This window comes from Chroicocephalus ridibundus, chromosome 2, assembly GCF_963924245.1.
Source record: "Chroicocephalus ridibundus chromosome 2, bChrRid1.1, whole genome shotgun sequence".
In the NCBI taxonomy this organism is placed as follows: domain Eukaryota; kingdom Metazoa; phylum Chordata; class Aves; order Charadriiformes; family Laridae; genus Chroicocephalus; species Chroicocephalus ridibundus.
Window position 1 is genome coordinate 93,077,428 of NC_086285.1, and position 288,358 is coordinate 93,365,785.

At 38.3% G+C, this 288,358-nt stretch overlaps 3 protein-coding genes across 5 annotated transcripts; all 3 read left to right on the top strand.

Annotated features, from left to right (window-relative positions):
- Positions 1-9,400: 9,400 nt before the first annotated feature.
- On the top strand, positions 9,401-18,695 carry C2H7orf57 (chromosome 2 C7orf57 homolog). The gene is made up of 8 exons (XM_063323972.1): positions 9,401-9,771; positions 10,391-10,588; positions 11,366-11,474; positions 11,583-11,745; positions 15,350-15,450; positions 16,174-16,310; positions 17,271-17,285; positions 18,435-18,695. The coding sequence occupies exons 2-8, from the start codon at positions 10,405-10,407 to the stop codon at positions 18,506-18,508; spliced, it is 783 nt and encodes a 260-aa protein (XP_063180042.1). The 5' UTR covers positions 9,401-9,771; positions 10,391-10,404; the 3' UTR covers positions 18,509-18,695.
- A 9,767-nt stretch (positions 18,696-28,462) lies between these two features.
- On the top strand, positions 28,463-40,536 carry UPP1 (uridine phosphorylase 1). 3 transcript variants are annotated; one of them, XM_063326212.1, is made up of 8 exons: positions 28,463-28,586; positions 30,980-31,044; positions 33,909-34,026; positions 34,524-34,682; positions 35,702-35,816; positions 36,506-36,715; positions 38,259-38,405; positions 39,881-40,536. In XM_063326212.1, exons 2-8 carry the CDS (start codon positions 30,992-30,994, stop codon positions 40,018-40,020), a joined length of 942 nt encoding a protein of 313 aa, XP_063182282.1. In that variant the 5' UTR covers positions 28,463-28,586; positions 30,980-30,991; the 3' UTR covers positions 40,021-40,536. The 3 variants fall into 3 exon arrangements, with proteins under 3 accessions (XP_063182282.1, XP_063182283.1, XP_063182284.1); XM_063326213.1 differs by lacking the exon at positions 39,881-40,536 and adding an exon at positions 39,234-39,868; XM_063326214.1 differs by lacking the exon at positions 39,881-40,536 and adding an exon at positions 39,282-39,867.
- Positions 40,537-48,957: 8,421 nt separating this feature from the next.
- On the top strand, positions 48,958-243,234 carry ABCA13 (ATP binding cassette subfamily A member 13). Its single transcript, XM_063323974.1, has 55 exons — positions 48,958-49,026; positions 56,890-56,983; positions 58,862-58,985; positions 67,717-67,868; positions 68,747-68,775; positions 70,400-70,563; positions 73,675-73,790; positions 74,862-74,995; positions 77,252-77,416; positions 78,850-79,037; positions 92,372-97,087; positions 98,403-98,509; positions 100,483-100,601; positions 101,825-101,997; positions 103,152-103,228; positions 103,772-103,893; positions 106,565-106,759; positions 108,776-108,940; positions 114,698-114,875; positions 117,146-117,285; positions 122,631-122,744; positions 123,832-123,922; positions 128,792-128,968; positions 130,713-131,013; positions 131,850-131,964; positions 133,159-133,488; positions 135,292-135,361; positions 139,308-139,442; positions 140,404-140,541; positions 143,477-143,663; positions 144,482-144,700; positions 146,961-147,157; positions 147,943-148,100; positions 148,524-148,754; positions 156,061-156,151; positions 172,557-172,803; positions 173,756-173,845; positions 174,425-174,497; positions 174,735-174,853; positions 175,798-175,885; positions 181,318-181,426; positions 191,557-191,611; positions 192,209-192,386; positions 195,775-195,890; positions 200,750-200,906; positions 201,864-202,117; positions 202,405-202,597; positions 203,918-204,027; positions 213,779-213,929; positions 223,215-223,349; positions 226,107-226,210; positions 228,871-228,963; positions 240,403-240,508; positions 241,409-241,546; positions 243,111-243,234. The coding sequence occupies exons 1-55, from the start codon at positions 48,958-48,960 to the stop codon at positions 243,195-243,197; spliced, it is 12,384 nt and encodes a 4,127-aa protein (XP_063180044.1). The 3' UTR covers positions 243,198-243,234.
- Positions 243,235-288,358: the final 45,124 nt, after the last annotated feature.

Here is a 288,358-nt window from a genome sequence, read left to right on the forward strand (position 1 = left end):
TTCGCTGCTGCTCTTTCTAGTTTCAGCATCCCGACTCAGCTTAGCTGATGCAGATGCAGAACTTCAGTTGTAGCATATATAGAACCTGCAGGCTTATCTGGGAGATGACTAATGAATTTCAAATGTTTTTAAGCTCTCTTAGCAACTAAGCAGATGCTTTCTCATTTGTAATTTTGAAGCTTGACACCTGAGATTTATCTGTATATTCTATCTGGCACTGACGGCCTTTCCTGTATGTTCTCATTATTGCAATTACCACTGAAGTTGATGATAGTTACCCTTTTCTTATTGCCAAATTCAATTCCTACTAGAAGCCTTTTAATTAATTCTGATGTTCAGTAGACCAATCATCAGAGAAAGGCAAAAGGGGCTTGTAAGATTTCATTTTGCCCATGCTTACTCCTACTGAAAATGATGACTCAGTGGGAGAAGAGGAGGCCAATATGTAGCACTGAATGATTCATTACAAATATTTCAGAACTCTGACAGCAGTTATCATTAAAGCTTTTATAAATGTGTTTCCTGGAGAGAATCCCGTGGTTCAGATCTTCCAGTGTGGGCAGACTTAGTTTCACCCAAACCAAAAGTGGGCAACAGCAGCTTCAAGCAAGGCTTATAGTCTTCCAAATTTCTATCTTCCTGTGAGATAATCTCAATAAACTTTGGATTTACATCCATATCCGCCAAGCTTTTAGAAGTAGCAAATAAAGACTTCATGTGTTTTGTAGATGCAACCCAAACACAGTTCCTGGAAAATTTGGTAGTTGGGTGTTAGTCAAAGATCTGAGAACTTACTGAGAACTAAGAGACAGTAGTATATTTTTTATTAGATTAACTTGCACAGACAGAAAAAAGAGAAAATGTTCATATATAATAAACTTTGTGTGTTCAGCAGAAGGAACACATTTTAAAGCTGAACAGAAAGTTGAGTTCTTCCTCTTGTGCAAACCAAAAATCAGCATATCCTTATACTTGATCATTTTTCTATGACTGCTGAAGATTTTCTGTCTGAATCTGACTCAACCAAAAGAACAGTAGACCTCTTCCAGATGATTACATATTGTACCAGTTAAATTTTGCAGCAGATGAAACAAAGGAGTGATTGAGCACCTTTGTTTAAAAAGAAAAACTGAAGCAGAAAATGTTTCATCTTGGATCACAAAAAGTGTAATTGAGCGATCAATTAGATCCATTAGATATTCACAAGTCCATGGGCCCCAATGGGATGCACCCGAGAGTGCTGAGGGAGCTGGCGGAAGTCATTGCTGGGCCACCCTCCATCATCTTTGAAAGGTCCTGGAGAACAGGCGAGGTGCCTGAGGACTGGAGGAAAGCCAACATCACTCCAGTCTTCAAAAGAGGCAAGAAGGAGGAGCCGGGGAACTACAGGCCAGTCAGCCTCACCTCCATCCCTGGAAAGATGATGGAACAGCTCGTTCTGGGTGTCATCTCAAGGTGTGTGGAGGAAAAGAAAGCTATCAGAAGTACTCAACATGGATTCACCAAGGGGAAATCATGTCTGACTAATCTGATAGCCTTCTATGATGGCATGACTGGATGGATAGATGAGGGGAGGGCAGTAGATGTGGTGTACCTTGACTTAAGCAAGGCATTCGACATGGTCTCCCACAGCATCCTCATAGGGAAGCTTAGGAAGAGTGGGCTTGATGAATGGACAGTAAGGTGGATAGATAACTGGTTGAAAGACAGAGCTCAGAGAGTAGTGATTAGGGGCACAGAGTCTAGTTGGAGGTCAGTGACGAGTGGTGTTCCCCAGGGGTCAGTACTGGGTCCAGTCCTCTTCAATATATTCATCAATGACCTGGATGAGGGGATAGAGTGCACCCTCAGCAAGTTTGCTGATGACACAAAGCTGGGGGGGGTGGCTGGCACACCGGAAGGCTGTGCAGGTTGAGAGACCTGGACAGGTTGGAGATCTGGGCAAAGAGGAACCTGATGAAATTCAACAAGGGCAAGTGTAGGGTGCTGCACCTGGGGAGGAATAACCCCATGCACCAGTACAGGTTGGGGGCTGACCTGCTGGAGAGCAGCTCAGTGGAAAGAGACCTGAGAGTCCTGGTGGACAACAGGATGACCATGAGCCAGCCATGTGCCCTTGTGGCCAAGAAGGCCAATGGCATCCTGGGGTGCATCAAGAAGAATGTGGCCAGCAGGTCGAGGGAGGTCATCCTCCCTCTCTACTCTGCCTTGGTGAGGCCACACCTGGAGTACTGTGTCTAGTTCTGGGCTCCCTGGTTCAAGAAGGACAGGGAACTGCTGGAGAGGGTGCAGCAGAGAGCTACCAAGATGATTAGGGGACTGGAACACCTCTCTTAGGAAGAAAGGCTGAAGGATTTGGGTCTCTTCAGTCTGGAAAAAAGACGGCTGAGGGGGGACCTTATCAACACTTATAAATACTTAAAGGGTGGATGTCAGGAGGATGGGGCCAGGCTCTTTTCAGTGGTGTCCAGTGACAGGACAAGAGGTAATGGGCACAAACTTGAACATAGGAAGTTCCACCTAAACACGAGGAGGAACTTCTTTACTTTGAGGGTGGCAGAGCACTGGAACAGGCTGCCCAGAGAGGTGGTGGAGTCTGCTACTCTGGAGACATTCCAAACCCACCTGGACACATTCCTGTGCAACCTGCTGTAGGTGACCCTGCTCTGGCAGGGGGGTTGGACTAGATGATCTCCAGAGGTCCCTTCCAACCCTATGGTTCTATGATTCTATGAGGTACAATCTGAATACCAGTAAGTATAAGTGTCCCAGGTACCGCCTGGGATTTCTTCACAGACACCAAGCTGTAGGTGATAACTGTCTTCCAAGCACCTGCCGCCAGGGAGCTCACCCAGCAAAAGCTGTTTCTGCTGTGCATCAGCTTAATTTCAACATCTACAGTATTCAACAAAGTTGTCTTGAAAGAAAGGGCCACTGTGGAGGGGTCGCAACAGTTCATTCCTCCCACTCTAGGCCATCAGAGCTGAGCATTGCCTAATCCCTGGTCACCAACACCATTCAGCATGAGATGCCTGCTGCCCAGATGTGTCTTTGGAGAAAAAAACTGTGAAGAAGTGTGTGGATAGTATGACACAGCTGTAGCTGAAAAACAACCTGATGACTGAGTGGTAGGAGAACGACTTGCATCTCTGGCTTATAAATCAGTTCCAGATTTATAAAACAGTCCACCTGTCTGAAATTAGAGCCTATGGCTATTTCCCCACTGGCCTATAGCAGCTCTCACACTGAGCTGGACCTGATGCACAGCACCTTAGGTTCTTTCTGGGTTTCCCACCGCTTTTGCACTGCTTGGCACAGCTGCTTGTTCTTTTCCTTCTTCTTGTCTGGACCAGGCTGCTCTCCTGCGCCATCCTTCATTTTTCTTTCAATGGGTTAGGGTGGGCCTTTCCTCTGGGAAGGTGATGTGTTTATTCTATTAAAGTCTTTTCTTTGAATAAAAACCAGCCACAGTGCTCCGGGTGATCTTTGCCTGGCCATGCACTTGGAGGTCGTGAGATATAAGGAGTGAACCAACAGCAGCACACCTACATGATCAGAAAAAGATGACTTGTTCCATTCCTCAGCCCAGGTAGTATTTTCGCCTTAATGAAAACCAAAAGCTACAATCAAAGAGTAGGAAAAGTGGGAAAGAAGGGGTGATTCTCACACTGGTGGCAACCATTTTCTGTGAGAACCTGCTATAACAAGAGTATTGGGCTTTGCAGGTGCAAGGCCGTGGCCACAGCAGCATGAGAGCAATAGCATGAGGAAAACACAGGGGATGGCCAAGGATAACTTTCAAGCTGTAGAAAGAGAAATATTATCACATTTATAAAGAGCTAACGTTAGTTACAGTCCGCACAGAGTGTGGACCAAAGGAATGCCAATTAATAGGTTCCAGGGTCACTCTTTCACATGGTTTAGTTTGCTCATATGGCTATAAGGGCTGTTGAACAGGTACCAAACCATGGTTCACTCCCCATGGTGTTCAGTAAGGCTGCGCTGTTTACTCTGGCAATGAACAATATGAAGAAAAACTGGTGCACAGTAACTGGCTCAGGAACGATCACTTCCTGGCATAAACACCAATGACACTGTAGGCTTAATTCTAAGAAAAAAATGCATGTTGAAAATTATTCATTAAGTTATATAATTTCTCTCAGGAAAATTATCCTGCACAGAAAACTGACATGCTTTCATTCACCTGACTGTATGCAAAACACAGTTTGTAAAAAAGAGAAACATGAATTATGAATGGCTTAGGCTACCACAGACAAAGAGAGATACATGTTTGGGAAATTAAGTTTGACTACCCTTGTCTGTAGTGTTTCTGTTGAGATGAAGTATGTTGGTGAGCATATGACTAACTATCTCATTCCTTTGGTAGGAAAAAAAAATTGTGTAGAAATTATATACCTTATTACCATACAGTATGTCTGTGATTGTGACTTCTAAAGCTGGAAGAAAATAGAAGAGAGACCTTTCTTAATCATTGCTTGGTGTCAATACAAAGGCACCAGAAGGAGCAGATGAAACAAACCATTTAAGTTAATATACACTTGTCAAGCAAGAAGCAGTATGATGGCATTACTCCAGTCTCTCAGAGGAAGGAAATTTTTTTGTTCAGTGAAAGCTGATATCTCAGTAAGCCGCCCAGCACAAAAATAGGAAATGAAGTTACGAAAAGCAAAGCTCTTCTATTCCTCTCATCTTTTCTCCCTGCACTAATAAATTACTATGTTTAATGCTATGGGAGTATACAGAGGAGAAAGCAATCCATAGATTGTCATCAGAGCTTGACAAAACTAGAAATAAGTTTTCTTTTATTGTCAACATAAAATTACAATTTTCATAGTACTATTACAGGTGTCAGCTCCCTATAAAGACTTCTGTCTTATTATAGATAAGCAATACTTAGGGGACAGAAACCAATTGAATGAAAACCTATCCCTGGCTAAATTAACAGTCAACAGAGTGCCAGCAATGTCGTGTCGCAGATTCTGGATGACACGCATGTCAGAGTTCATTTGGATCACTCAAATTTAAAGGACAATGTACACCATGTATGAATCTTTATTTCATTACCTCATTAGGTAAAAATCAAACAGGGGCTCAATCCCCTTTCAACAGACTAGTCTAACTTGGTAATTCTGTAATCCATACCTTCATTAATTCACAAAATCATTAACTGACATAGGCACTAACTCACAAACTCACTCACTCATCCAGTGTACATGTTGCTCTCACTTTAATCTAATGTCACTGCTCCCACCATACATCAGGCTTTAGCATGAGCTGTGTGTTAGGCTAAAATCTGTGCAGGAGTCAAGTGAACACCCAAATTCCACCACTTGGTATAGGCCGAAAGTCTAGTAAATCCCATGCCTCAGTGAGTGCAGGTAATGTTCTTCTTGCTGCACTGAGGGTGAGGGTAGGGGAAAGATTTGAACACTTTCATTGGAAGTCTAGCATTACAGTTAGTTATTAGGTAACATACTTTCAACATGGTGATGTTAGCAATAAATGTGGATATATAAACATACTAAAAGAAAATAAATAAAATACAGAACAACAATACTATGAGCATCAGATGCAACATAAGATGCAATATGCCAGTTGCAGATGGTGCATAACCCATAAAAACATCATACCAATGATGTCTAGCAGTTTGTTCAATTTCTGTTGCAATCTTGACAATCTCATCAGTATCATACCTGATAGCAAGTCATCTGGTTTTGATAAGCAATTGGTTTTTTATATTTGGTGATTAAAATTTCCAATTTTTCAGTTTGAGAATGGACCATGTCCCATATTGGTCCTAAGGGTGCTGGCCAAGTTGTAGAGCAATATTCCACCATCATTAGTGGAATTAGTTTTTTGGTTTCTATAAAGTCATCCTGTCATTACACAGAACATTACAAAGCAAAACCATTACATATACAACCCAATTTTCACTAAAGTATAACCATGCACTTATCATACACTTAGCATAAATAGCAGGTACCTGAGGTGATATCACTTGTATGAGGGTCTTGTATTATTAAAAGTTCACGGCAGTACTGTTCATGTTTTCCCCATTTTACATCCATAAGCATCAATTAGTTGTTATAGCAGTAAGTACAAGCAATAAAGTATAGCAATAAGTATAAGTAAGAGCCTGTCTGCATACCATTCCTTGGTATCAACTATAAACATCAGACCTTATCACTCTGGAAGCAGACACTGTCTGAAAAATACACTGTTAATTTCAGAGAGTGCAGTTCAGTTAGAAGAGACTGAACTGAAAAGTAAAATTACTCAAAAGAAAATTAGTTCTATTTTACCTCAAACCAGGACACGATCATTTTATGGTATGCTGCTACATGCCCTATGTAACAGGAAGTACAGGAAGTACAGGAAGTAACAGGAAGGCAGCTGGCATTATCTTATATTTGCTCCCAATATTTGCTTCCCCATATATTGAGATATAAGGGGACTTTGACCAATACGGCATAGAGCTCAGCTAATTGAGCAAACCCTTCTATTCACTCAGTCACTACAGGTTCTTTTTCTACAAATACAGCAGTAGCCATTCCTTGCCATTTACCCTGTATTTTGCAAGTGCTCCCATCAGTAAACCAGACACCATCTGCTTGACAGGCATTAAATTCAGGAGCATCCTGGACAGAAGAGCAAAGAGGTTCCATGTATTCAGTGACCATTCCTATATGCTCTACAACTTCAGTAACTTTATTTTAGTTAAGCTATGTACAGTTTCATGATGATAGATACACAGTCCTCACCTTTGTACAGGGGTCTTACATGGTACACTTAAAGGTACTGCTTTACCAGCAAGCATAGGTTTAAGAACAGGTATTGGCAATGTAATTTTATGCTCCTTCCCAGGGTCAAGGGTTCAATCACTACTAGCCCTTTGTAAAATGCTAACAGCACATTTTCAAAAGTCATATGATTGTGCTCATCACTCTGCCAGATACACATATATACTGCACAACAGCGACCTCCTGTGGTAACTTTAATCTTTCTAGTTCTATAGACAACACAACATGAGCAATAGTCGGACTGTTTAAAACATGCCTTAAGGGAGTCAATGTATATAGTGGAGTCCCTGTCAAGTGGAAGCAAATCACTCCCTATCTGCCTCTGGTACATATCCTCCACATCTATAGTTGCCATCCATAGAAAGGTATGTTAATTATGAGATTTGACTTTTATCAGTCAGATTGGGAGCAGTTTGTTGTCAGCATTCAGGGCTTTATAACCTACTGTTAGCTGCCACTTACCATTACATTTCTTTACAGACCATACAGGAGAATGGTAGGAGGAATAGGAATGGGAATTTTCCCCACAAGTCCACCCGCAACCGGCCCTTAAATACATCAATGCATATTTCGGGGATCTAAGAGTAAGGTCAGGTGGACTCTACATCCATTAGACAGAATTAACTTAGCCCTGGCCAGCGGGTGTGGGTAGTGACTTGCTGATTGATGCCTACAATAGTAACTAGTAGTTTGCTAAGTGGAAGCTGTCCTTTGTCCATCCTTACCATCAACATCTGCCCAGATGGATATCTGTATTGATAAGGAATGTTGTAAAGCAGCAATCATTAACTGTAACCACCATCTCTGGACTTGGATCCTTAGCAGCGGGAGCAGCTGCAGCAAGTATTTCCACTGGATCAAGCTCCCCACCCTAGTTTCCTATGTATTCATGGTCCAGGGTCAGTGCTGATAGCTTTGGATATCTCCTCCAAGTTTACATCCCTAACATCTTCCAGCTTACTTCCTTAAATCGCGATGTCACTCCCATGCCCTGATATGGATCCCAGAGGAGTGTCATGATGAGTTAATGAGAGAAATTTGACCAACTGCTACAAAATGTGAATCACCAGCCCATTTAACTGACTCGGTGAGAGTCCTTTATCTAAAGATATTTACTGTAACTTCTTATACTCCTTCTGCTCTCTTTACTATGGGACAGAGAAGTCCTAAGAAATCACCTCCCAGGAAATGGGCTCTGTGGGAGGTGCTTGTTCTGCACCTGGGCAACGGGTGCTGGTCCTTCCAGTTCAGCTAAAGTAGGGGTCTTCAGGAAGGGAACCTGCAGGCTGGCCATTCTGTTTCAGTGGCTTTCTAGACAAGGCAACAAGACATTATACTAACACCACCGGGTCTTCTGACTGTGGAAGCATATGCTTCAAAGCAGGTGAGAACTTGCCAATGGATTTGCTGAAGCCTCTGGTAGCTGTTCCTTGCTTTACTCTTCTTATGGCCAAATGAGGTAGAGCAGGATAAGAACATCTTGACCACGATAGGTCAAAAGACTCACAAGGCACCTGGAAGTTAAGCTGTTGAACAAGTCCGTCGCTGCAGCACTACTCTGTCAGCAGTCATATGCTAGAGAGGAAAAGGCAACTCATTTCTTTTTCTCATTTCAGGATGAGCTCTCTGGGTTTGTGAATTATGTCAGGCTGCAAGTGCTGGGACAACATGGTCCCTGAGAACTGACTCCTGCCCGTATCGACTTAGGGTCAACAATGATGAGTTAAGAGAAGCACAGAGTGAAACCCTGGCCCTGGAAGAAGAGCTACATAAGCTCCAGGAAGAGCTTTATCACCTGTGATGGAGTGCAAAGGATGTCACCAGCTGACAAAGAACAATGATTAGGCAGATTTGGGCCTGCACAGGTTTCAGCAAAGCACTGGCTTGCTTGCGATGACTTGAGTTCTTTGAGTTTTGATCGGTATTAGAGTCCTCCTGCCCCAGACTTCAATGTGCCAACCACTTCAAAAATTCAATCTGTGGGTACGAAGCAAGCAGCTTCACAGCAATGGAACTTCTCAGGGTGGTATCACGAAAGGACCTGTAACAAAACCACCCTTGGAAGTGCAGCACGAACCTGCCCGATAGTAGTTGAGCTGCCTAGGAAGCCAGGAAACTGAAGGAATAAGTAGAACAGGCTGCATGCACCTCTGGAATACCCCTATTTTGCACCCTGAGGACCATTTTTGTGACAGCCTGCAACGCGGTCACGCAGCGCTTCACACTGTGTGAGCTCCTCAGGGGCGACCCAAGCACAGCTAGGACCCCGAGAGGTCTCAGGTCCTCTCCCAGCACAGGGTGGGAAGAGGTAGAGCCATCCCAGCACAGCCAGCGGACGGAAAGGAAAGGGCGAGGGACTCAGCTGCTTGCCCACGGGGCCAGAAGAAGATGGCGGCGGCTCGCCTGAGGAGGGAGCGGGGGCGGGCCTCGGCCGTTGTTGCCAGGGGGACGGGCGGCGCGGACGGCAGCGGGAGAACGGTCCGTTATCCGCCGCGGACAGCTGGCGGGCGGCCCTCTGCAGGCGGGGGCGGCCCGGTGCGCTTCCCCGCCTCCCCCCGAGCCAGGCGCCGGCTGCGAGGAGCGGGAGTAGCCCGGACCTGTCCCGGCGGTGCTGCCCTCAGCCTCCCGCGGAGGGGAGGGGGCATCAAGCGGGCTGTCCCGCTCTGCCTCCCGGCGTGAGCCTCGCTCCGCCCTGAGGCCTGCCCCCGTCTGCCGTCAGAAGGGGGCTCGGTGGGCAAGCGAGGGAGCTGCGGGCAACGGCATCCCCTTCGCTGGCTCCTGTAGCCGGTTTCTCTGCCCCGGCTGGTCGCGGTCGTTTTGTGTCCTGGAGCTGCGGTTCAGCATAGCAAGCACTCGTGTCTCACACCGAGAGCTCCCCAGTGGGATGCCTGCCGTAAGGTAGTTTACTGACACCCGCGAAACGGCGTGTGCCGCGCTCGGACCCGCTTCAGTAAGTGTCCTGGGCACCTTTCATAGAGTGATTCCTTAGGCTGGCTTTCTTGTCTGCCGCCTCATCTTCCCGTTAAGGAGGATTTATGTGTATTTTCTGTTTGCGCACTAGAAACTGGGAAAGGAATGTCTCGGGAGGTACGGTGTTTTGTTGAGGTGGGGTTTTTTGTTTGTTTGTTTATTTTTTAATTTGGGGTGCTTTGGGGGTTGGGTCTGGTTGTCTACAAATGAAGAGCTGCAGAAGGACAGGTACTGCCTTTGCTTTTGTTAACGGGTGAGGAGGAAAAGAAAGCAAAGGCTTAAAAGTGTTTTCAGCTGTCTTCTGTGCCTCTGGCTGCTCTTGGTGTCCTTGAAAGTAGTTTTCTGCTTGAAGACGCATGATCCCCTGTATAGGAACACTTCCCGTGAAAACTTGAATGCTGTTTCAAAAACAAGGTATTTCCTTGTTGCATCTGATCCTCTAGAAGTTGCATGTATTATATCCCCCAGAAAAAGCGAGCCTGGTCTTCTTCCAAGCGGAAATGCAGTATGTCGCTCAAGTTTCAGGTGGGCTTGATGCCTGAAAATGGGATGCTGGCAGTTAGATTTTACCATAAATATTTTCTTTTCTGTTCTCACAGGACAGTAATACCACATGCCACTGAAACGACCAGAGAAGTCAGTAACCTCGAAGACCATGCTTCCTCCAACATCCCAGATTCGGGGTCTTGGTGACCTTGCAAAAGCTCCCCATGAAGCCGTGTCTGGGTGCCGCAGGAAGTGGATCAAGGAGACTGATTCAGCTTACGTCAGGCTGGCAAAGCAAGGAGGCCGACCTGGTGAGCATCTCTCTTGCTTGTTTGTTTTTCCTTTGTTTTCTTTGGCTTTGCTTGAGTGTGGTGGTAGAATGCTCTTGGAGACACTACAGAAGAATCCTCTAGAGTTTTGAAATTAACCTATAGAAAAAATGAGTGGTAGCAAATGTGACATAAGAGGTCACCTTATCGAGACATCCTTGCAATCTATTGTGTATAGGTACCTTTTAGCAAAATGCGTAGTTTTGTTTGCACTGTGTATCGATTAAGTAGATGATGATGGTTTAGCTGCATTTGTGTGGTGTCTTTATAATTTAAGCTTGGGCCATTTAAGTGGCAGTCTGGTGAAAATGATGTCACAAAAAAGCATAATCAGAAAGCTTGCTAGAGGTTTACAAAGTGGTTTTTGTGATGGCATTCAGTTTGTTACAGTGCTGTACATAACTCTGTTCTTGTACTAAAGTGATCTACAGTTTTCCATTTCCTTTCTGGAAGAAGGAGGCTTGACGGACTTCAGCAGGTTCCTTGCACACACGCTTAGAGCAGGGTGACAAATCCAGAAATATGAATTAACAGATGGGTAGAAACATTTCAAAGCATTTAGAGCAAGATAAACAACGTACAAGTGGAATGCAATGCTGCAAGGTTCTGACTGTCCATTTTATCAAAGGGGAGAAATGATCCTTACTGAATAGAGCAGGCATTTCTTCCTGATAAAACAGCAGCCTGAAAACAAAGCTAATGCTTTTGCAGCCAGATAAGAAGTCAGAAAAGTAGTGGCTTTTGTCTTTTTCTCTCAAGACCTACTGAAGCACGACGCTTCTGTGCCAATGAAGACTTCTTCAGCAGCATATGCTGCACCTGACTGGTATACTCACTGTTCCAAATCCCCAGCAACTGATGAGCCACGGTAAGTCTGCTGAGACCCTGCGTAACTTCTTGGGTTCTCTCTTCACCTTGCACTAAAGTGCAAGATATGTATCCCTTGTACGAACAAGCATTAAATCTTTGCCTGCAGGAGCTACGTTTCTTCTCTACCAGACTATATGATTCACAGAGAGTTTAAGGCTGGTGACCATCATGGTAACAATTATGAGACAAGAAGAGGGCCTTTTGATTTTGATATGAAAAGCGTTTGGCAGCGGGATGCTGAGGACAAAGAAAACACAGAGAAAAAGAAGGTAAGATGGAGAGAGACTCTGTGACGATGCTTTGTAGAGCTTGTGAAGACACTTCCAGCTGGGCCTGTGGGTTCTTATAGAAGGGAAGCTGTAGTCCACCCCAGTTTCTGTATTTCAGAAGCAATTTTTATATTGCAGTTAGAGAATGAGAAGAAAGCTGTGTTTCTCTTAGGTGCTGCAGGTATAGCATGTGAACTAGAAATGCAGTTTCCAGTCACATTGTATGGTGTGTATATTTAAGAGTGAATGAAAGCTGATAGTTAAGTTTCTGTCGTCTTATGCTTTATTTCCCCTGCAATTCAGTGTTGGTGAACAAAGTTCTTGTTTAGGCATCTTAGGAAAGGAGGAAAGAAGAAGGAGGATGGAACAGAAGACTGGTCCAAAAAAGGTGTTTGTTTTAGTTTGAAATGCAAGAGAGTCCCCAAAGATACTGCACTAGCTGTCTTTGAATGGAAGATGTATCCAAGGCAAAATACGTATAGCGCAAGCTATGCCCAGAACAAACCTTTCTGTGATGATCTAGGTGTTTTGTCCTGGAAATGTCCCTCTCTTATCCTCCCTGTCCCTGCCTGATTCAGATGCTGAAGTCTTATCTTTTTTTAAATATCCTCCGTAATCTTGTTTGCCTCATTTACCATGGGTCTGTGGAGAATCCATGGAAAGGCATTTATGTACTTGAACACAAGTACCTTCTTTCTTGAACAGAGGGGCATATGTTGGACACTTTAAGAAAAAAGTTCTTAGTCTTTGCTGAGATGAGTAATTAATGCAAATTCTGCATGATGGCTTGTGTAAATGGGAAGACCTTATTTCTGTATAGGCCTGTGAATGTTTACTTAATCTGTGGAAACATGTAAAAAAGCAATGTATGCTTAAACTATAATTTGCTTGATGCTTGTAGGTGAAGCTTTTTTCAATCAGAAATTTAAGGCACTGAGAATAGAAACTTAGCCTGACACAGAGCCTCTTAGAGGATCCAACTAGGGGGGAGAGGAAGTGCTTTCACTCGCTCCCTTATGTAAGAACTATTTATCTTCAGTGCTCTAAGAGTCAAATTTAACTTTGATAACAGTAAGTGTAATTCAAGTCCATGTGGTAACTGGTAAAGTGAGACTGAGGTCCATTTCTGTTTGGGTGGAGTTTGATCAAGACCCAGTTTCATTCAGTCGTGTCAGTGAAAGTTCCCACGTGTTTTATTTATCACCAAATACAAAGTGAATATATGTTATATATTCATCTCAGATTCCAAGTCTGCTGAGGCCCTGATACATAATTTATACTGCTCTTCTGGAAGCTGAAGTCGAGTTTTGTCTAAAGTCCTGAACCTACCAAACCTTTTTCTTTAAGATTAGGTGCCTAAGAAGGCACATTCTGTATCTCTTAGCTTTAGCTCTACCTCCGCACCACCATCTTTGAAATGGCTGTCCTTCACAATACTTTTCTTGTACCCTGAAACGTGTCTCATGTATCTTGAAACATCACATGGTGCTTCTTTCACAGCTATTTCTTGTATCTCCTTTTATAGGAGGTTTCTGTCCCGTGCTTTAAGAGTACCTTCCTGAAGAGTCTTCAAGTAAGACAATGGAACTAGCCCTACCAAACAGTCTTGATTTTAGTTTTCTCACTGTATATCTTGTGTGTTGAAATGTAAGAGTTGTATTCCAAAACACCACAGGCACATTTCTAAGGAGTATTCAATTTATTTGTTTGACTATGTGATGATACTCCTTCAAGAACTGAGACTGAACGTATTGAAAATATTTTTCAGTCCAGCCTGACTAAGCAGTTGTTCATGAGAGAGATGTGTGATGCAATCATGGCAATAAATCCCAAAGGACTCCCTCAGGGACAAGTGCAAAAACACTTTAACCTCTAAGGGTACCTGTTGTACTCAGTTTGGAAAACACTGTTCCCAAGTGGGCCCTTGCTCTGGAGCTTTAGGCCTTTATGCCACTTTGTTCTGAAGTATTAGAATCTTGACTGTTCCTTGTGTTATGGTTGTCACTGCATAGAGGAGGACTGGATATCAGGGGGACCATTACGTGTTTCTCCATGCCTTAGGATGGATCCTGTAGTTGCTCCCTAAAGCTTTAACCACAGGGATAGTTCTCATTCTGGGAATTTTGCAAAGCGGCAGAGACGTGTTAGTGCATGAAGGATTTAGCCTTTGTGCTCATGGCAAAGTGATGGACTACTGGCCCAGGTGGAAGCATCCTTTGGTCTGTGCATCATGTGGACCAGCCGGGTTGGATTGAAAATGCTATGACCTTAAGAAAGAGGCAGACCTGTGTCTGGATGGAAGATCAGCTGGGGGTGGTATCAGGGTTAGTATCAGCATTAGGTAATCTTCCTGTGGCACCATTAAGATTACTACTTCATGTCTGAAGTCATCTCTTTTAGGCACTTGCCTGAAATGTAGGTGTATATATGCATACATGCATATGTACGTATGTGCTGTAGCAAAAGGATTACTCATCTGAGGTCATGATTTCTCCAAATCATTAGAGAGAGATTTGGAATGTAATCTAGAATTTCGCCCTTGATCGCAGGGGATCCAGGATTTCATCTAAGGGCTTTTAGGTTTCCATGCTGGCTGCAGGTATCCATTGTTCTTTATATACCAGGCACAATACATGTGGTTTTTTGCATCTGTGGATGTATAATGAATTTAGATAGTAATTTTTAGGGTATGTTGTTGCCATTCCTTCACAAAGGGAGAGAACGCTTTAAACCAAGAACATGTAAAAAATGTCTTGCATAGCTTGCTTTATCTGGGAAACTGGACAGCTATGAAATAGAGGCTTGTCAAAGTGAAATGCCTCCTCAGCTATAACCATGGGGGTGTAGTGGCACAAGGGTCTGCTTTTAATGCTGAATTTGCCCAGCAAATTAACAAACAGCACCTGATAGGATTGCAGGTGCCCTCCAAACCCAAATTTTGATCTGTTCCCTTGCCCCTTTTGTCACTTTTTTTTGTTTGCTGATTGGAACGGTAGGGAATGTTTTGGTACCTGCAAGTTTTCTAGCCTGTCTCATTTAATAGCAAGAAAAGAAAGACAACATTAAAACAACATGCGAGACTTGCTAGCAGCCTTCAGGTCTTTCCTCGTTGCCTTGTCTTTCCCCATTTTTCCTTGACTTCCGTTTTGACATTTGTGCCTTTTGTCTATCTATAGACAAAATCTCTCTAGGCTTTTCCTCTCCCCCTGCCCTTTAATTAACTCTTTAATTACTAGACTTTAGTCTAGTATCTTTATTTTTAAATTTACAGAGCAATACACTTCACTTATAGTTACCGTGTCCTGATGTTTTTTGTTTTTTTTTTTTCAATAACCTGCAAGTAGTATCTCTTATCCTATGGGGTGTTCTCCTGTGTTGCAAGTTTAAAAGGGAAAATGGTCAAATAATATGTAGGTTCTTATTGAAAGGATATATTAGTATAACACACAAACTGTGTTAATAAGGTCTGAAATTTTGTGCTATCTTCACGACTTCTTTCCCCCTTTTTTCTTCATGCAGTGAAGGAAGCTGTAAATAGTCTTTAAAGACTATTGGTTATTTTTATCATAACTCCTTTTATTAAGTTAAGATTTCTCTAACACAGGTAAAGCTCCCAGCTATAAACCCTAAATATCCAAGCAGAATGCCGAATGTTTCTACAAACAAGGAATTTAGTGGGAAAAATAAACTTTCATTCCCACCTATGTAAGTAGTATGCTTATGAAATTCATTAAACTTCGAAGCCTGCAACTATTTGTGCATGCAAGTAATATCACTCCTCGTGAAACTGCAGACATCAATGGATATGTGTATGGACTTGTGGATCCTTAGTGCTACTCAACTTGCTATCATGTGCGATACTAAAATAGTTTTACAAACAACTAAACTAATAGCACTTTAACTCCTATAGGAAAGCTATTTATTACACAATCACCAGTAATCCCAGTATGTTTTAGAAATATGTTAATGCTGCAAAAAAAGTGATTAAACTGTCTAATGAATTTAGGAGCAAATCTGTGGCAAAATTTCAGCTTCATACAGCACAGAATGAGTATTGTCAGCCTTTTTTACTTACACATTCTTTGTGTGATTTCCCTTTTTCATCTCTAAGACCAAAGCTGTGTAAGTATTATACATGTTAAATTCCAATAAAATGGATGGCTCTTCTCATGTAAAATTATATGTTACTGAATCAGGCATAGTTGCATGCTTTGTTGCTTTTTTTGTTTGGTTGGTTTTTGTGGGTTTTCTTGGTGTTTTGTTTTTGTTTTTTTTTGGTTGATTACATGTAGAATATATGTTTAGTTACTTAGAAAAAAATCATGTTATAAGGCTATTGTCCTTTCTGTGCAAAATAAATTTTTCCCACCTAATCCCCATTTTTGATAACTTATGTTATTGTTTTGCTTAATATGTTTGGACTTACAGGCCTGCTCAGAGAAAAAATGAAGCAGTAAACTTTAGCAAACTAATTAGCAATGGTTATGGGACTGACTGGTTACAACAGTGTACTGGATGGGAAAAAAAGACTCAAGAAACATCAGAAAATAGTGAGCAGTCCAAAGGTAAAATTATTGAAAGCTGTTTCTTTTAAAGTGAGTTGGGATCTCAAGGTAACAGCAGAAGGCAGCTGAATAACTTTTGTGGTTCTCTTTGAATGTGGTGAGACTTCCTGAATTACCACACTTAGCTTACAATACCCAGTGACCAGCTATAGAAAGGAGTGCTCCTGTTTGTGGTCATCGAAGGCCGGGTCTTTCAAGGATTTTTTTCATCTTTACAACTGCAGAAGTATGCTCTGTTCCAATCTAAGGGCTTCTGCGTGACATCTTGTTGTAAAATGCTGCAGACACACAGCCGTCCTCCTACCTAAATTTAAGCAGACCATAAAATATTTGTTGCCTGTTTGTTTTAGCCCCTGATATTTTTCTCAAAACTTGTGACAAATGTCATTGATATTCATGTTTAAGAAATAGATCACAGCTCAAAAAAAAAAGTCTCAAAATAAATATATGTGCATTGTTGAAGACAGTGGAGTTGCAACAGTTTTATTAAAGAGAAAAAAAGTTATCCAATGTTTACCTGTGATTTCGAACCTCACTTTGTTATGCACAATGGTAATAGCTAAGAAATGCATTACTTGAAAACACTTGGATATAAAGGTTAAAGGGTGGACAATTCCCCTTACTTCTGTCAAAGACCTTTTGCTTAGGCTTTTTACAGTGACTTGGTAACCATGGTGAGTATATCAGTTTTGTATAGCAACCTTTTAAAATGCTTTTGAACATACATATTGCAAACTCCAGATTTTTTTTTTTTTTTTAATTTGTATCAGTGAATGCTTGTGTATACACTAGGGATTGCCATGACTCCCTTGACTTTGATATATCAATGTGTGGAAGTCTTAGAGGCCAGTTAATTTAGTTTCGGTGACACTTTAGCACTTCCTGAATTCATCTTTGTGTCTTCCATTAAAATATATACAGTAATTTTTTTTATTTATTTTATTCTTTTTGTGTGTGCAGAACCTCTTCCTCCAGGTGAGTAATGGAAGAAAACAGGCAAACAGAAAACTAGTTGTTGTGTGTTATTGTTCAGAAGACCGCTATAAAAGTAAGGCATGAAGCCAGATCTCAGTCTGGACCTGAAAGAGGGTGCATAACCTGAGAAGCAACTCTTCAAAGTCAACTTAAGTGTCCAAACTCCGATCATCCAAAGGATGCTGCCTTGGGAGGTGCAGTGACCTAATAGTTCAACCGTGGAGCCTAGAAGTGCTCTTCCTTAGCAGGAAAGGAAATCGTGAATATTCTTTTGTCTTCATATTCTATTTAACTTCCTTGTGTGCTGACATTTTTCTTTTCCATTATCGTGAGTCAAATAAAGGGATTTGGGATTTTTGAAACCTCAAATTCGTTCATTTGGTGATAGTTGATTTCTTTAATGTGAAATGTGCCTCTAATTGGGATATAAAGAAAGATGAAGATTTTTCAGAGTAATCATGGTATTGGTTTGGTTATACCACTTAGGCATAGCGAACAAAATGATGGGTATACTGCAAACACTGCTGAAAAGTCAGTATGCTGCTTAGCTTGATATATAGATAACATCTTATTTTTTAAATGCTTTTCTTTCACAAATTCTTAAGTATCACCTGCTTTGGTTGTATTGCCCTCCTTTGTCAATCATAGCTATTTTGATTCTGTATCTCAATGTAAAAGGAGATATTTTTTTAATGCTCCTAGCAGTGTGGCTTCATCCAGACATCTACCTTGATTCAGTTTTAACCTTGTTCTTTTAATTCTTTCAGGTATGCACTGAGGGCAGTGCTTGTATTTTCTTCCTGCTTGGGTACTTTTGTCTGCTCACCTAAAGCAATTGGCAACATAAGCACCTTGCAGCTCCCTTTCGAGATGGAGCTTTCTCTGTTATCTCTTGCACGGCAGAAGTCCAAGACACATCAGCTAGGAGATACAATCCATTCAAAATGTAAATCTATAATCCATTTGTGTTGGGTTATAGATTTGCATTGTACTGCAAACTTTGTAGTTAGCTTGTCTATCGTGTCAGTTAAAAATTAAAAGTACTGGAATTTGTATGCACGTTGACGTGAGAGAGAAACTGAAAATTTTAGTTGATCTTTTTATTATGGTTGAAGTTATCGTAAGAACTTTAATCTTTTCTTTTTGCAGATTCAGAGCCATCACAGTCTGAATCAGCACCTGCAAGCAACAAGTCAAAGCCACAGTTTCAAGGACATAAGTAACTTAAAAGACTATTGGGGAAAGTAGTCTTATATGGCTTATATAGCCCACTATTTACATGTTTGTTAGATTATTTTTTATAGTTGAACTCATCCCTGATTGAGAGGTTAATTTGATTTATAACATGGATGAACTTCATTGTGCTTGATTACAGCAAGTTTTAACGAACAGGCAACAGCTGTCAGTGCATATTCCTAGTCTTTTTCTTAATATAAATAATAATAAAATAAATAAATAAAATAAAGCAAAACTGAAGTTCTGTCCTACACCAGACTAGTGCACCTTTGCTGTTGTCAAATAGGGTTAGACACAAGTGTGATACAGATGTGTTCAAACCAGCAAGCTTCTTTAACTACAGTTATGCTCATGACCTATGCCATAAAGAAAGGTGAAGGGGAACTGCGTGGTATGGGATTAAATGTAAATAGAAAGAATTGAACTGGTATGGATACTTGCAGTAAAAAAGTCAAACCTTCACTGGGCAGATGGCTTCTTAGTCCCAAAAGTGCATTTAGTTAGACCAGATGTTCAGCTTTGTAGGACAATGCTATTGCTATGCCTGCTGCATAAGAACTAGTTGATCAGTCATAGTGTTAAGCCACATAATTAAATTAAGACCTAGTGGCATTTCCTGTTATAGTCTTGTTATACAGGAGATGAATCATTGGGTAACAGTGGTGTGGACTAGGTTATATGTGATGTCTGCATTTTCAGCTGTTAAATAAAAATTTTCTTCTGTTTTAACTGCAACAAAAATATTATATGCTAGATCTCCATGTTTATTCACACCAGCGAAACAGTTTGTACTTTGAAATAGCAATGCGTATAAATTTTAATATTTTGAAAAAGTTACATACACCGATACTTTAACACTTGCTTTTTTATCTACTTGAATTAGGATATATTCCTGAAGTCTTATGAATAATTAAACATTTATTATAAAGTCCATTAGAAAGTGGATGCAATTTCAATAAGATATTTTTTGTTAACACTATGAAAAAAATGAAGTTTTTAATAAGTAAAACTGTAATTTTTAGTTTCCTTTTCAGAGCGCACTCTACATTGTACACCTTTGAATCCAAGAGCTGAAGATTTTAAAATGTATAACTGAATACACATTTCTTTGAACTGAAAGTTTAGAGGATTTGGTTTAGCAGTGCTTTTCTTCAGAACTTTGATATGAAAATTGATTGGAAATAGGCAAACCTGTTGCTAATCTGAACCCTCAAAATTTTCAGTGACAGTTTTGCTGTTGGTGTTGTTAGACCCAGCATTTGAGTCTTTCTTTGGTGTTCATTCTAACCAACAATTCAACTAAGTTGCATTTACAAAAAAAAAAAAAAAGGCTAAACCATATGAAAACACCTAAATGTACAGTTATTGGTTACTCGGCAAAATTTTCCAAATATAAAAAAGCTTACATCAAGCTGTATCTCAGAGGGGGGCGTAAAAAAAATCACTACCTTATATCTCTCTTTCACTTAGTTTTTATTGTGGATTATGTTCAGATACATTGAAACCATTAATTTTGCTGTGAAAGCAGAGCTTTTGATTAAATCGACTTTTCTAGGCTAGAGAACCAGGGGATGCCAGAGCTGGAGCTCATAGGATTAAAGCCTGACCAGTAAAAAACCTGCCACCTGTCATTATAGAGTAGCACTAAGGAATCAGCTTGCGTGAAGAAATTGTGTATGCGTAACAGGCAAATTGTTGATACCATTAGGATTTTAACTATAAAATTTTACACCTCATGCAGTAATGACCAGTAGCTGCATGACGTTCTCCAGCAAATAAGTACCATTTTATGAATCTTTCAGAATTATTCAGTCATGAATAATTGAACATGCCTTATCTGGGAACTCGGCTATCTTTATTTGATAGAGTCTTTGGATAAGTTTATAATTTTTAGTGTCTGTAAGAAAAGTGTAATAGAAGGCTGAGTTTATTGTGTCTGTCAATGGTAAACTGAAACAGTAAAATAAGTTCTGTGTATGACAGCCTTTGTAGCATATTTTAAAGGTATAACTGTCAGCAATAGTACTACTTTGCAGTCCCACTTCCATCTTCTGACTCCTGTTATCATGGGAAAAACTTCTTTTGCAAATACTATTTGCAGTTACGTGCTTTACTGGCCAAAGCATAAAAGAAAGGGGAAAGATGAGATGATGATGAAACTCTCTGGAGTTAAGTTGCTTAATGGTAAGGCAGCCAAGCCTTTTTTTTAATGCTCATCAGTTAAGCAAGACAATGTTTTGTTCTTAAATATATATTGAATCCATTTCACACTCTCTATTTTTTTTATTTTTTTTTTTACTGAAAAAGTTGGGGACACTAATGTTACGACCAAAAAAACCACCCCAAACCAGCATGAGTATTTAAAAGTATTTACAAATTTATGATCACATGTTCACATAGACTTGGAGGGGCTCGCTGTGCCAAAGCCCTCAAAATCTGTTCCATACAATAAGAGTTCCTGTGTGGCTGTAATGCTGCTGGTCTGCAGACAAGAATTCTTACCATTCTTTTCTATGTGATGGTCTCCTTTTCTCATTAAGATCTGTACAAAGTTTCCTTTGAGTCGTTTCATGGCTAAGCCCTCTTCACTTTTGAACACTTTTTCCTCAGTATTGGAGTTCTTGTCCAAAGCTGTCATGTTTTTGTGCAACTGTTAGAGGCAGAGACAGAAAGACAACTGAGATCCTAACTTGGTCACTCAGCACTGTTATTTTGATTTTCTGTAGTTATGTTCTTAGTAGCGTTTATAGTGCTGGTTTTCAGACATTTCAAAAACATACACCATATCTCATTGTAAAAATTGTCTCTCTTTACCTTGGTCACCAACAGGTAATATCCACATGACATTCCTCAAATTCTTTAAAGTTTGCTAATGTACCATTAATGTATACTCAGCTTTCCTTAGTCAAGCCAAGGAGATGTTTGATCTGCACTGTCGGTCAACTGAGTCTTCATGGATCACAGTTTGAATACCGTGAGTTGGAATATTAACAGCTTGAAATGCTGCTTCAGACTTAGATTTCTCTTTATAGGAGCGGGTGGAGAACCCGGGAGTTTGTGTTTGTGCAGTCACAATAATGGAGAGCTGCAACAGAAGCATAACTTACCAGCTCTCCGAGGGACATCAAATCAAAGTAGTGGAACAAATCTCAACGTTCCAACTGAATTCAAGGATGGAAACGTGTTGCTGGAGTTTACCTTACCCCAGTAATTATGTTGTTTTCTTTACTTCTGAGTCAATGGAGTCATGCAGCTGGCAGTCATCAGCAGTTCCATGTAAAAGCAGTGGAAGCTTCTGGGTCTGGAAGGGTTTTCAGTGTTTGTTTTTTCAGAGAGATGCCAAAGTCAAAAGCTGGCTGCTTATTTACAAAATCTAGTCTTATAGTTTTAAATGCTGAAATGTTTATTTAGTTGTGCTATGTTCCATCTCTGACCTGAATGCCTTGAAGTAATAAGTGAGATCACTTTTTTGTGTGTGTGTAATACTGATTGCTTTGCAAGCCCAAAGATAAAACGAAAGTGCAGTTACACTTCATGAATTACATCCAAGTGTATTGAATATGTGAATATTTCTAAAGGAGAATTCTAGATGCAGATTTTAAAAATATTTTAAAAATAACTTGGCGGTTTAGGTACCGAAGAATAATTTTCCTTTTGTATGCAACCATTCAACTGCAGCAAAGTCTGATGGCTGTTTTTATTTTGACTAAATATATACTTCATTCTTACTGCTTATATCTCTTTAGACTAAAATATAAACATGTTTTCAAAGATCAAGGCTATATGTATATTAGCTTCCTTCATGTTGCAATGTAAACAAAAATTGAATTGGCTGATGCTTTTCTTAAGCATATAAAATTTCATTGTTTTCAGCATACCTAATTCTTAACTACTCATATCTGTGCTGAATGTGCAGGCTTAGTTGTAAAAGATGTAGGATGAAGCCCAATTTTTTTTCCATAAACACATAGCCTAATATTCTGGTTTTGCAGTTCTCTGCAGATTATTTTTTTCAGAATGTAGTTATATGTCCTATAGCCTGGAAAAAAGCGAGAAATGGAAACGTAGAAGTTCAGTCATAGCATGTTTTGTCATCCTGTTAATAGTTTTAATGATACTAAACAACCGGGATGGCTGCAGAATCAAAATGCAGTAGGTAGGTGTCTGAACAGCTGCACTGAATTATTTGACCAATTGACTATAAAAATGGTATATGGGAACAGGAAGGAGTATAAAAGGATTTTGATTATAAAAGGACAGAGAGCCTTAATCTCCATCAATGCAAGTTTTCATCCATGCAATATAAAAATCTGAAAAGTGAGGCCAGTTGCAGGTTTTGCAATTTATTTTTGTAATAATCCCAATGTGTAGTTGTGTATTTTTCACCCTTCTAAAATAACATTTACGACCGTATTTTGTATTTTTACTTGAGGTGTCTTTTCCCACTAAAATAAAATAAAAAATGAAATGAAACCCCAAAGATTACAAAACCAGGAAGTTTAAAACCAATTTAAATTTTAAAAGAGCTTTCTAGAGATAACTGAGAGCAAAGATTACTACCAATTACGAGACTCACAGAGATGCATCTTTTATTGTACGTTTCAGACAAGGTAACTATAGTAACCTGATTATTTACAAAAGAAGTAATTTACATTGATTGTTCTCTTAATACATAGCTGAATAACAAACCTCCTGAAAGCCAAAGCAGATTTTTCAGTGGACCCCGAGATGAAGGGGCAGGTAATATTCTTGTTTAAAGGAAAAATTTCTTCCACAGAACTAAAATGCAGTTCTGAGGTGCTCATTGTGGATTGCCCACTACCATAGCTTTCAGGTTTTGACAAATATTCAGGAAACAGGAAAATGAAGATGCATTAGGAGGCTGTGCTTCTATTTTTCCTATTAGAGATTTAAATGAGTTGAACAGGTGACATTTTTCTTAGTCTGTTGAGCAGTTTCTCTTGTCTGTCGTTCATGGCTAGAAACGCGTCTGTGTGCATGGGATTTCTCTTATCTTCCCATACAAAGTCCTTTGGTGTGAGACAGGATATTCAGAGATTTTAGTCTAAATGCCCAGTACATGATTTTGTAATAAGTACATCTAGGCAATGTCTTATGCCCAGTGGGTTTACCCTCCTGATGTATAGGTTATGTATCAAGAAGGTTTTAGTTGCTCTGTCTCCCAAGAATTCCCTAATATGACAAACTGCAGTATGGTTCTGGTAGGAAAAATGATTACAAAAATTGTATTTCAGGACTCTGGGCTTAATGTCTTCGGTTACTGTATGAACAATGTTAAATTTATTCTTACAGAGTGCTTTATGATATTTTTTTGGCTTTGTTTTTGCTTTATATTTCTTGCTAATTGATGGAAAAGGGTAATCCTTTAATCATTTCAAATTTGCCTGTTTCCAGCTTGAACCAGTTGTGCTAGACTAAGTACAGCTTCTCTTGGAAGAACTAATGTTTGGCCTACATTTCTCTTAACAGATCACATAAAATTGGAGACTGGACTCTGTAAGATAGATGTAGGAAAGTGTGTGTCAAGCTAAGTGTATTTTGCAGTCTCTAGGCTCCTTTTAACTTCAAAACTTGTGGGACTGTAGCTCTATTTCCATTGCAAATGTTACCCCTGTAGCTAAATATCCTGGATCCCTCTTGAAAACATTTTAATCTTTTGTTCAGGATCTCCCTGGTGCTTTATGAGGAACAGGTAACCCTCTTTCAGAACTAAAAAGGGCGCGAGCTGAATTCGCAGCTTGGTTTCACGTATTTTCCTCAGGCTAATTGTCCTAGAGCAAGCAAGGTCAGCCGTATCAAAGTCAGACTGGAGATGCCACGGCTGCAGTTGGGCTGCACTTGCCTGTCTCGCTTTAGGAGCTGTGGGTATATTTTATATTTCCTTGCCTTGCAAAACTTTGAGCTTAGTTAGAAGCTATTTCTTCGCAAGTTGTGGGGAATCTGTTCTTTTTATTTTGGCAGAGGGGACTTGCGAATGAACTTTCTGAATGAACAGCCAGTTGCAGGCGAGCCACTTTGGTGATGCTGCATGTTAAAACCTGTTGATTGGTGCTCAAGGTTTTAACCCAAAAGATCATCTGAATTAAGATAGTAGTGTCACACTCTCTAGGTTTTTATGGATGTTTAGGATGCCAGACGTTAATCAGAGTTTTGTTATAATGAAAATTACCCCTTGGTTGTGTTGGTGTAATTGATGTCGAGTAGATCTTTTATTTTAAATATTGTGTCATTATCACTGGCTGGTGCGACGGCCAAGTAAACTACTGGTCAGCTAACTTGGATTCTGTTTCCAAGGAAAATTTTTGTACTCACATGGTGGTCTTTGTATTAACACTTGTTTTCCATCCAAAATGCAGACCTGCATTTTATATGCTTTATAGCTGTTAGCTGATCCACTGAATTTGATACCAGCAATGATAAACACTGGTGCCTGCTTTGCTGAGTTAGGTACAGCTGCGTTAGTACTTCTCAAATAAAGTAGAGGAAAACGTTGCAGGTCTGGGGCCTGACGCGATCCACCCAGCCTAACGGGGAAAACATGTCTTTGGATGCGAGCTGGGAGGACTGATCGAGAGGGCTCTAAACTAGAATCAGTGCAGAAGAGGATACCAACAGGATTGCCAAAGGTAAGCCAAGGGTTGACATGGCATCACCTGAGGGTGGCAATGCCCATGGGAACATTTATGCTGCTCCTGGGAGCATGAAGGGCTCAGGAGCATATCTGAAATGCTTGTACAGCAATGCACGCGTTATGAGAAACAAAGTGGATGAAGTGGAAGTGTTGGTCACATCTCAGAGCTATGATATCATTGGTATTAGTGAGACTTCGTGGAATGACTCCCACAATTGGAGTGCTGGGATGGAGGGTCTCAGGAGGGATAGGCAGGGCAGGCGAGGTAGAGGAGTCGCATTGTATGTATATGTGAATATAAGGGAGAGGTTTGATTGTACAGCCCTTACAGTTATTGTACAGCCCTTACAGTTAGTGATGATGTGGTTGAGAGCCTCTGGGTGAGGATTAGGGGGATGGAAAACAAAGGACATTTAGTGGGTGTCTACTACTGATCACCTATCCAGGATGTAAGCACTGATGAGTTACTCTATAGGCAATTAGAAATTTCTGGATTGATAGCCCTTGTCCATATGGGAGATTTCAACTTTCCAGACATCAACTGGAAATATCACACTGCTGTGACAAACAGATCTTAGAAATTCTTGAAATATCTGGAAGATAACATCTTGTCACAAGTACTCAATGTGCCAACTAGGAAAGATGCCCTCCTAGACTTGCTGTTTGTGAACAGAGAAGGACTTGTGGGAGATGCAATGGTACATGGCTGTCTTGGTCACAGTGGTCATGAAACGGTTGAGTTTAAGATTTTCAGTGTAATGAGAAAAAAAGGACAGCAGAGTTGCTACCCTTGACTTTAGGAGAGGAAACACTAAGCTATTCGGGGAACACAGTAGCCTGGGAATCTACTTTTGAGGACTTAAGGGTCTGCTGCTGCTGGTCAGTTTTTAAGAACCACCTTTTAGAAGCACAGGAGCAGGTAATTCCACTGTATTTTAAATCAAGCAAGCAGGGCAGAAGACCAGCTTGGCTGAACAGGGAACTCCTCCTGGAGCTCAAGAGGAAAAAAAAACCAACAAAAAAAGAATGATCTCTGGAAGCAAGGCCAGGCTTCGCAGGAAGATTACAGAGCTGTGGTACCTATATGCAGGGAGAAGATGTGAAAGGCCAAAGCTCAATTAGAGTTGAAACTGGCCAGTGTTGTGACAGACAAGAAGAAGGGCTTTTTTAAGTACATTAATAGCAAGAGGAGGTCTAAAGAAAACATTGGGCCAATAGTCATTGAAGATTGTCATCTGACTAATAGGGATGAAGGAAAAGTGGAGGCATTCAATGCCTTTTTTGCCTCAGTCTTTAATAATACTGATAAACCTTGGGCTGCCTGGTTCCCTGAGTCAGAGGACCACAAGTGTGGGAACAGTGACTTTCCATTTGTGGACACTGAAATTGTAAAGGACCATCTGTATCAGCTTGAATGTTCACAAGTGCATGGGGCCTGATGGGATTCACCCCAGAGTACTGGAGGAGCTAGTGGATGTTATGGCAGGACCCCTCTCGATCACCTGCCAAAGGTCTTGGGAGTCTGGGGAGGTCCCTGCTGACTGGAAGTGAGCCAACGTTATTCCAAGCTGCAAAAAGGGCACGAGGGAAGACCCAGGGAATTACAGACCTGTTAGTCTAACCTCCATTCCTGGAAAAATCATGGAGAAGATTATACTGGATACTATTGAGAGGCATTTAAAGAATAATGCAATCATCAGGCAGAATCAACATTGTGTTCCCAAAGGGGAAAGTCCTGTATAACTAATTTGATATCCTTCTATGATAAGGTCACCCTCCTAGTGGATGAAGGGAAGGTGGTGGATGTAGTTTTTCTGTATTTCAGTAAGACTGAAGGACAGCATCCTTCTGGACAAGTTGTCCAACTGTGGGATAAGCGGGTTCATGGTGTGCTGAGTGAAGAACTGGCTGAAGGGCAGTGCTCAAAGGGTTGTAGTGAATGGGGCTATGTCTGGCTGGCAACCGGTCACCATTGGTGTTCCTCAGGGTTCAATTCTAGGGCCAGTTCTGTTCAATATGTTTAATCAATGACCTGGGTGCAGGAGTTGAATGCACCATTAGCAAGTTTGCTGATACCAAACTAGGAAGTACCATTGACTCTTTTGAGGGACAAGAGGCCTTGCAGAGGGATCTAGATGGATTGGAGCATTGGGCTATGATCAATGGGATGAAATTTAACAAGTCCAAATGACAGATCCTGCACCTAGGATGGACTAATGCTGGGCCCAAGTATAAATTGGGAGAGGAGTGGCTGGAGAGCAGCCCTGCAGAAAGGGATCTGAGGGTGCTGGTCGGCAGCAGGCTCAGGACAAGTCAGCAGTGGGCCCTGGCAGCCAAGAGGGCAAACCGCATCCTGGGGTGCATCAAACACAGCATGAGTTGGTGAAGAGAGGTGATTATCCCACTGCATTCAGCATTGGTGTGGCCTCACCCTGAGTGCTGTGTGCAGTTCTGGGCCCCACAGTTTAAGAGGGATGTTCAAGTCCTTGAACGCGTCCAGAGGAGGGCAACAAAGCTGGTGAAAGGGCTGGAAGGAATGTCCTGTGAGGAGCAGACAAGGACTCTGGGTTTGTCTAGTTTGGAGAGACGGAGGCTGAGGGGCAACCTCAGTGCTCTCTGCAGCTTCCTCAGGAGGGGACGTGGAGAAGGAGGTGCTGAGCTCTTCTCCCTGGGATCCAGTGATGGGACGGGTGGGAATGGTTCAAAGCTGCTCCAGGGGAGGTTTAGACTGGACATTAGGAAGCATTTCTTTACCAAGAGGGTGGTCACACACTGGAAGAGGCTGCCTAGAGAAGTAGTCGATGCCCCAAACTTGTCAGTGTTTGAGAGGCATTTGGTCAGTGCCCTTAACAACATGCTTTAACTTGGTCAGGCGGTTGGACCAGATGGTCACTGTAGGTCCCTTCCAACCAGACTATCCTGTTCTCTTCTATTAGCAAAAGTCATTGGTGCTCTTTTCTCAAAGTGCTAGTAAAAGAAGTGCGCTTAAAGACGAACTGTATGAATATAAGTTTACAAAGACTGATGCAGAGAGCAACGTCCATATAACCTAACCAGACTCTGCAATCCTCAGGGTGCCGACATGTGCTTATATACATACATGTATATGTGTGTATGTGTATGTATATATATATGTACATAAAGAAAATTCTGAAACCTCCTCGCCGCACAGCAGAGCCCCGCCGGAGCGGCAGCAGACCCCGCTCCCGCAGCACACCAGGCCCCTGGCCGCCGCCGACGGCGCGCAGGGAGTTAACGGCGCCCGGTGCGGCGGCGGCGGCGGCCCCGGGGCGGGGCGGGGCGGGGCGGTGCCCGCCTCAGCCGGGAGGCGGCTCGGCCGGGTCGCCCCGCAGCCCGTCCGGTGGCAGCGAGAGGCCATCCTCGGTTCCCAGCGGCGGCCCCCGCAGCTCCAGGTGAGAACCAGCCCCGCCAGCCGCCGCACGGGGGAAGCGGCGGACGGACCCCCGCAACCTCCCCCCCGACCCCCGCATCCCGCGGTGCTCGCTCGGCCGCCGGGCAGGTGGCGGGGGTGCCCGCGGCTCCTCCCGGCGGCGGCACCTCCGCTCGCCGGGAGGCGAAACGCTCGCGGGGGAAAGGGGGGGGTTCCGCGGGGAGCGCCCAGCGTGGGCCCGGGGAGCCGGAGGTGGCGCCGGGTGGGTCCGTGCCGGTGCCGCCGCCGCCGCCGTCTGCGGGGCGAGGAGCCGTCCCCGGGCTCCTTCCTCCGCCGGGCGGGTGGCCTGGGGGCGATGTGCGTGGCGAGTGAGCTGTCGCTGCTCGTGCGGTCTCCAGAGGGAAGCCACAGCGTAAAAAATCAATTTTGCAGCGACTTCGGTTTTTCTAGTGATGGATCAACACCAAACTAGAGATCTTTCCTTAAAGCTGCTGTTAACTAAGGTTTTCCTTTTCAGAAAAGAAAGGGGAAGCGGAGGGGGGAGGAAAAAAAAAAAAAAGAGATAATAGTGATAATTGATTCTGTATAATTTTAAAACATCGGTCAGAGGATTTGCACACACGCCAAAGCAGGCCATGCCCTTTCTTGAGCATGTTATGCTTGAACATCAGTGACAACTCTGGCTGAGGAAGGCTGCTGAAACTTTTGACGTGGCTATCAAAATTTCCATTTGTTTAGCCAGTGTGAGAGTTTTATGGCTTTATATTAATTGGCTGCCTGTCAGCTACTACTACCTGCTTGCCAGAAGGGTCTGCCATGTGAAAACTGCTTTTTGCTTACTCCTGTATTCTGTTCCTGCCAAGGCATCTCCTGTTGGGCGTTGTTGGAGAGGGTATTCCGGACCTTTGGACTGTCAGAACTTTGTTCTTTGGGTTTTTCTTGAAATACGTTGTTACTTAGGGGATCACTGAACCAAGAGCAGTGTTTAAAGCCAGGTGGCTGCTTAGCACACTGAACAGCATCTGAATGAATATCCTCAGTTTGTTTGCAGCCATGTATCATCTACCTACATAAAAATCACTTTGCTGTTTCTTCTTCTTATCTTCTAACTCCTTGTTATTAGGACTTACGGTGCTGTAGTTTTCTTGGGAAAAATTATGCATTTTTCCCCTAATGTACATGGTATAATAGCGATACCGTGTAGTAACTGACTCTAATCATACAACCATAATTGATTTTAAATGCAACTTTTATACTTTACTTCCTTGGGCATAGATTCTAGTAAACGTTTAGTGCAACTAGTACATGTGAAGTTTAGGTCTATTTAATAAAGGTTAATATTTTAAATGAAGAAAACTAACCGTCCTTATAAATTTGAAGACATTTCCATTACTCAGTGGCTTTTCGTAGGCAGGCTTCCGGTTTATTTCGTTTGGTTCTTCAGTTCTTTCAAAATCCACATGTTACATAACTCTATTGAAAGACTGATTGATTTCTTTCTATTTCCTTGTAGTGTAGTCCTGGGGTTTTTAAGGATTACAATCCTGTCTCTATTATAATCTGCGTGCTGTCAGGCTATTTGTAAGGGAGGGTAGAGCAAAACTGTGATTCAGTACTTCCTGTAAGGGCATTTTCAGAAAGTACCAACTTTGGCACGTAGCCTTAGTCACTTCTGAAAATAATAACAAATGAATCATTCTATAATTATAAGTTCGTCATTGTATCAGCACCAAAGCCTCAGTGATATGTTTGCCGATTTAAGGAGAATGCAGAAAGGAGGATTCTATTTTTTTTTTATAGGTTAGAGTGATGGATGAGGAAAAAAGATACTAAAGATGGACGATAAACTAGAGTGCTGTGACTTCTCGGAGTCATGTTTGGTTAAGTCTTCCTCACCCTTAGGCTGGGGCAGATAGAAATGCTCTTAAGGTCAGTAGGAAGAGTTTAATGAAGAAGATATTATGAGTAAAATGCTTCCTGGACTCAGGTTTCAGGCATACGACAGTTAGAGATGAGCTTTAGAGACCTTCTGGAGCCAGAGGTGAAAGGGGGGCAAGTTCAGTGGTCACTGTGTCTGTGGGAGGTAGAGAAGAAAGAGGATTGGTTGGTTGGTTAGTTAGTTAGCTATGAGACTTCCCTCTCTCTGGCCCGTGAGACGGGGGTTACCTTAGCAAGGGGTTAGTTTAAGCTTCAGTGGTTTGAAAGTGGTGATGCTCAGCCATAAAAGATTGCAGGTGCTCATTTTGCTACGGTTATAAAAGCTGTACTGTGGCTGGATTATTTTGGGGGGGGTTAATATTCATGACATTATCATGTATATAGAAAGTTTCTATCACTGTTCATGATGCTAGCTTTACAGATGGGACTGTTCCGATGCACTTAGATCTAATTTTTCTTTTTTTAAATTAATTCTAGGTATAAGCATACATGGCTCCTGGTGTCTCAAATGAGAAGAAAACTGATGATGAACAGTCTTCAAAGTAAGATTCAGAAATGAATTATCTTGTTGAAGTTTACACTTACCTTCTCCCCCAAACTCATTACACGCTCATTTAGTTTAAGATAAAGTTTATGGTACAAATATTGATTGTAATGTCAAGTATCTAGTAGAAGCTGTTTTGACAAATGGAGTCTTTATCTACTTCAACCACATCAACACAGATGCTGGCTAGCCATTTTCATTTATCACGACAGTGAATTTTTCCAAGCATAGGTTATGTTGTTATTTATTTATTTTTTTTTAATCCAGTGAGCTGTTGAAATGTTGACTTTGGTTGGTGCAATATGGCCTACTTCAAGAGTTTGAACAAATATTTCAATCTGTCTTTCTAATCCTTACTTTCAGCTTATTTTAGTAAAACCGTACATAACGTGTTTAGTCCGCAGATACTCATGTTTTGTTTAAAACCCCACAAGTCGTCAGTGCTTTACAACAGTGTGAGGGGAATAAATTAGAGTTCTTAGATTTAGCTTCCCAGAGTTTCAGGCCAAAGATTTTTATCAGGCAAACTTTGCCTCTACTGTAAATCCATGGCATTGGTCCTGTGTACACATAGTAATATGCTTACTTTTATTGCCCATTTTACCCCAGGGTCTAAGTCTGCAATTAGACCTAGATGGGTAGATAACCAGTACAAGTTAGTAACTACCCTAGCTGCAGTGAGGTGGTGGGTTGAAGAGTGTCGCTGGTAGGGTATGAGATGAAAAAGGTGAAATATAGACACTGCTGAGGAAGGAAGCTGTATTTAGGCCAGGCATGAAGACAGTGGTGGTGGCACACACCACATGAATTTCGCTGTACTTTTAATAGAGGCCTTGCCTTTTCACATTTTATTTCCTGGAGAGAAGCTTTTATTGCTGGTATTCTCATAAAGAAGGAAATATTTTTTTTTGCTTGCCTAAGAACAAATTGTAAAGTAATTTCAAGTCATATCCTATTTGTATGTAAAAGCCATTCCAATAAACATCAGCACAGCCAGCTACTTGATATGCATTAGTGAGTTACCCATTAAATGTGGGTAGAGAGGCCCACAAAACCGAACAGGAGTAATTCAGAGGAGTCAGCCTGAGAATTCTGCTCATGTGAGCCAGCAAACTCCTGGGCCCTCTGCGCCTTCTCTGAAGAGCAGTAAACCTACTCTTTATTTCTCCCAGGGTCAAACAGGTCTCTTGGAGGGAAGAAGAAAGGCCACCAAAGCCTTTGGTTCTTCCTCAGGCGGGATTTGTACGAAGAGAGGCAAATGGGGCACGTGGGAGATGGAAAGGAATTACTACTGAAGGGGCGAACGAACCACCCGCTTTGTTGGGCTGCTTTTCCAGTTGCTGAAGGTGGTAGTCTGTGGTGGGCAGGGACAAAGAGGGTGGATTGGGATGATACCTCTTTCTTTGGCTGTGCAGTTGCATTGGAGAGAGAATTTCAAGAACAGAAGCCATTGTACTCAGAATATTGGGGTTGTAACTATTTTCTTTGCTTTCCAAAGAACAGTTCAGTGACCTCAGCATGGGCATCTGGGCCACTTTAGGCTTCTTAAGGTAACCAGTACATCCTGCATAGGGTTGGCAGATAAGACATAGGACCTACAGAAAAGCACTGCCCTTTTGGAGAGTCATTAGAAGACAGACAAGATAACCTAAACCATCTAAAATAGCACTAAACGCCTATGTTTAGGCTTCAGAGTTGTTCCTGCAAACTCTTAAAAATGTTTTGCATAGACTCCAGGCAAACTCTTTTGTTTGTCTCCTCTGACAAAGCAGTTTGAATTTGCTGAGATGTGCTGTGACTGCAGTGAGCCTTCATTAAGCTATTAAGTCATCTTCTTGTGTCTGGAAGATATTTGTTGCTTAATTTCATCTCTCAGGAATTACTTTGAAGTATTGGCCAGTATTTTGCTTAAGCTTGTGATTATTGACTACCCTTTCCTACCTGTTTCAATTGAACTTAAAACATCAAGCACAGAAGGCAGACATTCTATGAATCATTCAGCTTTCTTAGTTAGTCCACTGCAAAATTTACCATGAGGGTGATCCCACATGCTAAGTAGTTAAGTTTTCCCTCCTTGCCTTGTAGTTTCCTGGTTCTTTAGAAAGATTCATTTATTATTTTTTTTAAGCTGTATCTCTTCCTTACAGGAAGCAACTTAAGAGGAAGCAAATTCTTTTGACCTCTTCCTCTCTTTCCCCTTTCCTTGCATTTTTTTTTTCTTTTCTTCAGATTTCCATTTGCTTCTTTCCTCTCCTACTTCAGATCCTCTGTACTGTTGTTGCCAGTCTCATGCCATAGACGTTTTTCCTCCTGGCTGGATGACACAGAGTTACCGTAAGCCAAATTGCCAGAAATTCCCTTTGGGCCTGTCTATAAAGCCCAAATCTTCCTACCCTTCTTAAGTGGCTCAGAGGGTTACTCAAAACACAGAGGCCAGTTTTGATTTTCAGCTTTGCTGTAGATTGTCTGTGTAGTAAGGTGGTCTATTGAATATTCCCTGGTCCTGCTTCTGTTGTTCTGCTCACTGTAAAGACCTACCCTGGTTCACAGCTTTAATATTGTTTAAGATAAGGGTTGCACTGTTGCAAATTCATCCTACCATCTGGGCTTTTCTTCAGCAATTTCATCCTGTGCAAGGAACGGAATGTTAAATATCATATGTGATTTATTTCGAGATGTAAGGTGGTCACGAAATTTAGGATTTCCTTAAAGTAATGCATGAGGAACGAAAATAATGTAGTGCAGGCATACTTAGGTGTGGTATTTCCCAACTTTTGCTGCTTGACATTGTAAAATTAGCACCTGTTCAATGTAGGCGTTTGTATATACTCTATTTGTTTCACAATGCTTCTGTCCTGGCAGAGAGAATTTTATCCATCTTTGCAACCCTCACCTGGAGAAAATGAAAGAAGACATCCTGTACCATTTTGCTCTTGGGACTGGTACCCATGATTTTCCGGCATTGTTTGGAGATGTAAAGGTAGGATGCTTCACTTCATTCAGCAAGCCTAAGCTTTTCTGCAGAAGGTGGAAGTGTAGCTGTCTTCAAACGAAGAGAAAATGTCAGCATACTGCCAATTGAGGAATGAATGGAAAGGGGAGAAGATTTTATGGGTTCTTGTCGCTTTCAATACCAAGCAAAATTTGGGATAATTGTTTCTGACTGCCTCTCTTCATCCAGTAAAAAGGCAAATGCTGCAGTCTCTATTCAGGAAGAACTCCCTTTTGGGGGGCCTTCAAGCTAATATCTGTCTTTTGCTAGTTTAAACAGGATGAAGGAATTTGAGTGCTATATAGAAGGGTGTCTTTTTTTTTTTCCCATAATTTTTCTTCATGGCTTTTCAGAATGATTATGAGAAGAACCACCTCTGGGAATAGATTTGTGTTAACTGAAGGTGTTTGCATGACCTTTGCATGTTCTTCGATATACCGAATCATGCAGTTGATTTTGTTTTGTTGAATACTGTCCCACCCCAGTTTGTATGTGTTGGAGGAAGTCCTTCGCGGATGAAATCTTTTATCGCCTACATAGCTGAAGAGCTGGGGTTTGCGAGCCCTGGCGGCGACTATCCCAACATCTGTGCGGGAACTGACCGCTACGCAATGTACAAAGTGGGACCTGTGTTGTCAGTCAGTGTAAGTACCTCACCTAATCAGATACGGGGTGCTTTTCGAAGTAGAAAATATCAATGTGCACTTCTTTTGAACACCTAATAGACAAAGTCAGGTTTTCAAGTTTTTATTAGCTGTGCTCAAAATAGTGCCGTCAGCTATTTAAGAATTCCTTTTTAGCCCTTTCTGGTATGAGGGCAAATCTCCGAGACCTTTATTCCTTTCTTGTCTCCTTTTTCCTCAGTGTACCACTGAGGTGTTGCAGGAATTGGCCGTATAAATTTTTAGAGCAGACTGACTGTTGCCTCGTCCCTGTTCTGTATCCTGAATAATGGGGAAAGAAGGTCATTCCATGCATGTGGGGTACTGGAAAAAACATCTGTGTCATATCCAGAGCTAAGTATCTGCAGTGGCATTGTCAAATGTGCTAACATAGCTTAAGAGTAGCATTCCATGGGACTTGTGCCGCCAACTCATGTATGCATTTTAAAACCTCATACCTTTAATTTCTAGATATGATTACAAACTTCAATTGCAATTACATAACTGTAGTATAATTCTGCACTCTTGATTTTGAGTTGTAATTATCACATTATCAAGTTAAGGTGGACTCATATTTGCTGAACTTTGTGACTAAACCACAATGTCTGAGTTTTGAAAAAAAATTAGCTTAAGTATTCACTGGCACTTCAGGTTGGTAAAAAAAATCAGGGTGGGGTTTTTCTTGTGTTTGAGACGGGCTCTGTGATGAAGTGCATTTGTCAACTACTAGCAAAGGACACTGCTTATACTGTTGAGAATGTACATATTTTATAATTCATGATTTTTAGAAATACTGTACTTCATCCGTAGTCCACCAAAGTCAGTGGGAGTCTTTCTGTTTACTTGCAGTAGCCTTTCAGCAGGCCCATGGGTTAGGGTTTTTGTGGGAGTGAGTTAAGTGGCATTTGGAAAAAAAAGGAGATATTGTCCAGCTCCTTCTTCCTTACATATTTTGCTTTTTCTATATGAATGTTGAATATGAATTTCTGCTTTCATTTCAGCACGGTATGGGCATTCCTTCTATTTCAATCATGTTACATGAGCTGATCAAACTGTTGCATCATGCCAAGTGTTCCAACATAACCATTATTCGCATTGGCACCTCTGGTGGAATAGGTATTTCCCCTCTTGATTTCTTTTTTTTTTTCTTCAAAGCAAAGCATCTTTGTGAGGATATTAGGAAAATTTTTTCAGTGAAGGGGTTGTTAAGCATTGGAAGAGGCTGCCCAGGGAAGTGGTTGAGTCGCCATCCCTGGAGGTATCAAAAAGAGGTGTAGATGTGGTGCTGAGGGACGTGGTTTCATGGTAACTTGGCAGTGTTAGGTTAACAGTTGGACTGGATGATCTTAAAGGTCTCTTCCAACCATAACAGTTCTATGACTCCATGAGAGTAAAGCGTCTCTCTACAAGTAAGTGATGGTCAAAACAGTTTTGCACAGGAGAGGAATCATTTTGCTTCCATAATTTTGAAAGAAAAGGGACTATATGCCTCTCTGGTTAGAGAAAATGCACTTAGGAGATCTGACAAAGTGAAGGACATTCCTGTCCTGTATGAGAAGTATGAAGTGAGAAAGAATATGTAGTGAAAAAGTAAAAATTTCATTCTTTCAAAAATTATTTGTAATACCAAACTGAAGCAGCTGGGCATGCACAAAAAACTCTCTTGGTGAAATCAGGGGCAAACCTGCCACTTTTAAAGGAAGCAGGATTTGGTCAAGATGTATGTTTTATGTGTGTGGAAACAAAGCATTAACCACTTTGTGAAGCTATATTTATTTATTTATTTATTTCCCCCCCCGCTACAGGTCTGGAGCCAGGCTCAGTGGTTATAACTAGGCAGTCTGTAGACGCCACCTTCAAACCTCAGTTTGAGCAGGTTATTCTGGGGAAGACTGTAATTCGCAGTACAAACCTGGATGAACAGCTAGCTCGGGAACTGATGCAGTGCAGTAAAGAAATCAATCAATTCAATACAGTCATTGGAAACACTATGTGCACTTTGGATTTCTACGAAGGTAAGGCTGGCGACAGACTAACAGAAGTATATTGGTAAGCAGCAACAGATAAATATTGAATAATATTTTAACATTAAGGGTCGTACAGTTCACTGAACAGAACACAATCCCTACTTTGAGTTGTCTTGTCAACCATAACGAACCTGTCTTTCATATATGTAAAATCAAGTATTGTGTTTAGCAGTTTGCTGTATTGAACTTCTAATTTTGTGGAGGTTTATTTCCCCCCAGCTCTAATAGATCCTCTGAAATACATATAGTCTGCTGTACGCTTTTCGCGTACTCGTCAGTTAGGTATGTTTGTCACAAAATTTCTGTGATTTACTGAGGCATCTTAGAGGATTAGAGTGAGAATTATTTATGGCTGTTTTGGTTTGGATTTTTTTTGGTTGGTTTTTTTTTTTTTTTCACTGATTAAGTATTTAATTAAAGCTTTCTAAAAGAAGCGTTGGAACTTGTTTCCTGTGCACATTTTGAGCAAAGCAGTGATCAGACAACTGAAGACAATATTTTGCTGAGTTGTGTCAGTGCTGCTCCATAGGAGAGGCAAACCTCCAAGACTTACTTTGGATAAACGTATAGACATTCAGGTGCTTTTCTGATCTCCCATCTATTCACAAGTGTCTTTCAAATCTTGCGAGAACAGAGTGGGGGTGGCACCTGATACTACCTTCTCTGGCTGTTACTGGGTAGGTGGCAAAGGGTGCAATGCACAGCAGAACACGTGGTCTTCATAACAGTGCTCAAGCTTGGTCAGAAGCAGACACTGGTAGTTTGTGTATCTCCTCAGACACCAATCAGAGGTGCAAGTGACATTAAAAAAAAAAAAGTATCAGGAATGTTTTCAACTCGTACAGCAAAAACTGAAAACAGGCCCAAGGGCATTAGTTTAGGAGTATGTCTCCTGAAAACAAAGATACTGAGTAAAACACTGTGTAATTCGACTTTACTGTACACAACCTGATGCTGTTTTATCTGTAGGTGTTATTATTGAATAATTTGAATACGCTAATTTTCTCCCAAAATTGTAATAGTATTAGCTAGTTAGCTTAAGAGACTCTTCATCTCTTACCTTAGAGAGTCTTTAAGTAATACAATGTTCATCCTTTTAAGGTAGCATCAGGAAAGCATTTTCAAGCCTGGCAGTTTTTCTAGACAGTGATTAAACATAAAAATTGCAGCACTTCCATACAGCTTATATGAAGTTGCTGAAAGTTATGCAGTTATACATTTGCTGAATTTTGACGCGTGCCGCACATGTGAGGAAACTACTGCTTACATTTGTCCATTTATGAATTTGCGAATTTTAGCTGGAGGAGTCCAAATAAACTACCATCGTTCACATTATAAAAAATACCAGTAAAATGTAGAAACTCTAGCAATAGCTAAGAATCACTTTGTCCTGATGGTTGTATGTGAAAATACAGAGTGGTAGTAAAAGCTGGACACTGTATAGGGGAAACTGCAATAACTGGGTGTTTGAGAAACTGAATTTGTTCTGTGACTTCATTACTCTGAAAATTTCTACAAAATGACTTTGCAGGACAGGGCAGGTTGGATGGTGCAATCTGCTTATATAATGAAGAGGAGAAACTGCAATATTTGAAGGAAGCTTATGATTCTGGTGTCAGAAACATAGAGATGGAGTCTTCCGTATTTGCTGCAATGTGTAATCTCAGCGGTGTCAAAGGTAAACTAACTTAAAGACACTTCATTCAAGCTGTAGGAAGTTTTCTGCATTGTAGGGGGTTTGTGGTAAAAACCATGAATGAGGTGTTAACATACCTTCTGCACATAAAAAACCCAGTTCTGGTTATAATTTTGTTGCTATGATTGGCTGATTTGGGTCATATGTATTCACAACTTTGCAAACTTCCTCACGTAGCTCTTACACAGCTTAGTTCTGTCATTTGCTATTCCAGCCCATGGCAAGCATGTAAATCATTAAAGTACCTAATTACCCTATAGCATTAATTCATTTTCTTCAGTTAGTTTTTGAAGTTTACAGGAAGTAAGTGGTTAATTTAAGCAATCAGGTGATTCTCGTATACATAAAACTATAATCACTTTCTATACTTTCATATCAAGTGGAAAATACGGGTATTTTGTGTAGACTTATGGCTTTAATTCTCAAACAGTTGAAGGGTTTTAGTAGCGTCATGAAGCATCATTCCTAATTGTAAAACAAGTTTTTAATTTTTTTACATAAGCTAACTAATTTTCAGTAAAGATTAGGAAAAAAAGTGATTGCAAAGAATATAATACTGTGCCTTTCTACTTTCCATGTTAACTATAGTGTCTCATTTTCCTTGGCAAGGAATTTGCCAATTTAAAACACTGATGTTTCTCAAACTTCCTTAAACTCAAGGAGGACAAAATGGAGAAAAATAAGGAAAAAGGCCAACAGTTATATCAAAAATCCTCATTTCTTACTGGCTTGAGGGTGATTAAAAACCCAATGCATTGTATCACTGAGCCATTGGGCGTCCTGGCCCTTCTTGCCGTCTGTACTTTGTAGGTCTGCAATGTGTATTACTGCTTGTGCTCTGCAAATTGTCACTAGCAGAAGCTCCGGATGCAGAAGAGTCATGGTAGAGCCCAGCTGGATTGAAAGGAGGGATTTTACCTTTGGGGCTCTGATTACCAAAGGGCAGCAGATGAGCCTGAGATGATCCATGAGATCCTCCTACACTTGCAGTGCTCCCCATCCTTGAGCGTCACAGCGACTCGTCTGCTGGTTCCCGAGGGATGGCATCTACAGCACAGGGATTTGAGTTGGGCATAAGGTAGATAGCAGAGGGCTGTAACTGCATCTTCTAGAACAGCGTCTCTGATCACTTCCTACCAGTCAAGACCTGGGCACTTGTGAAATATAATTCCTATACAGAAAAACATAAGAATCATGATATAACAAGTATCTGCAGCTCCCTGAGAGCTCTTGCTTTATTAATGTAGTGATCTGTCATCTCACGCTATTTGTAACTCTTTTTATATCATCTACAGCATGCTAGTCCCCTAGCATCTTACGGTACTGTGCACCAGGTTTTGGGGGTTTGTTTTCTCTCATATTTCTAATCTTCTAGCTGTTCATTCCAATGTTTATGCTCTTGAACTGTAGAAGTGCCAGAATGTCATTTCTAACTAATGCTGCCTTTTAATTTCCAGGTGCTGTAGTGTGTGTCACTCTTCTGAATCGGCTTGAAGGGGATCAGATTAGTAGCTCACACGACGTACTCGTGGAGTATCAGCAGAGACCACAGAAGTTAGTGGGATATTTCATTAAGAAAAGTCTTGGGAAAGTATGAAGTATCCATCTTTGTTTTACAGAAGCAGAAGGCTTTCGCGCAGCTGAAGTCATGGTCATGAGTTCTGTGCATTAAAGGTCTTTTGCCTCAAAATAGCTTAGAGCATTCTGTGTCCCTGCGGAAGTTAATCATTTATATCACTGTGCTTTGGGCACTGAATGTGGTGAGTGGACTTCAGTTAAGTTTTGCTTAGTTATGCGTTGCTGGATTTAAAACTTACTTTTCTGTGAATTGGAAAGTGGATCTGTTGTAAAGGACAAGCCTGCTATAATGTATGAAAAAGCTTTATTTACCCCTGCTGTAAAAGAAAAAGTAGGAAGAAAATCAAACTTTATTGCCAAGTACTTGCAAACCACCAAATTAAAATTAATTTAAGAATGCTAATCCCTTTCTTGTTATTATAAAAAAGTATATAAATTATAATTGTCTTGGTTGCTTCACTTGTAAAGAAAACTTAAAGTGAATGCAGTTTATTTTTTGCAAACTTTGACAAATAAACAATACTATTTTCATATATTAAAATTTCATGAAATTGCAAAGTGTGGGACTGAATTTTCTCAGCATTAAGGACTTGACTTTGAGCTCTTGAATAGCTATACTTCCTGAATATTGATCCAACAAGGTTCATTCATATCCCATTTTAACTACATGATTGAATCAATACCCAGGAAACATTTATGCATTAAATAATTTTGCATTGAATAACTCAAAATCTTTTGGTGAATCAAGGCTCCTGCTTACTGAAGAGAAACCAAAGCCATTCAGAAGATGCACAGTATGTTCACAAGGCTGCGTTATGGTAGTTCATTTTTTCCCTTTTCCTTTGTTTCTTTTTAAATTGGTTTTCAGCTCCATGTCTTCAGGACATAGCACTCGGTGTTGCATGGTTCCCAGTTCTTCTGAAGAACAGGAGAATACCTGTCCACTGTACGTGCCATCAAAAACATTTCAGCAGTTTTTCTGCTACCATTGCTATCACTGCTACCATAGTGTTTTTTTTCTTTTTTCAGGCATACTCATTGCTGCTTTGCTGCTGGGGTTAGAATATAATTATGTGGTCAGCTAAAGAAAAATGCATTTATCTCTTTCTGCTGCAGTGGAAAAAGAGGAGTCGCAGGCAGAAGAGTCTGACTAAACTCTCAGAACAGCTGTCACTGAGATTTTCTTTTCAAGGATTATAGTCTGCAACAGTCTGTTAAAAGCACGAGAGTTAGTTCTAAGAGGGAGTGATGCAGCAGTAGGCACATTCACCAATAAGTGACAGAAATGGGAAGCGATGTGATGAGAACATTAAAAAAGGAAGGGATGACTCTTGTGAATAAGAAATTGCCAGTGAGGATTAATCTCCTTAGATTTGATGAATTTTCGACTGGGGAGCATAGTGGGGATGCATAATGGAAAAGATACAAGTATTGTTTGTTTAAAAAAATCCATGGTTTAAATACGTTTAATTTACTAATTTAGTCTTCCTTTAATTTTAAAAACACATTTTCTCATTTTGTGCTTGGGCTATACAGTGAATGTAAGTTTTCAAAAAAAGCCTTTTTTTTCACCAAACATGTGGGAATGACTCCACATTTTGTTTGAACTGTTCCTTTCTTATTAAAAAAAAAATAAATAAAAAAATTACGAAAAGCTGTGCTTAACTATGCCTAGTGCTTGCCTGGGCGTTGCACGAAGCCCTGTGACTTCTCCTGGGAATTGTGCAACAAAGCACATCCTTGCTCTGCAACCTCCTGCTCTCAGAACAGTAGCAAGGAAATAAAAAGGAGATGACTTTAGACGCAATGTGCTGCACTCTAGGCTGAAAAAAAGTTTATACCGAATTGACCAGGATGGGTTTGGAGGAGGCAGTTTGCTGTTGTAAAAGAAATACTTACTATGAATTACCTAAAGAGGAGAAGAGATGTTTTATCAAGAAAACAAAAGAAACACCTAGTGTGGCTGTGTGAAGTTTTGTGAAAGCGTATTACTGCAGTTATCCCGGAGGTGTAAATCTGAGATGGTGTGATTTCTCTTTTCAAAGGAAGGGCAGCAAGAATCTGGCAACTGATTAAAAAGAAAAAGTTCCGTAATAGAAATTACCCAGCTTTTGTATTAACAGTCATATAAAGTAGGCACTTGTATTTTGATAACTAATACGAAAGCTCTTACGTGCTATGTGCCAAAATATAACTAGCATTGTGGCCTGGCTGAGTTGGAGCTCGGGTTCAAGCATTCCTGGAGTGATGCAACTATTCTATTAAATAGTCATACTCGAGATACACAATACACAAAACCCTAGCAGAAACCCCTTTAGCCATTCACTTTTTGTAAATGCGTCCTTTCCCCTTCCCGCTGTTCCTTAAGACATTGTATTTTCCTTTCTGCTAAAATGCTCTCTTCCGTGCATCCGAATAGATGGGGTAAAGGGATGTATAACAACTAGAATTCAAAGGAGAGGAAGTATCCTGCTCTTTTCCACTGGTCACCATCCTGTAATGCTGTATTCCTAATGCAAGAGGATGCTCTATAGACACTTCTTACGTGCAATAAAATACTTTTATTAGCTTCAGAGGAAACTTGCCAGAATGTTACCCTGATAAGAACAATTGTATTTTCCCTTGTGACTGCAAGTGGACAGGGAGATAAAGAAATGACTCAGCTGTGTGCATCCGGCAGCGAAGTTACCTTCCTGGAGATTTTACAAAAACGTCCATGAAGAATTATAAAATTTTTAACAGGCTTTTATACGCAAATCAGTTCTTTAATATTAGCCATTCACCTTATTTCTGTATCATATAGAAAAGCAGCATGTGTAGGCTGCAGAGCATGAATCAAGAGTTGGAGTGGTGCTATTTTTGGAAGTATGTAAGATATTAAGTATATGTTTGATATTACATAGTGCAGTATCTCCTGGGAGATCTACAAATCCTGCAAACCCTGGAAACCTCAATTTCAAATCAAAGACCAACTTTTGTTCTCTGTGCCACGCTGCACCTAGCAATACACTACAGAATCAGTTTACTCCAGAGATCAGAAGGGATAAAAGCAAAGAAGGAAGGTAGAAGATACTAATAGGATGGAAGTTTGAAGGGAGAAAATGGCATTTTCTAGCAATGGTTTGTTCTATGATTCATGGTGTTCTTCTGGCCTGTTCCTGCATTTCTGTTAAAGAAATGGTTGAGACCACAATAGCAATAGGTTAGGACGCATTTGTTTCACATTTGCAAGAGACTGAGAATGTGCAGAACTTGATTAGTGACCTGAAGGAGTGGATTTTTATTTTTGGTGTCCTAATATACTTCAAAGAAGGATTTTCTTTAATGGGAGGTATGAGAAATCCTGAAAAGGAACATTTTGGAATCACCTATTGCCAGAAGTGCTTAGAGTATAAATGTTTTGATCCATCATTTAAAATCCAAGCAATAATTCAGTAATTCCAGTATTCCTTGAAATTATACACATATAATATGCTATATTTTTTTTAACATTATTCCTAAGTCCTTACAAAGGATTTTCGATGCATTATGTAACCGAAATGGATTTTCTTCTCAAGTCTGGATCTCAATATTTTTCTAAATATAATGTTTATACAGTTGTATCAGAGATGTATTTCGTCTCCATGGTCAAGACAGGTGCAAGATACAAAGGCGTGAATGTTTTTAGATTTGCCCATCAGCAGTCAGTTATGTTCTGAACGCAGTGCTCAGTACCGCGAGCAGCAAACTGAGCTTTGGGGATTGGGTCTGCATGCAAGAACCGAATACAAAAAAGCATGGTACTGTGATTTGATGGCATTATTACAGTTTGCTACAAGATGTTGAGGTTTACTTTCCCTGAAAGTTTCTCAGATTTTGAGTTGGAGTGACTTAAATACATGCTTTCTCTTTCTAGAATAATTACCATTTAATATTATGCTCCATCGTATGAATCAGATTGCAGTTAATAAAGTCTTCTGCCTGAAGAGAAAGGAGGTCACTGAACAGAGCAACATTAAATCTGAAACTCTATGGTGCAATAATAGAAGAAAGAGTAATGCTGACAGGGGCAATGGTTTTGCTCAGGCTACAAACAAAATGCAGCAGCAGAAAAAGACAGACAGAGCCGGTTTTACACGACACAGAAACCTGATTCCAGATGCTTCTTGTCGGCGCTGAGCTTGTAACTGCAAGAAAATCTTCAGTTTACTCTCAGTCTGCCATATCACAAGAATAAAATTCCTAGAGCTGCCCAGAAGCTCCAACAAACCACTGTCTTCCTCGTGAAATTAGGTCTGTTTTTTTTTGTTTAATGTGTAGCTTCATTTTAATCACCCTATTATTTGACCTTGCCCACAACTAACATTTTTCGTCTTATCCTAACTTTGCACACAGGAAGTGTCTCCCAGGAAAGATGCTACTAATTGATGTCATCCTGCAGGCGCTTTGTCTGCAAAACAGGTCAGTGCCGTATAAATATTTACAAGTAGTACTCCTAATAATGTTAAAAGGAAAGCCTTGGGATCACACGGTAAACCTTGTGAAAGAAGTTGTGGGTGGCGGTAGGAAAATATGCTAGTTTACCAGATTCCCAGCTATATTCTCATATGATTTGACTGTCTGCCAAAAAGTGGTTTTGTCTCCTGGGCTTTAACATATTTAACATATAAAACTATGTTTCTTTGAATGTGCTTGCCAACCTACTCTAATTAGCCTATATTAAAGCTGTAGGCTAGACGTGACGTGTTGATGGTATCATATTATAAAGCAGTCAAGTTTTAAAACCAGAGATGAATGCTGAAAGAAGGTTCTCTGCCTTTTCTGCCCCGGTGGGTTTGGATATCTTGCATATTATAAGAGTAAACTTTTAAGTTAAAACTGAGACAAAGCCTGCTAAAGCTAAGCAGAAGCAGAAAAGGGCAAGTCACTATCTCTCTTGGAGACCCAATTCTGAGCATACTTTTTTTCCATTCCAGAAGGAATGAGTGGAGCACATGATGAAATATAAGACCTTCTAATTTCCCCTGAAATATTCAACATGTTACTGCTGACTACAGCCACCCTCTTAAGGCACCTTGAAAGCATATAATTTATTTAGCCTACCAGCAATTGTGCTGCGTTTGAACCTTTTCAAGCAATTTGTACATGCAACTCCTAAACAAAGTTGCTATTTTAGATGGGTACTTGCACAGGACACCGCTTGACATGGTACTGATGAAACCTAAGTCACACCAAAGAGCTTTCAGGATGGCAGCAATATAGCTGATGCGTCTTTCCAAAAATATTTAGAACTGATTTGCTTTTCTTGCCCGTGAGCTTAATTTTTAATATTATTGTCTCTTTTGTGCCAAGGGTTTGTTGTGGAGGGTGGTGGGTGGTAGATTGATTTCATATTTCTCATATTTCTCCAACATTGCAAATAATACAATCAATCAGGCTTATACATCCTGTTCCTTCTAAAATTACTTTTAGAAGTAATTTCGCAGAGTACCACTGTGGGGATTGTTCTTGGTTGAATGTTTATGGGGTATCTTTTACTTTCATAAAATTTTGTTCTGTAAAAACCAGCTCTACTACTGGAGAACACCATAGTAGGCAAGAATGAATTTCTTTAGGAAAGGACAATGACGTATGAGGGCAAATTAAGTTAACAGAACTCTCTGGTGAAAGGTGTTTATCCATTGAGTGTCTTATATAGTAGAATGAGGAGTCAGTAGTTCATTAGTACTAAATACTAATTGCATACAAAATAGTTGTTTCCTGTATCCATGAGAAGTTGTTTAGCATTAAAAAATAGAATGCAACTTTTAGGAGTATGTAATTATATAGAGCATAATGAATTACACACATCACACGCTTGGATGAGCAGAGATTTTGCAGAACTACTTGTTCAAACTAATTTGGCAAGTGGTTCGTGTGAGCTGTTTTAGCTTACGTACCAGTCAGGAACTGCCTTCTATATCAGCTGCTTTGATAAATAACTGCTTGTAATTCATTATGCTGAATGATTAATTTATAATTTCCTACAAATCACACACTATAGATTCTGCTCTCCAGTTTTTAAAAATGGCTGTGTGAATCCATACATATATTACAATATTCAATTATTGACAAATATTTGTTTAAACATGCATACTTTGTGCACAGAATTTTCGTCTTGGCTATCTCAGAGTTTCACCTTTGGTCCTGGTGAATAAAATTACTGTTACATATTCTGAAATAGCAGGAATTTTAGCATTGCTTGACTGAAAGCAGAGAAACATCCTTTATGCAAGTGCCAGCCAGCTGTGAGTGGAGCTCCTTGGTGAGGTACCTTCTTCCTTTTTGGTTGTTTGCCCAGCTACATTTTGCCACCGTAGGGCACGCCATGAGGAAAGCCCCAGAGTGGGGGGATGATGGGAGAGGTGAGATGTGGGGGACATGTCTCTGCTGCGCAGCACGGGGGCTGCCCTTCAGCACTGGAGGAAGCAGGAAGATGGTAACGTGCTTGATGACCACTGGAGGTGTGCACTTTGCCAGTACCATGACAGAGCAGTGGAGCGGGAAATCGGTTAATGGAAGAACCGAAGATGTGCTCAGTAGACCCACCTTCATACATAGCTTAATAAACCCTGCCTTAGAGGTACAAATATGCTTAACATAATTCAGGTAAACACCGAGTTACTTAGTTTTTTAGTACGTCCTGAGGATTTTCACATTTCTATTTAAAGCTAAATCACAGAATCATAGAATCGTTTAGGTTGAAAAAGACCTTTAAGATCATCAAGTCCAACTGTTAACCAAACACGGCCAAGACCACCACTAAACCATTTCCCTAAGCACCACATCTATATGGCTTTTAAATACCCCTAGGGATGATGACTCAACCACTTCTCCTGCAGCCTGATCCAATGCTTGACAACTCTTTCAGTGAAGAAATTTTTCCTAATATCCAATCTAAACCTCCCCTGGTGCAACTTGAGGCTGTTTCCTCTCGTCCTATTGCCTGTTACTTGCGAGAAAAGACCGACCACCACCTTGCTACAATCTCCTTTCAGGTAGTTGTAGAGAGCGATGAGGTCTCCCTTCAGTCTTCTTTTTTCCAGGATAAACCACCCCAATTCCCTCAGCTGCTCCTCATAAGACTTGTTCTCTAGACCCTTCACCAGCTTTGTTGCTCTTCTTTGGATGCAATGATTATTCCAGTAATTTTTCAGCCTCAGAGCAAAGAAAATAAAAGGAAATCCCACCATATTTGAGGAAGAAGGGTGTTCAACTAGTCATGTCCTGCATCAGAACAGACTGTGCATTCAGCACAGACCGCATCTATGATTTCTGCTTTGCTGGGAGGTGATTTTTACCAGTATGTAAAAATTTACAAATTAATGACACCTGTAAAAATTATAAACAGAAAATGTAAAAATTAAAACAGAAATTTGCACCATTTCAAATACAAAGGTTTTAACAGATTAATTGGTCAGTTTAACATGAAGTGGAGTAACTAAGCTTCACAACATGCTCTGGAAGGCCAAAAACTACTGCTGGGTGACTGCTGGTGCAGAACTTGGGAAAGGGAAGCTCAAACACTGGACATAAGACACCAGCTGAACCTCATCCCATGGAAACTGGCAGAGCTCAGTGGACCTGCAGATGTGCAGTTGCTCATTGCAGAAGTATCATATTTATTAATTTTTTAGATTGCTGCTTCAGCTTAAGTCTAGTGGAAATTGGATTGCTCACTGGTGACTTCTGTATCCAAAAAGTTTTTAGATTTTTGGGGATTTTATTCTTAATGTGGGAAAAGAGCCATGATTGTTAAGATGTCTCTTTCATTCATTAGTAACACATTTTGCAGAAAGTGTAATGATGCAATTTACTCAGCAATAATGAGAAATAAAGAATATTTGTTCAGGAATTGCACTGATTCAGATTTTAGGTGATTTGAATCGCCTCCTATAATGGCTGTGTTATGTGTCTCCATTGACCATACAGAGAGCTTGGGGGGATCAGACTCTATCTTAGGCAATTCATTTGGGTAGAACAAAATGTACAGAAAGATTACTCCTCTGCTCAAGGTGGCATTCCCGATCGGTAGGGTAGTCGTTCTCACCTCCCAGTAAAACAGCAGAGCTCTGCACTGCCAGACACCTGCTTCGTCTCCAGGTGGCCCCACTGCCACAGGTATGCGCAGGGTCCCCTCCTGCAGATCTCCCTGCACAGATCCAGGAATTGCCCTCCCTCCTCTTTGCTGAAGGAAGTGCTGGAAGACCGATTTGCATCCTGGGTGGCACGTGGCAATTAATTAACACAGTTTTCTAACTCATCAGAATATTCCACCTTTACGTAGGTAATAGTATACTGAAAAAGGAGAATGAAATGTCAAACACACACCTCTTACAAGATAAAATTAAACAGTCATATGATGATGCAATGGGACCACCCCAATGCTAGATGCGTGCTTATAAGGGTGTTCTAGAAGTATACAGACATTTATAGGGCTACGTGGTTAAACAGTGTACTTATTTCCCTACTATTCTTCTTTTTTTTTTCATTTCAAAAATCTAAGCATATGCATGCAAAATGACACGAACACTGCAGTGACAGAAAGTCACCGAACTCTGGAAAAAGACAAATGTGTGTTACATATTCCTTTTTTTTTCCTGTTATTTGCATTCATTTTTATTCCAGAAAAGTAGAAACGAGCGCAGAATATATACTGTGGGGTAAAGCACCCTGAAGGCATTTATACAAACCCATCCCCTTACTGTTCATTGCACTAAGCAAATGGAAAGATGAGATTCCTCAACGAATGCAAAACAAGAGGCAGAAACATAATCTCATCTTTTCTCAGCAGGCAGGCAAATCACTTGCACCATTCTCTAGTGCTGGAATTATTCAGCTACTGAAAAATAGGTTCAGACTGCTTGGTGAGATGATTCTGAGTTAGAAAGTCCTTAAGAAGCCACTCTGCAAGTGGATGAAGGAAAGAAAAGACGATATGGGGCATGCCGTACACCAGTTCAAGGCTCTATTTTGGAAGAATTGGCTCTGCCGTGTGAGACAACCGGTGAGTTTTTGGAAATGATAAACAAAGGAATATTTTAAATCTTCTTTTAGTATCTGTTGGAAAGAGTGTTTCTATCAGTCTTGATTTTCCCTTTTCACTGCAGAATGTTAAAGACAGGCTGGCTGCCTTGTTTTGCCTTTGGTCTCCTAATAGTTGAAAATCCAAGTAGAGAACAATAATGTGTTTTAACTCTAAAATGGCTGAGCACATCAATACTCCCCAGTTTATGAATGAGATAGGAAATCTCATAAAACTTCGGAAGAGCCACAGCGTATCTTTTAATTATCGTTAGACGCTACCAGTGCTTGTAGCAGTGGGGACGATGAAAATCAATTTCCTTCACATTACAGGTACTCATTGGTAATGTAAGAAAGCTTGCACAATTGAGATCAAAATCTAGATATGGGGGATGCAAGGACTGTATATTAAAATTGTATATACTTACACATTTCCTTTCTTGTCCACCCTATGAAGCCTGATTAAAGATTTCAAATTCCAATATGCAGAAGAATGTGGCAGCTACTTCAATAGCAGTCAAAATTAAAATAATACTCAAATAAGAGATGAGATGTCATTGTTTGCTTTTACTGTGATTGAGGTGATTTTTTAAATTGAAGATAAAAGGAAAATAATTCTTTCAAGTGAGATAGCATTTTTGTCAAAAAATATGTCACTATAATTAATAGTTTCTCATTGATTTCCCTTGTCTGTGATGATCTGGGGATTTGCAATAAGCCATGTTAACTGCTTCAGACAGGATTACTTCAATTCAATAAACATACTGCTTTCCATTTCAGAAATATTTCACTTAAATAAAGTTGTGATTTAGAGAGAGAATTTCTTCTCCAAATGATTTCAAGTGATGTTTTTTAACATCAAAGACATTTTTGGGGGAGGTATACTGTTGGTTATATTCTTCTCCATTCCTAAACTTCTGTGTGCTCCTTGTTCCTTGTACTTCAATCAGTGTGCAGGAAGTGGCTTCTCAGTATCTCCCGTTCTCCTCCATCCTGATCTATTTCTCTTCTCGCTCTGTCTAGTTTTCCTTCGTTTCTATTTTTGAAGGACAAAATCTTAACTCATTTAAGTTTGCCTTATTGGTACCTTTCCTGAATAGAGAGCTCACTGAGACGCAGACTTCCCCAAACCAGGAATTACAATGAATGACCCAAAGCACTTAATTCTGACCGTCCAGAGCCAGGAGCTATCCTGGGGAATTTGCAAAACCTCCTTATGTGCTCGTTGTGTGAACACTGAGCCACGAAGGCACTCCATTTGCAGCTACACAAGAAGAAATCCAGGTGGATCGTCCACCTGTGCAAAGGGCAGGTCAGACCTTTCTGAATCTGAAGAGAGCTGCATCTCCTGAAAGATCTGGTGTGATTCAGCTCTGTATTGTATTGTGTAGATCTATCTACACATCTATCTACACATCTAATCACCTGTAGAAGGCGATTGTCTTGTCATGGTTATTTACCAGCAGTTAGGGCAAGCAGACAAGTGTAGTCTGTGGCACTAATGACATGTCATGAGTGTCATGTGGTATTAGTTGATGGGGTTGTGACAGACGTAAGTGTTCTGTAAAAGAGTAGGTGTTTTGATTGAAATTCAGGCAGGCATCAGCATCTCTTATTAACATGGTTCAAAGGCAGCACAGGATAACACGTGTGTTTGGACATCAGTTGGAGTTTGAAATTGCCATTTTGTAGAAGATACCATCTCATTTCTTAGTTTTCAGAAACTTTTGTTTCTGAACTACAGATTATGGAAGCTCAGGAGATACACACTACCAGGCAACTGTATTACTGAAGTTTTCTATCACTGCCTTTCTTAACTATTGTTTATGTAGCATTTATTACCGTCCCAATTTGCAGATAGGTAAAGTATGAAGCATGATTCCCAAATTCCCTTGTCCTGATACCCCAATTTAGAGGAGAATTGGGATTATAATCATGTTATGAATTGTTCGGAGTTTGTAGTTGCTAATACGACTATTAGGAGAAAACAGAAACATAGCCTATCCTAAAACTATGCCTTTTTAAAAAAGATGCTATTATTAATTATTTTCATTTTAGATTAATGTTAAGCATGAGAGAAAAAGCTGGTATAATTCTTGTTCTTCATCTGCCCCTACAATTAATATCATCTTTGCCCTGCTTTTGTCCTTTACAGTTCACTTTAAAACACTTTAAAAGATATTTCTTCCACACTTTAAAAGATATAAACAGCCCTAAAAGTTGCTTATTTTTGAGCGCCCTCTGTTTTGCACTTGTATGTTTTTGCATCAGTGCAAAAAAATAACGGTTTAACACCAGTGAACGGTTACAAAGTTGTCTGCCGTTATCAGCCAGGTCCTAGAGCTCCATTACCAAATTCTCCATTCCTCCCAGATGTAACTCACCAGACTTGGCATGAGCAATCAGACCCCAGTTCCCCTCAGTGCCTGCACAAAGCAGTTGCAGAAGGGCTGCCACCTTTCAAATGTCCTTTCTTTGGACCTTCTTCTGTTGGTGCCTTTTCTATTTGAACATGAATATGCCTTGTACAGCAGCATTACTTACCACCTTTACCAGGAATAACTTGCTCAATAAGATCAATTTTGCTTCCTTAATGTCTGCAGCATGCTGATGGTTCATTGAGTCCTCTGACCTATTTCCACTTCAGACCAACCTGTTGGTGTTGCCTCTGCAACTGCCTTAGTTCTTGTACTTCTCCCAGATCCCTCTGTTATCACATGCTTTGCTGGAAGCCAGCTGAGTGGGGTTTGCTTTATTCATCTAAAAAAAAATCATTAGCTTACCAAGGGACAGGACTGCTAAGGGCTCTTTTGGAAGTTGGAAAAAACCCAACCAACTATTTCAGACTCCTTCACGTTCAAGCATCAGCTGCATGGTTGCGGCTCTTGCTACTGAGGCACAAGTTGAGACTGTAGTAAGGATAGCTGGAGCAGTCTACGGCAATGTGGACAATGGGATTATTTCTTAATATTCCTAGGTCCTCTGCAATTGCTATTACCAATGTCCATGGTACTCTAACAAAGAAAGGCATAAGCATGTTAGACCGAGAAGTCTACCTCTGATAAGCCATTAATGCATACTGAAATTTTGGAGATAAATGGAAAAGGGGGAAATTATTTGTTTTCCTAAAACCTAAGCAACAGAAGTTATTCTGATAGGCCTATACCTGCTTGGCTCACTGGTATTCTCCAGTCACGAATTTGATATATTTATGAAACCATGAATTTTATAGATGCACCAAAATCATTGCTATTTACCCTGTTCTTTAGGTACATGAGTTTTCTCAGGTGAATGGCAACAACCAAGGAGAATGCAGCCCAGAATGGGAGTAACAATTGTTTACAGTTCTTATTTCATTAGATGACCAAGGGACTGGAGCATCTCTCTTATGAGGAAAGGCTGGGAGACCTGGGTCTGTTCAGCCTGGAGAAGAGAAGACTGAGAGGGAATCTCATAAATGCTTGCCAAAATCTGAAAGGCTGGTGTGAAGAGGATGAGGCCAGGCTCTTCAGTGACAGGACAAGGGGCAATGGGCACAAACTGGAACACAGGAAATTCAGTCTCAACATGAGGAAAAACTTCTTTACTTGGAGGGTGGCAGAGCACTGGAACAGGCTGCCCAGAGAGGTTGTAGAGTTTCCTTTTCTGGAGATATTCAAAACCTGCTCGGATGCGTTCCTGTCCAGCCTGCTCTAGGTGCCCCTGCTCTGTCGGAGGGGTTGGACTAGATGATCTCTGAAGGTCCCTTCCCACACCGACCATTCTGCGATTTTGTCATTCTGTGATTCTGCCTTTCTCCCCCAGTGCCAATGCTAGTGTCATTGTGCAATGATCACTTTGATTCCTAAGTTTGTTAAAAAAAAAAAAGAGAGAGGGAGAGAGAATTTGCCCAGTTAAAAAAATGCCGCTGTTGTATTTTTGTATTTCAAGAATCTTTGGCTTATTTGTCACAGATTTGGAAAAATAACCCTTCCATGCATGCCAGATTTTTGGATATTCGACTAAGCAAATTAATTTTGGAAAAGCTTAAACCAGAGGACAGTTCTCAACTGTTCTGTGGCTGGCATACCCTACTGTGTTACAGCTTGTGTGACTTTTCTAGTCACAGAGTATTCTTTTGTATTTCTAGCCAGATGACACTCAGTTAAACTTATAAATGGCTTATTTCTTCCCCTTTCTCTGTTTTGATTTCTACGTGCCCTATGATAATCCAGCAGCAATTCTCAGTGGGTCAAATTCTTAAAGTTCAAAATATTTCTAAAATGTAATTGTGGGCAAAAAAGCCCAGGAACAGGCCAAACCAAATTAACTCAAATCTACCTAAAATAAATGAACTTCCTTGGCTCCATCCAAAGTCCATGGAAATCCATGGAAATCTACAGGAAGAATGCCACTCAAAGTTTTAGGCCAAGTGATATATCATATCCCATGCAAGTTGCAAGAGTGGGCCTCTAGTGACCTGGTACACTATACCAAAGAGAGTGTCAATGGAGAAGGTCCAATGAATTTCACAGCTATATTAAATGTGAATGACTGTCCCTTAGTGCAGCCTAATAGGGGAAATGGTAAGAAAAAAGAAGGTCCAGAATGAGGGTATGTCTATATTTGTTTGGGTGAACTAATCTAGATTTTGAAGTCAGAAGCTCATGTTATTCTGAATCCCCAGCATTTTTTGCTTGAAACCTTCTTACTAATTACGAATAATGTGTTAGATTTCCTTGACCAAAGAGGTACTCTCACCAACAACTGTCCTAGTAAAATGCTGCTCCAAATTCACATCTTTTTTAGTAAGCCTAGATTTAGCTCTATACAATAACATTAGCTTTTTTACTAACAGTTTGGATACTGGAGATTGAGCCAGTACGTAAAACCATTCCTGTTCTTCCCACATCATGAGCCTTTGTTAAATATAACTGAGAACTTCAAATTTTTTTGGTTGGTAGGTGACAACCAGTGACTTGTGTTATCCATGAGTTCAGTCCTCTGCTTTCAGAAGTAGAGCTACCTGGAATTAGCTGTGGTGCCTCTTCACCATGGTTTTATTTACATGACTTTGTGTTTTGTCCTTGTTGTTGTACTGAAAAAGCATAAAAGCTGGCACAGTTATTTTGGTGCCCAGGGCACACAAGTGTGTTTCTGGATATTGTGCAATAGACTCGGAAGCTACTGAGCTGACTGCACTTTCAATTTATTTACTTACGCTTGATCTGCTTGTAACAGGTAAAGGAAGCCCCTGGTAAAAGTGCAGTGTGGTAGGACAGATAGAGAACAGAACAGCAGACTTAAAATCAGAAGACTTTGATTAGTCCACAGGTTTTCCAGAGATGGTATCCCATGATGAAGAATCCCAAGAGGCTTCTCTAGCTTACAGAAAGATGAGTGGGAGCAAAGAAGTGCAAACTATAAGTAGCTTGATACTATCTAGAGGGCATTATCAAGTGAATACCTAAATACACCTACAGCTCTGCTCACAGGTGTCAGGGCCCTAAGGTCACTGATGTCTTAATGACCCTGAATAGCCTCACATGGGCCTCCACCCACAGACCCAGCCCTGCCCCTATTTAAATTTGGTCTGGGGCCTTCAGTAGGAGTGATAGTCTCTGGCTCAGCTGTATGTTCCCATAGCCTCTCCAGGTGATTGCAAGACTGTGTCCGGCCCTGGCTGCTCTCACTGGATGTGACCACGGCCTGCAGGTTAGCTTCCTGGCTTGATGTCAGGCCTGTCTCATCACTGCAAACTCACCTGTAGATCTATGCTTTCAGTTGAGCCTTACTGCACTTGCCTTGCTAGAGTACTGCAGGACAGGCCCTGCTTGGCAAGGACCCTGCTGGCCTGGCATCCCCTTTGGCTCCCTGCCCTTTAGGGAAGCAGCTGGCTGGTGCTGTACCCTGACTGCCTGCTTAGGTTGCCTTGAGCCCTGAGGTGAGCTCCAGGGAGCCCAGCCTGTGGCTGTCCAGGACCTTCCCCTGTAAACCACCACCCACTCCCCTGGAGCTCTGGTCTCCCACAGTCCTGACCCCCTGGGCTTCTTGTAGGACCTTCTACCCCACTCCTTCCCCCCGGCCTGGCCTGGCCTGGGGGATGATGGCGGTGTGTGTCTCCAGGGGTGGCCCGGTAATACCTCCTCCAAGTCTCTTCTGCAGTGTCTCTTATCTGTTGTACCTGGATCCACCCCCCTGCCCCAAAATAGCCCCCACTGATGCCCTGCAGCAATGACACCACTCCACAGCAAAGGCCCCTTGGATCCCAGATGGGCAGTATGGGGTTGAGTGTGCCAAGGAGGGGAGGCTGCTGCCAGGGCCCTGGGGGCAGTGCTAAGCCTTAATGGCCCTGACCAGTCTCACCTGGGCTCAGGGCCCACCTGAAATATGGCTTCTGGGCCCTCAGCTCAGAGGAGCACTGCTCTTCAGCTTAGCTCTTTTGCTTGGCAGCTGTCTTTCTAGCTTGACCGTGGTCCTGCCTCGTCACCGTGACCTTGCCTTGAGGGTCTGGACTCCTGGTTGAAGCTGTTTGCAATGGCTGGGCCTGCCCTCCCCTGCTCGCCTCGTGGGGTCCTGTGGGAGGTGTTACTGTGCATGGCCGCCCATGTCTTAGGGAGCAACCGGCCCCTGCTTCTCCCTAAAAATTTGAAAGCAAAAGCATCAAGTCTGGCTTTTTTTTTTTTGTGGTTTTGTTGGCTCCTATTGGGTTTGGAGTGTGTTCAGCTTAGATAAATGGCAATTTCCTTAAATTTCAGAAAGCCTTTAGTTTCTTGCCTCGTGTTCAGCAGAGCAGGCCTTTTCCTCATGGAAAACTCTGCCATTGGATTTTGTTCTTAAGCATTGTATTACTTTTCTCAGGTATTTTTCTAACACACCCAAGTTTAGGAATTGCTTCCCCAGTGGCATTTGATTCAACTGTGACAGTTTAGAAATAAAAATCCTCAATATGCTTTGGAGAAGTTAATAGTCTCTAATGGGAGATCTTTAGTGTAGCGATTTGTCATTTCTACTACGTTTCTGTTACTGAGTCCAGTATTCATGCTTTCCTAGCACTTTTATCAGTGAACCTGTAAGTCTTTTGAAAGTAGGCTGAATGGCAGTCTTCCTTTTTGCAGCTGAAAATTGAGACAATTGGTTTTGTTTGTTGGGGGGGGGGCGTTATTTATTTATTTATTTTCTTTGTGCGGTCCATTTTGGGGCTTGCATCCTCTCTGTGGAGGGGCAAGCACATACCGTGTACATGCAATTTGCTCAGAGGACACCAGCTCAAAACCTGCGAGCCCCGCAGTGCACCAGCTTCAGTGCCTTCTCCTTGTGGCCCTGGAAATAGGAAGGGAGGGAAATGAGAAGCATGGCGGTGGGCAGCCTCAGGCCCATTAGCTTGGTCTCACAATGCGTGACAAATGCAGATTTTGGAGAGAGGTGACTACAGGTGAAAGAAAGGGTGTAAGTAGCAGCAACCAGGGAAGGACAAGGAGGCAGCCACCAGGCAGGATTCAGGACAGCAGCATTCAGGAGAGCATGAGGAGTTGCAGCAAGGTGCAGAATGCTGCTGGCTTGTTAGGAGGTTCAGGTATGGGAAAGATGGATGTCACTGTTTTGACCAGAGAGAAATATCTACAAACGCTATAAATAGAAGAAGTGAAAATTGCTTTTGTACTCTGAAAGTAGTGTATTTGGCAAAGTTATAAGGATTTTAAATAGAAGTCTTAATTATTAATTTGATTTTAATTATTTTTTTTCCCTTAAGTAGTTGTAGAGGAGATATTCAATGTTTTTTTATTAAAAGATCTATGAATTTTAATGATTTGTTCCCAAATCCTCTTTTCTATATTACTGACGATGTTTTGATTTTCCTTTTCAGGTCTTGTCTCTCACTGAAATACTCTGGCCATGTGCACTTTTCTTGATTCTGGCTGCAATCCGCTTCCAGGAGCCCCCCAAATACAAGGAAAACTGTATGTTTTGTTTCACCTGTGTTCTATATTGGTTGCCTCTGCTTGTAGAAGTATTTAGGAAATATTAAAGATATCCTAGAATGGGCAGCTTAAATGTAGTGGAGTGAATGGAAAGAATCCTAAGGTGGGATTCAGTCTTGTCTAGCTGTAGATCTGAGCGATCCATATTTAGGCAGGAAAGAAATACCGAGTTTAAGGTCTGATGTGTCAGAGCAATTTTAGACATCTACTTTGGAGGAAGGTGGATTTCTTGGGTTTTAGTTGTACTTATTTCTTTCTATTGAGTAATGGAGTTTAGATGACTGGTTCAGAGATAGATAATTATGCAGTAGATATTAACAGTTAGATGTCTAAGATGAATCTTACCCCTACCCAGTGCCTGGGATTTAGAATGAACATTTTGTAAATAATAAATACTTCCATCAACACTTCAAAACTTGTTATGACTACCTCCACCTTATAAAGGTCTTCCTGATTTTATCTTGTCAAACGTTAACTTCATTCAGAAAAGAATGACTTGTGTATGACAGTCTATTCAGTTTATTATTCTGTTATCCACAGATGTCAGTAAACTGGGGATAAACCAGCTTTAGCTGCATTAGAAACCAATTTAGTAAAACAATTATAGATCTGTAGAGTGAAACATCTGGAAAGAATCTAGCCTGCTCTATAGACATTTACTATAGACTAGCTCTAGTCTGGACCCAAGGATGCAATGCATGCTGATGGTTTGAGTATATTAAGTGTGCTCTTGGAGCGCATCTTCTGCTTTGTTTTAGCAGAAAGTGATCTAGTGTATGTGCTCAGAGAGCTTTCCACAACGTGAACTGGAGTGCGCTAAGTAAAAATAACTCGTCTGCAAATGGCACTGGTCATTCACAACTCAAAATTCATTAATTTATACATCAAATACCGTTCCTGAGGAATGGATGGTTTGACTAACAGTGCAATTTCTAATGGTACACGTCTCAAAAATAGTGGTACCTGAATTTAAATACAATTATAATTTTTAAGTATCATCATGTACATGTAGTAAATTTCCCATTTCTGCATCTTTCGATTCTGAATATTCAGTAGAAGTGTTAGCCCAAATGCTAACTTTCTTATTTTCTTCTCATTTCATTCCCTTAATTTTGATGTAATGGTTGCCAAAAGAAAGTTATCCAGAGGAAGAGGGGGAATGATCTTTCAAATATTTCTCAATTTTAGCTGTTTTAAACGGAGAAATTAAGTTAAATATGAACCCTATAGCTATTCCTTATGTTTCAAAGTAAGCAAAAAGTTGCTTTATGTTTTGAAGTTTAAATTCTCAGAACTATGGAGAGATGTGGATAAATTCTAGAGATATGAAAAAATTGCTGTTTAGAGAGCCCTGATGGATGTACATGCAGACATTGCTAAATACCAGTTCCTTCATCTCATGAAAGCCTGGGAGAAAAGAGGAAATACTATTTTGTGAAGAAGTCTATATTCTAATCCAGGTCACAAATCACACAAAATCACAGAATGGTAGGGGTTTGGAAGGGACCTCTGGTGATCATCTAGTCCAACCCCCCTGCCAAAGCAGGTTCACCTAGAGCAGGTTGCATTTGGGGAAGAGAAGCTGGAAGACATATGATATTGCAACAGCATTACTACCATGAAAACCAGCTATTCAAAGACTGCTCTCAAATATCATACCTGATGTCACAGTCTGACACAAAAGTTACTCATTTTCTGTGGTGAATTCTTTGTTCTTAAGTGGGACACCTGCCACTGATACAACTTCATCGTTTGCAAGCGACAAAGCCACTTTCTAGGAGAAGGGAACACAATGTGATGGTATAGGTTTGTAACTGCAACGTCACTGGTCTTAATTCTGCCACTACGTGGTTTTAGGTTACTTAGAAGCTCGGGACTTACCAAGTCGGGGCCTTTATCCTTTCATGCGGACCCTCTTCTGTAACGTTGGTTCAAGATGCAAGAATACTAGTTACACAACACAGAAAACCAACCGCTTACGGTAAGTTATACAAATTTGACGGAGCCATCAGTACCACAGTGCATCTTTTTCTACAGCAAAGGTTCTTATTGTCTTGTAGAGAGGTAGAACAGGAGCTTTTACTCTGTGCTAAAAGTTGCCTTCAGTGTCCTTATGAATGCAAAAGATGTAGGACCTTAGTCATGCTTTTTCCTAATTTTTGTTTGCCTTCTTGGGCATTTCATGCTGTTATTAGATACTGAAAACTGTTTGGGGGGAAAAATGGAGAGGTACCTTGCGATATTCTTGTCCTTCCTTACTGCCATGTGAGAGCATACATTTACCCTTCACTAGAAAGTCCTTTATTACATGAGGGTGAGACTGAGCAACAAAAAATATATCATGCATAGATTTAAACTTTGAATAGTTTGGGAGAGTACATAGTGGGGGAAATAAACACAGAAAAGAAAATAAGGATAACTCTTGAATAAGACCCACAAAGGGCCAAAAAGGACTATCAGTTCTTTAACAAAAAGAACGTGAAAAAGTAGTCTGTGAGAGGGCCTTGCCACAGGATCCCAGAATGTAGAAAGAAAAAGATGAACTTGAATTTGGGCTTTTCCTTTAAGAAATGTAGTAATTTCACCTACTTCAAAATGTTGAAAAGCATTGAGATGTAAAGACACATATGCAAATTGGCTGAAGGATGTAGTCATACGCAACCTTTCAAAATATATAACAATAAAGTCAATTTAAGGTGAGCTAATCAAAATATATGTGTGTATATATATGTGTGTGTATTCTTAGAAAATTGAGAATATCTACCAAAAAAAGATCTTACAGGTTTGAGCCAGGTAAGTGTGTAAGAGCATCAAGTTTTTATGGTTTATTACTGTAGAAGTTCATATGTAGTAATATCAGCATACAGCAAGTTGGAAACCTTCATTATCACAGTAATAGGCCATAATACTTACTGTTTGATCTAGACAGTCCATTCTAGTTATTTGTTCGTGTAGAGAATTGTTGTATAAGACCATGCAAAATAAATCAAAATAAATGTTGTTTACGAGCAAGCACCTTCTACATAAAGCAATAGTTTGTTTGGGGAATCTTAATGGTTTAAGCCACAAATCATTATTAGTCCATATGTAGTATTACACAAAATACTTATATATAGAAATAACAGTATTACAGTAATATCCCTAAACAAAAACTACCCTAATAATAATACAGTTAAAATCGTTACACAAACACTTAGTTTCTACTCCTTTCCCTGGGGTTATGCTCATCTTTCCACTGCTGTACTGCGTCATAAGGTCAGTGGCTGCATTCTGCTGGTGGTGGTGGGCTTGTTATGGCAAGTCATGATCCGGACACCATTCCCTGGAGGAATGTGGTTTTGGTGGCTTCTTTTTCCCTCTAGGGTGCATTTGGGGTCACTTATGTTTGCTAATGTGCTTTTATACCTTGCTTGTTCTCCAGTGGTCTGCATCTCTATGATACATCTAAATTTGTACGGTATGTCTGAATGTATATGGTATCTTTTACATATGTTAGGTACCTGTTATTTTTTCTTTATACTTATAAATTGGCTTTGTCACTGGCCACTGGTGAGTTGTTTACAGTCATGGGGTCCTCAGTGCCAGCTTGTGCTCCATCTCTTACCATGCCAGACATGTACTCCAGTACAGCGCATCCCGTGCCCCCACTTCTCAAGGCCTCTACTGTTATACTGGGCCTCTGCACTGCTTTGCTATGTTAATCATAAATATCTCACTTTGCACTGAACGATCACTTGTTACTCCTATGTGTATAAAACTGTGATGGTATTACACAATGAGAAGTGAAAGTAAAGCAAATAGCCATAGCTGTCTGGCCAGAAAAAAAATTAAATTAAAACTAAACCAAGTCAAAAGCAAAACTTGCTTTGTCTGAACTTGCCTTAATGTGCCTGCAAATGTGGCAAGCCTCTGTGCCGTGGTCTTGCAAACTCAGTACAAAGCCTATAGCCTGTTACTTGCAGTGGCAATACTATATTACTGGGTTATCGAGTTACAATAGCTGTTGGCCTTTTTAAAAATTGGTTCCTAAAAGGATAGGTTTTATTTATATCACTAGTCCAGATGCCATCTAAGTGTGTTAAACCTCTGGAAACTATGAACTATATTGATTGCCCTGCATGATTATTTACACTGCTTTGACTGAACTGCCCAAATTATATTTCAGCTCAAAATAAAAGCAGGAAAGAATTTCCCGGAGGCAGTCTTAGACCTACTTAAGAATTGGAGAAATTATTCAGTGGCTTTCAATTTTTCAACTAAAAAATAAAATGTATGCATATTTATACACTCAATAGGCTACACTGAGTAGCATGTAGCCTAGGTAAGGAAAAGGGGTAAAAAGGTAGGATGAAGTTCATTCTGAGGTCAGTCTATTCCAGCAGGTCCATCAGTATAAATTAAATCAACCTCAGGGCTGCTCTGACTTATGCTGGCTGCCAACAGCCTTAGGAATACAGACTGTCAACTTGATCAGCCAAACATAACTGAATCCTGCAATGTCCCTGTGTTGACTGGAGAGAAGGAGCGGCATAGGAACAGTAATACCAATCATTGAGGATTTATATCGAACCATAGGTGGTTCTTTATAATAATTTTCAGAGACATTTTTGCATCAAGAATGCTGTGTTTATTAAGGGTAAATCAAAGATTCTGCATAGTTTGCATGGACACTTAACCCATTTGTTTTCACAGTATGTACCACATGGGTACTATCAGTTTGAAATACAGTAGTTGCCTTTTGGAAAAAGTAATTCTATGAGTTCTGTTGGAACCTCCACTATGAAAGCCATAAACCACCCAAATAACTATTTGTCAGGGAGCAGCCTGAGCAAGGCTGCTCCATGACAGGGACATATCCAGAGGTTCAAGTTATCCTGGTGCAGGCCATGCCCTCACAGATGTGGCAACATCCCTGCAGGCAACAGGCTCCATTAACAGCCTCCAACATGGTGAGAAGATGAGCCAGGTGAAGGCTACAACTACCTCATTAACTTTGATCTGCTGAAAAATCTGCCACCTCCTCTGATACCTCAGAAAGCATCCATTTTTCAACAGCTCAGAGGCTTTGTTCCTTGTTTCTCTCTTCAGCCACTGCAGAAGATGCTGGCTTGCAGCTCTTTGATGTGATTCCCTAGCCTGTTACACCCAGCAGTATCTCAGAGCAGAGGAGTACGGAAATATTTAGGAGATATATTTAGGACCTCCAATGGTAAAGGACATTTTTCCCTGCTCTTTCCAAAATGTTCAACCCTCCAGTTTATCTTAACGCAGAACAGAATAAAATTGAGAGCATGCAAATAAAACAAAAAACGGGCAGCACAATGTCCTATGTCCTTACACTCACAACCACAAATGAGAGTGCATGTGCATGGAAACATAATGTATTCCCAGTACTCTTAATTCCACTGCAAATCTTGCTGATTGTGGTGGGATTTGCCCTTGCAGCTCAAAGTCCTATACCTATGTTTCTTAGACTTCTCAATACCTAAAAGAAAATTAAGCTTAGGTTTTGTCAGACTTAGAACTACAAAGATCATGAAAACAAGACTCTAAAATGTTATTTCTAAGCACATTAGTTTATTTCTCTTTATTTAGCTACAAGTAGTAGCAGCCTGAGCAGCCTCACCCTGTAGATGTGTCAGGGCCCAAGGTCTGTGCCTGGCATCTTCTCCTGGATGGACCCCTTGGTTCCATGTGGTAGCTTTGTCTACTTTTGATCTGACTGGACTCCTGGGCTTATCCTGCCGTGTTGGGGCTGTCCCTGGAGCCTGTGAACCATCCCTGGCTCTGCCTGCTGGCTGGGATCCTGGGGGACAGTGCCCCATCGGTGAGGGCATGGCCTCCTCCAGGGTCACCTCAGCTCCTAGCTTGGCCCCCCTCCTGGAGCAGCTCCACTTACGCTGGTCCCTTTCTTGTTACTGATTTTATTGATACCTGCGCCTCTGTGGTTCTCTAGTGGAGCATTATCAGAAGAGATTGTGTTATGAGAGCACGTGTGGAAAAACAAAATCAAGGAAGGTCTAAGCAACAATGACAGCACTTGCATAAGAATTGCTTAGAGGGTCAAATTTTTCTTTGATGATGTGTATCTTCAAATGAAAAAAGAAATTAATTCTGCAAGATAGCTGTACATCTGCAGCAACTTATTGGAATAGTAACCCTATGTGGTCTGGGCCAGATTTTGTAGTCTTCTTCTATGTGGTTGGAAACTAGAAACCTAAGCAATTTTTGTGATCTTGCTTAGAGATTGTCAGAGAGTTGGGGAGAAAAGGAATTTTGAACATAAGTTTTCTCCATTTTATAACTAATTAAGAACAACAATTTTTTGGTTCTTTATATTTTTTGATCTACTGCATTTTAGAAGGGTTATAATATTATGCAACATGGAGAGGAAATATCTTTCCTTTCTGTGACAGATACGCAGTAAGCTATTGTCCAGCATGTGTATTGGTGTTGATGGAGATGTCATGTCTCCAGGCTGTCCTGAGATGGTGCAGAACAGAAGCCAGCACAGCTGGGTCTTTGCAGTTTTAGAGAGAAATTTTTAATGTGGTGACAGGGGTGAGCTTGAGACAAGAGTTTGCTGAGAGGTTTATGAAAATCACCAGTCTAAATGGCATTGCCCATTAAGATCGTAGCTGAGATCTCAGATGAGCTCTGAAACGTTCTTATTGTCATCCTGAGTAACTGGGTAATTTGGACAGAATTAGCTTTTCTGAGTCATGACTAGGAAATGCCAATCGCTTTTACATGCTCACAGAGATGCAGTCGTTTTTCTCTTTTACAGTGTTTTGTCATGGTCAAAGCTTGTATGAATGTATGTCTTTAGTTTGATTTTGGTCCTTATGCAAGTATTTCTGGAAATGCACAAGTAAGGGAAGAGTTACCACAGATGACAATGAAATTATATATGTATACACAACCCCTCCTAACACCCCAGTTCTAATTATGCATGTCCCCTCCGATAAATTACTGACTTCCTCCTTTTGTCCTTTTTGTCCTCCCTTGCTTGTCCTCTTTATTGATCCTAGCAACTGCTGCTGTTGACTTCCTTTATGCATACACAAGAAAGTTAATGTCATCTTTTGCCTCAGAAAGCACACGTTGAAGGCTCTCTGGGAGAGCGCCGTAGAACAATTAAGTATTTTTGTTGGCACGCTGTCTGAAAATTGCTTGCCTTGACTGACCCTGCAGCTGGTTTTGAAGTCTAATTTCTTATCTTTTTGGCAAGATGGTGACATCTTCCTGCAATTTGGTGTAACTAGTGCTGAATTAAGAAACTAGTAGTATCTCGTGGCGTTCTTATTAGGAGATAAATATGGTCCCGTATTACCATGTTGAAAACATATAAAATCTTTAAAATTTAGCATGGATATCCAGCAAATGGAACCTCTGTAATATTTTAATCTGTTTCATAAAACTGAGCCTGATAACTAATATGCCTATTGCCAAAGGCTGTTGCACTCTGCTTCAAGAGTAGCTGGAGGAAGGGCTGTGGCAATGTTGGCAGAGGGGCACGAGTGGCAGCTGGCTGACATTGCTCCTGCCCTGGAAATCCTCATCAAGCTAATAGCTCAGAAACAGCACCTCCGAACGGCTGCTGTCATCCTGCTGAGAAGCTTGTGCTTGGGAGTGTGGTGTTTCTATGAGTTTTTCAGGTTGCACTCTTCTGTAACAGCTGGGCCTTAAACCTGTTTTTTGGTCCTTCTTCCATAACCTACACCCCCCTACTGTTTCCCAGCTCCCCCTCCAGTTTTGCCATCCACTTGCCTTTCCCTGCACTTTTCCCTGGAGCTCTTCAGAACTCCAAGTGCCACCAGGTATTTACTTTAATGCTTCTTGTTTCTGTGTCTTCCTCAGTGGGCGTCCCTCCGCCCCCCCTGTGCTGTGGGACTTCTCTCAGGGCAGTGGCTTGTCTCACCAGCCCTCAAGCCTGGAGACACTGAAGAGACAGCCCGGCTGAGCTTGCTGTCCTGCTCGGGCAAGGGGCAGGGCAGGAGGGGTACGCAGGCAGCTGCTGCTGCCTCACACAGCGCCTAGGGCAGCACGACCTGAAGCCTTTTGCCTGACTTCTTAGTTCGAAGGAAGCTTTAAAGCTATCAATGAAACATTTTGAAGCCAAGTGATGAAGACCAGGCAGCATTTTTCCTCGCTCAAATTAGGGGGTGGGGGAGTTCAGTTTTCCTCTTGTTTGAAAAACTATTGCTAAACAGACCCTGGTTATCTATTACATTTGCTACCTACCTGCTCTAAGAACCGCTCACTGCTCTGCTCGTGCAGCATGAGGCTGAATGGTTTTTGGGCTGGGATTACTCACAAGAGATTCAGATTAACAGAAGTGATTAATGTTCATACAATTCAGCCTGCATTATAGGGTGTGCTGCTGCTATGTATCCAACGGGTGGCTATAGCATACAAAATTAGATGCCAAGAGGTTTCTGTTTTTCCCCTGCTCTTTATCAATCCAAGTGTTGCAGACCCAGGATATGTCAGAGGCAGTGATGGGGGCAGAGGAGAGGGAGCTACTAACTCCACCACCACTGTCATCTGTGCGATCTGCTGCTGGCAGCACCAGCAGTCCCGGCACCAGCATTGAGCCCAAACGTATGCTCCCACATGACTAAAAGTGTCCCTTTTCCCCAGAGTGTTATTGTTTGCAATGCTCCTAAACCAGGGAGGTTTGTACAAGGGGATGCAAGGCTTATGTCTAGTTTGGAGGGAAAACAACATGGGTTGAAATACTGCCTTTATGCTCCACTTCTTTGAAGTCTTGTGATTATTTTAAGTGACCTTGTTTTGTGAGTCAGTTGTCAATTTAAAGTTCAGCAAGTATTTTAAAAATAAAAATCTGTGGAAAATCCTGTGGAAACTGAGCTAGGGTATTTATTTTTTTAAAAAAGTTCTGACTGGATTTGTGTTTTAACCAATGTGGTTGTTATTATTCCGGTCAAGCGCTGGCCGCTTGTTCATGCTCAGAAAGCACAGCGCTAGAAAGTTTTCAGCATGTAGTTAGTGCTCCTGTTCTTCTTTGCCAAACACCAGTGTCTCTAGCTGTTTGGAATTTTAGGCAGCAGGTGTGTTAGCAATATTGGAATTTATGTGGTAGTTTTCAAAAGCAAGAGCCGAAGCGCAGCTATTAATCACCCTAAAAACTGCACTCTGAACAACAGAAACCTGCTTTTTAAAACTCTGTTTAAAAGGGTGGGGGTGTGGGGGGAAGTGGTGAGGTATTGTTTTATCTTTAATCCATTGAAGCTTGAGGCTGGTGGAAGAGTTTTCCAAAATCCTGCTGGCTGTTGGTCACGTTGGGATCAAAATAATCTGCACTGAAGCAATCAAGGACTTGATTGTTTTAAGATTAAATTTTCTTCTTATCCTGTGGTCTAAAGTTGCAGACAGCCCTGTGGGTGTCTGAACAAATGACGATCAGAGAGTGAAAGAGAAACGAGAGAATCAGCAGTAGCAGATGTTTTTTGCTTCGGTTTGTGAATCTGTCTCGTTAGGTTTTTCTTCACCAATAAGTAAGAATTGTGCTGAAAACTAGTATTCATATACAGGTTTGACAAGAAAGGAATGTAAATATATATTTTATTTTTGTAAGTGGGGGTTATTTGAGAGTTAATTATGCTTGTAATGAAAAAACAGCAATATTTTTGGTACATAGGATTTCACCCTAAGATAACTTGAACTTCCTATAAGATAAAAACAGAATTCAACTGCCTAGTAAAAGATGATAATTCCTAGCTAAAGATGATTATTCCATTGTTTATGATGCCTTGGGAGAGTGTCAAGTTATTTTCTCCTGTTTAGAGATGTTTAAATGAAACTTTGATGTCTGATTTCATCTTGAAAGTATTGTTAGAAAATTGTTGTGCTATTGAGTAGCCACCAGATGGTAGTATGATAGAGATAATAGAGATAACGTGTACCAGGGGTTTAGCTGTAAACTAAAATCAGGGGAAAGCCAGTAATGATAATAGGATACTGTTTTTATAGGATGTTGCATGTATTTGAAAAAACAAGCTCTCATATCCCAAAACCAAGCTGTATAGCTTTTTCTAACAGGCATTTCTGGTGTAGCCAGAGACATCATTCTTCTCACTTTTCAAATAAAAGGGTATTTTGAGGAGTGCATCTTTTGGAATCAGTGTACTTTTGTTAGTATGGATGCTTTTTTGTTAATGTGGGGGAATTGCTATCATCATTCTGTTGCTTAGTAAACTAACTAAAGAGGAAGCACCAACTTCAGGGCCCAGAAAGAGAAAGTAACCTATATTTTACCTGGTAACATTGACCAACTTACCTGTTCTGGTTGCAGCGTGTTGCCTTAGATGCAATATGAAAGCCTGAACTTCAGGGTACAGGCCATCACTGAACCATCACCTGGACTTGTGATAAACCAGGGGAGAAAAGTTGAGTGTGTTCAGAAACATCAAAGACTATTTTGGACGTGTCTGGCTGCTTCCAGAATTGGGTTTCTGGCATAGGTTTGTTGCTCCAGCTCAGCAATTTTTCATTGTCCTTTTTCCTGAGGTTTTGAGACTCAGTGATGCAACTTGCAATCTAATGACCTGAACTAAACAGAAGTTGTGTAAATGCATAATAGTAATAAAAAAATAATCAGAATACTGCTGTGAGTATATAAACGTTTTTTAGCTACTTGCTTCCAGGTTATAATTACCTCCCCGATCCCCTTTCTTCCTGTGAAAAAGCACCTCAGGCATCCAAGCTGGTCCAGAGAGCTTCACAGGACCTGATCTAGGCTTCATGAAAGAGATAGAAGAACTTGCGAAAGGATTTATTGAGACCACAGAGAAAACCATGGCCTTAGAAAAGCTATGGGAGGATAACTCAAAGTTCTCAGGTAAACTGTGATCTAATAATTAATTGCTTTATCTATCAGGTGGTGATAACTATTGAACAAAGGAATACTTTTATTTTAAAAATAAAATGGTCAAACTAAAATTTTAGCTGCCCTGAAAAAAGCCACTTTTATGATTACTATTGCTGTGGCAGTCATCATATTCTCGGGAAGAAGTTAGCTTTCTAAAATTGTGCTTTTTTTTTTTTACTACTTGATTCTTAACAAAATACTGTGAAAGAAAAGTTTTAAAGATAGGGATTAATGATCTGACTACATGCCTGCTTGGTCTAAAATGGAGTCAAAAGTAACTTATCGGGATTTAAGTCTTTCTCCGCAGGTTTTCCTGTTGTAATAGAGAGTATAGGGATGGAAAACCTCATTAGCTCACATCTGGTGACCTTTAGGCAAACAAATGAGTCTCTCACTTAAAGAGTGAGACTGAAAACACCAAGTTCTGATGCTCCCGCTCTGTTCCCACCCATACTGTGCAGCCTTGCTGCTGTAGCAGGAGGGCATTTAGGACCTACTATGACCCTGACTTTCTGGATGAGTTTTCAAGCAGAAAGATTTAAGCAAAACAGTCATTTTCATGCCTGGCTGGCTGGGAACTAGTATGTTCATCTGGTGTTGATGTGATGATTTTGCCTTACTGAAAAGTGAATGGTAAGCAATTTCTTTTTAAATTGTTTTTGTGATAATAGTAAAAGTATTGGAAAGCACAGAAAAGCAAGTGGATCACTATCTTTCCAGGGTATTAGTTGTTTCACACGCCTTTACTCCTATAGAAATTCCCTTTGTGTACAACTTGCTATTGCTTATAAAATTGATTCTTCTGAAGTTAATAATGCCTCTCTAAAGCAAAATATTTGATTTTACAGGGCTCCATAACATCACTGCTTTTGTTACTGTAAGTATTTCTACAGTCTGTTTCTAAATTACAGCTCTGGATTTTGAGGCATCTTTATTATAATGATTAGAAATTTGTATTCTGTCAAGTTTCAGTAAACGATCTTTAAAAAAAATTGGTATGGAGTTGAAGGAAAAAATGATGTCTTGTACATTTGATAGAGAATCAGTGGTTTCTAGATTACTGATTTAAACCAGTCTAGGTTGTTAGTAGCTAAAATTCACACTATTTGAAGGTTAGTTGTTCATTAGGAGCAACTTAAAAGTGCATCTGCCAGACCTTGTGTAGTTGTATACAATCATATTACATAATATCTTGCAAGGAACTCTTATCCTAATGTGTACTACCTATTGAAAAGAAAACAAAACAAGAAAAAGCGAACCAACCCAAAACTTAAAAAGAGACTGCAGTGAGATTGAAAAGATGTGGCTCTTGCTTGGATGAGATTACTTTGAGTTCCGGTTTACGATCCAGTCAGTGTAGGAAGCAGACTCAAGTCGGGGTGAAGGAAGACAGATTTGCAAGATGTAGCGTAATTCCTTCTAGAATCAATTTGGCAGTTTATGCAAAATGAGTTTGGTCTTTGTGCTGTCCCCAATGCATTAGTCTTTCACCCTTACAGTCTCAACAAAAATAGGAAGGCTGAATGGGCACAGTAGTGGATCTCCATTACTGTCAGTTTTATACCTTTCACAGATCACTGATTTCACTTTTAAAATATTTTAAAATGCATTTTCTCCATATGTGGTTGATTGTAACTGCTACTTCATGAAAGATAGATTTCCAATTTATCACTTGAAATTAGATGGCACTTTTATAGTAAAATTTTAAAATTTCTTGTGAGATACTTTATTGAAAGGAGATGTATCAATATGAAATTTCATTTCTGGAATGTAGAATAGAAAGAATGTATTTATCAAAATTAAGAATATTTAGTTGAAAGTAGCCTATCATTATTAGTAACAGAGCTAACATACACAAACATCTTTTATGTAAACCATGCTCAGGTTACCGTTATCCAAAAGATCCCTAGTGAAACATTGCTTCAGAGAAACAAAGACTGCAAAATAAACAAGTACGATAGACTCTATGTTTTTCATAGACATCTGATAGTGTAGTCCTATAAAAGAGGTGGTTTTACGCCAGTCCATCTTTAAAGAGCCATTCTTATCAATCAGTATTCGACACTCCAAAACCACACCTAGGGAGTTGTGAGGCAAGAATGGCATGTCCCTGGCAGTCCCCTGGTCTTTATACCCTATACTTAGAAATTCCTTGCAGGACTAAAGTGCTCCTTGCATTTGAGGTATCAAAGATGATCCCTCTCTTTGGGAGAGAGTTACACTTCTGAGCAGAAAAAGATTGCTTAGCTTTTCTCCCAGATCCATCTTACATCAGAGCAGAGAAAGACGTCTGAAACAAAGCTGCCATAAGTTCAAAGTACCACCAAAATGATGTGGTGAATTACGAACGCTAGAGGTAAGTTTCCACTTGAAAAAAATATTTTAAATGGTTTAAAATTCTAGAGGATAGGTGTCGGGGGACTAACAGGCATCTGGTTTTTGCTTTTTTGTTTTTCTGGTAATGGAAGTGTTGCATGTAAATGTGTTTTCTTTGTATAAAGATGGATTTGAATGAAGTGGAGGAAATGATTTCTAGAGTAGAAAACCTGTACAAGCAACCATATTTCTGGAACCTTCTGCATTCACTCCCTCACCTTGAATCAAACAGCTTTTATACAGAAGATGGGTTAGCTGCCATAGCACAGTTCCTAAAAGTTATTCAAAAGTAAGTACTTTTATGTGCTTAAAGGTGCTCTGTTTTAACATTTTTACCTCAATTCTTTTTCTTCTCACTGGCTATTTAATACAATAAGCATCTTTATCAGTGTAAAGAGGCTGAAATTTTCTTCTGTTTACCAGATTCTGCTTTTATAGAGGTGTGGTAGGAGTTTTCATCCATTCTGATTCCTTCATAACTGTATTTTTCAATCAGTCCAAGAAGTAGCTTCATCTTAGCAATGGTTGAAATTAGCCTATCACATAATATGGCTTTGAACTTTGTAATGTGCTTTGGGACTCTTTGAAAGACAGAATATTCAAGTATGAATGTAAGAAAATCATCGTTTGTATTCTAATCAAGTAAATATGTATGTAGCACTTGGTCAATATCAGAAAAATTACTCCATTTTGTTTCTCAAGCCTCTTGCTATCAAAATAACTTTGTTCTCTTGCAAGAAATGAAGTAGTAAGAAAAAAAAGCACAGAGACTGTATTCTGAATATGAAAGTTTTCGGCCTCAGGTAAAGGACAACTGGATTCAGTGGAAGATGTTCTCAAAAGTACAGACTAAGACAAGTATCTACAGGAATTTTCAGTAAAATAAAGGAATTGTTAGGAAAAAAGACAAAGATGTGTTTGCCTGAGTAGGTAGTTGGTTGTAATAGGTTGATAGGTAATTGTCATTGTATTCAATTATATTTATAAGGCTAGAGGAAGCCACCGAACCTGGCTGGCTGTGCAAGACTGGCCATGAACTTCACCAGCCTTATGCCATGGGGAGGCAGGGTCCCAAAGACTTTGAATGGGAAATTACTGTGCTGATTCTGTCACCCTTTAGCATCCCACTGTCTTTTTCCTAATAAAAAAATATATAGCATTACTTTTGTTGAAACTGGGAAATCAGTCTCTTTATGAGAATATGTGGATTGCAACTGTGTTTGGGCTTGATTTCCCCACCCCGCTTTATGTGTGAGTCATTTATAACCTTGTTCCAGCTTCTTGGAACTATTAACATGCAAAGCTGTATTAGCTGTACTTGTAGTATTTGTATCCCAAAAGCAGAAGCCTTTTCCAAAGGTTTGCAAACTCTCACAGTCTGAGTGTTCCTGAGGTAAGACAGGAACTTGATTGTAAGTTTATGGTTATTGTTTTCTTCAGCAGCAGCAGTAAGCAAGAATAGCAGTAACTACTGGCTGCTGTGGTGGGTCAAGTTATTAGTCTGTTGATATTAACAGCAATTTATCTACCCTGAGCACAAACAGAGTGAGAAGGGGACAGAAGTGGAGGGTGTTCATGGTTACGGTGTTTGTCTTCCCATGTAACTGTTATGCATGCTGACACCCTGTTTTCCAGGAAAGCTTGCGTTTGCTTGCATGCACAACTTTCACGTCACCTATGTCGTGGTTTAACCCCAGCTGGCAACGAGGCACCACGCAGCTGCTCACGCACTCCTCCCCGGTGGGATGGGGGAGTGAATCAGAAGAGTGAAAGTAAGAAAACTCATGGGTTGAAATAAAGATAGGTAAAGCAAAAGCTGTGCACACAAGCAAAGCAAAACAAGGAATTAATTCACTGCTTCCCTTCGGCAGGCAGGTGTTCGGCCATCTCCAGGAAAGCAGGGCTCCATCATCTGTAATGGTTACTTGGGAAGACAAACGCCGTTAACTCCAAACGTCCCCCTCTTCCTTCTTCTTCTCATAGCTTTTTATTGCTGAGCATGATGTCATGTGATATGGAATGTCCTTTTGGTCAGTTGGGGTCAGCTGTCCTGGCCGTGTCCCCTCCCAACTTCTTGTGCACCCCCAGACTATTTGCCGGTGGGGTGGTGTGAGAAGCAGAAAAGGCCTTGACTCTGTTTAAGCACTGCTCAGCAATAACTCAAACATCCTGGTATTATCAATGCTGTTTCCAGCACAAATTCAAAACATAGCCCAGTACTAGCTATCATGAAGAAAATTAACTCTATCCCAGCCAAAACCAGCACAACTTATTAAACTCTCTTTATTTTGATCCATGAGTCTTCTTGCCTTCCTTTTATTTTGTCATGTTGTGTGGGAGAAGGGAGTGAACGAGCAGCTGTGTAAGTGCTTGGCTGCCAGCCGGGGTCAACCCAGAAGTGATTAGTAAGAGGACACTCAGATGTTTACATTTGGGTTTTGTATTTTTTTAAGACTTTGTTGCCCTTCAATGACCAAATTTGCCGTAATTAATGCAGTTTGTAAAGGAAACCACAAAAACCAATGCTCACTTCTTGACTAGTTTTGTATTACTAAAATACATTTCTAGAGGTCCTAGCTGAGGTAGAATTTAGTCAGCAGAAAGGATCCTAAATTTACAACTTTTCCCACTTCCTGGGCTGTTCTATCTTTGCTGTGTCTCTCAGACGTACTTAGCAGAAACTTTCCACACCTGCTTGGGGAAGTTAAATAGTGTTGGTTTTCTTCCCCCCCCTCCCCCCCCTTCCTTTCACGTATGTTGGAAACTGCTGATCCACTGTAACAAAACTGGATTCGTATTTTCATAATAACAAAGGAATACTCTATAGGAAATAACTGGTAAATTTTACATAAACACTAATTAGTAAATTACAGCTACATTAACAAAGAAGTTTTTTTCAGTGCTAAAGGGACTGAGACTGGGACTTATAAGAAATTCAATACATATAATTTTCTCAATGCATTCTCTAATGTGCTTTGTTTAATTTGTTGTGAGAATAAGTGTTCTGTTGCTCTAAAGGTTCTTTTTTTTCCTCTGTAGACTGGGTGGAAGTAAAATTTATGTATTCTGTGTCCATCCTGCTTTGCTGTGGGGAGAACTCTTGTGGTGGTTTTGCTCTCACTTTTAACTCTTTTTCTCTTTTTTTTTTTTTTATTTTAAGAGGACATTGGTCTTCATAGGAGAAATTTCCTTAATGAAAATGGAGTGAAATTCTAACAGTAAAATCTCAACTTGCGGGTTTTTTTTAATTAAAAGTTTAATTTACCAAAGGATCAGTTTTTCAACAATAAAGAAAGTATTTTACTATTCAGTTGCTTGAACTTCATCTTTTTCCACCAAGCCCTTTCAGTTTTTCTGGGTGTATAGAGATCTTGATTTTTGTTTTGTTTTTCACTTTCAGTACCTTAGCATCATTGAAGGATTTAGCTATGTTGCCCTTGGGGAAAAGTTTCTATGAAATGGTGAAAACAGCACTGAATTTAACTGCGGCATCAATAGAGGAAAGGAGCTTAGAAGGTAAGGAATTTGCCTCAGATTTTTTTTTTAAGTACCTTGTAAGCATGCTGCAATAGCAGTAACTGAGTTTCTGCTAAATTCCTAACGTGAAAAGCCTAAGAATTGAACTATATTGCTGTAGTGCTAACCCATTTCTTTATCAAGCTGTTTTTTAAATACTAATACCTAAATTTCATCGGACTCTGGCAACTATTTGACAAACAAAGCATGTTGGTCTAAGATATCGTGTTTAGAATGACCTTTCAGTGGTGAATTTTGGGGAGATGCTAAATCGCTGCAAAGGATAACTTCTTCCATTTGACAGAAGGATAGGCACTTGTTTTGGATGTGCCTGTTAAGCATTACGGATGTTTTACTTTAAGCTTCATTCTTCTGTTATCATAAATTCTGGTCTCAGTTGAAGGGATACATTTCCCCATCTGCTGCTTGAGTATGGGAGATGAGTTTAACTGGGGAAGGTAGGCTGGCCCCAGGACAACTCCTCAAGAAAAGGTCAGGAACGAGTTTCATTGGCAAACTGTCTGGTGGCACACAATTAGATTCTAGGTGCAGCTGTCTGCTCTGCATAGAAGGTCAGGCTAAGAATTACATGCAGTCTAAATCCCACTTCAGCTGTCAAAACCAAGACTGAAGAGATACAAAAGTGATATGCTGGAACCCTTGCACAGAGAATGAGCTTGAATTCCCTGGGTCTTCTGGTGTTCTCCTGGTGCTCTCCCTCTCAGCAATGATTCATATCCAGCCCATAGACACACATTTGCGTGACTGTGTGCAGAATTAGACACACAGTTCAGAATGACACCTTGCTGGATCTGTGCCTGGGGATCTCACTATTATTGTATCAGCTGTCAGAATACCATTACATTAACTGACCTTACCATACTACTAATGCAATCATGGATTTTATCCTAGTGAAAATGGTGTTCAGGTACACATATTTTTTATGTTTTGGGGTTTTTTTTTGCAAAAAGATGGAAACCTGGTACTTGGATCTCATGAAATATGAATCATCAAGAAACAACGTGAACAAAAAGCAGGAATGATGTAAACAGAAGGTTTTTTTTCTTTCAGGTTTTCAATATAATCTTTCTCTTGGAGATGTTTTGTGGAATCGACATTCTGTGAGAGCAGAACTTGAATCCAGGTTTGGTTTTGATGATCTTCATGTTGAGAAGCTGCTAAGTTACACAGCACAATTAAAAAAGGTAAACCACTTGAAAATTTCAGCGTCCCTTTCATTTTTGTTTTTATTTGTACTCTGAAGGGATTTTTCATGCCTTACAGAAGCTGTAGTCATATCTTAGATTTGTGAACCAGGTACAATACTGCTAAATATCCTGGCTTCATTCCCATAAAAATAAATGTATTTAGCTTCATCTGGAATTTCTGCACATGAAGATGCTGATAGGTCTGGTTGTGTACGTTAATGAATTTATGCTTCTCTGAAGTCACCACTGGGTATGGCGAAGTCCTGAGTGTGTTATCCAATCCTGTAGAGAATTCTGGGGTTTCTTCCACTACGCTTTTAAACTAGATCCTAGATTTGAAGCTGCCTGGATTAATTTGGCAGGTAACGTTTTTCATCTGGTTTGCTGGATAACGAATGCTTGTCCCTTTTGTGCGTAAATTGAGGCATATCAAGAGTCCTTTCTTCTCAGTTTTGCAGTCTTGATATGAATACACTTGACCGATGAGCTGTCTCAGTGGGGCTATTAAATATACCAGTGATGTGTCAAATTTTGAAAAAAATATCTTTTCTCAGAGAGGGCCTTCTAACCTTTCTTCTAGACCAAAGTGATCTGTTGTGATGGTCTGATTTGAACTGCAGAAAACTTGAAACGTAATTTGAATTTCTACTGAAGTCCATAGTTTTTGAATAGAACATGCTGGTATTTGTCTGAAATATGTTTGCTCTTTGCTAGGTAGTCTAGAGCTGTACTCCAGAAGAGCTCACTATAAAAAGGCATAAATTATTAAAAAACTTGACTTTTAAATGTAATTTTAATGAAATATCAGTGATGACCAGTTTGATCAATTGAACTGAATTTGACTGTACAAGAGGGACATTGAAGTGCTGGAGCGTGTCCAGAGGAGAGCTACCAGGCTGGTGAGGGGTCTGGAGACCAGGTCATATGAGGAGAGGCTGAGGGAGCTGGGCATGTTTAGCTTGGAGAAGAGGAGGCTGAGGGGAGACCTCATTGCCCTCTACAGCTACCTGAAAGGAGGTTGGAGAGAGGTGGGCGTTGGCCTCTTCTCCCAGGTGAATAATGACAGGACCAGAGGAAATGGTCTGAAGTTGTGGCAGGGGAGGTTTAGATTAGAGATTAGGAAGAATTACTTTCCTGAAAGAGTGGTGAGGCACTGGAACAGCCTGCCCAGGGAGGTGGTTGAGTCACCATCCCTAGAGGTATTTAAGAAACGTCTAGATGTGGCACTTCAGGACATGCTCTAGTGGCAGAGATTGTAGGGGTTTTTTGTGTGTGTGTGTATGGTTGGACTCGATGATCTCAAAGGTCATTTCCAACCATGAAGATTCTATGACTGCAGCCAGTTAGCCATGGTTGGCTGTGTAATCCCAGTTGACTCACTTCCTAGATATTTATACATTAAATTAATATCTTGATATTGTATGCTTATGTTAGGGCATTGAAGACCCTCAAAAAGTATGAAGAGAAATACGGAAGCCTGGACAATGTCTGTTCTGAGCACTTCAGTTCTGTATGTAATAGCCCCAGCTGCTTTGGTGCCAAAACATCTGCAAAACTTTTAATAAATTTTCTAGTCACAGCTGAAAGGAGTTATGGTATGAAGTATCTCAGAAAGACATTAATAGGGAGAATTAAAATGTGCTAAATTATTTTTTGTATGCTTTAATAAAATTTATATGATTGTGAATAATAAATCTTTCAACATAATTTAGAAGTCAGGCTATAAGGAAAAAATTATGGCCTCTTGGCCACACTGCTGAAACATGCCAACTTTCAATTTAAAACTAATCTGCTGCATGTAATCATTGGTTGAGATGTATCATTCTACTGAACATTTTTTTACATCAGTAACTGTTATACTTCTGAAGGTGCTTTGATACGGTTATTCTAGTGCAAAATTCTAGTGTAAGTGTACTGTATCGTTGTCAAGTTACTTCAGCATCGGCCTGTAAATGACTGCAGAAAAAGTAACACTGGTGTACTGACACAGGGAAAATTCCTGGCATATATATGTATCATTATTCTGCCTGGCGTATGAGAACCATAATGGGGCCACCGGTATTTTATACAGCACTCTGCATGTGGAGTGCTTTGAAGTACGTGCCCCAGAATATGAGGCTGGATTAAATGGGCTTTGTTCTCACTGAAGGAGGCTATGTGATATTCTTTTTTCACCAGATAAGTAAGCTGATAGCGGAGATAACACTCAGCAGCTCTCTTGAGATGCTCATCAATTTCTTATGTCCCCGCCAGATTCCCACAGGAGAGACACTGGAGCAGTTTGTGTGCTCTGCTCTGGCCAGTGTGCCAGAAGATGAAGCAAACAAAGAGAATAATGAAGAGGGCTGTATTTCTGCATGGCATGAGGCCAAACTGTATCTTGTTCATGCTGTCAGCAAACTTAGACTCTATGCACAGGTACACTTTAATAAGTTAATAGATTAAATTCCTAATTTTTGCGTGTAGGCTGTCAACAGTAACTCAGTTAAAAGATCTGAGTTAGCTATTAAATGGTATTGTCATGAGCTTTTATCATGTTGCTGATAAGACAAAGTAATCTTTATAAAGAATCGTTACATTGGAAGTATAATCTATCACCATGTGTCCACTTAATCAGATTTTCTCATTAACTCAAATACAGATTTGAAATCTAATAGGGAATATGGTGAAATATACGGCACTGCAGAGGCCTGACAGAAAGAAGACTCATTTACCGTCCCACCTGAGCCTGAATTTTGGGCAAAACTGAAAGCAGAATACAGGCTTCCACTGATACAGTATATAATTCATTTATTTTTAATTACCCTGTTCTACCTATTGCTTGCTATTGCAGCAATAGTTGTTGAAGCATGTTGAAAGGGATGAGAGTAAATCTCCAGTATAGGATCTTAAAATTCTGCTCTGGCAGATCAGCTTGGTGTGCAGTCTCTACGATGACATATGTAGTTCCATATATGAAAGGATAAACCATTGAAATACATGGTTTTTTCCATTAAAAAAAAATTACCTGTGTATCAAGCTGCTCTGGAAATGTTTGCAATATCATCTAAAGAGAACATGTAGAGCTTATCCTGTATTTCCTCAAAAATGTACCGTTTGATTTCTCTTTTGATAAAGAGAGATGATGATTGATGATGACTGGAAGTAATAATTTAATGTGATTGCCAAAACTAATGCAATAACTCCTAACGTAGCTGTAGGAAAATCCAGTAATAATTTCAGCTATGATTTTTAAACTCATCACAAGAGCTGGCATCCTTACGATGGCAACTTGAAGTACTGTAAGCTGCTGGCCACTGGGAATTTCTTTGGTGAACCGGACATCTCCTGTAGTAAAAATCTATTATAACCACTTGGTATTTAAAAAAGTAATGATGGAGGAAAGCATAGCAGTCAGTAAGTTTGACCATGCCTTATTCTAGGCTACACCATGGGAGCATGCAGACTCCTTCTCCATCTCTTTTTGTAGTGGAACCCCAAAAATGTTGAGGCTGCTGCCTTCCATCGTGTTGGTAGTGCAAGGGAAAGCAAGCCTGAGTAATTTACAGTGGAGGTCTGGTTTTGGTTGGTTTCAGTCTCAGGCCATCTTTTTACCATTCCTGAGTCTTTGGATGTTAGTTCTCTGTAAGATGTAGCATGTTACATTGCCAACTTACAGGTCAGTACAAGCTGTAGTGAAAATCAGCCTTTGAGGTAATTTCAGAGCCTAGACACGTTGTTAGGGAGAAATTTTACCATCATTGTTAATTGTACTTTTTTTTTTTTTAAGACATGCAAATTCTGTGCCTTGTCTAAATAAGAAATCTTGATTCCCTAACAAGGTGTGTTCTGTTTTTCATTTGATCTGCTAGGTATTTGAGCAATGGTTCAGCAGCAACCTCTCTCAGAAGCTCCTTTTGGAACTTGACAATTTTGTGTCTCAGTTTCTAGATGACAGGGAAGCCAGGAAAATTTTTTCAGAGATAAATACCCTGATCCAGCAATGGAATGAGAAATCGGATGCCTACTTTTCAGAAGGATATACTGCATCTCATGATCTGTAAGCTATCTTCCTGCAACTTGTCTTAAGAAGTTTAGATCAACTTGAATATTTATCTTCACGTTACATTTAATTGATTTCTGATTTTTGGTTTGTGTTTTTATTTTTTATTCTGTAATTCCAAACCTTATATATAGTCAAATCATTGTGCTGATGCATACGCATTCTGAAAAAGAAATTAAATCTGTAACTCAGAGTATACCTACTTGTAGATTCATCAGAGAACCTGAGTAGATGATCAGGACTTACAGGAATCAGCAGCTGTGTATAATTAAACACTTTGAACTAGGACCTGAATTCTTTATTGTGTTCTGCAAAGTCTAATTCCCACAAATAATTGCTGTGACTCAGTAATGCTTTTCATGGATGTATGCTATAGGATCAATCTGCTCATCTACAGCGAGTCCAGTGCAGCTGAATCGTTTTTCTTTTTTGTTGTAGCAGTCATACTCATGTTAGTTTGTGCAGGAGATCTTCGAACAGAAGCTTACTATGGAGAACAGAATGACAATGTAATGCTTGTTCTTACATATATATATATATGTATAGTTTCCAATCTTACCTAGGCCATTCTGAGGGTAAGATTTCTTTTAATGTTTTTGACCTTTGAAGTTCCCCATTTGGTTTATCACTTAATGCAAATATAAGATATAAGATATGACTATAAGTTCTGTACTTATTCGTTTTGTTGAAGCAGTCCAAACCTTCCTGTACAGCAGAGTTGTTCTTTTAGCAGTTGGTTGCTAATCTAGTAGAAATGTATTTTGTTGCAATTTTGGAACAAGTCCATTTCAGGACAAGTACAACTACAAGCTTCTAAAGATTGACTGTGCTTTAATTTCAGCTATGCTGATTCACAGCACGTGTTTTAAAATAAAATCAAGACAATTGTTCTGGGTGATTTATGCAAAATAAAGTGGTTTAAGAGCTCTGTTGCCTTATCTATTTAAAGGAAAAATAACTTGTTATAAATGATCTGGAAGGTTCTACACAGGACTTAAAAGTTGTGTAGATACAGGGAGTTAATGTTTGTCAGAGTTGGCAGAACCTCATGAAAAATCTGTGGTGCAGAGCACAGGAGCTGATATTTCTCTCTTTCTAACTGCACATTGGATGACTTGTATCACTTCTGGGAGTTATAATGTTAACTATAGTTTGGCATTGCTTGTCATAGCTCTACTTGTTCATATCAAAACCTGTGCTTCATTGGAGGAGGTAAGATCCATGCTATACAAATCAACATCTGAGGATAAATCTGAAAGATACAAAGTGCTCTAATGCAGCACGCCCGTAAGTGGGAAGTGATCAGGCAATGTCTTTTGTTCTGGATTTGTTGCTGTTTTAATTAACTGATAAAATGGACGCAGGCCTCTTTCCATTTCCAAACAAATCTGTTTGAACAGGGACACAAAAAAAATGAAAAAAATGTTTCCTAAGTAAATGAACTGATGTGGGATTATGAACAGTTGTGTAACTCCTGTGCTTAACCTAACAGTCACTGATGGAATAGCGGCCACTACCTTCTTTTCCCACCTTTGAGTGTTCAAAAGCATTTTTTTAGTACAGTAAATGGCTTGATAGAAAATGAACTATTTCATGTGAAACTTCTCCATTCTTTTTTTTTTTTTTTCTGCAAAGGGGAGGAAAGGAGATGATTTTGTGTGTAAATCTTCCTAACATTAATGATTTTGGCCTTCAGGTAAATTAGTCTGAAAAGAAGTAGACTTATCCATGAAAAAAATTTTTATTTCTCACCTGGGGGATTGATTAGTGAATTCTGAGAGTCACAGGGGTTCTTCTGTTTTGTTTTTACTGTTGTTTCCTTAGTTTGCCAAGTTTTTTGTAAAATCCATTATTTACTGTTAAGAGAGACACTGCAGTCAAATTATTCAATAATTTAGTAGTACATTTTGGTATTCAGTAATTTTTTATTTTTTTAATAAAAAGAAACTTCTGTACTGCTGCTGTTGTAAGAAACTACAAAGTAGATGATTTAGTGACTACACAGCCAAAAAAATCCCATAATTTTTCAGCAACTTTACCTTTTTGTTTATAGCACACAATGTTTCTGTGCTCTGCCTCTTTTGATTGCAGAATCCTGCATCTGGAGAGAATGCAGTCTGTACTTAAGGATGTACCTCAGTGGCCTGTTACGAAGAGATTGCTTCTGGTAGATGGAGCTATAAGGAACGTAATAGCACAGTATTTATACTTCACTGAAGGTAACGCTGCATGGTGGTTACTCATTACTAACACTCAAATGACTTCCACAGAATAACAGGGGAAATGGATGGATTATACCACCAGAAAGGCATTTGGGCTCTGTAATACGTGTCACACTTAGATATTCATAGCAGCTTTTGAATTCCTAAAATTTTGTTTCCCTTAGTGGTGGTAGAAAGCAACATAACACCTCTTTTCTCATATCGGGAGTAAACAGTTTTATTAGGCATTTTATATGATGTTGTATGCTACTGTGGCTGTTGTTTAAAGATCTAACTCAGGAAAAAGAACTCGCTTAATAAAAATTAAAATTTTCAGTGCCTGAGAAGTTTCTGATGCCATCAGTTGTGTGTGTCAACAAGAAGTTTTGGTTTTAAATTTAGATGCATCTTGACTTTTCTGGATGGTCATTAGAAGTGAAGCAAAACCCTGAGTTATATATATGTATTTTCTGATCCCTTTAAAGAAGGATTTGATTGAGGGCTGTGAAGCACAGAGGCAGAGTGCTTCTTTTTCTGGGACAACACTTTTGGACACAAAGCTAGGCTAAAGTTGGTGAACTGGATCTGTTTTCAGCAGTTTGACTAAATAAGAAGAACTAGCTCCTCTGAAGGGCTCACAACAACCCCATGCAGCGCTACAGGATTGGGGCAGAGTGGCTCGAAAGCAGCCTGGCAGAAAAGGACCTGGGGGTGTTGGTTGACAGCCGGCTGAATATGAGCCAGCAGTGTGCCCAGGTGGCCAAGAAGGCCAACAGCATCCTAGCCTGTATCAGGAATAGTGTGGTGAGCCGGACTAGGGAAGTGATCATCCCCCTGTACTCGGCACTGGTGAGGCCCCACCTCGAGTACTGCGTTCAGTTTTGGGCCCCTCGCTACAAGAGGGACATTGAGGTGTTGGAGCGTGTCCAGAGAAGGGCTACAAAGCTGGTGAGGGGTCTGGAGGACAAACCTTATGAAGAACGACTGAGGGAGCTGGGGTTGTTTAGCCTGGAGAAGAGGAGGCTGAGGGGAGACCTTATCACCCTCTACAACTACCTGAAAGGAGGTTGTAGAGAGATGGGCGCTGACCTCTTCTCCCTGGTGACAAGTGATAGGACAAGGGGAAACGGGTTCAAGTTACGTCAGGGGAGGTTTAGATTAGATATTAGGAGACATTTTTTCACTGAAAGGGTTATTAAACATTGGAGTAGGCTGCCCAGGGAGGTGGTGGATTCACCATCCCTGGAGGTGTTTAAAAAAAGGGTAGATGGGGCACTTAGGGACATGGTTTAGAAGTGGCTTTTGTCAGGGTAGGCTAAAGGTTGGACTCGATGATCTTAAAGGTCCCTTCCAACCTCAACAATTCTATGATTCTATGAAGTTCTTATAAATAATGTCTGTTCAGCAATTGCCACTTTCAGATTTGGAATATGTCTATAACATTAAATGGTGTGCTAGGACTCAAATTGCATGATGCTCAGCACCATGATACCCAGGAGTTTGTTGGCAATGTAATCATATTATAAGGTCCACACAGATCTGAATTAAAAAAAAAAAAAGTTTAAAAAAAAAAAAAGTTTAAAAAAAAGCCTTTCTGTGAAACCTTTTAGTGAAGACCTGCAATACTAGAATGTGGGTATACATAAGAAGAACACTTGTATTAGTTGTAATTCAGTATGTGAAAACCACTTTGTTCCTTTTGGGGACATTGGTGGTCTTAAATTACTTGATATTTGCATATGTCTTTACAGTAAAGAATAAAAAGTATATTAAAAGTACAAATTTTGTACAAGATGCCACTGAAATTGTGCAATTTGGTCCTTGATTTCTAGCTCAGTTGTCTGCAGATTACAAATAAAAGCCTCTTGTTTTAAGATCACTGTTGGAAACTAACAGACTGTGACACAAGTTTTGTGTATTTTAGTACTGGTCGTCGTTACTAGGAGTAAAGGTTGTGCAGGTTGCATTACAGCACCATTGACAACAGCGAAGCCCATTTTCCTTGGGTTGTGTTATATGACACATGTATGCTTCTTGCCTTCAAGGGCTTTATAGCTGATTACTCTGGGAATTTAGCGAGCAGTTCTCTTGTTGATACACAAAAAAATTTGTATAATCCTACATACCCTTTAGCTGTACCAGCTAACTGAATTAAACTGTAAAATCTGTTTTAGCCTCTAAAAATGAACAAGGACTGAGTGTACAGCAGGGAGCAGATCTGAGGAGAAAAAAAAAAAAGTACTCTTTCAACATAATTTTCCAAAGGTGCACTTTCAGGACATTTAATATTAAGTTTGCTGGTAGTTTATCTTCTGGGTTGATAAGGTCATTGGCCCTAAAGGTGTCATTTTTGTCTTGTGGGTTTTGTTTTATAAAGCACATGGCTGCATGGAATCAGTACTGCTGGTCGTATTACCTAATCCTGATTTACCTGTGCACTCAAATCTGCAAGATACATCTGAAAGTTCAGGATAGTTTCTGTAGTCTCCTCTTTAGGATGGGTTGGTTTGAAGCATGCTGCACAATTTTGCCTGTAGACTGTATCAGCACACCTTCCTTCTTGACAGTGGAGTTATCCTGATTTACTACAGCTTGGCACTTGCCCTGTCAGTTTATGTGGTAAAATGCTCATCTTCATCCACACAAAGGAGTATAGGGGAACAGTGGGAAGTGAGAGAACTCAAATGGTACCCTGTCCTGGATCCTCCAAGGCTCGGTCACCTTGCAAACTGAGGGGATTACTGTCTAGGAATATGGGACTCATTATGGGAAGCAGGGAAAGCGCCTTGTGGGATTGCAGAAGACTTAGTATGGGAGGTTTGGAAGAGGAGCCAAAGGTGGGGAGAAGTGATCTAGGTGGTTTGGGGAGGAACAAGTATGGGAAAATAGAAATAAGGTGATGAAAGGGGCTGCTCACATATAAACAGGCTGCTTGGTCAATATGCTTTCCTGGCCATGCCCTGCAGGGGCAGGCAACCCTGCAGGCTGTCCTGCCTTCTCGCTGAACTCCATTTCTCACTCTTTTCCTGGGTGAGGACTCTCTATTCTGCGTGCAAGTGTGTGTATGGGCAGCAACTCTGTGCAAGTGTGTTGTGTGCAGCAACTGAGGTCAGCCCATGGGACACATACGGGCCCACAGCAACTGGAAGGGCTGGAATGAATGAAATGAAGTGCTAGCAAATGGGGTGGGACCTGTGTGTCCGTGGAGTCAGAAACCAAAGTGAGGGTGGGCATATCAGTGTGTGATCGCTAGTGAATATCAGGCTAGGATAGCTGAAGGGTGAGTGAGGTGGCGTGGGAGCTGGGCAGTCGTCCACTTCTCTGAAAGTGAGGAGTCAGCTATTGGAGGAACCAGGAGGTTCAAGCCAATACCAGAGAGTCCATGAGGTCTGGGTTTTGACTGAGAGACCTGTTTGCGTACCTCCTATGTGTGAGGCAGCTGGGGAGAGCTGAGGGACCAGGACCAGATGGACCGAGTGTCTAAGAGCAGTTATTGCAGGGATCCACTGTGTGTGTGGGCAAGCACATCTGTACCAGAAGCTGGAGCAGGGCTGCAGCCTCGAGGGCTCTTATGTCCAGGTGCCAGCAACTGGGGAGGGGCTCCCCAGCTACCAGGGGGGATCCACACTGTGTGTGTGTATATATATATCTATATATCTGTATGTATTCCCTCTAACAGACCTCCACCCTGACCAGCCAGGAAGGTGAACAGGATAAGGCTGTTGGTGCTGTTTGTGTGTATGTGAGTCCTGCGTGTGTTGATCTGCGTGGTTCGTCACGTGCATTTGCTGTATACATGTTGTCTTGTGTGCCTACTTGTTCAGCCTTGCTGCTGGTTGGGTCTGGGAGCATGGAGCCACAGCAGCATCACCTCTGTAGGGCTACTGAATTTGGCAGGTCCCTAACGTGACCTGGCAACATTTCTGTGGTAGTCTTTTATTTGAGAATGGCAAGATTAGTTTTGTTTGGGAGCTTAAGGAATTTGGCTACCTTTCCATATTTCAGAAGAATTTGCTAGAAGCCCACACAGGACTTCATTTTCCTTTCCTCAAAATCATGAAAGCTCACCGAAGTCCTTGGAGCTACTCTGATATAACCATGAAAGGGGATAGAGTCATACCTTTGCTTGTGTAAGAAGGCTGGTCTTCTTTCTGCCTTGCTTTGATGAGCCTTCTTTGGTGGCGGTGCAGGAGGGGAGCAGTCTTTGCTCCTCAGAAGTGCAGAGTGCAGCTATGTACATAGTTTGTGCAAAATGATGGAATACTTTGGGCAGGGTTGTTATCTAAACCAAAGTGGAACCTTTATGCCTCTGTAACTGCTGTATTTTTAAACCATGTCATGCATGGTTTTCTTTCTCAGAAGAATGCCCCCTGCTATACTGTCCCTGAATTACTCTGTAGGTTAAATATTTTCTTCACGGGGTGTGGGGGGGAAATGTCTTACAGAAGCTTTACGTATCCTGGAAAAACAGATTCCCTTTGCCCAAAGAGATGGATTCATTCATCTAGACGTTAGAGGGCTCTTTGTGGAGCTAAAACAGGTATGTTGTTATTTAATGTTTGTATATTAATTTGCATAAAGCTGCAGAGGCTTATTTCAGGGGATAAAAAATACTTGCTAAGTAGACTATTTCATTTATTATTCAGTAGCATTTTGGTCCAACTTTACTTTGTACTTTTTTCTCTTTTGACATTTAATTGTGAGAATTAATATGGAGTGTGAATTAAATCTGTTCCTTCACCCTGAGTTCATTCTTAAAGTGACAGTATATCCATTAAATTTTAGATGTTGATGAGCAATGCTTCCTACATATGCGGTGACGTGCTTACAATGTTTGAGAAGACCCTGAGACTTCCACAGGGCTCAGGTGACATTGACATTTTAGCAATATACGTGTGCCCTGGTAATGGCTCAGAGGTGACCTTCAAGCTAAGTAACCAGTTCCAGTCTCTAAGGGAATCTGTAAGTATTTCTGAATTCTTCTCAGGTTTAAAGCTTGCAGTGCCTTACTTCTATTACTATTATAAAATAAAATAAATTAGCAGGGGTTGTAGCTTACTACTTAGCGTTTGCTATTAATAAGCAAATGGATAACTGGTTATTTAAACTGATTAAAATGTTTTTGGGGGCAGGGCACAAGTGGTCCTGCAGGCTCTCTTGGTGTGGGTGTGACATTTAGACACGCTAAGTAGTTGTGGCTTCCAGAAAAAAATAAGAACGTTTGAAAGGCAGTTTATTTAATCTGCTTCATGTTGGATTTTAATGTCATGATTATTACAAATCTAAGGAGCAGGACCAAAGTCTCGGGTGAGTTTCCCTTTTACTGGTTTCAAATATTGCTTTCTTTACTGTGAAAGGTCCTGCTTCTGCAGAAAGTAACTCAGGGACAACAGAGCCTGCCAGATTCAATAATGGATGGTTATTTGGGATGGCAAGAAATAGAAGAGCAGCTAACCAAAAATTATGCTTATTACTGTGAAATTAATCAATTGCTGAGCACAGAGGCACCATCTGAGGAGGATGTCCATTTCAGCTCTTGTCAAGAACAGCTGCTCTTCTCACTGTATGTATCTTATATACCTTTTAATACATAACAATCCTGAGTGGCACCAGCCTGAAGTAAGGTATTATAACCAGTAACTGAATAGATAAAAAGGTTAAAACCCTGCTTTCTTCTTTTGATTACCACCTACTGTTAACAATTTTCTATAATCACAAACAGGAAGGTAGAGGATGATTTTTATTTTTTTTTTTTAATTGTTAGTAGTATTTGAGGGGGTAGGGATGGAAATAGTCTGAGGATATGCAGGTATCTATGATTCTAAAAGCTATTCTCCCTTTTTTTGTCTTCTCACATCCAAACATTTTCTGCTACTTCTCAGCCTGCTTTCTGGTACATACCTCGCTGGTACTGTGCTGCACAGGATGCTTGGAAACTTGGATATACAGGACTCTTGGGAGATCCAGGAAAACACTGAAGAGGGTAGTTAGAAAGGCACTAGGAGGGGTATTGCAGCCTCAAGTTGCTTTCTGAACGCATCAAGTGGACACTGTTCTTCTATTTTGGCAGCAAATCCATTCATGTTTTTATTAATTCGATTGTAATTTGCAACGACTCAGTAATTCTACTGGTTTTAAGCTTTAATGGAGTTAAATCAGAGTATATTAGAGACAAATCCCTATATCAATAAAGTGTTTTAAAATGGGATGCGAATTTATTATTCTTGATTGGCAATGTAAAGCACGAACATAATGTGTTTAACGTGAAGTTGCAGTTAAACTGTATCAGATGTCCTAGGTCACATGCTTAAACATGTGTAGAAGACAACTATCAACGTTACTGATATGTATAAGAAAATTGACAGAAGAGTTTGCTATTAAAGCAATAAGACTATTAGCTCTAAGCATTAAAGAATCTGTCAGAAATTCCAAAAGCTGCATTGGCAGCAGGAATTAAATCCATGGTTATTAATAACATCTTAGACATCAGAAAAACTACGTCACTTTTCCTGTCCCTTTTGCCGTTGGTCAATGGTTGATTACCTTCCCTCCCTCTCTGTTTCTAAATGACTATGAAATCGCCAGGAGGACTAGCTTTACCTTTCCTTTTTTGCGCATCAAGAAAACTGATAGAGTTAAAAGGCCCCTAGGAATAGAGGCCTGTGTTTAAGTAACATTGAAGAGCAAGAAAAGCTCAGCACTATTTTTATGCGATGTGTTTTGTTGTTTTGTTTGATTGTTTGGGTTTTTTTCGTGGATAAAGCAATGATTTTTTTTTAATGCAAAGGTGTATTTCAGGACAAGAAGAAGCATTTCTAGATAATTGTTTTCAATTTCAAAATGCTGCTTTTTGAACTAGAGTATTTTGTTGGGAGTTTCTTAAAAGGTTTTTTAGATTTAGTTTTTTTTCTGCTGACAAACCTGTGTAGTAAAGTCTAGTTGTGCTTAGAGTGGTGTAATAACTAAGGTGCTGATTTCTTTAGCAAAGGACTCTGCTATTACCCTGCCTGCCTCAGTTTTTCCCTAAGTCAATAGGATTCTCTGTATGCATAAATTAGCAATAGAATTTAAATAGAGATTTACTGAGAAACAGCAGGTGTTCACAAGGTAATTGACTTTGAAAGAAATCACTGGTTTAACCATGGTAGCCTTGTTTATTGTGTCATTTCAGAATTAATAATACACTTGAAGATATTTTGTTTGCTTTTGAGGGAAACCCATACTGGAAGGATTTAACAACTTTTGTCAGTTGGACATGCAAGGTAGCTCAATCCATGAATGAGGAAGCAGGCTCCACGGGAGATCAGTCAGGTGAGGAAACAACTACTGCACAGCACAGGCTTTATTCTGATGGTTCCCTGTCTGTTTTAGAGTATGGTATTCCTTAGAAAGGGAAAAGGTGATGATTTTTACATTTGTGAGTCTGTTTCTGTTTGTGTTTCCATCAACCTCGGGATTCACCAGCTGGTGAATCATTAGCAAGAAAAACTTACAATATACAGAGCCCGACTCTGCTAAGTAGCTGTGATTTTAGTGCCAGCTGGAAAATTTTTGTATTGTCCATTTCTATTGGGGAAAATTCCAACTGGTTGAACCTGGTTGGAGTCTCTACTTTTCCTGACAGAATACTGTTGCAAGGCTTCTTAAGTCCAGGATATAAATGGGAGACCAAACTAGCTGGTCACCCAGTAGAGGTATTTCTAGGCTTGTTTCATGTTAGGCAAGGACTTGATGTTTGATTTCTTTCATCCCAGTTGTCCTGTGATATTACAGATGTCCTGACCCATCTGCTGTTAACTTTCTTCGAATACACTAGTTTTTCATTATTTGGGGAAAACTTTGAAATGTCTGAGATTTATGCTGAGGAATGGGAGATCTTCCATTTCATAATTCTTTCTCATTAAATACTTGTGTCACTCAAGGTTTTAGTGGAGCTATGAAGCAGGGCATAATGTGGCTAATCAAAACAGCTCTTAAAAAATGACCTTGGCCAATATCACCAGCTCATTTCCTTTAAGTGTTCTCACAATGCTCTGAATTCTTCTGTGTTTTGACCACTTATAATTCCAGCTTCTGAAACATTTAGGTTACTGGTAGATTTCTTTTAAGCTAGTTCTTGGGATTTGCAGAAGATTTTGTTCCTGCTAAAGATCTCCTTTTCTGAACACACTTGTTTTTTTTTCCTCTGCTCTTTTTCTCAGTAGAGCTAATCAGAAATGTGCTGAATATCTCATCAGTAAGTGGGCAGCTATGGAATATATGCAAAAATAAGCAGGACTTCTTTAATGAAAGAACTGTGTTAGTGAAATGAACTGTTCAAATCTGAATGGATTGTATAGGTTTTGTAATCTATTACAGTTCCAGATATTTCAGTTATCTGAGTGCTAATAGTGAATTTCACAGACCTGCTTTCTTTTTACTGAAATTCCAAGTAAAACTAAATATTAGTGTTCGTTTCAGTGCTGAATACACACTAAGTGTGTTCTGGTATAATAAAACTAATCTTATTTGAACTAGTTCTGCAGCTCATGTATAATTCAAAAGATATCTTATATTTTTCCTTTTTTTTTTTTTGGTAAGGAATTATATTTTAATTTTTCTGTAAGGAATTCTGTAAGGAAAATACAGGTGTGCCTTATGTAGAGCTGATATTTATTGATTCAGCATTTCATTCCTTTCAATCATTCAGTAGAACTAACATCAAACACTTGAATAAAAATTACGTATTTGCTACTTTTAAAAATTACGTAATGTATTTCTCTTTCTGCACACATTCATGTCCTGCTAAATTTGGTAGGACTTATTCAAGTTGTTTCGGTGGGAGTCAATCGAGTTGTTCATATGAGTTCATAAAACGTTTTTTTGATCTGTCTCTTGATGTTGAAATATTGATTTTCTCTGCAGATAGACTAGAAGCATCTCTGTGTTCTAGACAAAAGCTCAGTTTGGAGACCATCCTAGGTCATTATTTAGCATTTCTGCAAGACTTGCCAGATTATTCCTTGTTTATTTCCTGGGCACGGTAAGGTTGAACTAGTCAATGTATTTTCTTTGTTTAACCATTTTCCAGAAATCCTTTACCCCACCTCCACTTTGGACTTTTGTAATTCCTGAACATAATTACCCTGCCTCTTTTCACCAAATGACTAGTGTTTTTCAGTATTACTGGTAAGAAATAGAATCCTGCAAAGAAAGTTATGTCTCTGTGGCTGTCATTCAAAAGCATTAAAAAAAAAGATATCTCTATCTCTGATGTGTTATCAGTAATAACCAAAGTGGTGGATTCCTGACACTTCCAATGTACAGTTACAAGGGATTCTTGTCACTACACTTGCATTATAGCTCTGCTAATGTCTAGATGAACAGTGAAACAGAAGCCATTTAATCATCACTCTGTTTAAAAAAAAAAAAAAAAAAAGTAAAGAAGTATCCCTCATGGAACAATTGCAGACTAATTGTTGAGTTTTGCCTCTGCTATTAAGTGCTGTGAACCATTTACCTTGCTATGCTGATGATCACAGCTGTTAATAGATAAGAATACTTTCTAAATTACATTTCTGGACTTTGAGCTTTATTTTTCATTATGCTGCTTTTTAGGTCCTTGCTAAATCAATCCCTTGTTTAACCTATCAAATGGAAATAACCACTATCAATGCAATGAAAGATGAAGAATCAAACATTTATAAATGGTGCAATTTGAATATTTCCTGGCGCATTTTGAATATTTCCTCCACTGTTAGGCAGGTCATGACAAGCTTTTCATTCAAGCAAAGCTTGACAGGGACTTTAGCAGCTTGATTAAAATGGTCTCTAGAAGCAAAGAACTCCTGGTTTGGGTTTTCAAAAGAGAAGATATTCTTGATATCTACAGTAAAAATAAAATGGAAGTTAAGTAGAATGCAAATTGAAATCTTGAATGTTCAATCATTTTTCTTTTGTCCTCTTTCCCAACTTTGTTATAAAGACACATTTTCTAGGGCAAGGATTTGGATTTGGTCTCAAATACTGTTTCTAGAATATACACTATTTTCTTTACACAGTAGCACTAACAAAATCACTTGACTTGTTTGGGTTTTCCTTGCTATACATGCAGAGGTATTTCTTTAACTTGAATAGGTCTAAGAAAGAAATTCTACATGGGGAATGCTTTTTTTTTTTTTTCTTTCCCAGTGTTTGACATCTTGGTTTCTCTTCTGTAGAAGCCATTCCCAAAATTGACACAGAAATTCCCTCAAAAAGCTTTTTAATGGTGTGCGTTGTTCTGCATTTTAACTATTAAAAGAAAATGTATTTAAGAAAAAAGTATTTACAACTTGAGATCTCTGCATTGGAATGCTCCTTTTTCAATGCATCTCAGTCTCAACCAGTCTTACAGAGTTAGTAAACACTTTTTCTTTTGATAAATAGTATTGACATAATGGAAACATCAGTTGGAGCATTCCAATTTTCACTGTGATTTCAGATTTGGGTTTTTTTTCTAGATATTAGAGTAACAGTGTTCAGCTATCAGCTGGTCAACTGGAATGTTTTAGCTTTCAGTAATTATTAAAAAAAATCTTCACAATTCACAGAAAATTAGAGGATTTGATCCATTTTATTGATAAGTTTCTTTCTATAAAATAATTAGTTGTGGAGCATAAAAGCTTTGCTCTTTTTGGCATCTGAAAATGTGACGTACTTAAATTAAAGGTGTTTGACTCCTTGTGGCATACAAGCTTGATTATAATTACTGATAAATGCACGCTTCTTTAACTTAACTACCTACATTTGGGTTTTGATTTGAATGTGGCTGTGGCTTTTCAGTGAGTTTTGTCACGTTTTTGAAAACAAAAGTGATTGTCATTTGTGCTGTTTCAGGTTTTGTGGTGATATGATATTTGAACTTTCTTTGAGTTAAGCAAATAAAAATAAATACAATAAATATATACTTATATGCTTATATAATTAATATTTATATATTTATAATTAATATATATAATATATATAATAAAATAAAAATAAAAAAAACTGTATTCTAAAATTATACAATATATATTGTATATATATATATATATATAATATATATATTTTACCAATTCTTGTCTGCATGCTAGGCAACTAACAAGAAAAAACTTGTACTTAATTTTTCAGGATTTTGACAGCTTTCAAAGAGTTTTTGAATAGACAAGAAAATTTACGGATTTCTGGTGAAAAGGAAGTGGATCATCTTTTTCATCTTGTAGAAGTCATAGAAGAAATTATAATGCTTGATTTCTCAACTTCTTCAAACCAGTCTCTAATTGAAAATGTCTTGAATAATACAATTACATGGATGAAAAATTTTGCTGAGGGAAAGGAATCCGCCACTAATTTCTCACTTGCAGTTTCTGAACTCCATAATGAGCTACGAAAAATTTTCAAGCCTCTTCAGAGATTCTGGACAAAAGAGAATACAGAAATTTTCTGGCACATAGTGAGAATTGTATTCTATGAACTTGATTCTAGGCTTTCTCATTTGAGTCAAGTGGAAGAGGAGGAAGTATTGGAGACCTTATCTAGAATTATATTTTCCATTAGACAAAATAAAATCCATAATAGAAGTGTGCTATTGCTCCAAAATATCCTGACTGATTGGCCAGAGTTAAATGTTCCTGCTTTGAACCATCTGAAACACTTAAGTGAAAACTTCCTGAGGACTCTCTATGAGGTCAGATCACTGACTGATGATCATGTCAATGTGTCTTTCAGCACAATTCATGGCGTGGGTAATACCTCCTTTTTATTACTCTCAAATGCAACTTTTATGTATAAAGTGCAAGAATTAGAAGAAATTGTGCACAATTTCTTTAAAACCACACAAAAATTAAACAGTTCTAGTGTGGCCTTATTATTTCCTATACTTTTCTCTCTGTATCAGAATGATGATCTGGTCTTAAATTTTGAGAGCAATAGCACTCTGTTAAAATTTCTTTATGAGACTTCAAAAGATATTTCATCTTTTCAAGTATGGCATGATTTACAAGATAGGGATCGAGTTTTTGATTTTCTGTCTGAAACTTTTGATCTTCTCTGGAACCTTACCAGTGAGTCTCTCTGTGAAAAATTGCTAATCATCTACAACTACACAGAGTTTCAGGCCCAGTCTCTTGCACAGAAAGGAAAAAAAGAGATGCAAGTTGTCTATAGCACTCTGAGCAGCCTTAAAACTTTGTTTATGGATAAAGAGCTCCAGACAGCTGCTTTTTGTTATTTGGAACAGTTTCTTGATATCTCCCCAGGATGCCTGGTAAATAATACGTGCATTGATTTTTATCTATCAAATATTACTTCTGTAGATCAATCAGAAGAGGTTTACAGCTTACTCTTGCTTCCACTGGACAATGTTCTGTCTAATATAACAAACTTGGGAGATAAGGTAAGTGTGCCTTCTGCTTTGGACTGCACTTTTACATGGCTTCAAAGCTGGACAGAGATTTTTGAAGAAGCATCCAAAATCTTAAATTTGAATTCAACCTTTTTTGTCCATCTAAGAAATGATTTGGCAGATCTTTCTGTAAGTCTTTTAAATGCAACTCATGACAAACTGTGCAATAATACAGCTATGGTTATTGTTGAAGATGCAACAGCAGCAATGAATCTATTAAAAATCATGTTTGAAGGAGGTGGTGATTTAAACGACTGGAAAGATTTTGAAGCTTTGCTTGCTAATCTTCAAAGTGTATTTATCAATGCAATTGATGTCACAAACTCACTTAAAGGTAACAGTTTAGAAAGTGTTTTAGACATGATGGGAGTCATGATAACTGAATTGCAGAAATCTATACTGAAGGTTGCTAATGGAGAGTTTTTGAATTCTTGGCTTGATACTTTCATCTCAGGAGGACCCAAGGGAGAAGATAGGGGTGCTGGTGTATTTTCCATTGGAAATTCCCTTTCTACTATTCTCAAGCTCTCCCAAAAGGAACTTGGAATTATTCTCACTGAGATAAAAGACACAGCTGCTTTCTTCAAAAGTGTACCTCAAGGCAAATATATGGTTTGTATCAGCGTTCTCCAGAATATTACCAAACTAATTTTGGACAGTACTCTGAAAGACATAAGCCATTTGCAAACAAATTTTTCATCTCATCTTAATTCCCTTCTGAATTTTTATAGTACAGTGGATGAAGCAGAGGATTGCAACAGATGGATGCGTGGATTAAGTAATCTCAGTGAAAAATACAAGTCATCTTCACATCTTGAAAGTGCAAAACATATTTTATTTCTACTGAAATCTCTGGGAAACATTGAGACAGATGCTAAGCTAATGAATGTGATGGACTTTGTTAATTTGATTTTTAGTTTGATACTCCCTGAATGTTCCCTAACTGGTTCTGATGTGATTTGTGCAAATGTTTATTTCAATATCATAGCAAAAACTTTAAAATTCATTCTCCCTGAATTTTATGTGAAAGATGACATTGGTGTGCTTGAATTTATTTTTACACTTTTAAATAACTCTGGAGGGCAAATACAAATGGTTGTTAATGATTTAGTGGGGCACTCACAGTATACATCAAATAAGACACATTTTAGTCATTCGATCCATGAATTTAACAGGACTTCAAGGATGTTCCTTAATTCTTTTCACCATGTTCATCTTTCATCAGTAGAACTTTTGGCAGAAATTCAAACTTTTCTGCAAAATACAAATTTTGAAATCCAAGAAAACAGCTCCTCTCATTTGGATATTGGGATTGAACCTTTCTTGCATGAGAAAAATACCAGTTTGTTGATGGAGTTCATTCAATATGTGATTAGTAAACTTGACTCAGAATTGCAGGGTGAACAAAAAATGTTTGTCCAGAAACTGATAGAAACAGCAGCTCTGAATATTGAACTGGTAAGGAAGGCACTTAAAATTTTCGAGTCTTCTAGCTTTACTGGCTTTCCATTAAGAGATGATAAAGAGTTTCTAAAACATATTGTAGCCCTGGTGCAAAATACGAGGAACATGGATGTTGAGTTCTTGATAAGTCAATTGAAACAAGTCCAGGGGAGCCTAGATAATTTCTTTAAAAGCATCAAACCTTTGTATATTGAGATCTCTGAGTTAGGGATGTTAACAGACTGGTGGGATGCATTTGAGAACAATTCCTGTAATTGGAACCTGACTGGCTTATGGCAAATAACACGAGTCTTTAAACAAGATGAGCTCTATGATGTAGAAGAGATGTTCCATCTCCTCCTTGATGTCATCGGCCTTACAGAAAGATTAGCTCATGGAAACATAACAGAAGCACTCACAGAAGTATATGATTTCATACTGACTCAGGAAGCAAAAATGCCAATGTTTACTGAAGAGGAGTTCTCTAATCAAGTAGAAAGTCTTCTAATGTTACTGGACACACTGACAGATATGTCTGATGAACCCGCAGAGTTCTCAGTTTGTTTTTCTGTGTCATTCTGCTGGACTCTCACAACAGCAACACCTCAGAGTGATCCCCCTTTTAAACCTTGTGACTTTATGCATAGCAATTCTACTCTTAGTTACAATGCAGTCATTGAAGTAATTAGGGAGCTGAAACTTGTCACTCTGGATGACAGTTCCTCATGCGCTATGGAAGACTTTCAGACAGATATTGCTCGCAATCTGACTTGCTTTTTTCTTCAAATCAAAGAATGGAACTCTATTCTTTTGAAGTTTTCTGAGCTCCATCATATGAATAGCTCAGTTCTCAGAAAGCTGCTAGATTTTTGGAATGAGCTGTCTGTCCACACTGTGCCACTGCAGGTGAATAATACATCCTCAATCAATTGTTCCTCCACATTTAAGAGACAGGTGGCTTTACAAATTGTAGAAACTCTCGCCAGTATGTCAGTGGCAGAAATGGAGATGGCCAAAGGTGTTCTTGAACATCTGCATGATCTTTATGATGGTCTAAGTTGGAACAGACATTCAAGAACATCACTTATAAAGACTGTTCTTACAAATGTTAAGAATATGACCAGTGAAGTTTCTGGACTTCTAGATACAGAAGCTGTCCTTTCTTTTATTTCTGTAATTCAGCCTTTAATGATGCTCTCTTCTCTTGGAAACCAGACATATGCAATGCTTATGATATTATCAGCTTTAAATGGAAACAATAATATGTCTGATGCCTTTGAGAACTTCTGGTTTCCTATAGTTACAAGCATAGAAGATTTATTGTTGAATTTTAATGTTAGACACTTACTTGCAGTCATAGACCAAGAGTTTCAATTACTAAGGGTAGCCACTGGACAGTCCTCTTCAATGGCTCTTCCTGATTTAATACAGCAGTTTAATACATCATCTGTAGATGCTATGTTAAGAAATTTTGAAGACATACAAGAGATTTTGAACAGCTTTCTATGTGAGTGTAACAATAAAAATTATTCTAAAATAATGCATACTCTAATTCTCCTTATGGCTAATGAAAATTCATCAAATGGCCTCCTGCTGTTTGTCAAAGATGTTATTGACTTTTTGGAACTATTCCAAAATAAGTCTAAGGAAGATTACACTGGTATGTTGTTTGTTGATGATCATCTTAGTGGAGAAAAATTGAATAATTCTCACACTGCTAATTCAGTTTTGCTAAACACTCTCCTTCGTATAATTGCTGATCTTTCTGTTATAGAGGAATTTCTGCATATAAACAATACTGAACTTCAGATAGTTGACTTCATTGATTCATTTTTTGATAATGCACAATATAGAGAAGTTTCTACTCAGTCCCAAAACAGAGCTCTGGAGATCGTGCAAGAGATCTTGCAAATGATATTTCAGTCTACCATAGAACATGACAGGAACAAAATAACCTTCTTACTAAAGGATTTGCATGAGGATATAATGGCAGAAATAAGGTGAGAATTTTCTATGTACTCATTTTGATAATGTGCTGATGATGACAGAAGGGCTCTTTTTAAACGGCTCAATCAAAACTTTTATTAACTTAATTACTGTTTCATTTGTGCCTTTGAGTAAAACAATATTTTTTAGCGACTTACAGTGTTCAGGTCAGACATAGTTGGTATCACACTGTATCGTGTGGACGAGTTTGTGTTTAGTCATCTGCATTGATACTCGAGCTGGTTTCTTTAGAATTATTGTAGAACCAAATATTTGAAGATACTAGTGTTTTAAAATCCTTGCATGTCTGAAGACTGAACCCACAGTTACTGGTGGACAACAGTCATTTTGGCTGTGGAGCTAAGTATTAAGGAATGTTTGGGACTAATGATTTGTGGTTTGTTTTGTTGTTTTTTTTTTTTTTTCTTTCTATATTCAAATGTAGATATACTGTGTTTGAAATGTCTTCAACTTAAATTTGATGATGACTTATGCAAACAAGATGACACTTTTTGGGGCTATGGTTGTAGTGTTAAATTGTTCAGTTTAGCAAATGCAGTTTCTGAAGGAATCTTGAGCCCAAGATAATTTTTGCCAGATTACTCAAATCAAATGTAATTCAGCAGCAGAGGAAACTCTGCTTTGGGAGAATGTTTACTGACAAATTATTTATAGTAAAGTGCTGCTGGACTGGAATTACTGCATTTAAGTAATAATGAATGAAAGTTGGTTGCTCCAAACAGCTCTAGGGTGTTCTGCTGGTGAAGTTACTGATCCTACTGATGTAGGCCAGCTGAGAAACAGCGTACTGAAGTTGATGCATGACTCTGTGTTATTCAGACCTTTATGATTAATATCCAACTATCTCAAATCAGTGGTCATCAGGGCTAGGTGTTAGCCAAATCTGTTGAAATATTAAAAGCAAATACTAGAAAAGTGCTTTATTTTCCCCAAATGATGATTATCAGAGATTTTGAGTAATCTTCTCTTTGTCCTAAAGTCAATATATGCTGTGAGTTCTCAATATTTCTGAAGCCGTTATGATTTTCCTTCTTTTGATAAGGTAGTTTCTAGCACTCCTAAAGTCTGATGACTTGGTGTCGTGATGAAAACCTTTTTTTTTTGCATGTGTGTGTGTATGTGTGTGTGCTTTTTTTTTAACATGGAAATATTATGTTCTGATTTTGAAATAGTACACGCAAACGTAATAACTGTTAATATTGAAATCCTTATATGATCCGTTGAAGATTGCAACTGTACATAGTCACTTAAAATTTTCTGTGGTACCCTTATTAAGAAAATAATACTTTATTATTAATCTTTCTACAGAGCATCTAAAATCTGCAGGATTCTTCAGAAACATTTATATCCTACTAGCTTCCTACTGTTGCAGAAGTTGCAGTTTACCATTTTGAATGTTCTTAAAATCTTTTCAGGTTGGTTACCACAGTAGTGACTGTATGGGTCACCATATGTCATAGTACATAACATTAAGGCTTTACTTTGAGCAAACTTTTATAAAAATAAGTTAATTTGGGTGATGCCAAGCAATGCAAACATACTGATGCCTGGAAATTAAACCAACAGAGACACGGGAAAAATTTTGATGCAGATGGCATAAAGGGATGCCTTCTTTCTGGAGTGGTCATGTTAATTCAAAATCTCAGTGGAAGTAAGAGGTCTTGCAGCTCCTCTTCCATCATTTTTAGCCATGTGCTCTTTCCCTTCCTCCTGGGCTTACTCAGACACAGCAGAACCTCTTCCTTTTTTTTGTTTGACTCACAAACCCAGCAGAAGACTGTACACACATTGGGGTTTTGTCTTACCTTTTTTTACTGGACATTTTTCTGCTAGGATAGGGAACTGAGTCAAGTCACAGGGTTGGTTTTTTTTTAATAAACCAAAGTTGCCACAAGGTAGTATATAGCTGACAGAAAGGAAAAATGGGGCAAGTATATAAAGGAAGAGGTATTTCCCAATTCTGGCTGTGTTGAGCCAGTGGATTGGCAAACTGTAGCTGAATAACCTTCAACAAATTGTTCAAATTTTAATATGTTAGGATTGTTTTATTCCTTGCATATAGGCCCCCAAGACGAGCACTTTAAGAAAGGCTCTGTATTGACCTAAGGGTGTGATTTCACATTATATTTTCTTTGGGGAAACAAAAGCCTTTGCTTTTCAAACTTCATATTTTAAACCAACTATGCCCAGAATTGTTTGCAAAGAGCAATCAGGAGGCATTAACCTGTTGTTCTAGTGCAAGGGATGAGATTGGTAATATTTTAGGCCAACTTAATTTCCAAAGAAAACATAAGATATGATTACAACCCAGTCCTGACTATCTTCTCCACTCTCCTGTGACTGATGAAGTTCTCAAAGAGTAAAACAGTAGCAATGTTGAGCTCAGAATAAGTAGCACTGAAAATGTGTGCCAGGTATATGGGATCTGTCTTTGACCTCTAAAGAACAGTCTATTTATTGAGAGAACTGAGATTAAGAAACTGTCATTTCAATACTCTTCATAGGGATGTTTCATTTGATACAGAAAACATTACGAAACCTAATGACAAAAGATGAAAGCTGCTTGACTTGGTTTGCATTACTGAGTGTCATTGTATTACTTCTGTGAGCAAGATCAAGGTTTCCTTGTTTTAAAAGCAGTGGTGAATGTTTATTATTCTTCCTTGTTGACTTATGAACCAAACATAAGAAAAAAATCTTGGGGGACAAAACCAAACTTGATCCTTCCATGAACCAGAATTCAACTGTCAAGGCAAACTCCTTCCCTGCCAACCTATGTACAAACCCACTACAGACAGGGGAATGGAGCATTTTTCCAGGGAGGTGGGTGCTGCAATCTTGGGTAGAAGGTTCCGCCATGGATGATCAGGTGATAAATATCCTCTATACGGATTCTTTATTCCTAGATATGCAAAATGTGTATGTAATGCTGTTTTCCTCCCCTTGCAGCTAGGGTTTGAAAGTTACTGCTCACTGGAGGGTTAGTAACATCCTGATGTCTCCACAGGGAAATAGGATCAGGGGAGCCTGCCCAAGGAGGAGGTAGACATGGTTAATATACACAGTTTCTCAGAGTTGTGCTTCTTGCTCACAAAGAGCAAAAATGAAGTTTCCTTCTCTGGTTCTTTAGCAGATATTGCTGTTCTTATTATTGATCAGGAAAGCGTAATGGAGAAAAGTAATGGAAATTGAATCAAACAAGCCCTTCTTACCCTCTGCAGTGATAAATAAATTTAGCCAGAAATATTTCTCAGTGCCTTAACACATCAGACTTTCTTTGCTCTTAAAAACTTTACTGTCCCTTATTATTTTGTTAGCTTTTCATCTGATTACAGTAATTTTATTTTTTTTTTTACAACTGATTAAGCCTGGATGTTTTCTCTTACAGAAGAACCAGTTGTCACTGGCAACCTTTTCTGTGTTGTTACAAAGTGTAAAGGTGGATTCACGAGTCACTTACTTCTCTCTGTCATTGAAGGAATCACTCTGGTTCAAGATCGTTATCAGGTTTGAGTGGTTTCCACACCTACAAGTGTTCTTTACAACGTGCATTAAACTTTTGAAACTAGTGGAAATGTCTTTTTTTCCTGCTGTCTGAATGATGAGCCCCCACAGTGGCTATACAAAGCTGAGGTTTGTACAGGTATATCTCTGATGCTTTCGATAGTGATGCCCAGAAAGAATTCCTTAGGTAAACATTGGTGAGCTTTGAAAGCTGTAAATGTAATTAGAATTACTAGAATTCCTATAACTAGAATAACTAGATTGCCACTCAATAACAAAGAGCAGCCTATTTTTAATTCCTTTAAATTTTGTGATAATGCTAATTTCATGACTCAGAGTACATTTATACTTTTAAATCTTCACAAGAGCAGTTGTGAAATCAAGCTAGATAGATACAAATAAAACTCTTGGCCAGAGTCATTCAGGCTAAAATAGCAATTGTGGTTACCAGTTGGGGTCAGTCTGTTTTTCTTTAACAGTGCATGAAATTACCAGCAGGAGAGAGTAACATTTGGCATTTAGAGACTCATCCAGAGCTGGAAGCAGGCATTTGGAGAGCACAAACACACGTGCACACACAGATGAAATACTAAAGTCATTCTTTTGGTATAGAATTTGCCAAGTCAGAAGCATCACTCTTATCTTAAAGTAAATTTTTGCGGAACAAATGCATTTCTGTAGCCACCACTATTCAATGACCTACTTCTGCAAATATTAAAAGAAACCAACCAAACTTGCAAAATCAGAAATGTGAATATTCAGGAGAAAAGATAAAAGTGAATACTACATAAAGCATAATGCAAGAAAAACTTTGTATATTGATATCCAGATTTTTCAATTTGCTGAATGGAAACTGGTGTTGTTTAGAACAATTTTTTAGGAAAAAGATAAAAGTGGTCAGCCTAAAATAAAAAAATTAAAGCTCATTTCATTTTGAAATTGAATTTCAAATGAAATTGTTGGCATTTCTTTTAATGGATGAGTCTCCTTGATAGGCTAGGTGAAATTCACAGCATTTTTGATTGTTTCCAAAACTCAGGTCTGAAGATTCCTTGGTTCTTGAAAACGCTCACCTAGTTGCAATTACAAATACAATGAGTAAAAGAGTATTACCTTACCCATATTCTCATTTGAAAATATGCATCATCTAGTTGCCAAGACCTGCTACTTCAAGCAATAACATAATCTCATGAATTTGCTAACCATGTGATCACTGTGTTTTGCAGGATATTGAAAGAATGTGGCCTTCTTTTGACAAAGGGGATTGTGAGAGTATGGCATATGTAAACCAAAAACTTTCCAACACTTTGGAGAGCTTCCTGAAAACCGTACAGAACACCAGCAATGGCAGCTGTGAATGTCAGCTAATGTTTGTAAACACACAGAGACGACTGCAAATGTAAAGCCCAAATGGTTCTTGTTAGAGACATTATTTTGTGCATATGTCTGTTTTCTAAATTATGTAATTCCAGGAGAAACACTATTTATCAAAGCATCTTTAAGCTTTGTTCATTAAACTGAAAATTGAGTGCACATAATGTAGAAATTGCTTAAGTAAATTAGCAAAATTCTGGATATTTCTAAAAGCCCTTACACTTTTGCTGAGCGCTTGCAGCAGATCTTGCTGTTCCACAAAGAGAATGCTTTGAATTACAACTAAGAAAATTTTCAATTTTCCATGACCTCAGTTAGGTAAAAATTTTGATATCTTAATTTTTTATTTAAAGCTGTTTTGCCATGGCCTTGTCCTCTCAGCAGCTGGATATCTTTTGCAAAATGTTAAACAGTTGGATCAGTTCAGCAGTTCAAACAGTCAGAAACACGGGATGGTGCTTGAAAACTCACAGGCTTGAACTCTAAATAATTTGAGATATTTGTTATTCCTTTGAGGAAAAATAATAAATTTTAAGTAAATGAATAAAATTGCTACTACAGAGAATTTCAAACTTGCTGTCAGTTAGAAGTGGTTCTTGTTATAATTGTTGCTGTGCTGGTTTGACTGTTGGATTGGTTTCATAATGGGCTTGAATGGTCTATGTGAATTATTGAAATAATACTGAAGAATTTGAGCTTAGATGCTGCTCTGATGGATCATAGACTTATATCCAGTTTTTGAATGGTAAATAATACCTTACGTGTGTATACTCTTTATCACTTAAATTACAATCAGATAGACTTTATTCGTCCTGAACTGCAGTGCATTATATCTCTAGGTTTTAAAAATGTGTGTTCAGTAAGAAACATGGAAGTGAGACATTGCTAGACCTGTGCTTCTCCATAAGCTACTGTTTGCTAGAGCACTTAGCCATCATGGGAAGATCTCTACATTTGCAATCTCATTTAGGCATGAAATATGATGAACGCTGCGCCACATAAATACAGCATGAGGAGGTCTGTAGAGTTGCTTACTGCATGCACAGTGTGTGCGCATAGAGCACAATGTGACCCTTTTGCCTCATTTAGTGGCTGTTTCACTATTCAAGTTACTCTTTATACACAGTAATGTCAATGACTTAGTTCTGATAACTTGTGAAACTAAGGCTATTGTTTCAGGGTGGCTGAAAATTTGGAGCTACAGTTGTCAGAAAATCCAGCGGCAGCTTTTCTCAGCAATTTTAATCTTCTGAATGGTGGGTTCCAGTTTTCTTCACTGTTTTTACAAGTCACTGCTGCATAATTTTACAGGACAATAGTTTTTTCATTGTTCTTCAAACTTTAAAGGGATACTGCTTATTGAGACTACTGATAATGCAATATATTTTCATTACGCACATGTGCACATACATGCGCTTGAGTTGGCACAGGACAGTATAGTTTACCCTGTCAGAGCCTGTCCAGTAAGATGCAGGGATTAATTAGAAAGAAGAGGGGTCTTAAGTTAGTGGAAAGAGAAAATCTTAAAGGACTAAAGGCTCCTTAACTAATTTCATATGTTCTTGTAACGCAGGGATGTGGGATAACCTGTGCTTTTATAGGATAATGGAAACAGATGCACAAGCCCTTCAGTCTGCCAGGAGAGTGACCTTAACATTTGAAGTTGAAATGATTTACATAATATGAAGGTTTTGTGTTTCTTATCACCCCTCAGAATAAATCTAATGAAAAGGGTACAGTCTGTGGGCAATTTAATTAAGCAGATTTGTACTATTGGCACTATTTTTTTTCTCTTACAGATGTGAAGGTCAAGGAGTGTGTGCAGAATCTTACTCAGTTGAGGCTGGACATAGGTTCTTCTGTCAATATTTCTGAAGAAACTATCAGTACCATCTTGGAAGCCAGTATCTCTCATTCAAAGGTGAAAGATTGAAAAGAGGTGTTAAATTAATGGATCAGTCCATAGCCTGATGTTTCAACCAAAACAAAACAAACCACCTTGTTTGTGTGGAATCTTGTGTTTTCACTTGTCACTTCTATGTGGAATATATCATGAGATTTAGGACTTCAAAATAATAGTGTGAAATATCAAGAAATCAATTTATAGTAGGACTAGTCTTCTGGTCTAAATGGCACTGCTTGATTACCTTCAGCAGTGTTTTAATCCCTTGTGCTGATACGGAATTTGAGCTTTGCTATCTTGGTACTATGGAAAAGGTAAGGATTCCTGAAGAAATCGTATTGTGTCTTCCCACCTCTGATCCTTCCAGTACAGAGTTGTCTGATTATTTTTTTTGGTAATCCTTCGTGTGCTCCTCACTGCTCTTACATTATTTTACCACTATGTTGCCTGACCTCCACTTTATTTATCTGTTTTCTCTTGACTGTTGTCTAAAGGGTAGATTGTGTAAGTTTTCTGAGTGAAGGACTGTGTGTGTCAGCATTGCTGCTGTTTTCTGTGATCCCCGTGATTATCAGAAATAATGAAAAATGCCACCCAACTTACCGGTTCTCTCTCCTTTTTTTTGTATGACTGAAGAGAGTTGGGGATACATTTGGTATTAACTAATCAGGTCAATAAAGCAGCCACTGGGTGTCACTGATGCTCCACTTGCAGAAACAGTTGCAAGGTCGTGAAAAGTGTGGCTATTAAAAATGCAGTTCAGACTATCAACTACTTATAGATGATTTTTTATTTCTGCTTCTTTGGCCGTGTGACTGCCTTTACTGTTAGCTTGTTATTTTGATACCAGTAAATGGTAATGAGAGAAGTCATCTGGAAGTGATTCAGTTAAATGGGATTCGGTGCACTTTTGATCTTTTGGAATAATGCTATTTTCAAACTACTTTCTAGCCTTATTTTTGCCAAAGTCCCATGTAGAGTTTAGATATATGTATGCATCTTACATTTGCGTATCTATACAGAATTTTTTGTTTGCTTAAGTGCTTAAATCCTCCCCCAGTACAACTGCAGCATTAAAGCCTTTGTCTCTTACTGATTATGCAAGATGCACAAATACTTTTTTAAGGTATAATTTAGGCAGACCCATTATTTTTATGGTATATATAGCCACTGTCTGATAACCCCAATGATAGCTGCAGGCTCATTGCAGTCCTGTATTTCTGTGATTGTATACTACTCCTGCGCTTGCCTCTGGAATGGTAAGGGTAAGCCTATGAGTTGTTTGTGCTTATTGCACTTACCCTTAATTTCTGCCACAATATTATGTTCTGGCCATGCTCATTGACATGTGATTGTTTTGAAACTGTTCAAACCCTGTAACCTGAAGACTATAAGCATTCATTATAGTCTTCCTTACAGGAAGACTATAAGCATTCATAAGGAAAATAAGAGTTTGGATTAGCTCTGTTACTTATAAAGCTGCAAGGAAAGTTCAGAGGGATGTAATTTGTTGGATAAAATGCCAAATGGGTTAAAAAATGGACTGAAATGGTGATATTCATGTGGGACATGAGGAAATAAATTGCAAATTTTATCACAGAGTCAAATTTCCTCCACAAGAAGTTGTCCAAATTGGTATCCTTTTATGTTGCTAGTAGAATTATATTTATAGTCATATTCTGTTCCTTGTACACGCACAAAAAAAGGGAATATTGAAATATATAGGAAAACCTTTGGAATCACAAAGGCAAAATTCTGCTCCAGAATAAAAATCTAAAAGTCAAATTAATAAGTTGGACATTAAGATGTTCATAGGAATTAATGAGTTAAATTGCACATCTTGACCAACTTTGGCTCCTAGTTTGAGTTTTTGGGGATCCTCTCCCTCACTGAGTACTGTTACTAGTTACAGATGCATTCAGTGGAGGCAGGTTCTGTCCTAAGGAGCCCTGAGTACCGTACTTTGGTTCCTACAGGCTCCAAACTTGTAATTTTTCTGCACTTGTTGCCATTTGTTTTCTTTCAGGCATTTCAGGACAAAGGGTAGCTAAGATCTCCTGAGACGTCTGGGCTGTAAACATTTGTCTTTTGATGTGACATTTTTGTAGGAAGAAACAAACCATCATTATCCAAGGAGTTTTTATTGTAGTTTTGCCCAAGGTCTGCTTAGGCACTTGTTCCTTCACCCACTATTAAATAATAACACTTCAAAGGACTGTTGAACTGAGAAATGTGAGCTAGCTCAGAGTAAGTGTTGTCCATATAGACATCCCTAAGTGTCAAATTTGTGTGTGCTCTGAAAGAAGGAAGGTCCATATTGTTTGATTTTAGTGATTCATACATCTAGATTTTGATCTTTAAGTGTTTCTGCAACGAAGGTGTATATCTGCTAGAATGGGTATGTTCAGCATTGTAAAGATGCCTGCTTATGGTATGATTGCTCCTAGAATGAATGATCGACCTGTTCACAAATGAAAGTAAATCTTTATAAGAAATACACTTCATCTCTATATATGTACATAGAATATAAAGTAAGAACATACCAATCTGTTATAGAGTTCATTATTTCAGGTCTGTTGATGACTGCAAGTTGTCATGTCACTGTGTCACAAATTCTCACCTTATTGACTATAAAAGAAGGTGATGCATTTCAGGGAGAAAAAAATCTAATAAACATACATTATGATAGGTATTTTACAGTGCCTTTCTGGTAGCTTTAACTGGAAGATGTGATGAAGAAGTACTTAGCCTGCTGCTAAAGCTACCTGAAAACAGTAAAACTTCCCTGGTAGTGGAAGAATTATGTTCTTTACCAGCACTGGACTTGTATACCACATTTGTAATGATTATACAGAATTTGAACTTACGTCACATCATTTACAAGGTAAGATGGGAAAAAAAGGATTCAGTTCTTATGTTTTTCCTTTGAAGGTGGTCTAAAGCATTCAGGGAAATAAATTAATAATCCTATTGTTTCTTCAGATGTTCTTTCTCTGTGGAAGCAAACACTGGACATACGGCATTTTTTTGTCTTCGTTTAGCTCCACAAACAGTTGAAGAATGGGGTTGGTAGATGCTACTGTATTCCATTTCTTGCTTCCTCAGGAAAATGATCATTGAGGAGTTAATTATAAAAGCTTTAGAGAAAACACAGGAGGTTGGAGATGGAGTTTCATTAATCTTTAGTAGAGTTTGTAGTTCGTGCAATTAGTCACTTAATTTGTAAGCGTGGAAGACTGATCTGGCATCATTGGAACAAGAACAAGCCTAGGAGCCAAAATTATTTTCTAGGAAAAAATGATAACACTCTGGAATGCATTTTATTTGCTGTAAAAATCATGTTGGCAATTCAGGTGATTCCTTCAGGAAGGAGCTCTTCCAGTTCTCAGGATGAGTCTCTCATGAAATATAGGACAAACCTCTTATATTTTACCTATGAAATATAAAATTTTACCTATAAAATATACCTATAAAAATAAACCTATAAAATATAGGACAAACCTCCTATATTTTATATGACCCAAGTCAAAGGACTTTGACAAGAATAATACAGTGCCAAAACTATAATGAAGGGAATGCAGAAGTCTGTAGCAAAACTGTATTATCTGTACAACTGCAGGAAATCTGTGATCTAGTGTGGGTTTTCAGTGAGATAATTTTTTTACTTGTAAGAGCAAAATTACTGGATGGGGTTTCTGATAGTTGGCAGACGTTATTTCAATTCTTTTGGGGTAACTGATTGACAGAACATAAAATGTTGTAAGTACTAATAGTTGAAAAATAGTTATAATATTGGGAGAAAAAATATTTTATTCTAAAGCTTTAGATGCCTAGTTATATTCTGGATGCCGCATGTGCAGTTGAACAGGCAGGCCACACACTATTAAAAACTAGACAATTTCCCAGAATAGGTTAAAATGCCAAAGGGAAAAGATTTCTACTTTCTGAATTATCTGCCAACCTAGAGGGGGAAAAAAAATGAAAAAGAAAAAAACCCCCCCATTGCTTATACTGATGAGCTTTTCTACTGAATCCTACTGAAGCATAATGAATTCCTAGCAAATAATAAAAAATGTTGTCAGCTCACTCTAAATTATTATGGAAGATTTGCAATTTTTTTAACTGAATAAGATTTTTTTTTTGCCATTTCTTTTTTTTTAATGTGTAAAAGCAGGTGAAGGCTGAGAAGGAAATTAAACCCAGACATTATTATAGTAGGAAGTCAAATAAAAAGTGGATAAAATAAAGATAATCAGAGGAAGCAGCTGAAAGTATATAATGAGATGATATTGTTTTTATTATCATGCATAGGCAGGTAACAATGAATTGGTTTGTATTACTGTATCATCTAAATAACCTATAAAAACAAAAGAAATAGAGAGAAAATTCATAATGCCAAAAATTGCATGATGGAAACAGCAAACAGCCAATTGAACTTTAGTCAACTAGGGGATGAAATACAATTATTTTAGGTAAAAGGCAGTCTGTATGAAAAATGCAAAGGGAGAAACAATGCGACAGGAAAGTTTGTTGTTTAATATGGTTCCTAAAGCAACTACAGCGGTTACTAGTTTTAATTTAACTTATGAATTATTTTTAAAATATTAAACTTGAATTGAGCATCTTGAACCTGTTGAAGGAAAAGTATAAACGTGTTCTTTGGATTTTAATTCCTGATTTGGCATTGGCCAGTTCTAACATTACCAGAGAATTTTTCTTTAGATGAATTTGAGTGTAACTGGGGAATTATACTAAAAGGAGTTTTGTTAAACATGGTTTGCAGGAACGTTGTATAAACAGTTTTAGAAAAAGACTGAATAATTTTGAGTGTTTCATTGAAAGGTTAATTTTTTTTTTCTCATTGGAATTTAGTGTTGTGATTTTTTCCTTCTTTTCCAAGATTAAGATACCATCTGAGATAGGCAATGTATTAAACATGCTACTGGATGTGGTTTCTAGTATCAGCTCTCTTCTCAATAAAGCCCACCATGTCATGGAAAACCTTCCAGGGTTCCTCCAAGGAATTCAAGACATTGGTGTGCTTGACATCTCTGCATTACAGCAGGTATGTGTATGATTTCAATATGCAAACTTAATTCCCATCATCAGGTGCTTTGTTAGGGATGTGTGCTTAATAAGGAGGAACACTAACAGAAATTGTGTCCTAGAAAGTTGGGAACTTAGAGAGAAGAGAGTCCATAGACCCTAGGAAGAGTCATTTGGACTCTCTCAAGCACTCTGGCAATTTTAAGACTATTGATGTGCTATTTCTGTTGTCTCTTTTTTCATTAACTTATGAGGTCATGGCCTGAGTTAATATGGTGGTGGGCTACTGATTAATAACAGCATGTATTATCTGTGATTTGGAGATAGCCATGCCTTTTCTGCTAATGCTGTATTTTTTTTTTTTTTTGGTGAGCAGACTATTACTTTGTTTATAAGAAATAGCTTTGCTCTTTTTAAGGATAAGATTTCAAGATACCATGTGCAGTTCTTGTATCTGCCATGGCTTTCTGTTTGGATCACTTAAGGTTTTTTGTGTGATAGTTCTGCTTGACATTTAAAAAAAAGTGGCATGAAGTGTGAGTGAGGATATTTCTTTTGTCCCTGTCTTTAAGGGCAGTTGCTGTTTGTGCATCTGTACAGCTAGCACAGTGTTGTGAGTGGATCTAATATTAAATAAATCAGAAAAAAGAATTCTGTTTGTAAGCCAGGCCCAATTCCATAAGACATGCTTACTTCTATGGCATTCATTACCTTCTGCATTTGCTATTCTGTGTGAAAGTTTAGGATTGAATCTGGTTCTAAAATTGCAAACCTCTAAAAGATCCTTCAGTGGTAAACAATGCAAACTGGTTTGTGACTACAGTACAGACTAAGCACTGCCTTAAATACTGTTTTCCCTAGTGATATGAATCTTTTCTTTGTCAAGATATAATCTGTGTGACAGAGACATATTGTAAAATACTGTTCTGTGCATATTAGTTTTGATTTTGAGCCTCTCTTATTTGGGCTGCCGCAATGAAAGGTGGCTTTTATCAGATGCTTACAGCTTTTCTGCTTTCCTTAAACTAGTTCTGTTTATGTCAGACTTTCCTTTGAACAAATGAAGTATACTTTTTGAGTGAAATCCCGAAGCTGCTTATTTGGTAGAAGAACCTCTCAAAAGGTCCTGTTCAAAAAAAAATTTGCAAGGAACAAAAGAACAGCAGAGGGCCATCTGGTCACAGTTTTAATCTTTGCTCCATGGCAACCCATATTACCCTGTAATATACCCTTGGAATTTTTGTTCCTTTTTAAATCTTACCTTTTTGGTCACTTTTTCTGACACAATATTTATGTTCTCAGTTTTTGTTAATTCCATTTTTCTTGAGAAATTGCTGTTTGTTTTTGTCACCTAATAATTTGTGGAGGAGTAAAAAAAAACAGTGTCTCTTTCTTTTGTTAATAAATTAGGTTCTTGATGTTTTGAAGGGCTCTTCTGTCTCTGTAACTTTTTCTCATTTTGCAGACTAGTAAGGGTTGTTTATTTTTAAGTATCCTTTTCAGGTTTAACTGGATTTTTTTTCTACTTTCCAATAATACCTTTAATTATGGTTTTGTTTGCTGATTTTCTATAGTGGCCAAACTTGTGCTACTGAATAAGTGTGCTACTAAAGTGCAGGTATTGGTTATACACTTTCTTCCTTAAATATTTTCCTCTATTTACAAAAAGAGTCCATGCTTCTAGATTTTTATTTTCATGATAACCAACAGTAAAGTAGTTCATTGACCTAGGAAGATTACCAAATAACATACGTAAAGATTTTAAAAGTAAAAATATGTCGACCTTCAGCATAGAGTAAGACAAATTGTCTCCTTCATTAACTTCTAACTGAAAAAGGTATTTTGAAGTTGATTTGAAAAAATATTTAATTACTTCTATAATGAAAGAGGTAATAAAGTAATTGTCAATTATGCATGTGGATTTTTGGTCTAAAAGACAAAATGAAAAGCAAGAAATACCTTCAAAATATCTGTAAAATGTGGAGTTCAATTGGTATGCAACATACTGTGTAATAAAAGATGAAGTAAAATCTCAATATCTGCCAGTCAGTAGTAATTGGAATACAGAGCTGCATTCTACTGTTAACAACATTGAGTGAGTGGGTAACTCCCTGAGGAAACACTGCTGATTTCGATCATGATTTTTGCTTGTTTGTTTGCTGTTTGAAATTATTCGCTTGTATTTCCATAGCTAATTCTCAGTATGTTTGTCACTCATGAATAGATTAGCTGCAGGGGACTTGCTGAGTTACTGAATGCTGTCAGTTGTGAAAGGTGGCCTCATTCTCTGATCCCTCCACTAACTCGAACAAGTTCTCCGTTAAAACTATCATTACTGAAAAGCCTCTTGCTGTTATAAATGTATAAAATTCTGACTTAAGTTTACTCATGGCTAGCATTTTTACTCTTGTATCAAAAATGTTCTGTAGCTTTTATAACTTCTCTAACTTGCCCACTTGTTTGTGGAAGGCTACTCATGGTCTTTCTCTGGTTTGGTAGGTCAAATAGATTTATTTTACTATTTGTTTTGTTTGTTCTAGTTTTTTTCTTTCATAACAGGCTCTCAGTTGTCTCAGACATCCTAGTGTCAACTTTGCATGCTGTGTTGAGGCTAATCTTGAATGTTGGGGACAAGAAATGTGTACAGTGTTTGAGGGGAATTATGGCTGATGACTCTTGTAGTTCTGCTCATTCATGTCTATACATACTAAAATGATTTTCTTAATCTTGCATTCACCTTTTTGTAAGCCGCATACATTTTTGTCTCTTACTTGATCAAGGATCAGTGATACACCCAGGTAAGCTCAATTTTATAACAGCAACTTGTGATTTCAGTTGATAAATAATATTTTGCACTGGTTATCTTTATATTCAGTTTATTTTAAATTAGGTACTTGGTTTCTAGCCATATCATGGTCTGATCTTCTTTTCTCCTGCAATGCCTTCTGGTATTAAATTATAGGCAAATTTCAGTAATTTGGTTCTTTCAGGGCTAAAAAGCTTATCACAGTGGACCTAGGATCTGTCTCACAGGAATAACACCAGTAACTTCTCTGTGATCCAGCATTTTCTTTCTTTTTAACAGAGTCCCTGCAATATCTTAATGCCATTTTTCACCCACCACATAGTTATTGGATTAATGTTGATTAATATTTTCTAGGACACGAACATTAACTGACTGTTAGGGTTCAGCTAGTTTAGAGATAGCGTGTGTCTTTTTCAGGAAAAAGTACTTGCCTTTCCACATAAATATACTGTATTGATCTGGAATGATAATTTGATAATGCATTAAATTCTACTCCTCACATACTTTTTGTCTTTAACTGCTCCCTGCTTTAAAATTTATTGTATATCTTACCCTATTAAAAATCACAATGAGATATCCATTATTTTCTGGAGCATTGTGCACTCATTCTTGAGTACAGATGAATTTTCTACTTCTCATTCAAATATTGCCATCTAAATTTGATAGGCTTCTGAAAAATAATTTAACCAAATCAGTAACTTTGCTATTTCCCCACCTCTCTGATTCTGTCAATTTCAGTACAATAAAGACTTTGTTTTGTTTATGGCTCTACCCAGAAGTAGGAATATCTATTTCTAATTTTATTTTAATTTGTATTTATTTATTTATTTAAAATTAATTATTAATTATTACTATTATTAATATTAATTTTATTTTAATTTTTATTTTATTTATTTTAAATTTTTATCTATCTAATTTTGAATTATCTTTAATCTCCTTGTACTTCTCCAGGAAAATTGCATTTTTTTTTTCCCTCTCTCTTAATGTAATGATTCTGAATTTGTTTTAGTTTTACGTGCAAGGTGTAACCTGACTTGACTTTTACGTTCCCTTTGTTTGAATAACTGATATTTCTACTCCAGATGAACTTGTTTTTATTCATTTTTTTTTAACCATACAGCTGTCCAACTAGGTCAGAAGCCCCTATGCTATAAGGTTTTGCCCCCATTTAAGAATCGAGTTTCAGATAGCTTTTTAATCCTCAGTACCAGCCTTTCTCTTCCATGATTTTGTTGGAGTGACTGGCTTGACTGATTACGTCTTTTTGTAGGAGGTTGCTTGTTTGGATTCATCAGCCTTGATTACAGAACTACTTCATCTAGTTTAAACTAGAACAACAGGATTAAAGACAACTTTTTGTGAACATCCATCCTATACAGTTCTTCCACTTTATCAAAGCCAAATTTTAGGAAACATATCTTATTGAGTCAGTGGATATTTAGTTGAAAGACAGTAAGTAGATTCAGTCTGTTGGTGGCAGCTTACCGCATAAATATTCATTATTTGAATTTCAAGTTATTTTGATTGGAACCAGAATTAATTAGCAAGTTTGTGCTCTTTGACTGAAATAAGCTTCATTTATCCTTCTAGTGCAAATAGTCACTAATAAGGATTCAAAACCACTTTTATTCAGCGTTGTGCATAAATAAACTTTATTCCTCCAGTAAAGTCCATGCCAGCAGAGTCATTCAAGAGCTGTAGATGATGATACTATGAAATCTGGCTATTATTTATTTACTATGCTGTATGCTGAAACCATATGCAAAAAGTCAAATTTTGGGAGCAGCCAACACTGAGTTTTAAATAACACTTCTAATATTCCTTCAGGATTACTAAAGAAGCACCTGGCACTTCAGTAAATGCATTGATCAGGATAAACTGTTTCTAACAGCACGATCTCTAAACTGTCTGTGATTTTTTTTCTTTATGTTAAGTGCTGTACTACTTTGAAAACTGACTCTTCTGTTTAAAAGAAATAATTCCAGTGATAAAATGCAAATTTATTTCAGCGTCAAATGTGTTGGTTGACATATCACAGTCTTTTTTTCTATTTGCCAGTTGTGCAGTCTTCAAATTATACCTGATAGTCTAGTTATGCTTTTTTTGACAAGCATCTGCAACAGTTATGTGTATCAGGCGAGCCAATGCATCCTTCAGTTATACTCTAGCAGCACGTTGCCTTGCAGTTGTATCCTCTGCGCACCTGTACAGCATTCCATGAGATACCAGTTACAACTGAGCACCTTTCTTGAAAAATGAAGGTGCACAGAGGAGGCTGGCTGGTTTGTTTTGTTGTTTTTTTTTTTTTTTTTTTTTTTAAATGTGGTGAATGATGGTGCTTAAGCTATAAAAGCAGTTAGATTGCTCTGCTATTAGATGTATGCTAGTCATGAACAAATGGCAGTACTAAATGCTAGTATGACTCAATATGTGCAAAAACTAGAAGCATGTCTAACAAATTAAAAGATGTACTTGAAAAATAGGATTTTAGGGCACGTGCACTTGAATATTTTTTTTTTTTCTTCTTAGCAACTGTTTTCACTGCAAACGTACGCAAAATGGTTTTGTTTCTGCCATCTTTGTGATACAGGAGTAATCTACCAGAAGAGCAGACTTTGTGAAAACTGACATTGTCATCAAGGAATCTGTAGTCTGATTGTCTTGATATTTTCATTCCTTTTCTGCCTAACTGACACATAGAATTTTGCAAAGTTTAACATAGTATATTACACTGCAGTCTTTCATCGAGTATATTGGCAATTAAAACTGCGTTACCTTTTTTTAAACCCCCATGGTAAAGGTGATCAGGAGAACTGAAAAGAGCACAGCAGGCCCTCATTCTTGTAGGCGGTTTCAACAGTCTAATTTTGTCAAACTCCTTGGATGCCAATATTGAGAGAACACCAGGGCTGCTCCCTGGAGCTACTAAAAGTAACTTTGATTCATCTGTATTCTGTTTGCTTGTTCTAGTTCTTGCAAGGTGGGCGGTTCAGAAGTTCAGCTGTTGGATCCCTGGAGTCTGTAATTAAGACAGTGTGTAAAGAAGAATCTTCATTTTTCAGCAGTGCAAACCTGTTCATCGACATGCCCAGAATCATGGGACTCTTGGAGGACAATATGGCAAAATATGGCATTCCTGAAGACTCAAGTAAGAAAAACTATCAATCACAAGTTGCATGTATGCATTCAGAGTTTAAAGAAGTTTTTCCCTCTTAAATGGAAGTGTTTATATACCAACTGACATCTCAGTTGACACTGTAATCCTGAGCACAAGGGTTGATCAATAAAAGTTTTATGGCTATGAGATAATTGTGGATGAGACAGAAGTGATTCTGGTTGTTTTCTGTCTTTGCTAATAATAAATAAGAATATTCCTGTGTTAGAGACATATTTATTAGATTTTTTTAAAGCACTTCGTATTAAAAATATATCTTTGAGATACACGATTGAGAATTTATTGCTGCATGCCTTTCTTCTGTAGACACAAAGCTCTGGTGTTATTGTGCAGTAAAATATGCAAGCCCTCTGGATTAAATAATTTTTTTAGATAGTTGATATTCCTATTCTCTTTATCAAGTGCCCAGAAAATCTCTTAGGTCTTATATAATTTCACCTTTGCTCCCTTTCCTCAATATACACTTGACTTACCCTGAGTAAATTTAATATTGTTAATAACGTTGCTAGTGCCTCAGTGGCCCTGTGCAAGAGAAAAATACAGTGCTAGAGTGTCACTAGGGAAGGATCTGTGACAGTGAACCATAGCTCTATCATCTATCAGTTTGTACCGCCAGAAAGTGACTCTGGCTTGGCCGGGACCCTTGGGAGGGAGCCAGAGCTCTGCCCTAGCCTTCTTCACTTGTGTGCGGGATAGCATTAAGCAGGCAGCTCTGCTTTTCTTTCCCATTTGAAGAATGGAGTTACCAGGATGGCTAATTAGAGAGATTGTTTGGGACTTAGTCTCTTTTAAAGATGTTAGGCCAAAAGCACTATCTGTTTCTTGATTTTTTTTTTTTTCTAAATATTGTCACAACACTGGAGTGTTTTAAGACCTTTTACCATAGGACTTTGAAACATCTTTAAAGCATCAGTTAGTTCCAGCATTCCTATGGGTGAATTAATAATGTTTCCCATATTTTACAAATTGGTAAATGAGGTAGTGGAAAATGAAAATTAAAAAATTTCTATGGCGCCACAGAAACTTGATTTGTATTCCTTCACAGTGATTAACTTGAATGTATTTTATGTACCAGACACTTGCCAGTGACTTTCTGAAAATCACAGCAAGCTGAGATTAGCAAGTCTTCTGTGTCTTTAGCATATTGATGTTTCTGACTGGCCAGCTTGGAGCCTCTTAATTCTTTGCTGTGATTTAGCAATGATTGTGTTTAGTAATGATTGTTTCCTTTAAGAAAGTAAAAATATGGGCAAAGAACTGGATGTTTTTAATGATGCATTTCTGACATTTGTTTCCTTAACTTTTGGCAGGATTTTAAGTGTTTTTGGCCTAGTTTTCCATTATGTACAATAATTTGTCTTCCTTGAGGAGTCAATGACATTATTTAATATTTCCTCACAGCACTGGAAATGGGATATTTCTAAATACACTCATAATAAATAATACAAAAACCCAAAACACGTGAGCTGGGCATAAAAGTCTAAATGTTTCACAGAGGAAACTCATTGCCTTTACTTGAGTGCAAGTGCAGTGGGATATCTTGGAAGCTATTCCTTGGATCCTAGTTCTGAAGGACATGTATTCTAATGAACTAATAGCCCCATCCGATGTAGGAACATGGTTTTGGGTTAAGGAATTGAAAAGTAAATTCATTAGATTTTTCAAATCAGGAATTTAACTGTCATCCCAGTTTTTTTCCTGCATTTTTGGTAGTTTCTTCTGAAATTAGACAAATAAAAAAGTCTGTATTTGAGAAGGAATTTGTGTATTCCTACTTCTTTCTTAAGTAGAATAGAAACCTACGAAACAATTACGAGTGTGGAGTGAGTCTGTTTTTTTTAGGGTGACTCTTCCCTCAGCATTTATTTTGTGGGCGGAGGTTTTGCATGTGTCCTTCCACCCTAAAATCTCTAAAATACACTAATGTAACTTTTAGGATATATGGGGTTCACAGGCTGCATTTCACAAATGTGAGAAGCTTTTTGGATTCTGATTCTTTTTTTTTTTTTTTTGGTCTGATGTTTAGAGTTCTGCACTCTCAACACTATCATAGGCTGTGGTTAAACATTTTCTATTCAGGGACTTGTAGTGATTGCTTAGAGGCTGTTGGATAGTATTTGGCATGGTGCTGTGGCAGATCCTAAATCAAGACTCAAGCTTTCCTTTGAATTTAAAAAAATAATAATAATCCAACCTCACCTGTGTTGTCTGTCTTAAATGTGAATCTGTCTTTGGTTTTGCAGCTCCATTTTGCTTGAAGCTTTATCAGGAGATTTTGCAGTCTTCTAATGGGGCTTTGCTATGGACTTTCCTAAAACCTTTATTACATGGGAAGATACTGTACAATTCAAACATTGACATGATTGACCTGGTGATGGAGAAGGTGAGTATCAAAAGAAACACTATTTCTGTTTATTGATTTTGTCTTTGTACTTCATTTTAAAGGTCCACTTCTTTCAGGGTAGGTAGAAACAACTGGATAATTGCCTTTCAGAAAACTGAATCCACCCTGCCCTGTGAGTTCTCACCTTGTTCCCACTTTAAGCTTAATATTTCTCTTAACTTTTATCCTACTTGATACAGTGGTTTCATCTCAGTGTGAAAAGCAGAATTTTGTTCTTAAGTCTCTTAAGCCTCGTATAGAAAGATTAAAAAGAACACATTAGCAGAAGTGTCGTGTGGATCATGCAGTATCAAGGTGTAGAATATACGTATTCCAAGCCAGCTTTTGCCCTCAGCATTTTCTTATGATGGGAACTCTTAATGAGGCAGCATAGGGAACTGAGGGGATGGGATACCCCAGGAAGGAAAGCCTGTTCTGGATGAGTCACTGAGCTGTGTTTGAAAAAAAAAAACCAAACAACTTACAGTGCATTCTTCCTGATTATGTTTCTAACACCAGTAGTGTGAATGATCAGTAGTAGCTGAGGTGCCGTATGTGTGGGTCGTGACGACTTGATATTATTCAACAGGTTTGAAGTCTCTGCAGTTTTGGTATGGTAGGTCCTCTGTCTTGAGCATGATTACCTACAATGACATGTTTGTTCATGACTAGCTTTGAGGAACTTCTGTAAGAGGAGGGATGATGACTTATTTTAAGTAGACATCAGACTGCTGAGCAAATTTTGCATTTATCTTGCAAATATATGATTTTTACCCTGGAATATTACTTATTGCAAGAATGGTAATTTAGGTTAATTTAAAATCTAGAAAAAAACACCACTGCTTGTAGGTGTTAGACAAAAAGACTATAGTAACTTTAAATGTGATGATAAAGGTTTTCCATGTAAATGGAGTACAGCATAGTATTTGGACTTGTGTGCTAAAAAGATAGTAAAAAACCCTAAGCCAAAAAGCACATTTTAGGTAGCAGATACTAGGTAATTTTATGGTTTCTGCTGTGAATTGGAAATAAGGTTTCAGTGATTTCATATTTCGCAGTTAAATAACTTAATTTGGGCAACAGGTCATCTCTCTGGAGTTGAGTATAATTAATTTTAAATTTTTAGTCAGCTAAAGATGAAGTTGCTCTTGATGTTTAATAGATGGAAATTCTATAAAGAATGAGTTGTAAGAAATGATGAAAATTCCAGATCGTTTTGTACACATAATTATATTCTATGTTACAATGAAATTTAGAATAACGCACTTAGAACATTTCCACATCATTTTGCCATTTAGTATGCCAAACCCACACTCTTAAAAGCATCTGTAAGATAAATCTCCTGACATACATCATATTCCCCTATAGATCTTTTAGTCAAATCAAGACTGTTCAGAATGAAGTTTGTGTTCTCTTGGTTTGGGTTTGTTTGTTTGTTTTGTTTTAATGCTCTGGAACAATACAAAGATTCTGGTAGACGCCTCTAGCACAATGTCTTGTTCTCTTTAGGTATTCTCAGGCTCACAAAAGTTCCATCAGTTTATTCCCACCCTTCCCCCAAACCTGTAGATTTAACAAGCAATTGTGGATGTGTATCTGTAAATATGAAAGTAGTAGGAAAGATTTTTCAGCAATATTTTAATTTGTTTTATTACAGAAGGCTATCAGCTATGGCTTGAATGCAAACAAAATTTAAATGCAAAGTATTGTCCCAGTTATCTTGAACATAGCTAGTAAAAACCGACCCTGTAGCCCTTACTAAGACAAATCTACTGAACAGAACTACTAGAACAGAAGTTCTAATTTCCTTTAGACTATATGTGACCACATGACAGCTATTTACTAGAAGAAAAAAGCAGAGGATTAAAGCTAAAATGAACATTGGTGTTTGTATACTAAGATAGATCTTGTAAGTTTTTTCACATGGACTGTTTTGTTTTAAGACTGTGTAACTGACCATTCTGAAATAAATTGTGAGGTTGCTAGTTTTTGTTTCTAAGAAGTCGACAGTTCTAATGTGTAGAATAGCAGTGACCATCACAGATACAGGCTGCAGTGCTGACTGGGAGCAAAAAAAGTTCAGTGATAACCCGCATCCAGGAGTTCAAAGACCACGTGTGATGTCTTTGATCCTTGCTTTAGCAACTGAACTTTTTGTCACTGATGAGATGATCTTATGAAAGTATTTCTTATTTCAAAAGATTCTCAGAGTTGATCTTATATTCAGGCAATCACATTAGGACAACTTTGTGCTAATTCTTTGTAATTGGAACAGCCAGGGGAAAAAAAATAAATTAAATGTAGCAAGATAATTAAGAAATGAAAGAAAGAAAACTAGTCTAGCAAGTTCATTACTTTGTTTCCTGTCTTTTTGTCTAGTATAACTAGAAAAAATTATAATGAGTTGCACAAGTTCAGATTCTAAACTTACATATCCTGCCTGGCTTTGCATAAGCACATTTGACTTGTCAGCCTGTTAAAAGATGTCATTATAAAAGCAGTTCAATAAGTTCAAAATACCATTTTTATTTATTCTTACATCAGGAAGAGGGTTAGACATCTTCAGTCCAAAGAGGACTGTAGTTGATATTGAAGACTCTAATTTTAATCAAAGGCAATATCCAGCCTAGGTGTTACAAAGAATATTTATTTTAATGGATCTTCATTGATGAGGAGGAAGAGAACTTTAAGAGAATTTCTATTAAACATCAAAGTTCAGCTAGTCATTAGCATACAAACTCAAAGAGTTGCTTTACTATGTAAGATTAAGCATTCATCTTGCCCCAGGTTCTGATTCCTACTGTAATTAGTAAAGGCTGTATAGGGAATAACAGAACATGTCCGTAAGGTGATATTCCCGCCAAATACTGTACCAAATTCCAAAAACTTGGGGGTTAGTCTTGCCAGGACTTCACTGCTATAATTTGTCCACTTGCTTTTTGAGTTTATATGAACTCTTAGAATTCATAGTGCCTGTGGTGATGTGTTCTGCATTAACGACCTCTTCCTCGCTTGCTTGTCCTTCAACTCATGCAACTTGTTTTTTAAAATCCTGTGTTTATATCTCCCAAATATATTTATTTCTATTCTCTATTTCCACTACTACTCTTTATTGTAATTTATTATTATTATTTTAGCAAAACTAAAATTTGCTTAATGCGGATTTCAGAATTATTAATCTGTAGTCCCCTAGTTCCCCGGCATCTGTTATGAATAACATTGCATTTGTTATTTTCCGGTTCCCTGATAACAAGGGAATTTTAATCAGGAGGTTACACTACAGTGAGTACTTAAACTATTTAATCCTTGAGCACTCTTAGACTTTTTGGCTGGATGTTATCTTGTTCTGGAAACTACTTATTGTTCATTATGTTAAGTTCTATGACTTTTTTTCTTTTTTTACTGCTCCTTCAATTTGAGACAGATTCTCTAAAGTGTTTTCCGTGTAGAAGGCTTCTGACACAGGAACTTCCCAAAGGCCTACTGTGGTGAATGAGAAAGCAAAAATTTTTAAACAAAAACCTTTTTAATATAATCATAGAATGGCTTGAGTTGGAAGGGACCTTAAAGACAGCCCAGTTCCAACCACCCTGCCATGGCCAGGGACACCTCCCACTAGACCAGGCTACTCAAGGGTTTTTTCCTAGTCTTTCTTGTTTTCTTATTTGGTTGTAACATCGTTTTTTTTTTTTAAAGGATGTTTTCTAATAGCTTCCTGCTGTATAGTGTGTGCCTGTATGCATATTGTCTTTCTCAAATCTTTCTCAAATCTTTTTTTGATAGGCAATATGTATTTGTCCAGTTTCCTCTATGTTGCCTTAACTGGTCTCTGTACTTCCTGCACACATCTTACCCCTTTGCTGCTTTTAATTTCTTTCAAATAAGCTTCTACATTATATAAAGGTCATCTTTTCCAAAAATCCGTGCTGCTACAGTAAAATTTTTTATTGTTTGTATAAGAAGATTGAATATAAGAGGATTATGGTTACTGTAGCTCTTTGAAAGTGACTTCAGCAAAAAAAATAAATAATCTTTTGTGCTGTTCAGAATCAAGTCAAGAAGCACAAGTTGCTTGATATAACAATTTCTAGTGATATCTGAAAATTTGATCTCCTTGCGTTACAGTGTGACCTATGCTTCTCTGCACTGGGGAAATAGCAATCTCCCATTTTGGCTGTTTGCTACCCTTGCAGCCTTTCTGATCTCCCTCGCCTTGCCTGGACAGTGAGTTACCTGACCCTGATATTCAGGCCTGGGATTTGAGTCCATGAGGTTTCTGTGTAACTTGCTAACACAAGAACTTGTTTCGGTGATTTGAAGCCAATTTTCAGTTTAACATTTAGGATCACTCTCCCTTTGTAAGTGGAATGAAAAATGTCATTTAAGTTAAATGCATAAATTTTTTCAGGAAAATGAAATTATCTGCAAGGGTCTGTTTGGGGCCTTCTGTGCTACAAACGTAAAGAAAGAACCACCAAATTGTTTTCCCATGTTGTGCTAGGAGTGGAATTCTGCAAAAGGCACCTAAAATACTATAGAAAAAATGGTGTACTTTGAATAGCAATTATTGCAAAAAGCGTGGTTCCAAATTTGAGTTTACAACTCATTGCAGACACTTTGCTGGGAAATGTCACGATCTCTACCATAATAACAATGCTGGATTGTTCTTAAATGCACTTCTGTGACTGATAACACCAATTTAAACAAAAAGATACTGCAATATTTTCTGATCTTGAGAACACTTGTGATCTCTTTAAAATAGGCTGGAAAAAATTGATAGTTGTTTGCTGGTGGCTAAGAGAGAAATTGTAGCTTACATTTGACTGGGACAGAGAATATTTTGCTATACTCCAGTGTTCCTCTGAGAGAGTATTTTGAACTACATTGATTGGCCGGTTGAATTTATTGTCCTGACCATGCTCCCAGCTTTCACTTTTATTATATATTCAGTTAAAGTAGTTTGAATAAAAGACCGACAAGGTCTGCAAAGGCTTTCTTTTGAATATGTCCTAACTGTATTTTTTTTCTGTTTTTCTGAAGAACCTCTATGATACACTGTATGAAAGAGACATTATAAAATAAAGAGGTCTATATGTTACTTCAGGTAGGAAACATACACTCTGCAGGAATTCTTTTCTTTGATTTGTTTGGTATCCAGAGACTGCAACAAATACTTTTAATTTCTTAAGTAGAAAATAGAAAACATGGATATCCTTACTGCTGACTATCAGAGTGGAAATGGAAAGATGTTGCAGAAGATCTGAAGCATGACAGTTTTTCCTGGTTCTTAAGATTTGCTATGCATAGTTTTTACTTCATTTGTCTCCATGTATTCTTTTTCCCAGGCTAATTTCACTTTTGGTTTTGTGGAAAACTTGAAGACTTATTCTGAGACATGGCTTAGGATGTCTGAAGTTCTTAAAACCAGTGGAAATGTCCTCACGGTCTCACGACTGCAGGTTGGTAAACTGTGGGAGGGCTTCCTCTTTTCCAGTTATTTGCTATGTGATCTGGGCAGAATTTCTATACATGTAAAAACTTCCCACCTATCTGGCTTCAGGTTTGAAAAGAGCTGAAAATGAGGCAGATTAGCTTTAGGTTATGAGCCTACAGTGTGATACTGAGAAACTTCTGAGGTGAAAATATTTAAAAACAACGTTGCCTCACGATGTCCAGTATTACCAGGCAATAGGGGAAATAAAACAAGTAGGTACACCAACAAGCTGTATACACTTATTTAAAACAAATGTAAGATTGTAGGAAATAATATATTTTCTGAAACTTGCTTCTTTATCATTGCTTTTTCCAACAATGTGTGCAACCGATAAACTGCTGTGAGAAATATTGGCTAAAAAAAAAAAGAGCATTGTTGTAACTGGGATTTTTCCCATTCTACACATTTGTATCCTTTTGTTTTCCCCAATAAAATTTAGTTTTGCCATCTTCAACTTGTGGAAACATGCATGGCTGTTACACTTTGAGAAAATAATGAGAATCCTGTCATGGCCCATACATATCAATCGAACCATTACTTTTAAGTTCAAATAAGGAATGATGCTCGTAATCATGCATTAGAATTGCAGATCCCAGGATGCTCTTGTACAATAATCCTCCCCCCCACACCTCTTGGAACTTGGCAAATGAGGTAAAGAAGTTAAAAGAATTCCCAAATGCCAGTTTTCAAAAGATATTTATTTTACTACTGCCAGTGCTAATAGTATAATGGCCTTAAAGTCTTGCAGGAAAAGAAAATGGGTTTCTGTCCCAGCAGACTTGCAAGGACATTAGAATGGACTCACAGTTAAAATATTTGCAATAACGGAGGACAGTGATGTACAGCAATGGGGAGTATATGTCTGCTGTTTATTTGAAATGTGTGGAGTTATCCTGTTAAGAGGGGAAGACTGAAGACATGGAGAGGCTAAGTGACTTCTCCAGTGTTACGCAGGAATCTTGCTAATGGAATTGAACATGAATACAGATGTATATTTTATATTTCTTTAGAGAAGATAAAACTGATGTAACATCTATCACTTTTCATTTTAGGAAGCACTGCAAAGCAATTTCATAAAGCACTTTATAGAAAGTAATTTGGATATTGATATGGAAAAACTCTTGAAAAAAATGCAAGTATATGGTATGTACATAAAAGTGCATGTACTGATTACCCTTATTAGACTTTAACTTGAACTTAGAACTATGTTCAGCTGAAATTTATTTCACCTACTTAAATGATACTAAAGTATCAGACTAAATTCTCTCTTGTTGAGTTAGTCTCAAAGATTTCTAATTGTCTTTTTTCTTCTGAGTGACTGGATAATTTGTATTTCAAAATATTGAAAGACTTGAAAAATCTGGTAACAAATTAGAAGTGGTAAACTGCCATGGGAGAGTTATAAAGATAGGAGCTATACTTAAAAAGGAGGGAAAGGAGAAGTAATCCCAGTAGCTACAGTTCCGTTATGTAGTGGTAAATTTTTGTAAATTTTGAACAAAATCTACATACTTTAAATGGAAATAAGTAGAAAATTAGATTGGATACAGTGTGCTTAATCAAAGCTGTCTGTTTGTTTTTTTTTTTCTCCTTTTATTGAGAATTAGTTGCGTGTGGTCTCCTTGATACACAGAAAAGCCTGTGATATGGTTGTAATCAGGGAGGAGCAAGATTGGGCCCAGGTCAATAGAGAGTAACCAGGGTCAGACCCAATGCTGGGATGTCCAGGAGGGGACACAGGAGTGATGCTGAGGCTAGGCCAGGGTGTCGTCACCCTATGGGTAGGGGCCTGGGTCTACTGATCCCCATGGATCAGCAGGTCCATGGCCAGGTCCACAGCCAAGCTCTGATGTGGTGGAAGCTGCATCCTTGGGGAGGCTCAGCCACAGCTCTGTGCAGCTCTGATGCGCAGGAGTGGCCCTGGCTCAGGTGTCTGCATGGGCCTGCCCAGCAGTGTCTGCCTGGGTCACAGCCATCCTTGGCTATACCCTTTCTGCATTGGTACTGAGCCCTGGCAGCTAGACCTCCAGGAGCAGAGTATGCCCTCCAGTGCCAGCTAGATATCCCAAGGGGAACAGTTTATAACAGATGAGATGGGAATTATTATGAGTAATTTTGGGTATACAGGGATTTAAGGAGGAGAAGAGAAAGGATTATACTGGAAATGTAAGTTACTTAAAGATTTTATAAGAATTTGATAATAGAAAAAAAAATCAATATGTCCAGCTGTCAGTAGGGTAGGTACATGGTAATTAAAATGATTGCTGACATGTGCCAGAAGGAACTGTCCATACCAAAGCAGAGTCTAACATCATTTAAGACAAGTTCATGATTTTGAGGACAAGAAAGTGAGAAAAGTGGGATAGAATGCAGTAACAGATAGTGTGAAGTCACGTACAAACGAATCTAGGTGCTTCCTAGAGGAAGACAGTAGTAGAGAGGACAGATCTGTGTAGTTTGTTATCAGTGAGTGTTAGGATAAGGTCAGACACACATCTGTTCTAGTTGTCTGTTGGAGGAGGGCAGTGATGAGCTCTCAGATGCCCCCATGAAGGGGCTGTATGGCCCTCATTGCTGGAAAAAATGGACTTTACAGCAATACAGGTTATGAAGTCTGTTCTACAGTTAAAGAATTAAGTCTAGCGCTAAAATAAACAAATAAATGCAGCTGAAGTGCAACTTTTAGTGGATTTTGGCACCTGCGTCGAAGGAGAAGATGGACAAAATCCACTGAAGCTCCTGTAAGCTTGAAGTGTGTTCTCAGTTTTAAATTGTACTGCTGCCCTGAGCTGGTGCTGTCATGGTCAGTGTGAGCTGAAGTTCTTGGCTTTTCTTTTGCACACAGGATGGGAGATTTAATTGAAACTGGCCTTGATTTGAAGGCTACCTTTGAAGGCTAGGACTAGCTGCGCACACTTTCACTAACTAAAATGGCAAATGGTGTCCAGAATTCAATCCAGAAAATAAGAACAAGGGCTCAGTATCCTCCTTAGTGAGGGACTCAAACTTGAATCCACTGTCCCTCAGGAAGATTTTCTTAACTGCTGAACTGTTGCCTAGTCTGGGTCAGGCACAGCTTACCCCTCATGGTGAAGCTAGATCACAATACAACTGAAAAGAATCTCACAGAATCACACAGTTGGAAAGAGAGGAGGGAGGAAAGAGCAAGTCTCTTGTACCTGCAATGCCTGCTGGAAACACAGCTGTCTCAATATATTAGTTGAGTAATAGATGGATTTTGTTTGTTTGGACCTAACACTGGGAACTACATAACAGGTTATGGGCAAATAATATTTCATTAAGTAGATATCAAGATTTCTGGAGTTACCACATCAATCTTCACTGTTGCAGACAATATCATCACAGAAATCTGTGCACGTGTTTCTCAAGCTATAGCTTTTTAACAGAGCTAAGGACATTTGACAATATGTAATAAAAGGTTAATAGTTTTGGGTGGTGAATACAGAAATAATTTAAGTAGAATGGCTTATTAAAGTAGAATTTCTTTATTTTAATGGAATACAGTCGATAAAATTAACATCGTATAAAAAGTGAAAATCTCTATGGCCTATAAATCACAGTAGCATTTGTGCCTTTGGGAAGCTGAGCTGCCCAAAGTGCCAGAGCACTATTCTGCGTGTACACTTTGATTATACAGATTCGCATTGTCATTGTGCTTTTTGAAATATGACTTTCCCCTCTTATTTTTATGTTGGTTTTGTATATGCTTTTTTGTTTATTGTATTAGTCTATAATCATGTACAACTGTTACTGTAAACCTCTGTTCTTATGTTCGTTTTTGTTTGTTTGTTTTTAAAAATTTCATTACTCTCATACTGTGTCAGCTTTTTAGTCCTGTAATTATTTTGCTTGGATCTAACTAAAGTCTTAAATATATCCATGTACGTTATTGGGTTTACCACTCGCAATCTGTTTATTTCCATCCAAAGCTCACGTTTTCCAAAATCACCTAATCTGTGTGATTATGTATTTTGTCTTCTACACAAAACAAATATTCCCTTGGTTTATTACATCAACCCTCACATTAAGCTGACTTCTAATTATGCTCAAATATAAGGTGCTTGTATTTGTATCTTTTTTTACTTCTCTATAGTGCTATAATAATGGTTAACAGTCTTAGTGACATGTTATTCACCCTGCTACTCCTGCTGGAAAGTGTCGTGGACACAGAGTGAATTGATATAGAACTCTTCTAATCTCCCTATAAAATTATCATTCTATGAAACCTTGCAAAGTTATAAATTTCTAAAACTGTTTTACAGGGTTACTGTGTAAGTTTTACTCACCTGGAACAAAGTAAATATTTAACTGAGTGCAGAAAAGTTTGTAGTTTTCTTTTTAAACCCTTCTTTACTTTCTAAACTAGCTTTGTATAGGTGAGCCAACTGTATTCCACTGTGCTTTCCGACCCAGCGATTTGCAATAATTTCCTGGGTGCAACTGATCTATAGATCTGAACTCTAAAACTTTCCTGTGGATTGTATCTGTTCATTTATATGTGTTATTTCTATGCTAGGATATAGAAGTTCATGCACATTGTGAAAGACAACATTTTGCTTACAGAAACATTTAAGTATGCTGTACTCCGAGAAAGCAGCAAGCTAGTTGGTATCTCTTATGCTAAAATATTCAGCAGTTTAATTCATCAGAGAGAAGTTTTTTAAGTTAACTACTGATTTCAAATTAAGATCTTTCAAAGATCAGCTGGTGAAGAGATCTCTGGTTATCTTTTTTTTTAATGTGTATGTATATAGGTCTATATATAATTACACAGACATACACACATACATATATAAACATAAAAATATAGGAAAGCTTAACCCTACTATTTGGGCTTAATGTTAGAAATATTCTGTTCTCTCTAATGCTACAAAAGAAATAGCAGTATAGGTATTTCCTCTGTTGTCCTCCTCAAGGATAGCAGTAAAGAAGACATATAGTATCTATATTTGGACTTGTTTTCTCCCAACCTGTGAGTTCACCCTGTCATTGCTTGCCTATGTTCTGAGTTCTACACTATCAGTTCCTCTACTTTTTCGCCTTGTGATCTTTATCCTTTCTCACTGGTAATCATGTCTCTTCTACAGTCTACTCCATATATTTTTCCACTTAATCTGCCTTCCTATTGTAATATTTCCTGTGCTGATGCCGAATAACATCTATAATCCAGGCTTTGTCTGTCACCACCATTATCAAATGAGGTAGTCACCTATCCTTTTTAAAGCCTATATCTTGAAGTGAGTCTTGAAAAATTTAAGTTGGAAACCTATGCTGGATATTTAATGACATTGTTTGTTACCTGAGAAATTCAGATGTTTCCATTAAATTCAGATGAGTTAATATTGTTTCTAGATCATGCTGTCCTTCTGGTTATTTTCTCAAACACAAGGACCTACATTCTCTGCACTACACTATCTCTACATTCTCTGCCAAAGGATGAAGATCTGAATTCCTCCAAAGGTTCAGTGCTTTTGGAAACCAGGCTTTGGTTGAGGTATACATTCATCCTGGACCCATAGATAAGATCAAAGTCAAAATGGAGGGGTTGTAGGCTTTTTTCAGATGCTTTTTAAATGTAGGGCGCAGTGTCAAGGAGAGAAGAAATGGACAATGCATTACTAGGTGAAAGAGATGTATCTCTGTTTTAATCGTCAAAGTATGGTAACTCACTTGTATTTGTAAGAGTAGTTATGGAAAGATCAGGAAATGTTAAAAATCCTCCAGCTTCAAAGACATGGTTTCTTTCTAGAACTTTGCTAGAGTTTGTTACATTTTTGTTGCTCTGAAATTGAAGGAAAAAAATAGCTGAGGACTTGTAAAAGCCCCTGTGACGTGAACTGCACTTCCACAGTAAAATTCCTGTGTTTTTAAAACTTCTTCCTTTGTTTTAAATACAGAGGATATTTACTCTTATAGGACATGCAAGTGAGAACATAGCTTTCTGTTCTGTTCATTAAAACTAAGGAAGTCCAATTTGTTTCCTGATCTTAGAAACTATGATGAACAAGATGCTTAACAGCTCAGCAAGTAAACAGATTGACCTGTTGTCACAGCTTGTAGTAAATATCTCTTCCTGTGTGTTACTGGACCGTTTCCAGCCTTTTGACTCTGTTGAGAAATTGGAGGAGAAGGCTCATGAACTCATGCAGCAAAATAATTTTTTGGCTAGTAAGTACCTTATTTAAAATGTATATTGACAGAAAGCATCAGACTTTGTAGTTGTCTGTGTCTATTGATTAGGTAGATTAAGCTTACACAGTTTCAAAGTGTGTATTAACCACATATAATACAGGCAAAATAAAGCATTTTTACCTTAGAGGTCTTCCCCAACATTTGAATGCTGTAATATATGCTGTGAAGACTAATTACATTGTGGTTTTATTTGTGGAACTGAAAAATGAATCATTGGAGTCTGTTATTTTTAACAAAATATTGAAAAGAATAGTCATAAATGTTTAAAGTAGAATGAAAACAGCTGAAAAATATATAGTCCTGAGGACCTGAGTTTCCTTTCTAAAAGAGAGCCCCACTTAAGTCTGTATAAGGTGTGCCACAATTCCCCACCCCGTTGTTTTGGTTTGTATGACCTCCCTGGACTCCTGTAAGTACACAACAGAAGACATGTCAAAGCAATTCTAGAGAATGAAACTACTCAGTCTGGAATCCTGTATTTGTTCTGTAACCTGCACAGTACTGCTATTTGCAGAATGTGGAAATGACCACCCTCCATCAATATAACACCAACAGACCATACAATGAGATAAGGAAAATTTCTCAGGAGTACCTCGTAGGGACTGAAATTGTTTGTCCCTTCAAGGGAAGAAACAGACAGATGGGTCTTGTCCCTCAGAAAATCGAATTGCAACGTTCTAGATACATTTTGCTTCCACTTACACAACAAAGGGTAAAATGTTAACATAGACAAGACATTTCTTGGGAATTTTTTGTGTGACCTTATAATCTCTTCATATGCTTAAAGAGGTAAGATGGCATTTTCAGGGACGTAATATGTCCAACACATCAAAATTACATGCTCAGATATAGGTATACATTCCTTTCCATAGTAAAATACAAAACTAAAGTGGAATTTTCCTTGTTTTCTTTGTTTGTAGTTTTCAAAGACTTCATAGCCTCATTAAATGTCTTAGTAAATTAAATGTTTGCATAAATGGGAAAATGAGATTGGCCAGTTGAAAAAATAAGCTTTACAGCAGAGTCAAGTATTCTATTGTCTTTTATCTTTTAGAGAGCCAGGTGGTAGGTAAGACATCTCTCCCCTTTCCTAAGGAAAAAAGGTCAACATTTCACATTCATCAAGAGGTCCTAAAAAGTCCGGGTCAGACAGATTAAGCTTTCATCTTTCTTTTTTTTTTTTTTTTTTTTTTTAAACACAGAGAGAGAGAAAATAAACCTGCAAATTCTGCTGTGCTAAAGCAGAAGTTTTGTAATTGACTCAGAAATTAAAAATCAGAGTAAATTTTAGTGGGTTGGTACTGTTCACTTTGTCGCCCGCCTCCAGGGGTTGTTATCCTTTGATGGACAAATTTTATGGCCGCTGCGTTTACTGTGGAATTGAGATCAATCCCCAAGAAGGGATTAAATCTGGATACAAAGAGAATAAACCACAATTCAAAACCAACCAATTACAGAAGGAATTTTCTCACATAAAAATGGTTGTTGCAAATCCATTTATTATGTGAATAATTTTTACATTTCACATACATGAATGTAAAAAAAGTAAGTGTCTATAAAATCTACCATTCTTCTGCTGGGGGGTCAAGCAACTTTGGAGGCCTGCCCTGACAGGTGAATGTATCCTACTATCATATGATAATTGGCCATGAGTTAGCTATGTGTAAATAGCATAAATCATATAAGGTTGGGTATGAAGCTCCTTTTCTTCTCGTGTCAGGTATCATCTTTGATATGCCAAAGAACAAGACACAAGATTCTAGCAAGCTCCTTCCACGACACATTTCGTACACAATTAGAACCAGCGTTCTCTATAGCATGAGAACAGATTTGATTAAAAACCCAGCATGGAAATCCCACCCCCAGAAGTTGCCAGCTGATGGGTTTAAATACAACCACATCTTTATTCCTCTTCAAGACATGATTGAAAGGGCAATTATTTCAGCACAGACTGGGACAGATACCTCAGGGCCAGCCATTCAAGTGCAAGCCATGCCTTACCCTTGTCATACCAGTGATCTGTAAGTAGACTTTCAGCTTTTTCATTAAATGTATTATCCTTATTAGATTAGTACCAGAGGATGTGGGAAGCTACTAGGTCTTTGTAGTGGGTGAATATATATCTCAGCACAGGGTTGAAGTGGTATGTCAAATATGAGAATATTATAACGTAGCAAATGTTGTTTAACAGCTGTGACCGCAACACATTATGCAGCTTCTGTCTGGCAAGTGAGCCCTTATGAACTGTTTGCAGCTATACTGTGGAGTAGTCTGCTGGACAGACACTGTGTCAACATATTGTGCAACTAACTTAGATTATGCTAAGAAACCCACTTTCCATCCTTAATTGTCCTTTACACAGCCTGTAAATTGGTCCCTGATATGTGTTGAAATGCAGTGTAAGGTTGATGAAACAAAAGAAAAAGTGTGGGATCATTCTTTGTAAAACCGTCAAAACATCCTGACTTATTAGAATTTAAAACTAGTCAGTGGTAATAAATCTGTTAAAATGGAGCAAAAGTTGACTGGCTCATGTTATTCCTTACTGTCCAAATATATTACTTTGCCGTAGACACAAATCCGAATTCTGTTTGACTTTGAATGGAGCCCTAAAGAGTGATTACATCAGTTGTATAGTTGACAAATACTAATATAGTAGCATATACCAATACATATATTTAGGTTGTTACATGAAAAACAAGCAATTCTAACCAGAACAAGAATAAATCTTATTGCTCATGTCAGATCTTATTTTGTGCGTACTTTGAGAATAGTCCTAGTATTAACCTATTAACATTCTGCTACAAAATCTTTCACCTTTGGGGCCTAACAACTCTGCATATATGTTCTTTCATAGATTCTTGAACAACACAGGTTTTTTTTTCCCACTTATGATGATGTTAACATGGATGGTTTCAGTTGCTGGTATGGTTCGCAAGCTGGTTTATGAAAGAGAAATTCATCTTGAAGAGGTAAGAGGCAGATTAGCCTCTGAAAATAAAATCTATTTATTAAAGTGTACTGAAATACAAAACTGAAAATTTGAGGTACTTTTATGTACTCGTAATACAGCTGAATTTGCTTTCTCTTGTTTCCTCTGGGCAGAAGGTTCTAGTTCTAGCTGCCAACTCAGATTTACAACATTGTTTGAGCGTCAGTCCTCTTAGTATGCAAATATTTTTTTCTAAGACAAAAAGCAACAAGTAAAAGATCCATAAAAATTGAAGCTCAAAACTGTTGTTTGGAAAAAATCCTTGTGATTAGAATGTTTGTTTTTTTCCCCATTAAAAAATTGCTATTTACTGTGTAATTTTCAGAAATGTAAGGTATGATGACAGAAAAAATGAGACAACTATTTGCTTACATCAACAGCTAGTCTTAGAGGTGCTGAGCATATGGAAAGACAGGGGGTTTTATGATACATTTTCTTTTTTTTTAAGAATTATACTGGTCTTTATACTGTTGGAGTAAGCTTTTTTTAGTTTGGGAAATTATCTAATTTCTGTAAATTTTGTGTTGTAAGAGAGGCCTTTTTTTTTTTTCCCAATGCTTTAAAATATCAAATCAACTCAATAAGGTTAATTTTGATCATCTTATGAAAAATGCTTCATAAGTAGTATTAGCTTGTTTCCAAAAGCATTTTTTTTTAAAAAAAGAGGGATGCTACTTCATACCTGGCTAAATTATTATTTGCATGCTAATATGTAAAGGTTTACAAACAAATCGATATGCTACTTTGAGTTCAGCAACAGGCTGGGGAAAAACATTTGTTTATACAGTGCTGTAGATATCCTCAGTACTTTTTAGAATATAAAAGGGCAAACTACTCACTGGAGGACCCAGTAATCTGATATCTGGTTCTGTAATGCTAGGCAGAAGACAGTTGCGCCTGTGCACTAGTATTCCTCGTGTTAGTATGTGATAAGCTCAGAGGCAGCCCTGCTCAGAATCGTGTTTCATTGAGTAGAGAGCAGCACAAGGGGTAGCACAAGAAAAGGGAAAAAGATGAGGAATCTAAGGGGAATATTACATTCTTTGGGGAGCTGGTGATGTCTTGGCGGCAAAATGTTTTGCTTTAAAAAAGAAAAAAAAAAAAAAAGAAAAGAAAGAGAGAAGAAGAAAATTTGTTTCCTAACTTTAACTTTTTTTGCTATGTTGTCTTGCAGTATATGAAGACAATGGGTGTACATCCAGCCATTCATTTCTTTGCTTGGTTTCTGGAGAATGTCATTGTGCTCACAATAAGCAGCTGTGCTCTGTCCATCATTTTAAAAACAAGTGGTATCTTTGCTTACAGCAATGTCTTCCTCATCTTCCTTTTTCTCCTGGATTTTGGAGTTACAGTTATTATGCTAAGCTATTTTTTGGGAGCGTTTTTCAGCAGTGCTGATACAGCAGCTCTGTGTGCCAGTCTTGTGTATATGATCAGTTTTTTACCCTACATAGTTTTGTTGGTCTTGCAGAACCAGTTGAGTTTCACCAACCAGATTATAATGGTAAATATTTATTTTCCTTTTCTAATTTTTCTCCTTCAACCATGCTGTGTTTTTCCAAGGTTTCTGTTTGCTTTTGTGTTTCACTGGAAATAAATCACATTCGTAGATATCCAATTGAGAAAATGTTTTTAATGTACAAAGAAATAAAAAATAATTTTTCAGGGGAATTTTGTAAACCTACAGAAAATATAAGGAAGTTGCATTCCTCATCCTCATGAGTATTCTATGTTTTTGCCTCAAAATACTTGTAATGTTAGTGTACATTCAAGCACACATGATGACATGTCACTCCTGAAAGTCATTATTTATTTGAAGGAAAACTAGTGATTGTTTATGTGTTGAGTACAATTGGGGATTAGATCAGAAATTTGTCTAGTGCTTATTTAGTTATACAGGTATATGAGGTATATGTTTCTTCAGCATCAGTTCTTCCATATCCTTTCCTGTTTTATGTATGCCATAGGCTGTTTTAAGTCTTTGCAGTCTTAACATACTATATCCCTGATTGGGACATCAAATATCACCACCATACAGTGCAAACCGTATTTCACACATATGACTTCACTCTTTCAAAACATACCAAATCAAGCTGGTGGAATAATTTATACACTATTAAAAATGGACAGTTTTTCAGTGTCAATCCATCAGAAAAACTACATTGGTTCTTTGCATTCAAGTAAGCACGGATTTAAGACCGCTGAATTCTGGTGTAAATAGGCACAGTGAATTTTATTTTTTTTCTGTTGCCTTTTTTTACCCTTCTTTGGGTCACAGAGAGGGAAAGTATGCATCAGATAACTTGCACACTTTAAAATCAGTTATTTCAAAATAACTCTTCAGATATCCTGGATTTGCTGAAAATCAGAGTGCAGCAGCATGTGAAAAGGCAATAATTTTTTATAAGAAGAGGAGAGGCCATCAAGTGAGATGGTGAAACCTTAGCAATGTAAGAGTCAGGGACTCAGCTGATGGGAATTAGCATGAATTTCTCTGTAAAAAAATGTAATCTATGTCACTAATTATTTTGAATTTTATTCTAAGTAGCAGCCTGTGTCATACTTCTTTCTTCAGACAGCTGGCAGGATATGTTCCTTTTGTGTCAAATATTGCAGAAACCTTATTTAATGGCATTATTTTAAAATAGGAGATAAAATTAACTTCTATTTCAGCTCATTTTCAAACTGCAGAACTTTGTCACTGAATAAGGCCTTCACAAGCTCACCAGTGTTTTTTCATGGGTTATCAGGCACACTTCCTTGTTATACTACATGACTAACTTGCTCATTTTCTATTTTGTGCTTTTGTGATACAGCATGACTATGTTGCTTCTTGACAGTCAAATGTTATTTCCTTGTACAAAAAAGCTGTCTCGGGATATAGTACCTAGTGTGTGTGTTCATTCTGCCTCTATCTCTTCTTGAGCTCTGGTCTAACAAAAATGAGGAGGACCACTGTTCTTACTAAAGAAAGTATATTCTGTTACATGATTTTACAGTGTTATACATTAGATGTTTTTAGTCTGTGGTAGATTTATGATGGTCTATAACTTGTTATAAAGTCAAATAATGCTTTCCAATATTAATAACTACATCAGTGGAGCTTTTTAAGGTGGAGCAAATACTACTGCAGTATGTGGGGGGAGTATTGTAAAACATAAGAGGAAATAATGACCATTAGCTTACGTAAAACAAACATCTATTTATTTTGTGCTTGCTTTTATTATCACAGATTATTTTATTTCATGGAGCTTGTTAATGACGTGTTATTTGGTGTTCACATCCTGTTTCTCCTCTGGTGTTGTAGTGTCTTCTGTCTACAACTGCCTTTGGGCAAGGAGTATTTTTCATTACATTCTTTGAGGGCCAAGAAATAGGTAAGCTCTCTGGTTAGAAGAAAAGCTTTGTAATTATTTCAGGAACTACAGTTGGAAATGGTTTTCACTTTGTTCTGAGAAAAAAATCTCTAATAATGAGTTAACAGACTAGATCATAGCAGGAGAAAAACCCTTTTAATGTCGCTTGAAAACCAAGTTAAGCTTGGGCCGCTTTCTAGCAGTAAATTAAAGTGGGCTTAGCAGTGCTCTACTTGCAACACAGGTTGGAGGAAAACCTTCACATCCCATTAGATGACAGAATGAGTGTATTCAGCAAATGAAATTGTTCTGGAGACGCAAACCCAAGCTTTATGTTTAGTGAAATTCAGTAGAGCTACATAAGGGTGGGCATCTAACTGAATATCATTTCACTCTGTGAATGTATTACTTCTCTCAGTCCAGTGGAGGAAGCTTTGGCAAGGCATTTAGAGCAGTTTCTTGGAAGTCCTCATTGATGTCAGTGGCAGCTCTTATGCTTGCTTTCTGGTGAGGATATCAACAGGGAGTTTTGTAGGATCACAAAGTATTTGAGGTTGGAAGGGACCTCTGGAGGTCATCTAGTCCACCCCCATTGCTCAAGCAGGGCCACCTAGAGCCAGTTGCCCAGGATTGTGTCCAGATGGCTTTGGAATATTTCCAAGGTTGGAGACTCCACAGCCTCTCTGGGCAACCTGTGCCAGTGCTCAGTTGCCCTCACAGTGAAAAAGTGTTTCGTGATGTTCATTGGGAACCTCTTGTGTTTCAGTTTGTGCCCACTGCCTCTTGTCCTGTCACTGGGCATCACTGAAAAGAGCCTCAGTCTGTCTTCTTTGCACCCTCCTTTCAGGTATTTATATACATTGATAAGATCCTCCTTGAGACTTCTCTAGCCTGATCAGTCCCAGCTCTCTCAGCCTTTCCTCATAGGAGAGATGCTCCAGTCCCTTAATTATCTCTGTGGTCCTTTGCTGGACTCTCTGCAGTACCTCCATGTTTCTCTTGTACTGGGTAGCCCAGAACTGGACATAATACTGCAGGACTGGTCTCACCAGTGCTGAATAAAGAAGAGGGATCATCTCCCTTGTCATCCTGGCAATGCTTTGCCTAAGGCAGCCCAGGATATCATCAGCTTTCTTTGTGGCAAGGGCACATTGCTAGCTCATGTTCAACTTGGTCTCCACCAGGACCTCCAAGTCCTCTTCTGCAAAGTTGCTATCCAGATGGGTGTCCCCCAGTGTATATTGGTACACGGGATTTTTCCTTGACAGGTGCAGGACTTTGCACTTCTTGTTAAACTTCATAAGGTTCCTGTCAGCCTGTTTTGCTAGCCTATTCAGGCCTCTCTGGGTGGCAACTCCTCCCAGTTTTGCGTGATCAACAAACTTGCTGAGGATATTCTCTGCCCCATTATCCAGATCATTAATGAAGATGTTAAACAGGATCAGACACAGTATTGGCCCCTGGGGTACACTGCTAGTTACTGGCTTTTAACTAGACTTCATGCCACTGATCACCACACTGTGGGCCTGTCCAGTCAGACAGTTTGTAATCCACCTCACAGTCTTCTCCTCCAGCCCACTTCATTAGCTTCTTTAGGAGTATCTTATGGGAGACAGTGTCAGAAGCTGTGCTGAAGTCTGGGTAGACAAGATTCACTAGTCTCCCCTCATCTACCAGGCCAGTCTTTTCATTGTAGGAGTTTAATCAAGTTGGTCAAGCGTGATTTCCTCTTGGTGAAGCTATGCTGACTACCTCTTACAATATTCTTGTCTGTCATGTGCCTGAAGATGATTTCCAGGATTAGCTACTTCATCACCTTCCCAGGGTTCGAGATGAGGCTGACCAGCCTGTAGTTCCCTGGGTCCCCCTTCCTAAGGATTGGAGTTATAACTGCTTTTCCTCCAGTCTTCGGGCACTTCTCCCAGTTGCCATGATCAATTAAAGTGGCCTTGCAATGACATCTGCCAGCTCCCTCAGTGCTTTTGTGTGCATCCCATCAGGGTCCATGGATTTATGTATGTGCAGTTTGCGTAAGTATTCCCTGAGCTGATCCTCTTCCACAAAAGGTACAATATCCTTCCTCCAGACTTTTCCCTTGGTCTCTGGGACCTGGGATTTCTGGAGACTAGACTTGCTAGTAAAGACCGAGGCAAAGGTGGCATTCAGTACCTCAGCCTTTCCACATCCTGTGTAACCAGCTCCTCTGTCTCATTGAGCAATGGGCTCACATTTTCCCTAGTCTTCCTTTTGTCACCTGTGTACTTATTGAAGCCCTTCTTGTCTTTGACATCCCTGGCCAGACTCAATTCCATTTTGATTTTAGCTTTTGCAACTTCATCCCTGGATGCTCGAACAATGTTTTTGTGTTCCTCACAGGTTATCTGTCCTTGCTTCCACCCTCTGTATGCTTCCTTTTTGTGTTTGAGTTTTGCCAGGACCTCCTTGTTCATCCGTGCAGGCCTCCTGGCATTTTTACCTGACTTCCTATTCATTGGGTTAGACTACTCTTGAGCTTGACAGATGTGTCTGGGTTCACACATGGATTAGCGTATAACATAATGTGGGTTTGTGAGAATAAGATTGTAGATAAGAAGAGCAGTGTAAATTATTCACTCTCAACATAATGCTAAGATGAATATTTAACTATTAAACATTGGAAACTAAGAAAAAAATTACCTTTAATTTGTAAAGTATGTTTTACGTTTCTCCTGTGTGACCATATTTGTACTCAGCCTGAGTAGTAAGCTTGGAGGCAGCTGGTGAAATTCCCACTGAGCTATGGTTCAGGTGCAGAAATGCCTGAGAACACCCTATTATGTTTAAGTGTTAGGAAGAAAAAAATCTTTGGAAACTGGCTAAACGTTCTAACAGGTTGCTACACATTTTAGTGTGGTGATCCCTACTATCCCCAAGCTAAGAGCTGCCCCCATTGATGCTAAAGCTTTATAAAAGTTAGAAAAGAATGTCTGGGCCCTTGATAAATATCTACAAAGGATATGCATTTATGTATCAAAATATATAAAGAGATGTAATCCCTTTTTTTACTACTACAGCAAGATTGATATTGATGACAGTGGATGTTACAAACCACTAGGCATTGAAAAAGTATCATAATGATACAAAAGTTAGTAAGAGTGGAAGAGACAGTTGCAGAAAATATTACTTAAATTTCCCACCAGACACTTCATCAAAATGACTCATCTTTACTGAAGAAAAGGCAAAATGTGCTTTGTGAAAAAACCGCTTTTCTTGACAATTGTAGAAAAAGAATTGCAGAAACAATGCCATGTGCTGCAAACAAAATAGCATTTTCAGAAAAAAAAAATGCAATGCTCTTTGTAAATCTACAATTTGGTTGCTTTCTTTTCCATTTAGCAATATGGTAGCTTTCTGTAGTACTAGTGTTTTGCACCTTTTTTCTTCCTTTCAGGTCTTCTGCAATGTAATCATTTTATGAAGCAATTATTCAGTGAGTTGGTTGTTCCAGTTTACCTCTGAATACAGACAATGCACAAAACTTGCTGCTCAGTTAGAATTCCCAGATTTAAGTTTTCAGATTTAGCATTATAGAAATGACTTTAAACTTTGTGTAACCCATTTCTTTGTAATATCAGCAGAACGGCATAAAGCCTGATTCATTGAAGAGGTCAGTGCCACATTTTGTTAGTCGTAGTTCTTTTTCTTTTGCCAAATTAAGGGCCAGCTAACACTTTGTAAACAGCCCTTATACAACAGCTTCTCTGCATTTTCCCAGCAGCAGTGTCACCTGCTGTTCTAAACAGAGGCTTGTAGAAGCATAGCAATTCATTTCTATCCATTAGGATTACTGTTATTAACGATGGTCTTTTTTGTGTCAGTGCTTAAATACCCAGAAGTGTGTGGTGTTGATGTGTTTGTGATCTTTAATGCTGTACTGATTTAGTGGTGACCTTTTAAAAATCTTTATTATTATTACTATTACTGCCAGGAATTCAGTGGAATAATGTGCACCAGTCAATGGCACAAGGAGGACACATGACCTTTGGATGGGTGTGCTGGATGATGTTCTTTGACTCCATTTTATATTCTATGGGTGGCTGGTATTTCAGCAATATTATTCCTGGTAAGATCATGGACTTGTTCTTATTTCATATTTTTGAAGACGTTATTGGATAGAATGGATAGAATTGGCTTTCTCATTGTATGCAACTAAACCAAAAATATATCTCTTTCTGAGTAGAAGTTTTGGTGTGCAAAACTGCCTGATTGCCTTTATGGACTGGCTAAGGAAGTCTTCCTACATACAGAAATATTGAGTAGTGATAACACGCTAGACTAGAATTTGTAACTGGGGATGAAATATCTTCTGATTTGCATATGTCAGCTACTCTGTGTTTGTGTTAAAAATAAAAAATTAAATTTGCCTTGAAAGATAGTAGTGTGGAATATAGAACTCAATTTTACAAACTTTAGCTTAAATTGGCGGCTGCCTTCCAGTGCTGATGAAATGCAACTCCAAATACACAGCATGTATTGTGTGATTTGTAAGTAAAGCCTTGAAAGATCGGGCAATGCCAAAGTCTAGGTTATGCATAGGAGCATATTTTTGCCCTTTCTATTTGTGTGTTACAATAAGTGGGGTTTTTTTGTTGGCTGATTTGTGTAAATCATGCAGATAATAATGGAAGAATAGTGATTGGAGAAATGGATTATTGTTACAATAAAAAATAAGGCTATTTGTCTTGGAAGGCCATTTGGTGTGTTTTCTTTCCTCTAGGTCACAAGATTGTGTTAGGCTGTGCCTATACATGTAAAGTCTATGATTCTGTTACACTTTAAAGCTGATTTGGAGATAGGGTAAAGCACAGCATCACTGAGGATTTATTATTTTATGGCAGGACCTGGTGTTATGGCCAAGTGACTTTTTTCCACTTTATTAAGGTTTGTTAAGTATAGCTAAGAGCTTAAGCTAATTAAATGGTCTAACCGTCTCTTTTTAACTAATGATAGAACATTAGTAGTCTACAAAAAAATATGAAATTCCTATAAATTTTACAACAGTTTCTATCATAATTGTCATCTAGGAAAATTTGGATTAAAGAACCGATGGTACTTTCCTTTTACTCTTTCCTACTGGAAGAACCTGTGTGGTGCAGAGAGGAGGAAGAGACGTTATCTGAATTCTAATATGTTTTTCTTCAATGAAAACTTCCAAGAAAAAGGTTTGTAGTCATAATAGAATTTTAATAACAGCTCTTTTTTGAAAGGTATGCTGATTTTGATCAATCTGCTTTTATCATTGTGTGGTCCTATATTATGCATTTAGATCTTGTCCCTTTTTCTCCTCCATTATATAGTGTATACTATGAATGTTATATACTTACTGTTAATTGTGCTGTCACCTGTAATGCTTGAATCGTTCAATTAAAGCTATTGTACAAAAATATCTACGAAAACTCTTTAAAAAAGTAAAACAAATATCTCGGGTTCATTCTGTCCCTGTGTATTGCCTCTTTGCTTTGTTAGGATCTTCTGATCCTTGAATCCTTTCACACTCTTACTGAATCTGAAAAGTGTTGTGCTTTAACTTTCTTTAACTGCAGTTTGATTTCCTTCCTTCTCTTCCTCTGCTGTTTTTATTAGCTTCTTGTTTCAGTGGAAACATTAACTTTGTTCATTTTATTTCCTCTATCTCTTTTTCCCCCTCTTTTATAATCACTGCTCTTTCTATCTCTGCTTCTTAGCCTTTTGTTTAAAAAGCTACTGTTATTGTAACTAATTTGCCTCCAGATACTTTCACGGCTCTTCTGTTTCTTTTTTCACTTGCTTAAAATTAAATTAGTGTTTTTAGGGTTTTTTCCCCTCTTCTCAGGTCTCTCTAAGGACTTTCTCATGATTCATGTTTTGTGAATGAAGTATTAAGTCACCCCCACCTATATCCCCTCTTGGACCTTAGAACAGCTTGATGTGTTGTTTTGGGTTTTGGAAGTTACAGTAGCTTGAAAATGATCCAGTTGTCTGTAGAACAGATGAAGAAGCTGAACTCCTCAGCAGTTTTATGTATTGGCATCTCCTAGAGCAGGGCAAACTTCATAATGTCTTGAGGTTCATTTAAACATTTGTGGAAAAACTATCAGTATGTGTTTTGTCTGAGTTTCTGCAATTTGGAACAATTCCTTTTTGAGATGACTGTCTTTGGGCCTCACTTAAAATGAAGATTTTCAACGTTTCCTGTTCGGTTCGCCACATCCTGTGTGGAATGCAAAGAAAAACACTCTCCTCTGCCTGAAAAGTTACTATCATGGTCTCTGGCTCAAACTATCCAAGTGATTGGCCACAACGCTGTGGATCTGTTCATCTCATTTCTCTGCTTAAACACGTATGTCACGTGCTTGGTAGCAAATTGCCTGTGTGAGAATAACGCTGCCATGCCTGCAAAGGAACTTGCTCTTTTGTAAGAATTGGGCGTCATTGTACTGATAATGGGATAAATGCATTCATTGATAATTTGCTTGGAGCAGCAAAAAGTGACTTGCTCCCAGGCAATTTCTGCATTTGTTCCATATAGCCCAGGTAAGGATTGGTTCAGTGGGGGTGGAAAGCCCTTTGGAAATCAAAGGTGTATCGGGGAAGGGCTGGAGTGTAGGCCCTATGAGCTGGAACTATGACTAGAGTAGGGCTGGCAGAGATCTGCGTGCTGAATACCCACTTGGAACTCCTCTTTGGAGAAGTCTTAGGGTGACCAATTTACTGCTTGCAAGTAATTTGAAGCTCTTTCTCTGAATCTTACCTGAGATACATTGTCTGAGGCTCACTCTGAACTTCAAGGTTTTTGTTAAGTTCCAGAATGTACTTGCAAATTTAGGAAGAGAGGAAAAGGCATGAATTAAGTTTGGAGGTGGTTTTAGTCTCCAGACCAAAAGATAGAGAAGTTAACTGGAAGAGAGGTTCATGGGTAGGAGGACCTCAGAAATGTCACAGCTGCTGGTAGTGTCTTGCTGGAAGGTAACTTCAAGCTTCTGGCAAAAGTTCTTTCTAAATGTAGAATTGATTGTGAAAGGAGCAAAAAGCCTTCTTCATTCACAGCCTAAACAAACCAATCCTTGAAACCATTCTATCATATTTTAATTTATAATTTGATTTATATAATTTTATATATTTTTATTTAAAACATAATTCTCTCTTCTTGTAGTATTTATTTATGTATATTTAATTTACTTATATATAAAGTGATTCCACAAAATATAACTATTATATATAAATATACATTTTATATATTTTGATGTATAAAATATATATTAAAAAGGGTAACGCTTTCTTCTCATAATTCTCATCCATAACAGTTTCATTTTCTTTGGACTAACATTCCAATTTGGCTTGCCTTTGTTTAAAAGAAAAAAAAAATCCTACTGCCAGATTTCTCTATTGTAATGAGTCAATAAAATATTACATGTTAATAATACATTTATGAGACTAGCAATTGACTGTCCTCATGTTTGGAAAGTAGTGCCAACCTTTCCTCCTGACACAGAAAGGAAATCAACTTGATCTGTGTCATATGGTCATCTCAGTTTGCTGAGCTGGTTACCTCGCAGTTAGAAAAATGCTGGGCATCTACTTGCATTGAGGACCTTGAATTATGTATAGACTAGACTGCTGCTCCGAATCATTTCCCAAAGACATCTGCTTTGCTTTATTGACTGAGGGAATTAAGAGGATTAACTGGCTATGTCTGTTAATGTTATGTGCCTGAAACTGGATGGCATATATGGAGTAGTTCACACACTTAGAATTTTCTCATGCTTATGGGCATAAAACAATGATTCAAACAATGTTATAATAAAAGTTTTTTCTACTAGCAATAAAATAGAACAACTATTTTATGGCTTTATGGAGATGTATGTGGACATGCACACAACTTGGCGTAATTGTTTTAGGTTGCTTTTTAAAACTGCAAATAGGCCAAATTCTTAGCAAATATTAATGGGCATGCTATCTTTTATTTCAGTGGAGCTAACCTCAGTTTGGAGCATCTGAACATCTGTTCCAGGCTTTGGTAAATGGCAACAGGGATTGAGTGCATTTGTTTTTCCCTGTATACACACACATGTGTTTAGATTCAGCTACCCTCTTGATCTGCTGCTCTTCCCCATACAGACCCAGCACCACCAGGTTGGAAAGGCCCTTGCATCAAAGGAGCAACTATTGGTGTCACGCTGCTTTCTCTCACCAAAGAGCACGTGGATGGCCAGAAGGCTGCTGTTAAAGATCTCAGCCTCACTTTCCATAGAGGTCAGATAACAGCGCTCGTGGGACCTAATGGAGCTGGCAAGACAACAGTCATGTAAGTCTGCCATTTAATGCTATTACACTCCTCTCTGATCTCTGCTGTGCTTTCTTTCTTCAAAATATTTGTGAACTCTTTCCTATGTCGTCTTTTTTTTTTCCCCCAAATAAATATGTAATAAACTCCTCAAAGCACATGGAAAGTGGACGCTATATATCTACGACAAAAGCGATATAACGAATAGAGAACTGTGTCTTCTGTGCCACTGAAACCATGTTCAGGAGCAGCATAAGTAGGAGCGAGGCATGTATAGTCTTGGAGTTGAACACATCTCAGGAAAGTGTTCTTTTCTGGCATCCCATGTGTACTCCTACTACATGGAGAGTGGGGAGTTTTATGGGGTTTTGTGCATTGTTCCCAGAGGTTGGAAGGGACTCCTTTCTTGACAGTTGACCAGAAATGAAAACAACAAATGAAAGTGAGATTTAAAAATGTCTCAATTAAAAAATGTATATATTTTTAACTTTTTATTAAGTATGATCAGCTTTAATAAAACCAGTGATGCAGGATGGGATGCAATTAGGAATTACTCCTCAGCTAGAATACACACGTGAAAAACAAAACAACAGTCTGTTATATTTGGTTGGGAAAAAATGGATTTTGCTCTGGAATTAAGGAAATGAAGGACTGTTGGTATCTTGGGTTAAAAAAAAAAAGCTCAAAACATTAGCAGTGTTTCTATAACTATGCTCAATTGAATTGGTGTTGCTCTAAGGATGCTAGAATGTGCCTCAGGGAATTCAAGTGTGAGCTATGTAATAGTCATTACACATGGTCTTCCTGATTTTTTTTTTTATTTTATTTTCTTGTGTCAGATCACTGTTGACTGGTCTGTATCCCCCAAGCTCTGGTACCATTATTATTAATGGAAAGGACATACGTACCGATCTGGCTGCCATCAGGACAGAGCTGGGTGTTTGCCCACAGTATGATGTCCTGTTCAATGTACTGACGGTGCGAGAACATCTACTGCTTTATGGATCAGTGAAGGCACCTGGCTGGACAAAAGAACAGTTGAATCAGTACGTCAGTGGGTAAGTTTTCCTTTCGTTTGTTGAAATCTGTCAAATAAGTTGGTAGTGTCTATTGTAAGCCACTCAGACAAGAAAGTGCTAAAGCAAAATTCCAAGTGGAAGTGAATGGAAGCTGCAGGTTTTCCATGAGTTTTTATCACACTTTGTGTTCTGAAATTGTGCCTTGAAAGTAGATCTCTTAGTTTCTAACCTTTACTTGAATGCATTTGCAGTGAAACTGTCAATGTTTAAAAACGCAGTACAGAGAACCATCAAATAATTGTGTTTTGACTGGAGTGGAAGTGGTTAGCCTGGTAGCAGCTGCAGTGGTTCCTACCTCATGCTGTCTGCATTACCTCCCTTATTGGAGAGGCAGATAGAAAGTAAACTCCTGTGTGTTCACCCTGAGTTTTCAGATAAGTCAACACTGACTTTATGTATTTATTATCCTGTTTTTCCTCACCTGCAGTAGAGGGAAGAGGCAGAAAAGGCAGGTAAAGGCAGTGCTTGTTGCAGTCTTTTTAAATAGGCCATCATCTTGTCCCTTTCTCAAATTCAGACTGTAAATGTGTTTAATAAGTAAAGGGGTTTAAAAACAAACACTCCCATGGGAAAAACAAGCTAGAGCTCTGACATGACCTCAGAGGATCTTCCACTTGTCAGGTTGAGAACGTTTGCCAGAGTTCTTTGTTACTAGGACTAGATCTTTTTCATTTTTGCATCATATATATTAAACTACTAGTAAACCATACAAGGTGAGATCTTGTTCACTAATAGCAAACTGCATTTTCTGAACTTTAGGAATAAAATGTATGCTCTTCTAATAGTGTGGCAGTGTAAATAGTTTCTATTTACCTTCTGATTCATGCTAGGCTTTGTGAAGGGCTGTGCTCTTCCACGCTTCAATGGAAAAAAATGTCAAGTTGATGAGTCTTCTCCTTAAGTGTACAATTAGGCATATGCAGACAAATTAGTGGCAAAGTGGCTTTCCTTTTTTGTAGCTATTATAAAAGCCCATTACTTTAAAATTTTGATCTGAAAAATCTCTGGTAGAGGACACTGCATTCACTCTAGAAACAACAGAAACAACTCTTTAGAACAACAAGGACAAACCAAACATAGTGTTTGGTTAAAATTTATGCAAAATAATATCCTGTGTTTTATTGTACTTAGACTGCTGAATTATAATTTCAGCAGCAGTCTGTCATACTAATGGCACATAAGAATACTCAGGACTCTGCAGGCCTTGCTACTAAGAAAAAATTACGTTTTTTTTAAAGGCAATGAATGCTTTAAAATACTTCAGAGAAATTAGAAAAGCAACAAAGAAATGAAACAAAATTTGCTTTTTATTAAGAAAAAAAGATGTCTTCTAAAGAGATTAAGAATAATTTTCCTGGATATATATCTATAAAACAATTATAGAAACCTCTTTTCTTAAAAATGAGAAATTCTCTCAGGGTAAACGGCATGGTTTACAGACTGCATATTCACTCAAATGATTCAGGATATTAGCTTAGGACTGTTGGGCCTTTTATGTCTTGCGTGCCAGGCTGATAGCAACTGAAAGCTTTTAGGTCAACGACTGGATGTTCAATGTGATGAAAAATAAATTGATAGTCTTTCAGTGCTGCCTTTATGGAGCATGTTTCCACACACTGCTCAGATGCAAGATCATCAGAGGGCAAAGTCTGTGAAGTATGTCCCAGTCCTTGACACAGGAGTTGGATTAGGTAGTAGTATTCTATCTAGGGATCGCTAATCTGTTTACTTCACAGAAACATGTCTTCAAATAAAAAAAAAAGGCAAAAACCCAAAAGCAGCAGTGTTACCTTATTTACTTCACATGACTACACATTTCCTAAAAACTCAGGTATTTTTCAAGGTTCTTTATGTGGTTGCAAAAGTTGAAGCACTGTTTCAGTTATGAAGCTAACAATCTTTGCCATGGTTTAAGAGGCTATAATCTAGAGTTTGCTGAAATTGTTGGACAAACTGGTATTTATTTTATTGGACTTAATTTCAAAATTTTCCTGTTCTTATCCTGCACAATACTTATCCAAACTTTGTATTTCAGGTGGTGATGAGTGTTTATACTTTGTAGGTAAAGAGATCATTTTATTCTATTAGTTTTTGTCACCAAATTGTATAACCAGTTAGAGATAGTATTTTTTTCACTTTCCATTTACTGTGACTTTTCAGTAATTCTGCTCTGAGTGGGCATGATGTAGCTGGAAAAAAAATTTTCAAAATTGTTCCTGTTTCTGTACTCCTATTTCAGAGCTCTGGAAGATGTGGATTTATCCCAACATCAGTACAAACCTGTTGGAGCCCTTTCTGGAGGAATGAAAAGGAGGCTGTCAATTGCCATCTCATTTATTGGAAACTCAAAGACAGTTGTTCTAGATGAGCCCACCAGTGGAGTAGATCCATGTTCTCGCCGTAGCATCTGGGATGTTCTTTTGAAGTACAAATCTGGTACAAAGCTTATACACATAAATTGCTGCTTATTTTCCTTTCTGGAATTCTGTTTCAATAAATTTAAACAGGATAGTCAGAATATTAGTATTGTTATTTAGTAACTAAATACATTAATTTCAGAGGTAACATTTAATAAAACTTGTGAAACTTTAAAGAAGCCAAGCAAGATTACAAGAATTATCTGCTATCTCACAGAAAGATGCCCAATCTAACATAAGACTGAGTTTAGTTACGAGTCCGGTCCTGAAGTTTCTTTTCTCTTACCTTTTTCTTTTTTATTAGCGTCTCAAAATTATTTTCTGGCTTTCATTTCCCATTTTTCACGTATCTGTATATACATGCATATATACCTCTAATGAAAATGGACTCATTAGTCAGTCTGCTACATTAATTTTTTAAGTGCCATAAGGTTAAAAACTGGTTGTGGGAAGCAAACTCTTCAGAAAGTGAGCACTCAATTAGCTGTAATAACTCACAGTGAATGATCCATTGAAATAGACGCTGTTGTTACATTGTTTTAAGGAGTCTCTTAAGCTCTTAAAACAGCTTGAAGTTGTAATGGTTTAATACTGCTTACTATGTATAATTCAAGGCAAAGCAAGTTTAGACCTGAATCTAACTCAGACTATAAATGTAAATGCAGGTTTTGTTTGTGTCTTGCAGTTGTGTTTTGAAGGGACCTGAAACATGGTCCCTTAAGGTTAAAGGACCCTTTGTGAAAGCAAGTTGTGTTTCTTTAGTAACCAGGCTTTGTAGACATATACTAATCTTTCTGGTGGCAGGTTGCACACTGATATTTACCACTCACCATCTTGATGAGGCAGAGGTGCTCAGCGATCGCATTGCCATCTTGCAGCGTGGCCGGTTGAGGTGCTGTGGTTCTCCCTCTTACCTGAGAGAAACATATGGCCAGGGACACAGTCTAACACTCATAAAAAAGGTATACTAAAAATGTACTGTACAGAACTTAACAGTGCCTTCCAAGGAATAGCTGTGTATATTCTAAGGGAGCTGCATGTCCCTGCCAGGAAGTAATATGTGATATAGATTATTAGAGAGCCAGCAAAACATGTTTCTGTCAGCTTTCTTGGTTGTTTTGGGTGGGTGGTATTATTATTGTTACTAATATTATTATTATTATTATTTAGAAGAACACACTGACATCTTTGAAAATGATGCATTTGAATATTTAGCTGAAAAGGGCTTTGTCTCACTGTTCTTTATTCCTGGGAAGTAGTGTCTGTGTCCCAGGTTTGATGCAGTTTCATCAGTGGAAATTATCCTGTATGAATTCTCCTATCAAGTCCCATACTTTTGGTAACATTTAATTTTTTTGTGCATGATTATCTTTCTTTCCTCATAGCCCTCTGTGTTTGAAATCCAGGATCCTGAGCATATTTTTCGGGTCACATCTTTGGTACAGACCCACATACCAGAAGCCTTCTTGAAAGAGAACAGTGGGACCGAGCTGACATATGTGATTCCAGAAAGGGCAGATAAGACCTCATTTAAAGGTCTTTTCCAGGCTTTAGATCAAAGCCTTCATCATCTGCATGTGACTGGTTACGGCATTTCTGACACTACTTTGGAAGAGGTACTTTTAATTTTCCTGTGTAATGGCATTTTCTTGGTTAGAAAATCCTGTATTAGCTTCTAGATACTCTTATTTTATCTTTCATATTTCACTACAGTTTCTTGTAAGAAACATGTTTTCTAAAAAATAAAAATAAAAAATACATCTCAGGCAAAATGTATACTTTATAGTTTTGCTGTACTGTTAATTTAGCACCCACTCTACTATAACTTATTTCTGATTTCAAGAATCTGTTGTGAACACTGAGGAACTGTGTAATTCTTAAATGTTTGTTTCTGCATTTACTTAAGGAAAATTTAATGCGTCATTGATTTAAGGAGAACTACTGTTGTTGTCCTGGATCTCTAGCATTGGAATGAGCTTTGAACTTGCCAGGCTGGAGGTTCAGTTCAGGTAGCTTTTGGGATGGAAAAAAAATTTGCTGAGAGTGCTCTTTGACTTACAAAGTTCTAAAGCCTAGGACTTGGCAAAACTGTGTAGGGAAATCTCTAAAGAGTATTTTGTGTGTGTACCTAGAGAGAGAGAGACGGACACAGGTGTGCGTATAGAATCACAGAATGTGTTGGGTTGGAAGGGACCTTTAAAGGTCATCTAGCCCAACTCCCCTGCAGTAAGCAGGGACATCTTTAACTAGATCAGGTTGCTCAGAGCCTCATCAAGCCTGGCCTTGAATGTCTCCAGGGATGGGGCTTCCATCGCCTCTCTGGGCAACCTGTTCCAGTATACACCAAACGGACCAGGGAAAAGAGAGTCTGTTATGCTGCTTCATCACTTATGTATTTAGCTCTGTGTAAATGGCCATATGAGTGAGAAGTTGTTTTCCTTGGACCGTTTTTGACCTGGCTATAACTTCTAAATATCAAGATTCCCTAAGCCACCACTATTCAAGTTCCGTAGTATAGATCCTTTCGAAAATATAATTTTTTCCACTTCTTCAAGTAATGGTAGGAGACTAATGTCAGTGTCTTTTGATGCACAAAACACTTCTATTTTTACTTGATGGCACAATTCATTCAGTATCACTTTGTGAAACTGATTTCTCCAGCTATTACCTATGGTGCTAAAGAGAGACAAGCTTGGACTGTTTCCAACAGAAAATTTAATATCTGTTAAAAAAATCCCACAAAAATAAGGAAATGCAGATTCCTGTAGAGTGATATATTTTTATATACAGCAATAAATGCTTAGTATAGAAAAGAGGTGTATCTCTTCTCCATGTGTTCCCTGGAAATGTATGAGATGATATGATGTAGTACTGCGGTCAGCCGGAATATGAGAATCCCCAGGGAAGATGCCGGGTTTTATAAAGATGATACACTTTAAGGCCTGTCAGACATCACTTATGCATTGTATTTTTGCTACATGAGCTATGCATACGGGAATTAATGGGGTTAGATATTTGAAACTGCATCAGCAGTTCTGGGTTTGTTTTGCAAGTTTAAAATTGTTCCTTTTATATAATCTGTGGAAAAAATATACATAGAAACCCAATAATGCAAGTAAACTAAAATGACAATTGTTCACAAAATTTATTGAACTAATACGCCACCATGTGGAGCTGCTGTATCCTGAAGTGGTCCACTGGGAGACGTCTTTAGGACTATATTGATTTGCTACATAGTTTTTTAGGACCCTGCACAAGCATAACAGATCTGTTTTTGCATACTTGTTTTTAAACTGCAGTCCAAAAAATGATCTACCATCAGTATGTGGTTTCCTTTGAGGTTAAGCTCTATATAACTGTGTTATTTATTAAAAAAAAACCAAACCAAAACCAAAACAACCACCAAACCATCTCTTTAGTGTTTCTCTTACAAATGACCGCAGTATGTAAAGCTAGTGTGGCATTTACTATGACAATGGGGGTGTGGGGAGAGAGGAAAAAAATATATCATACAAGTTTAATAATTTTACATAATGCTATGAAGTAAATTACATTCCTGCTATACAATTCTATGAGGCAAGTCAAAGGCTTATTAACAAACCTTATTGAAAAATTGTTACTTTCTTTCAAATTATATAGTGTGATTAATATGCTATAAGAAAGAATACTTTTCACTGCCAAACTTTATAGATTCTGAGGTAATGTAGATTTTGAGAACCTTTCTTGATTACATCCCTGTGAGATATCATAGGACTTTCCAGAACTGGCATCTGTAAAGAAAATGTGAAGCTGTCATGGAATATGAGGAAGCTTCCTCAGTGTGCTGCATCTGTTATTCAGTTGAGAGCTTGCTTTTTTGTTGTTTTCTGCAGGTTAAAAAAAGCTTTAAAGGTGGTATTAGATATTGATGTATCATTATTCAGCTTGAAGACTTAATGCTTTAAATAGGGTTGATTTCTGTCATCTCTGCATCTCATCATTAGTCGTTGTTATAACCTCAATTCGCCTTTTTCTTATCAAAAGCCTTTTTGCATTGGCAACTAAATGGATAGCACATAATAGTGCTATTTAGTCTATTCAAACAATTCAATCTGGAAACAAAGAACTCTGACTTTAGAGGAAGAAATGTGTTATAATTTTTATTTTATCCTTTCTTTTTGTTCTTTCATACACTCACCATTATTCCTTTTCAGTCTGAGGGGCATTCACACTCTAAAAATTTTACTCTTCAAGGGAAACCAGACCTCCATTCATACTTCAAAGCAATCTTGAAGTTCTAACAAAATCAGTTTCTGACACTTTCAAATCTCACTAATATTATATTTTCTTCATTTTAGATTTTGAATATCTTTTCCAACCAGTTGTATTTGTGTACTTTTAATGCTTGAAATCCAAAGAATGTTAGCAGAACCAAAAGAAGGATAGAAGGATTAATTAAATTAAGTGTATACTGAGAGCTCTCTGGAGGATGATGTTTCACTTTCTGGCAGCTCTGGAGGTTTCAGAGCTTATCGCTTTCTTGCTTTGCTTTGAGGAGAGAACAAAACCATTGAAACATCTTTGCAAAATAAGATGTGTCACGATATCTGTTAATGGAGTACTACTTTAAGTTCTCTTCCTTGAAATGACCAGAGAGTTTGTCCCAAAACTTTCCAGGGAAAGCCATATACCTCCTTGAAATATTTTAGCCTTAAAACACTATGAGGCTTCTAATGAGATTGAATTTTGTCGAGAGTGCTCTAACAACATCTAATCCTGATTCCTTATGCTGCTTACTTTTCAGGGACTTTTATATGGCTTTTTAATTACTAAATACATTACCACTCACAATTTTGACTACTCTTTTTGCAGGTGCTTGTTGCAAATTAACTGTCAGCAAGCAATTCAAGCAATTAACACTTTCCCACTGCAAAATACTCAGAATACACATGGAATTAGTGGGGTAGGAGGGCCCAGAAATGTTGCTAAACTATCAGTCAGTGGTTTTAGATGATAAAGGACTGTCTATAGGTGTTGTCTATTTATCCTTTTATCCTCTCTTCGCTTTCTCTTTCTTTAATCCACTTTCATTTTTTGCACTTTTTCCTTTCAGGTGAGAATGTGTTTTCAGAATGATAACTAAGGTGTGACAGGGTCCCCGTGCTCTGCAGTGAAGTCTCAAGGATACGGTGCCACTGCAGGATACTGTGTCAAGGACATCCAGTGTCAAGAATACTGTGCCAATTTTCCTTTTCAGTAATTTTACTTTCAGTTAAGTCTCTTCGAACTGACTGCACTCTCTGAAATTAATGGTATATTTTTTAGACAGTATCTGATTCTAGCAGTGATAGATGTTTATAGGTACTACCAAGGAAAGGTATGCAGAGGGGCTTCTGCTCATGCGTATTGGTATAACAACCAAGGTCAGCTAACTTTTTTATGTACCAAGATGGAGGGCTGGAAGCGGAAGAGTGTAGAGGGGTTGCACCTGAGGGGAGGAGAAGATAGGGCAGGTGACCCAAAAATGACCGACACGGTATTCCATTCCATCCCACCTGCATCCTGCTCAGTGTAAAGCTGAGGGATCAAAGGGGTCAACCTTCTTCTTCTTCTTCAATTGGCGGTGTCTGAGAAGGACTCTGTCCATTCTTCTGCCTTTGATCCCAATCCATGTGTTCCTGAATCCAGTTCTTCAATTCAGTTCCTGTCTGCCCCTGTGTCCAGTCCCGGTGCTTGCCAGTGATGTGTTTGTCATCCTGAGAGCGCAATATTGGTTTTGTATATATGTGTATACATTTAATCATTTTCTTATTAATATTATTATATTTTATTTTTATTTTTAATATTTCATTATAGCTGTTTTAGGTTTTTTTCAACCCATAAGTCTTTCTCCCTTATTCTCTCTCCCTTCCCCTTCCGAGAGAGGAGAGAGGTTAATAGAGAGCATGTGTCGTTTGTTTAGCGGCCAGTGCAGCCTAAACCTTGACAGAATTAATTGGCGCCCAATGTGGGGCCCTGAGCAATGACAAGCTTTGGACAATATCTTGTTTAATTTGTTCAATGGCTTGTTGCTCAAGCTGGACTGGTCTCTAAATGAATGACAGATGCTCTATACTTCCCCCTCTCCCTTCCTAGAAGGGGAAGGTCCTACTTATTGCTTATTCCCAGAAGGAATGTCTGGGAAGAAAATGTCTGTCTGCAACTCCAGCAGGACTTTTGACACTGAACTGAGCATATGCAGGCAATGTTTTGTAGTGTAGTCTTCATCCTAGCCAGAGAGGAGCAGTTCCTTTGTGGTTTTAGTCAATTCAGTTTAGTTTGGTTTGCTTGACAGAACTGGTGTGCAGAGGAGCCATCAGCAAACAGGTCCAAGGCAACAAATCAGAACGTGGCTTTGGGCAGTGAGGATCTCCGTCCAGGGTCTAATATAGAAATGTCAGAAGGTATTAATTTCTTCTGGCCTTGCAGTTGTTAATGGCCAAAAAGTGTTCCCTGAGAGTTCGCAAGTAAGAAATGCAATCAATAACCACAGTTAAAAGACAACTGTATTGACTAAGCAAAGTATGGTTTATGTAACAGTCACACCTTAGCAAGTCAAGAAATATCTTTCCACAACTATAAAGTACTTCAAATTGACTGGTTTTTATTGTCTTTCGTATGAGCTCCTTGGAAACACAGAATTTTTTGTTGTAGCTGATATCAGGCTCTTTTGTAGGAAGAAATAAATGGTTTCTTAATGATTTCTGAAAGTCACACTGTGTTTATAATCTAAGTCTTGCAGCTCAAACTAAACAGAAGAGAAAGCAAGAGAAGGCTTTCATCAAGAGAAAACAAAACTTGGTTGTACTTTTGCTGTTCAATTAGAGATGTCCATGGTAGATGTATTTTCTATTAATTTTTCTTTTCTTTCTTTTTCTCTGAAGTTCCTAGATCACTGTTTAAATTGCAGTTCAGGCTAAGATAAGAAAAAATTAATTTATTTTTAATTTTGAGTGGGGTGAGTGTTAATAACTGACTCACTATGAAAGCTGTTCCAAGTTTCTGCAAGGCTGAGGGACTGATAAATGAAATATATCTCTATGAAATCCAAAGAACTTTATGTGGACAGAACTGTGAAACAAGATTAAACAAGAAGTAGTAGTTTGAACATGAATCTGTTTGGCAAAGTCTGCATATACCATTTAAATAGATCTCATGATTATAAAGTTGGTGAAATCTGCTGGTTTGTTTTTTTTTTTAATGTTATCTTTAACTCCCTTCTGAGGTGTCTCCCCTTGCTTAGGAAGATTCAGCCCTTACAATTTTGCTCTAGTGCAGATTTTTAGATTGTTACTTTCATTAAAAAATAATTTCGTTTTTTCCCATGGCGATTTTAGGTAATAGGATCCTACCATCTTCTCCCCATTTGGGGTATACATGCTAATGGTTTTACTGGGAGGGGTGTCTGACACACCGGAAGGCTGTGCCGCCATACAGAGAGACCTGGACAGGTTGGAGATTTGGGCAAAGAGGAACCTTATGAAATTCAACAAGGGCAAGTGTAGGGTGCTGCACCTGGGGAGGAATAACCCCATGCACCAGTACAGGTTGGGGGCTGACCTGCTGGAGAGCAGCTTGGTGGAAAGAGACCTGGGAGTCCTGGTGGACAAGAGGATGACCATGAGCCAGCCATGTGCCCTTGTGGCCAAGAAGGCCAATGGCATCCTGAGGTGCATCAAGAAGAGTGTGGCCAGCAGGTCGAGGGAGGTCATCCTCCCCCTCTACTCTGCCTTGGTGAGGCCGCACCTGGAGTACTGTGTCCAGTTCTGGGCTCCCTGGTTCAAGAAGGACAGGTATCTCCTGGAGAGTGTACAGCAAAGGGCTACAAAGATGATTAGGGGACTGGAACACCTCTCTTATGAAGAAAGACTGAAGGATTTGGGTCTCTTCAGTCTGGAAAAAAGGTGACTGAGGGGGGACCTTATCAACAATTATAAATACTTAAAGGCTGGGTGTCAGGAGGGTGAGGCCAGGCTCTTGTCAGTGGTGCCCAGTGACAGGACAAGAGGTAATGGGCACAAACTTGAACATAGGAAGTTCCACCTAAACATGAGGAGGAACTTCTTTCCTTTGAGGGTGGCAGAGCACTGGAACAGTCTACCCAGAGAGGCTGTGGAGTCTGCTACTCTGGAGACATTCAAAACCCTCCTGGACGCGTTCCTGTACAACCTGCTGTAGGTGACCCTGCTCTGGCAGGGGGGTTGGACTAGATGATCTCCAGAGGTCCCTTGTAAGCCTACCATTCTGTGATTCTGTGATACTATAAAACATGCATAGTTGCCCAGTCCTCTCTTTTGTATTAGTTAGACAGGACTTTGTTAATGTTGACGGTACCTGATGACTTTAAATGTCTTCCGAAAACATTATTGCCCACATGATTGCATAAATCTATGGATACTTCCCACAGCTCTGTAGATTGTCAGTTCTGTAGGATTTTGTACATTAGATTTAGTTGTACTGGCACAACTAGAACTCTGGTAGCAGGTCCAGTTGTGCCCACACAACTAGCTAGAGTAGTAGAAAAAATTTGGAGCTGTGAATATGCCCTTGGTAAAAACTGCAGTAACCGAGTTCCAACGTATGTCACAGCTTAGGAGCATAAAATGTCAATCACAGGCAGCTGGTGTATTGAAAAATCTTTGCAGATAGTAGCGTCCATGGGCCAAGAGTGGTTTGCATAGGTGCTTTTGCTTCTATTGGCATTTATTCTTTTCCCCTTATCCCCAGGATCTTCCACTGGAGAACTTGTCTAATTTTATAGTCATTCCAGCAGGGTGGCTACAGCAGCCACTACTAATATCTGACAACCTGGATGGTTTGGGAGATAGATATATATAGACATATATATATATATAAGTTTTTAGAGAATGGATTCTAAATTATTTTTTTCCTATTTCATTAAAGGTATTTCTGAAACTACTGCAGGACTCGGAGAAGATGCCCTATGTTCCACGGGCAGCACACCTGGACCATACAAATGGTGCTGAATCAGCCTGTAAGTAGAAAATTAGGTACCTTCTGAAGCAGACAGGTTTATAAAGATCACAAACACAAAGATAAACATGCAGAAAGTTCCTAAAGTTGAGGAATACACAAGCAAATGGAGAATGCTGCCTGCTACCACCTGGTAATTCTTTTTGTGTATGACATGATCTGCCTTGTGTAGTAGGTTTTATATGTCTATGTGATTCGCCTTTGTATCACTTCACAGTTGTCTTCCTACCCTTCTACTATGTGTACACGTGCACACAGGCATTGTCTTGCTGCATGAGCATTAACGTACTGCTTCCTACCAGCCCCTGGCAACTAATTACCCTCTTTGACGCACGCTAACAATACATAAATATTGCTGAGATATACCACAGATATAAAACCTGTAAGCTATTAGAAAGGTGTATTCATCTCCATCTGTGTGCAAATAAGAAAAATAAATAAAAACTCTTGCCCCCCATAGTGGAAGATCATTTGTCCTCTCAAGTGGCATGTTATTTCAGGCTCCCTTAAATGTTTGTTTGTTTTAAAACAAGTTCCTTCATGCTTTCTATTTTCCTGCTCTGCCAGCCTGGGAGGGCGTCCTTATTAATGTTTCTGAAATCTTAGGAAGTTTGTTCTCCTTAAAAAATCTTCTTAGAAGTCACTAATGTGATATCTTGCAAAATACAAAGTTCAAGTTCTGTAATAATAGTGCCCACCAAGCTCACCGATATTTCTCATTGTTCCTGGGATTCTTGTGCTTCTACCGTGTTTCTTACTTACCGTGTTTCTTACTTACCGTGTTTCTTACTTACCGTGTTTCTTTCTATTTGATGATTTATATATAGATTATAGTCGTCTTTGGTTAGACGTCAAACATTTTGTTCTATACGCAGTCCTTTTTGTTTTGGTTCTATAGAACACAGGTACAGAGAAGTATTGGTCTGTGACTGAGGACCTTCATTATTACAGTAATAGAAATAATAATTTTGAACATAGCTTGTGTTATTTGTTAACATAAATTCAATTGCATCTCACAGTGAGGAGTTATCAGTGCCAAGAATTGTGGCCTAAGATGAGACCTTTTCTCACAAAGTGCAAACTTGACTGGATAAAACTTTTTCCAGAGGGTCTTTTTACTAGACTATTTCAGTCCCTGTTGAATCAGTGAAGATGTAACTATAGAGTGAAAAACCCTCACTAAGCAAATAAAATATCCACTGCTGTGAGTGGTGAGAACAAGACTTCAATTCAAAATACAGCTTTGAATATCCCTTTATTTTATATCAGTTGTGTATTTCTTCAAGGCTCAGCTAGGATATCTGCAGCAATTTCAAATCAAAACAGCCTGTCTTCTCCACATTGCATTTTCATTAGAGAGTAAGAATTAGAGTTCCCCAAGTAATGAAAACAGAGTATACTGTACCTAACAACTTGGTATCTTTTACCATCCACATTTCAAACCACATAACTTAGTATTTGTTTAAGTTGTTACATTAATAAAGACTGTAGTAATCAGAGACTCTGTATTTTTCAGTCTGATAAATTATAGAAAGAAAATGTGATGATAATGCCATTTCTTTGGAGATGAGAGTACTGGAAAATTGTCGTTCATTGCAGATGACTGTCATTCATCATTAAGGACAGTTGTGAAGTGTGGGCATAAGGGATCTGGGAAATGGTCACGAAAGGTATCCATCATTGTCAAAGCTAACCAGAATGCTCCATGAGCAATATCTTGACCTGTATAATTTTGTCTTTGAAAGCAGATTCAAAGGCAGTCAAACTTTCTGTTGTCAAAGTAGTCAAATGAATTTTCAAAACCCCCTAGAGCAAACAGCTGGGTTATTGAGAAGATCACAGGATGCTGCTATTTGATTTGTAAAAGAATTTGGATTAGAGAGCTGCTTTGACAAAGCATGGATCTGAGCAAAAGCAAGGGTATTGGCTATCCTTTACTGATACTGAGCCCTTGAGGAGTCAAGATTGTGTAGAAACCAAAATGTTGCCTCTTGTCTCACAAGGTGTAGTGTAGGCATGCAGTAGAGGGGTGTGCATGTCCGTTCTTAAATGAAGCTGCAAAAAATAAGTACATGAATTAGGCTGATGACCAATGCCAAAAACAGGCCAGAGACATCACTTCAGCAAAATATGACAGTATTTCACTGAAGTTGGAAGTTTGATAATTTCTAGTTATATTTTACAATGTCTTATTGTACTGGGCCTGGCTGGAATTGAATTAATTTTCTTCATAGCAGCCCTTATGGTGCTGTGTTTTGGATTTGTGACTAAAACATTGTTGATAACACACCAGTGTTTTGGCTGTTGCTGAGGAGTACTTGCAGTGTCAAGGCTTTCTCTTTTTCCCATTCTGTCTCCGCTCCCTGCGGTTAGGAGGCTGAGGGTGAGCAAGAAGCTGTGAGGGGACGCGACCTGGAGAGCTGAGCCAAATTGACCAGACAGTTATTCAATCCGTATAGGGTCATGTTCATCAATAAAAACTGAGGAGAGGTGGTTTTTGGGGGAGGTACCCATTGCTACCAGACTGGCTGAGCATCAGTCTACTTGTGAGAGTGGTGAGTGATTGCCTTTGCATCGCTTGTGGTTTTGTTGGGTTTCTTTTCTTTCTGTTTTCCTTCACTTCTTAAACTGTCTTTTTCTTGACCCCCAAGTTTTCTCGCTTTCTCTCTTACTGTTCTCTCCCCCATCTTGCCGGAGGAGGGGGAACGTGAGCAAGCAGCTGTGTGGCGCTTAGCTGCTGGCCCAGTCAATGCACCACAGTGACGTAAAATAAACTCAGAATTATTTGACCCTTTCTAAATGCAAATATTAGAGGTAAGTAGCAGTGCATTAACTAAATTGTAAAAATTTTAATATTGGTAACTTTAAAGATACAAAGCACACTGTGTAATTTCTAGTGCTTTAAGGATCCTTTGTGGAAGGTTTACTCATAATTTTTAGTTTTATTCCAATGAAAAAACTTGGAATAAAACTCACTTTTTGTTGAGAACAGTTTAGATTTTCTTTTTAAGTCAGGGAATGCCTATGTGTACAAGCATAGTACATGCATATATTATAATACAGACGTGCATAATTAATTTCTTCACAGCTGGGGCACACGATTGATGGTTATTGTTTTGTAGATGTATACAGAGCATGCAGAAAAAAGATTAGACTGAGCTTGCAATGACTGCATGACAAAATCATTGGAGCCAAATAGCCTTGAGAAAATGGAGAAACCAACTCTATGGAGTCCAATAAAATTATCATAAACTACAGCAGGCAGTATATGTACAAAAATAAGCTGGAGAGCTAAGAGCAAGTCTGTGGGGTAACTAGCTAACCATGGATAAATAACAAAATATTCTGAGTATATGCAAAAGCAGGCAATAGTCTAGTGAGTGGGCTCATTGGATCATTAAAGGACCAGTACTGCAGAATTATAAGATGTTCAGATGTCTTGCTGAAGCGCCAAATGAATTAATTTTGTAGCATTCTACATCTTAGAAATCTACACCTTTGGGAAATACCAACTTTGGATCTAATATCTTCTGGCAGTAAAATACAGTTGGAACCTGAGATATAGTGAAACTAAACTGTAGAAAATTCAAAATGGATAAAATTATGTTTTTCACACATATAATTTGAAATTCATTGCCATAAAATGTTATGGAGGCTAAGATTGCAGTAATACGATTAAAAAAGCCAGAGAGGTTAGTAGTGTATATATCATATGAATAGCTATAGTAAGAGAAGTACTATTAGAGCTTATATGTCTTTGAACTTCTTGGGTAAGTTAGCCACTGAAAGTGTTGGAGTGGAAGCATGTTGATGCATAACTAATTTTTATGGTTGCTTAAAACTTTCTCTGAAGCAGCTGGTGTTAACAATTTTGAAGGATGTTGGGCAAAATGTTACTTTGCTCCTATTAGAATTTAAGAGATCAACAATGTACAGTACTTATAAAGCTAATTTAATTAAGAAATTGTAGCTGACAAAAAGCAGTCATCAATAGCAAAACATCAAACTGAAGAGCTTTCAGTGAATTTTCACTGGGTTTCAACTCTGCTTTTTGATATTTTCATAAGTGATACTGAAGTAAATATAACCTTGCTTATGAAAAAAAGAAGTGACTGCTGCAAGGGACTGGAAGAATAGTAATGAGTCAGACCAGTCCTAAAGAGTGAATTAGATCACCTGAAGAGCTGAATCTATGCTAAATAAAGTGTGTTTTAATTAAGCCAAATGCTGGCCAAATCTGTGTAATGGGGAGTAATATTCTGGAAAACATTGACTTTGAAAGTTACCTGCTAATCCTGGTGAAAAAGCATTTTAAGACAGTATGGCTAAGATCATTTATGTTTCAATTGAATGTACAAAATGATGGAAAGAATTCATTTTGAATATCAGTACAGAATTGATGATACTGGTGCTACAACACCATGTACAGCCTTTGTGTCCATGTTTTTAAGTCTCAATGTCTTTAAGAAAAAGTTGAGAGTTTGGAAAGGGAACAGAGAAGAGTTAATATGTGAGTTTGGAGGTGAAGTCCTTATAAAGCCCATCACAGTTCAGTTAGTGTAGTTTATCAAAAAGAAGATAGAGAAGTGATTTGCTTAAAAAACTATTTTTTTTTTTTTATGTGTAGAGTATACTGTCTATTAAGGCATAGATCTAACTTTTCCAGTGGCAGAAGTGGAAGAAATAAGAGAAATAAATAGCTGGAAGCTAAAGGCAGGCACTTCTCCTAAAGGTTAATTAAGAGTTGGAGTTAGTCTTCCCAGGGAAGTATGTTCCTTCTCCTGGTGCATTTGGCACAAGCTTGGGCCTTTGCAGAAGATATGCTACAGTGAAAGGTGTTATTGATTTCTGCACATGGATAACAGAGTGGAATTTGATGTCTGTTGATAGGTAATTAAGTGATCTCTTCTATTTGTAGAGAGGAGTTTTTAATCCACTATGACAAATTGAGTTCCCTGTAATTTCAAAATAAGGGTTGACAAACCATTTGTTATAATATATTTGAAGTTATATCACAACGTGAGTTTTTAAGCCGAACTCCCTTCTTTCATCTTCCTGTAAAATTCACTTAAAAGGATATAAGAATGATTTTAATGCTCCACCTTGCAAAATGTAACTTGATTTCTGAGTAGAAAACTGCAGACAATAAATAGCAGTGGCTGTGTTTAGAAGGGGCTGCTGACATAAAGACTGATATTAAAATTTTCAAATTTTTGCCGACTGCTTATAAGGAGAAGATACAGCATACATTTCAGTCTTCTGGTAGGCTAATAGTATAGATGACACTACCACTTAAATGCAGCATTAGACCCTGAAAAAGAAGTGTCAAAATAGCTGGTCTAAAAATCTTGGACACATTATATTTTCCTTCAGCTTTTTTGTTATTGTTTTAATTAGTTTCTTGCAGGAAATCTTGTGATTTAATTAATTGTGATTAAGTTGAAAACTTAATTTCACCTCTTCTAATTATTTAGCTTTATACTCCTCAACCCTGAATCTTGCTTCCTTTTCCTTTTGTCACCCTTTCAGGATTGTCTGAAGCATAGAATGTGCATGGAGCATCTTTATAATGTTACCTATCAGTAGTCACAAAAGATATCCAATCTCAAAAATAAGATCATCTAACTTGCTTAAGGTTTACATAAATTTGTTTTCTCAGTAAGTGCATAACTGTAACTCCTTCTGTCCTTCTGAAAGTAAAAGGTCAGGTTCTTCCATTTACCTCAAAATGTTACACTCTTTTCACCCACTTTCTTCTCTCATCCAAACATTTTCCTTCCTAGTACCTTCCCAGGTTGCTGCCTGGTCCTTTTCCACTTTGCATCCACAGTATAGACAGACGTCTTTGGCTTTTTGTTTGACAGGCTCAGACACATCAGAGGGCTATTAGAAAAACAATGGAAAGACAGCTATTTTCTAGTAAAGGGAGGTACTCTTACAGTGCCAAGAAGCTGATCCACTTCTTGTCCTCCACCTTCTTGTCCTCATGTTTATCTCCTAACTGCTGGCAAATGAAAGATGTGAACCCTGCCAGCCTTCCTCACAGAGGCTTTTTGTTCCCTTCAGCTCTAGAGAAAAAATAGTCAGTAAAGCACCTGCCAAAAAGGGGGCTCAGTTGAAAAAAAGACTATCATTTTTCTGCAAGTGCTAGAGCACCAGAGAAGGAAACAGTAATCCTTTCTGAAATTTCTATTTTGAAAATCATATTAATTGCTCATGAATGTGTTCTGTTGATGAAATTGAGTTGGTTCCATAAAAGGTCTCCCGTGCGACTTGGTAGCTGCTTTCCTTCACTATGTAATTTGGTATTTTTGCTTGTTCTTAAAATGTACGATTCTCAGCTAGACTGAAAGGTATGCTTGAAGAAATGTGTTGTGCTATAGATATAGATCCAGATTTCAGATTGTGGTCTGAAGTTTACTGAGTATTTCCAGTTTCTAACTCATTGAAAATGAATGAGGAAAGTTGTTGCATCACTCCATCTTATGTCAGAAGAGATGATGCCTTTTCTATCCTGCCTAGAAGAAATAGAATCATCAGAGAGACTTTTTTTGAAGTTGTGGGTCACCAGAACTGATATCCATGTAACTTTTGATGGTGATGGCTATATATTGAAGTTTTTTATATCTCAAATGCCTTCTAAACATAAAATTGTATTTGATAATAACATCCCTCAGGTCTTGATGACTGATATGGATGTATGAGAATATTTTGAACCTGCTCTTTACAGAACCTGCTGCCTTGCCTTCATCTAATCTAGGTTGCTTGTCATGATAGTTATTAATAGTGCTTGTTTCAGAAATGAAATAGCTTGGAAGATCATCCACTTTGCTCAGATATTTCTTGGAGCTGAAGGACAAATGATACAGATAGTTGTGGGGTGCACCAGGGGTGCTTTATTTATCCAAAGGCAATTTTTAGAATGTGAACTCCCTTAACATCTTGAAAACAAAGTGATTGAATCATCTTAGCCGTGTAACTCTTATGTCTTGCCTATAAGCCCTTCTTTGATTTCTTCTTGACAGTATATTTCTTCATACAGGCTCTGTTTCTCCTCCAACTTGCTAGTGCTCCCTTCTGTCTCTCTTTCTCCAACCTTTCCTTTGCACTCCAGGATTTCCTGTTGTTTTCTTTTAGTTCCTGTATTTTGTTGAGGCTATTACAACAGCTGCAGACAGGGAAAGGTATTGACAGCCTTTATGATCTTTCATGGTATTTTTAAAATCCTGTCTTTTAATTAAATATTCAGGAGTCTTATTCTCTACTCTGTAGGACTGCTTGTCTTCCATTTCATGTCATAATGATTCCTATTCCTAAGTAATTTTTACTAAAAAAAAAAGGGGAAAAAAAAAAAAGAATTTAAAAGAGTTAAAACTCTTCCTCAGGGGATAAATGAGATCTGGCAGACAGTATTCCTGTGTTCACTTATTGCTTTTAAGAATGACCTGAATGCATTTTTTGGAGGTATTCCACTTTTTTCACATTTGCAACACCTTCAAAAATCTGTATTCAGTATATGGATTGTGTGATCATCTGCTATTTGAAAAGCTACTGTAAGCTAAATAGCAATGGATTGCCTGGTGCAACACTAATAATGGTGTAACACTAATGTGGCTCTTGCCTGGTGTAACAACTAAGGTGGCTTTTGCTACGCTTGTAGTAATATTCTCTCCCTAGCTTAAATAGTGAAATCCTTTTTGGCTTACGTTCTTTCTGTTGCTCAGTAGCGGGAGTTTTCCAAAGATAGCATTTACTTCTAACGTTCAAGATGAACTGATTATTTCTCTCCCTCAAAATATGAGGCCCATGTGTTGGGAGAAAATTTTGACTCTTAGATAATTAATACAAAGTCACACATATGGTGTCAGAAAATATTTGTTGTTAATAGCTAGTCTCTAGGTTTTATATACAAAGTAAATTCTTGTGGTTCCTTGCCTTGCTTTAGCTACAGGTGGCATATATATTTTATAGATATTTTTTTCCGAGGATGTCTCTGTGTGTATATATTTAGATATTTTTATAGATCAAGATAGTGTATGAATATTTACACACATGAACACAAATATTTTAAAACACAACTTGACTTTGTTAATGCTGTTGCACCAGCAAATACAGATACTTTGACTTGAATTATGTAACTAATTTAATTGTAGTTGATATTAATATGGTCAATTTTTTGAAGAAATGCTTATTAAGACTAAGTATACTTACTTTGCATTCTGAAATGGAACACTGCTTAGAGAAAGAGCTTCATGGAGTCTTCTTAACATCTTGCTTTGTCTAGTGAGGAGACGTACACCATATGTATGTAGAAGGTGTGGTACAGATCTTAGTTATGCTGGCAAGGGATGTATTTGGGGTTGATACTTCCACATGAAACTAGATTTCCCTGTGTCCAGTACCTTCTCAAAAGTATCTCCTTTGGTGAAATTGTTGTCTCTGCTCTGTCATTAAAACATTTTTTTGTGTGTGTTATAAAAGCCCACAAAGACATTATCAATAGTCACACATCTGTTTTCTCTGATACTAGCAATATTCTGCAGGACTACAGGTTTTAATTTCTCAAAGCTAACAAAAAACTCTTTAAGCAGTTACAGGGACAACATCCAAAGTAGATTCAGTATGAAAGACAGTATGCCAAGCATTCAGCATTTTTTTTTGCGAACTGTTTTTGCAATAAACTTATATAGGTGAGAAGGTGACACCTTGACAAGATTTATGTATTACACTGTTGCCAGTTAATTCCTCATTTGAAATATATAAGGGAGACATTATGATAAATAGACCTGGTGTTGGACTTTTGTATAGGTGGAAATTTTTACCCATATCATTTTTTCTCTTTCTATCTGTCTCGATCTATTTTTGCAGTCTATCTAGGTTACCATATTCATTGGAGGCATTAGAAAAAAAATAGAACAGTTGGTTCTGTTAATCAAGATCCTTGTAGCTGTTAATACCACCATTTATGAGATACCAGAACGCCGGAGGAAAGAGATTATTCATCAAATAAATTTTTCAATTGTTTGCTATAGCTGTGGGTCTGAATAAAACATGCCTCCTGCAGAACTCAGTCATCATTCAGTTTTGAATTGTTTCCCTGCACAAACTCTGATATGATTTTATTGTTAATAGAATAACTCCAGTAGAGATAGTGTCTAAAAATATTCTTGATTATGGAAGTTGCAATATTTTAGAGCAAGTACTTTGTTCATATCAAGGTAACACTCCACAAATTGTAGAAGTTAAAGTGGTTAAGAATGTCCTTATCTATCAGGGTGAAATCTTGGCCCTGCTGAAGAATCATAGAATAGTCTAGGTTGGAAGGGACTTTTCAGATCATGGAGTCCAACCATCAACCTAGCACTGACAAAAAACATCACTAAAACATATCACTAAGCACCATATCTACCTTTCTTTTAAATACCTCCAGGGATGGCAATTCCACCGCTTCCCTGGGCAGCCTGTTCCAATGCTTGATAACCCTTTCAGTGTAAAAATTTTTCCTAGTATCTAATCTAAACGTCCCCTGGCGCAACTTGAGGCCATTTCCTCTTGTCCTAATAGAATCATAGAATTGAGGTTTGCTCCATTTGTTGTCTGAATGTTCTCTGAGCAATTCCAGGAGGCTTGTTCCAGAGTGCTTTATGCAGTGCCTCCAAAGGCCGCTCACTGCAAACTGAGCAGTTGCATAACAAAAGCCATTTGCAGTACAAAACTGGATATCCACAATTTAAAAGTCCCCTTTCTAGGAAGTACTTGAGAACACCTTTGAATATATAGTTTCTTCGACCCTTTCTACATTTTAGTCTCTTGTATAATGTTAAGTGCTGTGGTAGAGAATTGTATTGCTGTCCCGCTCTTTCACCAAATCTTCACCAAACACAGCATATAAGTACTGTGGTTCGTAGCCCTATTGTCTACATTGGATTCAATCTCGAAATGCTGTAACCTGAGTCTACAGGTTGAATTCGGTGTGTTGAATTCTAATAGCTTTTGGATACTGATTTACACTTCTACAAATAAAAGGAACCAATCTCGAAAAGTATGCTGCTTATTGTAATATGAGGGTGTATTCTACCACAAAAGATGTATCTGGTGGATGTTTGCCTGTGCATGTACAGATGTATTCTTTCTCTCTGCCAAGTCTGATACACACACACACTCACATACACACACTATATATATATTAAATCAGTTGGGATCTTTTTTTGGCAATTCTGACAGACTGTGCTTCCCCTCTGCTTTTGTGCTTTTAAAGAATACAGACAGAAGGCGCAAATAGTCTTCCATTTTGTAACCACCATTCTGTAACTGTTTTTCCACTGTTCCTCCTCTTGTCGCCTCCTCCACGTGGAAATTCATTGCAGGTGCATCACTGCAGGGGAGATAGTACTACAATAAAAGCGTATCTATTTGGAAAATTATCTCCTGGAAATTGAAATTATCATATTTGTTAATGTTGCAAGTTAATCATGCAGAAACTCACAATCAGAGAATTAGGGTTCCCAAAATTACAGTAATTTTCCTTTTCAGGGCATGACAGGATTGTGTTCACCTGGCTGAATATTTGTCTTTTATTTGTTTCCAAAGAATATGCCTATCTCATCCTGATGAAGGTGCTTTGGCCACAGTAGAGTTTGCCACACAAAGCTTAAAAATACTTGGTGTTTAATACCAATTTCTTTTTCAGTATGGTTTAGGCTGGCAGCAACCCCAACTAAAATGTAGAGAAGAGATATAAATCACGGAAAAGCAGAAGAAAACATGGAAATGTAAAAAAAGAGATTGTATTAGGCACTGAAAGTCACTGAAAATTCCCTTCATTGAAAGTTAGGACAGTGTTTTTATAACCAGAGTAGGTGCTTGTACCATTCACTAAAAACGTTACATTCCAAAATAAATATACACTCAGTTGAGTTTCTGTTATGGCTACATGCCTACCCATTTTCATACTAGTAAAAACAAGTGGTGTTTTGACATCAGCTAACACTTCAGCAGCAACTAGGGTGTTGGTTTTTTCCTAGCTGTTGTGCTGGCTATTACTCTTTATTATACTAGCAGTGGTACCTTGGAAACCCAATTTAAAGTCAAGCCCTGTTGTTCCAGACCCCCTATGGACTAATAGTAAGGATAAAAAGAACAGATTCTCACTACCTTTGGCAGCTTGCAGTCTAGTTTTAAGGCTGAATGCAATGAGTAGATAAAACAGACAAATAGGTTTGGGAAGGTAAGATTATAAATCATGTCCATAAATTAAAAGCAGAGGTCCCAGTTCACTGACTTTCTAACTACCATATTTACTTGCTAAATGCTATTTAGACTCTTTTCCTTCCCCAAATTTACCCTTAAAATGGAGAGTGTCTGTGATGCACGTCTGTTCTAAAATTCTTATCTATTAACACACATGAGGTGTTGTTGCATGGTGTGGCATTTATACTTTTAGAGGATTTTCTGTTATTTTGACATGAGTGATGAGAAAGCTTAATGGATTTTTGCAGTGGTATGAGACTGGGTATTCTTGCATTAAATACAAGGTTAAAACAGTCAGGAAATGCTATGTGTATTTCAGTATTAGTTATATGTGAATTCAAGAGGCTGTTTACCTTCTTTGTATCTTGTATGGGCATTACAGATACTTAAATTAAGGCTTCATATGATAGAATTATGATGTCTATTATAAATAGTCTCACGTGTCTGTCAAGATGTAAAGGAAGGGAAAATTTTGATCTAATTTTTTAGTTTTTATCTAATTTTTATAATTGCTAAGAAATATTCGGTTTGCATTCAAAGGTGCTCACATATTTGTATAAAACAGGTAATAGTGTGCTCTAACTTAGAAGAAAAGCGAGTTCTTGAAATTAAAGGATAATATTTGTTATGTGGGTGAGGCTATGGTGTATCTGGAAAGAATGAGTAAATATTGAGTAAACTTTCTTTCTTACACTAAATATCTCCTGACTATTTTGTAGATCTTTGCAGCAGCATACTCTGATACTCTGGACTGCTGTAGGAAGAGGTGGATTCAGATGGACTCTGCTCAAGTTCATTTAGTAATCTGCACAAAAGTTGAAGAGGATAGGGGTCAGGAATTAATCTTTTCAGGGTAGTCATTTGCTGCAGAGATGTCTGCAGTGTTGAAGCTGTGATTCCACATTTTCACCTCTAACTGCTTAGCCCATATCAGCGAAGGCAATATATCCGTTTAATGAGCTGTTGAGGATCTAGATAATGTAGTCTATTCAGTTCGTTATTTTGACAACTATAATGTATTCTATTCAGTTGGGTTATTCAGTACCCAAAAATTAGTCCTGTTTTTAATTATTTCTCAGTTTGCTAGTTAGCCATCCCAAAGTGATCCCGTGGAAGGTGGGGTTAAGGTGCATCAATGTGCAAGAGGAGCGGAGTATTTTAAATTGGGGCTTAAAATGCTTGTATCAGTCATATTTCATGTGAAACCATGACTGGAAAATTTCTTATTTTAACTGTTCTTCCTCTCCCAACAACAAAAGACTGCAGCTCATTTGTTTATTAACTAATTGACTTGTGTTGTGCTATGGATTTCTCAGATGATGTCATAGTCCTTTTTGAAAAAGTAAAATAAAATAACAGAAAAGAAGGGGACAAGAACGTGTTATAGCTCTGTCTTGTTTCTTTCCTTTTCTCTGGTGGATACTAGCAGTGTATTTTCCATTGCCAATTAATTACGTGTCTTATGTGAGTCTGTACTATGTGTTTACCACCTGCAATGGTCAAACACCGTTGCTTGGATGCACCTCTGTCACTGATTTGATAACAAAGGAAGAAACAATAGCGGAAATTATTTTACGGGTGAAGGCTTGTTGTCTTCTAACTCCTGCGTGTTTTACACTTTTCCTTCAGCTCAAAAGCACTTTACATGGCTGTGTCTTCCATTTAGCCAATGAAGGTCAGATTTATCTTCTCTTCAACCAGTTGAGGGTACTGTAAAGTGTTCTTACTTCTAAGAGACTTAGGTACAATGGTGTCCTAACAGTTCTTCAGCCTCTTACACATCCCTGTGGGTAAATCATAGCTCCTGTGTTTAGACCTGACTTAAGAATATATTTCTTCCAAATAGAGGGTGGGTAGTTTGAATGAAATTTGTCCCATTCTTTTCCTAAGCTTCTTGCCTACAAATGAACTTTTGTTCATACACATTTCTCTGGGAAATGCAAAAATAAGGAGATTAAAGAGGCTAATTTACAAGTTTGATGGTAGTTTTTCTAGGAACAGTTTTTCGTGTTGTGGGGTTTGGGTGTTGCTTTTTTTTTCGTGAGAGTATACAGCATACTTTTCTGGTTATGTTGGTTCTTTCTTGATTTTTCAATAGGAATCAGTTACATACTTCATGCTGTCCTTTCAGTGGTCTTCAGTGTGCTAAAATATTGAACAGGTTGAATCTTGAACAATAAGAATGTCTTAGATAAAGGAAGGAAACCCTCTGATCAGTCAACTCTCTGGCTTGAGGGAAAAGGCTTGGGAGATCATAGTATGAAACACAGACTAGGGGCGTTCCCTTTATACCTCACACCATCAAAGTGCCTTTTATTCAAATTCCCTACATGAAAATCAGTCCTCAAAATCCTCCTGGAAGCCAAATCAATATTATATTCATTTAAACAAATATGGAAGAAGATGAAGGACATTTTTGTACTTTCTAATAGAATCCTGTGCACAGATCGGTGGGCTAGCACTGACTCTATGCCAGTACACCATATGCGGAAATGTCGAACGAAGTCAGATCACTAGCTTGGCCTAGAACTACCTGTTGGCACAGAACCTCTGATAAGCTAATGAATATATACTGCTTCCAAATGCAACCAGTTTCATGTGAGCTAGCTCAAGTGTTTTGGGAGGGTATTTCAGTTCCAGGATTACCTTCCCAAAATATGGGCCGCCTCTAAATGATTTGTCTAAATGCCAAAATGACAGAAGCAGAATTGAAAATGTCTACTCCTGGCTGTTAATGTGGCCATTGCATAGCCCATTTTTCCTTATTTTATTGTGCCATGACAAAAGTTATAATTATATTATTTTCTAGAAGTGCAAAAAAGGGGAGAAAAAGACAATCTTACATCCAGTTACAGACTCTTAAAATATTTGGCTCTGCTCCTAATTCTAGAGCAGTCTGTAGGTATGGATTTTCAAAATATTTGTTACCAAATTTTAGGATTTATTTTCTGTTTCCCTGTACCTGATAGTTACTATATGAATCAGAAACTGGCATTTTTTTTTTCCATAATACAAAGAAGAGTCTGGATGAATTGGAAAGTACAACTTAATTGTGAACGTAATTGCACTTCTTCCAGATAATTGCAATCGTAATTCATGCAAGACAGCTTCTAACAGTTGGGTCAGATTTTTAATTTTATGATCTAAATTATTAATGAGAATATTTCCATAAGCTTTCTGCATAAAAATTGACTTCATAACAGAGAGGTCAGCTGGTCTTGTCTTCTAGCCTTTATGATTATCAGTGGTAATCAGAAACTGTTTTCCAATAAATTTGTGCTGGTTTTATGCTTCCTGGCGTACATACCAAATGTAAGTTGAAATCACTTAAAAGCTTTACGAAGCAAAAATTAATTTTGTAGATTCTAGTTGAAAGAAAATTAAATTAGACTATGTATGCAGGATTAAGAAACATGAAGGGTTAAATGGCAGGTGTACACAGGAATAATATTCAGCTTTTTTTTTTCCTCTATGAGTGATTTAATACTTTGGGAATCTTGAAAGCCATATTAAGTCAATTATGGAAAGCCCAATGCAGGCTACTTTTCACAATGTGGCTGCAGTCAGACAAAATGGTATGATGCATAAAGAAGACAAGCAGATCAGTACAAGAATGCATAATGCTATTGTATAAATCAGTAGTGTTTCCACATCTGATAGACAGTCGTGTTGAATACAATATATCTGGGGAGTGATACGGTGATAACATAAGGGGACTTCAGGCAAGTGGTGAGGGTGATTAGGACTATAAAGATTTTTGTAAGAGGAAACTGAAAGCTTGAGATTATTTATGCACAAGATAGATTGGAAACTTCTATAACCTGTCTCCTAAAGCAAGATTTAAGAGCATATCCTGTACTATCAAATGGCATAAATTCAAAACAGATAAACAAGATTTTTGTTTTTTTACCTGAAACACAAAGGAACGACAGAAATCAAGGTCACAAAGACTGAAATTTAAGATGATTCAGAAAGAAATTGGACACCTTTCTCAGTGAGAATTTTAAATAAAAACCATATGATTTTTCTAGAAAAGACAAGTAATTTTTAAAAGTGCCTTAGGCAAACATATACTTTTAATATAATGGTTTATTGCATCTTCTTGTGATGTATCTTGGCTGGCCAGCATTAGAAATATTTAGTAAGAGTCCAGATATTAGACAAAATGGACAATTATTTTTATTCAGGAAATGCTAGTTACGGTGGTCTTAATATGTAGAAGGGAAGGTAGTAAGAGACAAATCACCAGGGATCATAAAAGACAGTATGTCTTTGAGCACTACGATAAACAGGCTATTCAGTCTTGCTACAGTGCAAATACCTGTGGTAGTAAATCTGCCAGACACTGCTCTGCTATAAGGAAGAAAAGAGGCTGAGGTAAGTTCGGTCTGGCAAAGCCACAAGGGAAGCTGGTAATAGCCTGCACATGCCTAGAAGGCATTAGGGTCTAAAATGGAGGCAAAGTGATCTGCGTGACTCACAAGTGTCTAACAAAGAACAATAAAATGAAATTAAGGAAGAGTCCATCAGGAAAGTGTCTGATTGGTGAGACATTAATAAGCTGTGGACACTCTCCCATGAGAATGTGAAGGACAGCCCATGAGCTGCGATTATGAAAACTGTATCGACTAACACATTAGAAAATTTTGGCAGTCCCATAAGACCAGAGAAATGAAGGGAATGCTTTTATGAGAATCCACGTCTTTAGCATCTCTGATGCCCTATTACGTACTCTGAAGATGTCCCTTTGAAATCCCTGTGGAAAAATTGCCACTCATTTACATCAAGGTGGATCAAAACCTTAATGCCAATACAGGCCATGTTTGTCAAAGTAATTTTTCTAGGAGCTAGGGTGTCAATGCACAAGAAATGGTTGTACCAGTGTGAGGACCATGGGAAAATAGGTATTCAGTACTCCTTTAGCTGCGTACTTGGAGCTATAGAGATAACGTGTTAGCCCAATATCTGTTTTCTCTTATACAAAGAGTTAATTAGTTCTACTGGGGGGGATTATACTGTTCTCTCCAGGAGAAGATTGTCAGTTTGTTTTTTCTATCCAAAAGAATGTTATGCTCTACATCTGAAAATGTATCCTGTGAAAGTTTAAATTGATTTTCTTTGTTTGTCACAAGGGTTTATTTTTTTTCCTCACTCAGATATCTCGCTTACGGGGACCTCAAGTGTGCATGGAGCCCACCTCATTCTCGCACAGATCGTTGCCCTTCTGATGAAGAGGTTTCACCACACCAGGCGAGACTGGAGAGGAAATCTGTCAATTGTGCTGCTGCCTGTTCTCTTTGTTGCACTGGCAATGGCCTTGTTCAGTGTGAAGCCGCTGGCTATTGATTATCCTTCTCTCAAGCTGACACCAAGACTTTATGACAATGCAGAATCTTTCTTTAGGTAGGTAAAGGGCTTATCCATCAGCATGAATATCCAGGGTTCTGAGATCTTTACCCTCAAGTTCTCATATTTTAAAGACTATTTACATTCTAGGAAGAATAATAAGTTACTTTTTACAATAGCTGTTTATTTTTTCAATGTTTAGGTTTTTATAGATTATTATGAGGGAGAGATAAAATTAGAAAAGCGTTCTGCAAAGGATTTTCTGGAGGAAGGGGCAAAGGCTTTGGAGCTGTTTCAACTGGCTAATCTGTTTCAATACCAGTCGTGGCCATTTATATGTAAATGCACAAGTGTATTTAAACAAGCCTTTGCATGCTTCATTTTAACTAATTGCGTAGGTCTGAAAGCATTTTCTCAAAATAATTCTCAGATTTGAAAGGGTCACGCAGAATTAACAAAGCCTGGTGCTCTTGTTACGCAACCTCTAGTTTCTATATGCTGAGCTTTAAACCAACTAGATCTATTTATTTATTTATTTATAATGTACGGTATATAGCTCACATACAGTATCTGTAGCTCAGCTCTGAACTATTCTGTATTGAGTGCTATCACATGCAGATCACGTTCTTTCCTGGACAAATATCTAGATATCTTCATAAACATAACATGATGCTGCTTGAATTTGTAAATTAAACATGAAAACACTTAAACCATGATAACTATTAGGAATGCATGTTTATAAAGAGAAAGATGGCCATGGGGAGACATTAAGATTTGTTTAGCCATAGTTGTATTGAATTTTCTTTACATGTTCACCTATAGTGTTTGAAATGAGATGATTTTGCTGGTTTTGTGTGTTTCCTATGCATAGTTCTTTAATTTCTTGGTTAACATGTAGGATCTTGAGCCTGAAAGTTAATAGAACTAGACATATTAACATGTTTGTGTTTCTTTTTAATTTTTTGTCTCCCTTTCCCCTCATGTTCCCCCTGGGGCCCACTTTGGACAGCACCGAAGATGATAACCTAGGAAACCTTTCTCAGGTTCTACTAAGATATTTCTCTGATTGGGACCACACATGCATGCATTCAAAACAAGGGTAACTGTGAATAATGTAACTACTTCCTTTATTGTAAATTGTAAATATTGTAAATTCAGTATTTCTTTTCTGTGCAGTGTAGACTATCTTAAGCTTTTCTTGCAGCATGAGGTTAATGACAAATCAGTTCTGATGAAGGAGCTGACATCCAGGTGAAGTTGTCAGGCTTCATTGTCAAAGGTCTGATCCAAATCCCCTAAAAGACAGTGACAGCTTTCCGATTAATTTCAGGAGGATTTTGATCAAGTCTGGTGTCCACATGAATGAAAAGTTAGATAGTAATTACGATATTTGTTAGGAAGCATTCACAATTTCAGATGCAGAGTAGTGACCATGCTTTAGTTATCTTATTGCTGCAAACATAAGGTCTGCAGCTCATTTGCTGCTTTACTCCTATAATTTTTAGTGAATCCACTTTCATAAAAATGATATATTTTTAGACACAGCTGCCACTGTGATTTAATGCTAAGAAGGTGTTCAAGATGACAGATCTGCTTGTTAATGTGTGGATTTCTTCTGTTAAGTAATATATCCCTTTCATTTAATGGATGTTCCTATTGCTGTATTTATTCCCATTAGAAAAAATAATTCATGTTGGCAGATGCAGCCTACGTCACCCCAGGATTCATGCGGATGTGTGGCTGAACAAGGGGTATGTCATTTTATATTTAGTTAAGTATGTAAAAATTATGTGTGTGTATATTACATCTAATACCTTGACTCTTTTTGAAGAAGAGTTTCATTTAATTCTATTAGATGAATTAGATGATTCTATTAATCTAATTTCATTTCATCTAATGTTTGGGCTATGTGTGCGGAAGTCTTCAGGGAAAGAGCTTGCACAATTTTTTAAGAGCGCTTTACTTATTTTATGTCTACTGTTTTTCAGATGTGTCCAAGTTTCAATACCTCTGCTCCCTATGTGAAGAATAAGAAAGGACAAATTTTGTATAATCTTTCAGGGTTCCTTGTGGAAGAATATTTAGTGAGGCCTTCCAACAAAGCAAGGTAGCCTTTAAATATCTAACCTTTGTTTTTCCTTTGTGTATAAAAAACACAGTCCTTCCTGATCCGCTGAGAATATAAGGCATAGTTGCCTTTATCTGTTGGTTGTTAACAAGGCATAGAGTCAGGCTAAGGTAACATGGAACCCACCATGGTCACTTCTGAGAGCTTCCTCCAGCAGTTGCATGATAATTGCCTCTAGGCATGCCCTGGCTCTTCTGGCCACACAGCAACTTATTTCAGCATCTCAGAGAAAGAAAATGTATATATGTGTGCAAATCAGGTGAACAGCATAGTTTCCGTTCCTTACAGACTCAATCAAATAGAGGTGGATATGCTCCAATTAATCTTTTCTTTAAACTGAAAGGGCTGGTATCCCTCTGGCAAGTCTTCATATTCTGTGATACCAGCTGTATTTTGAGGTTTACTTATGTGCCTTTACAGCTCAACCAATGCCTTTGACATAAGCGCAAATACTAGACCAAGTATGATTTTATCAAGGAGAAGAAAGCCATTTATGCATGAAAAAAAGTATGTCTTATTTGATAAAAATGGAGATAAACATCTTAGGATGAAACATTTGAGCTAGAATATGAATGGGGTAGGAAGAAATCAACATGTCTAAGAGGTTTCTGAAAGTCAGTAATACCTCACTTGTTCACAAACCCTCCTGTTGCTCAGGGATTTCATCTTTCAAAAAGTAAAAATCTTTATCTGAGGGAATCCCTTTGCAGGAAAAGAGTGGTGGCTTTCACTTGATTTAAGAGTATATTGAGCTCCTCCTTTTTAACAGAGGAGGGGTTTGTGAGGGGTGAAGTTTTATTTTCAGTTGAAAAATAAAGAATGAATGTAGATAGTACGGCTTTATCATTGCAAGAAAAGACTGTTAAGACAGGTAACTTGTTATTACTTTATTATTATTATTATTATTAATTTTCTATTACCAGATATGGTGGTTGGTCTTTTGGAGGGAGGAAACCATTTGAACTTCAAGATAAAAAATTGAATAGCACCAAATCTAAGCCTCTGATTAAGGTAAGGGTTGAATGTATGTGTGTGCATTTGTGTGTATCTGTTGCTTACTTATTAAGGCTTCAGAATTCACAGCACTTAGCAAATAATGAAACATTACATAAAATCCTTGCATTTAGAAACTGGGAGAAGAACTCTCTTGCCTATTAAAGTTGTTGTGGTTTGGGCCGGACTGGTCACTGAGATGAGCAGCAACAGTCCACTTATCTGTTCATAATTCTTGAAGTATTCTCTTGTGTTCTGAGAAGCAGTTTTAAATGAGGCAAATGATATGGGTTTTTGTTGTTTTTACCTGTGAACCTATTTCAGAGCCTAACTGAGCTCACCTTTAAAACTTTTTCTTAGGTAGTCACCCCAGATATTCCTCTTTTTTTTTTTTTTTTTTTACATCTCAAAAATGAGTTATTACTGATGCTTTTTCATTTCTGTTAGGAATACTTTTACTTGCTACGTTTCTCTCATTTCCCACCCCCCCACCCCCCAAAAATAAAATAAATTAGCTTTCCAGAGTAGCTACTTCTGCATAACAAATATGCTGTCTTGTGCTTTTAAACCCCTTTTCAAATATGAGTAACTTTCCATTTTTATCCCAGAGAAACAGAAGTGTGCCAGTGTGCCTTGCTGAAATTAGTCAGGGTATGGAACCTGAATCTCTTCTTGACAGTAGATCATACTGTCTGGCAATGATACACAGAGCCGGTGGTTTCTGTCTGGAGCTACCTTTAAAGTCAGGAAAAGAAGCGTTTTTCTAAGCACGATTGAAATAAAGAGCTTTTCCTTGAGGCCTTTTGGTATGCACGGGAAAGATACAGTATCTCTGTACTATGAAGACTTGGGATGGGACCTAGAGGCTTACAGGCAATGATGAGTGCAAGGGATTTTATATTCCACGGGAGTGCTTTGAAAGGTTCTTTTGAGATCTATTCAAATGTAGACCAGTAATGAGTAGAGGAATAACAGTCTTGGAGTATTGAAGATTATGAGTGAGTGGTCTCTATTTTTGTATTTAAGGCAAAACAGATTTGTTAAGAGGAAGCCGTGGGCTTTCCAGATTCCAGATTGGAATATGAAAGCAAGATGCTTCTGCCTTTAAATTGTTTTATGGGGGTATAGAAGCTAGATTTTATTTGCTCTTATAAAAGAAAAAGAGAAAGAACGGTGTAAATAAGCTCTACCCTAAAATCCATTTGGGGTTAAAGTGTTAAAACAATGTACAGATATTCTCCAATCCAGTATCATTTCACAATTAGTTTTGCAAAATCATTGCCTGTTTGCAATGCCTTTCACATGTAGTTTTATTAAAAAACTCTTTATCTTATATACACACCTTACCTTATACATATTTTCATTTTGGTTATTTGTGATCTCCCTTCTACCCCCAGATTTCTTATAGCTGTGAATTCTAGTTCCATCAATCCTTCATTAGGAACTTGAAGTGCTAGAGGACTGCAATGAGATGTGTTTTTCTGACTGCTGTTTTTGTCCCATGTATCTTTCATCATTTTAGACTCTTGTTTTTGACATGCTTGCACTGTGGGTTTTGTCAGGGTCCTTTTTTTTAAAATGTCTTTGGCGTAGAGCTCCACCTGCCACCAGCACAGGGATAAATTATAGTTATACTGTTAGTGAGTAAGCTTCATATTTCAGACCCAAAGAAAATAGTGGAGTAGATTTATAAAGGGCACTGTGTTATCTAAAATACCTCCTGGAAGTGGTTTTCAACTGATCCAATGTCAAATTATTGCATTAACCTTTCAGTAATTAATGACCAGACTTTTACTTTGACCTTTCAGGCTTGTTCATGAGACAATGGATGTACCATTTACATAGCCTTGTGTGAAAGAAAATGAGAAATTTGCATTTGAAGAGACTTACTGTATGATTCATTTAATTTTAGAAAATTTCTGAATCTTTATACCTTATTCTCCACTCAAAAAGCCAACAATTTTTCCAGTTCAAATTCAAAATACCTATCCAATACCTTCTTTACTTTACCTAATCATACCATGCTGTCTATACCACATACATGTTGTATGCATGCACACAGAGAAAGTGTATGTGTGCGTACATGAGAGAGAATACATCTACCACATGACAAACATGGCTGATTAAAACTATTGATTATCGACATTAATTGATGATCACTGTTACGTAGCAAAAACACAACTCCTCCTCAATTTTTTTTGTGTTTTTCTGACTGTATATTCCTTGTTTTCCTTTGATAATGTGGGCAAAAATTGTTCCACAATGACTTCATAGTTGCTGTTCTTTATAACATAATTAAATACAGGAAGAACATGTGGGAATTTTAAATAGTCCTGAAAGGGAATTGGTACTGTTTTCATGGAATTCTGAAATGTGCATTTTTCCAATCTCAAAGGCTGGGATTTGAGGCTTTACTATACAGTAATAATATAAGTGTCCAGAGGAAGTTACATCTCCAGTCTTATAGCACTTCTCTCTGCCTCCCCATCATGAATCTGGTCCAGCAATGTTTAGCTTTTTCTTGGTAAGCCATGGGTTAGCAAAAAAATGTCTGTCTAGCATTATTCTGGAATAATGAAGGTAAGAATGGTATGGAATAATGGAAAACACGTCTTTACAGAACTTATATCTAATGTGGTGAGAGGCTGTGTTTTTCCTTGGGAAAAGGAATTTTATCAACCATAGATAGAAGATAAAATAACAAAAATAAAAATTAAGCATCTTAATCTATATGTTTATTCCATTGCTCATCTCTTTTCTGTCCTCTGTAAATAATTACCTGTGTGGCAGACAAGAAATGTGAAAGATATTTCAGCTAGAACTAATATTTTTCCTTTTTTAAATTTTACCTTTGCAATCAATTTAGAATAAGACGCAAGACTTGAGAAAAAAGTGCTTAAATGTGTCTTCTGATGAAGTGAACAACCTTAAATGTCTCTTTTGCCAGATTATAAATAATTAAATATCCAGCTTCAATTTTATTATTTCCTGGTGGTTTGATTCAGTTACATGATGCCGCTTGAAGGAATAATTCTAATTAATGTGTGGGATATTGAAATGTATTGTTACACACAATGCTCTATTGTGGCTTTTGTGTTTTAATTTGAATATTGGTCACATTATATTCCTAAGGTGTTCTGTGAACACTTGAGACCTTTCCCCTACTTCAGTTAAATGAGGATGTGTCATCAGAATTTTGCTGTATTGCTTTCTTAATTGCCTTTTTTTTTTTTTTAATACAATGAACACAATTGCAGTGGAGTTTCATTATGTATGTATAACTTTCTATTGGGCACAAATCTTTTTAAAAACATAGACTAAGAAATGTGTGTGTGGCGTGAAAAAGACTGGCTACCCTTGATCACTTGTTTATGTTTCTTTGCTCTGCTTGCCATTTGCATGGGAGATCCAGCAGTGCAAAGATCAGCAGTTTTCCTCACGACACTTAGGTTCTATTTTACTTCATTTCTTTAAAGAACTCCCTTGTTACTTGAAGAATGGGAGATCTACTTTATGTAGTAATTTGTGGGAATTGAACTGGAGGAGAACAAAGGAGCTGGATATCAGTTTGAGAAGGAGATAAGAGTTTAGGGTTTGTTCTTTTTTCTTTTCTTTAAACGTAGGGATATAAGATGCTGTTGAGATTTCAAGCAGTTGTGAAGACCACATAAAGAAGAGTAGAAAATGTGAAAGTTAATGCAAGCAAGAGCAGTGGTAGACCAAAGCTGCTCATTTTTAAAATAATGACTAAGAGATCATGGCAAAGAAAATTCGAGAGTGAGAGCCATAGGAGAAATGACAGCTGAGCTCAGAATGGTGTTTGAAAGCACGATATAGGATAGATGGAAGGAAACTGAATGGACAATAAGAATGCTGTAAACCTTGCCTCACAACAGAGTACAATGTGGAGATCCAAACAAGTAGGTAGTCAGAAAAATAAATCAGAAGACCATAATTATTAAGAGAGGGAAATAGAACTGAAGATAAGACAATCTGCACCAGGAAACAGAAGAACAGAAAAACCAGTCAAAGTCTGGAACTAGTGTCCAAGTAAGGATTGTAGCTGGATACTACAAGAAAGAAAAACTGAATTATCTTCAAGTAAATAGAAAAAAAAATATATGGAAGTTTACACCGGTATCAAGAAGAGACACACATATGTGGAAGAGCCCTAGAGGAGAATAGCATCAGAGTGATGAGAAACAGATCTGTAAGGAAGTTTCCAAGATGTAACTGTATAGATGGTAATTTTAGAAAGGATCTAAGAAAACTGAAATCCTAGAAGAAGGGTGTTAAGGCAAAAAAGACCTATATTAAAAACTGTGCAATTTGCAGATTCAGAATGATTCAGACATAAAGTGAGAATTGCCCATCATCAATTTGAGATGTACAAAATGTGGATTAGCAAATAGCTGATACCAGATAGGGAAAGGTTAAGAGTTTTTCAACTGTATAAACAAAAAGGGGAGATGAAAGGTTGCTGTGGAGTGAGGAAGGGATAGTAATCAAAGGTGATTTGAAGCATGTCACTAAAACTGAAAACAAACATACATAATAATTTGACCTAGTTTTCAGTAAGGATAATGCGGGTTCAAAGGCGCTATGATTAACAGTAATAAGACATAGAAATGGAATAGATTTCCAAAGAAAAAGCAAAACTCAAGCCACATTATATTTGGTTTTGGTATATCAGGTTCTCAGCAATGATTCTAGTACATGGAAGTGTGAATTTTGAGTATATTTACCAAACTGGGATGATTCTGCATGATTTGAGGATAAAATATGTGTTACAGCAGACTTGCTCACCTGTGCTCCCCAGAGGGACTGGCTTGCCTTTTCTGTCTTAAAATTTTCCTGTATGAATTTCCTCCATGCTTAACAGACCACTGATAATTGCTTGTTGAAGGCAGAGACACAGCTTTGTCCTTTATGGAATAGTTTCACACCCACCTTGTAAACAGTGCCTCCTTGATTCTTTCTTTCCCCACTTTCCAGGATATTCTTTCCTGGATATTTTATGCAGCGTGTCACTTCTAGGTATTATTTAGATAAATCTAAATAATGTTCTCCACTTGTAACACTAGTTTTACTCATCTTTTTGCATTTTCAATTAAATTGGTGAATATTATTTTCGCATGTTTTTTCCTCTGTTTTTTTTTAACCAAATGTGTGTAAGGGAAGTGACACAGTATTCCATTAAATCAGAGAATGCCAATGGAGTAATTAATGTAGGTGTATAGCTCCAACAGTAGAAAACAAACTGCTGCACTCTGTTGAAAGACCTGTACAAATCAACCGACTCTGCTCTGCCTAGTTCACCTGCTTCTATAAACAGGTGTCATAACAGAAAAATTAGATATCTTTATGCTATTCCTCAAGGTATGGGAGCTTTCAGATCAGCATTCAGACTCAACTCATTTTTGATTGACAATTTCCATTCTCTCTTTCAGGTGTGGTACAACCAAAAAGCTTTCCATTCGCTGCCATCCTACTTAAATGAACTCAATAACTTCATTCTGTGGCTAAATTTGCCCCCTAATGTGGACTGGAGACAGTATGGTAATAGTCCTTCTTTAAGTCTTTTTTCATATCTTTTGAAAACTAGTTTTCAAATAAACTAAAATAATTTTAAGTATGAAAAATTTTGGTAGTATGAAGTAGGATTGCAGAATCACACATTTCTTGGGAGGATTTGAAAGTGGAAATTTTAATTAAACAGAAGGTTTGTTTGTGTGAACACAATAGTAGTACATAATAGTAGTACTCAATAACATAAAATTTGAATTTACAGCTTGCTGTGCCTTATGAGTTTCTTACAAAGGGCATTCCTGTGGAATAAGTGTAAATTGGTTTGCTACACTTGGGATGTTAGTCCTTGTGAAACCACTGCGAGGGCTTGCTTAAATGGAATGATTAATGCACAACAGAGTATGAATTTATAACTTCTCTGTCACTTTACTCTGTCGTCTTATGTAAATATCCCGGGTAAACCCATAGTACCCTGTAAATTCATGCTGCAACATGATATTCTATAGCTTCCTGTTACTCATGGAACGGGAGAGGCTGGTGTATCTTATTATTGTACGCAACAAAAGAGAGGTTAGTATATTTGACATCTAAATTATCTGATTCAGATATTCCTGAACTGTGTAAGAACTAGTTAAAATAAAAATTTTACAAAGTGACTTTTTAAAAAGTGACTGCAGACAAAAATCAGCTGCTAACACAGGTGAACTTTTAGGATACTGGAATCTAGTTTGAAATCTGGGCTTGATAGTTCAGGCTAACTTCCCTTCATTCCAGTTCCTTTTGTTCTTATGGTTCTGTTAAAGAGGAATTAGTTTGGTTTAGAGAAATTTAAAAATAGCTTCTGACCAATTTTTTAGAGTTTTTGAAAAGGTGGGATGGCTGTCTGTAGTGGTAAAATGATTTTCAGTGTGTTTATAATGAAGAAGGAAGAAAGAAGATGAAAATTAGTGAAAAGGGGGAAGGAATCCTGAGTATCTGAAAATAGAAATTCATTAAGAAAATTTCCCAGAATGTCAATGAAGAAAGAATAATTGCTTGCTTTCAAGATGGCTGGGGTTTTATTGTTCTAAATGAATTATGAGAATGAATCAAAGGTAATATATTTCTGTAGAAAGTTTGAATGAAATGAAATCAGGTATTTTAATGAGAATTTTTAATGCAAATCAATTTTTAATCAAGTTTCCCTGCACTTCATGAATAATACTGTTGCTAGCTTGTTTTCTGTAGCATCAGATATCCCATTCTGGAACTTAGAAGTTTAAATACCTTTACTTTTATATCTGTCATGGAGAATTGGGGACATAAAATCCAGATTACAGTCAGAGAAAATTATAGTTGTGCCAAGGACTGTGGAAATTTTATATTTTATGTTGTTGCATGATGTAGAAACACAATGAGCGAAATGGTGCTTAATAAATATTTGAAGTCTTGGATTGTCATCTAAACAAATATGTGCTCATTATATAATCTTGTGGCAGAATATGTTGGCTAAGTCTCTGCAGAAGTAGAATTTATGAACTAGAAAGCAGTTTATTTATGTATATATCTATTGGAGAAGTGCAATAAAGATGGATTGATCATGCTCTTGAGACATAATGCAGAGGGACCTGTTAGAGAAATCCTAGAAAGAGAAGTCAAGTTATCTACCTGTCAGTCTGTATATAGGTATATGTGTGTGTACACATATGGATAGATGTGTGTGTTTATATATGTGTAGAGACAAATAGAGATGTATATTTTATTTTTTAAAAAATCTCAACAATTTTCCAATGCTATATGGGGCACTTGAGCTCCGCTCACTTTGACTTTTAACTATCTCTTATTTAAGGATACTGCTCTGATGGAGAATTATTTATATGCTTTTCTTGTTAAAAATGATTATATGCAGTCCTGTAAATTAGCAGTCAGAAGACTACATACTGCGTTTCTACACTGAAAACTAATCTTTTTGATCTCCCCCCCCCTTCTTGCAAACTCTGTTTATATGGAAGGTCAGTTCCAGAATATTATTGGAAGTTGCTGCAAGGAAGTTTGTTTAGGATGTTGCAGAAATGTAGGTTAGTAATTCTGACTTGTAATTAAGGTAATTGTTTTTTTTCACAGGATAACTATTTCCTGTGAACAGAACCAGTGCTTCTGTATTATTTTTAAGTGACATAAAAATAATTTGACCCTTGAAAAAGGAGTATGCGGACACAGTCTTTCCTTCCTTCACAAAAAGATAAACCTTGCTTTACTGCAAGAGACTCACTTCAACAGGGTGGAGCGTTACCATGGATGTAAACAAGAACAGCAACTACTATGATATTGAAACAACCTTGAAAGAGGTCAACAGCTTATTTAAATGCTCATGTAAATACCAAGGAACACTTTCACTTCAGCAGTTGTATCCTGTGGGTATTTCTTGAGCAAGAACCCAGTTGGAGTTCTCCCAAGGTCTCTGGAGGAGGGAAGATTCATTACAGGCAGTGTGCCTAATTCTACCTCCTTTGCTCGCAGGGACAGACCTAGTAAGTTTCATAGGAGATCAGTAGTGCTGGTCCCAGTTTGTGACATGTTTTAGTGATAAGGAGCTGAGAAGGAGGCTAAATGTTTTTGTCTAATGTCTTTTCTTCAGTCAGGAGGATACAGGGAATACAGACTTAGGATTTTGTATGAGACTTTGAAGGAAGAAGTCATACCCAAAAATACACAGGACATAGGCTACCTTGTGTTGTTTTATATCCCAAGGAATTGTATCTGTTAAAAAAAAACTGTGAAAAAAAAAGATTGTTATTCTTGTGTCAGTCCAAGTTACTGACTCTTGATCTTCCTGAGCATGAACAAGCAGGAAATGATTGTTATTTGGTGATCAAAAATACTTCCTTTTTATTGTTGAGTAATCTGATTTTCAAATCCTTTCTTTGCAATTGGTGAGATTTCTCTTCTTCCCCCCCCCCCCCATATGGGATTATCAGTAAACTCCTCCATGAGGATTCTTGGAAAGTTACAGTATTTGCTTCTCGTAATTTTCATGTAAAGAGTGGTATGGTTGTTGAAGATGTGTATACCAGCTGGAGGTGCATGTGAATAGATATAGCAACAGAAGCTAGTCATATTGATTTACATCAGTTTAACATAGTTAATGGACCAGATGTCTATTTTGAAACAGCAGTTTGGGAATACTTCTTATATTAAAATAGTTCATCTTCTGTACCACGTGGGTAGCCACCTCTAGCTTCATGATCATGTAAAACTGTGTTTCTGTTGTGGAAAAAATCTAACTCATCTGTCTTACTGGAAAGGAAATCAAATACATCTTGTTTTGTAGTGGGTTATAAATTCAGTGACAGGTAATGAAAATGGACATGTTAAATAATTTTTAAAAAGTGAGAAATACTATTCAACACAAAGGTAAGATGTACCTGTTTTTTGTCAAAACTCTTCTGCTCTGGCTGGTCTTCAGGCTTATGTGTATGATGTTCGTATATTTTTAGATCTCTTTCTGAAATGCTGTATTCCTACAATTAGATAATGTAATTGTGAGCAAATAAAAAAATCAAATAATGAAGACGAATAAAAAACTAAAAGGCAACATTTTTTTGCTTAAGATAGAAATTCTGATCAACTAAAGCTATGTTATTTTTCACACAGTTGAGTAGGAATGTGTTTATCGTGCTGGAATTATAGAGGAAGGACTATTACCTACCTCTTAGGGTAAGGCTATATAAAGAAAAAAGGAGTGGTAGTCATCTATAATGAAGTCTATAAAATACAGTGGTCAAAAAAAGTTCTTACATCATTATTCAAAGAATAGAAATGTATGAATATAGAAGGGCCTTGTGCGATGCAGCTGCCCCATCTCACGACTTCAATAGAAGTCATCGATTTTTTTAAAAACCTTTCATGCTAGGGCTCATTGTAAGGTTTCATATAGCAATCTCATTTATTTCAGATTCAGTTCTTCAAAAGAGCTAAAGGGATCAAGAGACCCATTTTCAGCCGAGTTTTGGTGGAAAGTGACTGTATAGTTTCCTGATTGCTTTGCAAATTTTAACTTTAAACCTCTTTTCAAAGGAACCTGTGAAATGGCATTTAGTAGGAACCTTCTTAACCATTTCTGGTTAGCAGGGGGGAAAGTAAAATATAAATCATTAATGAGAGTGCTGCCTGTGAAATTCTTCATAAAACTTAAGTTGCAATTTCCAGTAAATGGTGATGTCTCATTTTATACAAACAGAAATCTCATCATAAATTTTAAATGCCCACAAAGAAGAGCTTGTGAAAAGCCTCCATTTTTGTAATAGATACTATTTTATTTTATTCTAACCCAAAATAAAATGTCTGGAATAAAGAAACCTGGATTAGTCTTCTATTCAAGTCTGTAACAATTGTGATATTTAGCATTAGTAGCACAGATCCAAATTGATTTATGTACTCAAGACTCAGTGTGCTATGTGACAGAAAGAAAAGAGAGTTTACAGAGGAGTGCCAAGAGACAGGCTCAGACACCCCCAAAATACAATGCAGAACCAGAAAGGACAGCTCTGATTAGCCTATGGTGATGGCATACAAGCTTGAAGACCCTTGAGATTTTTTTTACTCTAGATCTCTCCACCCTATACTGAAAAAATACTGCTGGGCTCATGGCACTGTCCTCATTTTTGCTGCAAAACCACAGCTTTTGTAATGCATGATTACATGGAAAGTTGCACCCAGGCAAGATGGACTGGGCTACCAGTGCTTCATGTTTTTATAACCTACAGGGAGAAAATGTTCCAAGTCTCTAAGACCATGCTGAATTGCATGTTGCTTCCTTTTCTGACAGATGGTCAGGTGCTGTAGATTTGAAATAGAAGATCTAGAGCACTTTCTCTTGAAGGGACAGTTTGCAGTCTGTTAATAAGATGGTATGGGGAAAGATGTGTTGAGTTGTGCAGCTCCTGAATGGCAACAGTGCAGGACTTTTCCTACTACAATGAAGGTGCTGTTCATTTCAAATGTCTGTAAGGTGGATGCGTTTTTCCTGTGAACTGTCCTATCCAGAAGGGAAAAGGATAGCATTTTATTGTAGACAATGTCATAATGCTTTATAACATTTTAAAAAGAATTTATTTCCCCAGGTTAGGGATGCCTTTTTAAGGTATTAGAATCTAAAACTAGTTTAATGAAGAACAATGTAAGGAAAGGAATAGGATTTTTCAGCCTGGAAAGGAGAATACTAATGGGAAATCATGGAGAAAGTGAAGAGGCTACAATTAATTGTTTATTGCTTCTTCTACTATTCGGCATGTAGAACAGAGCTTCTAGTGGCATTTCCAATGTAAATACTCCCCTGCCCCCCACCTCCCCTCCCAAACTGGGTTTTTCCTGCGATTTATAGTTAAAGTGTGAAGCTCTGACTACTTGCGTCTTTTTTCCTTACTAATGTGGCTTGCAGGACTGATAAAATGCCCTTGTTTCTCTGTTGTGTAAAGGTAAGTCTTTCACTGAGCAATACAAGAGATAGCAACTGAACCTTTCACTTTAAAAAAAAAGAAAAAAAGAAGAGAACACAACAAAAAAAATTAGTTAAGTGTGGTCAAAACAATTGAGGAAAAAAAGAAAAAGAAGTTTCGTAGCTGAAAACCAGCTAAGAAAATGTATTACCAAACTAACTTATTGCTTGTGCTCTCTGTTGGGACTGACATCTGGCTTCATTCCTTTTCATAACTGTACATGCACATATATATCAATTAACATGTATAAGTTATGTTTCCTTCTTTGAGATGCCCTCCTTTTCACCCCACTCTAATTGGAGAATTAGTGCCTCTCATTTCTCAGGTTCTTCATTTTTATATTGGCGAAGGTTAAAAGGTCTAAGAAAATCTTGGCATCATGGTGTTCACTTACTGTGTGAATATGGCATTAAAGCCGTGATGTAGTATAAAGATCTCCATGGTCACAGTTTTTGCTGTTCTTGAATTGCTTATGCAGGACTTGTGAAAGATTAGAATTGGTGGCTATCACAAATTTTCACCTGTGCCCATAAAAAAGCCTAAATCGTCGCTGTAAAAATGTGACCAGCTCGGTGCCAAGGACGCAGACAATGGATGTTTTAGAACAGTTGGGAAAATTCTGGTTGCGATTATGTCAGGAGAATATAATGGCAATCTGTAGATGTGGAAGAAATAATTTTATGTTGAGACATTTATGAAAAGGAGCAGACAGAGTTAGAGCTGAATCATATCTATTTGTTGATATTGCCTGTCTTGTTTTTCCCTTGTGAATACTGATTTGGTAAAATTTGCCCTAAAGGCTGTTCACACAAGGCTTGCAAGTACAATCCTTAAAAAAAATCCTTGCATAAACACCACATGCATCTGTTTAATAGAGGCTTTGTCAGTTAGAAATTCTTAGTTTGTTTGTCATTTATATTTTTTTACTTTAAGTCCTCAAAGATGGTGTTTAGTTTTCAACTTAATGAGCATCATTATAGCAGCCTTACATAGTAAGAAGGCATATAAAGGCAAGAAAACATCAATAATTACATTTTACATTGTCCTAAGAGCTCTATTGGGAGAGAGATGTATGTTAAGAAAGATGGTCTAGGCGGTTAGGAGAAATTTCGGAAGAGACAAACTATAAAAGTACATGGAAGGTTGTTTTTTTTATAAAAAAAGAATACATATACTAGCCAATAGTTTATATCAAATGTGTTGTGTTATTTTGCTATTGCAAGATAGTTTACAATTTATCTCTCCTTAGATTCAAGGGAACTTTTTTTCCCTCTGTGAATTACAAGCCAGTTTGTTGGCTTTATATAAACTTATCATGTATTTTTGGACAATGTGGGTAGGAAAGAAATCATACTAAAAAATGTAGCAAATGCAGAAGACCCTCATGCTCCAGACTAACTGAAAAATTTAAAATAATGAATGAAAGGCAAATATTATATTTTATATATTGATAGAATTTTGAATTCTAACATAGAACTGAATTTAGCTTAACATGGTCATACTTTGGTTAATTGTAATTCAGCAACCCTGGGAAATTTAACCTCAGCTGTGTGTGTAAATTTTTAAAAATGCAATCCTTTGTTTCATCTACATGGTTTGAATGGGAATTGACTGTAGAAAATGGTTACTACTTTTAAGAAGAGCAATTACTTTTTGGGACTCTTCTATTGGAAGGAAATTAATTCAGTGCAATTTTCTTTTTGATCAGTATTGTATGATACAAGACTGCAAGAAGCATTATGCTATTTAATGTCGTGGGTTTTTTATTTCCCCCAGCAATTATCTCTTTTTCGCAGTCTCTGTTTATTCTGTAGTAGAGAGTTATAGCAGTGTATTTCCGTTTATGGCACCCAAGTCAACTGCTGTAGACTTTTATTTAATAACAATGCAGTAATCTGAAAGTTTTGTGAGTTTCCTCTTGGGATCTGTGCACTTAGTAGGGACAGGCTATGGTGATTTCAGGAGAGAGGTTATTTCCAGACACATTGAATATTCCTGAGCAGAAGTTATTCCTTGTAAAATATTTGATGTCATTTTTATCTTTGTTACGTTTTGCATGTTTCATTGATTCCCCGTGGCTCTTTTTAAAAAGTTTCAGCAGTGCAGATGATCTCCTATAAAATTAATTTACTATGTTCTCAAAACGTACAAGTGGGGACAACCTATGTTTATGAGCATGAATTCATTTGTACAGGAAATTGCAGAAGCATGAATTCATAGCTCTTTTTTTTTTTTTTTTTTTTTTTTTTTGCTAGTGCATGTGCTTCTCACTGAATACAGCAGATAGTTGATAGCAATAGAGTGATGAGATATGATTCAGATCAGCCTGGATTAATTCATGGAATATAGTGGAGAACCTTCCTGAATTCCTGGTAAACTGCCATAGTTCTGGACAGTTCATGGGCCATAATTCTCTACCACAGTCCACGTGACAGTTTTACCTGCCTCACAATTCTGCAAAAAGGGATGTGAATCAGTAGGACCTATAGGTCTCCAAGTCTTGGCATTTCCTGATCATGGGCAGTATTTTAAGATTTGCAATGTCTAAAAATGCTAACCCTTGAGCTGGAGCAATTTTGCTGTAGGATTTCTGTTGTCTGAAACTTGGGGGAGGACAGCATGGTTAGAGAATTCAAATTCTTGATCATGAAGGCAAGATCTTGACAACTGTGGGAAGATCCTCTATAACTAGAACTTGGCTCGTGGTTATAAAAGGGGATGCCTGGAACACATGTTTCTGATCTTTTCCAATTTAGCTGAGCATTAATGAGTATAAGAAGCACATTTCGTGTTGTTAACTTCTTTGTTTAGTGCTTGTGAAATTATCAGGATTCCCATTTTCCAAAAGCTTTTCTCCATTGTAATTAGATTAACTCTGAAAATCAGATTATTTTATTTTTCCTAACCAGATCTGAAAATAAATTCAGATTGGTTTCAATTTGTCTGTATGGTAAAAATCTGGCTTAATACTATTTGGCTACTAATTTCTAATTCAATAGGAATCATATTCATATATATATATATATGAAGTAAAGACATTCTTTCTTCTAACATGCACGCCTTTGTTCAACCATTGAAAACATTTACAAAAAAATTTCTGGGAATGAAGCTTTTTCTCTCATGCTACTTTTCCTTTACATAAATGGAATTTTAGCTAATACTTGGTTCCAGTGGGAAAAAATAGTTTTCTTTGATATGCTGTTTTTTGCTTTAGAACAAATAGTAGCTATTGTTTAAAAAGTTAATGGTGTAAAAGAAAAACAAAGGAAAATTTTAAACAGTCCCTCTAGGCAAATGACATGAAAGACTTCTGCAAATAGCACACGTATTTACTAGAGATGAATCAAAACCTTATCGGCTTGAATCTTCTTTTGATTTGTTAACTACCATTGGGCTTCAGTGTGCAGCTTTTAACTGTATTTGAAAAATCTTTACCTTGTACTAATTTTGTGTACAAGTTAATCATCATCTTCTGTCGTTCAGCCTTTTACCCCACAGTGACTTAGTGATGTTTAGATTACTTTGGCTTGAGGGTGAAGAATGAAAAATTAAAGGGGTAAAAAATATGTATAGATATACTTGGTCAGCTTGCACCTGTTACTGGAGCAAAGATAACTTTTGTCTTTATACAGCTGGACTCTAATAAAATACGAGAAAGTGTGTTCAATTAAGTGGTACCCTGCAGATTGCATCTAAGGCTCCCAACAACTTATTTTTTTACCAAAGATACTGGGAAGATTAGAATCACCGTTAGGATGTTTTGGTTTGTTTTGTTTTTTAATTGGTAACAGCATAGATTCATTTTTTATACTCTAATCAGATAGCGCTGGTTTGATCTTATTGCAAGAATTTCCAGTTGGTATTATGTTACAGCTGGCACACCTGTCAGGTACACACGCAGAAATAAGTCAGGAACTGCATCAAGACCAGTTGGAAAGCCACTTTTGCACTGACAAATTTTTGTATGCATACTCCCCCCCCCCCCCCAATTTTTCTTCTTTTGCTTGAAAAGAAAAAAAAGAAAAAGCCACAGTTTTTGTCCATAAACTACGTTCCAATTCCAAGTTCAGTTTGCTAGATTGTTACAGGCTGGTTTTACCAAGAACCAAAATAAGCCTAAGAATGCGTTGCCTACTCAGGATTTTTCTCGGCCCCCCAAACTGAATATCTTTTTAATTTAAAGCTCTAAAGTTTCAATCTATCTGAGGTGTGCCTATTTTTTGTGAATTTAGCTAAACAGTTTTTCTCTGCAAAACATCAGTAATCTAAAAATGTTTTTAGCAATGATTAAAATACTACGTAAAAATTTTAGTTACAACCTACCTTACTCCCAAGGATTAGGTATATGAACGAATTCTACCTTAAGTTTTGTATTTGGTCTCTTCTGTGATGTAGATCCTACAGCAATAGAAAACATTGCTGAACCCATTTCTGCAGGTCAGAATGCAGAAAACTAGCTGTTACTTATGTTTATTCATCAGATTTTGATGGAATCAGACTCCGGGAATCACTCAACAGGAGACAGTATTTGGTTTGGCAGCTTGGTGGTTGACCTCTTTCTGTTCCTTATAAAGTATTTAGCCTTTTCATCCATCTTGTCTAATAAGGGGTCAACAGTGTACTCTAGAACTTGAAGTCCTGATGTAGCATTTACTCTTTCATAATTTATTTTTCACTTCACAGGGATCACACTCTACAGCCAACCATATGGAGGAGCCTTGCTGGATGAGGACAAAATGTGAGCAAACTCTTAAAATATAGAATAGCTGCAGTGAGCAGACAATTGAAACTACTAATTCAATAAGCATGTATGTTGTGTGCAGTAGATGTTATGACGTGATAGATGCAATTCAGTTCCACTGAGTGAAGCATTTTCTCTAGTCTGGTGTTTATATGTCAAGACTACTGTTTATATCAGATACAGTTGCATTATTGTGTAGCGAAAATTACTGAATTTACACTGACTGCGCTTTACAGAGTGTTTGTGAGCATGCCATGAAGTTTTCAAACAGGTTAAATGCTTTAAATGCTTGTCAAGTTTTTAAATTTTAATTTTCTCTAGAGGGGGAAATATTTGCAAAAGCTTCACTACTATTCAGACTTGAAACACACACTGTGTTCTGTAACTCACGTATAGTTGTGTAACTTAACACATCATCTTGCTCCTGTTGTCTAATTAGATATTCACAGTGTACAAACATGGTGTTTGCAAACAGGATGGAGGTCCTAATGTCTGGTGTTGTTTTGGTAAGAAGCTGGCCCTGAAAATGTTTGGGTTTGGTGAGTTATTTTTCCCCACTGTGTTTTCATTATACCATTTTGCTTTGTATCCTAGAATGGAGAATGTTCGTCAGTGTGGGGTAGCACTGTGTATCATGTTGGGTTTCTCTATCCTTACTGCGTCCATTGGAAGTGCCATAGTGAAAGACAGAGTATCTGGCACAAAACGCTTGCAGCACATCACAGGCCTGGGTTACAAAACCTACTGGCTTGCTAACTTCTGCTGTGATATGGTATGTATCATGTGGGGAAGCATGTGTTCAGGTGTAAATTTTTAGTTTGTCTTAAAAAAGCAAAAGGAGATATGGTTACAAAAAATGTGAATAAGATTTGAATTGTGCAGAGCAACAGCTCTTGGCTGTCATGTTAACAAACATTGGGACACCATTCCTACTTTAATACTGTCAGATTAAATTCTTTAAGGCAGGGATTGTGCTGAATTGTAAGGTAAAGCATATGCTAACTTTAGGTACCTACACTATTTTATAAATAAAAGGGATCTGGCTAATCACCCTAGACAGAGAGAATCTTCCACATAGCAGTTCATAGCAAGAGTTTCTGTGCTTTGAGTTGCCACTGGCAAAATCTTTCAGATTATTGGAGAAGCCTGAAGACACTAGTCAGTTATATGTTTTCTGTTGGCGAGTAATATGAGAGATACTCATAACTGGTACCTTCTATTTCTGGCAAGATAGACAGTAGAAAATATTATTTATGAATTCACATAGACCTAGCTCAGAAATAGGTGAAGTCTCTGTCCTGAATGTTTATCTTTCTCACACAAAGTAATTTCTACCATTGTTAGCCTTACAAATAGTATTGTCTACATGAAGTTCATTAACAAATCTGAATATCTTCTCTTCTTTTGAAAATATCACAAAAAATATTATTTTTCACTAAATCTTACCCTTTTAATCAAATGTAGAGACAGGAATGCCACCGAAACCTGACTTTGTCAGGTTGGATTTAAACCAACATAGTTAAGTGAAAAATGAATTTTTGCTTACCTTCTTCAAGCCTGAGAAGTTGATTTCTGTTTAGGCCAATAAGTAAAGGTGGTGAAACAGAATTAACTTTCTCAAGTCACTGCTAGTCCCCAGTCACTGATTTATCATTGGCTGTGTATTGGAGCTCGTTTAGACTCCATTTAAGCAAGAATTCCACAAATTACCTTCAAATATCTTTTTCAAAGGTGACTCTTTAAAAATGAAAATTAAAAATTTCTCCATTAAGTGTGTCTATATATATATATCTGTGTGTGTATATATGCGGGTGTGTGTATATATACATATGTAAGGCATACGTATATGTCCCTTACTGAAAGGCTTTTTCATAACTCACTCGCAATAAGGCTTGCTAATAGTATTAGTTGAGTGTTTGGTGGGAATCTGAGATCGGGTCACCTACGTCTGGGAAAAGGGATAGAATTATTATTTTTAAAGAACCAGGGAGCTGTGCTGTGCTTCTCAAATAACTTGGATTGGAAGATTGGTATCAGAGGCAATAGTGAAGGATTGGAGTCACCTGGATTATTCCAAAGTAAAAAGATTCCTGGCCCTGGAAAAGGGACATAAACTTTCTGCACCTTGCTTGACACGTAGGGTTGTGGAAGGAAGGGCTGGGGTCTAGCACAGGCAACACAAACATGAACTAGCATGGTCAGGAACAGAGATTTTTGGAACACTCTCTGTTCTCATTCAGACTATTCCAAATCTGAAACATTAGAGCTTCATCCATTCATGCTTGAAATCAGGATTTTCACACTTGAGAAAGTTTGAAGTTAAGAGCACATTTCTCCAAATGTTATTTACTTGGACAGTCAATCTTTGTATTCGTTTTTCTGCCATGTCAGATAAGAGGACTTGGTTAAAAATTCGGTCCTTCATCATTCGGTTTCTCCTTGTGCAGCAAAGTCAAGTCCTCATTATTTTCTGCCAATCTCTTCCCTTCAAAATGTTCTCACAAATTCAGCACAGTACTGCATGATCAATCATGATCTGGGAAAGAACAGACACTGCTTTAAATGCTAATTGTGCTGCAAGATCATTTAGGGACACTGAACGCATGAATATATGAACTGTCAAATTTGAAATCCCTCTACATATTTTAAGTATTACAGGCTGTGTCCTGTATTATTGGTAGCATAATCTTTACTAGACCTGCAGAAGTATTTGATTTATGAAATTGCTGTCATGAGAATCAGGCTATTCTTACTGTATTTATACATGTGAATAATATTCTTTACAATGTTCAAGAAATGGAAAATGTTAAGTACTAAGAAAATTTCATGACAAATATAGAAGTTTTGTTCAGATTAAGCTTCTGTCACTAGAGGGGCAAAATTAAAGTTATTTTATTTGTGCATGCCCAACTTCTATAACACACAATGCTTTCAAGTTAAGAGTTCTACTAGAATTTAATGTTTAAAGTTATTTATTTATTTCTAGAAAAAAAGTCCCAGTCTGTTGAAACATACTGGGACTCAGATGCTTTGTGACTTCTCTACTATATTTTTTTAAACAGCTCCAGGATAACTCAAAATTAAATCTGTGGAGTAGTATGGTATGATATTTGTATAAGGCACTGAATAAGGTACAATGGGAACAAGATGAGAACATTTCACTCCATTGCTCTTATCTTAAAGAAATGTCTGTCTTCCCATTGGCAAAGAAGTGATGTCCTTTGGTTTAATTTTTGACAGGCTTGCATTGTACTTCAGTATGAAAGTCCAGTTTTGACAGTAAAGGTATTGTTCTTCTACACTGAATATTTAGTCAGACCTTGATTTGTTGCCTCTATTGCAGTTGCATCTCAGAATCTCAGTTATATTAGGATAAGGTTAAATATTATATAAGTAGAAATGGAGGCAGTTACCGAGCTCAGCCCCAATGCACAGAGCAAGCAGACACTGAGAGGAATTAAGCACAGATTTTCACATTTTGCCATTGCTAGTCGCAAGCAGAACCCATCTGTCTTGAATACTTGGAGATGAATCCCCTGTACCAATCACATCCTCCCCCCCTTAAGGATTTGGTTACCATTATGTCAAGACAGAGAAACTGATTTCCCTGCTGCCTAATGGCTCTAACTCTTCTAAATATTATGTCTGTTCCCATTAAAAGTTGTCATTTTCTTCATCAGCACACATGGTCCTTCATTAAAGTCTCTTTTAAAATTGTATCCTTACTACTCTCCCATGACTGAAGCACCAATCAGTGAAACTGCTATTTCTGAATCCAAGACTCTGTATTCATAGTATAATTTGATGTTTTGGAGCAACAGTCCCATACAGACTCATTATGTGGAAGAGTGAGCTTGTTAAATGGATGTATTGGAAAGGTCAACAGAAATGGCATTAAGGGGAACATGCTGTAGTCAGATTTTATTTTGTCAGCATGTTTCACATGTATTGTGTAAGAGGGGCAGTTTCACAGCAAGTGTGGACTATGAAATCTCAGAGCTTTTCTGCCTTATTCTTCCTAATTTATAGTGTAATTATGTTGCAAATATGGAAAAGTTAATTTTGTAGATTATGTAAAAATGTAGAGCCCTTCTACGCTAATTAAGCCAGACCAGTAAGAGATGTTCACCTGCTAAGTGCCTTTTTTCTTCTGTTTCTAGCTGTTTTACATGGTTCCAGTCACCCTGTGTATTGGTGTTATTAGTGCCTTCCAGCTATCAGCCTTCACTTTCCGAAAGAACTTGGCAGCCACTGTTCTCCTGCTGATACTCTTTGGGTATGTGATTGGAAATGCTACTATGGAATTATAGCTTCTAAGAAACAAACAGAAATCTTTAGACTTGGTTTGCACCTGCTGCTGGATGCATGATTTTCTCTCTTTGGAAATGATTATGATTCAGCAAAAGATATTGAGAAAACAGGCTGAAACATGAGTTGGAAAGTTGCACGCAGAAGGTGGAGGGAGATTTGCTCATGCATTTAAAAAAAGAAAAAAAAAGGAAAAAAGAAAAAAGAAAAACAACTGGAAAGGTGTCAGAAAAATATTCAGCCTGTGTAATAATCATTTGCCGGTAGAAGCTGATTGTATGTTATCTTACAGAAAATGAGGGAATAATAGCATAGTCAAGTCAGAATTTCAGTGCTTAGCTGTACAGAATATCACCAAGAAGGTAAGAAGTGGCTGACTTTTATTACAGTTCTCCCCATTTTCTGTAATTCTGTAATTTTACATAGCTACAGGAATTTATATTTCCAATGAGAACTCTGTCCAACATTGAGTATTGGGATAGTTGGAGATTTGTCTCCAAATAGTACTGTGAGAGAGGGGAAAGTCCTCCAATATCACCCTCTTGCTTAGTTTCACATGAAAACACAGTTATAAAAAGTTAAAATAACTGGTCAGAGGATTGATTTCTCTGTAGAAATAGGGCTGTTGAGGGCTCACTCAAACTAATGGTCTGTCTATTCTGTTCCTTTAAATCTTCCTGTGTACAGTCTGAGGTGATGTGAGAAATGCTGAAGATGAATAGTTACAGGATAAGCCGTCACAAATGGAGTGATGCACTTCACTCATGAGAGAGAAGTGGCAATATATTTATTGATATAAAACAGCGATTTAACAAAATTTGGTAGTAAATGCGACTGGTTTATCAGGATTTGATGGCAAGGTATACATGGTAGAAAAGTGTCAGCAAGACCCTGCCATTGAGTCATCAGGTTGAGAGAGGACCCCCTTGCTTCCTGAACCCCTGCTCAGAGAGGCGTCTGGGTGCAGCTGGAACCAGTCGTAGTCCCAGATGTGGTCACTGGTGTATGTCTAAAGGATTATATGTTCACAATTAATCTAAGATATTATCTTAGTGAAGCATCAAAGTTTATCAAGCTATTAGTCACTTACTGAGGAGCCGTTGCAGCAAGTAAACTCTCAAGCTCAAGGGGTAACCTTGAGAGGTGTCCCTACCCAAAGGGATACCCTGGTATGCAGCCCTCTGCCCTGCAGGAGAGCTCAAAGGGCTCTTATTTATAGGGGTAAGATGACTGACTCATAGTTGATTTGCATATCAACCACAGTATCAGTACTATGGTTAGGTGGGCACATTGATCAAGTTAGCCCTTGGCTATTGTCTTGTTTTCTGTCTTCCCCCACCCCCCCCCCCGAATCCACTTTGAGCCATCACAGCTAGACCCGCCCATTATGACCACCATGGGTGGCTATTGCTTGGGCAGGGTTATGGGAGATAAAGGTCAGGTTGGGCAGGAGAGGGACGTACACTCTCACATAAGCATTCTGAGCAGAAGTTTCTTCCTTATCTCAAGCAAGTAATTGTTGCTATCTTTGTAGTGGGAAATGCATATCTTATGAGACAGATGTTTAGATAATGAAATATAACTGCTCCATGAGAGAATCAAAGGACCTTCTGCAAGATCAGGACGTGTTCCATTCCAGGAAGAGTCTCAGAAAAACACTTTAAAAAAAAAACTTTACTGTTTTTCATCTTGAAACTGTTTTCGAGATCTCATGTCTCCAGCAACTCCTTTTTTGGCAAACTGTTTCAGTATCTCTGTAGCTGGATATATTCTTAGAAATCCCAGCCTAAATTTATTTGGAGACATACTTCATAATTCTCCCTCATCAAACATCTTTTACGAGCCCAAACAAGCCAAGTCCTCTCTTGTAAAAAGGCCTTCCCATTCCCTGGGTAATTCTATTTATCATTTTTCCCTATAACTTCAGTTTAAGCTCATCTTTCCTGGACACGAGTGGCCAGATTAATATGTAATATTCTAGAGGTCACGATGCCAGGATCTTGTAAATAACTCAGAAATCCGAAGTTCATACTTTTCTTGTCTCTGTATCATTCTCGTCTTCATTTTCCTTCCTTCCAGACTACTACCAATTGATTCCTTCCAGTTAAAGGCAGAAATTCTTATCAGTCTTGGTGCAAAGACTTTATACTACTAAATCTCATCCCTGTTTTCTTTTTTTTTATTACCTTTTTATTACTCTTGAATCCTTCTTGTAACCCAGTTGCTGTGACCCTAGCATAAGAATAACCATCTATAGAGATCTTAGCCAAGCAGCAAATGACCCATAAAGTATGTACTTGTACATCTGCTGAAGTCATGACATGTTTTCTGTGGTGTGCTCTATAGGCTTTGGTCCTGTCCACGGCGTACTACTAAATCCCAGGTGCTAAGAGTTATGCTGGCATCATTTGGACCAAAATGTTGAGTTAAAGACTGGGCATTTCAGAAGAAGCAAGCATTGACTGAAAAGCTGGACTGTCTTCTTTTTTTGCTTTTTTTTGCTTTTTTTGACTGCAGATGCAGCTTAAACATCTCAGCGCAATCCCTTCTGTACTGTTCAGCTTTGGCTGACATAACATATTATAGTGATTTTTAACAAGAAGGTCTATGTATTCAATGTGTATTAACATGTATTAAAGATACAATAACTGTCATTCAGTAAGTTTAACATCTCTCAAGGACACTGATAAATTTCAGAGTTGCCACTCTTCCCATTCTACCCTTTACTCAACCTGACTCCACAGTAAATGTGATGAAGCCTATTGCGGTCATTTTATCCTTCCCCTGTACTATGCATGTAACTCTCATTTATCTGCATTCCATAATGCATTTTTTCCTTTTAAAATTTTATTTTTCTCTTCAGGGTACACTTGTGCAGCATTTCTGATCTAGAATAAAGATAAAAATAGCCCAGTTATATGAAAAAGTTAAACTATGTGCCAGAAGGGGGTGTGCTTGAAAGAATAATGAACAATTTCCTAGTGTGCTACTTTAAAGTTGATTTCCTTTAAAAATGTAATGGTCTCTTAACTAAACTGCAGTTTCTTCCTCTTTTAGCTGATAGCAGAAGTGTTTTATAGTGCAACTGCTTAAGCACTTTTGTCCCAAATGCTCTATCTTTGATACTTGAAAAATAACAAATTACAGCTGAAGCTGAAGGAAAAGAAAGAGTTAGGATAGAAATGTAGGCATGCCTGGCAGCTACTTTAAAGCCTGTGTTTGAACATCATGCAACTTTAGTATTCCAAAAGTCCTACTCATTTCTTAGCAGCTGTAAGCAAACAAATCAGATTTTGCTTTCATTTACAGCAGAGTAAAAGGACTCTAAATCACCGCTCTTTCCTGAGTTGTTTCCAAGCATGGACTTGTCTTGAATTTACAGTATTGTAATTTAGAGCAAAATTTAGAACCGTGATTTTGTTACATACCTGAAGGGAGAAAAGATTGGATGGTTAAGACTGGCAACAGACCCTGAAAAGTATTGTGTAATCTTGAATACTTAAAATCTTCATTTGAGACCCAAACATTAAGTCATTTTACCTTTATCTTCTTGTAAAGTGAGGATAACATCACTATTACTTCACAGCAGGATTTGAAAGTCTGTTTCTTAAGGTAAAGGATTTTGGTATTCTTAGATGAAAAAAGTTCATCTGTAAAGTACACAATACTGAATGTAAAAGGGACTTTTATGGCTCATAGTTGAATGAGTATAATGCAATGAAGAAGTGAATTCACAGGTTTTTTTGGCTGATTGCTCTTGCATTGAGCTCACTATTAAACAATTTTATATATATATATATATATATATAAAAAAATACTATATAAGAAGTATTTATATATACAGCTCTCTCTATATACTACATATATACTTACCATCATGCAATGGTGTATGCTGATACTTATGCTCCTGCAGCCTATATACTATTTGTTTGATAGATATGTCTTGCACTATGTTGAATGGAAAATAAATTTCCTTTACATGACATTCATGCTCATCAAATTACCTGGGCTTTTTTTTAGTCTGTCTAGGCATAGCCTACTCTTTATAAAAAAATATGACTGCTCCGTTTTGGATAGGCGTCATTTGACTTGCCAGAATGGAGGTTGCCTTCCCTTCTCCTTTAAAGATTTGCATTGAAAATGATGTTGCTATGGACATGCTGTCTTATCATCATTGTGCTGTCAAGTACCTATGCACTCATTTTTGAGGCCTACTACTCTACTAGCTGATAACATGGTTTAGGTAATGACAATGATAACATGATCTCTGTCAAATTTCAGTTCTCAGATACCGCTGGCACAAATTTTAGTTCCAGTTCTAGGATTAATGCTTTGTTTTCTCTGTTCCTCCTTCCTTCCCTCCTTCCTTCCTTCTCTCTTTTTTGCTCATTCTCTCCTTCCTTTTTTGTTCTCTTTTCTTTCTATGAAAGCCTCTAAGAAAAGCTGATTGCTCAGCATCCATGATTTAAGCTTCAAATATTTGGTTTTAATTTTATCTCTTTCTTAGAAGCTTGTTAAGATGCATGGTTTTGCAGTCATTCAGAGATCAGGGTTGTGAGCTTCCTGGAACAGTGAAAGTAAATATATATAGTTTATAATATGCAAAAATGGATCATATCTGCCCATCACATGGCAGTAGCTATGTGTACGTATACAGAATCATAAGGTAATTTGACAAAGAAAATATAACCTAAATTTGTCGTTCGTTGTCAATTGGTCAAAAGAGCTGTTTGCATACCTTAAAAATAAGGAGTAACTATTGGGTTTTTTCCTAGTATGATAACTGCTTTTCTTATTTGTGATAATTTTGTTTCTTTAAACTTTTAGATATGCAACTTTACCATGGATGTACCTTGTATCCAGATTCTTCTCAAGTTCAGATGTAGCTTTTATTTCTTACATCTCCTTAAATTTTGTGTTTGGCCTATGTACCATGCTGGTGACTCTCTTACCTCGGTTGTTAGCTATAATTTCCAAAGTGCAGGTCAGTATAACACCTTTGGTTTACGTTACTCATACACGTCCATTTGTGTATGTGTTTGTCTGTACATACATGTATGCTTATACATATATGTATGTTTATACACACACACGGGCAAGGTTTTTTCCAGAAGAAAAATTTGTGGTTTAAACATTCATGATTTTTCTGTCCTAGTGTGTACCATATTGCTTGTTACCATCTTGAATTTTAACTTCTTAATAACAATAAATAAATAAATAAATAGTGCGGTAATAATGGAAACAGTGTTAATTGAAACCTTGACATTTTCCAGACCATTAAGTTGTAATTGGCACATAATGGGAGCTGTTCTAGTCCATTGAATAGATTATATGCATTGTAAAATGTGTTTGAATAATATTGACATAAGAGATAAGCTGCATATTCCTAGGATCTGTAATGCACTGTATGAATAGTAATACGCATTATCATTCCATGTATGTAATTTTCATTAGTCATAATGGTAGTTAAGCAGCTTGACGGAGAAGAGATTCAGAATGTGTATGAGTATCTGAATATCTATGCATGTACCAGGTCAAAACTTGATGTTTGGAGTCAAATCTGGATTACATGTCACTCAAGTTTGGAGGGAGATTTGTTGTTGACTTGGGTTTAAATTGGTGATTTAGAATTAATTGCATTCAAATATTAAAATTTTAAGTAAATAGAATGATCATGGCCACATCTGTTTTGTTGCTGTCTGTGAACCTTGACTAAAATTAGAATCCGAAGGCCCCAGACACTCTAAAATACAAGAAGAGAGGAACCCTGCCCCAAAATAGTTCACAATGTGCTCTTCTGGAATCAGTTCACCTTGACTAAGAGCTGAATGCTGTATCCAGCTATGTAAGTGTGCTTAATATCCTGTTGGAGAAAGCTAATGTTTTCCTTTCTTTTTTCTTTTCCTTCCCCACCCTCCTCCCCTTCTGAATCTTAATACAGAGTTTTCAGGACATCTACAATATCCTCAAATGGGCATTCATTGTATTCCCACAGTTCTGCTTAGGCCAGGGTTTAATAGAACTTTCCTACAATCAGATCAAGTTTGACCTGACCAGAAACTTTGGAATAGATTCATATGTGAGCCCCTTTGAGATGAATTTCCTGGGCTGGATTTTTATAGAAATGGCTCTGCAGGGAACACTACTTCTTCTTTTACGGCTTTTTCTTCATTGGGATCTCCTACAGAAACCAAGGTGTGTTACCATTTGTATTCTGCCATAGTGGACACTGAACTAATTTTTAAAGAAAGAAAATGGTGGATTCCTTTGAACACCTGAAGATAAATACTTCTGATAACGTGGTGTACCTGAATTAGTGGAAACTGGAGAAAAAATACAAGTAGTTGCTCTTTCCCTTGAATTCTGTTGAGATTTGATCTTCAAGCTTTAAGGGATTGCAACTCGGGAAGTAAAACAAAGTTATCCAGAGTACAGCGATGTCCAATTTGCTATGTGTCATTTGTTATCAACTTCTGTTTTAGGGGTCAGTGTTCAATTAACAGCATGGCTAGCCCTTCAGAAGATGTTGATGTAGAAATGGAGCGACAGCGACTGTTTGGTGGAAGAACTGGTAATGATCTCCTCCTCCTGTACAACCTCAGGAAGTGTTATGGAGGTTTCAGTAAGAAGAACACAGCTGTGGAAAGCATAAGCTTGGGAATACCAAGGGGAGAGGTAAAGAGGTCTTTCTTTTCCTTTCAGAAAATAACACTTCATTCTGAGCAATTAGTTGTTCAGACATACTCAGGATGTCTACAATCAAAGATCTCTAGGTAGTGGTAGAACAATTTCAATTGTAGTAATTTCTGAAAATCAATAACTGGACAAAAGCAGAAGCTGTGGTGGTGTTTAAGAAGCAACTGTTCACTTGGTTTTTGGCTTACAAAGTCATCAGAGTTTAATTTTTTCTTTTTGCTTATCTTTACCAAGTTACTGGTTTATAGGCTAACATAAAAACCAAGTAGATAATATAGCAGTTCAGTGTCCGAACAGAAAGCCAAGAATACCTAGCTCAATTGTAAACTGTGGACTGAATTGTGAATTTGTCACCAAGGCAAACTCGTAGTTCCCATGCTGAAATCATCACAGTGTATTTTAATATACCATATAATATACTAATATACTATTTTAAAAAAACTGAAATTTAGCACTGCATATGGTAATCCTAAAGATTTCAGAACATCATTTATTTATTTGGGTTTTTTTTTCATGATTTCGATGCTTTTGGGAATTGCAGATAGTCATTTCAGAAATACTGATAAGGAAAACACTCTTCTTGGTTGCTGATCGCAAATTGGAAGATATGAGAAACTAGTGCATGGCAGCACAGGTCCAGCGACGTCCTGCCATTTATAGATCAATTGTCGAGTGACTGGGGTAACCAGGAGGATGTCATTGCTGATTAAAGACTATTTATCAATAAGAATGTTCATGAAACAAATATGTTAAAAGTGATGAAGTGCTATATGTAGACTTAATACGAATCCTGTCCTAGCTTAAGCATATATTAATTGCAGCTAGGGGTCTGAAATAACTGTTCAGAGGCAGCGTGTGTCTTGGCTGTTCAGTGTTCATTTACTTATACAGAGTGAGGCAGCTCATGAAAACCAGAGAAATACTGACTCTATAGACTGGTAATCAGGGCTCTCAAATAGAGCTTGAGATCCTCTGGTTCAAATCTAGCAATTACTAATAATATGGATAAATAATTCATTTAGTTACAGGGTAGGGTTTTAAGTGGAGGGCTATACTAAATAAGTAATTTTTAGGGATTGGGGGTAATCAAAATATTATATATATGGTTTTTTAGAAAACTTATTTTCTGTGGGAAAGGGAATTTGCACATACAGTATACCCATATGCAGTATCTTACAGACATATAGTAAGAAATATGAAAAGGGGAGAAGATGTCGAAGAATTAATGTTACGTATTTCTTTCAGTATAGCAGATTGCTTTTGCTCCTTTTTTTTTAAATATTTTTTAATCTCTGTTAGTGTTTTGGACTCCTGGGAACAAATGGAGCTGGGAAAAGCACAACATTTAAGATGCTGACTGGAGATATCATCCCATCTGCAGGACGTGCTGTTATCAGGACTCCTACAGGGTAAATAACACAGGGTTTGATCAGAATAGTGCTAATTGATAATGCCAATGATCAAAGACTCTGCGCATCTTCAGTCCTTTATATTGGACTCTAAGGACATTTTTTGTTCCCTTTTAAATGTATATTGCTTTATTGCTGTTATATCTCTGCAGGAAGGCATTTTAGCATTATTTAATTCCGTCTGACAGCTCTGTTAATTGAGAATAAACTTGTCTGGTAGCAAAAGAGTAGGCTTTAGGAAGCCTTAACAGAGAGCCTTTTAAAATTGTAGCAAAAATCTTAACATAGAGTATGTCCAGATACATGAACGTATATCCCCCATGCTAGCGCTGCACTGAAAGGTTTCCAGGCTTAGGCTGATGAGCAGTGCTTCAAGTGCATAATTTTAAAATGTGTTCTGACAGTTATGTCCTTCAGAGTCATTAATTATTACTTGATCAATATGCTATGTAATTAGGCAAGGAGGTAGTGTTGGTGATATTGAGGCTAATGTTGATGGGAGTGCTAAGTGAATAATGTACTTTTTGGGTTAGATGTAACCAACATTTACCCTTTTTCCCAGCAAAATTGGAGGGGAAGTAGTTATTTTTTAGTCGGGCCAAAATAAAATGTATATGTATATTTATAAATGTATGATGGGCTAGTTAAAAATTTTAAAACTTCTCTTTTCCTAAATGATGTCTATTTCAAATTATGTGTTTTGGAGAAGGACAGGTGAAGGGTTTAATTCAGAAAATTTTAAAGGAAGCATTTAGGAATTTCCAAAATGACAGGTTAGATTTCTTCATTTTAGAAATTAATTGCTTTCATATGTCAGCATTTGCTCACTTCTTTACAAAGACAAAGATCAGCAGATTTAACTTCAAAATGTAGAGTAGTTCCAGTCGTTACAAAATTTTCTGGAACATTTAGACTTCTTTTGAAATGGACACCATCACCACTACCAATCAGGATTTTACTCAAGTGTGTTTTGTTCAATTTTGTCATTATCTTTCATAAAAACTTTTTTTCAAGAGATTCAGTGTAAAAATAATTTGATTACAAAGAACTCCTAAAATGACTATCAAATAATTGTTAATCATGAAGAAGGAATGACTAAAGAGATTTTGCAAAAATTATTCTTAAGAGACTAAGGAGTGATACGAGTGAGGTTTTGCAGTGGTTATAGAGAATTTTAGACGGTTGTTTTCATTTATAATTTCCCAGAACAGAAGACAAAAAAGTGCAGATATTAAGCAACAGCAACAATAACAGAAGATATTTAAAATTAGGTAAAAATTAACATTTGATGTTCTCTGGAACTGATGGAATGGTTTGTGCCAGGATATCATGGCAGTCAGAATTCTAGCATGAGTCTGAAAAGTATTTGAGATCTACATAAATAAAATAATCTGTAATAATTTCTGATAAGATCGTCCTCAAGGCAGTATTTACACTCCCAGGTTTTGTTTAGATTTTGAGGGATATTTTTCTATAGATTTTAATGGGGCTTGCCTTTGGTCCCACCTGTGGATTCATGGATTGCATATGACTTTCCCTTTACAATGTGGTACCAGATCTACATTTGTGAAGTTATTTGATCTGGTATGATAATTCCAAAATGTTAATATTCACTTGAAAGCAAATATGAAGTTATAAGAATATATTTCATCACCACATGTATTGGCACTTATACTATGTTTATAGATTACATGGCTTATTTTATCAGAACCCCTAAAGATAACTTTTTGAAAAATCACAAAACAATTTCACAATGCCCATATTCCTTTTACTAGATGTGTTGTTATGTACCTATGGCTAAACAGATAAAAATTCTTCTGAGGTTTACTTTAGTACGCTACTGGCATTTAACAGTATGTTAAATGCCCTTGCAGCACATGTGTGCTACTTTCATTTCCCCCACCACGTTTTATAAATCCATCATGAAAGCATACCTTAAGATGCAAGTTTATTTGCCATATACTAAAATATAGGTAGTGAAAATTGATACATTTAGGATGCTTGAGAGGGAGCCTTAGACATTTGCATTTAAGTGTCCAAAATACCCTTTGCAACATTAATTATCACCCTGTATCATGGTGGTGTCAATCCAGGTTATGGATTTTTATGTCCTCGAAGTAGCTGAAGTGAGTGTAAAACCCATATTCCCAAGTTTTCAAAACTTACCACTAACTTCAGAAGGCAAAATCAAGCAAGAGCTGCAGTTACACAGTAGCTAAACTTGGGGAAAAAAACAACTTTGAGTCTGGGAGAAGAGATTTATGTCATTCCTGACTTTGTTCCTTGATTCATATTTTGGCAACGTGGTGCACTGTGTTGCTGTACTACTGAAAATCACTAGGGGGCTCTCGTTGACTCCTCCATAGGTAAGATCATAACCACAGTAAGTCTGGAGAACCCTTCCTCAAGAGTTGAAGAATCACTAAAGTTACTCATCCCAGGGACTTTTAGGTCGATTGATTTATATTTTCACCTGCGATAAATGGAGGAAGGGGGATATTATGGGAAGAAGTCTTCTCCTTTTCATACTCCAGTAGTGTGCTGAAAAGCCTGGTACTCCTTGCAGAGAGGAAGAGAGTCAGCTGAAGAAAGCAGTTGATGGACACAGCTGCAGACCATTTGCTGCACCACAGATCTAGATTTCTTTGTTTAAAATCTGTGTTGTGAAGCAGCTTCCATAGAGACATTACCTCTGATAGTAATTCCTGATTAATAATTTGGGCAGCAGCTAGATGTAGATTCCATCTTTGGTGAGTTTGACTGGAAGGAACACAACTTTTTGTCCTCTGTGACCCTGAAAGGACAGGATACTATAATTTGATGGATCCTTTATGATGCATATTTCACGATCAAATAATGAAATGAGTATGCAAAATTATTATTGTAAATATTGGAGAACCTAACTGATGTAACTCCATGCAGATAATCCTTAATTCATAATAGTTTGTTTCCTTGAATAACTATGCTTGAAAGTTCCTGGTTTTAAAAACAAAACAAAAAAAAACCCCAAACAAAACCATATATACATTTTCCTGATTGCAATTTTAATCCTTTCACTGAATTTAAAATGAAGTCAGAAGTGTCTCTTTGAGGCAGGTGCACTGAAAACAGCCTTGAATTTTGTACTTTTAGACAAACACAGAGGACTAGAAATGGAAGATGAGCTTTTTCAAAAGTGCATGTTGAATTGCAGAGTAGAATTTTGGGAAGTTCAACCTAAAACATCTTGGATATGCATGGGCTTATATCGAAAGCGCCTCGCACATTGATTGTAAGTTGTATTCAGGGAACTCCTGCTAGAGTCTCAAAGAAAATAAGAAAAATGCACTTCTGAGCAGCAGCTGCCTTTTAAACAGGGCAGAAGAGCAGATCCACAATATCTCCAAGTACTTATAAAAGATTCGTTGGCCTCTAGGTTATTTGTTTGTTGAATGTTTAATACCACAAAAAAGGAGCTTATTCCGAAGAATCTGAGAGAAAAGTGTGTCTGTTTTCATAAAAGCTTCATAAAATGCATAAAAGCTATAAGTTATGTAACAGTTTTCAGTATCACTGAGGTTCATAAAATGGGGTGTTATTAAACAGGAATGTTTATTAAATGCTAGAGCCAACTTCATCTCTTCTGCAAATCAGGGTTTCCTGGCATTCTTCTTGATGGGGGCATTCTTTTGGGAAAGGAGCGGCTTCTGATCTGTTTTTATTAATCTTTTCTCTTTTTGATACACTAAAAATTAAATAGATACTTTAAATTCACTGTGTGCCTAAACTTTGTATCTTACCATTTACATGGAAATTGCACATTTATAGTATACAATCTGAGCAGTCTGCCAAAAACCTGTTGGGTTTTTTTTTTTTAAATTTTCATATCCTACTGCAAAAAAATGTTTTTAGGCAACTTCTAACCTTTGCAGTCCTGTTCTGGTTGTAACTGTGGTGTGATAACGATAGTCCGGTAAAATTATCACCAACAGCCAGTCTTGTGAAGGTAATACCAAAATGCCATTCACATGGGATCTTGCCTGTTTTATTATTTTGTGTGCTTCATTAACATTGCAATTGTCAGTGACATATCTGTTGAAATGAAACAGAAAAATAATTACCATATAGACAGTGTGTCTCCATATTAAGGATATTAGCAGCCCCAATATTAAAGAGTGCCAAAGGAAGAAGCAGCATTGAAACAATTACTTTGGAAGATGTGGAAATAAAATACTGATGCTGAAGTACCAGCAGTCCCTCTCATAAAGGGCAGAAATACTAAAAGCCAAAAGGAAAATTACTAGAAAGGAGAGTATTTTAATAAATTTACTTACCTGTATTTATAAAGTATGGTGCCATAAGACAATAGGAAACTCTGGCTTTTGAACAACATCCATACAAAGGAGTTACCAAGATTAAATACGTGCAATAGTTAACTGCATGGTCTGCTTGACATTTACAAGGGGTTTTTGTGTTCTCTGTAGCACAGCTGTTCCTCTTTAAGAGCACAAATGGACTCAAATTATCTTATGCTTAGCTCTACTGCCATAACTAGATTGCCATCAGTGCATGAGCTGGCTAAATGAAAGCTAGTGTATAAAATTATAAACATTTTTGTAGTTACTTTTTCTGTCAAATAGCTTGAAGAAGTAAGGTCTGTATTAAATATGTACTAAGAAAAGCTGACTCTTAACAAGGTGGTAAAGCAAAGGAGAACAAAGTGAGTCCTCATACTCTTTGAATCTCTGCTAGGCTGATGTATCAGCAGATATTGTACATCTGTTCCACTTTTTTTTTTTTTGTGTGTGTAGCTTGGCCATTCTTTGTTTTCTTCCCCTTTCCATATTTGTGTCTAAACCTTCTTCATTGGCTCTGTGTCATAAAGCCTCCCTAAACTTAGAAGGGCTAAACACAGCTTGGAAGAGAAAGTGTCAAAATCCTTTTAAATGTCATGTCAAGGTCAATGTAAAATAACGAATGATGTGACTAGTGGTTTATTTGCCTTTTTGGCACTCTATTTTTTGTAGTCTTTGCCGTTGTAGTTTGCTGAATAGAGTTGACTTTAGGGCAAAGTCTCACTTGCAGTGGGGCGCATAGAGGAAGAAATAGATTAGACGGGTGTTGTCTTGTTCATAAGTTGCCCCACTGAGTCCTGAAGCATTTGGCAGTCTTCCTCCTGTAATGAAATTATCTCCCATGAATTTCATCTTCCTCCCGCACAGAGAGATTCTCCATGACAGCAGCTCCCCATCCCATTTGAATTAAGTGTCAGTCTTCTCAGCTGTTGGCCTAAGACGTCATAGGACCAAAGAACTGCTTTCCGAAGAGGGGAAAGTTAAATATTTCTTTATAGCTAGAACTTGGACTCTTTTGATAGTTATGATATTCAGCTTGATAAATAATTAAAAATGTAATTCAAATAGCTTTACTTGAAAGGCAGAATAAATTTACATCAATATAATGGCTGAGATAGCTGTTGTTACACCGTATATCAGTATAATTAGTTTAATTATAACTAAGCTACAGTTAAATTAATTATATTTTAACCTTGATTTTTTTATATTGTTAATTGAGCATTAGTATGCACCAAATTGAATGTGCAGTTAAGAGCACAATGGAATGTCTAACTACTTTTGCAATTTGTACATTTATATTTCATTTTGACTCATTAATGGAATTTATATCTCTACAGAAGCCATTGTAAGTACCATATATATCACTGCTTTTATTTTAACTGCATTCCAATACTGCAGAAAAAGCATACAAAAGACAAGCAAAGTGCACAGCAGAGTCAATAGTGAAACAATTTTTCTAAAAACAGCCATAAGGCTGATATTGAGGGTACTAAGTTGTCTCCAGGACTTGAAACCTAGGCGTACCTTTGAATGTCAGCCCACAGCTATCTGTAAGCTATGTTGCCAGTAAACACTGTAACAAATAAAAACCAAATCAAGTCTTTGCGATAACCAGCCTAGCTTTCTGGAAACTGCAGGTCCGGTTCAGGTGGGAGAAGGCAACAGGTTTTGTCCAGCATCATTCTCACTCGTTCCAGTGTTTCCGTTTCTTTTCAGTGCCCAGGAAGGGCTTTCTGACTGGAGCGCCCCATGCCACCCCAATGTAGCCTTCAGGGCTGGAATCAAATTTCAGGGCTTTCTTTCAATGCATGAAAGAAATGGATCGATGTAAAAGGCCTTAAAATGATCAGTGGAGGAACAGCTTTGAATCAAAACTTTTATTCACTCAGAAATTAGATTTTTATCCCTGGTATTTTGCAAGTCTGGCAAATTTCTTTCATGACTAGTACAAAACTCTGTAAGATAAGAACTCCAAACTTATGGAAGCCTCCTTGAGTCCTGGATTTCTTTCAGGGTGATTTGCACCAAAATATTATTATTCTCACTGTATAAATGGAGACCAAACCACATAGAAAGGAATGGAATACAATATCTTCCATGCTCCAAGTGCTAGACTCTGCTGGTTTTTTTGAGGATGCCGTACATTCTATTGACCTTTTCGGAAAGTGTACTAGAAATGTAATTTCGCAACTTTAAAATCTTGTTTAACATATAAAGTTTTCTGGACATGTTCTGTTGTCTTGGGGTTTTTTGCAGCTGTTCCACTTTAAAGGAAAAATTAAATAGTAAGTGAAAGTATTGACCAAACATAACAATATAGTCTAAAAATGAAGTCTTCATTAGGAAGGATAAAACTCATGTTCCATGTTAGTTCTATGTTTTAATTTGATCAGGATATGTAACCAAAGAACCAAAGTTACTAACAGAATTTAAAGATAATTACTGAGTGTTTTTATAATGATACAGAAAGTCCTGTATTAGTTTAAAAGTCTCGGTTCCTGCCTATAGTTTTTAGATATTACACTAGAATTCATTGTGTCTACTGTACTACGGAAAAAAAAGGCTGAGAGGGTGAGGGGTTGTAATCTGTACTTACATGTGCTTTCTCTCTTTATGTATAAAACAAGATGATTTTTTTCTTCCTGTTGATAATATGAACAGCCTAATGAGCAATGCTAGCATGTTGATAATAAAAGAGCAGAAAACAAATGTCTGGTTTTTCCTAGCTCAAGGAAAAAAAAAATATCAGCATTTTGCTGCATGCTGATCTATATTTCAGAAAATATTAAAAAATATGTTTCCAATTTGATTCTGATTACATCATGTATGAAGATGTTTAAGGAAGTAGAGGATTATAATTAGTTTAATGAATGGCATCAGATTTTTTTTTTAAAGGGAAAAAAGCATTTACAGTATATCGTTTAGTGAAAAAGTTTTCTGATATCATGCCATCGCTACTTGAAACATTCATTTCATTTGGACACATGAAAATGAAATCTGAGAGATTAACTGAATTTCAAGGAAAATCAATTTCCAGAGATGAGGGGAGATTTCTGTTGTAAGTTATGTACTATAATTAAAAATTATGCTGTTTTTTTCTTTCACCTGTTCTTTTACTATTCAGAAAAAGCTTAGGACCTGGCTAAATAAAACTGAAGGGATGTTCTCCAGTTTTTTGATTTGGAAATCTACTCAATCATATTGCTCAGTCTTAGAATCCTCATATGTTGGGTTTTTTGTTTTTTTTTTTTTTCTTCTGGTCAGATTATTTTCTGCTTTGACAGATACAGAGAAGGAAAAAAATTAGGTCCATGAGTTCTTTAGTGAATACATTAGAATCTCTTTATTAATGGGAACTCCTTAAGTGTTCAAGGTCAGCACTAATGGATAAAGTTGCAAGATAAGACCAAACTGAGTAAGAATATTAAATGATCCATTCTCATTGTACTCTTCCTTTATGAAAGCTAAAGGTCAGTGGGTGGCATATTGTTCATCTAAGGCTGTGTGCTTTATAGAGGAAGCACAACACTAAAATTGTATCTGTACAGCTACCACTGGGGCCACTGATGTGTTTTTATTTCCTGACGCAAACTGAGTAACTATTGTCTTATATAGTTCTAACCAAAGAACATTAGATGCCTGTTATTTTTTTGCAGCCATGCATACTTATTTTTTGTTCTTCATGGTATGGACTCTTTCCAGACTAGATGTATCTTATCCAGCTACAGGGTTCATGCTGAGTGAATGCTCCTGAAATTACCCCTGAGTGAGATTTGTTCTCTTGTGACTGAACTTGGCATATTACCAAAAGTCCAGTCTCTTGTTTCTCTGAAGACAGCAGCTGCACCAAAAGGAAACCTTGTTAGTGTGTCTGAATCTTCCTTAGTAAAACAAATCTCAGACATCTCTGTGTTCAGCAGCATCTAGATAGTGTTTCACTGTTGGTCGTGTCTCACTATGTTATAGTTCATTAAATAAGGAATCCACTACTACTGACACTTTATGCAAAAAGATCGACATCCATCTATATCTTATGGTAAAGATGACCTTAAAAATAATTTAATTTGATTTAGGTATGTCTGGAAACTGAGCTGGTAAAAATTCTGTATATACTTCATTTAAAATAACCTATAAGGGGATATAAATTAATGAGGAAGTACTCTTCTGGTATCCTCTTTCCCCTGTCACCCCCTTTCTTTTTTTGCCAAGTCTTTGTCTAGAAAGATGTTTACAGGCAGTTAACTTCCTTGGCACCATCCAAAGCTTCAAAGATACTAAAGTTTTATAACTTTGTTGTTAAAAGCAAAGGACCATTCTAATTAGTCCCCAGCAAGGTTTGCCATAATCATGATAATTTATCTTTTGATAGCATTAAAATATGTTTTGATGCTGTGGTTCATTATGTAAAATGCAGAATTTGTGTTTTCTTTTTCTCCCCAGACTCCTGAATCTTGTTAACAGGAGATACATATTTATATTTTCACTACTGCTGGTATTTGTAGATCCTGCATTTAATACATTTACTTTGTGTCTAAATGATTAATCATATATTTAGTTCTCTTAACCAGAAACGTAGAAAACCACTAGGGGGAAAACCATTCTGTTACTCAGAACCTTTTAAAAACTTTTTTCTTTCAAAGCTCAGATTTTTTTTTTATTAAGTATCTTAAAAATTTTGACAGGTCTTTTCTGTACATGTAAATTAGCATCATTGAATGTTGAATTAAATGTTGGAATAAATAGGATAGATTTAGTGTCATTATGGGTAATGAGACACCCTTGCAATCAAGCTTGCTTCTTAGCAATGAATATAATTTCAAGTAATGCTGCACAGCTACAAAGTGATGGCCAAAGTCTCTTAAATCAGGATAATTTTGTATTTTTTTCCCTGTATTGTCTTTTAACCTACTAGGCTTCAATATTCTGTGTTTTGTTTTACCCTTGTTTAGAGAATGCATGCATGTGTATGTGCGTGCACAGCCACACAAAGAACACATAGCAACATTTCCCTCTCTCTCTCTAACTACCGCCCCTTTAATATTGAATGTAATGCATGCGGTAGGGTTTTGAAATATGTCTTCTTAGAGCAGGGTCTACCAAAGAGATGAGTGAGGTAAACCTGGTAAGAATTAATTCTCACAGATCTGTCCTCCTCCTGCGTTGATCTGTTCACCTTGACACGCACACCGTTAGAACAGTGACGCATGGGTGGCAGTGCTAAACTGAAAGGGACAAAACGCATGCATGGCGTGTGGGTGGTACTACGGTAAGGGATCATAGCAAAGAGATTCAAACTCATTTACCTATGGAGTTGAGGGTAAGTGTGTTTGTCTTGAAGACTGTGTGTACTGAGGGTGAAACCCCGGGCTGTGGGTTTTTTAAACAACGTTCAAGTCTTCTGCTTTTTCTTTAAACAGGTCTGAAATGGATATACTGTCCGCTAGCTCTGAAGGCATTCTCATTGGCTATTGTCCACAGCAAGATGCCCTGGATGAACTTTTAACGGGTTGGGAGCATCTTTATTATTACTGCACACTGCGTGGAATTCCAAAACAGGATATCCCTAAGGTAACTATCCAGAATAGATTTGCAGGGGGAGCTGAAGCCAGGTTGGGCTATGGAGTTTATAAAACAATTATACTTTTTTTACATGAGAGAATATCTAATATTTCATCTTAACTGCTTTAGTAATAAGATTTTTAATTACTACTACTTTACTTAAACCATATGGATTTTTTTTCTGTCTGTTATGCCAGTTCAAAACACAATAATGTCACTGAAGATAGTAAAATAACACTAATGCAAATGAAATCTCAGGCACAAAAACTCTGAAGGAAATGAAATTTATGAATGGTTCAACACCTTCATTATTACACTTGGAGAACTGTGAGGGAACACGGCAGGTTCTGAGTCATGCACCTATGAAAAACTCTTCTTCAGAGATGGGATTAAATTCTGAAGGGATTAAAAACTGTTGAATGATTATATAAATAAACCAAACATCTGCTGAGATGACAGCTGTCGGGACGCTGCTAGTAAACGTCTTAAACTTCACAAGATAACGGCTGTATTGCAATTGCCTACTGGGAGCATCTCTAAAATATTCCAGCTGCCATATCAGGCTTGAGGCTGTCCAAAGAAAAGAGACCAAACCCATGTCAGAAAATCTTAGAAGAGTTTACTAGCATAGATGATGACAATATCTGTGAATGTCACTGAGAGGCTTTGAATTTGCAGATACAGGTGTAGCTGTGCTGACCAGCAAACAGTGCTCTGTTTCTGTAATGAGGCAATCAGTCAGCCAATACCAGAAATGAAGTACCAAATGAATGTGGGGGGGGGGTTCTGTCTCTGCAGACAGAAGTTTCTAATCTGACCTGGCCTTGAGCAGCTCGGTCTATTGTGCTTAGTTGCACCTCTATTAACATAAGAAAACTGGAGTGTGATATGAAATCAGTGTTTGTCATTCCTGCTGTATAGATTGGTCCCATGTAGTTGCTATGGCTCTAAGATTGTTCTTGTAACCTCCAGAATGCTGCCTGTTTACTTCCTTTTCCTTTTTCTAGAAGCAAAACTGCATGTAACTGAAATATCTCTTTTTTTTTTTTTTTTTTTTTTCCCTACCTACACATAATTTTCATGGCTATTGCCTCAGGGTCAGCTAAGTAGTTTACAGTCAGTTCCTTGTCTGTATATGACAGGGGGCCGCCTTCTGGTTCTTTGCACCTTTTTTTTTTTTTTTTTTTTTTCCCCAGCATCTAGGTACTATTCCAGAAAAAGGTATGATTCCTACAATGGGACATTGAGCATTCAGAAAAAAACTGCCATCGTGCCGCAATAATAGCATCAGGACAGACTATATTTCTAATTTTTCCTGTCTTAAGCTAATCATTTGAGTGTTTCTAGATATGAGGCTGGGGGTAAATAAAAAATTCTTACAAGTCTTTTCCCCTTCTCTTGGGCAGTATCCTGTCCTGGCTGGACTTTTAACTGACTAGTTTAACAGTACCTTTCTTTCAGGCTGCTTAGAAATCATCATAGAGTCTTTCATTTAGTTGCTTGCTCTTTGTCATTCATCGGTGGTAGTTTTTGATTCTGAGTACCAGATAGTACTGAAAACTTGAATATGTTTCCCGTGATCTAAAGGAAATATATTAATGGATAATTGTTATTGCACTAAACCCCTCAACTATAATTACCTGTTTTTTCCATGAACTGACAGCTCCTCTCTAACAGTTGGGCTAAAAGCCTATCATAACTAGCATCTATTATCGTGGCGCTTTAATAGACGCAAGGGTGGCAACAGATTCTGGCATCTCCTCTACAGCTTTGTAGTCATTCAAAAGGATGCTGTTAAATATCCATACACCTTACGCATGTTATTGAATGTTTTTGGTCCTAAGTTTAATTTAAAACAGGAATCAAAGTTTGTTTGTTTAGTTATGCAGCAGTGCTCTTAAAATGCTCTAAACATGGCTTTTAAGCTTTTCTGTCTTAGCATTTTCATAAGAAAAGACAATATATTCTTGCAATGCATGTGTCCAAATGGTACAGCATGTACTATAAATGAAGCAGTTTTTAAGACACCCTACGAAGAATGGAAATTTCAGAAGCACTTGAATGATAGAAATACATAGTTTTAATTAAATTTTGTGGTACTCGCTTAACTCACGTACTTTGGGTTGTATACATACAGTATTGCTCTCAGCAAGCTCACTCCAGGGTATAGCATAAGCATACTCCCCATTTGTGAATAGGCTGAAGCACATAAATCCAGGCAGATGGTGATCCTCGGAGAGAGAAATGGACTAGGAATGAGCCTATAATGTAGGCTAAGAAGGACTTCCCCACAGATAAAATAGTTGCCTCAGCCTTATTGAAAGAATTACTTCTATACCGACTTGAATTTGGCAAGAGGGTGCATCTGAGTGAGAGCCACGTGGGGCTTTTAGTGCTGCGTTACCTTTCTGACTCATGGAGTCACAGACTCTTAGCTATTGTTTTATTATTTCAGTACTCACAGGTGTGAGGAAAAGCTGTTCAGGTGGCACCGGCAGACACCACCTTATTGGTAACACCTCATGTGCAGACAACTGGAGGCAGTAGCTTTGAGAAGCGTGAACTGATCCAGGCATTACAATGGGCTGTTAATGCTTTAATCTTACACTCTGCGCAAGCCCTGTCAACACCAGGTAGAAGAGTAGAGTGCGTCTGTGCGCGCGTGTGCACATAAATCCTGCTGTCACGGCTTGATTTGTGACTCCTTCAGGTCATTTGGCCTCCCAGCAGCAACCATTGTGGGGGATGAGGAGCAGGAGCTACACAGAAGCTTGAGAATGGAGAGAGATCTGTGGTGTGCTAAAGGACCTGGAGTTCACAAGCAAACTGTCCCATGTGGCACTGAGCTTTTCTCAGGTGCCTGGGAAGTTTTCCAGATTGTGATGAGCAGGATGATACCAACAGATTTGTATGCTGTGCCTGCAGGGTGTCTCTCTGCATGTGCATATGTAAAAGAACACTGCTGCAAATGCTGTCTCTTGTCTGTATTTGGTGAAGAGCCACAAGGGTAACCTGGCTTGTATACTTTCTCTGTAGATAACGTGAGAATACTCCTCTCTCTCAAATATCTGGCATTCATAATACCCATTTCAATTGCAAAAGTACTTAGGAATAATTGCTGTACATAAGAGCTTCCACTTTATGTTCAGATCCATCTATTATCTGGGCAGTTAGTACACAGCTACTCCAATGGCAGTTCTGAAAATCATTTGGGAGACAGTTCCTCAAATGGCGTGGTAATTCACATACAGGTCCTGCTTCAAGTGAATCAAAATCAATTCTGCATTATTTAGAGATGAGTTATGTTACTGTGGTGCACTGGGAGAAAGTAAATGTTAATCTTCTGATTATCCTGGACCTTAGATGATCTAGGTATAGGTTTTAGACTATTCTTATAGGCAGCCTTTGGGCCTTAGTTTCACATTTGTGATATAGAGACTGTTTGTTCTTTCAGTTGTCCTAATTTTTTTGTCTGCATAGATTGCAGAGCAGGCTTTGTTACCATATGCTTGCGATCGAGGCACTAAAGGGCTCCTGCAAATAATATTTAGCTGCTCTGGTTTACCTTCATCAAAAACTGAAATGCAGCTATCTCGGAGGAAAGAAAAAATGTTTTTGTCTGCAGGCCCTCCTGACTGTGTGGCATTGCTGTCAAGTGTTGAACAGCTGCCGTGTTTCAACTCAGAAATGGCTGGTGCCTGGAGAAAGTGTGCATTTGAGTTGCCTATAAAGAAAATAAGGCCTGGGAATGCTTTGGAATAGCAGCTGTATGGAAATGTACGCTGTTGTTTTCTCATTCCCTCCTGCCTATGATACGGCGCTCCAAGCCTGCCTCCCAGTGTTTACCAGTGAGTGTTTATGCTAATGTGCACACACACACATATTCTAGAGAGTACACAGTTTTGATGTGGAAAGCAACATACATTCACTTTGTTTTTTAATCAATCGGCAAGCAGGCAGGTGACTTACAGGATGCGTTGCTGCTGCAGTAATCTGTTGAAGCACTAACTTCAAGGATCAAACCCTTTGCTAGGCAGATTTATCAGCAGCAGGAGTTAAGTGCCTGGCATAAAGTTGAGTGCACTTAATGCTCCAAAACAGTAATTAACTGAATGGGAAAGGAGGAGAAAAAATGGGTCGTTTGCTACCAATGTTAAGCTTCATGCAATGTGGAGTTTTACTTTACTTCCCGAATCTGCTCTGAAAGTTTCTTTTTGCTACAAAACTGGGAAAGTTAGATAGAGTAGAGCTTTTGGACTATCTCAACAGGTACCACGTTAACATAGTGTTTTAAATTCTTATTTTTATTTTTTTAATATATCCAGTTTCAATCTCTCAATTTGTTCCAAAAGACAGCATACAGCTTGTTAAAAAATATGAAATGGTAACACAACATACACAGAATCACACAATGGTTCGGGTTGGAAGGGACCTTAAAGATCATCTAGTCCCAACCCCCTGCCGTGGGCAGGGACACCTCCCACTAGACCAGGCTGCTCAAAGCCCCATCCAGCCTGGCCTTGAACACTTCCAGGGATGGGGCATCCACAGCTTCCCTGGGCAACCTGTTCCAGTGCCTCACCACCCTCACAGGAAAGAATTTCTTCCTGATGTACAATCTAAATCTCCCCTCTTTCAGTTTGAAGCCGTTACCCCGTGTCCTGTCATTATACTCCCTGATAAAGAGTAGGCCCCAGGAAGGATGTAATTAAATGAAATCTCTCATTTGCATTGAAACTTGTGTTACAAAACTCAAAATAAGCTTCATCAGGCCCTCAGAGGCAACTTCTTGGAATGTCAGTATGATTTCTCTTTATTCAGGAAGATTTTTGCACTGACTGGAATCTCATTGGCTTCCTTACATGTTAAATTCTATAGCTGCTGGAAACAGGAATTTGTAAATTCGTTTATTCTTTGCATGCTTGCTTTTTTTTGGACCCCAAGCAGAATTAGTGTGTACAGTTCTATAAAATTCTGGGATAAATAACTATTTTCCCCTAGAAGTTTTACCATGAGTACGTGCTTTCCTAATGTAAGAAATCTAACAATTCTGAGTTTACTCTGAAGCAGAATGAATACTATTTGGTGTGGAATTGATGAATGATTGTTATTTAGGATGTTTAAACCACACTGCATTCACTTACTCACAACCTGACCCTTTGAACAACTATTATAGTGAACAAGTGTATAGTTATTTTTCAGATGACTCCAGAATTCATCCCATGCTTATTATCGTTTGTACTAGGTGTGATACACATTTTCAGTATTAGTCAGGTTTGCTTTATGAGGGTTTGTTCAAAATAAAATAGCAAGAAGTTATACAGTGTATTTATTTTGTCAAGAATTATGCAAAATTAATACACTGCTGCATACAGCCTTTCAAGTCAGAATGGACATGCTACTACATTTCTAGTCTTCTAATAGATTGAGTCTTCGCTAACTCCAGGTTTTTCTGGAAGCCATACTAACTGAAGAATCTCAGTACCACTTCACTTTTTACTTGAATAAGTACTTGAGTAAGCGGGCAGAAATTCAAGTTACCTCACTGCCTCTTCTGGAATGAACATAGTCTTTAGGAAAATGCGGAAAGTATTGGAAGATTTGGTTTAGACTTTACAGATTGAAGGGCTCGTTCCAGTGCCTATTCCAAAGTTAGGGGAACTAGTCCAAATTAATGTGGGGAAAAATAACTTTTGCTAAAGATGTTAGAACCCATGAGGAAAAACTAAATAATTTTAAGGAATATTGCAAAATAGGGAAATCGTTAGCTGATAGATGTAAAGTCTGTTATAATCTGGATTTGGGGAGAGATTGAAGGAAAGGGTTTAAATGCACTACTACAGCCATGACTAGGCGTAAAACACCTTTATGGTTGAAGTGCACTCACAATGCATATATTTGCATATAACTCTGTGTCTTTTAATTTGGTCTCAGTGTTACCAACTTGCTAAATAAATTGATGTATCTCCTCACTCTTCACTGCTGAAAGTAATTGAAACCAGAAATAGAACATCATGATGAATATGACAAGGGGGGAGAGAAGGTGCTTGTGTATATATCTCACATTCACTAAAGGAAGGAAACCATTAGAATTGTAAATCTCTTGCATAATTGTGTGTATATGAAGATTTGTCACGTGTTCAGTTCTGAATTTCATTTAAAGTAGTTTAAGAGGGATTTTCATTTTTCCTTTATAGCACACCATGTTACAAACCGCAAGATACCACTGGTTATACAGACAAATGAAGTTATAATGGAGATGTGTAGGCTACTCCACAATACACCTAATACATAATACTTCTAATTTCATTCCAATGACATTTTTGTTGTTGTTTAGGTCATATTGATTTAGCTGAGACTGTTATTACCAGAAATCTTATGATATACATTAATGATATACATTAAAGAAAAGAGAAAAAGGTTTGGGGTCATTTCTTGAAAGAAGAATGAGCTCTATATTCTTATATTCATTGAAGCACGCTCTGCAGTGCTACTTTGAAATGTAAGGGTTGAGGAGGATAGCAAGAATAGGAGATTTTTTTTAGGTGCAGCTGGGAAATCGTTAGGAGTAAGAAAGCTGGCTAATCCTTCTGCCTTTATGTTTCTGATGCGGTTCAGCTCCAACTCTGTTGCAATTTGATACATCGTGCACCAAAGGAGCGTTTCTAGATACCAAGCCAGATTGTGGTGTGTACTGCAAAGATCTGCAAGGTTTATCTTGGAAGCTCTACGCGTTCAAAGCAGCAGCAAATGATTCCCCACCCCTCTCTTTTTACCTTAAGTAAACCTTGTCTTGCACAATTCCCATAGCAGTGGACTTGCCAGGCTTTCTCTCCTTGTACAATCCAGGAGATGTTTTACTCATGACTATCCCTGGACTGAATGCTTGAGTACCTACCAGGTAGTTGGGAGGACTCCATGTGTAGAATTGTAAATCTTGCAAAGTTGATTCTTTTTAATGTTGCTCCCTACAAAGAGCATTATGTTCATACCTGATATATGATTCAGTCTCCTTGGGGGCTACAGACTATAACAAGACTTAGCTTTCTTGAATGTTTTTTTTCTTCTCTCTTCTGGCACTTTCCCCTGGCTTTCTAAATTCTTCCCTGTTCAGCGTTCATTGGCTCTTTCAGAGAATGGCATTTTGCTGACTTACACTAAGAGTTTTGATGACACTTCAAAGCAGTTTTAGAAATAGTGGTACTGTTCATAGCTAAAGGATAATTTTTACTACATTTCAGCTGTGATACGTTGTCCTCTTTCCCTTATGGTTTAACAACTCCTGAAGCTTGTAGTTTGCAATATACGTTAATTTTGGTGTAATCAAGAGACCACACAGTTTTTCCACTTTCTGGTCTTACTTTTTTTATGAGCTTTTTTGTGCAATTCTCTGAATAGTGTTGGTGGATTTGTAGGAGGGTAATCCTGTTGTCACTAACATGCGTGCATTCCCAGTGGTAATAAAGTCAAGTCAGTTTAGTAGAGTGGATAAGCTCTCTACTATATGCTTTAGAGGTGTTCACTTTACAGGCTGTTTCGATGTATAATGAGACCTACATTTGGAAGTAAAAAAAAACCCAACCAACCAACCAAACATAAAAGCTCAGCTTAGACACTTAACCATTGCTAAAGTTACAGAATGCTTCAGCTTGCAGCATTTCTAGTGATATGCAGCAATAGTGCTTAAACAAAAGTGCACCACTCTGAATTAACTCAGAAATAGCAGAAGACTTTCTGGTATAAAAGACTTTTCTGGTATAAAATTACCTATGGGTGGTTTAATCATTGTTGATTAAGGTTTTTTTTTTTTCAAAAAACCAAACTATCTGCATTTAATGTAGTCAGAGCAATATTTATGAAATGTAGCTTTTGTCTGAGAGCATGCATTGCTGTCACATTATACATTGAGGTCCACCAAACACAAGCGACTATTAACACCAGTGCCAGGATCCACACTAGAATACTGCAGATTCTCACCACTGCAGCATTGCTCCTGCTTACAGACAACTTGCTCTCAGAGGTGTCCCTTATTTTTATACGTAGCAGTGACAAATCTTGCTAAAAGGAAGGGTCATGAGTATCTTGATCATTTCCTAAGGAGTTTGCATAAAACTGTCTTATAAAAAAATATTATTATGCTTATGGCAGTTTGTTTGAACTGGATAGTGAATATTAATTCACAATATTTTTTTATTGATATATTTTTTTCTATTGGATTCTCTGAATTAATTGGAGACTATCCATCTGATCTGACTAAACCTTCCAGTCCTTCCTTGCTTTTTGCTGAAGGTAGTGCAGAGGGAGCAAAAAGAATGCACCATACTGCTGGGGATGCTCTGGCAGTTGATCTCAGGCAACAGAGTACTTGTTTTACAAGAATCTCCCAACTGGTACATCGAGGTTGAACACACACTGGCTTTATTACAAATGTGATCACCCCTTGATGGCACAGCCACCCAGCAGCATGCCGCTAAACAGCTGCTGCTTTGCTGGGTGTGTCTGGCAGTGGTGAGTAGAGGAGTCGTTGCTGTGTCCCTCACATTTTTCCATGATGTCTCCCTGGATGGTCCAGCAGTGATAGTTGCCATAGGTGGAGCAAGGCTCTTGCTACATTTAAAATTCTCTGACACCGGTATGTGCAGGACCCTTGTACATTAGGACGGTCTCTGACGGGTAAAGAGGAAAGGTCATGGAGGAAAGCATGAACATTGCCTCCAGCTGTGCCGTGAGCCTGCCCAGCTTACTCCGATCACACATAATTATTTAAGGAATTTCAACCAAACCAGCTAGGGTCAACTTACCCCTCTCAGTTATTAGGAAAGTATGTTAGTTTAACCCTAAGTTACCTTTTGTCTTTAAGAAACTCTAAATCCTTAACCTGTGACTTGCGTTTCTGCCATTTTCACCTTTTTGTGGCTAATGTAGAATTTTGTCTCCTGAATTTTCTATCACTAAGTTGTTTAATTAAATACCGGAGAATGAGGTGAAATGAGGAACATTTTAGATTATAGACCCATCAACACAAAATGAGTGCAAATGACTGTTACAAGCAATGACAAAGCCAAATTTTCTGTGTCAGAAAATCCTTGTCCTCTGTGGAGAACTAAGGAGTCCCAGAGCAGCTTTTTGCATGTGTCTAGGATTCAGAAGTAATAATATGCAGCAAATGGGAGTAAATAAGGAAACAACATCTACGTCTCCTTAATATGCGTGAACAAAGTGTTCTTTCAATCTAAGCACAAGCACTACCTAATTTGGCTCATCTTTGCTGGCCTCGAAATTTCTAAACCACAGGTTGCAGAGGACCTTGTTAACCGGTTACACCTCAATGCCCATGCTGACAAACTGGTGAGAACGTACAGTGCTGGCACGAAGAGGAAGCTCTCTACTGCTGTGGCTTTAGTTGGTAAACCCCAAATACTTTTACTGGTGAGTAAATGTAATACTGTGCCTATGATAAATGGATTACATTGAATTTTGTTGTCTTGTATGTTGCTCTAAAGAAAATCAGGTAATTTCCGTATCAGTCAGGGAGTAATCGATTCATGGATGGACAACTGTCCTCTTTGTTCTGCTGTATGAACACTTATGTTATTCTCCAGTGCTCACAAAAATAGGAAGTGAAGTTGTTTTTTCTTTTTTTTTCTTTTTTTTTTTTTTTAGGTAGTTGGGTGAGCAGAAAAAAAAAAAAAGAGGACCCTAATCACACGCAAATGCAATTGTAGCATCCCATGGCCCAGATGGATACGTAATTTTTAAAAAAATATTTCCTTATGTAGAAGAAAAAATAATGTAATGGAAAATCATAGAATCATAGGGTTGGAAGGGACCTCTGGAGATCATCTAGTCCAACCCCCCTGCCAGAGCAGGGTCACCTAGAGCAGGTTGCACAGGAACGCGTCCACGTAGGTTTGGAATGTCTCCAGAGTTGGAGACTCCACCACCTCTCTGGGCAGCCTGTGCCAGGGCTCTGCCACCCTCAAAGTAAAGAAGTTCCTCCTCATGTTTAGGTGGAACTTCCTATGTTCAAGTTTGTATATTAATGGTTTATGTATTCTCAACTTTGTATATAACATCAGCAAAATATATATGAACAATTATACTGGCTTCCTTAAGAAGGAAGATTCTTATTTTAATTAGCATTTTGGAGCTGATGTTATTAATTATTGACTCATCTTTTTCAGGATATTCTTATTCCTTGCTATGTCATGCTTCATAAATCTGTCTAGTTCTTATATTTTTGTTGGATTCATAAATCACACAATCAAACTAATGAATGATATTAATTTGAATTATTTATTACATTTTGTTTTGGTGCTTGCATCCTACTGCTTATTTAGGCCTGAAACTGGCCTTTCCAGTTTAAACAATGCCTTTTGTATTGAAGAGCAGGGAACTACAAAGCTTTGGGAACTGCATCATTATGACACCACATTCTCCTTCTTATCATTTCCTATTGTTTCACTGGAGAAGACTGAACATCCCTTTCTTAAGCCTTGGCTGAGAAGAGCTAAACGAGTTCAATAGTGGAATAAACCTTTCAGAGCTGTCAGAGGGAGGGAAGAGCTGGGGGGGAAACCAGTGCTTCCAGTCAGATCGCAAGCTAAGTAGAACCAGATAAAACTGGTGTTCTCACGACGTTTATGTTTCGGAAGATCAGACACATTTTGCTGCTTCCTATTATTGCCTCGATTCTGAGCTGAATTATTTTATTTACATTTTATGCTTAAACTGACCCTGGTTCAGTTAGTAAAAGGAGGAGATAATCTTAAATCAGTGCTTTTTCCTGATCTTAGAAAAGGCTCCAACTGTTTTTTAATGTCTTTATGACAGCATGCTACTGCAAGTATCCATTTGAACCTACTTCTTGCTGCAGGGCACAGACTATTGCATATGTAATGACAAGAGGAAGGAATAATATCTAAACATGTCAAATGCTTTAAAACATTTGGCTGGCTTTAGAAAGTGCGCAGATTTTAAGAGTTATTCGGTATTTTAAAAGGCTTTTTTTGGTCTGAAAGCAAAGACACCAATGTAAACCACTGAATCTGCTTCTCGATTTCATCCAGAATCATAGCTATTAATTTAAGTAATAGTGTGGGCTGCTTTATTTTTATTGCTTTTTATGTTTTCTCCGTTATCTATCCACAGATAATGAGAGACTGAACTGAATTCTTTTTCACTGCTGCCATTGGTAGCTAAGTGCCAAAATCAGCATCAAAGTGGATGTTTTGTTTGCTTTGTTTCTCAAGAACTTTGCTTCTAGGTTTCAGCTGGGATTCCTTCCTGCAAATAGATTGGCCAAGGCCATACCACCCTAATCTGCTGACACCCCTCATGAAATTCCATAGTATAAAAAGCAAGTGGAAGAGTTTCTTTCTCCCTAGTTTTGTAGTGACAGAGACTGGCTTTTGACAATCAGATATCATTCCTTCTGCTTCCACAAGTAGATGAAGTCAAAATTTGATTTAGTGAGGACAGAAGGATTAGGTAGGAAGGGGAAATGCAGTTTTTGTATCCGCGCTTCTTTCTCCATGAAAGTCATCCAAGTGGGAAATGGGTTTGCCAGACAGTTTGCATTGGGCAGCACTGACTTGGGTTGTCATTTAATCCTGTGGATTCTCTCCACCGCGGTGAGCATTCCTCTTGAAGGGACTCTGGCAGTGATTGCTGGAGATGTCAAATTCAAACATACTATCCAGTATGGGATGGGCAGTGCAGGCTGCTGGGAGTTACAGGACCTCTCCACTTGTTTGTGCTCATGGCAGATGAGCATGTAGGGGAGAAACAGGCACCAGACCCTCCCAGAAACTGAGGAAAAACACCAGTAAGTCTCTCCTAATAAAAAAAGTATATGTGTGGATATATATTATTAAACATATATATGCATATTTATAAATAATTTTACATTTGTTATATTATTATATATTATATAAATATATTATTTTTATAGATATAAAAAATTTCTTTAATAAAAAGTACCTTCCATAAATTTAGAAATGAAATTATTTGTATTAAAGCAAAAAGCTGATCAGGATGTCTTTTAAGACACCTCTCGAAAATGTAGGTTTTTTTAAGAGAAAAATATATGATTTTATTGTGAGCTTTGTAAATTCTTCATGCTGGACTGGAGCGATGGCATGTTTTTCCCATACTGCTGTATCATCATTTTCATTTTTCCTATAGGATGAGCCCAGCTCTGGGATGGATCCCTGCTCTAAACGCTACCTTTGGAAAACCATCCTGAAGGAAGTTCAGGATGGCTGTGCAGCTGTGCTGACATCCCACAGGTAAGACCCTTAAACCAGCAGCCAGCATATTCCTGTTCTCTCTCCTCACCTGCTGTCAGCTGAGAGCAGAACATATTCTGAAGGCATGCTCACACTGGTGCAAAACGCGGAATATGTCTTTGTATTTTACGGCAATTCCTTCCTGCTTGTGAAAATTGAACTTGTGTAAATCCTAAATATTTTCTGTATTTAATTTTCAAGGATTAGAATGTGGTTTAAGGGGACTGCAGGCACAGAAAAAATGATGCAACGAATTCTTCCTTTTTATGTTCTTTCTATTCAATGTTGCAGTGTCTCTTCTTGTTTGGAACACCAGGTTATCCTTTTGCAACTGCCCACTTTATAAAATCTTGCAAAGGGAGGTGGGAGTGAAAAACCCTCTTCTAATTTTTATTAAGGATTCTGTTTTGCATCAGTCTGTGAAAAGAGTATGCCGTGGCATCCTAAAGACAGATGCCTCAGCTATTCTCTGTATGCACTACTGGAAATGGTAGGAGTGACCACGTCCTCTTAGAAGAGTCTGTCTACATTAAATATCTTGTCAGTTCTCTGATATGGTTATTGGTGTATCAGTTTAATGGAGGAAACATCAATACTGGTTTGTAACATCTATAGTAAAATGGAATAAATTAAATGTTCCTTTAGTGAATATAGTATGGTACGTATAATTATATACAAAATGTCAAGTGAGGGAGAGATCATGACGAGATCTCTGCCCAGAGAGAACAGAACTCATTAATCAGAACAGCAATGTAACTTTTTGGCCAAATGAGATTTGAAGCATACATGAATCGATAAAAAAATGCAGCAAAACTTCCCTCAGTATATTCTAGGTGTTGTTACATTTTTTCCAGACGTTCTCAAAATGTATTTGTTGTCCCTGTACATGTGTGTGCTACATTACTGATGGAAAAATGCTCTCAAAAGTTTCTAGTATTCTATTTATGGAAGCTGAATCTTGAAAATCGCATACGTGTATTTGATCCCCAAGAGCTTACCAGCTCACGCATTTAGGGAACACAAGTTATGAATTAATTTGAGTGATTTTCAGGAAACAGTGTGCTTTGACCTTTGACTTCTCAGTCCAGATTAAGAAGGCTTAGTTGTCAAACACCACGTAAACAGAAGATAGCTGTGGTCTCCTTACTGATATGCTGTAAGCAAAAAAAAAACAAAAACAAAAAAAAACAACCAACCAAAAAAAAAATCATCAAATTGTTACTACTTACTCGGTTAGCTCTACAAATGAAAGAATTGAAGCAGATATAAGTCCAATGTTTGTGATAGTACAATTTCATTTTTAATTAATGAGACATTGTTGTGCCAGGGTGAAGGAAGGACAAATTATTTTATACTATTTTCTGAAGGCCATTGGAGATTTATTTGAATTCCTTTCAAAGGCTACTTTTATAAGTAAAGGACTTTTACTTATTAAGTGAATCTTCATGCATATCAGCAAATAAGTGCATAAGGCATAGAGATGACTTCCTGTATAAAAATTAGTTTTTGAGGTCTGTTTACTTAATTTTCAGAAACAGTGCTTAACTTTTTTTTTGAGGGGAGGAGGACTGAGATTGTATTAATTGTCCATACAGGCCTAAATTTGTCTTATTTTGCCACAGCTGGGGACTGTTATGCCAAGGGGAGCATTAGGAGTTACTGCGTCCCAAGGAGACTCGGCTAACTTCCTGGTTTGTGGAAAGATATGTTAGCAAGCCCTCCCCCCATCTCTCAAATATAATGTTTTGGCAGTTCTCACGTTATCCCTGTCCTATTTTAAGGAAATTGTTTCTAGGAGGGTACTTAACTGCCATGCTTGTTCAGCAAAAGCACTTTAATTTGTACTGGCACAGGGCTGAGGCACACAAGGCAACTCTTGTTTATCTGTCTTAGAAGGGCTGGGGAGTGCACACAGTGAATTGCAGGAACATCAAATAACTTTGATTCTTTGAGATGGTGGATACGTCCTGACTGATGTCCTGTGTCTAAAGCGATGCTTTGGAAGAAATGCTCACACAATTCTGTATAATATGGAGAATGGCAGACCATCTGCCCTAAACTTTACTAAGACAAAGTTATTATTTGTCGTCTGAAGGAGTCGCATCTAACAGCATCCTACTTTTCTATTCAGCTGCATTTCCATGTCCTAAATTCTGTTTGGATTGTAGTGTTTTGCATCATCTACCCTGCAATCAGACTAAGGGTAACTACTTTTTAAGGGTATGTACTATGCGAGAGGCAAGCTGAGCAAACTTACTTCATTATTCTCCTTCTATCCTTTAGCTCAGAATGACCACAAAGAGGTTTTACAAGGAATAACAGAGGCTCTCACACTCAGTGGCATTTCTGAGACTGCCTATCAGGAATTTGCCTGTGGTAATAAAACTTTTGTTTTGTGGCCAGAATTGTCCGATTAGTTCTGGACTAAAAACATAAATTCCATTTTAGGGCTCTCTTCTAGCTGTCATGTGGTAATAACTTTTGGTACGTACTGACGAGGGTTACAATTTGGACTCTTGCCTTCAAAGTCAAATGTTTTGTGTACCCATTTTTGCAACTGTCCAGATTCCTTCCACTTTAATTAGAGTTAGGTATAAATAATGTTCTCTGTTTTCACTATTATTCTTTTAACCTTTTTTTCCCCCCACTTTATTTTGTAGTATGGAAGAATGTGAAGCCCTCTGCACACGGCTTGCTATAATGGTCAACGGAAGTTTCAAGTGTCTTGGTTCTCCCCAGCACATTAAAAACAGGTATTATATGTCAACATCCAACCTTCTGCAGCTACATTCAATGTAAGAGCTGGCTAGACACTCTAATAGCGCCAAGGCATAAATACTTATGACTGCTAAGCACATCTTTCTTTTCCTGCCATCAGTGAAGTTAAAAAAAGAGCCAATTAGGATACCTTAGCAAGCTAAATTGACATATGGCCTTGCTAAAATGCTTTGTAGTCTGCACTGGTAATTGAAAGAGACAGATCTGTATCTAAAATGAAGCACTTCTGCACTCAACCTGAGAAATACATTGTGAGAATTCAACGTGTTGAGATGAAATACGCTTTGGTTCCTTGTGAGGATTTCTTATAACAGGAAGAAGCACTTTTAACAGGTCAGCAGCCAGTAAGACAATATATTTTGAACCATCTCTGCTTCCTACTGAATTCACTGGCAATTGCAGATATTTACGCTGTTTTCTATGTCCTTTTTCTGGTGTGCACGAGCCTCTCTTCTGCGTCAACTCTGCTTGTAAGTTAATTTAATATATGTTAATGAGGATGTTTATTTAGAGGATGGGCTCAAACCACCATAAAGGAAACAGGATCGTAAACTGAGAGTAAAGTTGCTGCAACTTATAGCTAGAACATTTACATTCAGTAATAAGCAAAATTTTTATGATACCCAGACAGTCAGCTGTGTAAAATGATACAGCTCATTTACAAGCAGCAAAGCTACACTGCTTTGTACCAGCTCAGCGTTTAGCACTCTTAAGTGCAGATACATTTGACAATGTAAACAAGCTCTGCAGAAATGTTTTGGAATTGCTGTCTGCCATGGTTATAAGGCAGAAGTTATCTGTGTCTCTGATAACTTCTTGTCCCCTGAGGGCACTTTTGGCTTTCTGTCCTTCCCTTTGTGTAGAACTGTAGGCCCTGTAGAAATGTTTTGCAGCTACATTAGCATGACGGGCCTGGTTCGCATTTACTTTAATAAGCTCTTTCCTTCCAAGGTTTTTTTCGTCAACACAAACTTTTGGCTAGAGACCTTACAAACTGGATGGTGAAAAAAATGGAGTCTGATTGTTCTGTGTGTTCGTAACCTTCTTTTCATGTTTGCATACCTTTCAGACAATAGTTGCCTCAATTTCTGGAGGCATGAGAAGCCGATCACTCTTCAGCACTTTCTGCTTCTTTTGTATCTAGCTCTTTGTCTTTACCATCCCGTCTCTTATTCCCAAATTTCATAGCACAAAGTGGCTGCTTGTCCCACTAGCTGGAGTACTTTTAGCAGGAGCGCAGAGTGCAGACACCCTTTATTCCTTTCACAGTAAAAGAGACAGGTGTTTGTAGAGGACAATGCAGACCTTGGGCAGGTGAAATTGTTCTTTGAAGATGTGTGTATCCCCTAATATGGAAAAATGGTATTACTTAGGCAGTTGAGTTAGCTGGGATAAATGTGGGTCTTGCCTTTTTATGTTCAGATTCTCTGGAGTGAGTGCATGTCGTCTTCTCAGCTTGACCTCAAGACTGAAAATCAGGCGTTCCACAAAGGCTAGCTTCACCTTTTTCTCAGTGACTTTATAACTGTTTTGCCACTCCTGATGTTTCCTTCAGCAGCGTCTTTTCATCCAACTTCTTAAGAAGCAAGACATCATAAGCATACTCATAAGTATGCACCGTATTCACATAAATAGGACAGTTATTTCTCAATTTGCTGCACTGTCGCTGTAGATATACCTCTTTCAGATCACAGCAAGCAAATAAATGCAGAAGAATAAGCTGTATGACATGCTGGAAGTATCTTCAAATTAGTTCTGAGGATATCAAGACATTCACAGATCAGCCATTCAAGAATCAAGGCTGTATGAGCGCCTCTTTTAAATTCTCCAAAGCAAGGTCATGATAAGAATGTTTGGCAGTCGTATTTGTAGCAATTAGTTGTTTAAAATAATTGTAACTTTAAAAAAAGCACACCTTCTCTATGTTAAGAATATTTCCTCCTATCAGCAGGTTTATGTTCCTTGTTTTGCCATGACAGTTCTTTAATGTATGTCAGTGGCATTCATGTGGGATAATATGTGCGGTGGATACCAATATTGCTGAGGCTTTCCATGGAAACTGTGTAGCTGAAGCTACACTAAGATTGAAGGCAGGACTAAAATCCCCTTAACTCCTAGCTTATTGATTGATTTAGTCTCCAAATTTTCCACACTTAGTGTTCAGGAACCTATTGAATTTTTCTAAAACTTTAGAACCTTTTATTAGGAAAAAATAGTCACTAGCTTTATCAAAGGATTTAATTAAAATCATGCAGTTGTCTGAATTTGCTCTGACTGCCTAATTCATTTTCTTGGCTTCCTGGAGCAAAGCCACTGTAGAGAGCACAGTCTTAAAACCTCATATACACACAGCTGTTAAAGCTTTCTTTTCTTTCTTTTTTTTTTTTTTTTTAATTAAGTGTACAGTAAAGAAATTTCCATGCTTTCTTTGGAAATCCTTTGATAAGTGCTGGGGAGAAGCCAGAGACTGTCCCTGTACTGCTATTATTCTTTTGCTTACTCTAGCTTCCAAACTTCCCTCCAGACAGAACTCATGACTGTGGTTTTCTTTACTTACCAATACAGTGCTCCACCATAAACCCCAGGCTGTCACACACCTAATAAATAAAGTAATTGTTAGGAGAATAAGAAACCCAGTACCTCTGTGTAATTCATGTTCCAAACTGCCTTGAAGACAATTTCCAGATGCATCATGTACCTTATGGAGGACTTCTGCATCTACATGGGATGGGAAAGGAGAAGAGAAGCAGGATTCTTTTACTTATTAATCCAAAGAAAACCATTGCAAAAATGAAACTTTAAATTATTTTGATCTTATTGTTTTCTCTCTTTCCACTCTGCCTGTGAACATCCTGAAAAACTTCTAGGACATGAAAGAGTATTGAGCTACTCCTTCCTTCTCATTTTCCTTCCCTCCCTATTATTTAATAGCCCTATCATTCTCACTGCCACGTAGAGGAAAACGTTTTTACTTCTGAAGTGATAGACTGTGAGGGTTTCTAAATCTATATAGGAAACACCTACTGGCAAAAGAACACTCTCCTTAACAGCCACCTCCACTGGTATAGTCAACAGTCAGTTATATTTTTCAGTGTTTTCCTGCAATTAGCCCTGTCTAGTGGATGGCACCCATCTCGTCTGCTGGCACCATCTTACCGCCGTCACCTTTTTTGTTTAACGAAACTGTTCGTGAAGCAATGTAAGTGAAGGAAAGCATAAGCAAAACTGAGTTTGCTGCATCTGATTTAATCTAAATCACTCATACCGTAAAGATTGTTTTTTTGATGGTGCTTTTGTGTGTGAATGAATTAGGCTAGTAATATACAGGCAAGAATGTTACTAAAATAAATTAATGGGGACCGTAGTTGTAGATTATCATGTTTTCTCTGTTAGATTTTACAGCTTTTTTTTTAAAACTGTGCTTATTTATAAGCAGCCCTTGATATCCTTTAGTCTGTCTTCAATTTGTTTCTACAAATAAAATTGGACAAATATTTTAAAATCGAGTACAGGTGATGTGATCGAGCTTTGAAGATTGGAAGAAGCAAAGAAATCTAAACACTGTATAAACACTTAAACCAAATAAAACTTTCATACAGATTTTATTTATGATAGAAGGAGTCCCGTATTGTAAGAAATAACAGTAGGAGCACATTTTGATATTACATGCCATTACATTAACTTGTCTCGAATTTTTTTCCTCTTTTAAATGTACCTGTGAAATGTACCTATGAAAGTACTGAAATGACATTTTTTTCTTCCCTTCCTGGTGATTCTGTCTGTCTTGATGGAAACCCCCAGAATTGTTTTATTTGCTTTTCCTTTAGTAGCATTCCAGCCTGTAAAGCCTAGATTATGATCACCTTTTTGATGGATGTGTGATGAAGGCTTAAAGGGCCTTCCTTGGGGCCCTGTTAAATTTGCGTCTTTGCTGAGGTGGGAAGCTTCAAGGATTCAGCTTTCTCTCTCACTACACTTTCAGCCCTTGGCAGATGTGAAACTCTATAATCTTGGACCGAATACAGCTTTGTCAGATGGCGGTACAAAATTCTGCTATGAAGGATATGGGTGAACTCCAGGAAGATGATAATGTGAAACATAAAGGCTTCATAGGGATATAAAAAGTGACACATGCTGCTTCTAATGTGTGAGACTTGATTCATTTTTCCAGCTCTTGTGCAAGCCTGTTACAAAATGCTCATCCAGAAATGTCTTCTCGCTATGAATGGAGGTGTTTGGGGTTTCTGCTCCCACCTGTAGACCTCTGACTTTATTTATCTGTGTGTAAACAGATTTAAAGTAACCTCAAATGTTTCTCAGTAGAATAATAAGTATTGGACTTCTTTAGAAAGGCCTTTTGTTGCAGGTGGCAAATTTCTGAATCACATCAAGAAGGACATTAACTGTAAAGAACAAACTGAAGTGCATCTTGGGTTCTATAGATGTGGTTTGTATGAGATAGATGTGTTCGCAGTTGTGCCCGTTAAAACCTAATTTCAGACAACTCCTGCCAACTGAGTCAATTACTCTAAATTGTGAATGGATTACATTTTAATGCTCTCTCCAGTATTCTCCATTATACTTAATGTTTTTTTAAAATTTGACAGAAGCATTTCCATGTTAGATACAGCTGGCCAGTCCTCTGGGAACAACGTTTTGAATACTATCCTTCATTCTAGGGCCATCTGGACAGACTTCTCATAGCTGAAAAACCCATACCAATTTTTCAAGTGCTGGACACACATCAAGTCTTTGCTCAAATTTTATCAGCAAGCCATCTGATTAAATTACACAACAATTAATCCATTTGTTATAGCAGAGTTAGAATGGGAAATGTGTTGGAAAGCTATTTACGCTTTACCTTTTTTGTTTTTTTTAAAGGTTGATTGAGAATATTTTGTTGCTTTTCTCAGTCTCACACATGTAGATTCCTTAAATGGAAAAGAGGGGATTAAGTTTAAAGATCTCATCAATATTTCAGCCTTCAGCAGAAGCAGTGTTATTGTACTAACAGATATACTAGCAGTAAGTTTCTTACATGCCATAAAATATAGAAGTGGATATAATTTTTATTCCTGTTGACTAGAAAACAAATTCCTTTTGTACATGAAAAATTTATTAAGGCAGTGTATGTGTATTTATGTAATATAGCTATTAGTTTATCTTCCCAGAGGAAAGCTTGAAGAAAATAGTTCTTACAACTTTAAAAACACACAGATTGAGAGTTCAGAGATGAGCAATATCTTCGCTCTGTCAGAAAACTTTGTGCAACATTAATTCAGCCCTACTGTACGTGTGTATTGCAATGCAATTTTTGTCATTCTATACTATGTTTTCCACGGGACACTGCATTACATCTGTGTACCTGTTCATTCAATGAGCAGCAGCTAATTAAGATTTCATATTCTCCTCTTTCCCTGGTATATGATCTGTGTACTGTTTTTATTAGTCATTTTTCAAGCCTGTCTCTAAACACAGTATCATCGTTATTCATTGGAGCAGTGCTTCATAAATATCAACATCATCAAACATGTATATTTTTCACAGTACTTCCATGTTCAATATATAAATGGTGATTGGTTGGGGAGGTGGGAATCCGCGATCACTGCTGAGGTCAGGCTGGGCAACCAATTTAGGTGGTGAGAGTGAATTCTGTCTTTTATATTCTTTTACCATGATTATTATTGTTATTGTTATTTTCCTTTTCTCAACCCACGAGGTGGTTTGTTTTTTTTTTCCCTTTCCCTTCCTTTTCTCCCTCCTCTCCCTACCCTTCTGGGGCAGGGAAAGGGAGAGTGAGTGAGCGTCTGTGTGGTCCTAGTTGCTGGCTGGGGTTAAAGCACAACACCCTGGAAAAATCATAATAAATTAAAAAATAATGAAACAAAATCTATGAATAGTATATGGATAGTATATTTGTTATTTCTGTTTGTTTGTTTGCATTTAATCAAGTTTGTCTGTTCAGCAGCACTGAGAATGTTCTGAACGATTGCAGGAATTCATATTTTGCAAGTGATAGTATACTTGTATTTGATTTTAGCATTTTTTAAAAAATAAAGCAACTATTTCAAATTTAATAACCTTTTTTCTTTCCTAGATATTGTCTTTACCTGCCACTTAATAGATGGAATAATTAAAATTATTGTGTGATTTAAAATTATCTTAAACTTTAATGTATTTGTTTTCATTATTTTATTTCATTTTTGTTTCCTTTGTCAGTGTTTTTCAAAGTGTTTTGTTTTAATCTTGTTCAAGTTTTTGTAAATTGTACTTGTGTCTAGGGCTGTAGGGGGAATGACCTGAATCTGTATCCCATGCTTCAGTGATCATATTGGAATAACTAAGTTCGCTTGTCTAGATGAGGCTTATTCACTTAGGGAAAGTAGAACCCTCTCTGTCTGCAAATGAATGTAAACCAAAGCAGAGGGGCAAAAACAGCACAGTAACAAATTATTCCCACTCTTTGATTTACAGCATATATTCTAAAAGACACAGTTCCTTGCGGACATTAAGTGCCTATGTTCTCTTTATTATTTTTTATTTTGTTATCCAATAATGTAATTTTGAAGTAATCTTTCGATCAATCAGGCTAGCGCATACATAAAGTATGCGCATTATATTTCCACCGGGAAACTTTCCGGGAGCTGTTATTTTTTGAGATATATATATATAGCACAACATTCTCCAGGAAATGTAATCTTTGATTAGTGGAAAAAAAAGCATATGGATGATTAGATGCTTTTCTTATTCATTAAGGTTTGGGAAATAGGGACATGTGCTTGATTTCTTGAGTTTGCATTCACCAGTTTTGACTGGGGGAGAGAAGAGATGGTAAATGGGCTTTGGGAAGAGTGTGATTCAATGGTCATTCTGGACCCTGCTGTAAGTTAAAACAGTGGCTTGGTTTTGTTCATTATTGGACAAGCAAACTCCTAAGTGTTTTAAATGAAAATACAGATTTATTTAAAAAAAAAAAAAAAAAGCAAATAGAAGTCTGCTAATAATGGACTTTCTCACCCATCACAGTAAACAGGATTTCACGGATCAAGCTTCAAAAACCACTGGGTTAGTAGCTCTAGGGACCCCTTGTGACCAGCCAAGCGCAGGCCCAGCTGTGTGGCCACAAGGCATTATCTTACAGCAACTTCTCTTCTTGTCCCCATTCAAATCTCTGAACCAGGACCTCTGAGGAACGGACAGAAGGGAACATTGAGAAGCTAGTATTACTTGATCTGCCTCAAGTGCCTCTACTTGGTAGTCACAAGAATTTTCATCCTTTGGGTGACTAGATCCATTCCCATTGCAAGGCTAGAAGGCTCACCAATAAAGCAGCTAGGGGTCTTCCTTATAGCTGTAGATCTGGCCACACTTTATTCCAGTGTGTGACTGCAGCTTCTGCGGACACATGTCTGAAGTAGTTTTAGATTATCTGTCTTTGCACTGCTGGCAGCATGGCTTTGGAACTGCATCACAGGCTGCAAAACCCTTCTGAGAACTCAGGCACCATTTGGGCGATTAGCCCAGGCTGACCTCCTCCGTGTGGTATTGAGACTGAAACAACCGTGAGGTCAGATCAAAGACGCCTCTAGAGCAGTATCCTCTCTCTGACAGCAGCCAGGAGGGAAAAGTACAGGAACAAGATAAGCATGTGAAGTTACTTTTCCACATTACTTATAACCCTTCAGCAATTTGTTGCTTAGAGGCTTCATAAGCCAAGGGTGGTCTTAGTGGATTCCCCCTCCTCTCCTCTCCCCCTAAATTTCTCTAATCTCTTATTCAGCTCGTGTCAAGTTCTGGCATCCACCACATCCCGTGTCAATGAGTTGTATGGTTTCCCTATGTGCTCTAAGGAAAATTACCTTCTCTCACTGATTTTGCATTGCTTTCCCTATAACTGAATGTGATGCCCCCTGTTCTTGCATGAGAAACATAGGAGAGCGAAGAATCATTCCTTAGTTACATTCCTTAGGCCAGTCATGATTCTGGTATCAGTAAAAACACCTTTCTACGACATCATCATCTTTCTTCGATACTGAAAAGTTTTAGCATATTTAGTAATTCCTGACATGGAAATCGTTCCATTCCTTGTTGCCATTTTATGTTCCTTTTGTTCCCTTGTTATTTGAGCTGCTCAGCTAGCTTGGGGACCTGTGTAATTAAAGGTGTGGAGTTCTTGGATGCATTTTGTAGTCCTGGCTAAGCTCACGCTTCTGCAGCTGATGCTGTTGTTAATACTCAAATTAATTAGTTTACAATCAGTCTGGGAATTTATATTTTCGTTTCGGTCTCATGGTGGCATTTGAGCAGGTAAAGCGCTTAATAAGTAATACTCCCAGAACTGCTAATGAGGTGAAAATCAAGTGTGAGCTACTAGTTTGACTGAGGGAGAAGAGGAAGGATCAAGAGGAAAAATATTTTTTTTTTGACAGAATATGTGTGTTTGTGTGTATACAGAAATAAAAATGCAGGTGTTGTTAAAGTAATGTGGTAGAAATTAGCAGTGGAAAATATCTTTGTTGAATAGCTTTGAAGAGACGCTGATTCTTTTGCGGCAGATGGCTGCTGAACAGGTGTGCTGGCTCAACTTATGCCATTTTAATGATAATGTTTTCCTCCTTAGGTCTTCAACTATCAGGTGCTAAAGGTTCGATCCTAACAGTGCTAATCAAACCAGATTGTGCTTTTCTTTGTAATTCTACTTTGGTTTTCTGAATTAATTATATTGTCTGAATCAGAGAGGAAAACAGGGAAAAAAATAGTCACCTCAATTTCCATCGCCTCAGTTCGCTGCTGAAAGCAGCTTGCTGATTATAGCGAGGGGAAATGTTTATTGCTTATTAGCTTACTCTATATGGGGCGTTCTTGTACTAAAATGAATTATAAAATCAAGGTATAGAAGCATCATAATTTGACTAGCCAAAAGAAAAAAAAAAATCTTTTAAAGCTTTTTATTTGTACCATGCTGGTGTTTATGTCATCTACTATTTAGAATAAAACCAAAGTTGCACAAACTTCTCTGTCTTTGCTAATCAGAATGTTGATTCATTTTCTTTGGAAACTTCATTGCATACAATTTCATTTTATGAGACTGTTGAACGTCTCCAGAAGCCAGCATTTTTAAAACTGTAATTCAGTGGTGGCTGTGTAGAGATGCCAGAAAGCTGATCAGAATCAATGATCTCCCGTAAAATGTTGCCTCAGGTTGGCTGTCAAGTAAATTGAACACCCTTGTTAACTATATCCATCTTTGTAACATCTTTTTTTATTGTCACATGTATTTTTTTCGGGGATGATGCTATGCATTTAAAACATTTAATTAGAGATCTATTATGTGTTAGTAAATCATTGCAAAGGAAATTGGCCATCTACTGCTTTGGATTCCACCTTATTCTGGATCTCTTTGGAGTAACAGCACTGTTCATCTGTCAGGTCTTATTGCTCAGTGAATATTTGGTGCCCTGCCCTTGGACCCAGTAGGATTTAATTCATATAACGTCCTTCAGGAACCAACAAACAGGACACTATTTCAAGCAGTTCAGTGGTTGCACATGACTTAAAAAAGCCCATAATACTAAGAAACCCCAACCAAAGACCAAAAAATCCTACAACAATTTATTTGTAATGTGACTTTTCATAAAGTGCAAGTTCTTACGCAGAAGCTGCCACTGTCATACCTAAAATGTAGTAACTATGGTTTCATTCTACACAAAGAAATAGGATTCTTCTCTGAGATGATCCTTGGAAATTATATTTTGAATTCATGTGAAATTCTTAATAGAATAAAATATGCAGTCTATAATTTTTCATTGTGGAAACTTGCACTGTTCTGAAATCAGTGAAGACTTTATTGCTTTATACCAGCAGAGGTTCTGGTCCAACACAAAATAGAAGTTAAAAGCTCTTACGTTGCTATACAGGCATTATAGATGAGGAATAGGTGGTGCTTCATGTGAAGTATTTTGTTGGTAGTCACTCAGACAGTGGTTAAACTGGACATATGTCTCAGAATAGTCCTCGCTATTTTTTATTACACTTCGATTGATATTCTGTAGGCATGTTTTTCTATATTGGAAAAGGGCAGCATCATAGAGCGTGCTGTGATACGTACTTCTGCTCTGATCCCATGAAAATGGGCTTCATGGCTGCCGGATCCAGCTAGCCCAGCTGCTACCCTGAATCACAAGTTGTACACAGAAAAGACATGGGCGAGGGGAGGGTATTGGCACGAGGGTGCCATACAGAGGATAGTCCTGCAGAAAAGGATTTGGGGATGCGTAATCATGGAGATGCAGAATGTAGAAAAAGGAAGTCATGCTGGAGGGAAGGATGTGGGAGTGGTGGTCAGTGGGAAGATGGAGGAAGGAGCAGGTTTCTGGGGGGAGGTGGGCAATGCGGTCTGAGCTCCCTGTCCCTCTCCCAGCTCTGCCTTTCTATCGCTCACTGGCTACAGGGAACAGCAGGGGCAGAGGAAAGCTCTTCTGACTTGGCTGCTGCTGCTCTTTTTTCCCTAGCAATGAACCAAGAAGGTGAACCCAAAGGGAGGACATGTAGCTGCAAAGGAGGGCTGGGAGGGGAGGGATGCAGCAGCAGCAGCCCCACATCGCCCCATCTCTCTGCTGAGCTCTGCCCTTGCACCTTGCTCTGGGAACTGGTGCCGCATAACTTACAACGCTTAAGCAATGTGCATAAAAATAGGATTGCCATTTCAGTGTTTATGGGTTTATTGCAACTTCCCCAATTAAATATTAGCAGTGAGTAAATCTAATAAAAAATAATGTGTTGGTTAGATTGCCTGTACTTAACTTTTATCACAGGTATGTTGAGAAAGAGAAGTTCATTTCCTAAATTATTCTGAGACAGATTGTGTGGCCATAGAGCTAAAGAAAATTCATTAATTTTACAATCTCTCTAAATAACCCTATAGTTGCCTTTGTGAATCTGTAAAACACAATTGTACTCACATTGCTGAAAAAAAAGCTGTGCAGCTTTGTTAAAAGATTTGGAAAATAATAGTACTACATGCCAATTTTTCTCAGTAGAAAAGTTAAAGGATTTGTTTTCTTCTGTATTTGCGATTGGTAATCTTCAGGTTTTTGCTAAGCATTCAAAGCAATATAACAATTAAATCATGCTTTAGTTAGCCTAAGTTCAAGTACATTGAATAGTGAAGTATCCTGTAGTAATTAAAACAAAGGCATAACACATTTTTTTGCTTGTTTGTTATAATTAATTTAACAACTTCCTCATTGAAATTCTATTGTTCGATAGTATAATACTAAAATCACAGTGATAATACAGTAGGCATACATGACGCTATTTGACATAATCAGTGTAAGAAAATCAATTGAAACAAATGTCCTCCCTGTCTTCATAACGTAGACAAATGGATTTATGTTTCTGTGTATCATTCTCAGGTTTGGAGATGGCTATTCTGTCAAGGTTTGGCTTAGTAAAGAAATCGGCTATCGAAGAATGATTTTGGACCGTCTGCAGCTGCATTTTCCTGGAACACAGTTCAAGGTACAGCTAAAACTCCTCATCGTAGTATTTGTTCTATGGCAGGATTAAGTATGGACTGGTAATAACAATATATACACATTTGGATATATTGCTCTTTTTAGAAAAAGTGTGTATGAGCATCCCTTTTATTTTCCTATTAAGCAATTCTTAAAAATCTGACTTGTGATATTGATTAAATCAACTCCAAATAGTCATTTAGGCAACATAAATAAACAGACCCTTTCTCTGAGTGAAAATTTCCTTTTGCTTTTATTGTTGGTGAAGTTTTAAGTTGGTGAGTGAACTCACCTTTGCGTTCACCTGGAGTGCAGTGTAGTCACTGAGAGTATTTGCTTTGATTGCTTTCTGATAAGGTCCGTAGATGATAAGTCTCAGTCTTTACTGAGATTTTTATTTGATACAAAGCCTTACAAAAGACCTATAGTAATTAGATTCCAAGAAAAACTCTCCAAGGCCTTTATTTATTTTGTTTGGTTTTTTTTTAATTTTATCCATGTTTAGGAAAAGAATCATGTAAAACTATGACTACCTTAGATATGAACCTGTTTGTGTATGTTTATGTGTTTGTGTGTGTGTTTGCTCAACCTTTTCCCACACTGCATTGTAATAGCACTAATCTTGTTGGATTAAAATCCTGTAGGATAAAATTCTCCAGAATTTGTACATATTTTCTGAGATTAACAAAATGTCATCTCAGAACACGCACAAAATCTGTGCTCTGAGTATGGACGTTTCTTTGTGCTACCGTGTAGACAAAATAAATTCTTGTTTGAAAGCTCATATTTTCCATGTTAAACTGCAGTAAGAGCCTATTGAAACTAGCCTAGTTATAAGCACGTGTAACCTCACCATAATGTGTGTTCGCTTTTATCTGTTTCTATGATTTTTGCTTGTTTTAAGGGACAGCATCTTAACCTGCTCGAGTACCATGTACCACGAAGTCAGGGATGCTTAGCAGAGCTCTTTAGAGTCCTCGAGAATCACAAAGCTTTTCTCCAAATCAAACACTACTCCATTAGCCAAACCACATTGGAGCAGGTATTTTTTTTTTCTTTTTCTTCTTTTTCTTTCCTCTTTCTTTTTCTTTCCTCTTTTTCTTTCCCCTTTTTCTTTTTCTCCCCCTGTTCTGTCTGAACATGCTGTGTACTGTAATGCTTGGTGCAGTAGAATACTATATCATTTGCTGGATTACTCAAATGCATGCAACAAGCCCCAGGCCATCTCAGGTCTACGCAGTAAACCCTACTGCTTTTACACCGGAGGTTAGCACAGTAAAAGCATCACAATAAGCTACATATTTGTACTGTGTGCATGCATAATCAGCAGTTTAGATGCATCTAGATCTGTGTGGGATGAGAAGGTGGGACTGTGAACTGTCACCTCCCCAGTCCAAAAGTTGGGATCTTACCAACGTCCTTGAAAAGGCTGAACCAGTCTCTGCAAATTACAGTAAACCTTAGACTTACGGGACATTTTCCTTTGAGAATTTTCTTTTGCAGTGAGTATCGTGCTGCACATTAGAGAACAGTGGAAATGCACAAGCAGACAGAAGAGATCCCACTTCTAAAGGCTGTGAAATCCTATTTGGGCAGCAGGAAGAACAGAATGGTGGCAAGGATGGGGTTTCTGGGTGGTTATGGTGTTGTTAGAGCATCTTCATATGCAACTTCTTGTTATGTATTCTCCAAACTGAGAGAGTCACACTTAGTCATAATATTAATTTTCCGTGATAGATGGTGTGAATTTATTTTTTCCCATGTGCAAACCATTAATGAAATATTCTGTTCTGTACTGATCTATTAACTGCTTGTAAATGATCTGTTCACTGAATGGCTGAATATAAGGTACTTTCAGCCTGTTGATTGTTCAGGCATTGTTCACTCCAGCTTACTTCCTCTCCATTATTCATGGTGATTCATCACCTCAGTCACCTACCATTGTTTCCTCTCTCTGACTAACTGAGTGCCAGTTTTAAACAGGAAAATAGTTCTGAATAACAAACACCCTTATAATGCATCACAAGTTTGTTTGCATATGAATATGATCATTCGAATCAAGACCAGCCATCTTTCTGCTCCTTGATGTCAAATAGTTGTGTGATTAAAAAGCAAACAAGCCTTTCTGTAGTAAGATCTGTTTAAAAATAAAAAAGAGTCAAAGAGGCACATTGGTTGATGAATTGTCACTCTGCAATGTTCAGAAGGATACTTTCACCTTCAAATACCTGGACCTTCATCTGTGGTGGTTATTGATAGAAACAGCAGGCTCAAGCTCCTTAGGTGTGTTATTTCAAAGCAAATTAAAACATTTGTTTCCCACTAACTTGTGCAGCAGTAAAATATCGTTTTCATACATAAGGTAGTAGCTCATTTTACCATTGTTTTTATAATTCATCAACCACTGTCTTAGCTGGAGAGGTGAAGAGGGATTATTTCTGGAGTTTACAAAACATATCTCTAGAGGGATTACGTCAACAAAAACTATTAATTTTTGTGTCACAAAAACTTAGGAAAGAAACTGAAAAATATCACCAGCTACGTCTCCAAAGTTTCAGTTAAAGTACTGTTATTTTGAAAGTCCTACTTTTTTTCGTGTCTTACAGGTATTCATTAATTTTGCTACACAACAGCAAGGAGTCTCCCATTCTTCAGAAGGATCTCCTGTTCATCGTGACCACCTGCCAGTCTAGGCTCAGAACAGGACACAGCTTCAAGAGCATATAGGCGCGTGTATGTTTGCGTATATATACACACATTTTACACGCAATAAGTTTTCAGCTGTTAACAATTTGTGTGATAGAAACAAATAGTAGAAGCAGCAGTGAGTTTGTATTTGTAGGCCAGAAGGAATGCTGCCAGGTCTCAGTAAAACGAGAAACCCGTTATCTGCAGACCAAAAATCTGCCAAAACGTAATGCTTTTTAATTAACTGGAAATTTATAATATAAATGGCTTAATAATGTAGCTATGTGTAAAAAAAAAAAAAAAAAAAAAAAAACAAAAAAAACCCAAACCAAACAAAACCAAAAAGCTGATCTGAAAAGTCACAGTGTATAGTAATTTTTTTTTTTGTGGTGGATCTACATTCATTTGACTACAGTAATCTCTTGCATGCACGTTTAAAATCTAATTTTTACATGACAAGGCAAGAAAAACCCATTGAATGGTAGCAATAGCTAGGCTATCACCCAATGTTTGTACTTAATAGCACAAATTGAGAGCCTTTTGACTTCTGTATTAATTTAGTTCTGTGTTGTGACAAGCTAAATTAGCCTTTTTATTGTATAAAGGATGTGCTATATTCCATAAGGTTTTATGCTAAAGAGGTTATTAGTGTACTAGTCTGCCTCCCAGTTATCTTAAGTAAATTTAACAAGGTTTCATAAATCATACTTGACAATGAGTTTTCCCTTGTGCCTGCAGGTTGCTGCTGGAGGAATTCTCAAGTATCTTTTTAAAGATCTATTTCCTTTTTCTCATCTTTTTGTTTCTTTTTTTTTCCAAAAATAATGTCAAAATTCTCTTTAATGGGCATGTTAAAAGATAATTCAGACATTGATCAATAAACTGTTCAATAAATGTGTATTATGATGCTAGATACTTCAGACAAGGCCACAACCTTTAGCCTATACATGCATAAAAGAAGTGAACATTTAATGAATAAAATCTCCTTGTGTATTGTGGTGGGAGAAAAAAGTTACAAAATAATTTTGGAGTAAACTGCTGCCTATTCCAAAACAAGTCTTTGAGGCTCCTGTGAAAAGTAGCTAATGCCACTTTTATTGGACTGTGTTGTCTGATAGTTGAAATTGTGTAACCGGTGACTTAGAAGTGAATTGCTGCAATATAATCCTGGTGTGGGCAGGGGAGGGGAAGTATACTTTGAGATGGAAGAATTTGATTTTAAATGAACAATGTTGCAGAGCCTGCTGCTCTAATTCCCTGCTGTATGATGATGAAATATTAAAAAATATATATTTGTGTTTTAGGCTTTGCAAGCTGACTGAGAAGACTGTTTATTGAGGCTTGATTTGTTGGTGTGCTTTTGGCCCACTATGCTTTTTTTAAAGTCATAATTCGGGTTACCTATTTCTATAAAGGTGAAATCAAATCCTGGAAAAATAAAAAAAAAAAAAAAGTGAAGATTTACAGACTTGGTCTGCATGTACACATGGGTCGGAGTGAGTGAGCTTATGAAACTGCTTCATCATTAGAATGGTTTGGTTTATACGGTCTGCTACGTATCAGAACTCCGCCATGCTCCTCAAGATCCAAAGCACTGAAGAGACATTAAACCCCAACAGTCACCATCCTGGTAGAAAAGCCATGGCACAATGGGATGGCCATGTTTGAGGTGAAACCAGTTATCTTTAATTTCTGCGCGAGGCTGGGAGTGGAAAGTTTCTAAGGTCCCCAGTCAGAACAAAAAAAAAGGTCAATCTTACAAAGCAGATTGTGAAAGAAATAGTGGAGGTGAAAGAAAAAGAAGGCAAATGCAGGAAATTTGGGCAGAAACAGGGGTATGCCATCATAAAAGTGTCCTGCTTAATTTCAGGATCTTGGGGTGAAAGAAACTGAATGTACAAGGCACCACCAAGCATCTTTGAGTCACAGTCTGAAACCACTCAACAGGAGAACGTTTCTGGAGCTTTTGCTCAGGTGGAAAAAATAGAAGGGAAAGTATGGCAGGAACATGGGCACAGAACTTCTTTTTTTTCTAGTGGTGTGTCTAGGTCTGTGAATTGCAGACATTATGACTGATTTGCTTTCTTTGTTTTTTGTTTTGTTTTTATAAACTAATATCTCTCTCTCAGCCATCACAAGTTCTTAAAAAAAAATGAACAGTAGACAAGGAAATTTAGAGGATGGATTTGGGAAAGGAGATGGTGCCAGTTCTCGGGGTGGAAGGCAGCTGAGCCAGAAGGTCCCATTTGTATGAAATTGTGACAAGAGTGCCTATTCCGGCTTCAGAAGTGGAGTTCCTTCCAGGGAGTTGAATTAATAAAACAATCCTGCAGCTCACTTAGACCGAGGGAAGCATAAAAGCATACAAGACTCGCTGTGGTGAGACTGAAAAACAGTGGCCTAGCTGAATGCTTAGATGGGGGAGCTTTTTCAGGGTTTGTCTGTGTAACACTAATTAAATGTCATTTTTTCTGATTAAAATGTGAAAGATTATATTAGTTTAATAGATGAATACAGTAAATAAGGTTTACTTCAGATTGATGGTTGAGTAAATTCAGTTAACAGTGTTTTTCTTTTTTTAAATTGCTTCATATGCATCTCAGGAGACCCAATTTAATTCAGGCAAGTAGCAAACAATGTCTGTCTACCAATCCTTTATGGCTGAAGAAGGTCAAAATCTAATTGAGTTCCAGTGTACTGGGATCTGTTTCAGAAGATATTTTTCCTCTCCTTGACTTGCTGCAATCCTGAAGTATGTAAGTTTCAAGAAAAGTGAAGATTTGAAGATTTTTTTGTATTGTTTTGTTTTGTTTTTAATTAAAAAAAAAACACCCAACAAAACAACAAACTCCTAAACTAGGAGGCTGGACAGAAAAGGTCATTTATACATTAATGATGAAAGAGTCCTTGAATTCATAAATGACGCAGAAGTATCTCCTAACGCCCCTGGATTTTCAATCAAAGACAGCTGAGGATTTTAAACAATAACTTCTCCTGTGAGATTTTTTTCTTAGGGAAGCTTCATGTTTTTTCAACTCGAAATTTCTCTGACTATGAAAGTGTGCCCTCCACCCTGAATGATAAAGTAAAATTAAGCTGAAAATTAGAAAATCGACTGAATGTCTGAACTGCTCCAGACTAAAAATGAGGAGATGATTTTTAAGGGACTATTCCAGTATCTAAGTCAAAAGAAAGGCTTCTGTCAACCACAGAACGGATTGTTTCAGGCTCTAATTTAATTTTCATACAATTATAGAATGAGTTGGGGAAAGGTCTGAACATTAAATCAAAGGATCAAAAATTCAGTGGAGGTGGAGGGGTGGTGATAGCAGCGGACCGGATGGTGAAGCTCATGAACTGTCATTTTGAATCCTTCTGCATATTAAATTTTGTAGAGATTTTTGTCCTGAAAAGAAAGAACTTGTTTCTCTGGTTTAGTTCCGTCATGACCAAAAATGATAAATTTTCCCCAGGGTAGTGGAAAATGTGTAATGTGATTTCCAGCAGAGGAACTGGGCGCTTTTTAAGCTTGTTTGTCCTTGTGAAATTTAAATCATCGGAGGCTGAAATCTCATAAATTAGGGAGTGGAATCTGACTTGCTGGAACTGCTCAACTCCTAGATCAGTCTAAACCCAATTTCAGTAAGAATATTGCTTTCCTGGTCTTTTCCTAGTAAGTGGTAAAGCTGACAGTGTCTTTGATTCAGTTTAAAGTGATTTAATCTTTTTATGTCAGCACTTTCAATTTTTCTTTCTAAAGAATAGGGAGATCAAAGCATGCAGTGCAAAGATCTTGCTTTAAGTGATTGAGAGCTGACTAGGTCAGACAGCTTTCCTGAGACAAGTAAAGAGAAAATGCTTCCTGAGTTGCGTCTTAGATCCTTACGTTACAAATAAAAGTGACGCTGCAAGTGCAATGAGGGTGGGCAGCAGGTACGAAGCAGAAATCACAGCTGTCTTATTCTTGCGGAGAAAGCAAGTCTGCTGCTATCAACAGGCAAGGTGCTGCTGAGTGTTTTAACAGATGAAATATGTTGAATATTTCCATGCTGAATATCTCCATGCCAAATAATCATATGGATCACTGAAAGAAATCAAAGCATTTTTCTTCTTTATTAGATTTTGGTATCACAGTGAATATTGTTTCGGCAGTGCCCTCATGCCTGTTGCTACATGGAAATATATATTGGGGTAAATTCTGGCTCTTTTCACAATGTCTCTGTAAAAGCCATAATTAGAGACATCTGCGCTGTAGAAATTTATGCATGTCTTTAGCTTAGATCAAATCAGGGAGGTTCATATCTGCTTTCTCACAAAGTACAAATGGAGAAAAAGGAAATATAAGCTATATAAACAAATGATTAAGTTAATAGGTGAGATTTGCATGTGCAACTAATTTATTCCAGCTATAGGACACCACACATGCATAATTTTGCTACCAATTAGGATGCTGGTGCACGCCATGGACAATTTAAAGAAATGCCTTGGGATTCAGCTGACTGTGAGGTACCCAGCAGGAAAAGAATAGGATCCTCTAACATGCTGCGGTGTGAGGTAGGATCAAACAGGGGTCCTTTCACTCTCATATTGAGGCAATAAATGCTAGTTTATAATGAAGTGTACTGCATACAATTCAAAAGAAGTATCAGAAATGTTTTTTTTTTCTCTTAACTTGTGCTGAAATAGAGAAATTGCAAGTTTCATTGTATATAGCGTTTTGACACCACTCTTAATTCCTTATCTACATACCTTACTATATGCAATAACCAGAGGCCGCAAAAGTCTCAATGCTCCTGTCAGATTTAAATTTTTTTGGAACTTGATTCAACTTTTATGAAATGTGAAAGTTTGTGTTGTTTTTTTTTCTTTAATTTTATTCAGAGCTGGTTCTTAAGACTTTAATAATTATAGCTGAGAACTCGAGTGAAGGAGCGTGTGACATTTATTCTGAATCAAATGGAATATGCATGTAATGATCTAGCTGAGGAGTTGTAGTCATCTGGTACTTTGTAGCTAATGATAATTGTCTAATAAAAAGAACCTGAAATTGTTTTCTTAGAAGTCTGTTATTATGAATAATTCTGTTAGCAATATGTGAATCCAAAATAGGTTGAATCTAGATGAGAGGGTATTCTCAGTGTATGAAATACATAAGAATCAAGGTCATGCACAACATTCTGAAGTGTTGTTTTGTTGGGATTTTTTTTTCCCCTTCCAAAGCTAAGTAAGTAATTAGAAGTGGCACTTGCCAGTGGCTGACTAGTCACTGAAAATGCTTATTGATGACCCAGAGCTGAGACTGTTAACATGCTGGTCACTGAGACAACCCTGTGCTCCCATTTTAGTAGTCTCTTTGTTACTAACTGCATGTTTTAGATGAACTGGTAGTAAAAGTTAATGCACAGAATTATATTATATTTTCAAGATTGTCTTTGCAAGCTGTGCAATCGGAAATAGATTTTCTAAATGTTCAGCAACTGGGTAACAGAGGAATTTAAATATTTACATACATGACATGTTTTAAAGTAAATTTTAAAAATAGTATTCACAGAAATGTGTTACAAAGTTATGAGTTATTGTGTGTATATACTATATAGACTTCTATCTTAAATCTAGGTGGGAATAAATATGTCCATAATTATATATGTCTATTCGTGAAAAAGGTAGATTCAGCTTTAAGCCATTTGGACACTTCTGATTCTACAGTTCTGACAATTATCCAAGCTATTTCTATTATTCATGGTAATTCTAAGAAAAACATAACTATTTCCATCTTGAAATTTCCAAAAGTTAAGAATTCCGACATTAATTTATAATGTGATATTGTTCACAGATTTGAAGTTCGGCTTGTCACAATGCCAGACTGAATAATGACCAAAATAGCACAAGAACTCTGATTGCTGAAGGATGGGAGCAACCATACACTAACAAAGCCTTACAGCAAGTGTTAGCTAGATCAAGTGGAGAAGGTGATTGGAGATGTTTTATACAACAGCGTATTCTTACTTCAAGCAAATTGTGGTAGATACGATTGGACAATGAAAGCTGCAATCCAGTTGCCTGGTGTGTCCTGAAGGCATGACAGTCCATGATTTCCAAAAGTTTCAGTATATGTAGTCAAAATAGTTTCATAAAACAAGAAGGTAAGCACAGAATGACTTAATCACTTGTCTGAGGTTGCAAAGGAAGATAACGGCAAAATTAGGAAAAGAACCCAATTTTTTTTTCAACATGACTAAAACTTACGCGCAGTCTTGTTATTGAGTTTAAAGACAGACAGTTAACTGGGTATCTGGATTTTTTAAGTCCATTGGTCACATTAGACAGGATTCACTGTATTTAGGAGCGGGTCCAGAGAAGGGCAATGAAGCTGGTGAGGGGTCTGGAGAATAAGTCTTATGAGGAGCGGCTGAGGGAGCTGGGGTTGTTTAGCTTGGAGAACAGGAGGCTGAGGGGAGACCTTATCGCTCTCTACAGCTACCTGGAAGGAGGTGGTAGCGAGGTGAGGGTCGGTCTCTTCTCCCAAGTAACAAGCAATAGAACAATAGGAAATGGCCTCGAGTTGTACCAGGGGAGGTTTAGACTGGATATTAGGAAAAACGTTTACACTGAAAGGGTTATTAAGCATTGGAACAGGCTGCCCAGGGAAGTCGTTGAGGCACCATCCCTGGAGGTATTTAAAAGAAGGGTAGACATAGTGCTTAGAGATATGGTTTAGTGATGTTTTTTTGTCAGAGTTAGGTTGATGGTTGGACTAGATGATCTGAAAGGTCCCTTCCAACCTAGGCGATTCTGTGATTCTATGATTTTAAATATGGAAAAACTGTGTAGCTCAGTGGATTTGAAGGTGAGACAGAGAGTCTTATCCGTTGGCCAGATTTTCAAACCTAGCCCACGTATGCAGCCAGACAAAAAGAGAGAAAGTATAAGACGAAAGAGGAATGAAGTAAAGGAAAGAGGGAACAGAGTGAAAGAAAAAGGTTTTCTGAGACAGAATTTGTATTGCTGTAAGATTGAAGTGGAGGAACCTTGGAGGTAGCCTGACAGTGGCATTATCTGCCTGAGACAGAGAAATAAGAGAGAGGTTGTGTAAAGTATTTTGGGGAGGGAAGGCTAAGACTTTCATAAGATAACAAAGAAAATATTTAATGCCAGTGGAAAAGAAACCTGACAGAATATGATATTATTCTCCTTGTTACTGTCTTTGAACACTGTTAGGCCAAGTTTATTTCCCATTTGTCGGGTTGCTCACTATGTATGAACTTGGCTGGTGTTGTGTTGATCACCTACAATCTTGCTCATTTCTAGGGCCTTTGTTTTTTTATTTTATTTGATTTTTAACATCCTGTTGCCCAATAGAAAATATGGGATGAAACACTGACACATCAGGATGGCAGAATTCTGTATTCCCAGGTAAGTGTGAAAAAATAGAGAATCAGGACCTGTCCTTCAGTGGGAATTGAGCTACTTCAGCATCTTTTAGAGCTTGACCCTATGTATTCATTGTTATTTCTTGTGCTGCTTTTTGTTACCAAACACATCCCTAAAGAATAAGAGCCAAATTCTGTTTTCTCAATAACTTAATTCACTGTGTTTTCATAACAGTTCAGTCAAGACCTGGCAAGACATTAGCAAAAAAACTGACCTTGCCTGTTGTTCCACATAACTGGAAGTCGATTCAAACCTTCAAGCAGACATCATGGAAAAAAAACCCCAACAACTGCACATTTTGATGACACCAAGCTGAGCAGTGTGGTTGATAGTCCAGAGGGAAGGGATGCCATCCAGAGGCTCCTGAACAGCCTAGACAGGTGGGCCTGTGCAAACCTCATGAATTTCAACGAGGCCAAGTGTAAGGTCCTGCACCTGAGTCAAGGCAATCCCAATTACTAATACAGGCTGGAGGATGAGTAGACTGAGAGCAGCCCTGCGGAGAAAGACTTAGGGGTGTCGGTGGACGAAAAACTGAATATGAGCCAGCAATGTGCGCTCACAGCCCAGAAAGCCAACTGCATCCTGGGCTGCATCAAAACAAGCATGGCCAGCAGGTTGAGGGAGGTGATTCTGCCCCTTTCAGTACTTTAAGGGGGCCTACAGGAAAGATGAGACAAACTGTTTACCAGGGAGTGTAGTGACAGGACAAGGGGTAACAGTTTTAAACTGAAAGAGGGGAGATTCAGATTAGGTTTTAGGAAGGAATTCTTTCCTGTGAGGATGGTGAGGCACTGGAACAGGTTGCCCAGAGAAGTTGTGGCTGCCCCATCCCTGGAAGTGTTCAAGGCCAGGCTGGATGGGCCTTTGAGCAGCCTGGTCTAGTGGGAGGTGTCCCTGCCCATGGCAGCGGGGTTGGGACTAGATGATCTTTAAGGTCCTTTCCAACCCAAACCATTCCATGATCCTATTATTTTCCTGTTCATATAAAATTACATCATCTTCTACTCACTTGCTTCCCTCACACCCTGTTTCTTGGATCCTGCTCATGTGATCATGAATTGCATTTATTCCCATGGGTATGCTCTGTTTGCAATTAGTTTAGATTTAATATTTTAAAAAGTTCACATGTTACGCAGCATTTCATCTCAATCTTAAATTCATCTTCTAATGAAGCTGTGGCTGCAGATAAGAAGGGACGTGACTTTTCGCCTTAAGAGGAGGAAGAAATTTGATCCAGCATTCAGGAAAGAACTGACTATGCAGCTATTGTTAAAAGCTGACTAGAGGCTACAGTTTTATTATACAAAAATGTGTAATGGAAAGGATTAAAGGGCAAAAGACCAGTGACATTCAATTTCTCCAAACACTAACAAGCCCTCCGTTATTCATTTGCAATTACAGTTCACTAAATTAGCTACATGAAAACAATAAAACATGGGTTCTCTCAGGCAGATTCCCAACAAGGGTGTTAGAAAAGTGAGGTTAGAGAGGGTAAAGAATGAGGGTACCATGGCTTTGAACTTGTTCAGTAAATTGATTCAGCTTGGATTTTCCTCATCCTCTGTGCACTTTCTCTTTTCTTTGACTTCTGTGCCTCACACCTTCGGGTGAGAGTAGCAGGAGCACCAAGCTTCTGCTACCTGCCTGAACTCAGGGACGGAGAATGAGGGCAGGCATCTAATGTTACTCTGTGCCTGAAGGGTATGCGTCTCTAGGAAGTGGAAAGAGCCCTCTTTTTAACTACTTCAAGACACAGGCCCTGGGAAGAATTGGAAAGGTTCTTGCTGTGCGCTTTCCTCCCTTACAATTACCTGCGATTGCGTGTACGTAGATGGAGCAGAGAAACTGCCACAAGTTTTTCAGGAAGGATGAGATTTTGCCTGCACCAAGGTTGCATTTTCTAGTACTTTGCACAAGATTATTCTTCTTTTAATAGGCTTTTATCAATCAATGTTTTTAGTCTTTGGCATTTACCTCATCACTGTCAAGCTGCAGCTCACTTCATGGTTTTTTGGTACCATGTGTTACACAGGTCTTTAAATACACCACAGCTGAAATAGCCTCAGCATCTGAGGGAACTGTTTCCCTTGATAGCTGCTTTGCCTTTTGGTCACTGTATTTGATGCCAGATCTTGGATGTGAAAAGCTTCCCCTAAATTGTCTTTGTAGGGAATACTGAAGAGCTGGGACTTTTTCTGTGGATCATTATTCTGTTTCACTTCTGCTGAATCATTAGAGCATTTTCTCTAAACAAATTTCCTGCTCTCGGAGTGCTCAGAGACATTGGTTTTGTCTTTCTTCTATTCTGCTCAGTACCAGATGTCACACTTGCTCTTAGTTAGTGTCTTCCATCAGAGGGTGCATCAGTAGGTGTCAGGTGAAAAAACACCTCGCTCAGGAAAACCTGAAAGAAAACAATGATTCTTCTGCACTATCTCCAAAAAATATGCGTGGAGGTCTGTTCATTAGAGAATGTTTCCTAGCAGCTGTGTTCACAAGAGCAGTAACTGTTTACAAACATTAGGTAATATTCACAGAAAGAAAATTTTGAGTCTATTTGAGACAACATTCAAGATTCAAGGGTGAGAGTCAGAGTTCTTTTTGTTCTATCACTCTCGTGTGTGTTGCCTATGTGCCCCATCAGATCTAAGCGCTGGGATTTGAACCTTCTTCTTCAGTCATTGTAGAGTGTTATGGAGGGTTTTTGGCAACTAATCTTCATTCATTGCCCTACAAATTAGAGCTTTAGTTGATTTCACAGGGTGGGGAAAAACGTCAGTTTGACTTTCTTCCTGTGACTTCAGATGCGGTGAAAAATGTGCATGTCCTTATTGACACAACCAAGAGCCCAAATAGTAAAAGCGTCTCAAAAGTTATGAACAGGTTTTAGGGCTTTTTTCGGTGGATCTGAGCAGAGTTGGGAAAGCTGCTATAGAATTAATTGTTTCCGTTCAAGGTTTGAACCTTCTGAGGCCAGAACAGGTGGGGCTGCGATTGCCAGTCTGACTGGTGTCCTCAAGTCAGTCCTTTCCTTCTGAACTGAATGGGAAATGTAGAAATGTACAAAACGCGGCGGGTGACCCCAGTTGCTGCAGTTCCTGCCTCTGTTGCTAAGCAGCATATAAAATAGTTATGACACTGATTTAGATCACAGTAATATACAGTGACAAAAAAAAAATAATTATGTTTACATGAGGCCCTTTGGCTTTAATGGAGCCCAGAGGGGGTGTACCATCCAGGTCTCAATGATACCACGGCAGCAAGGTCTGATGGCAAGAGCAAAAACGTTCTTTATCTCAAAAGGATGATGCCTGCTGAGAAGAGCCCCTAAACTAGGTGTGCAATAGAGAAATGCCTGAAAACAATGGCGCTGTACTGGTGAGAGTGAAGAAACCAAAGACCTGTTCTTTCATGCAGTTTCTTCCCGCAGAAAGCAGCCGTGTTAGCTGGCAGCATCGCAACGACAGGGCTGTGAATGCTCGGGATATAACAGTGCTTTTCTCCTGTGATTTGGTTTGGGGAAAGGAACAATCCCTTACATGGGCTTTCCATATATTGTAATACGTTCTTTTTTTAGGATCATCTGGTCTGCAATTATTGAAATTCATCTACTGAAAAGCATTGTTCGTTATCTTTTACAAAGAATAGCAAATATTCTTTGATAAGAAACCAGTAATACACAAGTCATTCTTGTGTTTTTGTTTGTTATTCCCCCTTCCTTTATTTTTCTCTTTCTCTTTTTTCTCGTGTGGTTGTTTTTTGTTTGGTTGGTTTTTTTCACCCCAATGGAGATGTGTTTTGTTTTATGTAGGGTTCGGTGGGTTTTGTTTTGGGTTGGTTTTTTTTCCCTGTGGGAAAATAGAAGATAGGGAGCAGAAGTGGGTGAAGAAAATATTTTTGGCCATGAAGTTTTTCAAACAGATATTAGTAGAATGTTAAGACTCTATTTTTTTTTTCCTCAGTCTACCAAGTGAAAATGACTCCGAAAATGAATCCTTAGGTGCCTTTGAAAACTCTATGCTTTTTTATCCTACAGATTTGACCAGATAAACATAAACACTTATTTTGGTAATAGATATATTCATGATTGCTGTAGTTCGTTTACTTATCCGTGTATACATTTTATATGGTTTTACCTTGTAGGTGCAGATAAAGTATTTACTAAATTTAAATAAAACTTCATTTTCCACAAACATAGTGTATCCCATTTTCTTACCAAAACACAATAAAACAAAATATATGAAATATTGTGCAGTAGGTAAAAGGAAATATATTTCTAGTCAGATATGAATAACAGATTAGAACAATCTATAATTCACTTTTATCTTGCTTTGATCTGAAAGCAAACTATGAGCAGCTAGAAACATTAAAGACTGGGAGGAAATAAGGATGACTCATTTTCTTGATTCACATTGAATTTATTTTGTAAAGAAATGAATATGACCCTGTTTATTAAAACAGCGTTATGTGGACCCTTTAAAATGTTTTGAGTTTATTTCTCAAAAGGTACGTCTGTGTATCAAAAGAATCTATCACTGTATCAGTGATTCAGCATTAGGCACGAAGCTATAAACTTTCTCTGGTATTCGTCACTATCTTTTAGTTTTTCCTTCTTCACAGCAGTTGGCTTAAATCTGCCTTTCCAGACTTACGCACGTGTCATGGTGAAGAACAGAATTGAAATTTAAGTATGCAAGTGAAAAATGTTGCCCTTCGATATATTGTTGAATAATATGATATTTGATTAGAAATGGGAACTTGAAATAATATTTATATATTAAGATCACCATTGTCTATGGCAAGGTTGATACAGTAATTTGTAGATGTAGACAAAAGAAGAAAAGGTTTTATTTGATATCTTTCTGATCCAAGATGTTCCTGTGTGTATCAAAAATAGCTCTTAAAAATGTATTTGAAAACTGCAAGAAGAAAGGGCTCTGCTCTTCCTCATCTCAAATTTAAACGGTGGCGGGAGGATTGTGCTGATGCAGTAGAAAAGGCTTCGGTCCCTTCACGATTTATTGCCCTGGGGACACTTCCAGCTTGCCACTGGCAAACGTCAGACTGGACAAACAACAAGTGCTAGTTTTCTAGGCTCTGCCCATGTTTTGATCACAGAATAATATTTTCCACAGTAGATTCTGTAAATGCTTATACTGTAATTACTCCTGCTCATCGGGAAGCTAACATAGTCTTGTCTTGCCAGCTTCACATTTCAGACTTTACCTTGTTCCACTGAGGTGCCTGGGAGCAGCATTGGTTTAGGTAGTTTGGCGTTCCAGGCATCCAGAGTGTCATGCTGTCGTCATGGTTTGGATCTTGGCTTTGCAACTTTTCTTTTTAAAGATAAAGATGAACCTTTAAAAGGTAGTAGCAGTGGTGTTTGGGGAATAATATGAATTTGCTCCTTGCTGTCCTGTGCAAGCGTAGCAGCACCGCTTCTCATATGTAATCAATCAAGGAGTTTGGGCATTCATTATTCAGGCATACCGCCATCTATAGCAGGCTCTAAGTGTTAATGATGACAGCTAGTGGAGGTTTGCTTTTCCTTTAAGCTCAGAAACTTGTTTCTTGAAGCTGATAGTTGCTAGTTTTATGTATTTGCACCATAATGCAGACAAGTAAGTACAACATGCAGACACATTTTTTCTTAGGTTGTAGGAAAGTTTAATTGATGATCACAACTTGGGTCTATGACATGAACGTCTAATTACAATGTGTGCTTAAAAACAGCTGTAGTAATGCATATATTTGTACTTAGTTTCTCAAGTCCAAACGTTGCTTTTTCTGCAAAAGATAAGACATAGTATTTTGAGCAACACAAAGCACCTTACAACAGTTTGGATTACTTAGTGCTATGCCAGGTGAAGGTTTAAGTTTCAAATTATTGCCATAATAAAGACAGTCTTGGTCCTTTCCTATCAAGTCATTTTGGTTCGATGTGATGGGAAAGGAAATAATGACAAAAATATTCTGGTTAGGGTTAGGTAAAACTGTGCATGATTTCTCGGAACAGCAGGGGGAGTAAGAAGGTCAAGTTCTTGAAAGAGCAGCTGCTTCCTTGGAGGTTGAATCACAGAATCACACAGAATCACAGAATGATTCAGATTGGAAAGGACCTTGAAGATCATCTAGTTCCAACCCCCCTGCCATGGGCAGGGACACCTCCCACTAGACCAGGCTGCTCAAAGCCCCATCCAGCCTGGCCTTGAACACTTCCAGGGATGGGGCATCCACAGCTTCCCTGGGCAACCTGTTCCAGTGTCTCATCACCCTCACAGGAAAGAATTTCTTCCTGATGTACAATCTAAATCTCCCCTCTTTCAGTTTGAAGCCATTACCCCATGTCCTATCACTACACTCCCTGATAAGGACTCCCTCCCCATCTCTCCTGTAGGCCCCCTTTAGGTACTGGAAGGCCGCTATAAGGTCTTCCCAGAGCCTTCTCTTCTCCAGGCTGAACAACCGCAGCTCTCTCAGCCTGTCCCCATAGCATAGGTGCTCCAGGCCTCTGGTCATCTTCGTGGCCCTCCACTGGACCCGTTCCAACAGGTACATGTCCTTTTTGGTTTTTTTGATTGTTCTTCTTACTTCCCTTCCTTCCTCCTGACAAAATACTACCTGCATTCCTTTTTCTCCCCATTTTGTTTATTGTTTTGAGGGGATACTTTTGTTTTCATGTCTCTGAATGCTGAGTGTGTGTTCATCTAGGCTAATGCCAAAGGACTGGCTGTGATGGAAACCAGAGTCCTTGTTTCTCCTCATCAGAGACCCCTTTAGGCAAATGTTAACCTGCCAAAAGCATGTGCATTCCAAGGAGGATTTGCAAATGAACTAGCTGTTTTCCATGAACAATATTTCCTGACCTAAATCTTTCTGCGCTAAGGAAAAAAAAAAGTAATGGTATGTACTAAGAGGCTGTTACAGATGAGAGAATATTTTCTCTAGAGTTCCCCTTGCCCACTCATATTAATATTAACTATTTCTAGAATATGGTAATAAATTCTGGTGAGCGTAGCATTTCATTGTAATTATTCACGGAACTGACCCTGTGCCTATAAACAGATGTTTTACCTAAGTGGATTAGCCCACTTGCATGTTCTTTTAAATAGCAATCTGCGGTAGCCTTGGAAAGTCAAAGACATTTGTGGAAATATTCTCATCTCAATGTGTTGGATATTACTGGCCGAGTCCTGCTGGGATTTGTGAACAATGTTGCCAGTACAATGAATTGTAAATTCAACTCTACTGTACTGAAAAAGCCTGTTTTTCATGTGGCATCACCAGCATCATGACAGTAAATAAATTTAAAGTGCTGTCTTTCCTGTTTTCCTCTGTATTTCTAAAAAACTTAAGGCGCTGCTTTGGGTAAATGAAGAGGTTACTCCTACTCCTGAGGACTGTGGGGGAGCTGGGGACAGGCAGGTGGCTGTGGTCCTTGCCACAGGAATAGCATTAGACGCAGAGTGTGTGTAGCAGGTGGTACCCAGTACAGAGAGCTGGAATTCTGTCTCTCCCAGCTTGCTGAGAGATGCTTTGTTTCGACCTTACAGCACTGGCAGCAGGAGGCAGGACAAATTCCCATATAAGGTTGCTCCTTCTAAGGAAAAAAATGGGAAGAAACTCTCTGCATGCCTTTTTCCCTCATCTGATTCGTTTACACAGGAGTAGCCACACCAAGACTTCTATGTTGACTGCATTGGCCTTGCTCTCGCGATACTTCTGCTGAATACAGCAGCAATACGACAGCCAGCAATGCCAGTTGTCACCTACAGGATGCTGGTAGCATGAAAACCAGCGTGTAGTGAGATGTGGAACTCTCTTTAGTAGCTCTCCGTTTCATGCAGACAACACATTTTTCTGCAAATATTTGCGCACTCTTTGCAGGTCTGTTGTAATAGCTTCTGCCTTGCAATTAAACTCTCTCTCAGATTTTTTTTTTTAAAAGCTAACCCTTTGTATAACCTTGAGTTTATTTCTTGACTATATTTGTTGATATCTTTGTTACACCTCAGCTTTCTTTGACAGTATTGGTACAGAAAGCAAAAGTAAGTCAATTGATAATTGGCTTCAGTTGCCTAAGTTTTCAGTTACCTCTCTAATTTCACAGTAGCTGTTGGTAAGGAGGTTTGGTGACTTCAGTAAGTCCACTGAAACCGAGAAATTTCTTTCATTTCCACTAATGTGAGAATAAAGACATGCCCATAACTTTTATTTGACATACACATAAATTTGATCTACCTGTTCAGTCCTGTTCATAAAATCCTCTGTGTTTTATAAGCTAAAGTCCCCCGGTAGCTATTGTCTCTAAATTATCTGCTTTTTTCCAAAACTACTACTTAGTCATCCAATATTTTTTCCACTATTGCTATGAACAGGTAATAGGATGACATGATTACAAGACAGAAGATTTTCACTTACTTACTTGCGGCATACTTACCCAACTTAGATATATTTCTCAGGGTGATAACAAGGAGACTGCTAGCAAGCCTCCATCCTCTGATTTTACTGTAGCCCACCCCACGATGTGATGAAGCAGTGATATGCTGAGCAAGGTCCAGGCACATGCTCCATGACTCCTGCTGCAGTGCGAGAGATGCTGCAGTGACCAGGTCAACCCTGCAAACAGAGTTCTTCCCTGGAGCTGGCAATTCTCCCTGCAGGACTCATCCCTGGCCTGTTGGTTTCACTTCCACTGGACATCCCTTAGCACTTTCCTCTAAGAGGACTTTAAATATTTATTTCTAAGTAACCTTATTTATGAAAACAGAACTTTGTTTCAAAGTCAGGTCTGAGGTATACGAGGGAGGTGTCAAGAAGGCTTTTGAAGCCTGACTCAAGGCTTGAAGTATTCTTGAAGTGTAGGCGTTTGACTGAGAAGGTAAGGGCAGAAGCACTACTGCTATTACATAGTGAAAGTTCTGTACTGAAGCGTACCCCTCCCCAGTGTAGTCTAACAGTACAATACTGTTCTTAAAGTTTAACTTAGTCACCACAGATCCCAATTTTGGAAAATATCCTTCTTGAAGACAACACTGAAAGAGATATTTAGTATAATACAACAGGAGAATTCAACACATGCTTGAATTTAACACGTGCTTAAAATGTTTCCCCAAATGAGAAGGACTTAAAGTTCATGTTTGGATGGTTGCCTGGATGGATCCCAGACTCCGGAGACATTTACTCCAATCCTCTGTCCCCTTCCGAAGTCAAACTCCCTTCCTGTTGTCACAGGTTCACAGGCTACAGGCTATTTTAAGACTTTTCTGATCATCTGATCTGGCTTCCTGCAGGTGAGAGCTCAACTTTTGCACCAGGCCCAGAGCTATGTGTTGAGTCAGAGCAGATCACAGGAAAAAGAAGCCACCAGAGTGTCCAGCGCTTAGGAGTGGAGGGTCAGCCCTGCTGTTGGGTAAGCTCTCTCAACCATTAATTACCTTCTGTGTTCAAAGCCGAAGCTTAACACTTTACTCTGAAAGTGTCTAACTTTTCTGCTGGTTTATTTTTTAACACATTTGAAATAACTTTTTTTTTCTTTGCTGTCTTCCAGCCTTTCACAGTCTTGATGCAGCTAAAATGATAAGAAATTTCATTTTCAAGTTTTTTTGTTCCTTTTCTGTTTTCTGGGGGTTTCTGGGATTCCAACTGTTCTAGGAGGGCAGCCTTTATAAATAATTTTATACAGTATACAGAACCTTTTTCTATAAAACGGTTCTTAACTTCCCTGCAGTTTTCCAAGGGAAGTGATTGAAATCATTGGACAAGAAGCCTTAGATGAAATAGGTTTCAATATTTGTAAATTATCCAGGGTAATAATGAAAGACTTCCTACTTGAATGTACTTACAGACTCTCATTCTTTTTTCAAAGCCAGAGAATACATTTTCTTTATGCATTTTCATTATAATTTTAATTAAATATTTTTTCATAAGTGCAGGGTTTTTTTTAATTATCTATTTCTCATAGATGAAAAAAGAACCACATTTTACTTTCAGATGTTCTGATTAAAAAAGAAAAACAGAAGAGTTTTCAAATATCCTGGTATGAACTCATAGCAGTTGCTAACTCTGGAGTAATTCTACATTTACATAATGTTGAAGATTGGAAAGGTCTGAAAATAACAGTTGTGAGAGGGAAGAATTTCTGTTCTGAAAGTCATGGAAATTGGGAAAGTTGGCATGGTCACATGCCCTCCATTTATTGCTTCCTTACTTGTGATAAGGAGCCATAGAAGCAATAAGTGAGGTGGATCTATTGGGTAAATTACTTCTGGTTTTGTGTAATCCTTTCATATACTTACACTTACAGAGCAATGATTAAGTGAATGTGATGTCTTAAAAATGGGTAATGTTTTTAGCTCATCTTATTGACATTCTAGATATGCTGCTGTTTTGATAATTATGCAACTATTGTCAAAGGCTTTCAGAAAGAGGAGTTTAGCCTATTTTTTTCAGTGGAAAAATTCAGCCTTCACAGTTTCCACTTGTATAAAAGCTGCAGGTGTTTAGCACTTATTAAAATCAGGCAATTCATCTACAATCGAAAAAAGTACATGCTCAGCCTTTTTATCTCTATACGGTATTGAATAAAGTTTTGCCACAGACTTCAAAGATCCAGCCCAGTGTCCCTTCTTTTGACTTATTGCAAGAGAAAAGGAATAGCTCTTGATTTCTTTTATACATATGTAGGTAGATATATACGTTGGATTAGTTTGGTTCTGCTTGAATATTTGACATCAGAAGTGGTTCCTTCCTCTAGCAGTTGTCTATGACAAGCTGGGAAATGGATAGCTTTTTACTTAAGGAAGACCCTCTCTTTAACAAGATAAATATTCCGTGTGCTCTCTTTTGATGTTTGAGACAATAGTTGGGTATGTCTTTTAAAAATATTACTTCCTTTTGCTGCCCCACTTTGATATATGAAGGGAGTGAATGGAAGTGAGCGAGAGGCTGACGTGCTCAGCACACAGCACCCTGGAGAGACAGCGCTGCTTCTCTTCTGAAGTGCAGAGCCCTTTCTGGTCTGCCCAGCTCATGGAAATAAAACATGGTACTGTTGCGTGAAAAGGGGCAAAGCGGTTTTGGCAGAAGATAAACCCCCTTGTGTTCTAACACTCCTTACCGAGGTGGGAGGCCAGGTGCGGCTAGGTTTAAATTCTGAGTGATGCCCAATTCAGCACTATCAGTCCAATCGCATTTAATATGTATTAAACTATTACGACTTGGATACACTAATAGTGGGCTGCACCTTCAGCCTAGTCGTGCTCATGAACTAGCGTGGCCACTCTCGAGCCTTTGGTCGCGTTCAGTGAGAAACCGAAATGACTATCTACTTAAACAGTGCAGTTTATTTAAACAACAGATATATAGGTTCTTAGGATTGCCGGTGATAAATACACTGTCTGCAAAGCACATGCAAATAAAGATATTGTTAAGTATACAAACGCGCGACAAAGTTATAAACAATACAGCCTGGCTATAAATGTAGAAAAGAGAGTCTCTAGAGAAATTTCGAAGTTTCCTGAGAAAGCACTCAGTATAATCTAAGTCTTACCCAAAGGCGTCCCTATGGGGGGGAAGAGAGGCTCAGCCCGTCAACTGATCCCAGAAGTCAGTGATGTAATTCTTTATGACAGTGTCTTCCCTGAGTATCCCCCCTCTCTCGGGCTATTTTTATACTATTTGTTATCTTCAAGGTGGAGTTTGAGTGACTTTAGTCATACATACTTTTATCATGATTGGTGTAAATTTCTCTCGCTTCACAATTAAAGGTATAGTTTACGAGAAATTCAGGGCGCAGACTCAAGAAGGAGTGGTCGCACCTTGGAGGCGGGTAGCCTTTGGGATGGAGGTGTGTTTTGGTATTATAATGACATTGTAATGAGCAAAGTTCACACAAAGGACAGCATTTCATCAAAATTTGACAAAATGTTGGCTCTGAGCATCTAGCGGGCAGCTAATTGGCAGCTTATCTGTTTCATGGTATCATCCCATTCCCGTATCCGCTATACATCATAAGGTAAAGCCGCAGAATAATTGCATCCCATCCCGTACCTCATGTAGCTTATCAGGGAACCACAGATGTTGTGTCCTTCATGCCAGCTGCGGCTATTTTCTACCTCAGAAGCCTCTTGATTTTATACTTTTCCTTAATGTGTGAACAATGCTGTACTTTTGTATTTTTTAGCCAATTTAGTATTTATTCCACAGGTACTCGCGTGCCAGTCCCAGGATAACATGTGCTGCTGTGTTTAAGCTGTTCACAAAGCGTCAGAGGGTGCCTTTTCCCTGTGCAATACCCAAAATTTAAATCATGGAACTACCTTGGTTTTCAGATGCTGTGCCAGGGGAGACCTGAAATACTTGTCTTCCTTAGTGGACGCGTGGCAATGCATATGCATCTGCTAAAATTAAATGTGGGATTTATTGAAACTAAATTGAGCACCTTGATTTCTGATGATCAAGTGCATGCTTATGAGCCCACTTACTGCCTACAGACTATGCCCAGAAAAGACTTTTCGGACAGGCTGGAGTTCTGAATTTATAATCCCTCCCTGATGATGATGACAAGGGTCATATTCTGGAGACATTAAATATACCCCAGGATTTTGGTCAATCTTAAAAAGGCTACAGTGCCAGGGAGTGCCCCAGTTAGAAGAACAGCTGACTGGCTCTCCTTCTGTAAGCTTTCTCTGGCTTACTACTATCGCTGTTACGGATTTGCATGGTTAATGTTTTTGGTACATTTAGACATCAACAGGCAGGTGGTATGAAGAATTTAGGTCTACATAGAAGAGGAGAAAATGAATTTGCTCTTACTTAATTTTGCTTGCCTGTGCTTAGAGTTTTGGAGATTAAAATAAATAAATAAATAAATACATAATTTACTTTTAAAAGAGCTTCTCCATCAAGTTTGTAAAGATACATTGACCCCTCAGTTAATTCATTTGCCATAATTATGGATGACATTCTACTTTGTGGCTCCATATGTGAACTAGATGTACAAAGGACAAAGAACACGAGCTGTTCATTTACTTTTCGTGATGCTCATTCCCAGAATGGTCATCCTTACATCTAGACGTGGCTTGGAAGAAAAGGCCTTCCTGGGGTCAGCCATGTTTTGAAACAGTTCTTTGACTTTTTTGAGATACTCAGATGACTTTATTGGCCTCCAAATGAAATATTCTGAGTACCTAGGTACTCCACCTAGGCACCTACCTCATTTCTCCAAATATAAAGATCTTAGAGTACGAACTTCACCAAAGTTACCTGCTAAAAGTGTATGGTGTGTATATCTCCCATTATTTTTCATCTTACGACAGCTACTTGGCCTCTATGAGACTGTTTAGCATTGATGCTGTATATGTGTTGGAGGTTTTTTGCCACATCTATAAAATCTTTGTCAAGAATATGATACTGAAAACAGTCAAGGAACAACTAAGCGAACAGTATTGTAACACGTAACACAGAAAACACCCTGATCTCAGGGATGATTACATGAACACAGTATTTTTTTTTTGCTGGTATCATAAGAAAGAAACCTTAGAAGTGCAGTTCTACCTTTTATAAAAGGGCTTTATTGTTCACAGTTTCAAGGCAGAATAATTGAAATACCAAGGGAGGAACTGAAGAAAGGCATAGTGGGAGGTTGAAAAAGCTTTTTGGGGCCAGCCATTACATAGAAGTATGATTTCAATTTAAGAAGTTACTACACAAATATATAGTAAACAGAATATTGTGTTACCTTATAGCAGTTTGTGTATGGAAGAAGTTTGAGAAGGAAAAATAAGCTTTTGAAATACTAAAAATGAAACCATCTCAGCACATCAAAGGGAGAACACAGGATAATACCAAAAAAAATGATCCAATAACATGAAGATACATGCAAGATATAAAGTTGCTGTGCCTGTCAAAGTGTTTTTCATGTATCTTGCTTCCATGATGGGACATGCTCACTAAGCAAAGGATAATTTTCTGTTCTCTCTGAAAAGTACCAATACCGACAAGCATGGAGGCACTCTCTCATGTTATTTTCAAGAGGGTAATTGCTGTTCTGTATGAACAATGCATTTTAAAAGAGACAGCAATCAGGGCAATTCTGGGAAGCCTGATGCTGCATGAGTCCTCCCTAGATTAAGTTTGATAGCGTTGGCTGTCCGTCCGTCCTCCAGTGTGGGAGTTAGACATGAGCAGGGAAGACACTCGGGGCCTTCCCTTTGCTTGGGACCTTCATTGACTCCAGCACAGTGCAGCACTGCGTGTATCTCCCACGTTCAAAACGGTTTTAGGGTTACAAAGCCAAGTGACGAGGAATTAAAGGAGGGTTCCTTTGTGACAGCAATTTAGCACTCGCCTGTGTGAACCAGGCTAACAGAGATCAAACCTCAATAAGGTAAGTTTTGGAAGCACTGTGCGGGTCTAATGCCTTAAAGCTCTTTTGTCTTATAGTAGCTTTGTGTTTAATTGATTAGCCGCCTGTCCTAGGCAGGTATTTCATAGAATAGTTACTAAGGGATTGTGTCATGAAATATTTGGAAAGACAGTTCCTACTATAACGAGAGACCTAGCTTGTGGTAAAATTACTGATTTGTGCATATCGGTAAGAGGACTCAATGTGTCAGTAAGAATCACAGCTGCTAAATTCTCTGTAATCCTCTGATTGTCAAGAGTGCATCCCTGGTGATAGAAGACAGAAGGTTTGGGAGGGGGAAGCCTTTCATGTGTGCAAGAAAGAAAACTTTGAAACATGGCCTATGAAGATGAGACTTGTATGCCTGACTTGTAAAGAATGTCTATTAAATGCCTTCTTGGTTACATTTTCACTGCTCTAGGTTCACTTTGTTTTGACATGCAATTCTCCCTATCCCCCTTTGTCTATTCTTGTTCTGCATTCATATTTCAGTATCAAATCTGGGTTGGAAAAGACCTCAGGACATCTCTACCCTAATCTCCTGATCAAAACAGAGCCAGCTAGGTCAGGCCAGGTTACTTAAGACTTTTTCTGTCAGGATTTGAAAACCTCCAGGGATGGCGGATGAATAGCCTCTCTGGGCAACTTATTTTAATGTCCACATGTCCTCATGGTGAAAAAGCTTTTCCTTATATGTAGTCTGAACCTCTCTTATTTAAATTTATGCCTGATGTGTCTCTTCCTTACAGTATGCAATGCCGTCAAGAGCCTAGCTTTCTTTCCTGGATGACTTCCCTGTAGATGCTGGGGGACTGCTATCAGGTACCCCCCTCACTGAAACTGTCTCTTCCCCACAACAGACAAGCCCTGGTCCCTCAGCCTCTCCTGAAATGGCAAGTGCTCCAGCTCCCAGCCATCTTGGTGGCTCTCCCCTGAACACCCTCCAGTTTATCAATGCCTTTCTTGTACTGAGCGAGGGCACTAAAACTGGATACAATATCTAGATGTTGCCTAATGTATAACCCCTTCCTATGATCTCCTGGTGATGCTGCTGTTCATACAGCCCAGGATGCTGTTGGCCATGCCTTTTTGACAGGGCATGCTGATGCTTCTCTTGCAGCTTGCTGTCTGCCACAGTACCCAGGGTCTTCTCCACAGAGCTGCTCCCCAGCAAGCTCATCACCAGGCTGTGTCATTGTGGGGGCTCTTCCTTCCCTGGTGTGGGGCTGGGCATTTGTCCCTGCTGAATTGCATGGTGTTCCTGTTGGCCCATTCCTCCAGCCTCTCTGAGTCCTTCTTAATGACAGCTCTGTCCTCGAACATTTTCACTGGTCCCTCCAATTCGATGTCATCTAGGAACCTAATGGCGTGCACTCTCTTGCCTCCTCCAGGTCATTTAGAAAGATGTGAAACAGAACAGGTCCCAGGATAAATTCTTGTGATAATCCACTTGTTACAAGCCTTCAGGCAGCATATGATCCATTAACCACAGCCCTCCAAGCCTGGCCATCCAAACAGTTTTTTACTCATCTACTTGTTCACCCATCCAGACCACAAGATACTAACTTGGATAAAAGACTTCTGTGGGAGAATATTGTGTGTGTTTAATCTTGCGAAAGTCAGGGCAAATGACATCCACTGTTGTTTCCTCCGCCACTACTCCAGTTATTTTATCATAAAAGGCAACCAGGCTGGTCAGGCATCATTTACACTTGGTAAATCCATACTGACTGTTCCGAGTCACCTTCATATTTGTGTGCACATAAACGTGTCCCTCTAATGACAAAAGGGAAACTGGTCCTTTGGAAACTAAGGCTGGCCTTTCACAGGGTCAGTGAAACTGGTTGGCATTTGTGTTCCTATAAAGGGCAAGATACTGCACGTTTCAAGTCAGCGGGAGTTTTAGCAGTTATTTCCGTGGAAACAAGTCAGACCCATAAACTAGAAAAGGGTTCGTTTGTTAATAACAAGCCTTTCTGAGTTAATCATACTTTAGACTGAAGACAAGATTTTCTGTTTGGTCATTTTTTCAGACAGAACCCATAGACCAAACAATAATAAAGAATGATATCTTGCCCTGGGAGCTGCTTCACCCAGCTACTCTTTGAATTGAAGTTCTTATAAAATGGAACGCATTGGGAACTAACCATAAAGAACACTAAGGTTATTTTATTTTTTATCATAGCTGCGTCTGCCTTAAGCACACAACAGTTAAGGTTACAGCTGTCTTGAAACTCAGTCTAGGGGAGTTCAAACTCAGTAGAATTCAGTAGTTAGAAGATGGCTCAAGGACCAAACCCGGCCTTCCCTTCAAGGTACCTTCAGCAGCAGTATTGAAAGCGTTGTACACTTTTAGTTTTTCTGTCTTTTCTCTTTTATTGAAATTTGCAGTCCTTAAGTAATTAATTTGAGACTGCATATCCCAATGTAAAATAAAAAGGTAGTGGGGCACCAATAAGGTAAATAACGGCTTTGTCTTATTGATTGATAAAGTAATCCTTCCTTTTTGTTGTGTATTTTCTTTTTTCCCTGTTGCCTATATTTGATTCTCACATATTATTTCAAGTTAGATTTAAACTGTATGCTAACACAATACCTAAAATGGGTGCTTTCTTCACTACATGATCAAGGAGTTTTGTGCAATCTTTAGTCCTCAGAAAATAATAACCCTATCCTATAGGTGCTGTCATGTTGCACAACTGGTACAGCTTTAAATCACTTGACCAAAAGGACACTTGTTGCCAGGAGTAGGGCCTGTGCTTCCCATGACCACACACATCAGAGACATTTGATATGGATTTCTACCTGCCTCTTGACTATGTACTAATCTGCTGATATTAAAGAACTTGACATCTTTCCTTACTCTGCGCCGATTCCTCTAATCTAATTTGACACACTTAGCTGCAAAACTTGAGTTAGAAGCATGGTCACCTTAGAGTGGCTTGCAATCAGTGCAAAGAGATAAGTGCATCCCAGGAATGATTCAGCCCATCTCTCTTTATCTGTCTGTCTGTTGCTAATATAGGGAGTTTTGGATAGTTAGGCTTCTGTATAGGTGCCTCACTGAAGTAAATATGTTTATCCACGTGTTCATTCAATCTCGGGCTGACTTTGTTGCACACAGGGAATTACAAATTATTTCAACCAGTTTCAGTCCTTTGAAAGATTTAGGATTCCCCCCCACTTTTAGTATTCTCTTGCAAGAATGAGGGTGAAAAAAAAAAGAGGAAAAGAGATATTTTGATGAGCAAAAAGTTCATTGAGCAGATTTTAATTTTCTGCTGTTGTTTTTAATGACTTTCTGACTGGAAGTCATTATATGCTCCAAAATGTGCAAAACCAGGAGCTATTGCACAGCTATGACTGAGCAGAAGGTGGTATCAGGAGCCCTCAAGGAGCACCTCAGTACCCTAAAGTCAGCATGTCCCCTTTGCTTCCCATTACTTTGCTTTGGGCTTCAGAAATGAGTGGAAACACAGATAATTCAGGATAAGTGAAACAATGGATTTCAAAGTATACTTTGGTTCTGCAGACAACCACGTTAGTTCAGCGATGGACCTTTTTTGGAGGTATGCCCTTACCATGGCCATGGTAATGGAGGAACCAGTGACAGCTGGGAAGGTATCAGATGTTTTTTATAATAGACTATTGAGTACAGCTGGAGGGGAAAAGCTTCAAGAGAGAGCCTGCACAAGAAGAAAGATGGCTTAATAGCCTGCTCTGGACAAGGGAAAAAGGCAGGATTTATATGTAGGAGTTTTATTAAGCATATTTGGTTTAATGGGTAAAGCTATACTTGCAAACTCTTTAGGTGAGGTGCAAATCTTTCAGACTGACAAACTGGTTTATGGCAGGTCCTCTCATCTTTTTAGTTGTATGCTCAGTGCATTGTAGAAGTGCAAAGCTGATGTAAAATGCAGCCTGTGGGTGTTAGTTAGTGTTTTCAGAGTAATTATAGCCAGGGCGGGTCTAGTCAGATGTAGGAATAAGGGAAGCAGGAGATCCGATGTAAAAGAGAATCCAGGCTTCAACTCATTATCAGCATTCAGCTCTAATATCTTTGTGAGGTACAGAAACACTGTTGTTTTCAGGGTACTGATGATATGTGCATTAAAGTCCAGAGGTATTATCCTGTTTATGCTAAATCCCACAATGAATCTGCAGGAAAGCATGAAGACAATTTGTAAGGTCAGCTCTGAGCCTTCAGTCTAAGATGCTGCATCTCTTTACTCAGCTTCCTAACAGTGAATTCTTCCCAACGTAATGCAAGCTGTGTTTTATCCAATTTGATTCCATTGCTTTTTCCTGTCCAACCCTCCAGGTGCCTTGATCAGCCAAGCTTCCAGAATCAAAAAGAAATTGATGAAATTTCAAAAAAGCAAGGGCATGTTGTATGCTATATACACTATGCTTTTGTGGAACTATTATACCAAATGCAGAAAATAGCCTTGTTTCTCCTCTTGATAGTTTAAGATATAATGTAAATTGTGATATTTATGTATAGTGTAACTTTTGTTGCCATGTAAAGACAAATTAGTGCTGTCTCTATAGCACAAGATCTGCTGCTGCCCTATGCTTTAACACAAGTGACCCCAACATCATATGTGCTCTTTCTCTATTTGCTGCTGCATATCTCTGAATTACTTGGCCAAAAAAATTCCACAAAAAACACCAGAAAAGCACTGAGTCCCTATAGAATCCCATAATCCTGATTGCATAAGCCAAAGGAATTATCAGAATTTGCAAGAGTGCAAGTATACTTGATGACTAGGCCTTTCAGCAGTAATATCTTCGTAACAGAATTTTTGTGTTATATCCTAGTGGAAAAACACAAGAGATGCTTCAAACAGCTGTCCCCTAGAGCACATAGGATAGTTACTCACAAAAATATTTGCAGCTGTTACATACTAGCAGTTACCACTGGGCATTATTAGTCCTTTATTTCTGAACCTGAAAAATCTAAATTTTAGCAAATTCTGCAGCACTGCTTGAAAGCATAATGTTTCTGATAAAGTGCACCAGTGGTCTCAGGCTGCATACCCGCAACATGATAGAGAAAGTCCCTTGGTTTAAACTGAACCAGTTCAGCTTATCTTTAGTTGTGGTCATTTTTTTCACTCAGCTAATCATCCTTCCTCTGGGCTAATTTTCTAACATTGCTCTTTATTTGCTCTCTACAGTTGCACTTAAGAAAGGAAGAGACACTAACGCGTAGTTGTATTTTTCTCATTTATTCCTTTAAATGAAGTTAAAGAAACTCTCAATGTTAAGGAGCGAAAAATCTCAGGAAGTGTTTTCATTAAAACTCTGCTGGCAGCAACTACTCTGCCTCTGGCGCTGAAGGTTGCCTGTGTGTTGCTCGGTTCTCAGTTGCTCTAATAGACGGTGTAATTTCTTCCTGTTGAAGCAATTCAATGCAGGGAAGCAACTTTATGTATTTTGTTGTATTCTGACACTTTATAAATTGTTATTTTTAAATGTAATACTTTAAAGTCCTTATCATAATACTGTTGATGTATTTAAAAGCTTTGAAAATACTAAGGCAAGGAAAGAGATGCTTCAGAGACAGGGGTTTACTTGTAAGATCATTCTGTACTTGCTTTCTATACTTTGGCACTAATGGAAGAATTTCTACTCCTTTGCTACCTCTGACTTGGAGCGATGCACCTACTAATGGAAATGTCCGATTCCTTTTTGCTTAAGCATCTAGTTCTGAAAATGCCACCTGAAAGTCCATCATGGAAAAGAGGAGAAGGAACCATTCTGAGAATCCAGTGACATCAGGTAGGGCCACAAAGATGTAAGGTAGATATAGATGAATATCATATTTCTCCTGCTAGCTGTTCTCACAAATACATGACTTGGTAAATCTAGATTTCTTATCAGTTGAGGTATCTTCACATGTTCTCAAGAGACCTTACAGATACAAAGAGGAGGAGACCTCACAGATACAAAGAGGAGGAGACCTCACAGATACCAAGAGGAGGAGACCTCTTTATTTCAGTCTGATGGCAACTCCTCCAAACAATGAGAGCCTTTCTTCTCTTAAGCCATTTCTTTAGTACCTTATTATATTGCATACAACCTTATTCTTCAACTGTCATGTTTTACTGCATTAGTTTTTTGGCAAGATTTATGAATAATTCTTAGGCATTGTGACATTTTCCTCTCCGTATTTTCTGTTTGTCAGTGTAAAACAGCTCACTTAAGGTGGTTAATAATTGGGTTTAATAGGTTTAACTCTGTATGTGCAAGAACCATTGGCAAATAATTCTGTATATTTAAGAACACTCTATGAAATGTTAGCACATTCAGATTGCTGTGATTCACAATAATTGGTTGGTTTTAATCAGATCCATAAAGCACTACTGCTGTGATACATGAGGTCCCAAGGGAAACTGCCACTGTTACTGCAGCTTTTCTGCATGCAGTCGGGTGCTCGCTATTCCTTATATTTATGAATTTCTGTAGTCAGCAACAGAACAGAAATTCTGTAGTGTGTGTTGGCTTTCTACGGGTTTTTCATCTTCAAAGTGTATTTTGTGCTGCAACATCAGCATTGGGCAGAAGGGTAAATGGAAAGCTTTCATCTTGTAAGCACAGACAAACAAGGTATTGTCTTGTCTTGCTTGCCAAAGAGACTGAGAAGAGAAGGCTCAGACAGAACTGGCAGGAGGGAGGAGACCCAAGGAAAGCTTGTGAATGCACAGCACTTTGATACCTAAAGGCAGCAATTTTTGAATGATTTATGTTAATATCTTTAATTTGGCAAAGCTCAAAGCAAAATAAAGACAGAATACAAAGTGTTTTCGGCAACCTGAAAAAGGGAAGGTCTGAGAATGCTGTTTCTGTTTGCTCCTTACTCCTGATGCATTTTATGAGCTGGGCAGGCCACCACCTCCTCTCTTTCTCTAGGTGGAACCGTCATCGTGATATATGGGGGTCTTAGCGTGAGCAGTGCTGTAGGCTGAGGGGTTTCCTTTGTGGGTCAGAGGGTTTGTATATGGAGCTTATATAAAGTTTTATATATATACCCTCACTCACACATTATGTATATAATGAGAGAGAGAGAGAGAACATATACAAATATATAGAGATATATATAAATCCTCATCTTCCGTATTGTGGTGGGATTTATGAAAAAACGTCCACAGTGATTTAAATTCAAAGGATGAGAAATACAGCATAGCTCCAGTCCATCTAATTGTAGCAGCATGTCAGAAATATTTCTTAGCAATAACAAATAACAAACCTAAGATTTGTTTTAAATACCAAGTCCAACGAGTTTTTCAGAGTTAGACCAGAAAAATACTTGTGTAATTCTCCCCACATCCGTGCCCCAGACGTTTATGCATGCATACCACCAAAACACACAGTATTTCAGTGATCCCTGGAAAGGTCTGGTAACTTTTCCTACCCCTTTCAGGCAAATCTTCACCAGGAGCTTTGTTTGTGTGCACAAAATTATAGCTAGTTGTCGATACAGGTGGCAATGCTTTGTTCTTGCAAATGCAGTTATGAGCACTTCAAGAATGCTGACAATTGTGGGTGGAATTATATATATTTCCTGTTACTCAAATTTGTATTCTCTTATGTTCCTTAAATAAAATAGTCCATACTTTACACATTTTTATAAACTCAGGTTGAGATCCAAAAAAATCCACACAGTAATTTGCTTGTAAAAATTATTTGGCAATGTAGAACTTTGCTTCCTCCAGTTGTACAGTGAGTCATGCTACCATGTACAGTTGTTCTTGAGTGAATATTCCTGTTATTGAAACAGCAATAACAACAACAACAAACAACAAAGTCCTTGGCACATAAAATTCCAGGGCATCCTGTGAAAGCAGAGTAGCACAGTCATGTCAGGGTTCAAAAAGGACAGGCAGGTTAGGGGCTGCAGAAACCAGCTGACAAAAAGTCTGAATAGATTTGCCCTAGTGTAATGCTGATATTTTAACTGGTTCCCTGCAAGAAAGTATGCTTTAGTCTTTTTACGTCCTAAAGATTCCTTAATTTTCAGTCTGTACTCTGGGTTCTTTCATGTGACATAGGTTCAACTAATGTCGAAGCATCTGTCCCTGCTCCTTCAGCATTTTCTGAACTAGGTCCATTGGTTTATTTTTCAAAGAATAAAGGCTTTGTTTCTTTATATTCTCTATTTTTGCTAAATTCACAGCGTCCCTTAATCTTTCTGCCTGCCATCTGCTCTAATTTTTCCTTTGATTGTAAATTTTATGGACCGAACATTCTACTAGTGTAAATTAATGGAGTCTTATTGACTTCAGTGGAATAACTCTGGTTTACAGCAGCTGAGGATTTGATGTTACGTCTAAAATAAATATGTAAATGAAAATCAGGATGCTGCTATTGGCTATGCCATATCCCAAGAATGCTCTTAAAGTTATTTATTTTTCCCATGTGTGTTGTTGCATGGGGTTTTTTTCATTGCTTCAGCCAGTATAATCTATAGATCTCTCTCCTTTATTTGCCTTATTTTCAGAATATGCAAATTAGGAATAACATTCTTTTTGTCATGCTATTTTTCTTTGTAGTAAATTGTCTTTCTAGGTCCTTGCTTCCCATCATAAAATTGGTGGGATTAATCACCTTCTGGGAAGGTGTAGAATGTCTCCAACATCTCTAAAGGAAGCATAAGTGACTAATTTATACTGGATAGGGAAAGTTAAGTTAAATAAATTCTGCCTGTAGTGACTATCTACTTTTACTGACTTTGTCAAGTGGTTCTTCTTTCAGCATGTATTGATATTTCTAAACTCAGAGGAAGGAACTCAGTGGTTTTAAATTTCACAGATATGCAAAAAAAAAAAAAAAAGAAGGTATAATGTGTATTCTGTGATTCTATGATTCTGAAAATGTATCTTCTGAATTTTAAATTCTGAAAATGTATCTCAAACAGGAAGAGCTAGAGATCTATGTGCAGTTGCAGGGCCACGATCTCATTGCAATTCCTGAGACGTGGTGGGACAGCTCACATGACTGGAATGCTGTCATGGATGGCTGTGTCTTTTCAGGAAAGACAGGCCAGCGAGCTGTGGTGGTGGAGTTGCTCTTTATGTGAGAGAGGAACTGGAATGCATCGAGCTCTCATGGGGGGTGGATGAAGAGAGGGTCGAGAGCTTATGGGTAAGGATTAAGGGGCAGGCAAATATGAGGGACACTGTTGTGGGTGTTTATTATAGGCCACCTGATCAGGATGGCGAAGCTGATGAGGCTTTCTAAAGACAGCTAAAGGTAGCCTCGCAATTGTAGGCCTTGGTTCTTATGGGGGACTACAATCACCCCGATATCTGCTGGGAAGACCACACAGCCAGGCATGCACAGTCCAGGAGGCTCCTCCAGTGCATTGATGGTAAATTTTTAACACAGGTGGTGCAGGAGCCAACAAGGAGAGGAGCGCTACTGGACCTGGTACTGACAAACACAGAGGGACTGGTGGAGGACATTAAGGTTGGGGGCACCCCGGGTTGTAGTGATCGTGAAAAGATAGAGTTCAGGATCATGGGTGCTACGCACAAAACAACAAGAAGTAAAATTACAACCTTGGATTTCAGGAGGGCTAACTTTGACCTCTTCAAGAAACTGCTTGGAGAGATCTCGTGGGCTAGGGCTCTGGAAGGCAAAGGGGCTCAAGAGAGCTGGTTGATATTCAAAGACCACTTCCTCCAAGCTCAGGATCAGTGCATAAGAGCTGGAAATTGGCCAAGGGATGCAGGAGACCTGCACGGTTGAGCAGGGAGCTTCTGAAAAAGCTCACGTGGAAGAAGGAAGTTTACAGTAAGTGGAAGAAGGGACTGACCCCTTGGGAGGATTACAAGAATGCCACCAGAGCGTGCAGGGATGAAACGAGGAAAGCCAAGGCCGCCTTGGAATTAAACCTGGCAAGGGATGTCAAGCTCAACAGGAAGGGCTTCTTCAAGTATATTGGAAGCAAAAGGAAGACCAGAGAGGTTGTGGGTCCACTGTTGAATGAGACAGGAGCCATGGTGACAGAGGATGCGGAGAAGGGGAGTTACTGAATGCCGCCTTTGCTTCCGTCTTTACTGCTCGGCCCAGCCCTCTGGAGTCCCAGGCTTTGGGGGAAGTAACGGGGAAAGAAGAAGACTTCCCTTGGTTGAGGAGGATTGAATGGGGGATCAATTAGATCAATTAGATATTCACAAGTCCATGGACCCCAATGGGATGCACCCGAGAGTGCTGAGGGAGCTGGCGGAAGTCATTGCTGGGCCACTCTCTATCATCTTTCAAAGGTCCTGGAGAACAGGCGAGGTGCCTGAGGACTGGAGGAAAGCCAACGTCACTCCAGTCTTCAAAAGAGGCAAGAAGGAGGAGCCGGGGAACTACAGACCAGTCAGCCTCACCTCCATCCCTGGAAAAATGATGGAACAGCTTGTTCTGGGTGTCATCTCAAGGCATGTGGAGGAAAAGAAAGCTATAAGAAGTACTCAACATGGATTCACCAAGGGGAAATCATGTCTGACTAATCTGATAGCCTTCTATGATGACATGACTGGATGGAGAGATGAGGGGAGGGCAGTAGATGTGGTCTACCTTGACTTAAGCAAGGCATTCGACATGGTCTCCCACAGCATCCTCATAGGGAAGCTTAGGAAGAGTGGGCTTGATGAATGGACAGTAAGGTGGATAGATAAGTGGTTGAAAGACCCCTTAGAGGGTCATGATTAGGGGCACAGAGTCTAGTTGGAGGTCAGTGCGTCGTGATTAGGGGCACAGAGTCTAGTTGGAGGTCAGTGACGAGTGGTGTTCCCCAGGGGTCAGTACTGGGTCCAGTCCTCTTCAATATATTCATCAGTGACCTGGATGAGGGGATAGAGTGCACCCTCAGCAAGTTTGCTGATGACACAAAGCTGGGGGGGGGCAGGGATGGCTGACACACCGGAAGGCTGTGCCGCCATACAGAGAGACCTGGACAGGTTGGAGATCTGGGCAAAGAGGAACCTTATGAAATTCAACAAGGGCAAGTGTAGGGTGCTGCACCTGGGGAGGAACAACCCCATGCACCAGTACAGGTTGGGGGCTGACCTGCTGGAGAGCAGCTAGCTCGGTGGAAAGAGACCTGAGAGTCCTGGTGGACAACAGGATGACCATGAGTCAGCCATGTGCCCTTGTGGCCAAGAAGGCCAATGGCATCCTGAGGTGCATCAAGAAGAGTGTGGCCAGCAGGTCGAGGGAGGTCATCCTCCCCCTCTACTCTGCCTTGGTGAGGCCGCACCTGGAGTACTGTGTCCAGTTCTGGGCTCCCCGGTTCAAGAGGGACAGGGAACTGTTGGAGAGGGTGCAGCAAAGGGCTACCAAGATGATTAGGGGACTGGAACACCTCTCTTATGAAGAAAGACTGAAGGATTTGGGTCTCTTCAGTCTGGAAAAAAGACGTCTGAGGGGGGACCTTATCAACATTTATAAATACTTAAAGGGTGGGTGTCAGGAGGGTGGGGCCAGGCTCTTTTCAGTGGTGCCCGGGGACAGGACAAGAGGTAATGGGCACAAACTTGAGCATAGGAAGTTCCACCTAAACACGAGAAGGAACTTCTTTACTTTGAGGGTGGCAGAGCACTGGCACAGGCTGCCCAGAGAGGTGGTGGAGTCTGCAACTCTGGAGACATTCCAAACCCGCCTGGATGCGTTACTGTGCAACCTGCTGTAGGTGACCCTGCTCTGGCAGGGAGTTGGACTAGATGATCTCCAGAGGTCCCTTCCAACCCTATGATTCTATGTTCATTTCCATCTGGCTTATGGAATGTGCGACTTAATGTGCACCACTATGTCCTGTTCCTTTGTCTAATCTCTGTTTATAGATACTTCGGAACATTTTGCACTCTCAGAGGTGTACCTGAATAACTTGGCTAAGGCTCGTGTCTTGCCTACAATATTCCATTTGCTTAAGTTATAGTCTACTCCTTTCTTTTTAAAATAGGATATTAAGGAGAATTAATACTCAACATTTTTCATAGAATCTTCACGGTTGGAAAGGACCTTTGAGCCCATCAAGTCCAACCATACACACACAAAAAAAAACCCTACAATCTATTTCAGTTGTGGCTTGACACCTCAATCTTCAGACTTGCAGTCATACATTTTCCTTTACTGTTTGATAGTCTGTTACAGGGCTGTCCCCTTCCGGGTTTTCCATTAGTCACTAAGCTAAACAAAGTGATTGTTTGTAATAACATGTAGGGAAGTCTCAAAATAATGGAACCCAGAAAGGTCAGTAGCAGAGAGAAGTTCACATACATGAGGCATTTTCAAACAAGAAATGAAAGGCATCAAGTGGCAGTCCTGTAAATAGGAACATAATTAAAAGTACAGATGGGAAAAATAAGGAAAAGTAGGTCAGGGATGATTCTACTGATGCAGCCAGAGAATAACTGATGCATGTACTAAAGGGTCTGTCATTTCCATGAAGAGCTTTATCCTACAAAGACAGCAAAAAATAGAGTTGAAAGTGCAAGTAGCATTGAGAAGTTTGGAGCATGTTTGCATTTCAGAGAAGTAAACAAGGGCAATGTGTGTCTGCAGTCAAGAGTTTGAAACTGCAACAAGAAGAAATCGAGAGTATAACTTGTTGGACGCTATTTGTCCCCCTCTTTTTAATCAGTCACTTTCTGATATATATAATGCAAAAACGTAGTTGGATTGGTGTTTGTTTACAAATAGCTGACCTGGTGCTGTGTAGAATGGGTCTTTTTAGGATGGTGCCATTAGTCTGCTGTGATAATGCTCTTGAAGATTTTGAAAATCTTTTCCTCAAAGCTGTTGTTGGCTTCTGTTTTTAGCTAGGACAGACAGGGATGACTCATGGGTGTTAAATTGGGTTTAAGGTTGTATTTTTAAACCTCACTCTCCAGTTCGCAAGCGCTCAGATTCTACTCAGGAATTCAGACCTGCTGTTATTTAGGAGTTATTTGTATTCATGGCGTATTTTTGTTTCAAAGGACAGCATCAGTCAGGGCATTGCGTTGAGTGGACCTACGTCAGTTTGGAAGTGTCCTAATCTGCACATTCACCACTTGAACTGTTTCAGTGGTTCTAATTTAAGTTTCTTGCCGTGTGCATTCAGATGCTGTTACTTGTGTAGTCTTGTCTCTGATTGATAGACATTTGCTTAACATACGTATGTTTTTCTTTGGGTGGTGGATATTAAGACAGTTCTTCCTCTTTATGCTTGCAGTCACCTTGAGCTACTTCAAGAATGTAAAATGGTGACAAAATTTTTTGTGACTAACTTTGGGCCCACAGAATTCCATTTCCATAGGGAAATATATTGGAAGTGTAGTGTTTGCCCAGTAGGAGCAGTGAATAAGAGGTGGTCAACGGCATCAGAAAACTCACAGAAAATAGCACTGCAGTGTTCCAAAGGCTAATGTGCTTCTAAAAATGTCTAGATAATATCTGTAGATATGTGATCTGTTTGAATAATTTATGTTTGGCCAAGAAACATTTATGAATTCTGAATACATTATTTGCTATGAATAATTCCCTTCACCACTCTTCTGTTGCGGTAGTCATCTAAACTTAATAGTTGTTGGGGTTTTTTTTGTAATTAAGCTTTTATTTATTGTCCGCATTTAGGCAGCGGTGAACTTGTGTTTCTATCACCTGAGAAATATTTTTCGTTCTGAAATTCAGGTGTTCTATCTTTTCTACTCTGCTCCCCCTCCCTATTTCTGATCAATACCCTTTGTTTCTTCCTGAACTCATTATTTTAATGCTTTACTAATTGCCAGTCCAGATCATTTGATAAGTAGGCTTAAAATTGTTCAAAATCGATCAACGCTATAGCTCTGATTAGCACTTTAAAGTTCAATCATTGATTCTAACCTAAGTCTCTTCAATTACAGTGCCTGTCACTTGAGGTTGACAGTTAAGTTTGTATCTATTATAAAGAAGTTAACTTTGAAAGTCCTTTACATAGGCAATTTTTCTGTCCAGTCTATTTTTTTCCTCTGTTTGTCATGAAGTTGAATTATTATAGGAGTCCTCCCTGTATGTTCACAGAGAAAATATGAAACCTGTCTTCTCAGTAAGCATAGAATTCTTGGACCTAGCACATCTGGGGAGAAGAAGGTCCGCTTCTTATTAAATAATTTTACTTATCAGAGCCTTTGAAAGCTTCTTGGGACCCTGCTTGTACCTTCTTCATTTCTGCTCACTGCAAGGTTTCTCCTTTTGTCACAATTCAATTCTGTGCTTTCTACAAAAGATTCCTCTTGAATGTCCAGTGAAGAACAGCATGTTTTTCGACTGTTATGAACATTGTTTTTCAATGAATAGCAACAGCTGCTGAGAGAATTTGCCCATTTAAAGTTAAGCTTGAAAACAGTCTTTAAAGTCTTTTCTTCCCCCTCTGTCTTCCGGTCAGTAATAGTGCTTACAGTGGATGTATGCGTGTATGTGCATGCTTGTGTACATAAATTAAAACTGTTCATATATTGCCAAGCAGAACGGACAACTTTTATGTTTTTGACTCAGTATGACAATGCTGAAATGTAACCAACAGTTAATTATCAGACTTATAAAAATAAGCTCCTAAAAGGGAGCTAGGGACAGGATTGGTCATCTCTGACCAATTCACATATTTCTATTATAAGCAGTAACATGGAAGGTAGAAAGTATTCACTGAATTTTTCATTCTTAAATATTAAGTTCTGAAATTTGGTTTTAATATTCTCTGAGGTTAAATTGATGTATAAGTAATTGCTAGAATAAACTCTAGAAAAAAAATATAATTATCAACAAAAAGAAATTGATTACTTTTGTTTAAATTTATTTCTTAAGACAAGGAAGTAGCAGTGTTTTAATCTAGTCTCGATTACATATAAAGCAAAACTATGTGTAAAACTCAATTGTTTAAAAAAGACAAACATAATGAAGCACTGGTAAAAGTAAGTATGAAAAAGGAAAGATCATTTGTATGGTTTTCAAAAAATGGTTGATGCGCGGGATATGAAAACTAGATAGGCCTAACTTCTCATAAGTGTTTGGGTTTTTTTTGTAACTAAGGAGCTCCTGTGAAAATTGTTGTCACACGATTAGTCTGAGAATAGTAACCTGAAGGTTTCTCATTCCTTGCCATAATATTTGAATTTGGAGTACTAAAGAATTACTTTACAACAAAAGGTACTGTTATATGGTGCAAAATTGACCTGCTCCCCGTTTCTTCTCCTTCCCTTCACACCAATATTGAAAGAAGCAGCATTGCATTTTCCTGATAAATGCAAAAGGGAGGTGAAAGGTGTCATGGAGGCAATGAAAATATATTATTAAGAGTAGGCAACTAACAAAAGCAAATAGCTCCTAAACGTATGGAGTAAGATATAAATCTTATCCTTTTCTTACATCTCAGTCACCCCTTCCCAGCCTCATTACATTTTCAAATGTAGGTAAGTTAAGGAAACTGACTTGCTTCGTTCACACACTATATATTAATCTCCATGGGGCTTCTGGTTGAAACAATATTAATAACAAAACAAACAGAAATCATAGCACAAAAGTGACAATAGTGTTCCAACTGTTCTTTCTGTCCTTTCTGTATCTTGACATCCTCTGAGCTGCATCCCGCTCCCTGTGAGCTCACCTAATCTCAGGGAAGGGGTTTGGAGTCAAAGCAAAGGGCCTAGCTTTGCCTGTGGGAGTGGAGATATTTATCAACCGAGAGTGAAGCATAGTGTAAATTCTGAGCTTGGAATGGGGATCAAACAATAATCCTCTACACAGTCCTTTCTGCTGGTCTTGGTGCCTGAGGGCAGCTTGAAAACTGGATTTGCTGCCAATACAACTGCATAGCCCCATCCCTTTGGTTTTAAAATTCAGTTTGTGCTCTGTTCAACACAAGATGAAGATAGCTTTTAAGCTTGAAAGCTTTGCTTATATTTGCGTCATCAAGGCTGACTTGTAAACCACCAGTTCAAAGCAATGCTATAAAAGAAGGGTACATTTTTTTCCATTTTTTTTAATAGAAATTGTGTCTCCATTGTGCATCATCTTGAAAATGAAAGCTCTTATTCTTTGAATACAAAACCAAAACAAAATCAAACATTTACAACCTGTCTCAAATGAACTCAAACCAAGCAAAAATGCATTATATCAATCAGCGTGTCATTAGTGTTCTCTTTTGAAACAGAAGGGAGATGACTGGTGAAATAGCAAGGTGGATGCTGGTGAGTTTCTTCTGAGTTTTTTTGGGGGGCAGGTAGGAGGATGTTTGGTTTTTTGGTTTTGGCAGATTTTGTATGTTTTTTAGTTAAAGCTCTCAACTGAGGTTCAGCAGGTTAGAATTTGTTTCCTTAGTTAACTGCAGACCAGGATACACCATTTCAGTCTGCAGTTTCAAAGTTATTTGATACCTAAGTTCCCCTGACAACAATCAGTGGCATGGCAATTCTTGAAGTTTTTGTGTACTACATTATCCATTCAGAAAATGGGGGCATTAATGTTTGCTTCTTCACAGCTTTTCTCTCTCCTGTGTATAGGGGAGCTCCTTAGGCAGAAGTGTGTCTTACAGTGTGTTTGTGCACTATCCAAGTATAATCATGCCTCCCTCTTAGTTGGAGTCTCTAGATGCTACCGTCATACTCAGAATTATATCAATAGGTATGACACAGGCTTTATATTTGCAGTCATGTTACTCTATTTGTCGAAGCAGAATAAGTAGGTGATTTAGGAAAAATGGATGGCCGTTTGCTTTTTTTCCCCTGCCTAAATAGATATTTCAATGTTACTTGTTACCACTACAGATAGCTTATTAGTCCCAAAATGGCTGTTTTCCATCCATCCTTGATCTGATGCAATCATCGTCATCTCTCATTTTTTGGTTATGAACTATGTCCACTTGAGTTACTTTCCGTCTGCAAACATTTTCATAATGCTTGAAAACAAAGTACATTATGACTTGTGTCCTGCAATTATTCACATCACAGTATAAATCCAAGTATCTCTCCTGTATGATAGTTAAAATATGAGACCTTATTATACCTTCCAGGAATATAACTTGAAATGGTTTGGGTTTTGGCTTTTTTTTTTTTTTTAATCAGTGTATGGGTCTAAATTGGATGTTTCAGAACTTTATGTTTTGCTCAGAATTAATCCTTGTGCCCTTCCCTCCAGTAAGAACTTCCTCCAAAGGTTTACGTTCTAGTAGACACCTAAATCACAGAAGCAGAAGCTATCATTAAATAATAGATGGCTATGCTTGCATAAAATGCATTATTTTATTTTCTACAGCAAAGATATGCAGGTCATAAATTACTTGTGCAGTGGGACTATCAGTAAGTAATTCACCATACGTACTGAGGAAGGATATCTTAAATGTTACATTCCACACAAATATCCATAATTAAGTTCATTCTCTTTGTACTTCAGTATTCTCAGAGTTTATCTTGAACCTTGTTATGTATCTCAGAAGAAGCACAAGCAAACAATTCACTCTGAAAGCAGGAGTCAAAAGTAGGGAATTTAATATGTGTTATGTAGACTACAGTTGAAATAAAGATATCACAGAAAATAGATGGCTAAAATTAAGTTGGTAGGTCCTTATTTATCATAGAATCATAGAATCATAGGGTTGGAAGGGACCTCTGGAGATCATCTAGTCCAACCCCCCTGCCAGAGCAGGGTCACCTACAGCAGGTTGCACAGGAATGCGTCCAGGCGGGTTTGGAATGTCTCCAGAGTTGGAGACTCCACCACCTCTCTGGGCAGCCTGTGCCAGTGCTCTGCCACCCTCAAAGAAAAGAAGTTCCTCCTCATGGTTAGGTGGAACTTCCTATGTTCAAGTTTGTGCCCATTACCTCTTGTCCTGTCCCCGGGCACCACTGAAAAGAGCCTGGCCCCATCCTCCTGACACCCACCCTTTAAGTATTTATAAGTATTATATATTTAAACGTGTGACTTTTTATTTTCAAAAAAACAGCACAGTCTCAGATACCTGTATTTAACACTTACGTACAATGCTACGTATGCACACGCTGTATTGTCTGCTGAGTATATACACTGCCCTTGCTGCTGTATGGAGGCTTCCGTTTTCCAGAGAGCTCAATCAGCGTAGGATCGACTTGACAAATGAAAGCCCCCTCTTTTCCAGGTGCAAGTTACAGAACAGATAACAAAGGACACAGAGCTGAGTTCGCTCCCGTCCTTTCTCTGTAGCTCCTGCTTGAACCGAGGGTTAGGGCTGCCCGGCAGGGCTGCGGCGACTCCAGCTCGTGTTCATTGCCCAAGCTCATTTTAAAAGAGCTGGTTCAGGTACTCCTGGCAGCGTAGCCACGGCAACACAGAGCTTAGCCATGCCTAATTGCCCGAATATTTACACAGCTTCTCAGGAGGGCTTTATAGCCTGTGCTGAGCCACTATACCTTCCTCACCCAAGCTAGGGCATTTAAAGGTAGTTCAGAGGTGTACACACAAACTGCAGTCCCACCTTCAACAGCAGAGTGGGTGTATATTCTGTTTTAGGCGGGTCAGTTGGACTCAACTGTAGGAATTTGGTAGCCTGTAACATAAAGCAACAGGTCAAACTCAAACCAATAGGCTGCCATTATATAAATCAATGGTGTGCCCTCCTGTGGCTACTGCCTTCTGCAACAGTCCTTCTTAAAAAAGAAAGGAAAGCAAAACAAACATAAACATTAGGAATGGAGGGGATTAGAAAAATAGACACAAAAAAAAAAAAAGAGAAAATGCCCTGTGTGAAGAAAGATTGAAAATCCCAGGGCCACGCAGTTCAAGAGAAGACAGGCTGTCTCTGCGGGTGATAGAATCAGGAGTAATGAGTGATATGTAGAACATAAATCAGATGTTCTTATTAATCGCCTCTCAGGATGATGGTTTATGCTATTACCACCTCTGAAATAGTTTCAGGCCTGCACGTCTCCTGGGATCACGTAACAGGGGATGTTATATGAGCGTAGTTACAAATACTTTTTCCAATCTGTAGATTTCAACACTTTTTGTTTATTTTTATCCATGTCTGAAGATACCGGCTGCTTCAATTTCACAGCAATATACACTGCAGCCAAAACAGCTTTGAACTCAGACAGAGCACAGGTTTGACTCTTCAAAACAACCTTCTTAAAAATCTCAGGTTTATGTTCCTGAATCTTGCTTTAGATTAACTGATATTTTTTCTTGAAAAAACCTTTGATAATCTAGTTTGTAAACCAATGCCTTAGGTACATAAGTGTGACAGTGCATTCAGAAACTACAAGAAAGGGGTGATTTGCATTTTATGCAACTTCTTTTTCTTGCAATGAAATCCTGAAGTAGTTAAAGGGCATCAGCAAACTGCCACCATTACACACACATCACCTCATTGCAGGTTTCTCTACTTTGTATTTCTCTTGGGAAATGTCTACTGTGGAGCTGATGGCCTTGAAGATTCACTCTATTGGGTTCTTGAGTTTCTCTAAACTTTGAGTTTTGAAATTGTGAAGGCAAAGGGAGGAGGGAATCATTTACAAGCAAAGGAACAGTCTGAATCTTTATGGAAGTCTGAATCTTCCATAAAATAGGAGTTGGAAGTCTGAAATTCAGTAGCGAATAGTGTCTGTGGTTTTTTTGTTGGCAGTTATGATCAGTATTAACAACATTGACTTAATGGGGAGTGGGACAGATTGTGGCTCCAGAGAGCTTATTCTGAGCAGGAGAAAATATTATTGTTGGTTTTTCAGAATTTTGAAGGGCAGTTTGGATTTTGGAGATCCTTGGTTTAACTTTGATGAATAAGCAAGATCAATTTTTAAGTCAAAAAAAATCTTGGTGAAGTAGTAGGAATTTTTCAGATGGATTTCACATACATACAAGTGAGTTATATAGGAAAGAACATGAGCTTCAGAGAACTATCAGCAAGTTTATTACTAAGTTCCTGAGGGCACTTAAGGAAAATTCCACTGTTATTATAGGGAACTTAAAAACTGGCAGCTGAATATGGCTCCTGTATTTGACCTGCCCCCTTTCTCTTTCAATTTGATTATTTGACAACTCCATCGAGCTAGATCTGATTTCAGTGCTTTGAAAAATTTCAATAACTATTCATCTTTTTTCCCCACCATTATTCTGTCTTCAGTGACAGCATGCCACTCCATGTACAACTGAGCAGAACCATATCTCTAGGATTCTTTTTTGCATCCTCTGGTGGAATAGTGGTTTATACCTCCTCAGATTTCTAAATTTACATGTAGTTGGTTGAAGTTTTGATTATATTCTCTGTCCCTTATGAACAGCTCTGACTGTAGCTGGGTACAGCTTGCAAAGAGAATTTGAGGAGTTTGTTTGATGCTGCTTTGGTTCCTCATGGGAATGAGTAAGCACATGGTAATGGCTCCATAATTTTTCCTTTTGGACAACTTTATGGGTTGCTGATTGATTTAAGTAAGACAGCTTCTGAGGATAGTCATATAGCACACATAGAGGTGTCGTGGTTGTGGCTGGATTGGCCAATCAGAACGACAGATGCCCCCCTCCATCCAAAGAGAGGAGAGGAAGAGATAAGGAGATTTACGAGTTTAGAAAAAGAACTAAACTACTTTAATGAAAATATTATAAGTAAGGAAATAAGAAATAATAATAAAATAAATAAAAAGAATATACAATATATACAAAATCATATCCAGCTCCCAGGATGACAATCGCATCACCAGCAGGCACAGGGAATGTCTGCCCAGACTGGAGTCAGTGGTGCACAGGAGCTGAATTCCCAATCTGGAGTCAGGAATGCTTGGATGGGGATCAAAGGCAGTCGAACAGACAGGGTCCTCCTCGGATGTCGGCCATTGAAGAAAAGAGAGATTTGCCCCTTTGATCCCTTAGCTTTTATACTGAGCATGATGCAAATGGGATGGAATACCCTGATGGTCAGTTTTGGGTCACCTGTCCTGTCCGCTCCTCCCTATAGGTGTGACCCCTCTACGCTTCTCCGCTTCCGACCCTCTAATTGGGCAAATAGTGAAGTTAGCTGACCTTGGTTGTTATAGCAATAAGTATAAGCAAGAGCCTCTGTGTATACCATTCCTTGGTATAATCAGGTCTTTTCGCTCCGAGAGTGAACGGTTTCTGAACAATATGCTGTTTATTTCAGAGTTTAGTCAGTTACAAGAGGCCCAGCTAAAAAGTAAAATTACAAATCAGAAAATTGGTTCTGTTTTACCTCAAACCAGGACAAGGGGTTATGGGGAAGTACTGTTTTTCCAGTGCTGCCTGCAATGGAAGGCAGCACAGTTTCATCTCAAGCTACTGTCTTGGTATGCAGGGCTTGGTTCCTGTCCCCTTGAGTGGCCATGCTGTCTTGCACTACCTCATTGCAGGTACCAGTGGCCTAGAAAATAGTACTGAACATTGAATTGTTGGAGGCAACTATGGGTAAATGGTTCTTCAATATGTGATTAGGAATAAAGTAGAAATCTCAAAATGGTCACTGTGCCTTGTGATTTGTACAGCACAGGTTATGAAAAATATTGCATAGGAAGGTATGTAACATCATGCTAGGTTTTCTATGCAAAGTGGACAAAGTAGAAAAAAGGTATTCAGGCCAGGGCTTTTATTATTACCATCAAGAAATGATTCAGCTAATAGTTGAAAAATGTTCTTCTAGATAATGTAAGTGCTTTTTATTCAGACGAGATATTTAATTGTTGTAGTGGGTTGTCTTTTATAAGATTTTCATATGAGGTAGTTCAATCAAGAGAATGTTCTTTTCCATATGAGACAACGTTAATTCAAAGCAGTGCACCCCCCAGCAGGTGAATACTCAGACTACTGCTACAGTGCGGAGTTAGGTTTCCATTAGTTGTTTGAAAATTTGTCATAAAAGTGAACCGGAAAGCTCAAATAAAAATTGAATTAATTCTATATTTATGTTCTTGAAGACATTTATTGACCAGTCTTTCAGATTGTGTTACAGATTTTTTTTTCTTTTATAATAAAAGTTATTTTCTTTCCCACATCTATAGAAAATTATATAAAATTTGTATCTCACTAAAACCATATCAGAACATACTATATTGTTGTATCTCTAGGATGACAAATTGCAAAATTTTTTTTCCCTGAGATCTGACAATGGTGTTTGACAAGAAAACTGCACTGAATGAGAAAGTGCCAGTAATATTCAGTAAAAAAAAGGATTGAAGAGGGATGAGTGGGTGTAAAAGGTGAGACATATTTGTGTACTAATCCTGCTGTAAGTGGTAGGAGTGAACACACAGCTCTGCAATTAACCACTTTGAAATCAGATTTGAGATTACTGAACAGAAGAAGTCTGGACAGCTACATATTCAAATATAGGAAATACATATACATGCATTTATTGTAAGAAATAGAATGCATCAGGACCATTGTTGCTGCATGTTATTCTAATTTAACGTAAGGTACAAAATGAGAAGAGACAGAGATGGTGACTGTGACTGCACTTCCCCCCCACCCCCCATCTGTAAAGAAAGTCATTGTATGGTGACATAGAAGATGCCGAGGGCTAATGATAGTGTCTTTGGGCAGATGACAGCTATGGAGCAATATCAGACACAGCTGCTAAGGAAAACACAAGCCAAACCAGGTACTTTCTGATTAGACTGCCTTCAATCCAGATTTAGCATTTTGGAAAATCACTTTTATTATGGTTTGAAGAACCCACAACAATTTATTGCTGTTTAGACTATTATTCTATTACCCGATGATCTCTCGCCACCCGTTAAGGGAAATCGGGAAAAGGAAACCCAAGGGTTTAAACATAAACAGATTTAATAGAATACAACTACATAATTAACATTAATAATACTAAAGAACCAGTATTGATCCTGATACCAATATAAGATATACAAGGATTATACTCATCCAATTCTACCAGCAGGAAGCTGTGCACTCCCAGCCGTGGACGGCAAATGTCAGACACTGCGAGTGCTGCGGCTTCGGGAGGAAGGGAAGGGCTCAGGGGTCCAGCACCAAGGCAAGAAGTTCTCAGGGTCATAGCCATCATAGAAAAGAAGAAACTCCTCAGCAAACTTTCTAATTTTTATTGAATGTGACATTCATGGTATGAAATAATCCTGTTGGCCAGCTTGGGTCAAGTGCCCAGGTCTTGCTTAGCCTCATCCTTGCACCTGGCAAGGCTCAAAAACACTGAAACCTTGAAACCTGCATACCATAGCTGGCTGTAAAGTAAATATTTTCACAAATTCAGACACTAGAGTCTTCTAAAAATGCAGTTTTCCCAAGAGACCTTGCTTTGAAAAGCAAAATTACTGAAAGAGAAATTAATCCTGAGTCACTCAAAGCAGGACTACTTCCTTTTCCTTGAAC

Bases quoted from the DNA above. Each gene is read 5' to 3' on its own strand.
- C2H7orf57 (XM_063323972.1), top strand. From the start codon at position 10,405: ATGCCACTGAAACGACCAGAGAAGTCAGTAACCTCGAAGACCATGCTT. The intron at 10,589-11,365 runs GTGAGCATCTCT...TTTTCTCTCAAG, and splicing joins AAAGCAAGGAGGCCGACCTG to ACCTACTGAAGCACGACGCT. The intron at 11,475-11,582 runs GTAAGTCTGCTG...CTTTGCCTGCAG, and splicing joins CCAGCAACTGATGAGCCACG to GAGCTACGTTTCTTCTCTAC.
- UPP1 (XM_063326212.1), top strand. From the start codon at position 30,992: ATGGCTCCTGGTGTCTCAAATGAGAAGAAAACTGATGATGAACAGTCT. The intron at 34,027-34,523 runs GTAGGATGCTTC...GTCCCACCCCAG, and splicing joins CATTGTTTGGAGATGTAAAG to TTTGTATGTGTTGGAGGAAG. The intron at 35,817-36,505 runs GTATTTCCCCTC...CCCCCGCTACAG, and splicing joins TGGCACCTCTGGTGGAATAG to GTCTGGAGCCAGGCTCAGTG.
- ABCA13 (XM_063323974.1), top strand. From the start codon at position 48,958: ATGGGGCATGCCGTACACCAGTTCAAGGCTCTATTTTGGAAGAATTGG. The intron at 174,498-174,734 runs GTATGTCATTTT...ACTGTTTTTCAG, and splicing joins GATGTGTGGCTGAACAAGGG to ATGTGTCCAAGTTTCAATAC. The intron at 204,028-213,778 runs GTAAATAACACA...TTCTTTAAACAG, and splicing joins GTTATCAGGACTCCTACAGG to GTCTGAAATGGATATACTGT.